Source organism: Pogonomyrmex barbatus, unplaced genomic scaffold (genome assembly GCF_055798465.1).
Source record: "Pogonomyrmex barbatus isolate J1 unplaced genomic scaffold, ASM5579846v1 scaffold8, whole genome shotgun sequence".
Classification (NCBI taxonomy): Eukaryota; Metazoa; Arthropoda; class Insecta; order Hymenoptera; family Formicidae; genus Pogonomyrmex; species Pogonomyrmex barbatus.
This window is the reverse complement of record NW_028297182.1, coordinates 3,953,720-4,191,222: the sequence shown is the minus strand read 5'-3', so window position 1 is coordinate 4,191,222 and position 237,503 is coordinate 3,953,720. Positions and strand designations below refer to the sequence as shown.

The 237,503-nt window shown below is 35.3% G+C and overlaps 8 protein-coding genes, 1 long non-coding RNA gene and 1 other non-coding gene across 39 annotated transcripts; 7 read left to right on the top strand and 3 right to left on the bottom strand.

Moving 5' to 3' along the window:
- The first annotated feature begins 3,917 nt into the window (after positions 1–3,917).
- Positions 3,918–10,981, top strand: LOC105424148 (protein charybde). The gene is made up of 4 exons (XM_011634235.3): positions 3,918–4,604; positions 6,379–6,562; positions 7,018–7,173; positions 7,547–10,981. Exons 1-4 carry the CDS (start codon positions 4,556–4,558, stop codon positions 7,635–7,637), a joined length of 480 nt encoding a protein of 159 aa, XP_011632537.1. The 5' UTR covers positions 3,918–4,555; the 3' UTR covers positions 7,638–10,981.
- A 14,004-nt stretch (positions 10,982–24,985) lies between these two features.
- Positions 24,986–58,390, bottom strand: LOC105424147 (uncharacterized). 3 transcript variants are annotated; one of them, XM_011634233.3, is made up of 26 exons: positions 58,116–58,390; positions 49,621–49,862; positions 45,353–45,478; positions 44,605–44,735; positions 43,749–43,875; positions 43,487–43,612; positions 42,831–42,974; positions 42,607–42,695; positions 41,403–41,607; positions 40,890–41,050; positions 38,597–38,702; positions 36,681–36,803; positions 35,455–35,681; positions 35,026–35,125; positions 34,563–34,897; positions 34,238–34,478; positions 33,969–34,106; positions 33,486–33,671; positions 33,078–33,361; positions 32,205–32,961; positions 31,512–31,846; positions 31,256–31,394; positions 30,182–31,094; positions 29,514–29,911; positions 28,585–29,269; positions 24,986–28,247 (listed from the first exon to the last, which is right to left on the bottom strand). In XM_011634233.3, the coding sequence occupies exons 3-26, from the start codon at positions 45,467–45,469 to the stop codon at positions 28,111–28,113; spliced, it is 6,204 nt and encodes a 2,067-aa protein (XP_011632535.2). In that variant the 5' UTR covers positions 45,470–45,478; positions 49,621–49,862; positions 58,116–58,390; the 3' UTR covers positions 24,986–28,110. The 3 variants fall into 3 exon arrangements, with proteins under 3 accessions (XP_011632535.2, XP_088939923.1, XP_088939924.1); XM_089083797.1 differs by lacking the exon at positions 49,621–49,862; XM_089083798.1 differs by lacking the exons at positions 38,597–38,702; positions 41,403–41,607; positions 42,607–42,695; ... (5 more) ...; positions 49,621–49,862; positions 58,116–58,390 and having other exon boundaries at positions 40,890–41,032.
- A 1,822-nt stretch (positions 58,391–60,212) lies between these two features.
- On the top strand, positions 60,213–93,093 carry rdgB (retinal degeneration B). Of its 22 annotated transcripts, XR_016141081.1 has the most exons (24): positions 60,214–60,384; positions 72,780–73,022; positions 73,928–74,264; positions 74,642–74,781; positions 74,894–75,011; positions 76,234–76,651; positions 77,185–77,372; positions 77,937–77,966; positions 78,617–78,721; positions 78,920–79,105; positions 79,379–79,541; positions 79,616–80,017; positions 80,218–80,486; positions 80,611–80,763; positions 80,958–81,220; positions 81,311–81,419; positions 81,590–81,746; positions 81,992–82,141; positions 82,287–82,467; positions 82,798–83,072; positions 84,066–84,182; positions 84,975–85,223; positions 86,243–86,320; positions 88,558–88,697. XR_016141081.1 is itself a non-coding variant. In XM_089083811.1 (22 exons), exons 2-21 carry the CDS (start codon positions 72,945–72,947, stop codon positions 84,139–84,141), a joined length of 3,798 nt encoding a protein of 1,265 aa, XP_088939937.1. In that variant the 5' UTR covers positions 60,214–60,384; positions 72,780–72,944; the 3' UTR covers positions 84,142–84,182; positions 88,558–88,698. The 22 variants fall into 22 exon arrangements, 17 of the variants coding, with proteins under 17 accessions (XP_088939928.1, XP_088939937.1, XP_088939938.1 ...); XR_016141078.1 differs by lacking the exon at positions 86,243–86,320; XR_016141079.1 differs by having other exon boundaries at positions 84,975–86,320.
- Positions 61,817–68,193, top strand: LOC148934713 (uncharacterized). The gene is made up of 2 exons (XM_089083852.1): positions 61,817–66,482; positions 67,133–68,193. The coding sequence occupies exons 1-2, from the start codon at positions 66,248–66,250 to the stop codon at positions 67,357–67,359; spliced, it is 462 nt and encodes a 153-aa protein (XP_088939978.1). The 5' UTR covers positions 61,817–66,247; the 3' UTR covers positions 67,360–68,193.
- A 154-nt stretch (positions 93,094–93,247) lies between the features above and the next one.
- On the top strand, positions 93,248–97,277 carry LOC105424145 (deubiquitinase OTUD6B). The gene is made up of 4 exons (XM_011634219.3): positions 93,248–94,077; positions 94,214–94,622; positions 94,765–94,984; positions 95,104–97,277. Exons 1-4 carry the CDS (start codon positions 94,008–94,010, stop codon positions 95,287–95,289), a joined length of 885 nt encoding a protein of 294 aa, XP_011632521.2. The 5' UTR covers positions 93,248–94,007; the 3' UTR covers positions 95,290–97,277.
- Positions 97,278–97,280: 3 nt separating this feature from the next.
- Positions 97,281–100,754, bottom strand: LysRS (Lysyl-tRNA synthetase). 2 transcript variants are annotated; one of them, XM_089083833.1, is made up of 9 exons: positions 100,593–100,697; positions 100,199–100,382; positions 99,988–100,126; positions 99,380–99,829; positions 98,956–99,201; positions 98,447–98,869; positions 98,037–98,230; positions 97,720–97,882; positions 97,281–97,578 (listed from the first exon to the last, which is right to left on the bottom strand). In XM_089083833.1, exons 2-9 carry the CDS (start codon positions 100,315–100,317, stop codon positions 97,480–97,482), a joined length of 1,833 nt encoding a protein of 610 aa, XP_088939959.1. In that variant the 5' UTR covers positions 100,318–100,382; positions 100,593–100,697; the 3' UTR covers positions 97,281–97,479. The 2 variants fall into 2 exon arrangements, with proteins under 2 accessions (XP_088939959.1, XP_011632519.2); XM_011634217.3 differs by lacking the exon at positions 100,199–100,382 and having other exon boundaries at positions 100,593–100,754.
- Positions 100,711–105,536, top strand: Dnaaf6 (Dynein axonemal assembly factor 6). The gene is made up of 5 exons (XM_011634218.3): positions 100,711–100,845; positions 101,671–102,005; positions 103,521–103,726; positions 104,444–104,571; positions 104,788–105,536. The coding sequence occupies exons 2-5, from the start codon at positions 101,879–101,881 to the stop codon at positions 104,915–104,917; spliced, it is 591 nt and encodes a 196-aa protein (XP_011632520.2). The 5' UTR covers positions 100,711–100,845; positions 101,671–101,878; the 3' UTR covers positions 104,918–105,536.
- A 3,304-nt stretch (positions 105,537–108,840) lies between these two features.
- Positions 108,841–108,913, top strand: TRNAT-UGU (transfer RNA threonine (anticodon UGU)). Its single transcript has one exon. It is a non-coding gene; the product is annotated as a tRNA-Thr (tRNA).
- Positions 108,914–127,262: 18,349 nt separating this feature from the next.
- Positions 127,263–180,641, top strand: LOC105424142 (cysteine-rich secretory protein 1). Of its 6 annotated transcripts, none has more exons than XM_011634213.2 (7): positions 133,178–133,318; positions 134,501–135,218; positions 164,743–164,841; positions 165,902–166,038; positions 172,034–172,179; positions 172,742–172,948; positions 178,072–180,641. In XM_011634213.2, exons 3-7 carry the CDS (start codon positions 164,751–164,753, stop codon positions 178,328–178,330), a joined length of 840 nt encoding a protein of 279 aa, XP_011632515.1. In that variant the 5' UTR covers positions 133,178–133,318; positions 134,501–135,218; positions 164,743–164,750; the 3' UTR covers positions 178,331–180,641. The 6 variants fall into 6 exon arrangements, with proteins under 6 accessions (XP_011632517.1, XP_011632515.1, XP_011632516.1 ...); XM_011634214.2 differs by having other exon boundaries at positions 133,234–133,323; XM_089083841.1 differs by having other exon boundaries at positions 133,249–133,606.
- On the bottom strand, positions 139,358–230,998 carry LOC148934712 (uncharacterized). Its single transcript, XR_016141088.1, has 3 exons — positions 228,875–230,998; positions 228,543–228,592; positions 139,358–143,757 (listed from the first exon to the last, which is right to left on the bottom strand). It is a non-coding gene; the product is annotated as an uncharacterized LOC148934712 (long non-coding RNA).
- Positions 230,999–237,503: the final 6,505 nt, after the last annotated feature.

The following is a 237,503-nucleotide window of genomic DNA, read 5'->3' as shown; positions in this document are numbered from 1 at the left end:
CATCACTTCCCTGAAATTCATCAGAGAGAAAGAGAGAGAGAGAAAGAGAGAGAGAGAAAGAGAGAGAGAGAAAGAGAGAGAGAGAGGGAGAGGAGAGAGGGACATCTTTTCCTGAATATGGGACACGTTTTGCTTAAATTATACAGAACCGTGCGTCTTAAAAATTGTCAAAGAAACAATCAAGAACAATGACAGACATAATAGCGTTTTCGAGAATATCATAATTTGTAAACGTGACACTACATATATATATATATATATATATATATATATATATATATAATATAATACGAGAGGCGTTTTCGTTTTGTGATTTTTGTCCTTCAATTTCTTATAAAGAAATGTGACTTCAAGATTCAGCAAACACTGTGTTATTTCTAATCAACGATAAGACAATATCAACAAACTCTCGTTATCTTTTCTTATGCGTGAACGATAGATTGCGCTGGTATATAAAGATTTCGCTTCTAGACGCTCGCGTCGACGCAGCGCCCTTTTTATTTCCCGTAATTTCTTGGATAATTCGCCGGATTAATGCATTCCGTATGTAGGCGCTCGCCCCGAGGCCGCTCCCGTGTAATTGTATACACCGGCGTAATACTGATCGCACGAGCGCAAAGAAAAAAAAAAAAAAAAAAAAAAGAAAAGAAAGGGAAACAAAAAGACGACGAGAAACTGAGGCTTCACGGTGCATTTTGATGATTACTACCTCTAGTCCCTCGCTTTTTGCCGCCCGAACCGGTTTTTAATAAAATTCAACTCTTCGATTATGTCGTCGGATGTACGATGCAACCGGAGAGCGCATCGCCCGGCGAGGTCCAACAGAGAAAGAGAGAGAGAGAGAGAGAAAGAGAGAAGGAAAACGAATAGGCGAATGAGAGACAAAGAGAAAAAAGGAGAGCGATCGGGCAAGAGAGAGAAAGCGAATGAGCGAGCGAGCGAGCGAATGTCAGAGAGTGAGAAAAAGAGAAACGGAGAAAGAGAGAGAGAGAGAGAGAGAGAGAGAGAGAGAGAGAGAGTCGTGGCACAAACGAGTGAGACAGCGCGAACGTCATGTTATTCGCGATCACGTACTCGCCTCCACGTAAGCGAAACAAAGAGATCGATTGCCCGAGTTGCGGGAAGCGACGACCACAGGTCCCTTTCTCTCTCTCTCTCTCTCTCTCTCTCTCTCTCTCTCTCTCTCTCTTTCTTTCCCGATTTACGGAAACGCGATCCGCTCCTCTCGCGCGACTCGCGAAATTAATGTGTTTTGATTGACGCGTGAATAAGCTAACGCAAAAGTTGATCGCGTTCGCCGGCCGTGGGGGCCGGTCGCGTCTATTATCGAGAGCTTGTTTGCACGAGAACAAGCGATCGCGCGCGGCCACAGATAAAAGCAACGACTTCCGATAGAGATGTTATTCTCCAGAATCTACACAGACGCCTCGTTGTTATTCCGCCGGTCCTGCGCGCTCCGCGGATTGACGAATTTTACGTCCATCTCTACGAATGTAGGATCAACTTTAATCTCAATTTAATTTCTCATCTTTTTCTGATATAGTAAAAAAAAAATTAACTTCCCTTATGTCCATTTCGTGACCGATGTAGATTAACTTCAATCTCGGCTTAATTTACTTTTCATCTTATTTCAGTTCCAAGAATTAGAAAAAAGATAAAGAGTGAATTAACCTGAGAGAGATTAATGTCGATCTACACCGGTGGAAATGAACATTAATAAAATTAAAAAGTAAGGTGAAAAAGTAGATTAAAGTTAATCCACGTTGTGGTGGATGACGTATTCATTTCCCGAGTCCCCTCCGCGGGGACGTGCGGATCCGAATTGCAAATCAATCGTTGCGAGCCCCAGCCTCAAATGAGTGATCGCCCGGATTGTTTTATCTGTCTGATACTCTTCAGCTGATGTCGCTTAAGCCGGCTGTATTTATAAACTTACGATAAGAGAGCGTACATACATCGTCGAGTCTTAAAGATCCGAATACGCGATACGCGCTGGCGTTTACGAGATTCTCAGCGATATGAATATTGGATATTTGTGTGGACAAAATTTCGTTCGACGGATTTTTCGATTCACGGGTCGTTGGGAGCATGGAACTCTCTGAAATTTATAGATCGTCGGGACCTGTCAGGCAGGTTCTCGGGTCTTGCTATCGTTACGGATTCTTAGCAGCGATCTGGTATTGTTGGGGTCCGTGTAGTATTTTGTCCAACCCCTCGGAGTGTCACAGGTGTTCGGTACCGCTCCCCCGCGTTTATTTTACGTTTATTCTCCGTTTATTTCTCGCCGCTTCCTCGCGTGTTCGTCGATCTAAAATTCACTCATCCCCGGAGTTAACAGGAATATCAAAAATAGAGCGGACAAACAGGAAGACTCTATCTATATTATGGAAATTTAATATTGATAGATAATGATTTAATTATTTATTTTGAATGTTAAAAGCATCGAACAACGATATATACTTTTAACATTCAAAATAAATAATTTTCAGTATTACATTGGCCATATTAAATTAGATTTCTATAAGAGAATTTAGAATGCCTTTATCTTGAGTATTCTTAATAGATTGCATCCACAATTTTTAAAATAGAACAAACTCGATAATGCAAGAAAATAATTCTCTTTTCCCTCGTCATACCTTTCTCTTGCCCTTAATCTTCTTACCTATTCCCTTCTCTCTTTCTCTCGCCATTTCCATAATCGCGACGGTTTTCTTTACCGAGAATATAGAGCTTTTACTCTAAATGCATCACGGGCGGATCTATTGTCTGAACGTGACTGTCTTTGTATTAAAACTAACGGTAAGCGTCTGTAAACGGCAAGCGCGCTAATCTTGTAACTCTCGTTACATAAATCCTCCTCTCGCGTGCGACCCAATGTGTCCTCCGGATTATAGACTGATAAATAAAAAATATACTTATCACGTACAACCTATTTGTCGGCGACGAAAAATAATTCTCCTCGAAAGAGCAAACAACATTTTCTCTGTTTCGTAACGTGACGGTGCGACTTACAGATGGAAAAATAAAATGGATAAATCGAAATAAAATAAATCCGCAGGAACGGATCGGCTATTACTCGTCTGAAAAAAAATAGCAGAAGATAATCGTGTTTTTCTGCATCTCACGATTAATCGCGTACCGAACGACGTAAACGTACGATTATAAAGGAGAGGAAAAAAAAAAACGATTTCGTTGCACGCAACAATAAAGTAAAAATATCGCCTTCTGTGAATCAACGTCTTTGAAATACTTTTCGTGCGACCGGCGAAGCTTAGATCAAGCGTCGCCGTGAACGAGCGCTTCTTAACACAATCGAGAAATCTTACGCAATATCCGCAGTTTTTATAATCAGCTTTTATGAGAGATGTACATTTAAATTCGATTTATTATTTCATCATGTCCCCTAAATGTATATAAGTTTCTTCTCTCAAAATTCTTGTCAGAAGATTTTTTTTTTTAATCGTGATTCTCGGCGTGACGACTTTTTACCATAACCTTCGCCATAACCAGGGTCAGCTGATCCCGCGGCACGGCAAAACATAACACCTCTGAATTTCTAAAACAGGTTTCTCTGTTCCCTCCCCCACCGGGTGACGAAGCCAGGAGGAAGTATACGATCCGTCTTTTTTTCACGGGCGGGAGGAGTGGCGGTGGGGAGGGGACGGGGAGGGGGAGATCTCTCGATTTCTGCCTAAATCACCTACGCTCTTGAAAACCCGCTACCGGCGAAGGGCCCGGTTAGTAATTTCACCTGCGGTTTAATACGCGTGTCTCGAGCCGCGTTAAAAGCCGCGATAAAAGATTGCGCGACGTAATGCACGTAGTCACCGAGAGATGAGAAGGCGATGCATGGCAGTGGAAGGAAGGAGAAAGAGAAAGAGAAAGAGAGAGACACACGGAGAGAGAAAGAGAAGAAACAAAACGAGCATCGTGGGTGAAAAAAAAAAAAAAAAAAAAAAAAGAAAAAGAAAACCCGATGTACCGTCGTCACCGCCGGCAACAGCGGATCCCCTCCGGAGTGAATCGCTCCTGCACGCTCTCACACGCTCTCGCCTGCTCTTGCACGTTCTCGCTCGGGATGCCGAGCGCGGCCGAAGGACGGTGCGAGTGCCGACGGAGATGGCCGAGGCACGGCGGTACTGCCGAAACGTCACGTAGGCAGTGTTGCTAGGCGGTCGACCGGTGGCGACGTGGGGCGCGGGGGGTGGGCACCCTCCGCGAGGTAGGGTTCCTCGTATATAAGTCGCGTCAGCGACCGGCGGCCGACCAGTTGGACGGGTGACGTTATCGTGAGCCTTGATTCTTTTGCTTGCTTTTCGCTTCGCGCAGCTTTGGTGAAAGCACCGATTGTTTGAACGCGTCCGATTTACTGCCGCTGTCTGATCCATTGCTCCCTCCGCGATCGCTTTTGTCGCGCTTTTGCCCAACGGTCTCACTCGTCGTTCTCGCTCGTCGACGTCTCTTTCTCGAGGAAAAATCGCGTCGCCGTCTGGCGAAGCCGACAGGAGAGAGCCGTGTCCATTGTGCGTCCACCGCCGGACGTTCTCGCGAAATCATGGAGGTCCTGCCGTGTCCCGTCAACGTGGACTTCAGCAACACCCGAGGTAAGCGAACATGACTGTTTTTGCAATGCCGGTTTCCCTTTAACTTGACCGTTCTCCTCGCACCGTCAATTGTCAGTCTTCGTTCCACCTCCGAGCGAGCCGTTGTTCTCTCAGCTGACAACGCCGGCTGGAAATCAGCTGATTTTTCGCTGTCGCGACACGGCGTTTTCGCCGAATGCATCACCCGAAAAGTTCGCACCAGGCTCGAAATATAAACGTAGGACCGATTTCGTGGCACACCGGCGGTTTACCGGCGAAATCACGAATGGTTGCGTCAGCGTGTCGCGTCTTCCAATTATTCGATGAAAAAGGGTGGGAGGGAGAGAAGGGGAAATGCCCTTCGTTGCCGTTTTTCTATGTTCTTCGATTGTTCCCATCGCGTTTACCATTTAACTGTTCTCGGCGTGTGTTTATAAATGGAAATTTTCCAAAAATTTAGTGCTTTCGAGTCTCCGGTAAATAAATACGGATTAACGAACGTGTACGGAAGAAGAAGCCTCACGTTAATCGCTCTTTCAGAGATCGCTGTACAATACAAATACGAAGTTTCGTCAGCCTAGCGATACGAGAAACATAACGTAATAAGTATTTTTTTTTCTCAACAGACAAAATGCTTTGTGACCTACTTAGCCAGTAAAGTTTTTCAATTCGAGCGGCCTTGGTGACAAAGACGAGAGTGCCAGAGATATTTTCAGAAATATTAGCATACGAAACAAACGAGTTAGCTATTTAAGTTAAACGACATTTGCAATTTTTGTTAAACGCGATAAGATAGATAAAAAAATTGAGGTCAAATGTGTTCGTACATTACCGACGAGTTCACCTTGTCTTCGCCGGCCGCTAGGAACAATGGTCGGAGCAAGCTCGAGAAAAGTTGACCGAGTGATCGACATATAAAGGAAAAGAAGAAAAGAGAAAACACTTATAGCTCGAATATTCTTTTGATGATCGTGCGTTAATCGGGAATATTAGAAAAATTGAAGTACCTGGTGGCGAGGTAGATTCAATGTTGATTGTGTCAGCGTCTCCTTTTCTGATAGCTCTTTGTCACGTTACACTTACAGACAGCGTCGGTTTTAAATAATAAAACGATGATCTCAGCGCTATGGTTAATCGCGATTACAACCGGGAGCCGAGAGTAACTCGAATGTAAAACTCATGGCAACACCGCGCCATCGAGCCTAATCGCGAAATCGGAAATCGATTATTAAAGCATGATTAAAATTATATCGGAGTTTGTCTTACATTCGGGTGGAATGGCAGATAACATGAATCATCAATCGAACAGCAAAATATGTTTTTCGCTTCCCCCGGAGGTTTCCGATTGCATCCACAATCCGCAGATATCGGTCGAATTAATGTTACTCCGAGATTACGTCAGTCTACATTTTTATAATCCCGAAAGATATCGCGCACGAGACATGCCAGCAGACTTTTTGCAGACTTACTTTCAGCTGTCTTGACATTTCTTGCAAAAATTTAATTTCTGCGAAAATTAAATTACGAGAAACTACCTAATTTAAATAGTTAATTTAACAGTTATGTAATTTTTATCAACTGTAATTGGATTTAATTAAATTGATATTGTTCCTCGAATCTTTCCTCGGTGGAGCAATCGGGGGGGGGGGGGAATTATTGTTGAGAGATATCTAGGCCTGAAAATGGAAAAAAGTGATCCGCAACTTTCTTTTCAATTGACCGCTTTAGCATTAGTTTACTCGGCGGGAGGCTGAGAGCGCGCGCGCGCTTAATTCCATCTAATTAATTGTTCCAGCTGGAAGCGAGACGGATGAATTGGACGGTGCTTGTCAGGCACTGGCTAAGAGGCTGGAGGTCGAGCTCAGGAGGGCTAAACACGCCCAGCTGGCTTGCGGCGAGGTCCTCCTGCCTGCCGATTTGCTACCCAAGATCGCCAAAGACGTACTTACCATGGCGGAGAACGAGCCTTGCGGCCTGCGGTGAGTAGAATTGCCGTGTTGCCGAAACCCTTGCGTTCCCCTTGTGACCGAACAATTCAGCGCAATTCGAGAACCCAGATAAATATTATTTCGCGCAACAAGTGTCCATCCGGAAAACAACGCGGAACTTTCTCGCGAAGTTATTTTTTCGCGAGCAGCGTTAAAGGTGATATCTGCAACAATTAATTATCGAGTTGAGATATTCGGGGCGCGAATTCTTTTCCTCCGACGAAAATTTAGCCGAGTTTTATTATTAAATTTTTTTAACTCCGGCTAATAGATTTTTTTTTTCTATTAACGAATTCATAATAAAAATATATAAAATTTTTACCGGGAGCAGATTTGTTCTCGCTGTAGAGCAATAGTTTTTTTTCCAAACTGAATTTTAATTAATTCCTTAATTTTATTCCTTAATTTTTGAATATGTTTGAAAGATCGATATGTGCTTGTTGTAGAGGCTGCACGTTGTTTATTAGTTTCGAGACCGACAGTATGTGTCGCAAACTGTCGAGAATACAGTGCGATCCCAGTGCAGTATCGACGTTCGAGCTTTATCTCACCCTGAAGCAGGACCACACGTCCTGGCACATGCTGCTGCCTCAATTTTTAAAGTGAGTATCGCGAAATAAAGTCTTGCGATTAAAGCCTTCAGTCTTAAACCATTTGCATCAATGGGACATTATCTTGTATGAAAGTCTATCTTGTTTTTTTTCTTTTTGTATCGTACGACCGAGATAATAAATTCTAGATATCCTGTTATTATATTTTCTAATTAACAGTTGTTATTCATATTTTCGCTTCGATAAAATAAAGCCCTATGACGTCACTTAGGTTGTACGATTAGATCGTAATTCGATAATTTTGATTCGTTCAACTTTTTTGTTTTTACAAACGTCGCGTCGTGAAATGTATTGTATATTTTCCATTGATTATTTGAATTGAAATTTAAAAACATATTTTTTGTTCTTTTTTTTTTTTTTTTAGAAATCTCACGCGTGGCGGTACCATCATGATCAGTAGGGACTTCACTCTGCAGAAGAAGAAACTCTACAGATCTTACCAGCAATCTCATTGAGCAGCCTCGAGATCATACCCTGGGGTTTTGCTCGTTTAACAATCACCCGTTTTGTCCATATACGCAAACGGGTATGGCCATTTTTGTCAGTCTGCCGCCCTGTAGGCGTCAGCCAAATTTATATAATATCCGAAGACCAGGAAAAGAAAAATCTAAGAAGAACAGCAATGCGGACCTGAGGTTAGATTCCGTCGTTATAAAATGACATGCTGTAAAATTCGCGTACTATGGCTGCGATCATGAGAAGTTGCACTTAACCCTTTAACTTAAAAATTACATTTAGATTTTCTATATGATATAAATGAGACGAATGATATTTCATTTATAAGAGACCATAGCATCTTTTTGAACGAGGATACTCGCACGAGTGCGGAAATGAGATTTGTTCTATGAATGTTTAAAATTTGTTCGATGGATCCATAAAGAAATGAAGTAAGTTTGTAGAAAATGCTGTTTTCCAGCATAAAATGGTTGCAATTTGAACGCAATAGTTTTGTCGAAAAGTTAGATCTTGTATCAAAGGTCTAGCAATGCGTAGATTTAAAAATCCAAAAATCTAGGCGTCCATAAATCTAGTAGTTTAACAAAATCTAAAAAATTTTAAATCCATACATCTTAAACTACAGAATCTGAAATCAGAGAATTTAACTTGCTGAATCAAAATTCAAAACGTAAATTGAACAACTAGGTTTGAAGGATGCGGAAATTAAAAAAAGAAAAAAAAAATTGCAAGACTAGTTATAAGATACAAGATAGAAATTGAAAATTGTAAAGTTTAAGGACATAAAGCGTTTGTGAAATTAAGGATCGTAGAATTTAAGACTTCCAAAATCTAGGGATCTAGATTTGGAGTTAGAAGTATTGTGCGATTGTATGATATATTTAAGACGGTCTCACTGCTGAATCGGTTAAAGGGTTAACGACAACAAGATCGCTCTTTGTTTTGTCTGCTATCATCATGCAATACTATATTCAAGGAGAGAGGCCTATTACGCGTTCGATAATTGTGATAGCGCGAGACAAGTTCTAGTAGTAGCAGATCTTATATCGCGAGGAGAGAGGCTCTCGCGTCTTCGTTCTCGAAGAGGATATGTGATTATAAGACTTGTAACAAATTTCACGTGATACGTAGCAAGTATAATTAGTTTTAGACAGCGCGTTTTACTGATTAATCATAGTCAGGTAGCTATTAGTCGCGTCGGATGTTTAGTGACGAATCTTTCGAAGCTCGTGGGTCTCCCACGGACGAGTACATCCATTGTCCATTTTTCATTGTGAAATGCGAAATGATCATGTGGGAATAATGTGGCAGCATATTTCCCAAATAGGAAAACCCTTTATAAAAATCTTGCAGGATAATCCCAAAGGAATGAGACTGTCATCTCTTGTGATTGCTCTTGATATCAATATTTGAGAATGATTTGAACATATAATCGAGTCGTCTTACATTCAACTAATGAGTTAATTTTCATGTTCTATGTACGTTTTTCTATGGAACTTTCTAAAAGAGAAAATGTTAAAAATTAAAAATTGCAACAAATGTTAATATGGTATTCTCGCAGTGCACATTTTTCTGGGACACCCTGTTGGTAGATGATACAGATGTTCAGCTCATTCCGTCATTCCATCGATCGATCTTTCTCCCTCGTCATTTTCTCCCTTCATAACAGTCGCTATGTGTGAAAAAAAATCTCATTCAATTATAATAACATCTTCTCTCGATGTCGCGATACTGATAATCGTTCTCGCGATATATTACTAATAGATATATTAATGTTTATATGATCATTACCGGATAATTTATCTTGACAGCAACAAGTCATCGAATTTGATGACGAAGGAAATATGCCTTCGTCTTTAATCCGTATTAATGCGTGGCGTTTCACTGTTTCGTTTCAGCTAAATATTTTGTGTTTTAGAGATTTCAGTTCGGCGAATAGGAAATTATTTTGATGAACGTTCTCGAAATGAATTCTGTGAAAAGCTCCCAATTTGTGAAACATCATAGATTTTTCATTTGTAGTTAGCGGAATTAAAAGATAGAGTAAAGCGATACGATTTCGCACACATCAGAACGTAGCTTACAGTTATTTAAGTTCAGAGACAAGAATCAATCTTGTTGTTTAACAAATATAAAATTATATACGGATTAATTATGTGAATGTATATCTGTTAGACTAGATAGTTAAATCTCAGTTATATCTCCATATAATCTAAGGGATAAACCGTCTTGAAACTGTATCGCTTTAACATTAAAAGTGCCAAACGGTTATCTTTGAAGGTTTCATTTTTTTTTTAATTAACATTTTTTTCTATAATATAAAAAATAGGATTTAAAAATTTCTGAATTTAATATTCCATCAGAATGAAAAGAATAATTGATGAAAAGTTAAAAAATTTTGAAGATTATTTGTTATCTTTAAAACATAAAAAAAGATATTAATTTAAAAAATAGAAATGTTTAAAAATGATTGCTCGGTACTTCTGGTGTTAACTCTATATAGTTTCAGATTTTCACGGAGAAACAATGACGAGATGAGTTCTCGTTCATCGTTTAATGCGCTAAAGAATTAGAGAGAGGATTAACGTTCTGCCATTAAATTATTGTTCACGATTTTTGCTTTAATTTGTCATGTTCATATTATTATTATTCGTTGACTACCGTACGTATTACTACTTACGTTTGTGGTTAATATCTGTTCGTGTTTCCTTTGTGTCTATACTTTTTTTATTTCTTTACTTTCTTTCCGTTGTGTTTCTTTAAAGTTCACTTCGATTGCTTTTCGTCATAACGATTAAAGATCTTAGTGGCGATATTGTGATATTAAGAATTACAAAATAATTGAAAGAAAGAAGCAAATGTGTGATTATCGTTAGAATTTAGATTAAAAGACGTTCGTGTAAAGCTTTTTTTCGCGGGGTCGAGAGAAACGTGTTACGTAAGGATATGCGAGCTCTTCTCGTTTTACTTTCATGCGAAGGAGAGAGAGAGAAAATACGTTGAGATTGAAAATCTCTTCTGATTTACTCACAAAGGGTGGCGACGTTTTAACCGGTGAATCGAATATTTATATTAGAAAGTGCGGTTTCCTTTTACGAACTGGATTACGACTAGATGCGTTTTGCGACAAGATTCAATGGAATTAGATTGAATTCGGTTTTTTCTTTTTGTGTAATGTAATGTATCAAGCATTGTCTCTTTCGAAGTCAGCGAAGCAAAAAAAAAACCGAGTTGCTGTTGCAATGAAATTCACTGTTAAGAGAGAAAATATGTATGAAAAGATATATTTGTATATATTTTATTTTATACGTTAAAATAAATTATAATTTTTATTGAAAAGAAATATCTCTTTTTCATATATTTTGATGTAGTATTATTTTAAAATCTGTTTTTTGTAATTTTGTGTAAACACTGTGATATTTGATTAATATTTTTTTTACAGGCAATAATCTGGATTATTTATGTATAAATTTAATATATGTATATATATATATATATATATATATATATATATATACCTATATATACATATATGTATACATATATAAAGTATTTATTATAGATTCTATAATATATCTATTAGGATTTATAAAAAATTCTGTTATTTCAAAACTTTTGCAAATCAATTTACAACATCTTAATTTTACATAATATGTAAATTAAAATTTATGCATTTTGTTAAAAAAAATATTAATTTGATGTCACTATATTTGATCAAAAATATTTTCCTTGTTTGATTACAACAAAAATTGAGACAAAATTTATTAATACTTAATATTTCAGAATTTGAACTTTAAGACTCTCATATGCCTAATTTGTCTGATTAAAAATTTTAAATTTGTAAAATTTGTATTAAGAAATCAAAACTTTTTGGTAATTTTGTCGCGAAAAAGAAACACAAATGAAATATTGACATCTTCAGCGACAACGAGCTCAAATTTGTTTCTTAATATTCTAAATGATGGAATTGAACCGGTTAAAGCTTTAAAGGGGGAAGAGACATAATCCCGTCCAGAGAACTTTCCCACCATCTCCTCTGAGTCGTACACATCTACATCCCCTTACTTCGTACGAGGACAAAAAAAAAAGAAAAAAAAAGTAACTAAAAGGTCACGTAAGAATAAGGGACAGCCACGTGTAGAGTCAACCGGCACGTTGTAAATTGGGCTATCGCATTTGCACGAAGATGTAAGACTGATTTGCTGATGTAACAAACGAAAAGACGTAAGAAGTTTCAAGCCAGCTGGCACTTCATTGTGCAGTATGACCATAAATCGTTGCCCGAGAAGATACTATCTGGAAAAAAGATTGCGAAATTATCCCGCAGGATATCCTTTAATAATAAAGCAATTATTAAGGGAGAAAAGTGACGCGTATAAATCTCATTATAAATTATAAGAAAAAGTTATTTTTTCCCGGGGAATGACATTTGGCTCATACTATATATTAATACATACTATTATAACTAATCAGCAATTATTTGTTAATAACAAACGCTACGAACGACGTCGCAAGTTGAAATTGTCGCATCACAGCGCGATACAAAGCAATACTCGCGGCCTCGTTTAAATGTTATTATAATTAATTACGAATGCATGGGTAAGTTGCGAGCGGATATATGTTTTACGCATGAAAGATTAATCCTATACAGTATAATATTTGTTCTTTTTTTACACGGAAATGTGAATGACCTGCCCGTATACATTTATATTATTAAATATAATTTATATTATACTGCGAATATATATGCCGTATATAATATGTATACATATATAATGATATATTTTATAACGAATTCGAAGTTACTGTGCAAATAAAGAAGTCAGATGTGACAGTTATTAAAAAAAAAAAGCTGAAACTCACCAAAAACTCTCTTTGTGATTATTATATTAATCTAGTAAATTTTATTGCAGCGTGTAATTCTCAGCGAACTTTTGAAACTTACCGAGGCGTCCGTTTAAAACGTTGTTTATACTGTCGAGGGTTAAATGTGAATCGAACCATTTATATGTCTTTCTAAAATATATTGTGATAAACACAATAACGGTCGAATGTGACAGCGGCGGTGACGGCGGTAGCGCCGTTAATCACGTTTTTACAGTATATGAGAATTTTATTAAGAGCGTTACAAAGATTTATCTGTCGTTTTTTTGTATAGAGTTATTCCTACAGACTAATTATGAAAGAGAGAGAGAGAGAGAGAAAGAGAAAAACAGTACAAGTTCTTTCCTGGAAGAAGAAGCTAAATAGTAATACTAAATATAAATATATATATATCATGATATGTGTAAGATAGATTAATGTCTAACGACAACCTCTCGAGGCGTATCCCAAGTGATGGTCCCACGTCGTAAAAGAGAATTGGAAAGAGTCCAAATGATAACGAAAATTCAATTATCGATAAGTTACTGGATGGCTAACGTCTCATCGCTCTCGCTTGCGTGACGCGAGCGATTAAAAAAAAAAAAAGAAAAAAAAAGAAAAAAAAAGAAAAAAAAGCGTGTCCCGTTGATTGTCTCCATTATTTATCGTTTGTAGCGATTGATTTTTCGACAAAGCGAACGTTGACAGGGTCGATCTGCGAAACGACGTTACGTACGCGGATGTTGCAAATTATATACCGTTGTATACCGCGGAGCATGGTCTTGTTTTACGCGTTCCCGTTTAATTGCTTTGGCAGTCGAAGAAAGATTTTCTGATCTCATAAATGGTTTCTCCATCTTGTGACAGTAAAGTACGGAAATCGACGGAAGATTGTCCAGTATTCTGGGAGTAGACGCTTGCGAATGTGCGTAATTGTATCACGATGGATCGAGTAGACTTTAACCCTTAATAGTATATTATGATTTAAATACAAAAAATTTAGAAAGAGAGTGTTTTTTTTTTACTTGATCTGGATTAGAATCTCTCAGATTGAAAGCCACAAAAATTTTTCAAAAGCTCATTCGGTGATCAATATGAATATGAAATTGACAGAAGATTTTCGTAATGTCTTACATGTACAAAAAAATATTCCCCTTTTTATATATTACTATTCAGGGTTGACTTAAGTTACTGCGAAGACAAGGATTGATGATGTGCGCGCCTCATGGCGAAAGAGTAGAAATGAGAAGGACAGTTTCTTGTAAAGTTAAAGAGACAGAGAAAGAAAAAGAGAGGACAGATAACATTCGTGATGTGTGTCGCACAGCAACGATTTGCGCGACGCTCGCTGTGCTTTGGATATTTTTGTACCTTGCGCGATATGAAAGTCCGATTACGTAATTATCGCGATAGTTTGCTCGCGATTAATTTCGCGGCTTCTCAATATATGTTAGTGATCCTTTGCGAATGCATTTTCCCGTATTAAAACTGCTATGTGATGTTATTTCTAATTTGTAATATCTACGACATTTTATGCTGCGTTTGAGAAACGCAAATAATAAAAAGAGATATATATATCAGAGAATGTTGTCTATTTTTTTTTCCTCCTGTTAATCAATCGTTTCTGTTATCATCCTGAGTCTTTTAGATTCTACGAAATTTTTACACATTTCCTTTGAAGATAAGTACGAAAGTGAAATAATGAAGATAAAGAATTATATTTTATAGTTATTTAATAAACGACATTAATATATTAAAAAAGAAAGAAAATTTAATTATATATTAAATTTTATATATTATATATTAAATATTTTAATATTTGCAATTACTGTGTAAGATGAAAAATATATATTTTTTTATTTTAAAACAGAAAATGCAAATACCTTTTTGCCGAAGAAAGTTATATTGAAAAATATATAATAGAAGATATAACACAAATTTAAAATTGTAATTGAGATAATTAGGTAAGGAGTAATTGGATACAAATTCTCGTTAAATGTATTGATTATCTTATTAGAAACTTTCTGAGACTTTTTCATGAAAAGATAAAATTTTAATGTATTTAAAATAATTACCTGTGCTTAATACATATGTATTTAATGAAGTGCTGCAACATGAGCAAAAGTACTTGAGAAATAATTTTACGCGATCCCTCCTAACGAATAATCGAATTCCAAATTCGTGTTGGGAAAGTGTTTATTATTGAAATACAATACAATGGGATATTGAAGCATATACACAAACAACAGCGCGCATACGTTGACGTAGCGACAAAGGAACTGTTATTGCTCGCGAAAAATGTTTTCGACATCGATATTTGCACAGAATTTTCAGATAAAACGCTCGTGGAAATACGCTCAATATATCCGTCGAAACGAGATAAATTGACGATAAGTGAATTATATTTACGCACGGACGAGTCGGAATTATAAATTTATACAGGCCTGTAAATAGATGATCGAGTAAATTAATAGACGAGTATAATATAATGCGGGCGAGGTTGAAGATACCCGTAAGATACGAGAAAGCGTAGGATTAAAGCTCGAAACGCCACGGGTGTGTGGGGCGGGGGGGGGGGACGTATTGTTTCAACTAGTTCCCGCAATTATCACAAGCGTACAGGACTGGATAGGAGAAACCGGTTTCTCGCGTGCGTGCGGGTGTACGTGTGCGGCCGCGTGTGCGCGTGCGTGTGTGCGTGTGCGGTCGCTCGGCGTAACCCGTTTGTCCGTGTTTCCATCTCGAAAACTCGTATTATCGGCGCTATTCCGAGGCCTTCTGAAAAATTCTACATAAGCTACATAAAGCGTAATCGCGTAAACCGGAATCGAAGGATTGCACAAGCGTTGATCAAACATTCCGCGTCTGTTGCGCGATACGATTTGTACTTTGTTTGTTTGTTTGCTTTTTTTCTCTCTCTTTCTCATTTATTTATTGTATACATATTCTTTTATCGCGTTATGCACGAGGGTCCGCCATTGCGTCGGCTCTCTTGCAAACCGCTTCGCGTTTCTTTCTAACGAAAGTTGAGATGAGAATTTCAATGAGGCTAGTTTAGCAGTGAAAGTTGTTTGTTAGTAGCAACGCAATTTTCCATCTTATTTTATAAAATTAAGTATCCGTATGTAATTAAAGCTGATACTACAACGTTATATTTAAAAATTCAAATTTATTTAAAAACAAATGACACAAAGTACACCAGAGCGCCTGCCTTCACTTCTGCCGCATATACATACATATATAAATCTCTAGATTTCCGATTTTTGCAATTTCGGAGAATCGTTTGTATTATGTGAATAAACAAAGTTCTCCCGGGTCTCGGCGAACTCGGCAGTCTCGGACATGGGAACGTTGACGCGTGAATCTTAATCGCATCCTCAATTTCTTCGTTCCTTTCAGCGGCTCGCACCGTTATGACGTATCCTACGACCTAGCGACTGACTTTTGTTAATACGCAGTCCGGATATTCAATAAGCTAAAACGGGAACGGCCGGCTTCGGGACACATCTGTGTCTAATTTCGTGGCGAATGAGTTCTGGCTCATATCCGCGTCCGGACGCGCTCGCCGTGTCTCTTCCTGAGATCTGGGATATCAATAACGCGTAGGTAATTCGAGTCGTGCGCGATAACGGGTTAGCAACTGGGTGACTTGCGCGCTCAGCTGATGGCCGGTATATTCACTGACGTGCGGATGCACTTGCGAGCACATGTACGTGCACGAACGCACGCACGCACGCACGCTCGCACGCACGCACGCACGCACGCACGCTCGCACAACCGCCTACTGTTTCCCTGCTGATGGGAATCGGAGTTGAGACAGACAGTTTGCCGCTGCACACGATATAATATTACGTTGAAAAGAGAATATAATTGTTAAGAAACTATGTATTGTCTCTTTAGTTGGATATTTAAAAATTCTTTTTCGTACGAATATTGCGGAATCGGTGGCATCGGACGCATGCAACGTTTTTTAAAAACGTTGCGCTCACGTCACGGAGAGATGAAGAACTGTCGGGGAAACGTCGCGGAAATTGCGAGAAATCTGTCACGACTCAGATATCACGACTTTTGGACAGAATTTCTCGTCGTTCGTGTAGAAATGAAAGGGTTATGAATGCATGTATTTATGTAAAGAATTGCTCAAGCAATTATTGATGTTTCAATATTTGTTTTGCATTAATATTGAGCGTTAAGCAATAATAATATAAACCTGTTTTCTTTGAAGACATAAGACAGAGTATTTGTGCAATCTGCGAACGTTCAGTTTTCACATGTTTTTCTTGGAACATCATATCGAAACTTTTTTTTAAATCAAATAACACTAGCTGAAATCAACTCTAAATCCGGTTTAACGACTATAGTTATATTTTACTTATCATTTATGTCTTTCACCTGTGAGCGGAAGGTGACAACGAAAGAAACTTTGCGCTATTAACTTCTCTCTTTATATTTTGTCAGTTTGCATTTTCAACCTGTAGAAACAAATGCTGTTTGTTTAATTTTATTTATTTAGTATATTATTTTTTATTTATTATTTATCATTTACATAAAGTGATGAATCTGAGACTAACAGAATCAATGCCAACTTGTCACTCGGCGATAGAAAATAAATACCTAGATACATGACACTGCTTTTGATGTATTTACTGTTTATTTTTTTATTTCTACAAACCGTAAAATAACACTATTTTAATCTCAAGTGATCGATTTATAAAGTTAAGATAAGAATCATTAGATTTATCCTTCGACTTTTCGTTCTAGATTAAACCAAAATCACATATCTTTGGATGCAACTGAAAAAATAATAAAAAATTTGACTTAAAATTAAAAATCAAGAATTTCATTTTAAATATAAACTTTAATTTTCCCTAAATTTTTTTTTTCATCAAAATCACCCGCTGTTTTTCTCTTTCTCTTCCCTTTGGCTCTCTCTCAGTGCGTAATATTGGTCCTAATGGAAGTTCACTTTTATCGAGCGATCGATTTGCAATCACTTTGATTAGATGCGTTCATGCGTGCACGCATACAAACATGTAGGCCTGTGTGTGAATTGTTTATCGCTCGCATATAAGTTCGTTTACCCCGTTGCAATAATCGCCATCCCTTATCTCGCGGTTTCCTGCGGTGCTCTCGCTTTCACGCCTCGATCGCGGCTTGCTATGTCGATCGAGACTTCAATTTTCTGTTTTTTCATTAAAATTATAATAAACGTGTCGTGCTTTCTTATGCGCGACAACAGCGAGAAAGGAAAATATCTCTTTAAAAAGCAAGACAAGTCTATATTTTTACAATTATAAATAATACATAATATTATGTTAAATTTTTAAACTTCAATTTTAACAGTTTATATTTACTTTAATAACTTTCACGTATTAGCCTAGCGATATTTACTCATATTTCCCTGTTCAGCTTGAAGGGGCTCTCTTGCCTCAGGATAATAATAAATCCATCTCCCTTTTCTCTCATTCCCTTTCCCTCTATTTACTCTACTACGGATTTCCCTATTATGCACAACGCCCATGATCCAACCCAACGTCCAAACTTGGAACGCATCTTCAGCCGTTGAACCCTTTTCGGAGTTTATGTTTGCGTAATAGATGGGCAAATTGCCCATAGTCTGTAACCAGTCGCTCTATTTTCACTTTGGCAAGGGCATGTTATACACAAAAATTTTGCATACCATGTTGGCGGTTGGGAGGGAACCAACCGGTTTTGACGAATTATTCTTAGCCAAGAGATAAAGATCGTTCGCGATCGATCAGCGTCAACGTATTATACGCACGGCCGTTCGACTGGGGATTTACGAAATATCTTGACAAGAGATGAGAACATGTTGCCATGACAGTAAATCCGCTCGTTGGCTTAGACTGGGGTGAGATTGCAGTAGCATTAAATCAGAGTAGATCAGTAAATATATAATAGGGAGAAATCATCGCCTTTTTCAGATTTTTTTCAGAAGCTGTTAACTCATTTGATTGCTATGTATAATTACAAAAATATGTTTTTGCTTTTACAATCAGATGGAAGATATATATTTTAGCTGAAATATAGAATATATTTATTTTTAAAGTGGTCTATGCCTAGCTTCTTATTTATCTTTATTCCTCAAGAGTTTTTGATATTACGGTCTCTTGGGAGGAGGTGGATGAGCGGATAGAAGCGGGAGATATTTGTGTTCTAAGCCACCGGTGATCCAAGGGGGCGGATTTAATACGATTTTCGGGAGCTACCTGCGTTACGTGTAAGAGAGAGGACGTGGAGAACAAAGGAGCGTTTCTTATATAGAAATATATTCGACGAGCGCGAGGAGCGGACCTCGGAGAGGGCGAGGGAGAGAAAACAGGAAAGATCGCCTGGACGAAGATAGCGTGGCACAAAGACGTCTCTTTTGCTACCCTGCTGAGCGCGCGATATCAGCATCTCTCTCCCTCATCCGTTCGGCCGGCCCGCTATTTTCGCCCACGTTAAGAGTACGATGGAGAGGGAGAAGAAGGGAGGTACAAGGGGGAGAAAGAGAGGAGACTCTTGTGGGAGATGGAGCTAAGAGCAGGACCGGATTTAGGATGAGGTGAGCGAGCTGTAAAATTGACAGATCTTCCTGCGTGATATGTTATATTCGCGAGGAAATATATTTCGCTCCAATGATATTAAAGTGATTTCTCAAGAGAGGCTTTTTAGAAAAATTTTTATTTTCAATAATGCGATTGGTAGGAAAATTTTGTGGGATTATTGTAAAACAAGATATTCTATTTCTTTTTCTTTTGGTAGTATTATCAAGTGTTCGCTAAGCTTATTATGCCGATTTAAAAAAATTCTTTATTCCTAAAAAAAATATATTTTAAAAAATTTTTTATTTCTAAAAATTTATTTATTATTTAAAATTTTAACGATGGCAGAGAATACAAATAATTATCGAAGCTATCTTGCCCAAGTTATATACCGCTTGCATGTTACATCGCAAATGCGATAAATAAACACGCGCGCATGTTCATATCTTTTATCATTGTCTATTTGAAAGAGTGATTGTGATAAAGCCGTCATTCGCATATAAATCTAATAAAAGGCACCTACATTTTGATTGCCTCGAGATTTTAGTATCCGTAAATCCGGCTCTGGCCAAGAGAGAACTAGAGAGAAAGAGAGAGGGAGGGGAGGGGGGGGGCATAGAAAAGAAAAAAGAAAATGAAAAACCGAGTAAGAGAGGCAAGAGGTGGTAACAGAAGAGAAGGAGTAAAAGAGAAAAGGGACAAGTTGGGAGGAGTCGTAGAGCGGTAAAGGAACGAAAGGGGCTAAAGCGAGGTGGGGGAGAAGGAGGGGGGGAAGAAAGAAGAGAAACAGAGCTGATGGAGGGAATGGGAAGGGAAAGGCAAAGTGGAGGCGCACAGCAAAAGAGAGAAATTGAAGCGAATGAAGAGAGAGAAAGATGAAAAAAAAGCAAGCGGGCGGAGAAGGGGGGGATGAAGTGGTAGCGAAGAGAGAAAGAAAACATCATGAAGAGTCGAAACGGTAGTCGTTCAGACGATCCTGCTAAACAGGTAGATCGATATTGACACTTCGACCCGTATTCTGGCCGTCTAGTATAGCGTTAAACGCGCCTTTTGGTTTGCATGTTCAGCAAATGCGATGTAAACTTCTATCCAGGCAGGTTGGCCAAACAAGAAATTTCGACTTCGAAACATCTCTTGACCAACTCGAACGCGGTATGAGAGAACGAGATATTGAAATTTTTAACTTTTACGAGAGCATTCGCAAAATAATGAGCGAATTTAAGATTGCATCTGACATTGTGTTGAAATTAGCACGTGCAGCCTTGTCCAGATAGTTTCGATTAATTTTCTCGATTCTTATACGCGATATCTAAATCTGTTTTACATAATGCTCAAGATTGCAGTTATTAAGCAAAATATATGTGTACAACGTAATTGGCATTCTACAGGAAAATGTTATGTAATTATACTAATTGTAACGTAATTATACTATCGAGAACTCATATCATAAACTTATGTCGTAAATTGACAATAATGTAATTGCCCATGAAATTAGTAATAAAATGTAAAACGCTATGAAGAATGAAAAACACAGATTTTAAAGGAAAACGCTTAATATCCCGAAGGCAATATGTATTAGAACGATGTTCGTTATATTTGATCATTCAACTGGAAACGAGCAAATCCTAAAATTATAACGAGTATTGTAGAACTACATACAATAGGAACATGAAAATACGATGACTACGATTTTAACAATGTAGAATCAGGAATAATACCAGAATAGAATCAGGAGTTGCATTGTCGTTGCGAATAAAGCTGATTAGAACATAGCAATTTTTCGTGATTATCAACGTCCGAAGAGCATAATTTTGAAGTTTATATATTAACTTCTTTCATGATTTTCTATAATTCTGAATTTTATTTATGCATTGTATATATAAAAAGTTTGGCAAAATATTAAAAATTGTAGAAATTTACAATTTATATAACTTTCTTTATTTTACTACTTCATTTTGCTATATAACTTGGAAAATAATTTTGGTAAAGATAATTAGAAGAATATACATATATGTATATCATATATTGTTTTTTTATAATTGAAATAAAAAAACAAAGATTAAAAGATACGATAGATTATCTTTAATATTATTTCATATAAACAAGAACAGTCGTTAGTCAATCGTGATCATAAAGATAGAAAATATAGCTTTTCGTAGCGAGAGACGTGTAAATTTTCTTTGTTGCCTGATGTTTTACTCGCACGACAGGGGAAATTTTTGTTCCAAACGGTACAGAATCCCCTCGCAATGATTAGGGTGCCAAAATGTCTAGGCCCCGCTATGATCGACAGTGGTTTGAAGAGCGCAAGGGTCGGAGGATAGGGAGACAGGGGTAGGGAGCGAGCGGTAATGGTGGTGGGGAACGATGAAACAGTCATAGGAGCAATGAGGATGCCATTACGTGGTCGCGTCGCGCGAGACAAGGACATCGCGAGCCTGTTCGTGGAATATTCCGCTGAACTCTGCAGCGGGACCGTGCTGCGGGATCGTTTGGCAGGGAGATGGCGAGGGAGCGGAAGGGCAGGGGAGAGGGGGGCAGAGGGAGAAAGAAAGACCCGAAGAGTTAATGTCCCACACGGAACTAAACCTAGAGAGACACGATCCGCGTTTTGTGAAAACGCTTTCTCCTCGCGTGAGATGCATTGCATCGAATAAAAAAAAAAAAAAAAGAAAGAAAGAAAGAAAGAGATGCTTCAATCCCGTTCGCTTTCCGAGAAAAATAAACCATTTTGAATTTGTCGGCTGAGCTGTCGATGTTGATTAGCTAACGTTAATTACAGGCAGAATTATATATAGAATTCGAGGTAGAGTGCCATTGAGTTATAGTTATTACGACGCGCGAAAATAATCTCTGATTTATCTTTTATCTTTTATCATTTATCTTCTATCAATAACAAAAGCATCACAATGACAACAGCATATCTTATCGATATCCAATTGATTGAAATTACATCAATTTTGATTTCTACTCATGATTGACTTCTATTTTTGTAAAAAGATAAAATATGCGTAATACATATCTTAAAGAGCACTTGAAACCAATTGGTCGGTTATTAATCTTTTTTTCTCTATTTAGCCAAGATACAGATCTATCTGGGTTTAGAAAGCTACCAAGTGCCAGAGGCAGTATGATTGTACTACTTCTGCTATATATTAATCGAAAGATATTATATTTAACAAAAGTTTCAAATTCCGTATAAATTTGAAAAATATAATAATTATTTTTAAATATTTGCTTTATAGAAATTAAATAATTATACTCTTATGCTTTGTTTATTCACAGATTATACACAGATTATCTTTTGATATTTATTTCTCGATCGCCTTTTTCGTCCGTTTTGATAAATTATAGATAAAATTGCATTTTTATCAAATCCAAATAAAACGAAAAAAGGTTTAGATCTTTTGATCTGACCCCTTTCTGCATATAATTGCGCGCATGCGCAGTCGCCATGTTTCTTTCGTACTTTCGTATAGTTTTCAAATTTGCATCGCATTGCGTATTTCAATAAAAAATCAATGCATAAAAATCACGAATTTAAGATTCGTGCATGCCAAATGAAATATAATGTTTGCGTACCAATTAAGAAATTTAACAAATCGTTTTACGATGAATATTCACGAGTATTTTTATGTTTGATAAATGGTCGCGCGACCTTGTGACGCGCGCATGCGCAGTCACAAGTTCGCGACGCGCCACAGCGGGGCGTACGTGTTTCATTCGGGGCAGCATGTTTTTCGCGTTTCGTTCGTTGAGAAGAATCACATGTGTTGTTTGGGATGTCGTCGATATCGAGAGTGAAGATCCTGGATGATCGTCACGATCGATAATGAACGCGCAGTGGTTAATCAGTCATTTTAAAACCGAAATCAAGATACAACGGGAGACGCCGCGTAGAGTGAAGGGCGCGCATGCGCATCCGCCATGTTTAAGCGCGTCAACCGCAACAGCGGCGTCCCTTCGAGATCGCGGTTCGGTTGCTCCGTAATTTTTACGTGTTGGAATAAATCGCGAGTGCGAATTGTGTGCCGCCTATCGAGTGTTTGTTGTGAATATTGAGTGATCGATGTGATGTGCAAATTAACGTGACGGTAAATCGAATATCTCCGATGATGTTGAGATCACACAGATCACGAGACGCTATGCTTGGAACAAAGCGCGCGCAGCGACGCACGCCATGTTATCTCTCGCGCCGCGTTTCGTTTGGGATTGAAACGGAATTGTAGCAATGTTTTTCATACGTTTCGTCCGTTGAAGTAGAATTTGCATGTGAACGAGTGTCGCGAGTGCCGAATTAATCGAGCGAGTAACGTGCGATAATTAGCCAATTGGATTTACGAGTTGGATGAACGAGTGAATACTTTGAAGTTGATGCGGAAGGAACAAGCTTGCGGTGCGCACTTCGGTGAGTAAAAGATCGTATTACCTGTATTTATATAAATAATTAATTATTCATTGGTAGCGAGCAAATGGAATCATTGCCAATCATAATTGTGATTTGACTGACACTTTTTACTATAAAATCTTAATCTAATTATTTCTTTTCTTTTGTTTATTGATCGAGATATGATTGATGAATTATTTATGCTTATATGAAAGGCACGAGTGATTTCCGCGTCACCGCGTGAATTTGCATTTAATAGTTTATTATCTCGTCGGTTAAAAATAATTATTTTACACATATGTAAACACAAATGCCAGTCGAGATTAAAAACTGTGAATTTTTTCTTAATCAAACAGCATAATTATTTTAATTACGGATTCCTTGTACGTAATCGTTCATTTTTTCCACGCAACGTGCTTTTTACGCAGGCCGTTTTGTTATAGCTTAACGATTTTTGACTTGCGACTAATTTTGCAAGTCGTCCGTACACTGTTGGGACACCTCGATGCGGTGGGGGATGTTTAGCGACTGGCGACAGTGCTTTCTCATCTGGGACATGGCCATCCGATATTCCTCGATCGTACTCCAAATGCATCCACTGTGAGCGTAATCGATTGCTCACAATAATCGTAACATAATGTTTATAATTCAATTCGTTCTGATGAAAAAATAAAGATCCGCAGTGTAAATAAAGCATAAGGGAAAAATGACAGAAAGCAGTAATGCTGGCAGCAATGAATATCCAAACACGGCCTCAATCCACGCTTCCTAAAAGATATTCATTTACGCTTCTGTCACGTTCTCTCTTGTGCTCCGAATCTTTATTTTCGCCAGAGCCATCATCGTATCTTTATCGCTTTACGCAATTACCCGAAACACGCGTATCCAAGCTTTATGCGCGCAATCGACAATGAAACGGTAGACCGATCTCCGAAGGTAATTGTCGTAAATCACATCCCCGGCTGATTGGACGATCTCCTCGCGGATATAGCCGACGACATGGCTGACATGCTCATCCTCCAGGATCTCCTGCCATTTCGCCATCGGGATTCGGGAGGGAGGAGGCGAAAATTCTTCCGTGATTTCGGAAGAGCGCGATATGGGCAACACATTTGTCGATTCGTCGTTGCGCCGCGAATTCCTTGACATTTCTTCCTTCGATTATTTATTTCAAGGTCAATTTAATAAAAATCTTACGTTAACGAAGAACAGTGCATGCTGCGTTTATATGTTTATCTTTATTTAAACGAATGACATATTGACAGATCGATTTAAATAGGGACTTTATTTTTCACAAAACTCACGCGAGAGATACATACATACATATTATGTATGCATATGTGCAAATAGTTTCTTTATTTATGCAAATTTGTTATTCATTGACGATTATAAACGGAAATTGTTTCTTAAAGAATATCAAATAATGGGATTAATTTAATATAATGGATTTTTCCATTGTCATAAATATAATACGTTGTAAAATGTTGTATTACATGATCACAAAATGGGTAAGAAAATTGCTATAAAATTATAAACAAAAGGCTCAAGGTAATGTTGCTCGTAACATTCAATATATATTTATTGTCTCAAGATATCGTGTGATATTGAAATTTACAAGGCTATCAATAAAAAGATAAATCGCGTTAGAAATAAATCGCGTCTAAACGTTACCTTTTTCGTTGATAATAAATTACCTTTTAATGGTAAATTTCTAATTTAAGGCCTAGCTAATTTAAGCTGTAGATTATCTTTTTCAAAACTGCGAATCTTATAAAAAGTAATAATTATAAGCACTAATGTTCCTTTCGTGATAAAATGCATTAAAAGTAGAACTATATAATTTATATATATATATATATATATATATATATATATATAAAGGCAATTTAATAGGGTATTATCAGCTTACGAAAGCATTAAACTTTAATTAAGTTGTCCATCGATATTAACCCTTTAACTAATGTTACTGATTTATTTTATTCTACTTTAAATTCATGAACTCGTTATTTGCAACAATAACATTTAAAAATAAAAACTAAGACGATTATTCGATTCAATTTTTAATTAAAAACTTGGATCATTCTTTACATAATTATATAATAAATTATAGTAAATTTTGAATATTGTTTATACTTTAATCATACAATTCAATTTTTATAGAGAATTAAATTTTCTTTTTTTTTAACGCTTTTATTTTTGCTTTTTACGCGTTTATTTTCTAATAAATACAGTTACAAGTATATTTTAAGAACTTCATTTTTTATTATTATACTAACAGAATTCAAAAGTAATCAATATATGATAAAATTTATACTTAATTATAATTGCAGGTGTGCTGTTAAAGGGTTAAATGATCGTTTTCCATTTGCAAAAGTTCGACAGTGATTTAACTGGCAGAATTATTATGAAATTACAGTAAACGACATATATGTATAATACAAGTGCTACATTGTTCTCTTCTTGTTTATGTTATATTATCTTTCGATAACTCTTTTCACCGATACAAGCAGATTCGCAATGATATGCTAGGCAACCTAGGCGAATGCCTAGGAACGCTGAAAATATTAATAATTATGTACTGAAAATGAATAAAAGATATAATATTAGATAAGTACCATAAAAGTATTCGTATGCCATCATTTTATTTTACAATAGTGCCAAATGAACCAATAGTCTAACAAATGTTAAAAGAAAGAAATGAATCTCAACATAAAAATAATTCCTAGTTTTGTAATAAAATTATTTTAAAACTAATTATTTTATAAATTCAAGATCTTTTTGGATTTTCTTCTAAAAATAATTCGTTGATATCAGAGAGAATAATAAAATCTATCAAAGGAACATGATCTTTAATTAGAAAAATATTTTTGTTCTGCTGCTAATAAAGCAATGAGCATTATAAACGTATGGTGGTTATATATACTTTTATAAATAATGCAGTAATACGACGCAATATTTATAGTTATATCTAAATATTTTATATATCTTTAAATAGAGTTTTGTTTATTGATTAATAGAATGAGATTCAGCCGAACAAAGATGATGCAATAGTTAGATGATGCAATTTTATTATATAACATCTTAGGATCTGTTCATGTTTACATTCACAGTTGCTAATTAACATGCAGAGAAAAAAAATGGCGCTATACGAATACTTTTTGTACTCACACATAAACTTCATTAATAATTACAATTAAATGTTTGTCCTATAAAAGAATAGATTTAAAGTAATTTAAAGTATCTAAATTGTATTTAATTGAGAATATTACTATTTTTTTTCAAAAAGCTAAAAATGTTAGAAAATTTCGCATAGGTGTATTTCATAAATAATGCTGAAACATTTTTTATTTTTATTTTTTAAAATAATAGATTTGCAGTTGTGTATTAAAAAGAATAGTTTAGTTGGTAAACTATACTGCCTAATATAAATCTATATATGGATTTTTATATAGATCCTGCTCGTTCCTGTACCTTTCTTCATATTCAAAGCTCTAATTCTCTTGAATGTGATTAATTCTAATTGGACGAACGAGATGTTTAGGTTAGATGATTCCACTACGTTATGGAGAAATTACATTTACTTCTCTTTACTGATACGGAGAGATTCGCGCCACAAAAATTATCTTACTTATCATTTCTCACTTAATTATCACATCTTCAGATCGAAGTCTGAAAATCTTTCGATCCCTAAATCATCAAATGCTTCTAATCACTTGGATTTTCAAATATTTGAAAAGAATATTTGAAATCAAGCTCTTTAATTTCTTGAATTCTCGAATTATCGTATCATCAAATACAGCAGATTTGTGGGTTTCTGAATCTGCAGTGATTTCTAATCTGAAACTACTAAAATTTTTTCTAAAATTTTTTATTTAATTGATGTTGTATTTTTGAACTTCTATATTGCAAATTTTGAAATTATTAGATTATTAAATAAGTTAAACAGATTTTAAAAATTTTTGGATCTCTCAATCCTTGGATATTAAAATTTCCATATCTTCAAATTGATTTTTAAATTTTCTTGAAAAGATTTTTAAATTTTTTCAATTTTGTGTTACTAAATTTTAGTATTTCTGATTTATAAATTTTTTTTTCTTCTAGGTTTTTTTCTTTTAGTCATTACTTAATCTTTCATCTCTTAAAATTTTTGAAATAATTTAATTCTTCAAATTTTTTAATTTTTATAGTTATGGAATTCGGAACTTGTTTGTCTAATGTTCTCGTTGTTAGACCCTTGAATCTTTTTTGAATTCTGAGATCTAATTCTTAGATGTCGAAAAATTCGGATATATGAATTTCCTGATTTTAGGCTCTCAAAATTCTTCGGATATTCAAATCTTTAAATTTTAGCATCTTTTAGTCCTAGAAGAATTCTTCAATCTCCACATCCTAGGAGCTATAGATCATTGGATTGCTGGAAGTTTGAACCCGTGGATTTCCGAATGTTTGCATTTTTCGGATTCCTGGATTTCTGAACTCTACAATTCTAGGCTTGTATCTCCTTGGATTCATGGAACTTTCGAATCCTCGGATCCCGAAGCTCGCATCCTTGGATCTCCAAGGATTCTCTCTCTGCCTCTTAATAGTCGATACGACTCTTTCCTCGTGATACGCGTACACGGTGAATCATTTTTCTTGTTTTAACTGGAAGACCAACATCTCTCGTGAAGGTCTTTAAGCGCTAACGCCAATTATGACACCACCGCTTCCGGGAAGGCCAGTTTCTCCCATCAAGGCCAAATCAACTTCTTTCGCGGCCAATCGACCCTCTGCAATCGCCCATACTACGAGCGACTGTCCACGTCTGCAATCTAATGTGCAAAAATATACATGTATATAACAAAATATGTAATATTCATGTTTCTGCAATTTATATATTATTATATATTATATATATATATATATATATATATATATATATATATATATATAATTAATTTCTTTACGTTTAATATAAAGATTTTAATACTATTAGCTGATTACTTTGACTTATAATGATTTTTATAATCAAAAATTTGTCTTAAGATCAATAGTAATAAATTTAAGATAGATGCAATTGGAAAAAAATTTTTTTATAAAATTGGATATATAAATTAGATAAAAGGAATAAAAGTCTAAAAATTTAGTATAATAATATTATGTACTAACCGCCTGCTGCATATACTTTAGATAAACTAGTACAATATTTTCCGGGCGGAGTCTTATAGTTTCCTCTTTCATCCAATTCGGCATTCACTTCCGTAGCGATATATTTCTCAGGTCCGAGGAAGCCCATAGCTAGTAATACTAGATCGCATTTGTACACTTTCTCTGAATTTGGTACTTCTTCCATTTTCCATCGGCCATTTTCGTCCTTTCGCCATTCAACGGACACCGCTCTGATGCCACTTACATGACCATTCCCATCATCTAAGAATTCCTTGCTTAGCGTACTGTATCTACGCGGATCTCGACCGAATTTCAGGGATACTTCCTCATGACCGTAATCAACCTTGAACACTCGTGGGAATTGAGGCCACGGGTTATCTTTGCCCCGCTGAATCGGCGGTTCGGGAAGGATTTCGAAAGTTGTGATCGTCTTCGCACCCTGACGCAGTGAAGTCGCTATACAATCGCATCCGGTGTCGCCACCTCCTATAATAACAACATCCTTATCCTTGGCCATCAATCGCATATCGAGGGGAGCTGCATTGCCCATTTGTTTCTTCTGCCAGTGCTCTAGGAAGCTTACGGCGAAATGAATTCCCTCTAGTTGCCGACCTGGAATCGGCAGATCTCGCGGCCATGTCGCGCCTGTACATAACAGAACCGCATCGTATTGTTCTCGAAGTTCCTGAAATAATGTACATATATGTAAGAGAATTATTATAGAAGTAAAAGAATACTTTAGGAATAAATATCGTCGTACAAATAAAAAAATAAAGGATTCTATTAGGGTATAATATTATAGAAAAAATAATTTCGAGTTCGTTGTACACATATATGAGGCGCATATATAAATATATGTAAAATTATTAATTTTTGTCTGTTGTATATAATCTTGTTGTAAAAACTTGTCATCATATATGTTTGCTTACCTGCATTGTAATATCCTTGCCTATGTCGACACCTGTTCTAAAGATAATTCCCTCCGCGGCGAGCAAAGAGACTCTTCTTTGTACAACTTGCTTAGACAGCTTCATTGTCGGTATACCGTATTGCAGCAACCCACCGATTCTATCGTTTCTCTCAAATACAGTTACTGTATGACCTGCTTTATTCAACTGATGAGCGGCAGCCAGTCCCGCGGGCCCGGATCCGACCACAGCTACCAATCGTCCGGTTCTTCTGGTTGGTGGATGAGGAACGATCCAACCTTGCTCGAATGCGTGATCGATTATAGCACACTCGATATTCTTGATTGTCACCGGTGGTTCGGAGATTCCTAGGACGCACGCACCCTCGCAAGGTGCGGGACAGACTCTTCCGGTGAACTCTATATTATTTAATTTCAATGGATTAGTTGATCGATTAAAAAAAAAATAAATGGGAAGATGAAATTGACAAATTTGAAGGAAAAATATCAAAATATCAAAATATCAAAAAACAGAAAAGAGTATTAGTATTAGTATATTACTCATATGAAATTATAATAAAATCAATAACAAGTTATTACAGAGCAATTTTTATATGCAAAACGGAATCAAGTTCATTAGTAAATAATTTAGATTTGTATTTAGCAAAAAATTTTAGTAAATTGACTTACCAGGGAAATTATTAGTTTGCAACAATTGATTCAAGGCCTCTTTCCAATTCTGGTGGAATACGAGATCATTCCATTTAGGAATGATGTTGCCCAATGGGCAACCATGACTGCTCTGACAAAATGGAACGCCGCATTCCATGCATCTCGCTGCTTGTACTCGTAGAGTCTTCCTGACACCCTGGAAGTTATATATCTCGTCCCAGTCGTTTATACGTTTCTCGACTGGTCTGTATACGATCTTTTGCCTCGAATACTTCATGAAACCTCTAATCTTGTCCAATTTTCGCTGTGCCATGTCCGCGTCTTCTATCGAATCTTCTATATCCTTAATTTTGCCGTTTGCAACACCATTCTGTGTGTCACCATTAATCACGTTAGGCGTTTGTTGCTTTGCTTCCTCCAGTTGTTTAAGGGCTCGTTGGTATTCATAAGGGAAGACCTTGACGAATCTTGTGGTCGGTTCTGGCCATGTGGCGAGTAAGTCTTGTGCTATCAACGAACCAGTCTTCTCGATAAACTCCTCGAGTAGTTGCTTCACATACGCAATTTCTTCTGGTTTGTTAAGTGATAACAATTCGACCATTTCGGGATTGCATTTGCTCTTAAAGGAGCCATCCACATCCAAGACATAAGCTATTCCACCGGACATTCCAGCAGCAAAATTCCTGCCGGTAAGTCCCAGAATCAAAGCGCAACCACCAGTCATATACTCGCAACCGTGATCACCTACACCCTCTACTACAACGATTGCTCCGCTATTACGCACGCTGAATCTCTCAGCAGCGATACCGCGGAAGTAGGCCTTTCCAGAAGTTGCACCATAAAGACAGACATTTCCAACGATCACATTTGCCTCTGAGTTAAATTCGGAGTCCTTTGGCGGATATATGACGATTTCACCTCCGCAGAGACCCTGCGAATAAAATTATTTATTTTTTTGCACGAGAGGCTATTAATAACAATTAGAAATCTTTAATATCTAGATATTTCATATAATATAGATCTGAATAGATGTGAAATTAGATATAGATTATTTATATTGCAAATTTAAAAGTTTAAGAAACTTATTTTTACCTTGCCGACATAATCATTAGCATCGCCTTCAAGGGTAACGTGAATACCCTTTGTCATGAAAGCGCAGAAACTTTGACCCGCTGAACCTTGCATTTTGATGTTGATACTATGCTCGGGCAATCCATCCTCTCCAAATCGTCTGCAAAGAAATTGTAAAATAAGTGATAATAAAAAAGTTAAACTTATTGGTAAATAATAACAATTTTATAAATTTTGCTTTGTTGATTCTGTATGAAGAAGCTCTCAGTATACTTACTTGGCTACATGATAACTCAGTGTTGATCCGAATGCTCTACATTCGTTGTTAATATTCATTTCGATGTCGACTCGTTTGTGTATTCCATTCAAAACAGGTTCCGCCAATTCGATCAGTTTATTATCGAGTCTGTTCTCTAATTGGAAATCTTGCTTTACGGTACCACCTTTAATATTCACACCAGGTCTTAAGTCCAGCGCGTTTCGTAAAACGTCGTTGAGATTTAGGGTTTTGGCTTTCTCAATAGAGATATCATCACGTACTTTAAGGAGATCTGTGCGGCCGATCAGATCCTGGAACTTGCGGATGCCCAAGTTCGCCATGTGTGAACGTACCTGTAGAAATAAAAAAATTAGAAAAAGATTAGAATTAACCCAATACATACATTAATATAAGATTTTTATATTTATAAAAATTAAATTGTATTATATATTATATATTATAATTGTATTATGTATTATGTATATATTTGTATATGATATTCAAGTTTCTCGATTTTAACATAGAGATCTAAATTAATTAATCCATCATTATTAGCACTCCTTAATTATAATTTTGGGAACAAGTATTTAAAAATATAAATAAGAACGTGAAAATAATAATAGAGACGAAAAAACTAAGTAGAGATTAAAGTAAAGGAAACCTCAAGATACATGGAAAATGATAAACTAAACACATCTAAATCATTCTTACCTCTTCAGCTAATGCGAAGAAGAAATTGATCACATGTTCTGGCTTGCCCTCGAATTTCTTTCTCAATACTGGGTCTTGCGTGGCGATGCCCACTGGACAGGTATTTAGGTGACATTTCCTCATCATTGTGCAACCCATGGCAATCAGCGGGGCGGTACTGAACCCGAATTCATCTGCACCGAGCAGCGCAGCTACTACAATATCGAAACCTGTGCGCATTTGACCATCTGCTTGAACAATCACGCGCGATCTCAGATTGTTTAGGGTCAACACTTGATGCGTCTCAGCGATGCCTAATTCCCAGGGTAATCCGGCGGACTTGATGCCGGTCCAACTGCTGGCACCGGTGCCGCCATCGTGACCGGATATCACCACGTGTTCCGCTTTGCCCTTGGCAACACCGGCGGCGACGACACCAACTCCGACCTCGGATACCAATTTGACGGAGATACGAGCATTTGGATTGGCACACTTAAGATCGTAGATAAGCTCAGCCAAATCCTCAATCGAATAGATGTCGTGATGCGGCGGTGGCGAGATCAGACCGACTCCGGGTACTGAGTGTCTGGTGGCTGCAATTTCTGCGGTGACCTTGTAACCGGGAAGCTCGCCGCCCTCGCCAGGCTTCGCGCCTTGCGCCATCTTAATTTGCAGATCATCGGCGTTTGCCAGGTAACTGGCGGTTACGCCGAAACGGCCGCTCGCTACTTGTTTGATAGACGAGCGTTTGCTAAATTCTGGATCTTGGTTTAGATACCTATTAGATGATAGTACAAACACAGCTGGTTATAGTTCAATATCGTTGCAATAATAATTTTAGTTTTTCAATTCTTATCATTATATTTTTTTATAATCTGTATTTTTTTGTTATACCTGTCTGCATTTTCACCACCTTCACCGGTATTTGACTTGCCACCAATACGATTCATGGCAATTGCCAGAGTAGAATGAGCTTCTATAGAAATGCTGCCGAAACTCATTGCGCCGGTCGCGAATCGTTTCACAATTTCCGATGCGGATTCCACATCTGTAATAGGAATCGAATCGCGTATTTTTTTTAACTCGAGCTGACCACGCAGTGTGCAAGCCTTCACCACTTCCATCGTGGTCTTGCGATAATTCTCATAAGCAGAATTGTTCTTGGAGACAACATATTCCTGATAAAAGAAAGATAATTGTAAAAGGATAACATATTTTATATATTTCTTTTTCAAAATAAGAAATTTTAACTTCTTCAATTCGAAAATATTTTCTTGATATTTTCTTATAAACATTTATTACCTGTAAGCTGGCGATGCTGACAGGATCATTGATATGTTTCTCACCACCAGATCGCCAATGATAAATTCCTGGATTGCGAATAACCAATATATCCATGGGTTTATTCCAGTATGTTATTTGATGTCGTTCGAATGCCTCTTTGCCCAGAATATCAAATGTCACGCCGCCGATACGAGAATGAGTGCCCTAAAGAATTCAAGTATAGTTTAAGTATATAGTTTAAGAAAATTAAGATTAAGAAAAATATTGTTTACAGTATAACAAAATAAATAAGATTTGATTAAGATGCATCATTATGAAAATTTGAATCATTAAATAATCATAAATTGGATCCAATATTTAATCATTTGCATCTGAAAATAAGAGTAAAATATTCTCTCAGGAAAAATTTATAATTTACTTGAATATATTACGAAAAATATAAAATATAATATATTTTTTCAATAATTAACAAAAAATTGAGCTAGAATATGGAAAATATACCTTGAAGCATTTATTGACAACTTCATCAGCCAATCCAACTGCTTCGAATATCTGTGCCCCTTTGTAAGATTGTAGAGTCGAAATTCCCATTTTAGCCATCACTTTCGCGATTCCTCGTTCCATAGCTTCCGCATAATTCTACAGAATTGAAGGGAATAGTTATTTCTATCACTTAATTCTTATTTTTATCTCTTTCATATTCAACCAAAAAATTTTTTACCATTGTCACTGTCTTAAAATAATAAATGTTCTTGTTTTATGCAACTTACCTTATAGATAACATCATCGGTAAAGGTCTCATCGAAAACGTGATCTGCCCTCAGATTTTTCGCCATCTCGAATACCAAGTAAGGACATATGGCATCAGCTCCGTAGCCAAGTAATACGCAAATATGATGCACCTCTCGAGCTTCCGCGGTTTCTAATATAAGACCAACTTTCATTCGTTGTCTCTCTTCAATCAAATGATGATGAACAGCACCCAGAGCTAACAGACTGCTTACCGGAACTCTAAAGTCAGATGTAAATTCTGATCCATTTTTTTTTTTCAATTTAAAATATATCGATATTTTGATCCATAGATTGCGAGCTCACCTTGTCGGACCACCTTGTCGATCGGATAGCACGAGCAGCTGATAACCATCTCTAGCGGCTGCATTAGCCTCATTGTTAACGCGATTCAGTGTCTTCAATAATCCGCCAGGTCCATCTTCAACAGGATAAGTAATATCGATTACTTTTGTTCTCCAATTACGGTGAGTTGTGTGCTTGAGAACTTCAAGATCACTCAAAGACAATATCGGTTGGGGCAGAAACAGACGATGTACTTGCAACTCGCTCGGCTCCAAAATGTTACTCTCAGGCCCGATCGGACAGAGCATCGACATTACGATCTTTTCGCGGAACGGATCGATTGGAGGGTTTGTTACCTAGATGAAAATCATAATTGAGAGATACTTTAATTCACATATCAAAGATTGTATTTGATTTCGTTAAATTAATTCTGGTAATCTTTTTATATTTTGCGTTTTAAGTTATTGATCAAATTTTTACATACCTGCGCGAATAATTGTTTGAAGTAATCGTACAATAACGGCTGGAATTCTGACAAACACGCCAGAGGAGCGTCGTTGCCCATAGACCCTAACGCTTCTTTCCTAAAAGAAATTTTCATAAATATTTATCGGAAAATAATTAAAATATTATTTTAAATTATAAAATTAAGATAATCGGATACAGTTATAATAAAAATCTCAATTCTACCAAAGAAAAAAATATCTTAATTGTAAACAATATCAAAAATAATAATCAAAGTATCATTTAACGATGAGAAATTACACTGCAGGATTATCTTAAATTTATAAAAAGTAATTTTTTTAATTTACGTGAACGTAAAATTTTTGCTTATTCGTCCTTCTATTCTACATTAAATATTAGACGTACGAGATATAATGTTAATAGGAAAAAAAATTGTTGATTTACATACTTAGTTTGCACCATGGGCAGAAGTAATAAGTTGATAGTTTCCAGAGTATAACCATAAAGAGAGAGTCGTTTGTCACCGCTCCAAACTTTATTTACGGCTGAAATCTCATTTACGCCATTGATAATATTCTTTTTCACAATTGCTGTCTCGGTGGATAGACCGTTCTCCATTACGTCTTCTGCATTACCGTTGTGAACATGCGCAGCACGTAATTCATCCATAGTGATCTGCATTCAAAAGATCATCGCCAACTAATTATCGAAATTAAGAGCGTTCCTCTACGTTGCGAAAAGAGGAAAAGTTGAAGAATAGAATTGCCATCATAAGTGAATGTTTCCACTTTTTTTTTAATAATCGAACATCATCAGTAGACATCAAATTATTCCGTTAGCAATTTATTAATTAATTGATTGACAACAGAAATAGAAAAGAGTGAAGTTAAGAAGTGCGATGAATTTCCATGCAAAAAAAATATTATCTGAGATCTTATCGTGGACATAATTCTGCTTAGTCATTCATAATTTTTTATTACGTAGCACCATCTACTATGCATGCTAATTTTTGTATTTTTCCATTATATTATTACCTCCACCTATATCGAAAAAAATCAACATACAATGGTATGATTAGAACGACTCACCCTCTGCACGTGTGACGATAATGGCATGTACAGCAGTGAAAAAAAAGTTAGTTTTGCATTAGAAATTTTTCTTGTTTGATTTGAATATAAATTTTCACGCGATTATGTCATTGCAATTTTCACACTAAAACAGAATTATTTTTTAAATTAAAACTTTATAAAGAAATAACAATGACTCATCACAATATCGATGCGTTAGTTAATTAGAGATTATTATTAATTGATTGAACAAGCGATATATACTAACACAAAGATAAGCGAAGAAAGATTTAACTTTTCTATTATAATAAGGCATATAACTTTTCTATTATAATAAGGCATATAATTCTAATAAGCGTTATTCATCATGCAAATACATTAATCGTTAATTTAAATGTAAAGTATATACGGAGTGTCTCGTGATTCTTATTAGAAAAGATATAATAAAAAGGAGTTTGCAAAAAATTAAACAATAAAGCTTTTGATTTTACATCTTGAGTAATCTTTTCAAATATGATTTATGTAAAACTTGTTTTCACTCCCAGAGTAAAATTTAATCATTGTAATGTGACGATTGATCGCAAATTTGAAAAGTGCATTTAGCTACCTGTTCCTTGAGCCACTTGGAATGAGGCCTGCTTCGAGCGATCTGCAATTTCAGCTCGACATCTTGTATGATCTTCTTCTCTTCGGTATCAACGAGAAGCATCCGGCCAGGCTTCAAGCGACTCTGCAAATAAAAGAGTATACCAATAATCGCCATAGAACGGGTTCGACACGTCGATGATCGACATTCATATGACAGCACTGGATGACGGTCCTACAGCTCTATACAAACCTAGTCCCTAGATGACAAATTATACATCATACATGATACATGATCAAAAAATAAATAAAATACGATATATGTGATTAGCTATTATACATGTATACTAACATACAGCAAGTAGGTATTGCGAATCGATTGATAACAGTCTGCCCTTATCAACTCTTTGAATATCAATTTATCCTTTAATCCTCAACTAAAACATTCGCTTTTATTAACAAAGCGAAAGGAAATGTGAACGCATGAAACATATGCGGTGTTTGAGGATTAATCGAATTCTGGATGAAATTAATGATGATCGTCTCGATGGCTGGCATCGATGATCATCGGTGTAAAGGCAGAGTGCCAGTACATTATATTGTTTTCGGCAATATCTGAGATCTATAGAGTTCGCACAAAATCATTCGACGAGCGTTAAAATGTAAATTGCTTAATTCTTTTTTGCACGGTAGAACTCTGTTTATTAGACTATTTATTATACATCTGTTCCCCATGTATCCGATTAATCATTTGCGACGAAATATATATTACTTATTACACAGGACACTCGATCATTCGACAGGAGATGATATGCTTGTTGTTTCCGACAGAGATGCCAAAATGTAATGAGTAATGTATTTGTTAGACATAGATGAAATACGGTGATAAAAAAAGTGATTCGTGTATTAAACAAATCGCATGATGGTGCTTGCATCCCAGAACGAAGACGCCCATAGATTTAAGAACCTGGTGAGGACGTAACATACGTAACCAAGGACGTACATGATCAACAATTTGTATAACCAAAGACCTCTGGAACTCAAAATTTGCGTAAGCATGCAATTGTCAAGCCGTAAAAATCTGTAAAATCATTATTTATCCCGTAGAATCAACAAGCTATGCTTTCTCCTAATCTTTTGTTCTTAGAATTTTACAAAATCCCCAGGGGGATGCTCTCTTAGAATTTTACAATCAGGGGGGGGTACTCTCTTATTTTTTCGATCTAATAAAGAAAGTTCTACCGTATCGCTGTCTCCTCTTCCTCCTTCTCTAACGAGAAATCAACGGAAGTCAACAAACAAGCGGGTTGTTTGACACAATAATAATAATTGTCGACGAGACAAATGCGAACCGTCAAGAAATGATGGCGAGAAGACGCGTTATCGAAGCTGGATTTGCGCTTGAGAGTTTCGCTGATACGAGGGCTCCACTATCGAAGAGCATTTTCCAAAATATCCGAATAAATCCGTTCACTCTCAGCGATCGACGCTCGCTGAGTAATCTCGACCTCGAAAGTCGGCCTCGGAGATCAGCGAAATACTCTCAAGTAACGAATTAAAAAAATCCAAGGCGGCTGATCGCGCGACTAAACGCGCAAGCATTGCTTTTGTACAACTGTAATGTGAGCAGGCTCTTTCGTTGCTTTCGTGGAGAGATCCTTGGCCAGGGAAAAAAAAAAGTCCAACTTCCCCGGGCGGTCGCTTCCTCCCTGATCGCTCTTCCACTAGCTGAAATTGCTTTATATGGGGGAGAAATGTAGAGAATAGGCGCGGAGATGAGAGAAAAGGGGGCTGGGGGGAAAAGATTGAGCATACGGGGGGTTGATTCGTCGGTAAATCATAAATCACTGCGAGCTAGCTGTCTCCGCCTCAGACAGAGTGAGAGACACTCCCGTCGGACCGGCTGGTGCGTGGGATGCGCATATTTCCTTCGTTTACCTTCAGGACTACATTGCTGGGCGGAGTATCATAGACGCCCACTTCGGACGCCATCACCATCATGTTATCCTTAGTGACGTAGAAGCGCGACGGGCGCAGGCCGTTTCTGCCAAACAAAAATTCAAAAAGGTCTTTTGTATTTCACACCACCTCTGTGTCTCGCGCTAGGTATCAGCTGAGTGAACTACAATGTTGTTCGTTCGTTCGTTCGTTTGTTCGCTTGCCTTCCTGCTGGCTTACTCGCGTTATACTCTTTTTCGCTCTCTACATCATCTTTCTTTCTCTCTCGCTCTCTCAGTCTCTCTCTCTCTCTCTCTCTCTCTCTCTTGGCCTAGGCCCTATTTACCTGCATTAGCAGCATCGGGATAACGATGGACACTTAGTAAATCGTAAACATCGATTTTCGCTTCGGCTGTACTGAGCAAGGCAAGGCGAAGGGAAGTCGCACGAAATTATTCTGATTTTTTAATATCATATGTTTCTTTTTCTTTTTTTTTCTATTTTTCTTAAATTGATGAATTTTATTCTGAGAAATTTTATCTATATTAAATCATTAATTATATATAATAGATATATCATATTTTATTTCTAATGAAATCTATTTAATTAATTATTAATTATATATAGAAGAAAAACGAAAAAGTTAAAAAAACCCATTTCTAATTTTCAGTACATAAAGATCAATTTTGCATCTGTTAGAAATTCTTGATTTATAATATTATCTTTTGCATTATAAATAATCTATTAATTGAACATTATTATATCACCAGCGATTTTCACAATTACTTGTTAAATCTTTCTGTTTTGTTTAAATCTTTCTGTTCTCGTATAAAAATTAATTGTAAATAGAAGTTTTAGTAATTTAAAGCAATTTTTGTAAAAAATATCTTTATACATATAAATTTCTATTTTTTCCAAAGAATATTTTTCATTATCATATATTTTCTTCGTGATTTCTATAAATTGGATCCAAGGAGTAAAAGGGTAAATTTCTATCTGTTCCGTTCAGTTGCACGACTTCCCTTTGCCTTAGAAATCCATGTTTACCTGTACCCGAGTATCTCTACACGTGTGCACCGTTCTCATATATTTCGTGAGCACCGTTAATCCTGCAGAATGCATCTTGCAAAGCGTAGGCAAAACGCCCACGTAGCCTAGCATTCTTTCTTCGCGGCTCCCTTAACAAACGACACCGCAGAGTCCTTTCGTTCGGCTCGTTTCTCTTTCAATAGAATTCTTTCAACACTTTGAACTTCGCTTTAATTCAACTCTTTGCGTTTCTATCCCGCTATATCTTTTTTCTGTGTTATACTTTGGAGAACATTCCAATAATGGATAATGGATGAGGAAGTATTTTTATAGCAATTTTTATGTTAGCGAAACAAAGTATGGTGAAAATTAAAAAAATAAAATATCTGTTGTATTTTACTGCTGCAAAGAGTTGATTAAATCGCGTGACTTTTCAATTCTCAATTAATTTTTTATTCTTAGCTGTCAATGCGAATATCGATTTTATTAATACGACATATTTTATTATCTTTTTTGTTATTTTTTTTGCAAATTCAAAATAATAAATATTTTTATTTTTATATTTTTAAATGTTTCAGAAATACACAATACGTGTTTGCGATATTAATTCGCTATTGCATGGAACTATTTTAATGAAAAGAATTCACTTGCTTACCTGTGCAGCTTCTAGCAAATTTAATGTGAATTCTAGTCTTTTGTTTAAAGAATTGTATGCAATCGCGAATTAACATACATTTACGTTTCGCATTTACGCATTTCGCATCGATAGTTAAAAAATTAATTTATCACATTTTAAATTTTTAATTGATATTTTTTTCTAGTCTATAAATTTTAGAACTTTGTATACATTAAGTAATGTGTAATACACATTACTAACATGTACATCATCTTATTAATGTTCGGAAATAATTTCTCATCGTTACTCTAAAAAATGATAATGAAAAAGAAATATATTAAGAAAAAAATTCGTACGGAAGAAATATTTTACAATATTTTAAAATTAAAAAAATTTTTAATTGTGAAATGCGGCATATGCGGCCGTCAACGCGATTAGATTCAAAATGTTGAAAATCACAAAGGGATGTTAAAGATCCAAGAATCCGTACAACCGCGAATCATTTTCGATCCGAGGAGTCGCAGAGCCATGGGTCTATGGACACAAAATGAGGTCCAAAGGTTATCAGGTGGCACGAACGAGAGGGAAGTGGAGCCTTCGTAAAAACGTGTGATAAACAAGACATAACGGGAGAAAGAAAATTTCTACCTGTCCAAGATAGCACCGACGTAGCGGCCGTCGGTGAAGGTCAGAAGAGCCGGACCGTCCCAAGGCTCCATGGCACACGCTGCCCAGTGGTAGAAGTCTCGTTTCTCAGTGGCCATTGTCAAGTCATTCTGCCAAGCCTCTGGTACCATCGTCATGACAGCCTGGATTCAATAACGGATATTTCAGGCATTTGTTCAGGCATTTGAGGACCGAGATCCTTGAAACTGAGAAGCTGCGGAACTATGGAATCGTAATACGCGAGATATGTAATAATCTGAGAAATTAACGGTGAAGATACATGTAGATTCTGCATATTCAAAGATCAATACTCTCAGATCAAATCAAATTAACGATTCATTATAAATAAATATCTTCTAAAATTCAAAGAGTAGTAAAATAAAATTTCTATGAAATCGTATAGAATCTAAAATATCTCAAGATATCTTTCTACTTCCATGTGTTTATCCATCGCAATACTTAATATTAAGTGTATTTCTTAAAGTAAATTTATACCTCGGGCAAAGATCGTTGACCTGCCATCACCAAAAACTCGAGCACACAATCCGCCGATCCAGAGTCAGAGAGATTCGGTTCTACGACCGGATAGAGGAGTTTCAATTGATCGCCATATATCTGGCTGCTCATCACACCCTCTCGTGCCTTCATGAAGTTCACATTGCCGCGTAAGGTATTAATTTCGCCGTTGTGAGCAAGCAAGCTGTATACACAAATGTTACGCGTTATGCTAGTTGTTTATGGTTTCGAAACATCCTGCGAAGATGATTGAACTTCGATAAAACTTATGATGCTGTAACGACGGATCGTCAAATTGCATTGACATTAAAATTAAATTTTGTAGCGCGCGGTTTACAACTCATCAAACAAACATGAATTATGAATTTTTTTATACATCGAGAAGGAAATACGAAAAAAAAAATGGAATGAGGGAAATATTGTAATAAATCAGATAGTTGACAACTAATATCTTTTGACTTTGTCTGATAAAATGAAATCTTTCAGATTCGTCGGCTTGGGCTTCGAAAACAATGTAGAAAAATATTAACTATAAATTAATATATATTACTTAATAAAAATAGACATAAATATAAAAAAAAATGTCAGAAATATCGTCAATAGTAGTAAATGTCAACTTCTCATTAAATAAATTTGATCGATTAAAATTATTGTTCGCGATTGAAATATAAAGCTATAATTTAGAGAGATACATGGTGAAATACCGACCAGAACTTTATTCTGATTAATTTCTGATTGCAAATAACAACTTGGCCTTAGAGGTGACGCAAATTACCTTTATCAATTATTTATAGGATAATTTGAAAAAAATTTTAATTTACATAATAATCGTGAAAAAAAAAATTCGAAAAAATTTAGCATCCATACTTCTAGATAGTTTGTATTTTATTGATTCCTTTGGGTTTAAAAAAATGTAATACAAAACATATTTCACATATATTTTTTAAGCAATGTAAAATTAAAATAATTAATCGCAAAAACAGAAAAGTATATGTCAAAGTTCTTCTCTCTTTTTTTATTTATATTTATAGTTACGAGAGATAACAAAATTGAATAAACACAAATTCCTCGTTCTTTTCCATCGTATCATCAAAAACGAATTTGTGTGTCTGTTGGGGATTCGGAAATGATGAAGTTATAATGTATTTCATCTGCGATGTAAATAAGTATTTTTTTATCTTACCGTAAAGGATGCGCTCTTTCCCAACTTGGAAAAGTATTTGTGGAGAACCGTGTGTGTACCAGTGCCAAATAGGTCTCGAATTTCGGAGACTGATATGAAAGAAAAAGATTTATGTGATATTACGTTACTGTTTCCACGACGGTATACGTAATGCATTTTACGTAAGGCAAGAGCGACATTTTTTCCGTGGAAAAGAAAACAGTGCGAAAATAACTTGGATTCACCTTCAAGTCCGTGAAATACAGCCATAATTGGTCAGCAGTAAGTTGGCCTTTGTAGACGACTATCTTCAACGACAACGAGCAAATATAGTATCGCAATTCTGGTCGCGGTATTGTATGCGACGATCGCTTCCTCAGCACAAAAATCTGACGAACAGAATACGATCGAAATGTAAGAACATGTAATCAGCGGTCGATTAAGGATCCGTGTATATTTTAACCTTGAAAAATCGCTGTTATCCGCGATGAATCTGAATTCTAATTTTACAAATTGGCAAAGTCGTTTAATGCCAAGTCGTTTAATCCGGAGCACGAGCTAATAATGCGCGCGACTTTAGAGATTCATTAATAATTAATCCTTGAGGAGGAGTTTCGCCAAAAATAGGCTTCGGAGACAATGTAGAAAAATATTAACTATAAACCAACATATATTATTTAATAAAAATAAGGCATAAATATAAAAAAAAAAGTGTCAGAAATATCGTCAATCAAGTAATAAATGTCAACTTCTGATTAAGCAAATTTGATCGATTAAAATTATTGTTCGCGATTGGAATATAAAGCTATAATTTAGAGAGAGATACATAGTGAAATGCCGACCAGAACTATTAATTTCTGACTGCAAATAACAACTTGGCCTTAGGGATGACGCAAATTACCTGTCGCTTAAGCGTTTCCGCGTCTTGATCGCCGGTGACAAACACTTGACGCATGTACGGTTCGCACTTCTTTGCCACTTGGCCAATCTGGGTGCTATCAGTGGGAACGTTACGCCAACACAGCACCTACGAATCACGCGATCTCAAGAATAATAATGCCAGAGAGTGCATTCAACGCACGCAAACCAACGCTTAATTAACCAACGCTTTAAGCAACGAAACTGCTCGACAAATAATAACAACAACAACAATAATATCGTACTCTCAAATTGCATTCCTTCGCTAGCCTCTCGAACTTGGCTTCTGCCTCTTTATGAGTATTCTTGTCGAGGAATAAGATACCGGTTGCGTATCGTCCAAATTCGGGCAGTTCGATGTTTTGCTCTTCGCTGTAATACGAAAAGCCAACTTAGTGAAGTAGCCAATTCATCACGTCCGAAGCGTTCACAGTTCTACAGGAGCAATCTGTAGTTTCTATGATTTCTCGAAATCAGAATCAAGGATTTATCGGATCGGAGAAACTAAAGCTTCGCAGACTTATTCCGTGACAAAACAAGGATCTGTGACGAAAGATTTATAGAACTATGCCAAGGATTTGTGAAATTAAAAGTCAAAAACATTATCAGAGACGTCGATAAATTTAAGAAATAATAAATATATCCGATATGTTAAAAATAAGTATATACGATGTTAAAAAATGTTTTAAGAATCTGTGGATTTGAGAGATCGTTAATAATTCTGTGCATAATTGAAAAACAAGATATTTGAAGAGATGAAGAATTTGTAAATTTATGATTACAATGTGATCGTTCCTTTGATCGCGATATAAATTATTCGTCAAGTCTTATTCTTAAATGTTCGAATAAAAATTGCATAGATATTAAAATTGAAATTGATACGATAGCGTAATTTTGTGATTTTTCACGACAACAATTTATGTAACGAAAATTAAACTCTCAGAGTCAGACGGGGTCATATTTAAAGACAAACGTGGCATGAACATTTTGGCTCGAGCCGCTTGCTCGGACGTATCTCATAAATATATAAGAGAATAATAAGGATTTCAGAAACTAGATTCAATCTCGATGAAGATCAGCAACTCGCTTGGAGCGTCTTACCGAATTTCATTGGCATAGTAATCGTGCGGTATTGCGCAAAGCACACCGGCGCCGTCACCAGTGTCATTATCACAGGCGCATGCTCCCCTATGATTCATTCGCGCCGACAATATCTGAGCATCTCGAACGATCTGAAATTCGCAGATAACAAACTGTAAATATTAGATTAAATCCGGTCCAACAGCCTCCTTATCTAGTGTGATGTAAAAAAAAAAAAATCACAAAATTGTATTCATTTATTATCAATGAGCCATTTATCACCTAAGCTGGAGAACTCTTGCTTTTTTTTTGTTACATAATTATTGCTGTTAGTTTACATTCCTGGTTTTATCTAATCGTTTTTTTTTCTATATATATATTCTGTATAAGTGGCATCTATATATTACTCAAACTACGCGCAATTCTAAGGGGGCAATCTTAACTCGATGTTATATAAAAACCTTCGATCCTTCTTTTTGCAGCTTGAAGACAATGATGCAGTTATTTTAAACTTTTTATCGTCTACAGTTTTGAATTGTTTCTAATATTTGTCTAATTTAAGAATTCATTAGTATGCGCGACTATTTGCTATAATTAGCTATTTATCATATCTTTGTTGTATTTTTTTCATAAGCTTTATGCAATATGACGCAATATATAGATGTACATCTGTAATAGATTACAAAGATCAAACGCGACACTCGCGAGAGATGCGGTCGTTCTTCGAACTTTACACGTAAGAGACAAGCGAAGCTTAAAAGCGACTCACCTTGTGCGACCTCTTCCCATCAATGGCGACGATAAAACCAACACCACAAGCTTCTCGTTCGAGGGTAGGGTCATATAGACCTTGCTTCGGAGGCAAAGTCCACGGCTCGGAACTCATAATCTTAATCTGAAAGGCGAGAAAAGAAAAATTTAACACGTCATTCCGAACTCTTAATTGTTTGAACTCTTCTCTATTTTTTTTCTTATATATATATACTATAAACGATATAAATAAATGTTTTCGTCATTTCAGGATAACGTACAAAAACGTAATTAACTTACAAGAAAAATTAAAATATATTTTTTTATGATCTACGTTCAATCATTAACTAATAAGTAATTTTTGCGACGTAAATAAATGTAATTTTTTTTTTGTATCGCAGTCATAAACATTTTTTTTTTTTTCAAGTGCTATTGTTATTTCACTCTATTATTATTCTAGTCGTTCGTGACAAATGCGCACTGCAATAGACGAAATTTAAATTTTTTCATATCTTAATGTCTCAGATGTCATTTAAAATGCGCATGATTTAATTTATATCTTTTAAATGGAAAATAGAATTGTTCCCTCCTCTCTCTCCCGATTCGTAAACTTATAATTATGCGAATTATTATAGTTCGTTGGTATATATTCGACCCTGGGACGGATAGACGCCACGTATAACTGCGCATTCAGGGGTTGAGATCGCGTGAACGACGGAGTGGGACGACGAGGGGGAGAATCGGGCGGAACGATTTCTTCGCGGGATATCGCATTGTCGGCATTACGTAAAGCTAGCGCATATTCATTAAGCGTAACAGCGTCGCGTCGTCGCGTCGGCAGCGTAGACGATCGGTGTGTAAACAGAACGAAGAGAATACGTCAAAAGAGATCGGCGCATTCACGTGGTCGACCGATGTACAGAGCGTGGTCAATTATTCAATAACCATTCTTCAATTCAATTTCCCGTTCTCCGTCCCGTTTCTCCCTTCCGTTCTTTTTCCTCCTCCCTCCTTCGAAATACTTCGAAATACAGATATCCGTATCGAAATCTGATATCCGAGAAATATACGCGTGAGCTTTCCAAGAATCGCGATTTTATTAATTGAAAACTTAATCGCTAATAGAAAGAATGGCACGTGTTCTACTTTTCTATTGACTTTCAGTCTTTGATTTTTTTTCTAAAATAATTTTTATTGGCTTAGTTAGATATTATGACGTCGTGCTCGATTTTATCGCGCGAATCTTATCGAACCGATTAAGAGATAAATAGCATAATTTTTATTGAGTGTTGACATATTCAAAATTAATACGCAAAAGAGGAGAACAAATCAGATAAAAATAAAAATTATAATATTTTCGAAAAAAGTCAACAAGTTATTTGCCGAGTCATTAAATCATTTTCATTATAAAAGTTTGTAATTAGACCGATAATAGAAAATGGAACATTTTTCCCTTAATATTCGATTCCCTTATATCCGATAATAATTCGCATTTATGTAACATTAGAAGTTAAAAAAGGAAAAGAGTACGACCGGCCTTTAATAATTTCTGATAAACGGTCGTAGAGAATTGCGTAAATATAGAGAGATTATAAGCTCGTGTGTTTATTTTTATTTAACGGTCCATTCAAAATCAGAAAATGCACCGACTCGCCCTCACGTTTTGCAATTCCGTAATTTCACGCATGTAAGTCCAATATGTGAAAGTCGTGTCCAATGCCGATATGGAATAAAAATCAGGTGGAATCCCCGTTTAACGTTGAACACGCAGCTTGAAAGCGCGCCAAAGAATCCGCTGAAAAAGCGACGACCGGCAAACTCGTGAAGGTTGACCACCTCTGACGAGTGTAACCACGTGCGATAGGAACAAGTGGAGGAAGCGAACGAGCGAACGAGCGAACGAGCGAGTGAGCGATCGATACGACATACAGGGTGTGTCTGAAACGAGTTCAACGAGGCGACTCCAAAGCTGCCTGGACGGATTTTCGACGATCGATGGAGTAATAAAAAATTTAAAACATACTCAGGAACTATAAAGGCAAAAAGATTTTGAGAATCGACGATTTTAAGAAGTACGATTTTTTTGAGAATGTATTTATTTCCGAAAATTTTTTTTTTTTTTTTCGAAAAAAGACAAAAATCTAGGCGACAAGCAAATAATTCTGATTTGGAATTCATTTCGCGCTCATTTTCATAATACGTCTCCTGAAAACGAAACGTCGGAATTGAAGAGAAGTGTATCACGTTCTTCTGTCATGCTCGCATCAGATACACAAACGGAAAACGTGCTTCAAATATCAAATATACAAACAGAAAATAACAGTGTAATCATATATGATTTTGGGGATTAAGAGATAAACATGAGAAGAGAATGATAGGGCGTAGATATTTTATATTGATAATCATGTAAATGCGTGGCAAATGATATATTATCACGCACGATGTTAATGAAATTTGAATTGGACGTAATCAATCAACTTTCACGAGATTGCGTATTATATATGTATATCGATATAATTACTTTTAACAATTGTTTCACGGGTTTTATTACAAATAGTTACTGCATGTGCGGAATAGGCTTTTAGGATTGAGGTATTTCCTTCCAGACCGCATGCGGGTTAGTCAGGATCAGGAATCCATGATGGTGGTGTTCCAAAATTATCCTCAAGCTATTCCGGTCATTTCGGGACCGGAGAGGAAACGTACTCTCACATTCGTAATGTTATCATTGGAATTGCGTTATAGTTCCGAATTAGAAATCAGTGTACAAGACGCGATAATAGGTTAATCGTCTTTGCACTGCATTTATGCGCCGCGATAAGCGAGAAGTTGTGTGATATGGGGGAGTTACAAAAATAGCTTGCCTCACTTCATAGCTATATTTTTCGACAAATTGCAATTGAGAAGTATTTTGATGCACTTTCGATCACCGTCACAATCGTATAAAGTATTTACTACGAAAATACGTTCACGACTACAATTACAGTATAAAATTATTACAAAATAAAGAAACTGCGAAATTTTTACCGAAGAAATTTTTAAAATATATATATATATATAGTGATAAAAAATAAAATTTTCAAATTATTATACTTCCTGCTATATGCTCTTGCTAAAGCGAGGAAAAACCCAATGTTAATGCTAAAAAATAACATCACAAAACACCAAATATAAAGATAAAATTTCATATTAAAAAAAATGATTTTCTTTTTAGTTGTAACAAATTGTTTTTTTGAAAAAATAATCTATTTCTAATCGTTTTTTTGAAAAGAAAATTTATTACTGAAAATTTATTACGTATTTCTCACATTCCGTCACGGTAGTGAAAACGTGACTGCTTAAAATGCATAAGAATGCACGTAACATATTTATCGTATTTTAACCTGTTCATTTCGAGACTCGTTTCTCGCCAAAGCGGCGCAAAAGAGAGGGGAAGAACTAAAAAGAAGAAAAGGATTACACGTGTGGAAGAACGTTATATGTCAGGACTGGGTTTACTTATGAGAGCATTGGACACTTGGCGACCAGCGTCTCTCTCTATATACAGGGTGTTTTTAAAAAATATATATTGATTTCATTATGAACAAATCCGAAATTTTATGTACTTTTTTAAAATACACTATTTCTTTCTTTAATTTTCTTCTACTTTTCGAAACTCAGATTTCAAGATATTCTATATAAGATATTTTAAACAAAAAGTTTTAAACAAATTTTTAACTATATTAATATTTTCATTTTCTAGAAATATAAATAAATGTAAACTTAGTAAATATCGATATAAGCTCAATAAGTTATAGACAGAATATGAAATATTCATATTCTTGACTCATAAATTACATATTTATCTTTGAATTACATCAGTCATGTGTTTGAATATGCATTTTGGTAATATAAATACAACTTTCAAACACGTTATCTCACATTCCATATTTCTATACGTTTCTAAAAAAACAAGTTAAAATTGCATATTTTGCAATTTTCGTCTCACCATATATATCTTCCATCCTGCTCTTTGACGAATCGCTCAAAAAGAAATAAATGTTTCGAAATTTTGAGGTCCCTGTAACTATCGAGCAATATTCTATTTATATTACGAATCCACTATGAGTCATTCCCGATAATTTTAGATCAATTAAATTTTTTAATGGTATTTGAGTTATGCTATGGATTTTAATAGATTGCTTCAAAAAAAAGTCCGACGGATTTCACCGCGAAGAGTTGCATTTACACGAACCGGCGCATTTGTAATTCTTCGATAGTCGACGTGGCATATAAGATTCTCCTTACCGGTAGAACTAAAATGCGATAGGCAGGCCTTTCCGGAGAGTTGCGTGCGTCTTCTTGCTCGCCGGTCGGCACCGCCTTAAAGACAGGTCCTTCGCACGATCCTCGACTGTCCGTTATCCGTGATGTGATCGATTTATCGACTATCAATCGGATCGTTTCCACGAAGTCCTCGGCTCGGATGAGAAAACACGTTCGAAAATTCCGCAAAATATTTACCGCGTGCACGTTTCGTGATCTCACCACTGTAACAATTCAATTCAGTTCAATTCGGAGTTGTTAACTATTTTTGCTCGATCGATCGTGGGAGCAATCGGTACGAAATATACGATCGACTGCGAACTGTCTGACAGAGGGAGAAGGGCGTTCTGTGAGTTCTGAGTAACGACTTCTCTGCCTCCTCCCAGATCGTTCGGCTCCGATTATCTATATATATATATATATATATATATATTTTTTTTTTGGCTAGAGAAGGAACAAAAATAACAATCCAACACATATACACCAACTACGAGTCGGACGGGCACTGAGACGGCGACGCTCGGATGTCGTTAAAAACCGAAAAAGCTCCCCCTCCCTGCCCTTTCTTCCCTCCCCTTCCAGTCTCTAGACAGTAGTTCCTTTTCTCTTGCTCTCGCGCGAGACTCGGCGAGCCTCGCTTCGTCGCTCTCGTCGACGTACGTCGCCTTCCCCCTCACCTACCCCTTCTCTGGCGCGTCCTCCCTCTGTGCCAATGCGGCGCTTCGCCCCTCTTAATTCTCGCCGCGTCGCACCACGAAGCGCCTTCCGCACCGCGCCGCACTCCGAAGCGCCTTCCTCTCTTGGCACGCCGACGAGTTCCGATGCAAATTGTTCCGGAGCATGCTTCTGCGACGTCTCGAGGTCGTTCATTCTGAAATCTTTTTTTTCTTCTCTCTTTTTTTTTTTCTTCTAGGACGATGCGTTTAGTTTCGCAGCGATTTGTTCTACGCAATTTCAAGCGCCTCCTTTCAGGTACGGCTAATCATTACGCGAAGTACGCGACGAAAACGGCGCATTGCCTGCGGCGATTTAATTAATTCATTCGTTTCCCACCTCTCTCTCTCTCTCTCTCTCTCTCTCTCTCTCTCTCTCTCTCTCGCTCGCTCGCTTCGCCTTTCGCTCTGGATTTCGTGATGAGTCCTTTTGAAGCAAACGTGTCGCGAAGCACGTGTCGTCTCGAAAATAACTTGTTCCGACGTGTCTCTCGTTTTCGAATATCTTGGTCTGAATGACGCGATGATTTTAACACGGTTTTCATATTAATGAAGTTTTGAATGCGTTAACTATTCTTGAGCCAATTATTTCAATGTCCTCGATCAAGATTCGTCATCTGAATTCCGAAACACATCATTTTCGAATTCCGCGATGAATTATTTTGGAACAAACGCGTTGGCTTATTTTGTTTCTTTTTGTTTATCTCGTCGACGAAGCGAGATGACACGTAGCACTTTAGTCAGACTAAAATTTAAACGTATATCATCCGTACTTATCTTTACACTTTTAGTATAATATCTTTGTTAGACGCTTTAACGACGTTTATGTTGACTGTGATAATAACACAGATAACCAATAATTAAAAAGATCTATTGCCTTTTATTATGAATAAAAATTCAGTACCGTTCTTCATCATTAAATATTAAGTATCATTTTTCATTATTAAACAAGTTTTAATTTACGGATAAATAAATAATCCAAATACGAATAATTGAGATACACGTAATTATCTCGACTATTTTGATATACTCTCAATGTTTTTCAATTGTCATAAATATCGATGTTCAAAAACTTTTATTACATACAGTTCTACGTACTAAGAAGAAATAAATAACAACGACATACAATATTTAATAATTGATAGCTGACATCTGACAGGTGTTACATTTTATAAAAACGAAGATAAACAAGGATTATTTAAAGTATGTGAAAATACAAGTCTTATCGATCTTGGTAAATGCAATACATTGATTCGCTCGGAAATTGAAAACTTCTTGCCTGTATTCTGGCTTAGCATTGAATGTATAATAAATGAGTTTAGCATTTATATTGTTAATATTCTAGAAACTCATCGTCAAACTTTACCAGACTAACAGCAAACAAAATTTCCACTAGACTAATTCAAAGTTGAGAAATAATTTGTAACGTCTATTTTGTTCCAGGATTCCTTATAGGTGAAAATATTTCAGTGCTTTCACCATTATGGTAACTATTTTTCAAGCTATTATCTATTACAATATTACACTTACACTTATTAATATTACAATATACACTTCAGAATACTTTATCTTTGTTTCGAAACTTGTGCGTACAGTAATTCTTTATCATAAAAAAAATTTATGGTATATTTTCCGAGACTTTCTGCAAAAGCTTACAAAGTAATGCTGAGAAACTTATATAATCTTATATCTTTTTAGTGACTAAGCGAGAATCTTTATTAGAATTCACAAAAAATACGAGTTTAGGTCACTCGCAGTAAGCAATATCTGTTTAACGTTTGGAATTGTTGTGTACGTATACGGTGTAAGTTTTGCCGAGCAAAGATTTATGTTAATAGAATTTAACAAGGACAAGGCGGTGTCCCATTTGATCTCGTACTCGTTAACATCATATCTCGCGTGTAAAACAGCACGTTGCAAGCACATCTGCCATTCCCTCTCTCTCTGGCTCTCCTCGTATCTCTATCTTCTTCCGTCCGGCCTGCCCGTCTGCTCCAATTCGCACATCTGCGCGAAATAACGCTACTTATTGTCGTCGTCTAATCGTAACCGCTTACATTTGCCTGTACGATTCGTAATTCTGTCAACGATCGGAGAAATATCATTTCCTGGAATTGTTTCAAGCGCCATTAATCCCGCGCGTATCAAATCCAAGCTTATCGTATATGCAACGCGCTTTACGATAACTGCGATAAAATGAACATCTAATCGGTTCGAAAGGGATTTGTATGCGGGTCAATACTCCTGGAAAAAATGTCCGACGGATGTGTTTGAAGTAGAGATTCTATATTAACATTACACGTCGGGAAATCTCATTATTTATGGAAGGTCTCAAGAGACGTTAGAAATTTTAAGATAAAAATTAAAGTCTTTGACACATTGAATGAATTGTAGAATAACAGATTAAAAGGCTTTAGGATAGAGCGTTGTACTTTGTAACTGCCTGTTGTATGAGCAGTGAAAAATAACAGTTTAAAGAAACACGACACAAAGAAAAACTTGGGCCAAAGTACGCTAGTTAATATATTTCTTGACTATGAATTGGTCCGATAGGAATGCTATTGCGTGGCGATATTCTTCGTATTGTGACAAATCATGTTAAAATAAAATAATATGGAGTGCTATAAAACATTTGTTGCATTCAGTTAATAAAAAAATGAATGGAGAATTTTGGAGTGCGCTTTGGAAGATAATGTCTTATTAACCGACTGAATATTCATTACATGGATTTTGCATTAATTTTGTGTTGAGAGACAATGATGTGTGTGCGTGTAAATTTTATTAAACGTGTAAAACTTTAAAAATTATGAGAAAATGTGAGTTAAATTTTGCTTGACAAATTATTTTAGTTACAATTAGACTACTTATACTATCTTGTTTAAAAATCTGCTTATTAATAAACTCTCAATCTATAAATATTGAAGTTCTAGAATTCAAATGTTTATTATTCAAAGGCGTAAATTGTGAAAACTGTCTATTATTAAACACACGCAGTATATGAATGTGAAAATTCTAGAATCGGATGTTACTCTCTAAACGTGAAAATTATGAATGTCAGAAATACATAAATTTTAACGTCGCAAAAAGAGTACATCAAGAATTTTACATCTATAATAAAAAATGATAGTCGTGTATCTTTGTCAATTTGATGAAAGATAACGAAAAATTAATAGGCATCGTTCAATCATTTCGTGTTGATTATGATTCAATTTCATACGTTTATATTTCTTTCAATATTCATAAGAATGTAACTAAACTTGTTTTATATGAATGTGTTATTAATAATCTCGTAACACACGCTTTTATTAATATTATAGTCCGTGCAATGTTTCTTATATATAAATATAATAATGATATTACGTACGCATCTATAATTTTCAATAAAAGCGACAGAATCTTATATTCTAGGATATTCTGTATCACATTTATTTTAAATTTTCTTATCTATGATTGATCCCTTCAGAATTTAATCACGATTAATTACTTTAAATTATAAACTTTTGCTCCTTTTTTTCGAATTTTTTATTAAGTCGATTTGCACTCTTATTGCGTTATATTACATGCCCTATTTCTGTCTCTTTCTGATATCGCGTCGCGCGGTTCTCAAGAAATGCAAATCAGCCTCGTCATGCGGTTGACGCAAAACGATACACGAACTCCGTGCGATCGATAACGCGATTGACGAGAAGAGGAAAACAGACGCAGAAGAATAGAGTGAGATGACGAGAGAGATCGTTAGATTTTACTGCGTACTCACGTACCAACGTTTACGAAGCAATAGAGGAAAAAAAGGTATCGAACGACGAAACATAAGATTGCGTAAATGCGTAAGCGCCGTTATTCGCGCGGTCGTTAGATAACAATTCCATTCTATAATTAGGTTACTGCGCGCAATGAAGAGAATATCGTGGATAGAAAGAAAGAGAAGACTTAAAAAAAGACGTCACTGTTAATCTCCTCGAGCGAGTCGCGATAAAGTATGCTGTATGTATGTGGAATTAAATGGTTAATTATTTTATGTGGAATAAGAATGGCGCGAAGGAAAATATAATCGAAATATATAAATGAATATATATATATGGGGTGTTCCGCAGCAAATGAAGATTGTTCGTTGTGGAAATCACATATTTTTAAATCTGTTTCGCGTTAACGTGATCAGATGCAGATTTGTTTTGCGCAAATTATTCAAGATTTCTCGTAATTAGAATTTGATTATTTCTGATGTTATCGATGTTTTGAAGTCTAAAGATTAAATGTCTAAACGACTAATAATTTTCAGTTAGTAATTTTCATTAATGATTTTCCTTCTTTCCTTTATTTATTCTCCTTTATTTATTCTCTATTTTTTCTTTTTTCTTATTTATTTCTTCTTTCCTCCTTTCCTTATTTATTCGTTACATAATTTTAATTACAGTAATTTTATTAAATTTTTATTAAATTTTAATCTCAAATAAAATAATTTTATTTCAAATAATCAATTTATATAGTATTTTTATATATTTTTTAATATATAAAAAATGATTTAATATTCTATAAACATTTTTAAAAAATAATTTTTACCATTCTTTGAGACTAGAAAAGTTAATCGAAAAGAGACAAAAAGAGAAATAGTTATTTGTTAAAATATCGAAAGATTGAGGATTTCAAAAACTTATAAAAAATTAAAATGATAGAAATATTATTATACCAATTTTGATGTTATATATATTATATATATAGAAAGAAAGAATGAAGCTTCTTCATGAAAAATAATCCCCTGCGAGTACTTATTTGTGTATTATATGTTTAGATAATTAAAAAGAACCGAATGTCTCGGATAACTTCTTGCTCTGAAGAACAATCGGATAAAAGCTGTTTGATGTCAATATTTCAAGTCATACAAAAGTCATAACATCATTTTGTCGTGAGATTATACAATCTAAATACATTGCGTGTTGCAGTGAGATTTACTCAAATCTCGTACTTCGCGGGTGGTCTTACACAAATTCCTTTACTGGAATCTTTTTTTCTAAAAACCGTGGAGATAAATAGAAACGAGCACACCATCTCTCTCTTTCTCCCTCTCTCGCGCGTGCGTTTTCCTTGTCTCAGTAAATATATAAATATACAATAAAGAAAAATGACATCGCGCGTAAATAAAATACCTGCGCACGTCTCGACAGGAGTCTCAGACAGAGGATAGTCAACTTCCGCGCGGTTAATCATAATTCAAACATTCTCGTTATCTTCGCGAGAGTGAGACGTCATGCAGCGTCAAGAGTCATTATCGCGCCAAGGCCGACACGGGGATAATCACAACGTCTCACAACAGGCTAATCGGCAGACTGGAAAGATTCCGCGTTATTGCGGCCACTACGCGTCTTCGCATTTCCGTTATCGACACTGGAGACATACGACGAGTGCATGATTTGCACGCGTCACGAAATTCGCTCAATCAGCGAATCGCGTTTGATAACAAATCTTTTTTACGTCCCGCGCGCTGTTCATTAAGGAGGATTCGTTTCGCCGTAGAAAATTTGCTACAGTTGATGACGAGCCTGTACAATAGCGGCATCAACATTTACAAATATGATGCCGATGATAAGTACCGGAATAAACATTTGATATCGGGAGTTAATAGATAATTGAAGCGTATAACAGATCTCTCAGTTTCTAATTTCCCATTAGTTATCGCGTTATCGAGAGCGTATCGTATTCTACATGGCAGGCATTCCTGCGAAGCGAATTATCAGCCGATCCTTTTTTCCGTTCGCTTCGTGGCTGATATTCTTCGACAATTACATTTTTTTTTCTACTTAACTGTGCTGAAACAACTAAAACATGTCTAAAGAAATCCTTTAATGTGCTGCATTCATTAGTGGCTGTATAAATTGTTAAAATTACCAAGAAGGAAACCAGATATACGGATGATTGTGAGCTGAATGTGATTTGTGACAATGTTCTTTCAAACGTAGAACGTGTTTAAACATGAAAGGATCATTCCATAAACTTAAGAGATGTAAGCGCCAAATATTACAGAACATTTATCGCTATTTGTCTGTTATTCTAAAAAAAATAATAAACGTTTGAAGCTGCAATTCATAAAGACAATTATTATCACGCGTAGTATATTAATTTCCGCGTTAATTTCATACGATATTATTAATTAAACTGCGGAAGAATCAATTTACATTACATATCACGTAAGAATCAATAAATCGGAAAATCGGCGTAACGTGTTTCCACCTTATTCGAGCCACCGAGTTCGGTTATTTCGTTTTTTTTTATTTTTAATAAAATATTCTCGAGCGCTGCGAGACGTTAGGAAATATAATACGGTCTTATTAAAATGCAGGTGTTGCTATTAATAAAATTTTTATGCGGCTAGACATGCGGCCGGTTCGTGCAACTTACGAGGTCGATAAGTCTTAAAGGAGAGCGAGCGATATCGCGGAATAAAGCGCGGATCGATACTCAGGCATGTCGGCCGATGAACTAGCGTTCCTGCCCGATCAAAGGAGAAGTTTAGCTGTCCCCGACGAGCAATTTGTGTGTAGAACGAGAAAAAAATAAGACGAGCGTAAATTAATCCCAATCTAATCGCATGAAATTCCGACAAAACAGAACGGCGACGATCCGTTGGAATTTTGATGGAGTGGCACCCTCACCCCACCCTTTCTCCTCCTCGTCGTGTGACTTATGACGTTGAGAATAATAGAATTTTGGAGACTCAATTTCAGTTTTCTTCAGAAAACACAGAGAGCATACAACAAGATTTTCTTCGTGTGAAAGTAGACGATTCGCCCGGTTCTTGCGAGCAGAGCGATGTTTCCCTACGTTCTCGTGAATTTTTTACGAGGAACGAAAATAAATTATTTTTTTCCTTTCTTTATAACAAATAGAAGTTTGGACGCGTAGGTGTAGATTTGTACGCAGATAACGAGAAGCTTTGCGAAGAAAATGCATTTTTACGCGCGAAAATATATCGTGTATAGGAAAATGATTTACGAGTCAGAGTCAAATTTTGCAAAATACACGACACATTTTACGACTTGTCCTTCATACAGCAATAATTTACGTCATACGTCAAGAGAAAATTTAATAATAATCTCAGTTGAGAATTCAATTGTGCAAAACTGCCGCTGAAATTTCTTCACGTCAATACAAACGCGGCGATACCGCGGTGATATTTCATACCGACATATAGAATTTCCCTGCTATAGATTTGCCTTATCCTCATCGGCACTATCGATTCCTTAATGACGAAGTGTATATCGAAGTGTGGGAGGTTATTCGTGCTTCGCAAAATGTCAGGCGGTATTCTATCGGGGTCACGAGATTCGCCGAAATCAGGAATATATAGAAAAGAATATTTCCCCATCGTGATGAGGAAATTTCAATCATCGACAGCGATTTGTCGAACCTTTTTTTCACAACGGTAAATTGAAATGTGAAAAGTCATTATGTATTTGTGAAACCTTCGAGAGGTTCCCGTGATTCCGACTTCTTACTTCCCTCGTCCCTCCCCCCCTCCCCCAAATCTCGCGGATTTTTCGCTTTTCCCGTTACATCCCCGGAATGGAATATCGAGAAATAAAGACACGACAGGATTCGCCTACGAATACCCTCTTTAATACTCGCAGGAAATTAATTCAAAGATTCTTCATATTTCTCAAATTCATCGTATCTCTTTTTTTTTTTCTCTTTTCCCAATTCTTTGCGCCGGTCCTTCGCAGCGTCGCCGTTCGCCCCGTCGCGAGAAATAAGGGCGCACCCGGGATTTACCTGCGCCGTCGAGGATCGATGAGGAGCGTGCTCCGTTCCGCCTCCACGCGCTGCGCCGTGCTCAGCTTTCAGCTCCGCTCCGTATCGCTCCGTGCACAGGTTTCCGCGCTGAGAAACGGCCGATCGAGGATATTTCCTCGAGACGTCTGTTTCCTTTCCTTCCGCTGGACGCTCCTTTCCTCCGAGGAAAAACTCGCTCACAACCGGCGACGTCGAGAACGTAACGTGCGCTCACCCTTGCAACCCCACCGTAACTGGCGGATTTTCACTATGACGATGTCTGTTCGGCCGGACGACCGGCCAGTGACGTAACTAGAGCAATAAGGGCGCAGGAGCAGCTAGGGATGCTCGAAGCCTTGCACCCTTTTTTCTTCTGGATCTCCATCTTGCATATACAAACGATGTGAATTTGTCCGCAACATAATTGTGATTAGGCCTGATCCTTTTTTAGCTGAATTTCTTGCATGGTTCATCTTTTTTTTTCTGAATACTGAAAGAAAAAATGAATGATAAATTGTGCAAGAATGTTCAATTAAAAAGAACAGGCCTATTATCGTAAAGCGGCAAAGATTACAGAATTCTAATTTCAGGATTTTTTTTTAATTAACTTGAGACTTTTCTTTAAGAACGTTAGTGTCGGTCCACAATAGGTGATTTAAGCTTTAAGAAGTAAGAAATTGATCAATTATAATCGAATATGAAAAGAATAATCGATTATGATTGGTCAATTTCTTACGACTTAAAGATTAAATACTTATTGTGGACCGACACTTACGAAGCTGATAGCTTTCAAGATATTAATGATTAAAATACAAATTGTCATAGAAAAAAACATTTTTTTTCTCAAATTTTTCTCTTCAATTTTCGTGGAAGTTTTCATAAATTATTGCAATGCTTGATATTTTGCGTCATAATTGAATTGCAGACGAAAGAGCCGATGGATACATAGAATACATGAGCATAAACTTGGAGAAAAAGGAGAATTCAGAAAAATGATGTATGTACAGAATCACATATGGACAACATATGTTTAAAACAAGACAATATGAAGTGGATTTGTATGAAAGGATCTGATATATTTACTCCGATAAAATATCTGAAAACATCACATATGTTTCGTTCTGTTTGTTCGTCTGTCTGTGAATTAAACGGAACGTAGTCATCATGGTGAGTTTTAAATGAAACAGCTGACACGCCGGCGCGATCTGCGTATAATCGCAGCGAATAATCATTGGTTGTTTCTGTACGTCCATCGAAGTTGTCCACCAACATCAGCATTAATTGTAATAAAAATCTAGTGTTGTATCATTAAATTTGTATGTCATATGCTGTCTTCTGTCAGAAAAAAAATAAATTGAAAAATTAATTCCAAAGATATTTTTCTAGATAAATAAAAGTTAAAAAAATTATGAAAAAGAATATTCAACTTATTTGCCTTGAAACAAAGTTTTTATAAGGCGAGAGAAATGTAGAAATCTTATCTCGGCAAAATTAAAAAAATTTAGAGTACAGATATTCGAAAATACAAGATTGAAATAATAAAGATCAAAGCTTTGAAGATTAAAAAATAAAAAATATTATCAAGTTCTATATATAAATTTATCAAGAAATATTAGAATTATTGTTAAATTATCAATGTGTATAAAAATATAATTTTAAAGAATTGAAGAATTCTAAAGTTAAGAGAATTTTAAAGTTAAATGATGCAAATGTTTGATTAATCCAGAAATTGCAAGGTTGCTTAAATTGAAAGATAAAAGAAGTTTAAATATTAAAGATGCCAGGAAGTTTAAAGTCTAAAGTCCAAATATCTTTAAGATTTTAACATCTCGCTTAGATACAAAAGTCCATACTTTGAATTCCTTTTTATCGATAAAAGTGCCTCTAAAAGTGCCTCTCACAACAGGTTATAAGCCAGTTTTAGAGGCATTTTCATCGATGAAAGAGGATTCAGAATACGGGCCGAGGTGAAAGGGCGATGAGAAAAAAAGACACTCTTTCTCTTATTTGATTCATCAGAAATGCTAGATACGGCATTGAGCTCTCCATCACGATGGCGCAGGCGTCGAAGGAGCTACCTTATCAACCGAGATGACATCCCAGCGCAGGGCCTCCTCGGCTTGGCTGCGTCCGAGGAGTCGTCGCGTGAAAATGCCGGGGAACACCTTGCGGCCGCACAATCGTCGCGTGTGATTGCCGCGTGTGAATTTCGCGAGTGGACCCACAATCGGAGCAGTTGTCAGCGATCGGGGAGCTCATTGGAGAATCGGTAAGTCGGCAATCGATTGGCGCGTTTTGATAAGCGCGTACAACCGAGCGACAAATCGACTGCGTGCTTGGCAGGAAATTATTAACGAATTGCGAAACGACGCGCGTGATCGTCGCTGTGAATCGTCGAGCAATTTGATAGCCTGCGTTCCGGTGATCGATGATGATGAGCAGTAGCGTAGGAAAGAAATGGTGAAAGAGATGGAATGAGAGAAAGAGAGAGGAAGTGAGAGAGAGAGAGAGAGAGAGAGAGAGAGAGGGGGAAGGGGAGAGAGAGAGAGAGAGAGAGAGAGAGAGAGAGAGAGAGAGAATTTGGAATTTTTGATTTAGAAAAAGAGTTCCCTTTCCTCTTTCTGGAAATAGCCTCCCATTGTAGATACGCACGTTACAATTTTTGCATTTCTTTGTATTTAATTAGCAACAGTTATTATATTGTTATATTTAATAATGACAAAACAAAAATGTCCTTTCTCTTCGTGAATGTTGATAAATCAGATAAATTTCATAAAATGGAAGAGATAAATGAGATAAAATGATTCTCTTATGTTTATGGATAACATTATTCATTCCATTGATTTGAATATTTTGTAATATCGAATAGATATAAATAACCTTAGATATAAATAACTCTATAACGGTATGAAATGGAAATATATTTCATATATTTTCCAAATAATTCATAAATTTGATATTTCTCTTTTCCTTCAAAATTTATCCTATTGAAATTATTTCTTATTGTATTTGGAATAATACTTAAAACTGATAGAATTAACTCTTTAGAAAATGCGTAATATTTATGAAATAGAATATCATTAATTCTTAATATAAATAATTAATTCATGTTATAATAATAATTTATAATATTTTCTTAAGAAAATTCAAGAAATTATAATTCATTTCACGGATGCTGCGCATATTTCGAGTGATTAGTCATCATGAATTGTTCGTTTATATATTCATAGATTCACAAATACTTGACTTCATGAATTGAATTCAAAATCTATTGATCATTACATTTGCATATCCTTGAAATATATCTTTGATCTTTAAGTCTATGTATTTGCTATGTTTTGCTTGCAACATCAACAGGCTGGATTTAGATTTAGATAATATATTACCGTTTATTTCATGTATTGTTATTGATGCATTTTTTAAATTAAATTTAAAGATATTATTCAGCTAAACATTTTTTAATATTTAAATTTAAAAACGTTATCTAAAAAATTATTTTTAAGTGATTGTGTAAAAAATATTTTTTTCACTTAATAAATATTATGTATTATTTTTAAAATATTTAACTAAATATTTTATTTTTTCTCATATTCCATTTAAATAAACTTTTTATCAAATAATCTTGTACATTTTGGATTTTAATATTCATTATAATTATAAATATTAATAAAATTATCTAATTAAGAAGATATATTTATAAATACAATTTCTAATTTTATTTTATTGGGTTCATTAGAGAAAAATTTTTTTCTTTTGTAGTTTGGTCACTATAAGTAATCTTACACAGATATGATTTATCGGTGAATAAAAATTATAAATCACTTCGGTTATTAATCATAATTTTAATTTTGTTTTCGAAAATGCAAACTTAGAGCAATTTATTCGGAGAAGATGATTTACTACTTTTATCATGCGTGTAATCTGTCCTGTTATTCTTTTGAAAACGAATGTTTTCCAATCGCGCGATCGCGCATTTCGCTTTTCACATTCGGAATGATTTTGACATTTGCGATTAATATTCCACTTTGTGGAAAATGTCGCGCCCGTGGCGTTCAATATAAATAACCGCACTCATGTCTCGTTTTACTTCCGTTATTGACGTTGACGATAACGGAGGACATCACAATGTTGACGTTGCTTTAGCTGAGCGAGAACGAGAACTTGAAATATCTCTCACTCTCTCTCTTTAAGAGACGTCATGAGTGACGTCAGATATTTGGAAAATCGATTAAGTGTAGGCTCGCCCCAATTTTCGGATGGAAGCTTAATAGCGGAGAGATAATAATGAAATTTTCAATCGCTGAATAAAGAGAATAGGATTTGTTGTTATATTTATACCTTTGCTTTCATATTAGTTACTTTTTCTACCTATATTAAATTCTCTATTTTTTAATATTCAAATAATAAAGTAATAATAAAGAAATAGCTTAATATCAGTCTGATGACTGGGATCGTTCATAAACTTGTAATAACACACTAAAATAATCCGAGACGTTTTCAGAGAAAATTAATGGGAATTAACTAAGGAAAAAGCATTATTTTAGAAATTTCAATTATTTTTAATTACACGATATGGCAAGGTTGTTGCTATATTGTAGTTAATGGAGATGTGCCACATGCGATGTGGGGAATCTTACGTGCCGAGCGATGCAATTAGGTTTGCGCAGGTGAATGATGAACTACGATAAACCGCACATGTCCGTTATTAATTACGGCTTGCAATAATTAGAAATTCAGACTTGAGATGTCGGTCTGACATGATACGGCTTATCTATCGAAAATGTCTGTCTGTCTTCGAGATGCAAACACTTTCTTACCAAATAACAAAAATATATGACGATGATAAATGCACAAAAAATATCGTGAACTTTTAGTCTTGAACATGTTACAATAGAAGAAGGACACCTTGAAAAATTATTCTCGTCACTCATTTTTTATTTCCTATAATATAGAACTTTTAGATGTTTGAGTTTATAGAGCTTCGCTTCTATGGATTTTCTTAAGTTATTTTCGAATAAATTAATAATTTGAAACCCTTGTTTTAGATTTTTATTTTATATTGTAATTCTTTGAAATATATATAGGTATTCAGAATTTTCATTCTATTTTCAGAGCTTTGTTCTCGCGGAACTTTCCAGCTCTCTGAATCCATTGTTTCGCAGATTTTTTTTAAATGGACTCTTGATTCTGCAAACTGTTGAATATACCAATATGTGATTTAATAAATGGTCGACTTTGCAAATTTATTACATATCTAGCACGATTTTTAAAATTTCTATTAGTAATACTTATATTTGATGTAGAAATGATTGACATTTTCTTGTTAAACACTTTTTTAATATATTGAAATGTTTATGAACAATATTTTTACTTGCGAGCGATTAAAAAATAAATTTCTGTAAATCAAACTTTAGAAATATAACGAAATTATATATTTTTATATATCTTTGAATTTGCTAAATATCTCAATATTTTTTAAATTAAGATAACATAATTTTAAGTATATTTAAATTTTAAAAATTCCGAAAGCTACGATATGATATAATTTTATTTTAATGAAAGGAAAATTATTTTTTTAAAAAATTCCGCTCTTCTCTTCAAACATACATATATATGTACACATGTATATACACATGTACACATGTATAGAATATTTTATATATTCGACTGCAAGGGTAAATGAAATAGAAGTAAAATAAAAATCTCTGCAGGTAGTCGCAGGTGGTCTTCATATTACAACAAAATGACACAAGTTGCTTTTTGAGAATTCTAACAGTAAAGGAGACATTTATACATTCTTCGAGTGATGTATAAAATCGTGGCATGCACTTTGAATATTTTTGAATATTTCATATACTTTATATGCATTTTTATTTTTATACAAATGTCGTTGCAGCAAAAACGCGGGAAGAAGTGCATTAAGTCTACTCTAAAATGGATCTAGGGTAGAGAGCGTAAAAAAGAGAGATAGCGAAGATTAATGAACATTAAGGTTTGCTCGTTAAGCTTTTACGAAACAGATCGAAACTCATTTGTAGTCTTACAAATTACGTACGTAGATGTACTTTTATGCGCCGTACACATTTCGGCCGGATGTTGGGTCACACCGGGAGTACGCCTATCCTCGGAGGGTGGAAAGGAAACTTCGACCCGCCCTTTTGAAATGTCAAAGGTTGCCGCGCAAGTCGCATCGACGTACTCCCGTTTTCCAGAAAGCAGCTCCGTGCACAATCCGACGGCATTGTTTCTGCTCGATCACAGGATAATTCGCTGTCATCCACGGGAAATCGAGCGAATCGAAAAATAATATTTCGAATGTATATTTAGAAAATTATTAATGAGGATTCAGGCTCGATGATATATTTTGAGAAATTATTTGCGACACATATTTATCAATAAAACAAATAAATATCGACGAGAGCCATCAGAGAGGCATAAATGTATAATTCATGATGTATTTCCATCCTGTCGAAAATCAATTTTACGAAGTTTAATCGAGTATGGTTCGTAAATCTTTCTTCGTATATGGGTCAATATTAATGAAAATGTAGCCGGAGAGGCAAAAAAATCTGACAAAAAGACGCATTATTGATGACCAAATACATTTCTGCAATAATCGTAATCGTGCAAATAAGTTTTTAAGAGTGGGCATTCTTATCGGCAAAAAAAACCCCTTGTCTGTCGGGGTTAATAATAATCTCGAACGATCCGCCATGATCGATGTTCGGAGCCTTTGGTATTTTCGCACAATTATTGTATTAATATCGTACTGGAATATCCAACAAGCTGCGCTTTCCTCGAAAGGTCAGACTGGTGACATTACAATTCCATCAAATTCTGAAATTTCCATTCGTCGGCCGACGTGAAAAGAAATATTCGACAAATATCCGAGAGTAATTAAATGCCACGCGAAAGATCCGAAGTAGAATTAAAGCCCTTTGCCGTCGACTCGCAAACAATTTTATTTTCTTTCGTTCGCTCGATATTCAATCTTTATGGGAAGGAAAGGCCAAATAGGGTTTCTTAATGGGTGGCGCCGGATATTGCAACCAGGACTAAATTTAGGCACGCGATTTGGACCCCAATTACTTCTCTCACATCTGTGGAGAAGGGCTTGAATATATATATATGTCCTTATTAATTTATATTACATTTTTGTAATCTCAGTGTAGCTTTTTTTTGTAACTTTTCTTCTAACTTTGGCTTTTATTCTACGATTTTTTAATATCTTCCATCCGTCAAATATGTTATTTTTTAAACGAAAAATATTTCGAAATATTTTCTAGTATTAAATATTACATAAATTACAAAATAAATATGAATTGTAAATATTATAAAATATTACATATTTTATACGAGTTTTATTTCTATGATTGGGTTTGCAACTTTGATCTATGACTGTAAGTTTTACTTCTTATTGAGCTTAAAGAGATGTTTTGAAGAAACAAATTTTTCACATTCAAAGAAAATACTCGACTGGAGAGAAATACATGTTGCGGAGGCAAATATGGAAATATTTTCCGCGGGGATTGCGATATGCAGGTGGTGGACTGTTTACCAGTTTCCGGCTGGTCCAGGCATAGTGGCGCGTCGATAAAGTGTGGATTAAGCGACGCGGTCGTTCGTGAGCGCGATGTCTTTGTATTTAAGTGCACTCCGCCATTAATCTCATTTTCCGGAAGAATTATATTTTCCGCGATGTCTCGTTAAATCCGCGGGCGTTACCGTAGCAAAAGCGTATCGAACCGTTGCCTTTAGAGTTTCGCTGGCTATTGTATTAACGTCGAATATTATATTAACTAACCCGACTGATGCTTGCGGCAAACTCCACGTTTATTTCCACCCTTCGTGGATTCTCCGTTGCGGGAGCTCTTGCGCGCGTTGAAATATGCAGGATCCGATGATTAAGGTCGATTAATCGAATATCGAATAAATTCGTTACTCACTTTTTTTGCTCCTAAACCATCCCACGTATCGACTATCGCGACGATAACTTCAAATCGAAAAAGAGCTTTTTCGTGATTAGGACCCTTAAGTCTCGGTTTTTACGTTTCTCGCTCCAAATTTCCCTCGAGACAGGAAATTTCAAGGCGCAACCGGATGGATTTGTGATGTAATACGAAAGACGTAACATGACGTTGTTCGCTCGTATCTGGTCGCCCAATTTGCGATGTCTGACGTTCCGACGAAGGCTTGGCATGTTCGAGAGATCGAAGGACTGTGATTCGCGAGCCGCGCCAGAGGAGACGTGCTCCTCCTCGGCGGATGATGATCCTTGTTGCGAGCCTTGCCCATCATACCCCTCGCCGACGAGACAGCATTCACCATGTCCTCCTCCAGATCCGTCAACGTATTTCTCACGCGGCGGTAACGTTGGGAATTCCTCCTCGCATATCTCGAACTTTCCTAATAAATTCGCAACTTGGCGAATTCTGCGGCGAGATTTAGATGGCTTGGGATTAGAACGATAATTTATTGTCGAAATATATACATAAACGTGAGAGAAACAGAGTTACGTATTATCTTGAAGAAAGAAATTTGAAGCTTTTTATCACGTATAAGTCTAGAATATTAAATAATAAAATAAATGTTATAACATACGTAAATTAAAGATTAATACACTATCAATATGTGATGTTGTAAAGAGATGTTAAATGTCACACGATAATTAAACATAACGCACAAATTATCTTTTAATAAAACTTGTTTTTTTGTTTTATTTCATTTGAATCAAAGTTTTGAGTACGATTAATTAACGTTATCAATAACAACTCATTACGTTTGCTTTATTTCGAGATTTCACTTTTTGTTCTGATATTTCGCGATAAAGAGAAATTATTTTATAAATGAAAATCGAGCGCTTAGCGCAAATTCAATTTATCGTATAGTATAGAGATGACGAGTACAACGAGCAATTTAATTTCGCCGTGGAATCTTTAGCGATACGCATGTATTAATTGCATGTAAATAACAATATGGTATAACATGGCATACATATTTATACATTGCGAGCACAGATCCACGCAAGCTGGTATTTTGGCGTATGCTGTCCCTCTGCGCGTTTCCTGTGCTCGTGGTCATGTCGGTGATTACTTATATGCGAGAGAAAGAAAAAGCGAAGCAGCCGAGGGAGCCGTTCCTGAATCTTCCATACATGTGTATTCGGACTAAGGTCGGCCTCATTTGTCAGAACCGTCGGGCGAAACAGAATTTAAGAAATCTTTCCGCCGTTACGACCCGGTAGCCGCGCGAACATAGGCTTCCGCCTATGGATCCCGTGGATCATTTTACAAGAACAAACGGCGAATTTTTGACCTATCGAGGGTCCGATCGTTAACGAGACGAATGGCAAAGCGATTCTGACGTCGCGGATCGCTGGAATTTATATTACGAGTCGCGAATTGATCAAGCATGAAGATGTGAGATATAATTGATTTGCTACTTCCATTAAAACGAATGACGTTTGAAATTTAAGACTGCATCGCAGATTGCTCTCGTAGAATTTATATTACGATTAGATTCGACATAAAGGGAGAGATGAATGTAAAGTACATAATCTACGATCTTCTTTACTTTTAATTATTATAATGGAGGCAGGATAAATTTTGCAGGATGATTAAATTCCAACGTGAATTATGAAATTTACACATAAATTTTTATTCGTTTTATTTACATTTATCGTAGGTTTGTATGCTTCTTACAGTTAGACCTATTTTTCTAATCTGTGATCTTGATTATTGATTAATGAAAACCCACAATTTTACTGACAGTTCTCTAATCTTTTGTCTATATTATAAGTTTTGCTATAGTTTTGCTTTTGTAAAACGAAGAAATAAGGGAAAAGAGTTCCGTAATCTCTTCTGATTTTAGATCTGTGCGTAAACAGAGCTTTTTCAGTTTTATTACATTTCTTTTCCGCGTGAACGTTTTTATTGACATTAGAAGAAAAATTGATTTGTTTGTTTACCTAGAAATCTAAAAAATTGATATTGCTTATTTATCTGACAGAAACTATGTGCAGTGGACAGCGAATCAATCTTGATAGGATTTATTTCGAAAATACTCGATATATCAATAACTCAAAAAAATTTGCAGCCATAACTTTTTCTTTCAACAGCCGTTTCCTTGGGGCGATGGCAATCACTCGTTGTTCCATAATCCCGTGAAAAATCCGGTGCCGCCGCATGGCTATGAAGTCGAAGATCCGAATGCACCCAAGAAAAAATGCACCAAGAAAGTGGGCAAATAGCAGAAGTGTGGGAATAGCTTGATCCTGCTAGTGACAGCTGAAAATAGCGGCGAGAGGAATATGGTGGCTCGCCTGTCCGACATACAGCAGTCGTTTTAATTTTTAATCGGTTCTTGTCGCTTCAAAAAAAGTGAGAGGGGGGGGGGCAGATCAGACGTGAAATATTAAATCTTAATTAGATCAGAGCTCTCGCATAAAATGGTCGTAAGTTTATTATTTTTACAGCGCACGATCTCATGATATTTATTTATTCGAAATTACGGGAAATAATTGTTTGAAATTACTGTAAAAAAGTTTCAATAAAAAGATTTTCGGAGTCGCTCTGTTTAAAATTATTTCTCTTATGTTAGTTTACAATATATCTTTCGTTATTTAAAATGTGTGTCTTTTTACATGCCTATTTTATCGATTATATTTCGTTCTTCTAATCACAACTATATCAAATTGAAATGAATGAAATGAAAATATAAAAGAAACAATTTCGATTTTTCACAATTTCAGATTTCAAAAGGTGTAGGTCACGGGGATATCGGTCGGGGATGAAAGTTCGGAACGGGTCTCGAAAGACGGATATTTTCGAGACATCTCGTTGTCGAATTAGAGCGACGGTGGTTCCGCGGAAGTTCCGGAAGGATTCAGGTGACTCCGACGGAGACGCGCACACCGGAGTCGCGGCGTCGCGACGCCGTTTTCGGTCTCGCCTTCTCGCGGGGGTTCGCCGGCGCGCGAGTGGCGCAGCTGGTCTCGCGCCTTCTTGGCCGTTCGGGGGCGATCAATAGACCGGGTGGCGGCGGAGGAGACGGCCGACGGTGGTTGTCCGGGCAGTGGCGAGTTAACCACCCCGGCGTCACATTTCTATTATCTAACAACAATCTCCGGTATCACGTCTCTATTATCTAGAAACGATCCCCGACGTGATCTCACGTATATCCGTCATGCGGATAGGGGAGGGAGGGTGGAGTTATCCTCGAACTGTCATCGCGGAGTCGTCACGGCTCTCTCTCTCTCTCTCTCTCTCTCTCTCTCTCTCTCTCTCTCTCTCCATTACGGAGATGCGCATATGAGATTCGCGAATGCATTGATTATCTTTTACGTATTTTGCAGTAAATCATACCAATCGCTAAGCGATTGCGTAATCGATTTACGATTATTGGATATTCTTCGAGAAATCGTCGCTGCGTAATTCACTTTCACGGGATATTATCAACACTTTTATATCATAAATTATAATACAATATTTGTATGATACAAAAATGTATAATCGCTAAGACTACTGTAAAATATAAAAGCGTGTTGTAAATGCGAATTTAAAAAGATTCGATACGAGTCACGTATGTCGTATCTGCGCCACGCTTTTATGTGTAATAAGAGAATCTTTTAATTAATTAAACAGAGAGCCAGATAATTAAGTCTTCTAAACAACAATCTTTTTAGTTAAATCCCTAAATAATTAAGAGTGGAGTGGATAGTCGGAATTACGAAGCATCGATACATAAATCTCTTTGACCATGCGACGTGCGTAAATCGTGCCGCCACGGCAGTTTACGGCGCGCGAGTCTGTTCTTTGTTGTAAAATAACATGTTTGTTCATTGGCGACGTTTAATTTACGGCCCTGCCCGCGGGCTCGTCGGGTCGCGGGGTACGAGCTCCGATTGGCCGGCGGCGATTTCGCGGGTTCGACGAGTCGCGCGTGCGATCGCGCCGCCAATCGAGTAGCCTCCTCCGTTCCGCCGTCAGTCGCTGGCGATGCGTTGCCCTGTTCGTGTGTTGTGTTTGTGTTTCCTGATGTCATTCGGTTCCGTCGTCGCCGTTGGGCCACCCCTTTAGACCCTTCAATCGCTGTCCCCGCCGTGATATCATTTCGCATCATTTGACGTCATTGCTTAACCCTTTTTATCCGTGCGCCTCCTCCTTCGATATTGACATTTGGACAGGTTTTTGACTTTGATATTGGTCACGACATCATTTCATTCTCACGATCGATTTCGTCGAAAAAAATTCTAAAAAACGATGCGATTAATTAAACCCCTTAATTTCTTTTTATTGCCAATTTATTGTAAATAGAAGATAGAAAAGTTTTTTTTATAAGCGTTTTTTTTTCTAAAAAGAACAAAGAACTTATTTATTTGCGAAAAATATATGTTGTCGTATGCGTTTGTGTCATCGACTTTAAAAATCGTTTAAATCTAAAGAAATTTATTTACAGAGAATTTTTTCCTCGCGGTATATTATTAACTGTAATAACTGTAATAACCCGTTTCATATTTTATTTAAAATTTATTCTTACTTAAATTACTAATTCTGTTGAATTAAACAATTTAATACTTTATTTTTGACGCGTTACATGTAGAATTATACATAAGCTTTTTTTTATTAAAATATCTTTATATATATATATATATATATATATATATATATATATATATATATATGTGTATATATATGTATAATAAAAATAATTCAATAAAGCAACGTTTTTGGAAACGTTGAAGAAATCGTTCTTCGAAAATCGTATAAGACGATTTGAATTCTTTTCACTATTTATCACGCCCGAAGCAACTCGGGAAGCGAACTTGGAACTATTGATTAAAGCATTAATTATCGTACATTCAGCGACTGTAGCCGTAAAAGTTTCTAAACCGAAGAGGCGAAGTGACACGTCGTGTCCAGACATCTTTTCCGCGGGAACGAACGTTAATCGAGACACGAGGAAAATGTGAAAACTCGAAAGTATCTCTTCCGGAAACTACGTCGTTGATGATGTGAATGGTACGTCCGACGTTATCATCGACATCTATTGCTCTCGCTCGTACAGAAATAAATATGCATTTGTGGCTCACACGCGGCTAAACTTTCGTGATTTCGTGTATGGACGAGTGTACGTATGTGTGTGTTTACAGGGGCGATCGTAGTTTCGTGAATTTCGCAGCGGATTTTGCAGCGAGGCGATCTATGTAATTGCCGGCTGCTAATTTCACACATTGTATAAAATTCGAATAAAGTACGAGCGCCGGGGCTGACCCGCGTATAAATAAACGTTTTGCGTAATCGTGTTTTGTTTATTGCTCTTGCCTGGACTCGGGAACGAGGCTGCTTAGTGTCGTGGGTTGTTTCCTAGAAGTCGAATAACGTGGAATAATATTTTTCTCCCGGTTTTCAGGGAGTGACATTTTTCGCGGAGGATTAGACGGAAAACAGAATTAAACGTGATATTTTTGAGATAGGAAAATGTCAAATTGCTCCTCCTGTTCAAGACCGTAAAAATGATCTTTTAAAAAAACTATCTCTGTATTTTAAGTATATTATCGCTTGCTTAGCTTGATATATAATTCAAAATGACGACGGAAGTACGAAAATGTTATCGGAATTATATGATAATTTGCATGATTATTGACCATGTAAATAACATTTCCTGGATTTGGCGTTCGAAATACGCATAAACATTACTTCATTATTCAGTGCCGCACATAATCCATTATTATTTCGTGTAGTTATCAATGATGCACCAAGGCCACATCAACATTATGTCCATATGTATAGAGATGCATCTGGATGAACTGTTGTTTACCGATTGATAAAAATGTAATTGCAATTGTCGGATAACATGGTCGCACACTTGTATGTTTTGTTATTTGGATTTATCGTCCGTGTTGATCATTAACGGCTACTTTTAACTGTGACTAAGCAGCGGAATTACGCGACTGTTTCCGGCACGGTAAATATTCTCATCAGGAAGGACGCGATATTTACGTATCGCGGAGCACAAGTTGCAGCTTTGCGATATAATCGGTGTGGTTTGCATTCACCGCAACGTATAGTCAAGAAGAGTTATTAAAGAACCTTAAGGAAATTCCAGCGGCGCACATAGCTTTATAACAATAAATGTTCTCCATCAATCTCTTTTCCTTTTCATAATAAATGACTAATTAATGTTTTTAAATTCTAAGTGGTTTTAATCGCGATGGCAACTCGTGTTTTAATAGCTGAAAGGACATGTTCTTGATGGTTAAATGGATATTTTTAAAAATTTCTTAGAAGGGAAAAGAAAATCGATTATCGAAAATTAATTATCAATTTATTAGAGGAATGATTAATTCTAGCTTTAGGTACGTTTCAAGTTCGTTAAAAAAATAACGCCGGCGGCGAAGGTAATTGTCCTTGAATTTATATAAATTCGAGAAAAAAATTATTGAACGCGAAGATTCTGTTCAAATTGCTAACTTATTTTTATCAGTTTTTTTTTTTTTTTTTTCGAGAGTGGCGATTACTATCGGAACCTTTACTAAAATTTTTATTGCCCGACATAAGCGTGAAAAATCGAGGGATTCTCAGATGCTATTCGTGTAGCAATCATAACTTTGAATTCAGGTCCGACGTAACGCGATATGAAAGTATCTCCTTTCTACTATTGCAGAGGATTACACTTGACGACGCAAAATGGAGACGTCACTCGTGATTCTCGCCGAGAGAGATTTCTCGAAGTGTCGCGAAGACGTCGAACGTGGCGGCGTCCGGTATCTCTGAAGGGAAGATGCACTTTACGAAGATGCACGGGTGATACAGGACAGGCTCCGACAAAATGTTGATCAAGGAATATCGCATACCGTTGCCTCTCACGGTAGAGGAGTATCGAATCGCTCAGCTGTACATGATAGCGGTAATTATTGTGATTAATTCAGTTTGCATTGATTCACATCGTTCGAGAGAGTCCGAACGCATAATGATTCAATTTTGATTTATTCATTCTGTCAATCAAGATTCATTTATATTCATATTTCACACGTTTTGCGCGAGTTTAATAGAAATGTTCTATAGCCAGAGAAATATAGGTTGAGCAGATTTTGGCCTAGAAAGAAATTAATGCGAATTGTGTAGAAACTGATGTTTATTTTTATTAATGTAATTTTAATTATCGGCTTAATTTTACTCTTTACCCTTTTTCTTTAATTTTTATAATTAAAGGAAAATAAAAAAAAAAACAAGTTAAATCGAGATTAAAGTTAACACTGATAGAATGAATGAATTGCTAAATCTGCATCGAAACATGATGGACATGAGAGATCTTTATTTAGACGAAGCCGTAAATTTCTCTTTTTTTCTGTTGATTTATTTAAATCCATCCATTACAGAGTTCATTATTTGCGCGGACAATTGCGGATTTTGCGATTTTACGATAAAGAATTAAATCGAATATTACTTGTCAATTGTAACAAATTATGTACATTTAGCCGTAATAGAGATTATACATATAGCCAATAATTATTCTAACGCGATTAATTTCTCTCATAAAACGCATTACGTATTCAAACGCTCGCTGATTCGACATCCCCGATATAATACTACGTCGTTTTTGTCTCTCGTGATTTTTATCTCCCGCGCGTATTCCTATTCTTCTTCCCCCCCCCCTCCCTCCTCTTTTTTCCCCTCTATTTGTGTCCCGTTAACGCGTATGCCTGCCTAACGAACGTTCTCCCATCGATAAAAATAAGGATAAGAATTTTATGGTCGAGGGCGAATGCGCCCCCTTAAGTGATCAATAACCGTTCGCTCTGTAACTCGCAGAAAAAATCACGGGAGGAGAGCAAGGGTGCCGGTAGCGGCGTGGAGATAATCGAGAACGAGCCGTATAGCAACGGGCCGGGCGGTAGCGGGCAGTACACACACAAAATTTATCATGTGGGCAGTCACCTGCCGGGCTGGTTCAAGAGCCTCCTGCCCAAGTCGGCGTTGATCGCCAAAGAGGAGGCATGGAACGCCTATCCGTACACCAAGACCCGCTACACGTGCCCGTTCGTGGAGAAGTTCTACGTCGAGATAGAGACCTACTACTTCCCGGACGACGGCCACCAGGAGAACGTCTTCAATCTCACCGGCAGTGATTACAGGAACAGGATCGTGGGTAAAGACGAGAGATTAGATTAGATAAATGACACACGATCTTGCCATGTCGTTCAACGGCGGTTGAACTTGAAAGGAGAGAAGTCATCACGCGATGCAAAATGTTTGTAGCGAATGAATATTGCGATATACTTTTTAGTGGTAAAATTGCTCGCTATATACAGTTCTCGTACGACTTATCGACGACTAAGTAAATGATGATCGTTCATTTCTTAGTTAGAATTTGGATTGTTAATTTCTCGAATCTGGTAAATCGAAATTTCTATTTTTTTTTTTTTTTTTTAATAGTTTCACGTTGTGAATGATTGTTGATTTTAATTGCGTTAAGAAATAACGGAACGTTAAACTCTGACTCCATTCTGATAATCTGTTCCCAAGATCTGATCGACATTGTCAAGGATCAGCCCTACGGAACCGACTACTTGAAGGAGGAGGACCCCAAGTTATACGTGTCGGAGAAGACCGGAAGGGGCCCGCTGGAGGACACGTGGCTCGAGGATTATTGGGCCGATGTGGAAGTATACATCTCCCCATTCTTCTTTTTCCTTTTCTTTTCTATCTCTTTCAAAGTGTTTACACCTCTCCGCTTAAGTAGTTTCACCGTTGATACATTAGCGATTCTCTCGCTAGGGAAAGCAACAGCCAACGCCGTCGGGAAAGTCACTAATGTGCGCGTACAAGCTATGCCGAGTAGAGTTCCGTTATTGGGGCATGCAAACGAAATTAGAAAAGTTCATACACGACGTAGGTTAGTACCGTTACATGCTCACCTTTCTGCCCTACCTTGCCCTTTGGATGTCGGGTGACTTAACTTCGCCATTTTATCTCGAGCGATGCGAGACCGTCTTCCTTCTAAGAACAAATTTACGGGGGATCATTTCCCTGAAATAGGATCTGTCAAAAATCTGAATTCTCGAATATATCGCATGCTCTTTCTTTCGGAATAAAAAAGAAATTTGTAGGATTTTAGCTTTGTCAACTTAAGTACGCGTTTTCTCTTCGTAGTGCGAATTAAAGATTCACTCGTTTGATACACGGAATGTCTCGGAAGTTGTGCGTTTCGTTGGAATTATAAAATGTCTATTGATGAAATTGATGAAAACAAGATGAAAAGAATCTTTCCTCAAAGAGAATCTTTCTATTAAACGATATTGCGAGATGTTGCAAAAGTATTGATTTCGAAAAATCAAATATAACGTTATAATATTTAATATATAGTTAAATACTAGAAACAATCAATATGAAGGGAGTTATAATCTAAAAAATAATCGAAAGAAATTGCACAACCTCTGATACGCTTCTGTGCGGTGTAATTTATGTATTTATCCATTTTTCGCTTTTTAAATGAATAACGACGCTTTGATTTGAATTTGCTAAGTTTAATTCGATAAATATAAATTCTTGTGCAAAGAGCCCGGCAGCTAAAGGGTTAACTCTTTCGATCATGAAATCTTTGTCCCGTGCAGAAATCTTTTTTAATCTAAATTTTTAATAGCTTTAATAGCTTTAATTGCTTAATAGCAGGTTATAAGCCACTCTATTTTCAATAAAAATTAAAATTTATTAAAAAAAAACTACAATCCTTCATTGTTGATTTTTAACATTACTTAGCTCTTAATATAGCTTTAAATAGCGAACATTTTCATTTATTATTAGACAGTTTATTTTACTTTTTATTAAAAATTCAAAGTATCCAAACATTGGATAAAAACAAAATCATAAATTTCTAATATAAAAAAATATCTCACCGATTTAATTGACTATCAATTAACTATAATTGAAGATTATTCTTTAAATGATATTCGCTATATTTTTTCTGTATGCGCAATACGTTGAGCGTTGCCATTTGTCCGTTGTACTGGAATAGCTTCTTCCTCCCCTCCGACACATAAGAGGTCGTGATCGAAAGGGTTAATTTTAAACGGTGCACCCGGTCGGCCGTGCGTGAGACGTATTAAGGTCGGTTTCAGCTTTGCGGAAGACGATGGTGCGGGCGCACAGGCAGGCCTGGGCCTGGCAGGATGAGTGGAACGGTCTGACGATGGAGGACATCAGGGAGATCGAGCGGCAGACGCAACTCGCGCTGCAACGGAAGATGGGCCTGGGTGATTCTGCGGAAGATGAGCTCGAGGACGAGGGTCGAAAGGCGAACGCGACAACGACGACGACAACCACAACGGCGACGGCGACGCCGGCGAATACAACGATGGCGGAGTCGGCGGTAGCCAAGACGCTGGCGGCCACCCTGGGCAGCATCGAGAAAAACGAAGAGATGCAGAGTCCGCTTTCCGTCAGGAAACCATCTGACATTCCCATCATCAACACGGCAGGCAGCTCCGAGGGTGAGATCAGTCCTGAGGACTCGCCGGTCGATCTGAATGAGATCAAGTAAGATCATTCCTCTTTTTTCGCGATATTTTACGATATTTATATTTATATTCAGAGTTACGTAAAAAATGTGTGCTCCGATAAATTATGATACAACTGACGAGCTTATGATTTTTCTTGAGACATACAGAAGAAATTTTTTTGTTTGATTATCGCGTGATAATTTATGAGGAAAATGATTTTGTATGCGGAAGTGTGCGAAAATTATTTGATTTTAGTATTTTCGTACGGCTATTGATTATATTTTTCATGTATGACAGAATTTTATTTTATATATTATGATGGTACGTACTTACCTAACTATTAATGTTGCTTTCTTTGCATTGTACTCTTAAATGATAAGATAATTGTGAGTGCCTCATATCTGTGACATTAGTAGTTCTGACTTCGAAACTACAAAGAACCGTGTCTTAGACGACAATTAAAAAAACGTGATTTATTCATGATTTATTATTAAATGTGATATTACAAATGAGATATTAGATTTTATTTGTGGTATTATTGTGAATTGGTAAATTAATTGGAATTAAAAGTGAGCTGTGTTATAGAAATGTGACCGCCGATGAAAAGGACGCCAAGAAGGACTGGATGAAAAACAACATGCCCTTGCACTCGCCAAATTCGAATAAGAATTTCGACATACAGATCGCGAATTGGAGGATGGAGAGTATCGTCAGGGAGTCCGAATCCGGCAGTGATGACGAGTTCTTCGATTGTCAGGGTAAGACTGTTGCGACGCATGCGTATAGCATATGTATAGCATGCCTGTGATAATTTAGAGAAAACGCATTAACACGATTCGTCATAAATGAATGATAGCCGGATAATTATTCTGCGACACGCTGCTTTCATGGTAATGGATTACAAAAAATTAATGAAAAATCTAAGTCATATTTTTGAAAAGATAAATGCCGTGGATATGTCAAAGAGCTATCTAGGACGTTAATGTCAAAATTAATTAAAAAACAAATAATAATTTTGAGAAAATTTACAAAGAAACAAATATTTTTGTTATTATTTAAAGATAAATAAATTTATATTTTATGTAATATATGTGCGTACAAAGTGTAAATAATTCTTTTGAGACATACATTTTCTGTTATATCTGAAGATATAAATATTAATAATTTTGTAATGATGCTTGTGAATAACTTTTGTGAATTATTCATTCACGGCAGAAGCGTGTCCTGCAACAATGCATAGATAACTCGAGTAGAGAAGACAGCATGTGCTGCGTTTTTATGTGTATCCTCTTTGTTTTTTATGTCGCACTCCCATACTGCAGCTGGGTTCATTATACCTGTTATACGCAAAGGTAGGACATGTAGGGTGATAAGTAATAAGTGAGATAAATTGCGAGGCGAGAGAAAGGACGAAAGAAAGAGAGAAAAAGAGAAAGACAGAAAGAGAGAGTGAGAGAGAATCGTCACACATATATCATCTCTATCTACAGAATTAGAAAAGAATAGCCTTAAAATACGCGTAGACGATGCGATAAATCGGGCTGTTTGGCACATACAGAATTTGCATCTTTCGACGTGACATATGACTAAGATTAGACTCGAGCATGAAAATTCAAGCGAAAGACTCACAGGCGGCATGCGGCAGCACAGCTACGTAGTAAAGAGATTTAATTAATATAACATAGTGGCTAACGAAAATTAACTCGTTAGATAGACTTTCACATAGATATTGCTTTAGAAATAACACGTGCGAAATGACCTCTATATAATCTAGAATTCGAATAATTCATAATTGCAATTAAGCTTTTATTGATACATCATAAACTATTAGACCAATATTGTTACAAAATTGGCAATTATTTTTGAAATCATGCTCTCATGGAACGTCATGTTAGTTCATATTATGAAGTCCTATTTTCATACTATGAGTCCTATTTCAAAATACAATTAATCCGGGAGAAGAAACATTGCATAAGCAGTGTTAACGTTTCTGATTACACAGAGGACTTTGAAGATAGCTCTTCATTAGCTAAATGGAGTTCTTTGGATCTTCTAGCAGAAGGGGAGGACACGACTATGCGGACACCGTCTGCGGCAAACGAACAAGGTTATTATTATATTATAGAAAAATATCTATGCATAAATGTACTAATTACTATTAAATTTACGCCGCATTATTGTATACATATTTTAAAATTATTTTTTATTTTCGAAATCTGATAAAATGTAGCATAAATTTAATCATTTTTTTTTTGTTTGTTTCTAATGTAGACGATAATGATAAGGATATTTTTTCTATTTTCAGAAGATACAATATTTTCACCATCATATCTGCAGCGTATTACTAACGAACGAAGCAGTAAAAGATTGCAGATCAATACCTCAGCGAGCATCGACGTGTCGTGTCCAACATCCCCTCAACATTCTCCTACGCATCAACCATGCAAAATTACTGTTTTAATTATCGTGGTACATGGTGGCAGTGTTTTAGGTAAATAAAAACTATTTAACGAATACACAACAAATACACACGAATACAAGTTTTTAAAGACTGATGATTTAATTTATAAGTTTTTAATTTCTTTAAACATAAAAGTAAATATTAAATTTTTTATTTTAGTTTTATAATTATATGTGATGTATTTGGCGATATAGAACTTTTATTTTATATATATTTTCTTATTGTGCTAATTGAGAGAAAACAAAGAAGATTATTATTATATATTAGCATATATCAATTTAAAATTATATTTCTATATTTCAGACGCGAATGTCGATTTAACAGCGAAAAAGTCAGACATAACGACATTTCGCGGAGCTTTTGAATCCGTTATGAGACAACATTATCCTAGCATGGTCGGTCACATATCGGTTAAATTTGTCGCTTGTCCTTCGATTTGTACTGAGGCTTTAGGAATTTTATCAAGGTAATGTCATATCTATCGTCTGCGATTCGAATATCATCTGCGAATATCATTATAATATTATCATTTTATTGCAGTTTGAGTCCATACAGCTTTGACATGTCGCCTTCATGCATGGACGTTCCACAAGTGACGCACGATACCATTCCGATCGGTGCAATTCCGTTACTAGCGAGTTCGAATTCCGAATATCAGGATGCGGTATCGCGCGTGGTGATGAGCGCCAATCAAGTGTATCACGACTTTATTAAGAGCAACGAGGGTAAAGGGTTTAACGGACAGATCTGTTTTGTGGGAGACTCGGTTGGGTCAATCTTGACCTACGACGCCTTGTGCAGAGCGACACAGCATTCGAGACACAGCAGCGAGAATAGTATTCTAGAGGGTAGCGGCCAGCAGGGTAATGACAATGGCGGAAACGCCGAAGATGGCAAGCATCTGTCCGCGCCATCTCCTAGAAGAAGGTCTTCCGGCACGAGGTGAGCGACAACTATTATGTTACTGATTAAAATTTTTTAAGTAAAGTTAAAAAGATAAAAGAGAAAACTGGTACATTATAATTCAATATCAATTATTTGCATTTTATTAATAGTGCGTGTTGCTAATAAAATTGATCTGTTGATGAATATGAATTGATGAATACGAAAGCATTAATTAGATTTTATTGTGACGTGTGCAGTGACAACAAGCTTGACTTTGAGGTGGGTGACTTTTTTACATTTGGCAGTCCGCTTGCGTTAGTCCTCGCTTATAGGAAGATCGCCAGCGACAAGAATAGTTTCATTCCCAGACCGTTAGTCAATCAAGTGTACAATCTGTTTCATCCCACGGATCCCGTGGCCGTGAGATTGGAACCTTTGATCTCGGCGAGGTTTTCGTTGATCCCGCCGGTTAATATTGCCCGATATCAAAAGTACCCGCTCGGCAACGGCCAGCCTTATCATTTGCGTAAGTGTATTACAATTGCAAACAGAATCATGGAATGAAACAAAAATTACATTTTCTATTCTAAGGTAATAAAATTGAAAAGAAAAGATTTTAAGATTAACTTAGATTGTAAACTTGATTTCAGTGGAAACTATCCAGACTAATCCGCAATTATTCGCTGACGGATTGAATGTTCCCAATCTTCAAGTGTCGCATTTAAGAAGATTATCCGATATATCACTTCAAAGTACAATGTCAGGCATTATCGACAATGTTCCTTTACAGGCAGTGTCTGCCCGTAAGTAAAAGTTATTTATTGCGTTGTCATTTATACTTCAGAAATTTGTCTTTAGAAATTTATTCTAGAAATTTGAATTTCAGGATTAAATTAGTAATAATTTTTCTAAACAAGCATTATTTTTTTCAAGAGTGGACCATCTTATAATGAAAAACATTTTGAAATTATTTAAAATGTGAATTATCTTATTCTAGTGATGCAAAAATGGTGGGGTACTAAGAGACTAGATTATGCGCTCTACTGTCCAGAGGGTCTTGCTAATTTTCCTACAAACGCCTTGCCTCATCTCTTCCATGCTAGTTATTGGGAATCTTCGGACGTGATTGCGTTCATTTTGAGACAATTGGGCAGATTTGATTTGCCACTACTCGGCAACGAGGAGAAAGATCTCACTTGCTTCCGTCCAGGTCAACCCAGAGAAAAATGGAATAAAAAGCGTACCTCCGTTAAACTTAAGGTTTCTTTGTTAATTTAAATTTAATCTTTAATTTTAATTTTCTGTTATAAAATTATTTTTTGCTGTAATTCTTACATTGATATGTTTCAGAATGTTGCTGCCAATCACAGAGCGAATGATGTCATCGTGAGGGAAGGTGCACCACAAGTATTAGTTGCTAGGTTTATGTACAGTCCTATTGATATGATAACTTTAACAGGTATGAACAATAATAAGAATTTTTCTAGAGCTAATCTTTTTGGTTTATTTGATCATCATATTCTTGATACTTAGATAATTTTATGTTGGAAGAAATTGATATTGTAATGAATAAATATATAATATTAAATGTAAGATAGAAAATATTAAACATTTTCTAATCTGTTACAGGTGAGAAAGTTGATATCCATATTATGAAAAACGCACCAGCCGGTGAATGGACGTATCTTTCTACCGAGGTAACTGATAAGAATGGTAGAATAATTTACGAAATACCAAGTGACAAAGCGCTAGGCTATGGACTTTATCCGATAAAGATGGTTGTAAGGTAAATATTTATTTCTTATAAATAGATAGCAAGTCGTGATTAATACAGATTAAAGTTATTATTATCAATGATTAGAATTAATGCACTAAATTGAAAAAGATTGAGATTACTGTTTTTTTGTTACATTATTATGAAAAAAAAAAATTAAAATAAATGACAACCACTAAAGATATAATCCATATAAATTATAAGATTTTTTTTAATGTAAGAAAGAAGAATAAATTCCTAATGCATGTATATTTCAGGGGAGATCATACATCTGTAGACTTTTTCATGGCTGTGATACCGCCGAAAACTGAATGTGTGGTTTTTAGCATAGACGGCTCTTTTGCCGCTAGTAGGTCAGTGAGTGGTAAAGATCCGAAAGTTTGGGCTGGTGCCGTTGACGTTGTAAGGTAACGTATTACAAAAATAAATCAAAACGAATTTTACAAGTTATATTTGCCTCTTGCATCATGAATATTGGAAAAGTTGAAATTTTATTTTCTTTATTTCAAATGGATATTGTAAACTAAAGTTCTTTCTTATTATTTCTTGCAGGCATTGGCAAGAGTTGGGTTATCTCATTATTTATATTACCGCGAGACCAGATATGCAACAGCAGACAGTGGTTTCTTGGTTGTCGCAGCATAATTTTCCTCATGGTCTCGTCTCATTTGCCGATGGTCTGTCGAGGGATCCGCTCGCCCACAAAGCTGCCTACTTGAATAAGCTTGTGAAGGTTTGTGTTTAATAGGATTATAGAATTAATATATATAATTAATAGAATTAAACAAATCAATTAAACGAGTATTTAATTATTACGTTTATAAACATTATTTAGATGATACACTTTTTGATTAATAAGTAAATTTACAAACAAATTAATCATTATTTTACTTAATTTCTTCTTTTTTATTGTGTAAATGTGTATTTGGCGATTTATAAAAATATTTTATTATATTTGTTAATTTTAAAATGAATTTATTTAAAGTTAACAAAGCTGCAGTTGCAATATTCACAATAGATGTGATACCGAATGATCAATAATGATCAATTGGATGTCATTTAGGAGCATGGTATGATAATTCATCAGGCGTACGGCAGCGAGAAGGACATTAATGTGTACACGGCGATAAGTCTCAAACCGAGCCAGATCTTCATCATCGGCAAAGTATCCAAGAAGCATCAAGCTATGGCGACAATACTGTATGACGGGTATGCCGCTCATTTGAGCATGCTGCAGGCGCATGGGGGTTCGCGGCCTGCTCAAGGCAACGCACGCATGGTAATCCCCAGAGGTCAATTTGGTTTACCAGGACAGAATTCTTCCCTGCGTCGACGAAGGTGAGTTTTCCTAGTAATGCATTCCGGCAATATTGTAACAAGTGATCTTCCCCATGCTTCGCTAAAGAATTAAATATCTTTTTTGCCGGAGTCTATTATCGTTCGTTACGCTGAAAATTGTAGTGATGCATTAATTGTGTTCCGGAATCAATTGCATCTGTGATCGTGGCTGTTAACTCTCAATTAAAATTACCAATCATCAATTTCTGCTTATTCTTACATTTCTATGATACTTAATTTTTTTATTTTAATTTTTTTTTCTTTGCAATAATATAAATGCCCGAAAAATTTTCTGAAATGTCTATAATCTGAATAATATTGTGCTGAATTCAGAAGACGATATCGATCTGTAATAAAATAAGTCTCTAATAATTTAATTCATTTTCTTCTACATACCACAGTTTAATGTAGTTGCCAGAAGAAGAATTCTATTAAATTATTGAAGAACGATTCGTTAACATTGGTGCAACTGACTTTCGAAGCTACAAGGGGAAGATGCAGTATCTTTGCGAGAGCGAATTTATCCTCTCAATCCTTTATTGCCTAATTGCTTGAAATCATTCAAGCGCGATTATTCTCTTTTATAAAGATTTCTTTCTCTTTATTCTCTTTACTTCTGTCAACGATTATTAAACTTCTCTCTCGTGGAATCATCACTCAGAAAAATCCGAAAAACTATCCGATGAATTCTTCAATCTTCCGAAAGATATACCCTCTTGAAAGTTTGTATTATTTATCTGGAGCCAATTAAATTTTGTCTAAAATACAAACAATAACAGAACGGAAACAACGTTGGACAACTTGGTCATTTGTCTGGCCAATTTAGTGCTAGATTAGTTTTTATGTACTTCTCTTGCGATCAGGCAAAAAAGGGTTGAGAAAGGACACCCTGTGCGACATTCGCGCGCGGGCTTGCCATAGCTGTTCGGCTAGCGGCAAAGCTAGTGTGTGTGTCCTCTGCGTGTGTGAAAACGAGCACCGGCTATGTTCCAGTAACGACACAGCGGTGAACTCCCCGGCGCGCAACAGCGTCTACTTAAAGCGGAAAAGCTACCTTACTCACATCTAACACACGCCTATAATCTACGTACAATTTACTTACTCACATTGGTAACTATCTAATAACCGTCTACTGCTTACTCATCGTGTCATAGGCGCCGGCAGTGCGCGATAATCATTCCTCAATCAGTCGAGTTGCACTCTTAACATTTCACGGAAAGAAAACAATCTTTCCGTGTAGATTAATTCGATTGATGACTCCACCGAGTTTCCACAGAACTATGATCTACTTTGTTTTCGTTATAATTACAATCTTTATGGAAAAAGATTGTAAGCCCCCTTATCCAGTCTTCTGGAGGATTATTTAATAAAGTTTATTTAATACGTGCTGATATGTGGATTTAACTCGATATTAGCTTGAACGAGTTAATTGAATATTTGTCATAAATCGAAAGTATGTCGGCGCCTATGCTCTCCGCTTTTCCCCAAATCTTTATCGCAGATATCGCAGCGCGCACACTTATTGGTAGAAAGATCATGCGTAAAATCATATTACATTTTCACACACGAGAACAATGTATATGTAACAATCGCGAAAATTGATAGTGATTTACATTGATCTACTAAAATCACCATGTCTGTAGATACATTTGACATTTTACGCGTAGATCGTGAAAAAGGATGTTGAGGAAAAGGGATAATTGAATTACAAAACGTTCGATCGTGAATGCGATTTCCAGATCGGATCGGACGTTTCTTAATCAATGTTCCACTATCTCGTTTTTTAATTACAATCGGATTTTTTTACCACTAAGGCGCACTGCATCGGGTTTCCCACGCCGTCTAGTCAGTAAAGCGGAGGCCCATTGAATCGAATATCGCTGACCAGTCTCTTGATTGCAGGTACCTGCTATGAGGATATGTCGCGTTGTCTCAGCGTAGTTAAATATCACACTCTCTGTCTCTATCTCTCACTTCGGCGAAAAGCTGTTGTCGCCATACCTACGCTCGAACTCATTGTTTGCCTATCGGCTAATACACAATGTCCAGGATCTGTGGTTAATCCGCTCTATGACCGCTAGATATGCTCGGGAAATAGAGTCGTTTTCATAATCCTCCTCGAAACGAACCGGTCTCACTTTAGCGACGAAGGTAAACCCGCCGTCTCACGCTTGAAAATTTGTTAGATGAGTGTTTTGTGTCACGGAATGCTAGATCCACCACCTAGACCGTGTCTCCTCTGATATTTTAATCCTTATTTAAATTGCGTCAATTGAGTTCAGAACTTATATGATTAGAGAATATATGTATATATTTTAACTGAATAATATCCTCTTTAATTCGTTTATAAAATGCGCTTCAATATTCGATGAAATAATTAAAAGCTACTCGAGTAAATTTTTAATTTATTTAAATTTATGATGATCTATTGTAATATAATGTATATCAGCTTTTTTACCTACTTTCATTAACATAATTTAATATATAATAATATAGCTTTAATTACGACGTATCAATGGAATTTTAAAATATTCATTAAAATTCTCGTATTTCCTTTGCGGGAAACGCATCTTTCTCAACGATCTTTCTTTAAAAAACCTGATTAAAAAAATTGATAAAAATGAAAATCTTAATTTATAACAAAAAGCTAGCAAGTTGTCTTCAAAAAATCTTCAAAAAATTGATCGCTTACATTCTAATTATATTTTGAAAAAATAAAAGCTAAAGTAAATGATAGAATTTATGTAAAAGATAGAATTTACGTAAAATGTTTATTAGAGTTCACGTAGAGTTCATAATACGGTTCATAATAAAGTCGATAGATTTTAATTAAATTAAACATACAAAAAAATTAAGTAGAGGATGAATCTCGGATGAATAATTTTGGTGGTAGATCGGCTAAATCGTTGCTTGCCGTTATGGAAAGACTACAGACAGCACGAGTGGGATAGATTTACAGAAAACGTCAATGCACGATTATCATATATATGTGAATGTGCAAGCTCCCGAGAACTCACGGGCGTACCGTGTGATCTCTGTTTGTTAGAGACAAACGTCATCTTTTTCTCATCCGATCATGCATACTCCGCTGTGCCAATCATGATACACGTGCGCTAATAATCTCGTCGCTCTGAGCGGTTCTGGTTCGTTCATAATGTTGCATTCCATAGGTGACGGAATCGCGGGACAAACGATAGTGTACGCTACCGAGAAAACGAGTATCAAGAATTAAAAAAAAGATTAAATGAGTAAGATGAGACTTTAGGCAACTTCTAATAAAATTCTCTCTTTTTTTTTTTTCTCTCTCTCTTGGCGTGCTTGTAGAAATGAATATTCACACATCACTCCGCAGCTGTACTTTGCTATCTCCCATAAAGAGAGAAAGGGAGAGAAAAATCGTTTTGCCCTTTTCGCTTTTGTCTACTTATGGTTCTCTCCATAGAACTGGCAGCAAGTGCGAAAGAAAAAAAATAATGCGAAGACTCGACGAATCTGTGATGTACTAACTATGTAGTTTATTTCCGATAAAATGTTCCTCAGGATGCCGATCACACGATCCCGTATGTGTGATCACATTTAAAACGAATATGCATTTGTGGTGGAAGCAGAAAAATCCGGAAAAGCTATTTTGTAATTACACGCAGGGGAATATAAGAGACTGCGAAATTATAGCTTTTTTTGGTATAATTGCAATTGTCTGCCAGAGCTATGCTATTTTAGGATCGAACAACAGAAGCTTGGACAGAATTGTTTCGCTTAGTTGAATGCTTTAGTGCCACGATCCCCTCCCCCCCCCTCCACGTCATTCGAGGACGACAAGATTTAAATAATCGTCTCGCTGTCATCCACAGGGCGGACAGGTGTCTTCCGTCTACACGTCATCTGGTTCATTATTCATTAACGCTTTACAGAGATGTTACGCTTTTCCAGCAGTACAATACCAGTGTAAAACACGCCGCTTTCTCACTGCGCTGTTCTCATTCATCCGCTTTCAATGGCGATCTATTTCACTGGCAAGCAAGTTAAATTTCAATGCGAAGCACACTATTCAATGCAGAATGTGAAATATGTAAAAAGAGTTAGAAAGAGAAGAGTTAGATAAGATGATATTTTTAGAGATCCTCGTATGTGATATTTTCTGAAATTTTGCTGAATCTGCCAACGTGAAGAGCTAAAGGATCTCGAGTTCTCAAGGGAAATCTAAATAATACACAAAAATCTCATTTTTCTATTTTTTTACATTTTTACTTTATTTAATTTTTGATCGTATATTCTTCGATTTAATTATCGAAATATTTTATATTGAAGATATTGTTAATTAAGATTTCTGAGAAAATTTTTGCTGAGAAAAATTTTATATCGAACTTGTTAAAGAAATTATATTTTACATATTTTTCTTATGTCTGTTGATGTTATTTGTATATAAACTCTCGATAATGTGTACATAATGTTAATGTTACAGCAATAACAACAACAGAAATGAATAATGTGCACTGTTAGATGCAAGTGAAATCATTAATCGTTTTCAGCCTAAATGTTATAAAAGAGGAATAAATTACTGTGCCTTGTGCTTTTATTCGAATGCGATAAGAGAGATGATGTATCACTGCTGCTTCTTGCACATATCGCACAGCACAGAAGCGGGTTGCACAATACCATCTGGAATCAGTAATTACAATGATGCTGGTAAAAGCCAAATGCTAGGTATATTTGTGTAAATTCTATATATGTTCACCTAGTATTGGCTCTTATTGGCATTATTGTAGGTACCATCTGGAAATTAGTCCAGTTAACAATTCCGACGTTGCCGAATTATCGTCATCTTTTGATCGATAGACTTTCAAGCTAAGTCGCTTTTCAATTAGCATTAGTCGAGATTTTTCTATTATTGTATTTATCCTATTTTTATCGCATTTAAATAACAATAGATCTTGTAACTTGTTTCTTAAAATTTATTATTAAAGAGACTTCTGTTTCCAGGATCAATTTACAATTCATTTCTGTCGCACAATCGATGGATTTTCATTAGATGTGCGAATGCAATATACGATGTATTTGCAATAATCAGTTCACGTGCTGTCAGTCGAATGACAGTGCGTCTTGAATGCGCCAACAACAAATCATTTATCGAGATAACTTTGGAATGCCTAAATTTCTTCTTTTCAAGGCACACGATGCCAAAGTTATTATAAAAAGAAAAATCATAATAAGTCTGATAAAGATAATTAAAAACATATTTTTTTATATATATATTTTTTTAATAACTGAGTATTATATAAAATAACTTTTGTAATATGAAACGTTAACAATTTGATAATAAAATAATTCTGATAAGAATATTTATTTGTATTCCATCTTTGAAAAATTATTATTTTATGATGAACTTCATGAACTCTCTGACGGAAAGAATCGAAATTGTTAAATGTTCTCAGTTATCTCGAGAAAGGCATTTACGATTATTTATTGATTGATTATCGATCGGCAGCTCTTTTAGGACGGCGAAGCGTGCAATCTCGCAACCACCCCTAGGCAAGGCACCCTTCCCGTTGGAGCGATCTACGAGCGTGGGCCCATCCGTCGCGCCTGCATCATCAGCCAATGTTCATCAATCAGCAGCAACCGAGAAACTCTGACGATTTGCTCGCTGCCGCTCGTTCTTCGAGTCGCGGCGGTAGCTCGTGAAGAAAGGACACGATTACGATTCTTGGTTCCGTATCCGGTAGTTCCTTTATTCCGTAGATCTTTTATTTCGCGATGATCTTATAGATTTTTACGCAAAATTTGCGTGCGAGTCACAATTCACAATAATAATATCACAGACATTTCGTATTATAGATTCTTTATCTCCTGTAGATCTTCGCTGACACATGTAGATGTTGTTGTCTCATTTCGTCGTATCTCATGTCGTGAATCTTTAATCTATTTTCGCAGATTTATATGGTACTATAGATACCTTAGCCTTCTCGATCTTGAGCATTTTTAGTTTTGCATGAGTGCTAGTTCGTAATGACTTTTATGATATCGTAAAATAATCGTATTTGTTCGTTTTTGCAGATTGTACTGTTAAATCTTAAAATGTTGGATTTTCCAAAAATCAAGTCTTCGGAAATCTCAAGTCTCAAACATTGAAATTAAGTGACATACGAGCCATGTGCTGATAAATGAGCATAAATTATGACTAAAGATTTGTCATCTGATTTCTGGGATATTTTGGATATTTTTTTTATTTTCCATTTTCACATTTCCTATAAATATTGATTAAAATATACATTGTAAACTAAAATGAGTAAGTAAAATTTTAATAAAAATAATGATTAATTTTGTTTATATTTCTGGACTGAAAATTTAATTAATTATAAGAATATAAATAATATTAAATATTATTAAAATTTCATTAATGTTTGTTTTTATTTATTAATGTTTGTTTTTATTCGTAATGTTTTAAACAAAATAGAGATGAACGAAATAAATGGAAACTTCAGATAAGAAATCAGACGGAAAACTTTTACAATTTACGGACAATTTATGTTTATTTGACTCGTATATGATAATTTGATTTGATTTCTCAATTCGGTTTTACAAAATCTTTCATTGTTGATTGCTGGTCAATGAATCTTTTAGATTCTTCCTTTATGATCCTCGTTGTACAGCTCCTATAATTCTGTTATACAAACTAGCACGTCTCCCGTATTATTCCAATAAATAAAATTTTGCTTATATTAAAAAGATATTCAGATGTATCTTTCATATACTTTGTGCCATTTTTATACCGCGATTTATCAGTAATCTCATTTTACACTTGCAAGTCCCTATTTTAAGTACACTTTTCTCATCGATACGTGACGCAAAGATATGAACTAAAATATCAATGGAATTTTGTTTAACGGAATAATACGCCGAGCATGAAAACTTGTTGAAACTGTTACCTGAGTCTCCCTGTTGTTATTAAGGAGAAGTAACGTAATGTTATCTGTGACGCTTAGAAGTAATTAGCGTAAGAACTGTTAGCATTCTACTCATTGCCAAATGTTATATAGAGACGTAATACGTAATGCTCTGTAAAGTCCGTGGCAAGTTCTTTCAGGGCTATTTCTTCGCGTGAGATATTCATATCGCTGACAAGAAAGGGAGGAAGTAGGGAAGACAGTAAAAGTGAAGAGACGCATTTCGTAACACTAATTGATAGGTGTTACTCGTTATACACGATTTTATCCATTTAAATTCACAAATTTATTCGTTCTTAATATCCTACGAATATTATTTATTCACGAACATAGACATACATACATACATTGAAGATATATATATATATATATATATATATATATATATATATATATATATATATATATTATATTATTTATATATATTTATTATTAAATTAGCTGACAAGGCAAAATATATGCGTATAATTTATACTGAAGAAAATGATATCATTAAGACAATATTACGAAATAATCTGAAAAGTAACAGTGCGATTATTTATAGACAAGAATGCATTATGAGCGAAATAAAAATGTTAATTTAAGGAACGAGAACAAAACCTTTTTAAATTGCGATCTCTACGCTGATAAATTTTCTCAATCTTTTTTTTACGACACAATGATTCGGGAATAATCCTGAAAATAACCGAAAGAGATGTTGCATTTAGTTGAGGAAGTCAGATCTACAAGACGAAGCATCGACGTCTATAGATGCGCGCGCGCGCGACAAGCGATACAAAGGCTACTTTTCTCTTATTACATAGCCGCGTAAAAATTGTAGCTGGCGATGTAAATACTTTAGAGAATGTTGTGTAAATAACTACATTATCCGTGGATAAATGTTAGAAGAAAATCGAGATCATATTTACATGACTAGCTGCTAGATGCTTCGTCGGCGAAAATGTGGCAAGGAAAGCTTACGAGTCGGAACTGAGATGAATTCATGCTGATTTATGCTCCGATATGGAATTCCATTTGTTCGATTCTGCTTCAACTCTTGCGTGTGACAATTCAATGAGTGGAAAAAAGGTTTATCTTAGTTCTGAATCGTATCGACATGGTGGGAATAGAAGTGATATAATCAGCGGTGTTTCATTACGCTTAAATCTATCACAATCAATGTTAGAAAGTGATAAAAATCTTTCCTATAGGCGCGATTCGATGTACATGGTGTCCTGAGTCTTGTATCGAAATTTCGGAAGCATTTCATACTCTTTTGCGATTGATCTTCTTCTCGACAAAAAATTAAGAATTCCATTTTTTAAATAATTCTTTCGTTTTCAAGACGAAAGTACGTGATATTTTAATTTTTAATTTCGCTCATATCTTAGCTTAAATTATTATTTTATCACTTTAATTATTTTATATTTTTTGAATTTATTATTATTATTCAAGAGAGATTAATGTTATTCTTTATAAATATTAGAAAAATTGTTTGTTTATGTTTTAAATTATATATTAATTTAATTTTTATATTTTTTATATTTTTATTATAATTATTATAATTTTTATGTTATATGTAAACGGCAGATTAAAATTAATAGATGACACGAGAGTGTCATGTTGTGTTGTTGCCCCAATATTGACTTTCGAGACACTCTGTAGAATGGAATCAAGCGCGACGAGGGTGACGGAGATTAATTTGTTTACCATCGTGTGTTTTCTCGATGATCCCTTCGCTGATCCGTCGCGTTTAATCTCCCGATCCTGATACAAGGAAGCATTACGTATTGCTCAAACTGCTATACTAGCTGTGGTGCTTGCATTACGCAAGTTAACATTATCATTAATATTGACTGTTTGTATTGTTGTAATATGGCATGAGAATAGTTCTATATATACAGATGTCTACATATATAAATATTAAATGAGAAAAAAATATGTATACATATATACAAGTTGCGAACTTGGGGATATATATACACGAATGCATATATACACTTATGTGCGTGTGCGTGTGTGTGTGTGTATATATACATAATATGTATATATGCATTCCTGCGAGGTGTCCGCAAAGTCCCGCGTCGGAAGAGAAGCTGCTACTTCTTGATTCAATCGTTGCGCTTTTCGGAAAGGTTTTCCGATCGTTGGCGAAGAAATCTTCCGAAGTTCTGATCTCAAATCAATGACGAAACTTGTTATCAACGCCGATGACGAGAATTACCCGAAAAACGAAGAGGAGAAAGGACAACGAAGCGAGACTTAAATTTAAGATCGTTCGCGCCGACGTTAGGGCTTTCCTTTTTAACGTTATAGCAATCGTGATTTAAGATTGCCTACTGATAATCAAGATTAATTATTTTATTAACTAGAGCTAAGTGATTCTAAATAATTAGCTTGTAATCGAGTCGAATCGCTTAACGATTAAGATTAATCGGTTACAAATAATAAATACGCTGTGTAAAGTTAACGGTAAGATTTTTAACAATCAACAATGTTAAAATTGAATAAAAAAAAAAACCTAGTCAGTCGTGATTAATGATGGTCTAGCAACGCGTAGCTGATCAGTGTCTTCGATTATTATTGCCGTAAGTCCTATCGACGAAGCGGACGTTTTTAGAATTTGGCGGACGGAAAGGCGGTGATTATTAAATCACTTGCGCAAAGCCGAACTAAAAGCAGCCTCTGCGAGACGCACGATTTGGCGGACACTCCGTAGATATGTAAGCGACTGCAAGAGAGATATTTTACTTATACACTGTATGGAGACGGACGATCATTGTAACTGAACGGTAATGAGAGTTATATTTTTATTAGTAACGTAAAGTAAAGTGACGTATTGTAATAAACTAATCGAAGAATCATTGTTTTGTATTACGCGCTCTCGCTCTAGTGTGTAACAATTGTTTTATATATACATATATGTATATAATGTTGATGATCGCGATTTGACTCGGCGTTCCCCTTCAAGGGAGCCGCAGAGAGAGAGAGACGCCCGTTTCTTTTCCTAGATAAGGGAGACATTTGGAGATGACGCTTAGCGAACAAAAACTGTATTCCACTTCCTTCATTGGATATTAATAAATGATAAATCTATATTATCGTTCCCTTCTTTTATTAGCTCTTAACATGCGCATGTACGTTAAATATACGTATGTTATGTTTGAATATGTAAATGTAACGATTAAATGTAATGATTAAATTCGGATTAACTTAATCAGTAGTTGACTCTATAGGCAGAATATTGTTTTTAGTGAAATTTCTAATTACAATGAATTAAAACGAAAGATTAAATTAATTGGAATTTAGTCAAAGTCATATTTTTTACAAACAGATTGATTTTAAATTCCGGTTAATCACGCTTAATTTATTAAATAATATCTAGGAACTGAAGAACTAAAGAAAGATAAAGAGTAAATTAAACTGGAAGTAAAATTGACAGATATTTTGATAGAATTGGATATCAGTACAAAGTGAGTTCTCGAGTTTTGCAAATTCGTCTAAAGTTCCTTAAATAAGAACTTGAACACCGTCCGCCATTTTATTAACGTATTTTATTAATATATATATTAAATATGATAAATTAAAATGATAATTTTAATTTATTATATAAGTACATATATATCATTAAATTAAATTCATTCTTTTGTTAATGAACTGCACAAGCATTAAATGCTTGAATGTTTTTGCAAAGATGCATAGTTAATCTGAAAATGGCAATGTTTAAACTTGAGGAACTCCAGGATTTGCGAAGCTCTGTGCGTCATTCAGTTATGATGTCAATGTTCAGTCATTCCTGTGATGCCAGTGACGTACGGCAAATGATTGGTTAGCGCAAAAGGTTATCTTTTATCACGTGTCTCGTTTCATCTTTCCGGCGCTGCTTCAGTCCCAGAAAATGAAGAATCGATACAGCTTCCTGTTCCGTTTGCCATAGCAATCACGAAGCGTGCTTCCGCGATTGGAATTTGCTCAGTAGATAGAGGTTATATCTGGTTATATTTAAATTAAAATGGCAGAGGTGGCATTGACGGAGGAAGAATTAACACAGAAACACAAAAAGGAACGGAAGGAACTGCAAGGTACAACTGAAACTTCCTTTATTTTCATTTTTTTTTTTTAAATAAAATTTTGCAACATTAGTTTGCAAGAATTTAAGGTTAATGTTATTTGCGTCATGTCAATGCCTGATGTTTGATCTTTCCTCCTTAATTATAGCGCAAATACAAATCTTGAAGAAATCCATTTGCAAAGGTGACAAGAAGAAGAAAAAGGAGATCACGGAAGAGATAGGATGCTTAGAGGAGAGTTTAGAGAAACGTCAAGCTGAAGAGCTAAGCACATGGAAATTGGCTCATATCACATTGAATGATGAACAGACAGAACCAGAAGCGAATGAACAAGCTAATAAAAATGATTGTTCAGAGCAGCAGTCCGCACACAGGGTTTCTAAAGCACAGAAGAGAAGAGAGAAGAAAGCAATCGCAGAAAAGGAACGTAATCAGAGGATCATCGAACAGGAAGCACTCAATGTCTTTGGCAAAAGGAACATTGAGATAGAAGCCATAAAGACGATTCTTATGGAACGTGATTTGATAATCTATGAAATTCCTAGTGATGGTCATTGGTAAAGATCTTAAAATATATTCTGTATATTCTATATTGTATTTATATTGTTAATGAAGAAAAATGATGATACATTACAATTTATATATATAAAATCTGTTTGTCTAAGTATATAATAACAGAAAGTTTGAATTTATTTCTAGCTTGTATAATGCAATAGCACATCAGCTCAAAATAAATGGAGAGACACCTCTTAGCCTGCATGATCTCAGAACAAAGACTGCTGACTATTTAAGAGAAAACATGAACGATTTTTTGCCCTTTCTTTCTAATCCAGATTCCGATGAATTATTGACACCTGAGGAGTATGAAAAATATTGCAACGATGTAGCTGAAACAAGTGCTTGGGGTGGTGCAGTTGAGGTATACATACTCATAAACTTGTAAACTGTGCATAGTCATAAATTAATTAATTCTCAAATTATTTTTTCTTGTGACCTAGTCAATTCAACATTTCAAATCTTTTATTTTTATTATTATAGCTGCAAGTGTTGTCTCGTATATTAAAATGTCCAATCGAAGTCATACAAGCTACAGGAGCTCCTTACATCGTCGGAAATGAATATAATAATGGCAAAAAGGTAACATTGACTTATCATCGACATATGTACGAATTAGGCGCTCATTACAATTCCGTTACAAAAAGCGTTCAGGATGAGGAGAGCTGATAAAGATTTCTTTTAGATTTTGTTTCTATTTTGTTACAATAGTCCAAGTTTTATTATCAATAGATGAATTAATCTTGGTTAATTAAGCATGTTTCAATTTATGAACATGTTTTTACCAGTCAATAAACTCATTTATTCTGTGTGGAAAATTTAATATACATTTTCAAATAGTATAAAGTGTTTTTATCGATAAATATACATAAAATACTGAAATGGCTGCCAGCAAAATATTTAATCTTCCGATGAGCATTGCATTTCTAAACTTTACAATTATTGTGATGATTATTAATGAAAAAAATATTATAAGAGATTCTTCAAATGTGTGCAATGACTGCTAAAGGATTCAAGAATGTAAAATATATTGATTTTTCCATAATATAAAAATATATTATAATGCATATATATATATATATATAGTATAATGCATAATGGAAATATGTTATTGTAATCTTGATAGTCACACACATTTCAGGAATTTTTTTTACAGTCATTAGTTAGTTAAAAATGCGAGATACATATCAATGAAATACTAGTGAAACGTATCCTTTTTGTTATTTTAACTACTTTACTATTTCGATCTGCACGTTTAGAGCTAAACATGACTAAAAGTTTTAAATAAATTATAAAATATAAACTATTAAAGGAATGAATTTTTTTTAAATTTGTAAAATATATTTTTATATGTCTAATAAATGTGATCACATTACATCACATTATATGAAAATTTTGTATATAGTGAATAAATATTTCATCATATCAGATTTGACAGATGTATACATTCTGGGTATATTATATGATCTTTATATTAAATGGGCTTCAAAGGGTCATATTTAGCGCTAGACGTGCAATAGATTGTAGAATATGGATTATAAGACCGTTTATGTATTCATCTAAATATATGACACCAGGACAGACTATTAAAGTTGAAATATCTCGATGAGTTAGATGTGATGAGCTGATGTAAAGCTCTTGTGTTATTAGCTATTAAATTTATATAGAATTACATTTATTTCCCAAATGGATATCAGACAATATAAATATGCTGCCAACAAATATGCAAATATTTATTAACAATTACTTATATTAACAAGTAATGATATAAGATACGATGATGTTCTTTGGCTTGTTCCAGAAGTTAAAGTGTAAAATACATATTACTCTTTTCTCTCGCATACTATTCGTGTTCCATTATGGCTGTATTATAGCTGTTGTATTTTGAAGTATGATATCAAATATATGCATATGAAGAATACTTGAGATTGCGTTTCAAAACTATACTCTGGTAGTGATGAAAAAAGAAATAAATTAATTAGCAACACGATTAGATTTGGAATAAAAAATAAAACTTATTTCTTTAACCCAACTCTTGAATAAATAATAAATTTCAGTTTCAAACTTTTTAAACATATAGGTTTTACTTTTATAGTATTTTTTTATATCTTGGAACAATTATTAATTAAATATTTCACTCAGTTTTTGAAATGCAATCTAATATACAATAATGTTCCTTACTTGCAAAAATTTTTTTTTCAGATTTTCTGATTAATTCTTTATGAATTTTTTTATATAATTTTGCAATTTATGTATAATATTTTCATATATAATTTATATAAGTTTTAAGTTTTTTCAAGTCACATTTAAAAACGTCAGTTTTATCTCTTAAAGAATTATGAACATTCAGATTTACAAGTTGTTAATCAAGGTAATGATATGCTTGAAGCATTATAGTTCAAATAAATAATTTTAATAATGGTTTGGATAAATAATCTTGTGAATTCGATCATTTATCTGTATGATAAAATAACAAAAGAGGAAAATATAAAGAATACAAACGGTTTATAAATATGATGTTAGTAGACAAGAAATACTGGTAAATATACATGACATTGTTCTTGTATGTTTTTGTGATTTTATAAATGTATATTTGATTGCATGTAATGGATGTATATTGTAGTCAGGTATGAAATAAATATAATGCATATAAGAAACACTATTTTTTATAGAATTTAATTCTTTTAATATAATTTGAAAATAAAATACTTTTTTTCTGTAAGTAAATTTTCTATTGAATCCAGATAATCCTTATCTTTGATAAAAAATATTTAAGTGCATTCCTAATTAGTTTTACATTATTATTATTATTATTTTCTTTAAATAATTTTAAATATTTGTTCTTATAATTTAAAATTTTCACTTTTCTGCACTATCGTTCGACGCTTTGTCATCTTCAGTCATTTCCTTATTTTTGTTCGGATCGTCCGGCTTCATTTGAGGGAAGAACAATACTTCCTGTAAAAATTAAAAAAATTTACATTCCTATTATCTTTATAGGTTTTTGAAATTTTCTCGTTTAAAGTAATTTAACTATGGAAAGATAAATTGATTTTCTTGATTTTTATAAAAAGTGTAATATAGATATTTAATTAATACTTTAATATTGTTTGAGTCGGTGAGGAACATTGTTAGTCGATCAATGCCCATTCCCCAACCAGCCGTTGGTGGCAAACCATATTCTAAAGCTGTGCAGAAATTTTCGTCAACTAATTGAGCCTCCTCGTCGCCCGCGGCTTTATCTTTTGCTTGCTGTTCGAATCTATATATGCATTTAAGATATATGAATTTATAAAATCATAATCATAAAATTGAATAACTCATAATGAATGATTCATTCTCTTAAAATATTAATAAATTGATATAAACATTTAACAAAAAAATTTTAATTTAATTAAAAATTTTTTATGATGTACCTTTCTCTTTGAACGATCGGATCATTCAATTCAGTGTATGCATTACAAATTTCCTTTTTCATAACGAATAACTCAAATCGTTCAGTAAGGCCTTTTTCAGATCGATGCCATTTTGCCAATGGAGACATCACTTGTGGGTGATCAATGATATAGGTAGGATTGATACACGTCTCTTCGATGAATTCTCCAACGAGCTATTTTGCAAAAATCTTATTTAGAGTAGTCAATATTATTACATATAATTGTTAGGGCTCTTATAAATTATGAATATAGGTGATACAAAGATATTATATATGTAAATATATATTTCTGCAATTATTTTTATTCTTGGTTACGCATAAAATACCATTTTAAAATTATTAGATTCGAAAGAAGAAATTATTAAGTGTTAAATTTGACATATATTTTACCTTGTCCAGTAACCTTGCCGATGTTCTGGGAGGAGGACATTCAATTCCATGCTTCTCGCAGAGATCGCTAAGAAGCTTAGTTGTTTCTGCCGTGTTTAGCTGATCAGCTTCGGGCAGTTTGACCTGTAAGACTTCTTCCAATGTTTTCATCATCGAGATGCGTTTGAAAGGCGGTGTGAAGTCAATTGTGTACGCTTCGCCTTCTGGTCCATCGGGATGATACTCTATCTTATAACTCCCATGTATGGCCTGCACCATGCCAGACACCATATTCTCCGTCATTACCATTAGATCATTATAATCAGCATATGCAACATAGAATTCACAAGTAGTGAATTCGGGATTGTGAGTCATGTCGATGCCTTCATTTCTAAACTGCCTACCAATCTCGTACACTCTGTCGATCCCACCGACGATTAACATCTATTAAACGTTTATGATACTGTTGTATTTCTTTTTATTCCAGAATTATATTTATATTAAGCTAGATGAAGAAAGATCAACTTTACCTTGTGATACAATTCAGGAGCGATTCTCATATATAAGTCCATGTTGAGTTCATTATGATGTGTAATGAAGGGTTTGGCGGTTGCACCTCCGGCAATTATGTTCATCATAGGAGTTTCAACTTCCAGGAAGCCCATTTCGTCCAGGTATCGACGTATATAAGCGATTATTCTCGCGCGTGTGTAAAAGATTTGTCGAACTTTGTCATTTAATATAAGATCCAGATACCGTTGTCGAAATCTTGTTTCCTGTTTCCATGCATAAGTGTTTCATTTATTATTTGCACAAAATATATATTTTAATAACATATAATTATATTAATTATATTAATTTTTATGACATTGAATTATGAAATTACATATTGATTCCAATATCTATGTTATATACTAGCAAAGGATTGAATTTTTCTGCAGAATTATTTCTCACCTTGTCCTTCAAACCAAAATAAAGATGAGGCAACATATGTAAACATGGAGTCAGAAGAGTAATAGAACGTGGTATGATTGAGAATTCACCCTTTTTACTTTTTGCAGGTTTGCCAATGATACCTATAATGTCGCCTCTCTTAATTTTTGCAGTATCCGCTACATACTTGTCCTCGCTCTCGTATAATCTTGCATTGGCCATCACTTGTACCTTGACACCTTCCCCTCGAAGATCATAAAAGATCAATTTGGCACCGGATCCTCGAATGGAGTGGACGCGACCGGCGATGCTGTGTACTTCATTCTCTAGTATTTCACCATCCTTCACAACATCTTTAAACTTCTCAATAAACATCTCGAGAGAGATTGAAACATGAAATTTATGTGGGTAAGGATTGTCATTCATGGCTTTAAGTTGACTAACCCAGTTCGACCGAAGCTTAAAATATTCCTGTAAAAACAAATGATAAATTTTATAAAATTAACTTTAGTTTTAATAAGAGAAAGTAATCACTTATCTATAATACAAAAGATTTGTATTCCCCATAAAATAAATTCATTCTAATATATCCTACATGAGTTCCTAGTTTACAAGATTATGATATTTACATTTGGACTAATTTCTTCCTCCTTGACATCCTTTTTCTCAGAGGATTTGGGTTGAGTTGCCGCTGCAAGTGCCCTGACCTCCTCCTTCTCGGCCTTCTCCTTGGCCTTCTGCTCGGCCTTGAGCCGCCTTTTCAGCTCACTGCAATCAGGACGTTGCCTTTGGTAACTTCTCTCAAGAACGGGCATTATGTATCAAATGAGCATTACGCACTTCTTCGTGGAGAACCGACGCGGGGAAGTCTGACGCAATTCCGTCCCGTGGCTCACCAGCCACGTTCGCGTCACCGGCCGCGCGAAGATAATGCGAGCAGTTGCCAACGTGCCGAGCATGATTTTGGACTTTAATCACGTGGCGCTTTCATCAGCGCTTAGATTCGTCTACGAGATATCGTTATCTACGAAAAAGTGCGGATCTTACGTAGCGGACGACGTATAAGACCGCGTGGTGGTGAGCAGCATGTCGAATTTTTTTTTTCTAGGTTATGTCGCCCGCATGGCGGGAAGAAATCGCGTGCTCGTGGCCGCTCGAGCGATCGAGCGATCACGACGGGCGAATATCCTACGGATATTTGACAATTCCGTCTGACGTTGTTCACTTTACTTACTTTTTTGACAGCTTCTCGCTCATCACGTCCCCCATGTTGGTAAGCTGCCGCGGAAAGGATCGTGGTCAGTGCCGTTGCGTTGGTCAAACTGCGCGAGACTGCACGTGAAGCGTTTCACGTTTCAGGTTTCTCGATTGAGCAACAGTTCATCCCGCTGCCAGCGATAGCGATGGATCGAAACGGAAATTCTACAGGAAGTCGCAAACGCTTCCGCGAATTTTGCATCATCACGTGCGCGATAAATCTGATAATTGTAAGATGTTGATTGTTTTAAACATGGTTTTGGGATTTTATCCAGCCAATGAGATGATATCGAGATCGTATCTTGAATATAAGATCGGATTATGAATGTCTAGAGAAGTTCGAATAATAAAAAATAGATTTTTTTTCTTTTCGAATAAATTCTTATCGCAAGCTCTTGGAACTGAAGCTTTAAATTTTAAAGTTACGAAACTTCTTTATTTTTTTCATTGATTTACCGTAAAGTTTATTAGGAAAGCTAATCGGGAAAAATCCAATGATTTTGAGGATGATTTAATTTAATCGGCGAATAGATCGATTTGTTAAAATTTTTAACTACATAATTTATTATTCTTATTTTTCATGGAATTAAATACTGACTTTATGCCTGTTAACAAATGTAGTAGAAATATTACTATTAATAAATGAATCGTTGATTAAATTAAACGGAGTTTGCAGCTAAAACTTTTTCTCATAAAAATATTAAAAATCATGTCGTTTTATTTATATTTCAATTTTGCTTACAAACTTATACTTTTAAATAGTATAAATATAAGAGATATCTATTTTTAAGTTTCAATAACCTTTGGCTGCTTTAAATTTCAATAACCTTTAGTTTTAGTCAAAGCATCCTCCCATAAATAAATATAAATAAATTTCGCAAAATTAAGTATGAAATTTTTCGGTCGACTCAGTTTCGAATTGTCGTCGTCTTACAGCCACGAGCTCGTCGCCATGGCGATGTTAATTTGTGTTGCGGACTGCGCGTGTAGTTGTAGTTCCGGAACGGAACGAGAGCGCAACAATCGGATAGATTTCAAACGAAATATTTATTTAGGAGAAAAGGTGACCCAGATGACATCGGTGCTCCAAGCGTTCCTTCCCAGAATTGTTCTAGACCTCGCGTCTTCTTTCAAAATGTGGGACGATATCCTTCGGAAACGGAGTTTCCGTCGCCATGGCGACCTTAATTTACGTTGCGGGGCGCTTACGTTGTAGCTGTAGCCGTAGGAGCCGAAGAGCTATCTTTCGCGTGTTACTATTATATGATATTCGCGATGGACGGCTGTTTTGGTCCGAGGGATTTGGAGGCGCTTCAAAATTTAATCTGCCCACCGAAGGACGACTCCGACGTCGAGGATGATTTACCGCAGGCGGGCGCGAGGAAGTTGGGTGAGTTACGTTTACAACTGCGATTAATTATGGAGATACACGGCAAAATTGTTGCTGTTAAAACAATCGGTCGCGCGTCGACTTATTTTCCCCTGTGCAGTTTCGAGTCCGCGAAACCCGAACTGAAATCTCGTTGTATCGTTTACGCTTAATTCGATTGTATTGTTCGGGATATTATTTGGCCGAGCGAAGAACACAATTAATTGGCAAACAAAACGGCTCGCACATACGCACGTATCCTCATTCGCGTATTTTTATATTCGCAATATATGTTTGCGAGCCGATTATTTTTCGCATTTTTGTTTTTTCTCGCGCACGGCGAACCTGAGGCTCGCCGATTCGCGATGAAATGATTAAAAGGAACGAAACCAAGATAAATTAATGTTGCACATAAGTTTAGCTGTAACTTTACCTTATATTAAATTATATAACGCGCAAAAGGATTGCGTTTCTCATGAGTTCTCAGATGCCAGGTTATAAAATGAGAAAACAAAATACGAATAAACACGAATAAAATTAGCAACGTTTATTCAAAAAAGCTGCTTTATACAGCGATATTATAAAAATAATATCCGGTAAACAGAATTTTCCAATAATTATATAATAGAACGCGTCCATATAAATATATAATTACATATGTGGTATGTGAATATAATTATATATTAATACACATATACGTATAAAATCATATAGAATAACTATATCACTACTTCATATAATTATATTTAATTACATACATATAATTATATTTAATTATATATAGATATCAATTATAGATTTAATATAGATTAATTATATATAGATTTTTTACCGAGTGTCACATTTGAAAAGAATTTTTTATATTATTATAGCAGTAATAAAAAATTTTATCACTGCAGGATATAAACTTTATGTAAATATATATTTATTTTTATAAATAAAACAATTATGTAAAGTTTTAATTAATCAATTATCGCAATCTTTGACAGTTATGCTAGTTCGTCGTGAAAGATAAATAAAGAGAAAGACAATTTTCTTTTTTTTATAACACATCTATCTCGAATAGATATTCCGCGTAGATAACGCTAGATTGTACTTTCCTCTCTCTTTCTCATTAGATCGTAGTAACGCTAATTGAGAACGTAACTGAACGTAACATACCGCGAGTTTTATATATGCATATTTCGATTTCCTCTTCATACAAACTGGTAATATTATCGACGTAGTAACGTTTTATAAATGATCCGCGCAATAGCAATGAAGCGGCCTGCTGCCAGTTATATTTGCGCTGTCAATCATTAATTCTAATAAGGCTGGTGTAATTCACAATTCGCAATTGCGAGGTGCAACGCGTTAATTATAAATCATCGTTATACATCCGTTTTTAAATTACCGTTAAACAGTTTGCGCGCTGCCTCGGGATAATATTCGATGTTATCACACGTTATTCTCGGGACAATGTAACATTATTAGCAGCCTCAGCGGGACAAGAGAGCGCGACGAGCAGATAGATTTCAAACGAAATATTTATTTAAGGTCCGGGTGACATCGGTACTCCGAGCGACCCTTCCCAGGACCGTTCTCAGGGACCTCACGCCCCCCTTCAGGGCGCGGGTGACGATATCTGGCATCCTTCGGAAGCGATCGACATCCAGAGCGCGCAGGATTACGATCCTAGAAAGGCGCCCGAATACGAGATGAAGTTTAAGCAGGCGGTGACGGCGGAAGACATTTATCTGGGAGTAAGTTTTTTTTCTTCTCGCAACGGAGTAGGTATTCGGAATAATATTGGATTGTTTCATAACTCTATTCGGTCTTCTTTACAATGATCTTTTACAATGATTTTTTTATTTTGTCTTGAGGAATTATTAACCTCCATTTGCATCAACATGGATTAACTTTGATTAACACGGTTGGATTAACTCGGTTCCATTTTTACCTTTCGTCTTCTAATTCGTAGAATTATAGAAAGTGAATTATAGAAAGTGAATCGAGATAATCAAAGTTAATCTACATTGATGGAAATGACGATAAGAGCTACAAATTGTCAGCATATAACTCTTTTATAATTATTGACAAAAAAATCGATAAATTTCGACAATAATTAAAAATAATAAAAAAAAAAAACGAAAAAGAATAAAAACGAGATGTCAATTTTAGAGAAAAATTTAGGACAAATTTAGAGAAAAATGATATGTATATTTGTCTTCGGATTGCGTGTTGAAAATACGGTGTTTGCAATTTTCTTAAAAAAATAAAATTGCCGTCACAAAAAAGGTGCGACGCAGGAAAAAAGCAAACAAGAGGTTGAAATAACGTGCGAATGCGCGTTTAGAACTTGTCAACCGTTCTCCCTTAAAATCCCGAGGTCTCCGGGAGCGTCGAAAAAGAATTCGTTCCGATCGACACGTTACACGTGTGAATCGCGGCCCTGAAAAGGCGGACGAATTGTTATTTAGATGGGCTTTAAAACGCCGAGCACGGCGTCCTGCGAGTGGCTGTCGGTGCTGGTGAAATTGCCCCAGGAAACGCGGGAAAAAGTGGAGCTCTCCGTGGAATCCGAGGCGATCGACGTGCGCAGCCCAAGGTGAGACGGCCACGACGGCCGGCAATTTATCGGTGTGACCCGCGTGACAGAAGGAGAGCGAAGTCCGCCCGCTCGCCCTCGAAGTCGCCTCGCGCGTTTGACTTCGAGGGTGCGCGCGCGCGCGCGCACGGGGAAGCGAGCGCGCTCTTCTTTGACAATTTTACGAGGCCGTAAATCTGCCCGACGCGTAAAAACCAGTCGCGATTCCGCTTCTAGATATCGGCTGCACCTACCGACCCCGCATCCGGTGGATCCCAACGCGTCCTCCGCCAAGTGGCACAACGACACCTCCACCCTGGAGGTCACCCTAAAGCTCACGCGCGAGCTGGATAACGTAAACTTTTAACTCCGGATCGATACTCGTGCCGCCTCCCTGGATCACCCAACACTGGATCTACCGAGATCAACTCGAGGTAATCCGTTTCAGTGCGATTTTATTGTTTTCGATATACCGCCCGATTGGGTGTCTTTATTTCTCAGAACAGATCGTGACGATAGATTTTTATCTTAAGCTTAAAATGGATCATCATTTCTTGAATAAATTATATTAGTGGATGATTTTTTTCCTGCATTCTTATGATCTTTATTTATCTACATATTCGTAATTAATTCTGAAATTAAGACCACGTCAAGTTTTACAATTACTCAATTCATCTTAATGGAGAACTTTCGAAATGGAAAATAAGATTATTTTATTGTTTATCTCTAAAGGTTGAATCCGCGGGGATCTTTATTTCCAATTGTCTTTAATTTAAAATGTTATTAATACCTTGATGTATCTATTTATACAAAGAATTTGTTGTTAAAAATGCGTCATAACATAAATTAACGTCCATACATTATTTTTACGTATTGCAATGGCATCTTTAGAAAGTATTTATATGGAAATGTATTTACAGTCGCGTGCTTTCCCGACACAATGTTCGTCCCGATTTGCGATAAATACACGCAACAATACATTTAATGTGCAAAGTATACGAGCAGTAAATTCACTTGTGAACTAAATGATTTGCGAGATATGTAATCCCTCGCGTTTCATAACGCGCACGTGGACGAGGCCTCCGTCCATTTATTATCAAAGACGTTTATCATATCCCGTTACATCCTGATGGATTTTTCTTTTCCTTTGTTGACCTCGTGTCGCGCGGTGGCGGGTAATCGACAACGAAATCGTATTTGCATTTTGTGTAATGCCACGTCCTTGGTTACGCCACTCGGCGCTCGCCTGTTACGCGATGTTAATTTCTCTGCAAGTAGAAAATTGCGCCTTGTAATCTTTGTTGATCGTTCGTCTGCGTGTCGATTATGGTGAGGTTTATAATCGGACGTTTATCGATCAAGAGGCGACAGTAATAATATCGATGATGGGCAATAGATGCGCGGCTAACAAAGTGAGATGGATCGGAACGAGACGGATGGAACGCGCTGTAAGATAATCATTCGTGCGATCGTACTTGATGAAAATTTCCAGGATTTTGATAGTAGATACTTCTAAGATCTATTATCCCTCCTTGTTTCTTGATTTATTTTTGCAGATAAATAAACGTTAATAAAGTGTGATATTAATTAGATAATTATTATAGTTAATAAACGCAAATGAAAAATATCGCAAATATTTACTTCAATATTTTTCAGATTCATTGAATAAATATTAATATAAAGTGTAACATAACTAATATTGATTAGTTAATTAGTTAATAAACATAAATGAAAAATATCGCGAATGTTTAGGTCAATATTTAGATTCATAGAATAAATATTAAATTTGTATTTGTGTTTAATATTAACAACAGAAATGATGAAACATTAAATAAAAAAATGTTTAATAGGAATATTACAAAACCAATATTAAGAAATAAATTTTAATAACAGTGCATTTGTCTATATTCAAGGTTAAATGTTTATTTCTATTAAAAGATGTAGCAATGTTGAAGATGAATGACGTACACATAATGCACATATTATTATACATAATGCATTATGTGAAAGTAAATATCTCGATATTAAATTGAGTTGTCGACTTTCAGGGATAATACTTTGATCACACATTTCTTCTTATTTATCTTGCAATATACTCTCGCTATGAATACACATTACCGGTTCTAAATGTCAATCGCAGCGATAAAATACATTAACGATAATCAGATTATGCCAGCTGTCTTGACGACAAAAGACGTCTGCAGGTTTGAGTGTGGAAAAGCAATTGCTCCGCAGTAAAAACGGAGGATTACTCAAACGGAAACGTACGACGTGCTTTATAACGCGAAACAAACAAATGCTTCCCGCTTCCACCATCGGCTAAGAGCATTCGTTCCGCCTTTATTTATTTTCCTCGTCGAATGCAGATAAACTCAAAATGATCGCGCTTCTTTTTTACTCGCTCTCCCCGCGACATTGTGCATACTTTTAATCAAATCAGCACGATTCGCGCGAGTCATCGGATGACACGAGCATCTACTTCTAATTAGCTCTGTCGGAAACTTGACTTGATCCCGGTTCGTTAGTTTCTCGACTCCGCCTTAATTTCCGCCGGCTAAAGTTTTTAATTTCAAAACGGCGAGCTTAATCCGTTATTACCGAATAATTTTCTATTTCGCATTTTTACAGAGAGGATCCCCCGGACGACCGTTGCTGCGTGTAAAAAGTTACAGTATCGTAAAAAATTACATTTGCGAAACTGCGCGCAGTTCGTTTTCTTGTCCTCTTAAGCATAAAACGCTCTTTCTCTGTAATCTCGAAGAAACTGAAAAGTGTTTCGTACGGCGATAAGATGTACCGTCGATTTTTATAGGGTTCCGCGTTAAGTTAAAGTTAAGTTTTGCGGAAATCACGTTCCTGATAATGCGTTCAATAATAACAGTAACAATAAACCTCTCGTGCCTCTTTGCAAACTGAATTTCATGCAGGCGACGCCGGCAAAATTTTACCTTATTCTCATTTTATCCTTGAAGTTTACAATGGGAACGTCGCGAAGTCGGTAGCTTAAAACAGGCAACGTAGCGATTTTACGACAGGCGCAAGCGGACATAAACGCACTCAAGGATGCACTCCCTAAGATACGCAAAAGGTACAGTAGCTGCACAGAACCGGCTGCATTATGACAGGCTGTCCTTCATCGACTTCCTCTATCGCATTTCGTAGTTTATTTAGCGGAAAACGAGTGAGATGGTTTTTATGACGTTTTTACATTGCGCATTGTTTATTATCATCAATGTTAAGGTATTATCGTCAATGTTAAGGTAAAATGCTCTTTTTTTCACTAGCATGAGCAATGTTTTTATATTTAATATGGTCATCTCTTTTTGCGATTATATATATATATATATATATATATATATATATATATATATATATATATACTGCAAGTATTGTTATGCTTAAATAATTCTTGGAGTTTTTATTTTATTATTGAGATATGTAATAACCAAGCTCAAGATATGAAGCTAAGTATATTTTCCAAGTTGACAAATTTGGAGATATGAGGTTGCAGTAAATGCATGGTTTCTGCAACCGTGTAGCGAAATGTCTCGGTGGATTCGAGATTTCGCCGAAATTTCGAGCTTCTGGGAAATGCAAAATACTATAAAATGCGACGTGTCAACATGCAAGCCCATGGTGGCATATGTGAGTATTTTCTTATAAATATGCAATATTAAAATAAATATTTAATATTTAGTCGTAGTACTGAAAGAAGACGTTCAAAGATATTGAGAAATATATTAACAAATTCTTTTGATTTGAACATACTCAATAGTGCTACTATATTGTAAAAACAGTATTGAAATGATTTTTTAAAATGAATATTTTAACTGTAACGATGTATAAATTGGTGTTTTATTTGAAATTGATGTTTTATTTGAATTGATGTCTTCTTTTTTTTTAATTTTTGTAATTTTTTTGAAATAAGCTTTGAAATAATTTTTGTCAACAAACAATTTGAAAAAAGCTATCTGTTTTATTTTAATGAATCTTATGTCTTTCTTTGTTCATAGAATATTAAAAAAAAAAAAATAAACGAAAAAATTCAAACTTAATGATTATAAAGATATGTATATTTAATTAATATATTTACCGGTTTTTCTTTTGTTTAATATTTCTTTCTTCTTCTTTTTGCACAAGAATCTTCTACATTTTATTAAATTAAAAATATTATTTTATGAAATAAAATGAAGAGATTTATTGTAATTAAAATAATATATTTACTTGATGCATTAAACATGATGTACTTTATTTTTCTCTTTAATGTGTTGAAAGAAATGTCAATCGAAAGCCTCCATAGCTCAGGGGTTAGAGCACTGGTCTTGTAAACCAGGGGTCGAGAGTTCAAATCTCTCTGGGGGCATACTTTTTTTTAATTTTAATTGTAATATACTATCAAGTTATTTATAATAATATTAATTTTTATATTGTATACATATAATGCACATAATCAAAATATATATTAATTTGATATTTATGATATGATTTTACTATATTATTATATATGTGTGCGCATGCTCGCGCGTGCGCATGTGTATGTAAAAGGAATATATTTCTATTATTATATAGAATATTTTATTGAAAAAAAAATTATGCAAGCATGTATTCGTTTACAAATGTTCAAACATCAAACTGATATCATGAGATGATGACTCATTCGATTTATCTTTATCTGCGTATAAAAAAAGAAAGAAGTTTTATTAGTAATATATATATGTATAAATTTCATAAATTTCATAAATTTCATAAATTTAATTATTACTGAAGTATCTTAAATTAATAAAAAATATATATTTTTTTATACTTGATTTGTTATTGCATTGAGGCTGTTAATATTTTAATGAAACTTCCTATTTTTTTTTAAGAAAAAATGCACGATATTCTTTCTATTATTAGAATTGACAATAATATAAGATTTGAAGTCCTTTCCTTACACAACTAGAATTTAATTTTATTAATATGATTAGCATATTTTTACAAAGCTTAATTAAAATGCTTTGTTTCTAATCCGTTAGTCAGTTCATAAAAGCGGGTTTCTATATCGACTTAAGGAATTGCCACGCAGTGTCGACGTCAACGTTTATTAAGAAACTTCGCCCTCGTACCTTTCTCGAGATGCATCGTTTGCGTCGCGTCGTAGTGTTTTAGTATACATGATATACAGAGTGTCCAGAGGTTATGCATATCTTCTTCAGTAAGTTCTTTGTAGGTCCTTTAATTAAGACGGTGGAATTTATTATTTCTTAATGAAAATATTATAAGATTTTGTAGTTATTTAATATTACAAAGTAATAAAATAAATAAAATGCAAATAAATAACAAAATATTTTTAAAAAAATTAATTTTTGTTAGGTTTAATGAAACTGTCATTAGCTTAAATATCCACATATTTTAACACATTAAGTATTAAATTAATTCGCTTATTTCTTCGTAAATTTATATGATTAAAAATAACAATATTTATATTTTTATATGCGCATTTCTTATTTAAATGATAATATTTAAAATGATAATATTGAAGTTGATCAATTATATTTAAAAATATTATTATTCAAGAGTTTCGTTCATTTTTACATCACACTAAATCTACATCGATTATCGGTGACTGGCGTGACAATCAATGTGTCAATATCAGATAGTTGCTATTAATGATAATCGATTAATCAAATCTTTTTGTTAAGATTAAATTGTCAATATGTTTATAATTTACAGGAAATACACGAATTTTGGTACCTCCTGTAGATATAACGAGAATTATTGTTGACTGGCCCTGCGGAGTAAGGGATATTAAACTTTCCGGAACTTTCTCAATTTAGCATTGAGGCATTGTGGCTACCGAGAACCTTGAGTGCCTTCCGGTCAAGTCGCAATAAACGGTAATACAACATGATATTGTTTCGGACTTTGAAATTTGAAATTTACGCGATACCGGCGTTACCGGCAAGTTTGAACGGGAGCCTTTCTCGCGCAAACGTTTTCGTTTTTCGTAGACGAAAAATCTTTTTCATCCTTTCGAAAAAGTGCCAACAGATTCAATCTTTTGTATGATCAGTTTTTATGTCAGAAAATGTCAGAAGTGTCGTAACGCAGGCCGAAAGCCATATTTCTCATAATTACCCATAGAGTTGATAATCGATCTCGATAACGCCAGTTCGAAATTTTATTCTTCGGGTCACCCGGGAATTTTTACATGCGGTGGAGGACAAATAAACTAAGGCAGAGAATAAACTGTACGCCGTATTGCGGATGCACGGTGGTCCTTGGTTTCCGTGATGTATAGCCGAGATGCGCCCGGACTGGCGTTATGCATCCGGCCAATTATTTTTCCATTTCTCGCGGGCAGCGTTAGCCATCCTCTCGCGCCAACCACTGCGCATTCGCTGGGGATATCATTCAAGAAATGGGAAAGCCATAATGGCCCCCGAAACGCCGTCTCGGAAAAATTTCAACGGGCGTTGCACGTAGAGCTCTATCGTAATAGCTATCGCGCGCCACCGCTATGGAACGCACTCGGCGAGGAACGAAAAGCCCATAAGCCTGCCAAGTGTGTACCGGGTGAGCCGATACGATACCGGATATCCGCCGCGCCAACCGTGGAATTTATTCGCCGTAAGACGCAACGGAGACGTCCCGCGACGAACTACGTGTTCGCGTTCTTCTTTTCGCGAGAGAATAAATTTTTCGGTAATTCTCTTTCTTCAAAAGTACATTTTAATCTCGGGGTTGCTCATAAATCTCGAGTCTATTTTTCCTCATTTGACATTCGATATTCAATAATGTTATTTATAATTATATTTATAATTATATTTGTAATTTTATTTACAATTATGTTTATAATTTTTTAATCCGTGAACAATGAATGGGAAAGCTCGAAACATGAAAATATATTTTTAAATATACAAATATTTAAATATAATAAATATATAAATATGGAAAACATATTGAAATATTTTATTGGCTCCATTCTGCCACATAGCTATGTTGAACGTCAGAATCGAGAAATTATGTTAAATCTATTTTTCACGTGTATCATATGATGAAATAAATTATCCTTTTTCACATGCCGCAGCTATTCGTGCTCGATCAAACCAAAGATTGGTAAAACGTACTGAGGATTCCGTCTACGGTTTTCTTGCCGTAATAAATGGTCATATAATTTAATCTACATATATTCTATGTTTCTATACGAAAATGGACCACGTGATAGATGATTAAGATTTATAGCTATCTATTAATGTTCACACGGAGACCGAAAAGAAGAGAGTGCACAAGCCGAATATGAGCGCGGCATGCGAAAAGAGTTATTTATTTCGTATACTGCAAGAAAATAAATCACATATATTTTTGACATCAAAAGTGATGAATCAAAGTAATAAATATTGCAATATAATTTTGCAGAAAATCATTTTTATTGATTTAAGAGAGGAGAGAACGCTTGAACTAAAACAATAAAAATGTGCCGAAAGAACAAATGTAATGTGAACCATATTGCAGTGCAAATATAATATTAGCTTAAGCTAAGGAATATTTCGTCTGATTTATGAAAAAATTTCGAATATTTAAGATATGTTCGCGTTTTGTTAACATTTAATTAGCGCAAAGCAAGCAGTCCGTCGGTGTTCCACTTTAATTTCAAATACGTAAAATTGCAGAATATCTTAACGCAGAATGTAAATAAGCAGTCGCAGAATGCAAATCAAGGATAAAGAGAAGAAGTGCTAGACAAAGGTAACTGCAGTTACAGTTCCCGATCCTTTTCTCTGCCTCAGAGTAGATTGAATAATCTGAATAAACCGCACGATATTTCTGAGTACCGTCGGATTTGTCGCGCACAAAAATATTAATATTTCAACTTTTCAAACGAAACATCTGAAATTATATTGCATTTTTGCTTTACAATTGCATTTACAATTATAATTATACAATTATGGTTTCGAAATGAAAAGTGCCGGATAATATGACTTAATTTTAAAACAAAACTTTCTTAATTCTAATAAATTAATCTCTAATAAATTAGAGATTAATCTCTAATAAATTAGAGATTAATTAAGAAACATAAACATAAAAAAAGAGAAAGGAGGAGAAAAAAATTAATAAAATTTTTTTCAATAAAAATTACATAACATATTTCCTCTCTTTACTGAAATCAGATTTATAAATATATGTTTCTTCCTTAAATCTGACAAAAATAAAAAAATCTTTTTTTAAAATAAATTCAAAGTTCAAATTAATATTATTTTAAAATATGTTTTTACAACTTTGCACGCATATTGCGTTTTATACGTACGATACTTCGTAATCTTAGACTTTGCCAGCTACTACCAGTTAATTCGCTACATTCGTTACCTTCTCAGAATCTTAATGTTGACCTTGTTCTTCAATTTCTTTATCACATCTTAGATAGAAGATAACATGAAGATTGTCTTTACAATGCATTCTACTTAATATGTGGAAAATTTCAACTTCGCTGTCCGGTTTCACTTCTATTTTACTTCTATTTTTCCTCTAATTTTGCATATGCCAAAGAAGATCTGATTGCAAAGATTAACACATAGATTTAATTTGAAGAGAAAATGTACTTTATAATTTTTTTCTGTTAAAACAATTTTATTGATTCTTCTCTCTTTCTCTCTCTTCTCCTCCTTTATTTAAAGAATCAATCCGAAATTCGCGCAAAAATCCATAATAGAAAAGATGTTCTCGGAAGCTTTGTATTTCGCAAGACAGACACCCGTTGCGAAATCCCGGTTGGGAAAAACCCAGCTTGAATCTCGAAGCATAAAACTTCGCGAAATTCCGCAAATCAATGAAAACGGCCGAGTTTTTCCATACCGTATACAGTTTTCCCGAGTTGCCGTTCGCGGAGCGGAGGGACGGTGGGAGGGGGGGGGGGGCAGGAGAGGGGGAGGAGATCCGAAATCCTTCGGATCGGGATCGAGAGCTCGCGCGTGCGGAACGATTTTCATCCCGGGTGGTGCATTAGGACTGAACGAGGGGCGTTTGTTGATTTTCCTCGTCGAAAACGACGACGATTTGTCCGCAAACATTTGGTTTCCCGAGGCACGGCCCTACATATCCGACTGCCCGCATTTTTCCTCTTCCGTCGTCGTCGTCGTCGTTCTGCTCTCGCCGTTATGTTCCTCAGAAACGCTCGTCAAATAATTCCGCTGGATGTATATGTACTTATTCATGTAGGCACGTGCGTGTAATAATTAAATATGAGAAAAAGTTGGGCGGAAAAGTTGGATTTTTATGCTAAGCGATTTTTTTCACGTTCCTCCGAATAAAATGAAGAAATATACCAGATACACGAAATAGTATTTTATTGTGCGTTTAATTCTATTTTATTCTATTTTCTTTCAACTAAGATCTTGAATGAGAGGGCTAATAATGAAAATTCAAAATGTTTCAGTTGATACATGCGCGCGTAATGATTAAACGTAAAAAACAATAAATGGAAATTTTTATAAAATGGAACATGTTTTCAGCCATTTTATGATGAAAATTTCATTTTAAATATGTTGCAATCTTTCTCTTGTATTTTTAATGTATTTTTATACGTGGATTTGTTTATAACGTTGTTAAAATTACATAGGATTTATTACATGTAACATATAATACATATAATTTTATGAATTTTATTAAAAAATTTCTTATAAAATTTAATATAAAATTCTGCAAATAATAATAATTTAATTTCTTGCTGAGAGAAGCAAATGAAAGAAATAATAATTATTAAAAAATTCTGTAGTAATGCTTTTTTTATAGTTTCAGATAATTATTAATGTTGAAATAAAAAAGAAGAATAAGAAATTTAAGTATTCCATTGATAAGAAATTTGATTTTCAGATTTTCTACACTCGTGAATCTCGATTACATTCAGTTCGCGCCTCTTGGGACATTCTGTATTGTCAAAGGATGTGAATTGGGGGGACGAAGTTCTGTTATATGGGTTACTTTGACACGAAGTAACGTAATGTGGTTGTGCGAGGATGCGTTTGCCTTCTTGGCCCAGTTTGCCGAGGAATATAAAGGCTCCTGCGCAGCGTTGTTACTGATACGCGGCAGGAAATTGCAGCGAGTTTTGATATACGCGATGTCGTTTATAACCGAGGAATAAGCGTCGAACGGTGCCTCGTTCCTGCGACAGTTAACTCGTCGCGACACGGTTTTAATGACCGAGGCCGGGCGTACTTCATTTCCGCTACTTCAATTTGTCGGATTCAGGAATATAACGCGCGAGAACGAGAGATGTTACGATAAATTATATTCCAATTACATTGTTAAACTCGAAACAGAGCGAGTCCTCATTCAGTTCAGAAAATGGGATCTTTTACATAACGATCGATGAGGGTGATGCAGATACTCGATATTTTTTTAATTTTAATTTTATCGGATCATTCAAATAATTGGCTATGACGTTTAAGCATGATGATGCAAAAACCTCGGATATTCTGTCAACTTGAGCATCCTTCCATAATTATTTTAATAATCTAACAGAATTATTTTTAGATTTATGTCTAACTAAATTTTTACGTGTTTTAGTCAAGAAGCACTCTTTCCATATATATCTTTTGAGAGACTCGCACGAAATATTCACAATCAGTCGTTTATAAATTTCCAAATAAACGAAAGGGAGGAATGTATTGCTTTTTATTTATTTTTATTTCGATAGTGCGCACAGCTTTCGTTATACATGCGCATATTATCAGATTTCCAATTTTCCAATATTTATGCGATAAAGATTACAGAATAATGGCTTTGTCATCTCTGATTAAATATGTTTCGATGGTACTTTCACATTTTAAGGATTATATATTAGTTTAAAATGATGATTTATCGTATTTATTATCTACTGCAAGATGAAAATATAAATTTTCCTCTCGCAGTGATCTCCAAATATCCGGTGATTTAAACAATTATTTCTCTTATATATGATCAAGCGACTCTCTCTCTCTCTCTCTCTCTCTCTCTCTCTCTCTCTCTCTCTCCAACAATTACAATTTGTTTTTACAATTTGTGGTCATTTATGCATTTTTTACATAATTTAACGCTACATATTTTTGTAAAATTTAACGAATTACAATTTTTCTCTACAAAGTAATATCCATTATTCTTTTCGTATGATATTTCGGATATTAATCACAAAAAGTAAGCTGATTCTGCTTCATTTCGTACATTCAGTGATTTAAGAAAAAAAAAAAAAATTGTCGTCATTTAGAATCCGACGAAATGGACACGACGGAAAGTTTGTGAAACTTGCGAAATAGTACTTAATTCACGACTTTCCCGTGAAATTTTGTCAATAAGGCAAACGTTCCTCCAAGGATTAAGTAACTCGCGAAATTAACGTCGACGACATTGCAACGGCGTGAAAAAAGCTCCGGCAGGGAAGGGGGTTGAAAAAGTTTCTCCCCTAGAGAGATTTGATGTCTCGACTCCCGGTTTACAAGACCAGTGCTTTAACCTCTGAGCTATGGTCTCATTTGACATTTTTTTTTCTTTTATTGGATTGCGCTTTCATACGGTATCCTTCCACAAAGATCAATGTTCGTCGAGGCATTTGTAGAATAAAAATTTTGTATCGAGATTTTTGAAATATCTGAATATATTATATAATAATAATATGTACATTACATGTAACTTATTTTTCAGTAAATATCAGTAAGTATAACAAAATTTTTTATTAGTTTGCACTTAATTTCTCCTACAAATATTTGATTTTAAGTGCACTTTAAGTTAGAGTTATCGATCATAATTTGAATTAAATGCAAATACAAATTAAGACGGAGTTATTACTGTTTGCTCGAGACGCTGGAAGTATTGACAACGATAGAGAAGAGGTTGTTTATAAAAATTGATTGCTGCGCGAGATTTTCTCAACGTTGCAAACGCGCCCTTACACTATACCCAATTTATTTCTAACCCTCTCGAATTAAATGGCGCGTAAAACTCACGAAGAAATCCTTGAAGAACTACTGGTCTCAATGGGCCATTGTGAAGTACCCCTCGCTTTTAGAAACAAGCACGCTGGGACGCCGAGTTATTCTTTTTTTTTTCCAGGGGTAGAATAACAACTACGCGGTGGATACCGGTTAACTTTTATCTTCCAGAGTTACACAGCGAGTTTTCTCCTTAGCCTTTTTCTCGCGGTTCTTTCTCTTTCAGCCTTTTTGCATCCGCTCTTTGTAATCCAATACTCGCACGTTGACGCTACCATCTTTTCAAAACTTTGTTCGAAAGCACGGAAGCTTCGTAATGGCTGCGGCATTGATTGCTTTGCAGTATCGATCCGCATTATTCTAACAATGCACAATTATTTTTTTACCTTTTTAGAATCTCGTTTCTCTCTCACCCCCTTTCTCGATATATTGTAAATAATGGTCTTTTCTGCTGTTTTGGTGTACACGAACCATTCTTAGAATAAGCTTTTCGATTAAGCTTTTCGAAATTCTTCGTATATTTTGTATCTTTTTGCTCTCTCAGAATTACTATCGCGAGGGTGGAGAATGCGAAGGGTGGCTGCACACGAAACGCCTAGCGGTTCTACCACCCATGTTGGGCAGGCGGTGCCAGCCTTAAAAGTTAATTGCAGCGGCGGTCAGGCAAAGCAGCGGCAGATGTCCCGGATGTGAAATTTTCCTTGCCGGGGTCGCTCGGAGAGGGCACGGAACTTGTGCAGTTTCAGCAGGAATGATGTGAGTTGGGTGAAGTCCTAAATGCCCGCCGAACTCTGTCTCGTGGTGGCGAGGCTGAGGCAGGAAAAGGACAGCGACGGTATCCCGAAAGGTCGGGCCGATAATCGTTTCAAAAGTGGATTCGTAAATAACGACACGAACGAGACTTTTCTCGAGACTTGGAAATGAAAAAAAAATGCAAGCTTGTTGCATAGTTAAGATAAATCTTGTCATTAGTTGATGAAAATATAAATCAATTATTTAAGAATTAACGCGTAATAATTAGAGAAGATAAAATTTTTTTATAAAATAAAAAAATACGCCAATTTTGTATTTATGTTAGCTCAGTTATCGCGAGATTGTATATTAAATAGAAACATTTTTGTTACTTCAGTAAAAGTTAAGTAAAAGATTACTCATTTTTAATCCGATAACATTTTTGGTATTTGCGGAGAATTTAGATATTAAAAATCTCTCCATACACAAATAGAAATTTATACACAGAGATTTTTCCTACTTTTTTGCAACGAATTTTTTCGCAGCGTAAAAAGAAATGCGCAAAATTTCGATATATATTCGTATATTCGCAGGATAAAATATGATTTCGTGGAGGATGTGCGCGTCAACAGGCGCGCGCAAAAAGTCTTTAAAAAAAAAAAAGAAAAAAAAAAGAGAGAAAAAAAAAGAAAGAATAACTTTCGATTATCCACGTATCTTCTTAAATTGTTACTCGAGGCAGGTGTTTAGGTGCGAACGCGTGAGGGAGTAAATCCTTCCAGATACACACAATGCCTTCCTTTCCGCGATCCGTAAATTTCGTTGCTTACGTAAATACCGAGCGCCACGTATCCTTTACTTTGTGCTTAACTTCGTGAACCAGTTCGCCCTGTAATCCCTCGGGAGCGCACAGAGGCGGCGCACAGGACAGGTCGAGTTTACTACGGCGAATTCGCCGCGGCAGCTCGCGCGTAGAATACCGAGCGATAATTAGGTATCGATTTCCCACGTGCCACGAGGGTGCCGGCGATAATCGACTTTGCCTATCTCTCAGCTGTTGACCCTCTGGCCGCCTCCGGCTGGCGGCGCACGCCCGTCGTATTCTTCCGGGTACTCCGTGAATTCCTAACTCAGTTCCATTGATCGCGGGGCGAAGTACTTCGGGAGTACGGGAGAGACGGGAACGCGCCGCCCGGCGCGTCTTGTATGACAAATTGAAGGTTCCCTCCACTAGGGATAAAAACAACCATTCAAAGCGGAGTTTCTCAGAAACGGTAAGAATGCGATCCTCCGCGTAATGGAAAGTTCGCAATTTTTGCAAGGAAAATAGCTTCTCCAGCGCGGGAAACATATTCGACGACCTAGTTAGCCGGCGATTCGAATTTTTTTTTAGTTTGACGGTAAGTCCACTTTGAAAATACTTTTGTTCCGAGGGATTCGATTATATTGAAGGCTCGATGGACGATTGATATAGAAGTCTCGATGCTCGATTGATCGCTAAATAGAAAGTTCGTGCTTTTAAAAAATGTATGGAAATTAAAGTTATACGGCTTAGCTAATGAATAATAGAGAGAGGTGAATCGTTTGAGAGCAACTGTGAAAAATTTAACCAGTAGTCGGTGTGTAAAAGGTTTTCATCATCAAAAATAGCATTTTATTGCGAAAATAAAACATTCTCAATACAATTTTCAACCTTTTCTTTCCCGCGTATACTGTGTACTGTGTATTATTTTAAATTTCTTCTGTTTTTTTTCTTTTTGAGCAGTTTTTATCTCTCACAATTTTTTTTTATAATGGGAAGGGTCGGTATCCAAGATGTTAATCACAAAGTGAATATATACTAATTTTTGAAATACCAATACATTTTGAAAACTGCTATTTAAATGTAATATATGCTTGATGTAGTCTTTATTAACTTTGTGTTTTAGAATTATATAAAATATTTTATGTATGTAAAGAGCTCTGTATATAAAGAGAGAAAATACAGTTGAAATAACATATTATATTGAAACAACTCTGAAATTTGAATTATTATGATGATACCTTTATACTCATTATAAAAAAAATTGCTATTTTGATGTTAGTATATATATATATATATATATATATATATTTGACAGGTGAACATTACTTTTTGTTTACGTATTTATAAAGAAACAATAGAAAAATTAATGCAAAATATTTATTTTACATAGATATTTTTTTCTAAATTTCATTTGAATCAAACAAATATTGCACAATAAAAGAGAGGGAAAGAAAAAAAAATCTGAATTAAGAAAAACCAAATAAATTTTTGACCGTCTCATAATTTTATATTAATATTTTTTCATCATAAGAAAGTAAATCAAAATGACGTATTATTAATTTCTGTTGCTACACACGTTGCAATAACAATATTTTTTAATAATAAAATGACGAAGATCAAGCGATGCAGAGATGGAATGTGTTGGCTCATATTTGATGCACGTGTGAACACAGTGATTTATTATACAACGAATATTAGCGGTAAATGCAATTTACTTGTAGAAACAGGAATTTGTAAGTAGCCCCGCACTTTGTACATATTTCTTTAAAATATACGTAACAAACATTTAATTAATTGCAGTAATAAATGCACTTGTTGCCGGTTACGTCAAAAATGGAATACGCAAATGTAATTGATAATTCTTTTTTGCTATCACATTTTCATTGATTTAACATAGGATTTGCCATATAGCTACCATGATGTATGCCAATTATTTCGCTATCGGGAAAAGCTGGTTATGACACAGCATGTTCATATTTCACTTATCACAATCGTTCTCGGCACGAAAATGTAGAGGAAGGTTCTCTCGATCATTTTAGTACTGTCAATTGGAACAATTAGTTGAAAAGTTCTGATGTTAAAATTGTAAAAATCGTGGAGTTCTTTAGATATTTAAGAATTCAGATATTTAATATCAAAACGGGAATATTAATTGCATCTTTTTCTAACGACTTGTCATTCGCTTTCTTTTTTTTCCGCTGAGAAAATCGCGTTTTAATTTCTGTCCAAATTACATCTCGGAATTTTTAAACGTTGCTTGTTATCGTTTGCTTAAACATTGTTTGTTTTGGAGTAGACGTTACGCCGATGGATTATACATGGTAACTTCGCGATGTGAAATGCCTTGGTATCTGGTTTGGAGGATGCTGTATGAACAGGACAAGATCAGCGTTCTAGATCAGATCTCGAGGAAGCAGGAGGAAGAAGCCATCCGTTAAAGTTTATATTCCATACTCGACGCTTCCTACGGCACCGGAACTGCGGTGTTCTTGACGATATACGTACGGTCGCCATAAGTCACGTACCGTACGAGCACCGAAGTATTTTCTACCCCCAGCGTATTTCAGAACTCGCTCACCCCATTTTTTTTTCCGGTCGAGGTGGATAGAGATAAAGCGATCGAACGGGAAACGTTAACATGTAACGAAATTCCCGCATTTTGTAATAATACTTGAATATGTTTTCTTTTACATATGAGATTGAGAATGTAAACTGTGTTTATAGCTTTAAATTTTCAAATTTGACTGTGTGTGTGTGTGTGTGTGTGTGTGTGTGTGTGTGTGTGTGTGTGTGTGTGTGTGTGTGTGTGTGTGTGAACAAAATTCTGCAGAATATAAAAGAAGTGCATACATAATAATAATAAAAACAAAAATATTTTAATTAAATAATTATATCATTAATAATTTAAGAAATTATAATGAACGAGAGATTTTTTTTAACGAGATACATTTGTTTCTCGCGTAAAAATATTTTTCCTATAATGGATTCGCCGGGTGTATTTAATTATTCAAAATCTAGATCATTAATTGTTCAAACTATACGATAATGCAAAAACAAAATAAATTAGTAACGATTATATATCCTGTAATAATAATAATAATAATTACATACTTATTAATAATAATTAATAAGTATGTAATTATTATATATCAAATTATTATATATCAAGTTAATTCAAATGTTAAATAATTAAAATTATGTAATGAAGTAAAGTTTTATAAAGTTTTTAAAATTTTACAGAACTCTTTGTTTTATGCGATGCATATATAATTTTTCAGACAAAAAATAAAACATATTTATTCGCATTTATTGAATTTTGTTAGAAATGAAATCTAACTTTTCCTTTCCCGAGCATTCGGATGAATCCATAGAGGACAATGAAACGTAAACCTCCACTTTCTCGTCCAATCAAGCAAACGAGCTCCGATTATACAATATTTGGTTACGCATTCCCCGAAAGCCGCAAATGGAATCGAGAGAGCATGGAAGCGATTTAATTAAAATCGTTCTTTTACCGCGGAAAGCGGAAGAGTCGCGCGAGCGTGGTTTCTTTTGCCATAACGGAAAAGTGCTGAACAAGGGAAAAGATAGCTTGAGCATAGAAGGCAATTAGTGCCTGTTCGATCTCTTTGTGCGCCTGACAGTATCGCTCTTCTGCAATGCGCAGGTAAATTCACGTATCGACAAAGAAATCTTCTTGATTGAACCGAGTTGAGCGTTTTACATAAAGAGAAGCGGAATCGCTTCTTGATTATCGGATCGGTTTTAAAAATTAATGCAGAAATGAAATAAGTTTCTTGTAAGTGCTTTCACACGGAATGAAACGATATTGCGTATAAAAATTTAGTTAGATATAGATCTGAAAATAATTTTGTTGAACCTTTAAAATAATTATGTTCAAGTTAGTTGCTGAAATGTTAAAAGTTTTAGTTTTGGTATCATCATGCTTAAGTAAAAAAATTAAGTAAAATTAGTTAATACCATATTTACTATTTTGATAATTCAACAAAATTATTTTTAGATATGTATCTGATCAAATTTTTATCATTAAAATTATTTGTACAGGATACATAAAAAAAATCATTATCGTAAAACTTGTATTTTTTTTTATTGAAAAGTTTGGATGGAATCTATTGTACATAACGTCATAATTGTATATAAAAATTATTATACTCGTAGTATACTCGAGTAAGCTTTCAGAATTTGTAAGACTATTTTGTAACATGTTTTCTACAGATCGATAGGATCTTCCATTGTACATTTCTCGAAGGATTTAGCGTATTCGTTCCTGTAAGCACAATGTAAGCAACGAGTGCGCACTAATGAAGAGAAGAATGATATAATTGTGCATTCGGTCGTGTGACGAGTGCATAAATCTCGGCACGGTGCAAGCAGTCCGAAGAGAAAAAGGGACCGACAGAGAGAGAGAGAGAGAGAGAGAGAGAGAGAGAGAGAGAGAGAGAGAGAGAGAGAGAGAGAGAGAGAGAGAGAGAGAGAGAGGGAGGGAGGGAGGGAGGATCGTGAGAGGGAAGGTTGGGAAGAGCGAGAGGACAGGATAGAAGCCGTAAACCTCTTATCTGGAACAAGAATACCGAGGAAAGAGCCAGACTCCAAATTATCTCGCATACCAAGCGCTTTATATATAAATATATATAAAGGTTTACACACACGCGCGCGCGCGCGCGCGCGCGCGCACACACACACACACACACACACACACACACACACACACACATTCCCACATGCGCAAGGGTATCTCTTGTTCTCTCCTCATCTTTCTCGGGAATATTTCCAGTCATCTGACATTTTCATCACGAACGTTGTCTCGTTGTCGCGTGTCACTTTCATCTAATTTTAATGTAATGGCAAAATGCAAGGAGGATACTGGCCTCGCCATTCAGATATTCATCTTGATCTCATTCGACGTTCAAACATAGAGATTGTTTGCGCGTCTTCTTACAGATACTTGGCCTTAAGTAAAAGAGACAGATAAAATAACGGCAACCCATTATGAATATGTAATATCAAAAAAAAAAAAAATGAATAAAATATTTTCATATACAAATTCATGACATAAGACATAACAGTCTTAATATAAAACAATTTCTTAATAAATATTGATTATAACAGAATGTATGCAATTTTTATTTTTTCAATAAAACAAAATCTATATTTTCGTACGTTGGATAATTTACTGTTGACTTTGCTGACTTGCAAAAGTAATAAGATATCAATTGATTTCACAGATCCTTGATTCCGCAGATCCCTTGATTTCACAGATCCCTGCGTCTACGTTTATCGTCATTCATAAATCTCTAATTTATTATTCATGAATGTATAGTCCCTGTGGGTTCGTTTTATTAATGTTAAGGCAAAATCTCTCTCATAAATAATATGCTTCGCATATTATCGACAAAATTTTGCAGCGGAAATATAGATTTTTATACCTTTTAGGTATCTTCCCTCTTTCCCCATATGCGTGTAGCATATTTTAGTTAAGAGGAATATTTCTTATAACTTTGCAGAGTTAAAAGGAATATTTCTATTCTCGGGATACTATTCGTTTCGCGTATGAGTTATCGCGTATGAGTTATATATCATTCCATATTTGTGCATTTCTCCCCAGACCGTTTCGCTCCATCCGCCATTTTTGTCTCTCGTGCAGGATGTCTCGGCAGAGTAATCGCGCTTTCTCTCCATTATAGATGCTAAATGAGTCTTTAAGAACAATCACGTGTTTTAAAACCTCATACATGTTTATTATCTTTTTAACGGGAGATCATTGAGATTAACGTATCCCGGCCAATCCCAATTGGAATAGGATTGCATTTCTAGAGTGCGTGGGAACGGCATATCGTGATCGATCAGATTTAATTCTTTTGCTCTCTCTCTCTCTCTCAAGAACCATCTGCCGTATCTTCTCGAATGCGATCCCCTTTAATTGTTTCCGCTGTGGATCTCACCGAGACGAAGTTGCGGTTGCGAATGGGAGCTTTATATGTATCGATGCGTATGTATGTAATACGTCGTAAGTATGTAATACATTTACACACGTATCACGTCCCAGCCTCCTTATCTTGGCGCTGGAAGTAACGCTCCCGTTGCCAATTTACATGTCCCGTCCTGGTTGCCCAAAAGCGCACACTTCGCCTACTTACGTACGTGATTCCACACCCGTACACGGTAAAGACTTACCTTCGTCACTTATATGAGCAAAGTGTCAAAGAAGCTTCGGGTTGCCTCGTCATGAGTCAGCTAGGGATCAAGATGTCTGAGCTATCACGAAAATTACCAAAGCCAGAACCGAGAACCAAATTTTCTCACGCGAAAATTGCCATCACCGAGTTAAACCATAACCGAGGGAAGCGGTTTCTTCCTCGTATATACTTTTCATCAGGCTCGATAATTACGGTGTTAAATATCTCCGTGGAATTTTTATTAAGATCACATAAAAGATTATCAGTCGGAATACTCAAAAAATATTTTACGTGAATTCGTAAATCCATAATCCATAAATTAATTAAAAATCTTAAAATGTTCTATTGAAGTTTACGAGAGATATTCTGTAAAGGACCATATAAGAAAATTCAGTTTTAATGGGTTTAATGTACATTTATCAATAAAATTTCTTAATATTATAATAATACTTATAATAATCATAGGTCGTAATCAAATAATTCAATTAAATCTAAATTGGATTATTTTCTTCTTTCCTTCTTGTATTTAGAAATATAAACTTTTTATAATATATACATGTATCTTCCTTTTTCACCACCAGATGAATATTTTTATGAATTATTTCATAGAACATTGATTTTATATATTGATACTTTAATGATACAAAGTCATGCACATTTCTGAACATTGTATAAATTTTTAATCTCACGTTCGATTTTTCCGAATTTTTCATAGATTCTTGATTTCAAGAATCGTTTCTTTCACAAATTCTTGATTTTTTTCAATAATTTATGTCGACGATTAAATCTGAAATTTTGCAAATGATTTTCGTGTCGATGGGATGCTTCGTTTCGTAAAGGTTATTGTCCCCGCGAATTATCAGCGTGTAAAGAAAAACGAGAAAAAATATTACATAGGTCGTTGGACGAAGGCGAAGTTTAGGTCTGGCTCTTTCGATCGTCGCGAGTTATCCTTAACTAATCTTAACTTTAGAAGGAATTTCGTGACCAATCCCATAGGAACTGTCGAACCTTGGTCCGCCGTGCGCCGACACGGGAATCGTTTCAAACACAGAACTCACTGGTTCAATCGGGTAATCTAACTATTCGGCAACATAATAGTCTGCAAAGTGATAAAATGAGGAAAGTGAATCAATCGAGAGCTCATCTTGATCGAAGTTTGCTCGGCCAACTACGAAAAACTTGCGAAGATTCGAGTCTCGAGAATCCCTTCTCTTTGACAATACTCAGTAGTCTTATTCCGAATGAGACTCACAGAATCAAAAAGGTGACGTTGTGTAGATTGATCAATGGAAAAAATAATGAAACATCGGTTAATGAGAAAAAGGTAAATGATGAGCTTTTCTGTGTATCATCAGATTACACGGAGAGTTATGGATCTTTCTTTTTATTACATCCATAAACAACGTGATCAAATAAGTGGGTTTTTATATATCGCTTTACTTCCATAAATTTTCCTTACATTTCTCCAAAGCTGCTTATACCATTGTTTCCAGCCAATGAGTCATATTTGCCTACATTTTGTGCTTGCCGGATGACGTATCGACGCCATCCATCTACTTTCTGTTTTAGCAACGCGAGCCTTATAGCGAAATAATTTTCACGCTGCAGTATTATCGATCAGGGCAACGTCGATGGTACGTAAAGTGCGAGAATCGCGAATCCACCATCGCGAATCTATCGTCGGTGATCGATCGCGAGAACGCAAATGACACCGATGGCCGGTGTAATAAATTACATATCGCCGGGACGAGCCGTATCTCGATTACGTATTTTTGCAAATTACGGGACGGGAGCGTAACGAAATTTTTAACGAATTAACCGTCATAACGCCGTCGGACGACCCGTTTTTATTAATCGGGGGAAAATAGCGTTTAAACGTCCATTTGATTCGAAATCTCGGGGAAAAGGGACGGGACAGGTTTCCGGATCAAAGGATATTCATAAGCCGGATGGATGAAACGCAAGTCGAACAGACGGCAATGTTACATTCGTTTTACATCGGTAATTAACGTTTCACTACCTACACTCGCGCGCGATACTTTAATGTGTGAGCGCATTTAACACGCGAGATGCTCGAGTAATACTCGAATAACACACGCTTGTTGCACTCGCCACGGCCCGTAATAAAATTTATATCGCTCCGACGTTTCTCTAACGTTGGTTTTTTTTTTTTTTTTTTTTTTTAAATGGAAATTATTTCTCTGTGTAAAATGTTCACAGAATCGCTGGCGCTTATATGTGATGCATATAAATAATATACAAATCGGAAAAACGACCGGAAATCAATATTAACTGTTCCACATACGAAAATAATATCGATATTTTAAACTTAAGGAGTTTCTGTTTCCTTGAAATATTTATGCACATAATATAGATAAAAGAGGATTTATATTTCTTTTATAACAAATTTATTTAGACACTTTACGATTAAAATATACGATTAAAGTATATAGAGTATATTTCATGTTTTCACGCTTAAATATAAGTTTTAATTATTGACAAACTAAACTTTGCCATTAAGCTTATTTACAATTTTTAATAAGAAAAAAAAAATTAAAATTTTGTTTATAATAAAGAATTAGCGAAAAATGCAAAACACGCGGTAATGCAGAACAAGCTATATAATTATTTGTTATTATACTTCAAACAGCTTCATACTTCACAAGAAGGAAGATGTAAATATCCAAGACTACTATTATTTCCTATTTACAAGTTCGAGTTGCACAGCTTTGCGCGTTGCATAATAATATTTAATCATATTTAATCACGCTCGCGACAGGCTCGCGCGCGACAATCTGCAATATAGCGACGCGTGTATAATCGTTGCGTGTATCGTCATGCGGAATTGTTTGCGTTTAATCAAGCGGCGGCCTGTGCGTTTCTCTCCGCATTTTCATTTTCCTACCAAGTCGGGATGACTCAAGCCGGGCTTTTAACGAAGACATTAGTACCGCGAGCCTTCGAGACTGATTACTCTTCATCAATAGGAGGGCTGCACGGCGCTCCGAAAGACTATAAAAGACAAGCCGGTTACGATCGATCGTCAGTACGACCGCGGCTTTTTATTGTCGCCGTGACGAGCAAACGGTGCGGTTTTCGCGTTAGCGCAAAAAAACGTCGCGCCAGCTTTGTCCGCACTCTGGCTCGCAGTATTGTAGCAGCGGCGGTGTAGGTGCGACGCTTTCAAGGGTGAGTTTCTTAGTTTGCGAATCACCACGCGGTGTGCATTGGTGCATCGCGCCCTTAATGTCGGCATTATTGAAAAAAAAAACGGGACGATATGGAATTGATGAGTCCGTCGTCGACGGACACACGGAGACGCGCCACACGCACACGTACGCGCGATAAGAATATTATTCCGCGATATTATATTTGTGATTTTTTTCTCAATTTTTCTCTCGCAACTGTTTATTATATACCCGATTTGTATTTTAATGGAGCAGCGCATTGAAACGCGGTGAGTTCTCAATCCGGCAATATCATTCCACGAGTGATCCGCAATTTCTCTCGTCCGGTTATATATGTAGTTTATATTATAATGGAGCGATATTGAAACGGCGAGATATTTAATTCGGGAATATTATTCTGCGATCTCTGACGCTCTTTAATCCTCGGGCGAGAGGAAATTTAGATTATAATTCTGATGATGGATCTTTATTCAAATGTAAAACGTTACGTCTGTCCGTATTTTATGTTAAAGGCAAAGAATTATCGTGAGGTGCACATCCAAAGCACGAATAAATAATAAATGTAACAAATTAAAGTAAACAAGAAATACAGGTATGAATTATGCATTTGAACAAACAGATTCGTAGGGACTACATCAACAATCTATAAATACGTCACAAATATATGATAAAACAGTGTTAATGAAAAAGAATTTTTATAAATATATACAACTATATTGTACTACGTAATATATGTTCCTGACAAACAAATAAAGAATGCCAATTGATTGTAATGCGATGAATATATAATATTTCGTTTTATATTTAACAATTACATTTCTTCATATGATATTTCTTTTAACTGTGGCGAGATTAATAACATCCCGCGCAAGAAATCTTTCCATCTCGAAATTGAGAGAGAGAGAGAGAGAGAGAGAGAGAGAGAGAGAGAGAGAGAGAGAGAGAGAAGAAATGAATAAAAATTGGGAAACGTATCGTCGATGTTTCCAGTTATAACAGGGGCAGATGGGGGAGGGGGCGGGGAAAGAGCGAATGAGGCAGTGAATGGGTGAACGAGCGCAATACGAAAGCCCGGAAGCGGCTTTAACGAGGTCCGGGAGGGGAGGAGGGGGGGGCGGCGCGACGAGGACACGTAAGGATGCGCCCTTAGGTATTCCCTGCGCAAAAACTTCCTATGTGTACGCGTATAACAATACGAAACTGTTCGTGTACAGCTATCGAGCGTTGCCGGGCAAAATCATGGGTCGGCGAAGATCGGGAAGACTATGCGGGATTGGCAAAACCTCCCGTTTGATGTAGTCTCCAACAAAATTCCGATGAGGCGAACTGTTCCAGGCGAGAAAGTGCAAGTGCCCGTAGCTATCCTAATTAGCGCGATCACCGCTGGCATTTAATTAACCATCCACGATGGTGGTATTCACAAATTTCGCAGGAGCGACACCGCTCGATATTCCTTTTGCTAGGTTTTACTGCAATACGAATGATTATGATCTCCTTGACAGGAGATTATCTCGATTTACACATCCATTTGCAACTTGTAGCAAAAGTAAAAATAAGTGTTTTATAATTGTTTACGTAGACCGTAGTAAATGTCTGAGATTATCCGTTATTTATCATTTAGCGATTATGTTTACATGACGGAAGAATCCGATCGAGTCTCATTAATTATGCGCATTAATGTATGATTTATCAGCTGATTATCATGAAAAAACGGTTATTGATAACCGACAAAATCTTAATATTACATCCATCTGATGGTGAATGTGTCGTCTACTTGTAAGATGAAATGTCTATTCATTAGAATTTAATTGGGATTAATTTCGATTTAATCGCTGTAGCTTCCACTGCATCTATACGAATAATAATTATTACGTTGTATAATACATAGTACGGGTAATGCATATTTTTACGATTCTTCTTGCCGTTAGAAGATAGAAATAATTAAAAAATATTCTTATGCACAACGATATAAACGGCACGTGACATTTTTTAATCAATACGACAATTATTTCGTTACGTAACAAGCTGCCAATTGCGAAACTTCATATTTTTCACTATTTCGGTGATGCGCATTTCGAAATGTTCGCCTTTATATTATTGAACAATCGGAATGTGTAATTCGCGTACAACTCATCGAGAGATGAATTTAAATTTAATATCAAATATGAAATATAAAATAAATAAAATATAAATTTATTAATATATAAATATATATATTAATATTACATATAAAATAGACTTTAGATTTAAACGTAAAGATCTTATTTATTTTGATTCCATATATTGTTATTGCGAAAACTACGTGTATTGACAAATAGCACGATAATTACACTGAATGCTCTAAGATAATTGCCTTTCCTTTTAACACAGTACATTTTCTGATGAACTCAGATTTCTTCTTAGCGAAAATTCTACCTTCTCTTTCATTTATAGTTTTCTCACTTCGAACTTTAATTACAGTTATTTGTTGTAGCTGCAATCTATTATTATTAGTACATTAATAATAGCTTATTTATAAATTTTAATCATTTGATATTAATGAACTATTGAAATATTAATATTAGAAATGTAAAATATATGTTGATATTCGTCAATGAAGAATTCATTCTCAGTTCACTAATAAATCGCTCAAAAGTAGCGCATTGTAGTCAAGTCAAAATAAATTATATAAAATAAAATGGGGTAATTAAATTATGATTGTTCATATTCTTGAATTCAAATTAACACAAGGTATATGAAATATAATTTATTTTCTAAAGAATGAATTATATTTCTAAATTAAACGTAGTCTTTTTTGTTGAAAATATTTTTTCATATTGTTGTATGATTATTAATGTTCTTTAAATGGAATTACGTATTTCTCAATTTTTCCTTGACATGAATAATGATAATTTAATGTCATGTTTTGAATAACTTCAAATTTTTGAAATCAGTAATTTAGAATCAAACGTGGAAATTTTTAAGGTATAAAATTCGTAACATTAAATTTACATTAATCGGCTGGAAAAAACGTTTAGTGACCATTTAAGCAACGTGTACCTTTCCATCTCTTCGTATCCAGATGTATTTAAATATTCTGTTCACTTTCCTCTTAGTGACCGCGTGACTGCCTTGTTTCCGCTCCGACAATGTTATACCTGTAAATTCTGTGCGCGACTTTTCAAGCACTATGTATGTTCCGACGCGTCGTTCTATGTGCACGAGAAAACGTATTTAGCCGGTAATGAGCGGCTAGAAGTTTTTGTTATAATTAGGTTGCTACGTCGCTTCCGGTACTCTGCTGTACGAGCACTCGCGGAACTGAGATTTCTTTATCAACCCTCCCTTTCTCTCTCTCTCTCTCTCTCTCTCTCTCTCTCTCTCTCTCTCTCCCTCCCTCCCTCTCGCTCGCTCGCTTGCGGTGCCCTAAAAAAATGTATCACGCGCGTACACCGTGCATACCTCGTGCACGGGAATAAAGATGCACAAGGCGCACGTCGGCTGATGCATATGCACGAGCGCGTTTTACAGAAAGAGAGAGAAAGAGAGAGAATAGTTGATTAGCCCTTTTTCTGACACGCGTCCCGGAAATGTTGCCTTTATTAATCAAGATGAAGAGGAAACTCCGGCACTCCGGCCCTTTCTTTGTCGCAGCAAACAAATTTAGCTTTTCATTATGTTGGATCTTCCGGATTTTTTATCTACTGTATTTATTCATTCTTTTCTTTCATTTTCACCTATCTTCGGAATAGATCAAGAATTAACGTAACTGTTCCCCCCCCCCCCCCCCGCCGGAAAAACGGTATTCGTGCATTATTCGAAGAAATAGAGGACAACCTCGTTTCGGTTCTCGCTTCGGACTTTCGGCAACGTCAAATTTACTGCGAGATACTACCGTATCACAGAGTGCTACTGTCCTAAGGTCCCACGGGTCACCCTGCAAGTAGATAAGGTCTTGGTATAGATTGCACCGCGTGTGTGTTTAAGAAAACTTCTTGTTCCACCGTTTCCCCCCGCTGCCACCCTCCCGGATAAACAAACTTATCTGTCTGATCTGCTCAAGAGTGAAAGAGCGTTTCTTCCATCGGAGCCGAGAGACACCGACGTCGGCGTATCGATCGCGTTCGATCCTGGACGGATGAAGAACAAATACGGTTCTATGCGGACGCATCTCACGGGGTCGGCGTACGTTTAGTGCATTTGCGCGTTAGAAACATTCTCCTTTTCGGCGCGCGATCCTCCCGTCGTATAAATAAAATCTAACAAGGGCATTAGTCGCAGTTGCAGGAGACATCGGGACATCGATATTCCCTCTCGCCACATTCATGCGTTATAAAGCTACACCTGGGCTGGATCATAAAAGTTGCAGCGGGATCTAAATTTACGAACAAGATCGCACGATCGGCAGACCCCTTTCGTATTATTGAGGCACCGCTGACATTTTCACGTTGTACAGAATGCTGCACATTCTAAAATTATAAACATGAATTATGCGGTTTTTTTTTTAACAGATTTCATATTTTTTAAATTTAGCAGATTTCATATTTTTTTCTTTATTTCGCTTTACAAATTAATCTGCAATCCTGAATTAATTAGAATTAATTTTAATTATTTTTGAAGAGAAAACTTATACTATCTACGATTATACTGCTTTTATAAAACGTCTGTAATTTTCATATTCTTCATTGACCTTTTTACAGATAAAAAGAAATCACCAACGTTACCTTTATATTTTCATCCACCATAAAACTAGGATGCTTTTTCGATTTGATTTCATGACTTAAGCCTCCGATAGAGATAAAATGTAAAAACTTTGCATTATTTTATCAGAGATCGTTTATATTATTCATTTTCTATGTTTTCATAAATTAACAGTGAGTTATTTTAAGTTTTAATTCATCAAGAAGAATCCGCAATAAATTTTCAATATTCTATTATTGGCCTTAATCGCAAAATATCAATAATGTATCTTAAATTTTTAACAATTAAATATGAGAGTTGTAAAGATATTTTCATAATTATTTTTCTTAGTTATCTCTTTTATCTTAGTTATCAAGTTTGATAATATATAATATCCTTATCGAGATATAATATCCTTATCAATTCGCTCATGTTTGTATAATTTGCAAAATTCCTCCCACCTTCCCCTCTCTCCCGTATCTATGAGAAGAGAAACGGACGGTCATTTTGTTCCTCGTTCTACCTATTACTGTTCCATAAATTTTCAAGTTTTTCCATTTTTCCGAAGGTAATCAGCGGCGATGCATTCTCCGCCGGGGAATTTTATAAAAAATTTGCGAGCATGGGCTTTATCAGAAATTAGCGGATTATAATTGAATGAGATATCGCACGCTCAGCGTAATAACAACCCGCACCCCCCCTTAAAGCACAACGATCTATATTTTCGCGGTATCAAGAAATTATCGTCGAAATAATCGTCGGAGGCGCAAACTGCAGGGATCGTTTGAAGCTACCGCCTGCCTGTTATTAATAATTTAGCAAACGCATCGCTATGCGGTACTCGTGGGAGTACCGCTGGCTAATATCCGGCACGCCGAACAGTGAGTCGGCTCGGCTGCGGCAATATCGCGGAATCAGCGCACGAATTTTCGGTCATCGCTTTATCCCCCTCGCCGTATCTCCGCGCGCGAGTTGCCGCCGCCGTGTACCCCTTTTCCGAATAATCGGCGGGCCTCCTCGCCGAGCGCGGGAGGGTTTTCCGCCGCGTTTGCGGGTCCCACCGCTCCGATACACACACACACACACATACACACACACACACACACACACAGTCCCGTCCCGTCCCCGGCTTCGGAGGAGCTTGCGCCAGTTAGCACGCAGAGAGCCGCGCGCCGCGGCACGGAACACTCCGGGACAGGTTCCCAACGCGATAGCGCGCCGCCGGCCGTCCGCAGTACCGTCGTACGGTTTGCACAAGAACCATCCGTTCTCATCGTTCCTCATCGGATCATGACACACGGCTCACCTGTCGTCGCACCGTCGTGAAGTCCGCGCGTCCGCGAGTCCTTCCTTCGACTCGCGATCGATCTCGCGTCCAAACGTCTCCGACGACGCGCCCGACGACGTCTCCGTCGGTCGATCTCGACGTCTTCCTCGCTTCCTCTCTTCGATCGATCACGATCCCGCGCCGAGCCGTCTCCCGGAACTCGCGCGAACAGTGAAACGATCGATCGGGCCGATCGATCGCAGGTGATGAACGGAACGGATGTAATCGAACTCGAAACGATGATGCCCGGCTCGGTGATGATCGCGGAAGTCGATCGAAACGTGACGGCTCTCGATGACGATCCTTCTAAGGATGGACGCGAACGCGACGAGGCGCGATAGGGACGAGGGTGCGAACGGTTGCGACGTTGGTTCCACTTCCGGCGATAACGTAGACGCCTCTTAGGACGCGGCTCGGCGATTGAGAATCGATACACGCGCTGCGGTAGAATTATGTGACGATCGTGCTTTTTCCCTCACGCTACTCACGGAATTTCGAGCATCCCTCGAAAGAGGGAACGAGCCTCTTCTCGCGCGAAAGGTTTCGAAAAGGTTCGCGTCCAACCTGGTTGAACATCCAGGTTGTTCCCGTGTTAATTATCCGAATTTCCGCGTTAATTATCTTATATCGTCGATGCCGGGTTTGCTTTAATGCAGATTGGTTACCTTAGTCTCGTTACTTTTCCCTAAGTTTTTTCCCTCTCTCCGCGTCGGTTGTTTCATCGTTCGTTAACGGATTAATAAACGCAAAATTAAACGGACGCGGATGAGATCGCGGATTTTAGCGTCCTTAGATACTTTAATCGTGCGTGTGTTCGCGATTACAATTTATTTCCACGTCGATTATTCACCGATTGTTCATTATTCTCGCTATAACCAATATACTACATTTATTTTCGCGTTAATTGTTCGGCGTTTCGCATTGTTAAGCGACGTTTATTTATTGGGTTTATCTTTCTCATTAATTATTTAAATATCATAATTGTTAATTTATATATACATACGCAATTGAATTTTATTATTTATTATCTAATTATTTCTATTATATTATTGTATATCGGTTACAAGTTTTATTTGCGGACTGGTGAATGTTTTTAGAGATTTAGAGACAATTGTCAGGAGACAACGAGAGCTTCAAAACTTCGGAAAGACCGAGGGAGAGATACGACTGACCTATACTGACAATACTGAGAATACAGGAAAGTTCAGCGATCATATAACTTCACTTCGTCGAATGTGCTCTCGCAAAGACAATTCCGTGAGTGAGAGGCAAACGGTGGAACTCAAACGTGATTTATTTTTCGTTGCGAGAGTAAAAATCGATATATCGATGGAAGAGACTATGTTGCGACGTGTCGCCTGGTGCTTCATTTGATACAAAATATCAGCGGCGATGGTAACGATATAGTTTAAACAATCCTAGAGACAACAGCAAATAACGGCGGCGTTAATAAACGCGTTCGAGTGACGTCTGTATATAAATAATAAACAATAAACACCGACGTAAAACTGAGTAATATCTGGTGATCCTGTGGATTAATCGTTGCCGAATATCAGCTGTTAAATTAACCGTGGACAAGGGATTTCATCGCCTTCGAGCGATGTGTTTGTGCGCCTGTGAGCATGTGCGGTTCACTTTATACACGACGGAACGTTTGCAATAAGATTGGACGAGTCAACGCCGGGGTTAAGCATCGCTAATTATCTTAGAGCTGCCGTATAATTGTCGCTAATTAATCAGCGCGACTCTTCACGCTTCTCGCCTCCGCCCTCGTTGGATTCGAGCTGCGAGTTTCACGCTCTCCGCCGTCGCGAGGTGAGTCAAGCTGCGTAAATATCCTTCAACGACCTGGCGACCTGGTGACTTCTTGTTTTCCGCATTTTCCACCTCCACACTCGTGTGTAGACGTGTTTTAATCGCGTAAGCGAGATCCGACAAACGCATCCAAAATTGTTTTCGCCAAGCTTTCAAATAATAATAAACCGCTCTCGTAAGGGTGAAGGGCCTCGAGTTGATTGTAATCGAGGATGTGACAGTATCCGTGTAATCCGATTTTCATAATTCGAAACCGATTTCCTACCGACCGGAAATTCGAAATAATAATAAAGTGAAAATGTGACGAAAACGCGACACATATGCGAATTTTTATATTAACTTTGTAGACATATGTTTTATTGAATTATCTAAAAATTTAAAAATAAATTTAAACTAAGATAAATACAAATGTGATTTTGTTGAGCTGCCAAGTAATCACGTAGAAATTACTTAAATTGGTTACACCAGAATATTCAAAAATTTTATAATGTTACGTTTAGATGTCCTACACAATTACTTTTATAGCCCAGCAAAATTACTTTCAGATTTGTACTCGGTTAAATTTTTAAATACTTTAGCAAAACTTTTTTAAAAATGGAATTTCAAAAACTTTCTTTTCAGACATGAAAACTCTTTTCAGATATGAAAAAGAGGAAAATAAAAATAATAGCTCTCCACTTTGTGCATACATGCGATTGTATTTTTTTACATTTTTCAGTACTAATTGTTTACAGAAAGTAGCTTCGTGTTTTCTAAAAAAAAAAAAAGCGCGATTAGTCAACGTGAAAATTATAAGACAAATGGTTGGAGTCCTAAATATTTCACGGTTGAATGCTAAATCCGTATACAATACCGATACCACTGTGTTATCCGTGTTTTTGAGAACTTTCTTTTCCTCGGCTTCTTGACTTTGCCCGAGTGTGCTTGAACGTAAAGAATCGCGGCGTTTCCTTCGGGTTAACTGCGACGTCTAATCGCGCATCTGCCGCCGCATATCGCACTGCAACGGCACCGTCGATTCTTTACGTCCACATTTACGTTTACGAGTATGGGGGAGGCACGAAGATAAGCACGGAGTGGACGGCGGCGAGTTTTCGCGACGGGCGCATCCGTGTCTAAAATTTACCGTCGCATTGTGCGTCTCTCTTATCGGCCGTAATAGTTTCGGACTCTGCCTGTCCTCGGTCAATGAAGGGCGAGACACGAGAAACTTTGCCTCCCGAGCAATTTCTCACTCGTGACTAATTCACCGCGCGCATTTCGCAAAGCACGAATCCGCGCTTGCTTTTTCTCACTCTTAATATAAAAAGCGGAATATTTTACTATAAATAATATCGCTATAAATAGTAATATAATAGCGTATTAATAACGGCTGACTCAAACAATGTTAATGGTAATGAATTAAATAGAATTTTATTTTATTCTCTCATTGTGTAATTTATATATATATATATATCATTGGGATAAACCGTCGTGCAGCTTTTTTAAAATTCTCACGCGATTATATCCGTAATCAGATAAAAGCTGTGAAAATATGTATATAATTATAAATTGTTTAAAAAGATATATATATATATATCAACGGAAGAGGATTAAATCACGCGTATGATCGTACCGCTTTCATACCGCCTTTACGGCTTTATTCGCCTTCTCTCTGTTGTATCGAATGGTAATATTACTCGCAACTTTTGCTTCGCTCACTTCAATATTACAAATATATTTTAAAATATTTTTTCAAATATTTATGTTTTCCTTCAGCTTTTACGCGAGGCGAAGCTTCGCGAGGGGAATAATATTTTCAAGAATCTCCAGAAAGCCTTTGAAATCCTCAAAATATCGCGCGACTCGGAAAAGCAGGAACATTTTCATTCCGCGATACGGCATAAAAACTGCCGATTCAGCAGCTGGTGTTTTATTCGTCCGTTGTTCTCAGGAAAATGCGATATTGTCGTGATGGAAAAGTTTAAACGGGGCAGAATGCAATTTGTTTGTCTAACGCGTTAGAATAGAGAAAAATATTTCTGGTTTAGTAGCTGCGTTTATCTGCGTATCAGCCTCTCCCTTCCCCCCCTTCCCCCGTGCATACCCCGTTTGCATAAAGATCAAGTGTTGGAATTAATAAATTACGCGACTACAAATCACAGAAAAAATGTCTCTTTAGTCTAAAGCGTGTAAATTTCCTTCTTCGATTGTAAATAGAAAATTTAATTGTAAAATCATTACTCGCGATGATTATTATTAAGGGTGTTGTGACAATAATTTTGTAACTTTCTGCGGCACGTTCCATACATATTTAATTCATTAATTTATATTAATTTTGAATTAATTAAGTTTGATATTTTGTTTGCGTTGGAATTATTTTATTATAATTTATTATTATTTATTATTATTATTATTATTATTATTATTATATAAATCATTTAGAGAATAAAATAATATACCATATAATTTACCAATATAAATTTTTTAAAATTCTTATATATACATAATTTTGAGATTTTATGTCACAACATAATATGCAATAAAAGACTTGAATTTATTACAAATATTTATTACAAATATATTCATATAAATTATTGAAGTATCTCGTAAAGAATTTGAAATTTTAATAAACCAGTTATCTCAGTAAAGCGATTAATATATGAAATGAATGCGGTCGTTTGTGTCGTCGAAATATGATAAATTATTGTTTGCTAAGCATTCGTTGCTAGGAAATGACGTCAATTTATAACAAGGAATTTTGTTGAGCTCACGTAAAATTTTCAATTACATTCGCATAAGCACCGTTATCCCGATTGTTATTTCATTGTCATAAACGTATTCGCGCGTTGGCGGTTTTTACATACGTAGAAAATTTCACATGGATTATTACGTTTATTTATTCGACGGAGCTAGCGGGATAACCTGCCATAAAATAACGTAATATTTGTTTTGTATTGTGCGCAATGCGTTTTCCAGCAATTTTTTTGCAGCAACGTTATTTTATGTGTAAGTCTTCCGTATAGGAAAATCCTGAATAAAGAAAAAGCGCATGTTATAATTATTTGATTATGACAAAACAAATTGAATTTTGCATCACAATTCTGACGCATAAGGAATCGAAATAATGTTCCAGGAATTATATTGACTACTTCATTAATTACAGGAAAATTGAAAATTATAACGATATAAGCGTGCATTTCATTACATACATGATATGAACTATAGATAAATGTGCGCATATGCGCTTTACGGAATTCAGCTATAATCTGATTGTTAAGGCTAATGTTGTAATATTAAAACATTCTTCTCGGAGCGGCAATTTTCAGTCATTTTATACATATTATATATATATATATATATATATATATATATATATATATATATATATACATATACATATATATATATATATATATATATATATATGCAGTTTTTTTAGTTAAGTCTTAATTAACTTAATTTACTTAATTTTTATTAAGAACTTAATTTTATATTGTATACATATATATAAAAGTCTCTCTTGCGGAGACTTGTCAACTATTTCCTCGTAAATTGAGAATTATTTCATGAGCAGTTCACCCTTGAAAATGTTACGCATTTTGAACGTACAAACTACAGTCCCGCTTTCCTCGCTGCGATATTGTATATCGCTCGTCAGTTTGCGAAGCCTCATTTTGCCGTGTGATATCCGGATGTTTATTTTCGTGCCCTCTCATTCTGCCAAAATGAGGCACACCGCGGAAATTAAACTCGAGAATAATGAGTTAATTTGAACTCGCGATTAGTTAACTCCACTTCTGCCCGACTTGTGAACGCCTGACTAGTTTCGCGCGTGGAATTGCATCGAATTTTTCAACTGCAGTAAACGCTTGTAATAGAAACGGCACGATATAATGATAAAGATTATAATTATTTTTCTTCCTGAATTTCTTCCTTAATTTTCTTTCCTTTCAATTATACTAATCACGTTTCACTGCGAATGATTTGCACACTTTCACACATTTAAATATCTTTTTAAAAAATATAAAAAATATAAATATTTTACGATTGCAACTATTTTTAAAAATATATAACAAATTATTGATTTCGTAACAAATTAGAAATTCGTGAATACGAAGTTATTATTTCAGTTAGAAAAGGGAAGAAAGTCATAAGAATAAAGTAACCTTTTTATTTGAATCTAGTTGTAATAATAAGGAGGAGTACATTATATTTGTAAGTTACACAGTTGTATCGTTATGCGAGTTAACGATACAATCTTTAGTTGAACGAACTATTGAATTTCTAATTACATCGATATCTCGCAAGAATTTCAGGAAGTTAATATCAAAGCAACGAAGTATCTTATACGTTGCCAAGCTGAACCTGAGCTCACATGCGTAGAATATTTTGGCACTACCTTCATTATTCTACGCCTGTTTACGTCAGTTACAAGAATGCGAAATCTTCGTTGAAGAAGCCGCGTGATTCGCGAAACTTGTCGACAAAGTACATTCCGAAAATTCCACCTCGCGGAAATTTCGTTTCGCGCAGAAACCCTCTTTCCCCCCTTTCGTGCTCGTGTGATCAGAAGGAGTTAGAGAGAGAGAGAGAGAGAGAGAGAGAGAGAGAGAGAGAGAGAGAGAGAGAGAGAGAGAGAGAGAGAGAGAGAGAGAGAGAGAGAGAGAGAGGGGGGGGGGGGATCGCGGAGGAAGGGTAACCGCCGTTACGGCACACGCAAGGAGTTAATTAGGTCCTGAAGTAATCCTTTGTTCTATTTTAGTTAATGGGACTACGGCTGTAACAGACCCCGATAAACAAAGGCGTGCATTATATTAACGCGAAACTAATCGCAAAATATCGTGCCTTCGCCGAGATGAAATCGGTATTGTCGACCGTGTTATTGTTATCGTAATTGTTATTATATGTAGCGGTCTAGAATGCAATTTCCCGTGATAATTCATTAATGAATGAATTATCGACAGCAGTTAAAATTATATTTACACGTACAATTTTACACGTTCACGCGAGATATATTATAGTAACCGAAAAGTATTTTAGGATACAGATCTTTTGACGAATTTGATGATTTTTTTCATGACAAATATGTGTGTGACCATTATCTTTCCTGTGATCTTATAATTTTCAATATTAAATTTCTTAGATTGTTATATTAAAATAAACTTGAAATTAATCAAGAAATAGAATTTTGTTTATAATCATACTTGCAGGCTTTAATAATTTGCAAGAATTTTTATCATTATTATGAAATATTTTTATTATTTACAATCAGAACGAATTATTATTTTTGTGAAGAAGATATTAATTTCATTTTTTCTCAAATTTTCAACAATTTATTTATAAAATATTTGATAGATCAAATAGAGATATTCTAGTGAGATACGTAAATTTATAAATTCCTCGAGGGTACATACTGTTAAACGTTTGTATACGTAATCTAAACATCTCAATTTCAATTTAACAAAGTTGAAAAATTAATTTCGAACTATTGGAGGGAGTTAAGAAACACGAGAGATTAATTAAGAGAATCACGAGGAAATTATTAAAGTAACATGAAGCGAGAGATAAAGCTTTATCATCAAACAAAAGTCTCAACGATCTTCACTTTTTTGAATAAAATTTTATATAAAAAAAATTCTTATATTCACCTTATAATAGAAGTTATAATAGAAGATATATTTAAGAAATAATTATAAAAATACTTATGATAATATATGGAATGCACATATCTTTGCACATTTCATATTGAATTATGAACGGGCAAAGTATGTAAATGAAAGAGGCTGCATAAATATCGGCGAAGTTTCATTACTTGTTATGAAAAATTGCAATTTCCTTGTCGAAAAATGTGTTAACCCGATATTAACTTACTAAAATGTCATAATCTATAATTCCCGTGAAATTATTCTACAATTTTACATGTAACAGGATACATGTAACAGGTGTTACGCTGTAAAATTACGCAAAATTACGCAAAACGCGCGTTGAAAATCCCATCTCACAAAGAAGCCAAAGAAGAAGGGATTTAATATCGCATTTACAACTCTATTGTTAAATTGGCCTTCGAGAAAATGATTTTCTCGTTACGTACGAAGTGCAAGATTATCACGGATCTTATATCATAGTATATATAGTGCAAGATTACCACGGATCTTATATCACACTTCTAATGTTCAACGCGGGTACTTCCGGCTACTATATAAGCATAAAAAACCGGGAAGCGATTTTTCGTCTAGCTCGCGGTGCAGCCGTCTATACTCGTTAATCACCTCATCTCCCCCCCTCCCCCCTCCTCTTTCCCTCCTCATAGTGAGTCAAACAATTCGCGTAAGAACGCCGATAATTAAAGCTGCGATAGATAAATGTTAAGGGACCGTAAGAGCACTCGCGATCCTTGAAATGTGGCCCTTCAGCGGGCTCGTGTACACGCGCCTTTAATTAAAGCTATCCTCTTCGTTTCGTATCGCCGATAAATAATTGTTTGCGAAAGTAACCGACGGCTGTGCGCTACACAACACTCGTTCGAATTCCTTTTAATTTGCGCTTGTTCTATTACTCCTAATTCGTCTGTGTGCAACATCGAATTCGTCGACGACGACGGCGAATATATCGCGAGTGGGCGGAACAGATGGGCAGCAGGGAGGCGGGGGGGAGGGGGAGGGGAGGAGGGAGAAAATGAGAGAACTAATTCTACTTTTAATTTCTTGAGATTTCACCCCTCCCCCCTCCTCGCCCTTGCCCCCGCCCACGGAGAGAGAGCTGGCTGCAGAATCGATAACGCCCTGCCATTTTTGCTTCGTATCGGATTGGCTGTAATTAAAAGAGATTCTTGGCTTCGTCTGGCGATGTTTTTCTATCGGAATAAAATCGCAGCTGGTCCCGAACGCGCATTTGTCCGTCTAACTTGTTCTTACGTATTAGCGCGATCGCCCAAGAAGTGTGCCCTTTCCCATCTATAACAGATTTAAACTTAACAAATACTTTCTGATTTATTCCCAATTTAATCTTTACGTGGCGAGCTTGCGGGTTTAATCGAAATTTAATCTAAACTTTCGGACGGATTTATATGCGAGCTTAATTTCCACGAGAAATTTATAAAATTTATTTACTCGATGTGAGAGAGCGAGAGAGAGAGAGAGAGAGAGAGAGAGAGAGAGAGAGAGAGAGAGAGAGAGAGAGAGAGAGAGAGATTTATATAGAATTTAGTAACAAACGGAATAACGGCAAGTGGATTTTGACAATAAATAAAAATAAAACGCGATTTATCTATAAACAAATCACATCGTATCAAATAATCCGTATTTTTCATGAAAGAATTAATTTTCTGTCGAAAGGGCGAGTTCAAACGGATATTCGTCTCATGCGACGAGTTCGCGAATGATACACGAGCACAATGAATTGCGACTAATCAAAGGATGAGTTGCGACTAATCAAAGGATTCGGCACACTGCAAAGAGTCCGCTGCTATGCTTTGGAGTATCCGGCGAGCATGTCCAATGAATAAATACGATAAATAAAGCGATATTCCGGCCTTTCGCCTTCTCGGAGACCAAAGTCTATATCCTTATGCGCGATACGTCTCCGGAGCCGTTCTCATTCTCGTCCTCGCATCTCCTTGAAGTTAAAGTACGAGAAATACCCCGTGTACTAGTTGCGCAAGTAATCTCGAGATTTGCATGGATCCTACACTTTCGCGGCGTCGACACGTGTTACGGATATGCGTCAGAGCGCAAAGGATATTATATCCGGCGACGGGAATAGTTTCGCAGCAGTTTGCGCGAGCAAATTATTCTTCTGCCCGTCTGAAAAATAATATCGCGTCACGTGACGTTACACTTACACATTAATTTGTATGTAAACTGCATAACGGACAACAACACATTTCGCACGCTAAATGATTTCTTCGTAATAAATAAATTTAATTCTCTCATCTCCCGATCCGGGGAGTGACGTGTGTACATATTTCTCGAGTGACGTATCCTCCTTTTCTTCCGTCACGGCTTATTCCTCTAAATTAGCCGATTTCTCAAATCTGTCGGAACATCGGCGCCATCCGTCCGCCAGGTTCCGTAGCTCTCGGTGCTTAATATCTCGCCGCTTGCTTGAGTTAGGTCTCTCGGAGCCGACCGTTCGTATGTACGTTCAAATGAATAAACAGACACAAATTCGAATCGATGTATCGTCCTTACCTTTCGTTCGCGCTGCAACGCGCGCGTCAACCGCACGCTTCACTACACGTGTCTTCCCGCTCGTAGCTACATAGATGCCGCTTGTACTTGCACGAAGTGTTGTCTGAGGCTTAATTAGAAGCATTAATATGGATAAACTGAAATTCCTCTCCGCGATCGAAAGCCTCCCTCCCGGGCAAATCCTGAAGGATTTGCATGTTGGCCGTCTGCCGACGAAGACGCCTTCTCTCCTCCTTCTTCCCTCCCTGTTGTTGGATTTCCATCCGCTTTCCCTTTCTTTTCGACAAGGCTCGGATTTAGTTTAAGACTCCGTGGATTATGTCGAGACCCTGGCTCCTTGGATGTCCATATTGCATCTGACGAAAGAGCTAAGAGGAACGCTGTTATGCGTCGCGTTACGGCAATGAGAAAATGATCTGCTGTTTCTTAAATGTAATTTCGTAAGAACATCGTTGGCTCACGGATAAGAGGCACGTATAGAGGCACCAAAGCCAGAGATTTTAGAAATTTCAAAAATTTAACGCGCTTCATGAAATTTTTAAAGGAATAATCTCTCCGCCGATTTGTATGAAGATAAGACGCAACGTTTCGCGTTGTATCTCTAGCTCTAGCTAACTTTTTTGTCATTATGGATGGACTCGAAATCTTTCCTACTTTGCTACAGAAGCAAAAAAAGCTGTAATCTTATTTATGCTTTCTTCTCTTGCATCGAAAGCGAGAAAACTTCTTTTAACAAAGTTATCGTCATTCTTGATTAAAAAAAAATTTTTTTTAACAATGCGTGCTTCATTAGGCACTGTCACTAGTGAAAAAAAATTAAAAAATTATTTTTTTAATTAATTAAAATTAATTTAAAGAATTAAGAATATATGATAAATTTTATTGGAAAAGGTTTATTAAACAAAAAGAGATATTTTCTCGCTGCGTGCTGCGTGCTGGTCACGCCTGCTGTAACTTGCCTGTCGATAAAAACGTGATGTATCACAATTAAACGGAAACGCGGAACGCGCGTCAATTCGCGTAAAACGCGTCTTGAAACGGACGTCTAATTGATCCCGGGTCGTCGCCGCGAAACGCATCTGCGCCGCCATACATGCAATTAACCGAGTCAAAGCGCGATGCGGTCGTAAATATCCATAAGTGGACCGTCACTGCTGTATGCGCACATCTCAAACGTAAAATGTTGTCGCAAATCACGATCCAACTAGCGCGCTGTTCATGTTAGGGGCAATCTGCTAATGCCGATACGGAATCGGTGTCCTGTGCGAAAGAGAGAGAGAGAGAGAGAGAGAGAGAGAGAGAGAGAGAGAGAGAGAGAGAGAGAGAGAGAGAGAGAGAGAGAGAGAGAGAAAGCGACGAAACGCGCTTATCGGCGGGCCTCGCTATCGTAATAATCGCCAGCGATATATCGTTCCCGCGGATGTAACTATAGCAATATCTTCCGAGATTTATGATGTGCGGGGCATTTATGATGCCTTGGGACTGATGGCAGCTCGGAGATAATTCGTAGCCAACGAGAACAATAGAGGCACAATATACGTATGTGTTATCGAACCATCTTTCATCCGTGAATTCCTTGATCAATTTGATATTTCCTCGACAGAAACATCGACCGTACAACGGCTCCTTAATTGCTGACAATTGCGTATATAAAGAGCTCTTCGGAGATTATCTTGCAGAAATGTAGAAGACTAAAGTCTTTATTCCTCTTTAACTTTTCAATCGGTCTGTTTCAGAATATTTTCAGCTTCAGTCACTGAAATAATAAATACTCGTACCCATCTTGAAATAATTAATAATGAAAATTAATAAGAATCCTATTTTCGTTCAAGAGGAATGTTAAATATTACCGACTGTAATTACCTTGATTTATTTTGGAAGATTCCTTCACTTCAACTATGTACGAGGGGATATAAAAATATTTATGGAAAAATCACAGATAATCTCGTGGATCTGAAACATAATATATTTTCTTCCTAACTTTCCAATCTCTCCCGCGCGTAGCTTCCGAAGACACTGTAGTATTCTTGACCAACGAGAGACACAGGTTTTTATGAGAGGAGGAAGGAAAAAAGGAGGAAGCGATGAGACCTCACTTAAAATCACTCGGTGTATCTGCCCGGCGCAACGATAACGATGAATCGACGAGAATAGAGATAACAACAATCCGACGGGACTTCACGGGATCCGCTTAATGATTGGCTGCACTTATCTGACCTGATTTCTCAAGCCGAGAGCACTCAAGCCAATTGTATTCTTCGATAGCGAGACCGGGAGACGGCGCTCGAGCACTACTGCAATCGCGGCAATCAATCAGATTACTTCTTTCCCGTCGTGCCGGTGTAATCGCAACGGATTCCGCAATTCTACGAGGTTGCTTATATATAAATTGCTTACGTGAATAAACTACCAATTGCGTCCATTTTCACACACGTGCCTCCAATACCTACCAATACCTTTTCCAGTGCTCGATCTCTTTATGATCTCAATTAATTAGCAAATCAAGTTTGAGAAGCACATCGCTCCGTGTGAAGCCGTTTGATACTCGAGAAATGATTTAATTCTCGCGAGAATTACACGTTTAACGTACACGTGATCCGAACTATCGATACTCAGTCGCTCGAAGCTAGCTTAAAAAATATCTTTAATCTTAATCCTTTAATTAATATTAAGATTTTCGAACGATAAGATCCTAGGCACTAATCGGCGGACAAGGGTCTTAGGGTCGAATAATTTTTCTTCGTTTCTTGAATTAATACATATATAAATTTAAGGAAAATGCTTGTATCGCGAAACCACCTGTCGTTATTATTTGCCGAACTTGCAACGCAGTTCAAAGCTGCACCTAAATTTTCACCCTTTTTTAAATAAATCAATTTTGAAGTCGATTAACTCTCCAGTCACGAGTTCAGTCATTCTTATTGCAAAAAAAAATTCTTCGCTTGTTTAAACGAGCCGGAAGGAGATGCGTAGACACGCGCAAATATTTCGAGTACCGGCATAACCGGCGGCCGGTCCGTGCCGGCGACGAGAGAAGATGGTTAACGAGCTCTCGAGAACTATCGCGATCGCTGAGAGATACCTCGCCGAGATACCCTCCGCGACAACATGACAAACACGGCGAAATAAGTCGTATCGTATAGCAAAGGACGGGGGCGCATTGTGTTTCTAGAGCAAATCGAGGAGATGGATTCCGAGAGCCGGCACAATCGTGGCAATCAATCGCGCTCCCTTTTCGCCGCCTCTTTGTGCAATCAGGGCGCACTTCATGCCCGATCGGCTTCCCCGGATATCGTTTCTTCCATCCGACGTGTCTCGCGGTTCTCGCGGCGCTGTCGAAGTACCCGGGATCGGGGATTCCGAGATCGGTCCGGACTAGCTGGCTGGCTGGACCGGCCTCGTGGCCGATCGACGTGCTGAAACTGCGAATCGACGGTCCTTCAATCTGGCCAGAGGACCGTCGCGCGCGCGTGCGAGAGAGAGAGAGAGAGAGAGAGAGAGAGAGAGAGAGAGAGAGAGAGCAGGGAGAAAGTTTTCGTTCTTCCTATTCTCGGACAGAGACGGTCATCCGATGAAAACTAATCTGCTCCTGCTTTCACGCGGTAGCAAGTTATGGCGGGATTCCACTTGTCAGAGAGAAGAATCGAGATGCTTCATCTAGAGGCATTTGCACGGGTTGGTTCATCTCCAAAAGAGGAGTCCCCGAACTTTTTGATTTTATCCTTTCCTACGACGTCTCGGGAAACCCTTATGACCTTCGTCGATCTCTTTGATAAAAATTCGACTTCGTGGATTCTGCATTATGAGCCGCAATATTTTTTGATTAATTTGGGAACAGACTTTATCTCAACAGACTTTTTATTTGACGCTTTAATTGACGGGATCACATCTGTGAAAATCCTGTCCGAGAAAAATGTTGCAAAAAAGGAATCATAATATTTTTGAGAAAAATCAACTCTAAATTGAAGAATTTCGAAATAACAAATGATCGCTGCAGTCATCTACTTAATGCAACCCGCATTCACTTCTCCATTGTGTTCTAGTGCTTCTTCTCGGTTTGTGTTTACGTAGTCGGATAACCGCAAACGCCGGCGTTAATTTACCAAATTCAAGCTAGACAATGGGCAGCTCGTTTAGGATCATGCGGGAAGAACAATAGCACTTAGTCGACGATGAGGCTGGAAGCAGCTTGTCTGTTTAACCCTTTAATTTATACTACATGTACTATATAGGTATATATGAGCTCTATAATATGAACATCCATGCCCTCGTAAAATAATTATGGGTATTATCGGATTTTACCAAATATTTTTTATTATCATCACGTTTTATAGATGAAAAAAATATTTAATATCATAAAAAATAATTTTTGTTATTATAATTTATATCATCGGTTTATCATTTGTAATTAGCACTCTTTTTTTTGATAGATCTAATTTTTATATTAAATTATTTCCCTTTATTTTTAATTTCACTATTGACTATTGACTAGCTCGTTTTTAATTATATACAAAGAATATTTAAATAAACACAATAAAACAGAAAAAATATACACACATTTAATTTTATATCTTACTAAACGCACATTAATCAGCAACATTTTGCAGAATATATCTATTATTTTTTAATATACAAAAACATTTTTCTGATAAAAAAAGAAGATTTACTTATCACATCGAGTACAGATATATATATATATACTTTATTTGCATGTATATGTAGCGAGTGTGTTCAAATACGATAAAAAAAAAGAGAGATATTTGTTATCCTGTCTTCCGTTGTATTTTTTAAACGTTTAGCTGTCCCAATCTCCGACAATGACAGTTGCGTTATCTCTCGCATCATGAAAATTTCCACGCCGCAAACCTCTTTCTAACCATCTTTTATTATCCGTCTGAAGACTTTACGGGAATTGTGTGCTGATAAGTTTGTATAAATGCGACACTTTTTGAATATGTCGCGAGCCGGCGAGGTCCATTGTAATCTCGTTGTTGGTCGCCGCGTTGCATTCAAAACTCCCGTTCGTCGCTCGCGCTGAAATGCACTTTTGATAAGAGTTCAAAGCTCGCCCCATCTCACCGTTCCATTCTCCGTGAAAGGTAGACGTCGCCGATCCAAAGAAGTCCCGGCTCGCTCGTGCGAGTTGAATGGAACGCCGACCGGGTGCTATCATTCACGATTGTGGCGCACTTAGAAATGCGTTTTACGGCGCGTCTTGATTCCCTCACGCGTCACATTCGCGTCACGTCGCCGCGAGTCCATATTTCTATAATTAAGCGTTTAACCACGTGGGATCGTGGTTGGTTAGCGTATAGAAAATAAAGAGGAGAGAACGGAAGGACGGGGAATTTCATTTTAAAATTTGCTGAAAAATCGAAAAGAGAATCTCTGTTATATGTTGAATAAATTTCCCCTAGATTTCTCATTTCCGGGATATCTCACATCTTCTACGCGTGATAAAAAATTCGCGGGAATATTGATTTGTGGAACTGAGAATTTGTGAAATCAGAGTACCGTGGAATTAAGGATTCCTAAAACACAGTATCCACGATGTTCCCGGAATTTATGAAAGCGAGGACTACGGGAACCAAGGATCCGTGGAATGAAGGAACTGCGGTATTGCCAAAGATTTATGGTGCCGCCTGTATATTTTACGCGGGGTACATTTTTCTCATTTTGCGCGAATGTGATTTACTCGAGACGGTTTTGCGAGAAGTCATTAACCGTATAACAAATGGCGAATCGCTTATGCAGAACGAAAATAAGGGAAGTAGGAGCGTTCCGCGCTAGAAAAATGTGCGTTCCGCCCCAGAAACTTTATAAACAGCGCGCGAGATTTAATTATTGCCGATCAAATTCCTGAGGGGGAATAATTAATTCTACGATCAGCGGCACGGCGCTTCTATTTACGGAAGCTATGTGATTTCCCTCTTATGGGGGAATAATTAGAATTGTCCGTGTTCGCACCGACGGTTTATTCTTGCCATAGTCTCGCGAAGCTAGAAAGATTATCTTATAAAGATAATAATTATATTTTTTTGTGTCTCTTTACAGAAATAACGGAAAAAATTAAAGAATATGAAAATTTGGTCAAATCTAGAAATAATTTAGTTGGATCATTAAAATAATTATAGAGGATACTAGTTGCTAGAATATTAAAAGCTTTTGCAGTATTATTATCATTCTACATAATTATTTTAATAATTTAAAAAAAAACTCTTTTTAAATCCGTATTTAGTTAAAACTTTTTTTTTTAAAGATTTAGTTAAAGATTTAGTTAAAGATTTTTTTTTTTAATAAAATTCCTTCCGCATAAGGTTTTATTTATTCTTAATAATTTCAATGGTCGTCAAGCTAAAATAAAAAAATGTGACAAATACATGTTGTGTCAGCGAGAAAAAAATTTATGTAAATGTGTACATGCCAAATCATATTTTTTCTAATCTACATGCCTCCTGATCTAATCTTCAGCTCGTTCTCTAAGCTGCCGCTTTTCCGTCGCCCTGCAGAAACGACAGCAGTGTTATTAAAATTTTCTCACTCATCGATGGAATTTCAATAACGACTGTCAAAGCAGCCGTCGCCGAGTGCATTAATTCCGTGACGACGGGAAAGTTGCGCGTGTCGGATTGCAGTAATCCGTGAGCGTTCGCGTCGCGAAAAATCACGTCGTCCCACTGAAACGAAGCTGGAACGTGCCATAATTCCTTCCAAGGAAGCAGCCTTTTCTAAGCGCGATCGCAAATAAAGGAAAATACAGACCGGCTAGCGGAGCCAATGAATACCGGACGTAAAACTTGACAAGGCACGGTCGAGCGTTATTGTAGGAAACTTGTTATCATTATGCAGACAGCATTAAGCGAACGTTGCGATACTTTATCAGCTGACTATTTTACGTAATAGACACATTTGTGTGTGTTTTTAGATATATTTTTCCTTTAATAACGTAACATTTGCGAAAGAACGAGAGATACGCGAGACGTCAGACGATATTAATTGTTATACATGGAGGAAAATCACATTGTGCTAGTGCAACGGCAGCGTGCTCGTGTTATTCGCGGATTAAAGAATAACGAAGAGAGAAAGGGATCGAGGGTGGACAAAGGGCGCAGCTTGTCGAGCGGCGGCGGTGTGAATGCAAATTATCATTTCAATGCAAATGCCTAGACCGATATTAAAATGAGCCTTCGAACGACGCCTTGTTCGCGCTCTCGAAAACTCTCCGAGCAAATAATAATGGAAATAAAGCACGCTCCGGGCAGTAATAATTTTCAGTCGTCGGGAGATAGCCCGGGAACGGAGTACGCGTTAGGTTGCCGGCGTCGTCGGGAAAAATGGAAAATCTTGTTGGATTTAAAGTGAAATAATGACTGGCGCACTCGTGGCGCGCGCGTGGGACGGACGTTTCGACGCGGCCCCGTTTCCGACTTTTCGAGCCCCTTCGAGGGCACGAAAAGGCAGAGAGGCATCGGGAATATAGAAATATCTTCTTAATGCGACAGCCACGACATACGCACGCACACGCGGGTAACTTTAATTAAAAAAGGCATACGGAAGAAGTTGAGTTTACAGTCCGTAGTTGAGAAAGCAATTTCCGGTTAAGCCACCGCTCGCCGACTTACGCTACGACGCGGCTTACGCGACGCAGCGCCTAATTGCGCGTTAATTAGGACAAATTAAAAACAGAGTGCCAGAGCGGGAAGCTGGCGCTCGCGAGAAATGAAGTCGGTGCATTCCGCGCCGTTTCCGCGTCGCCGCGCATCTTCATCCCTTTTTCGTCAGGGTCGCAACGTCAGGTATCGGTCGTCCGCGGAATTCTTGCGCATCTCGAAACTGTCTCATTTAATTACGAAAGAATGCGACCGCGCGACGGATGCAAATGCAGCAGTTGCTGCAGTTTCATCCTTCATTTGCAGAATTATGAAACACTCTGGAGCTCTCCATTTGTCCTGTCAAATTTCCATGGAGGATTACTCGACAACTTTCCGTACATGGACTCCTAAATTCATCTTTGTGCCCCTTTAGTCGTGAATTTTTAGCGAAAATGACGGCAAAACAAACCCAGCTGCGTGCCATCATTTTCGACATACTTGCAATTTCTTTCATGTCACACACATCCGACGATGAAGTTTTAAATTAAATTAAAAACAAAATTAAAAACAAGTACATTAAATTCTATTAAGATTAATTGTTACCGTTAATTACATTAGAATTGAGAACTTGATATGATAAATTGCTATGTACGATAAAAATTGATGTTGTATAAATCTTAAGCAAATAAAAAAAAATCTCTCTCAAGCTACATAAAATAGGGCAGAAATAAAACTCGCACCACCAGTGCAGTGTGTTGCAAAAATGGCTAACTCATGTACGCTGCGATAGTGCAGCGTATAATATTGTCTCTTTGTGTCCATCCAAGCAACCCTTGGGCGTTACTGCAGTTTTACAAATAAATCAGAATCTACAGTTCAGCTACGTTTACGACAAACAGGAACAAGCGATTTTCCCTAATGCATTTATAGCACATTGCGTGTATTTTCACTTTTAAAAGTATATATAACGATTGATGTGTTTACTAATATAAAACTTATATTTATCTGTACATTTTATTAACTTTTTATTATTTAAACAGAAGATAAAAATATTTATTATAGTAACAATATTAGAGACAGAATATAAATTGGAAATTATTGGACTTTTTTTCTCTTTTAATATAAAAAAAGAATCTGAAAGAACCTGTCAATTATAGAATTTATTTAAATATTAATCTAATTATTAAAAATATTACAATGGGCTTTTTTAAATACATATTTATGCTAGAGCATTTTGAAATAAACTTTTAAATGAATTTATACACATGAAGTGTACGTTGCGAAGTACGTTATAATAGAAATTTAATAACGTAAAATTATAAACATGTTATATTATTAAAACTAACAAAAAAGCCTTTCAAGGCGTTGTATAAAAGCAGATGAAAAATATGACTGGAATAAAAGCAGATTGTAATTCAGCCGCATGAAACTTTTGTGAATGACAAAGGTTTTCCGACTGTAAAGATCCGGACCTAAAGGAAGATTTTCTCGGTACAAGACCACCTATTCCAACATTCAATGCAAATGTGGTTTGGCTAAAATACATATCAAACTGCAGAACTTTCGTTCGTGGCATAAAATTTTCTAGATAACTTTCATTCGTGATGAAAAACTCAAATCTGAAAAGGGAGTTTTTGTCAAAAATAGACTATTAAAATATTTAATGCAAATGTAGCTCATAATTAAAATGCTGCTTGAACTCAAACTTTTCATGTGTGAAGGGAAACTTATTAGGTAAGTTCTATACGTTATAAAAGATTCAGTTTAGAAATATGGATAGTTCCAAGTACATGATCTCAACATCTAATGTAAAATTTCTATCTCTAAAATTTCAATCTTTTAAAACTAATTTCTTTCACGTGATGGGAAAATCACCAGGTAATCATTTTTTATTGATATTAAATCAACTGTCAATCAATTTGGAGAAAAATTAACATCATGAAAAAGTTGAAAAAAAAAATATTACTCGAAAATATAACTCGATTTACATTAAATATTCTGTTGTTTCAATATAATAAATTGATTGAACAAAAATTTAAATTTAATGTTATTCGTGCCGAGGGAACGAGATGTTTTTCCATGCGATGATGAGATTTCACGCAGCTACTCCTTGTCAGAAGAAAAATCACAAATCTGAAGAAAGATATAAAATTGACGTCACAGCAACGAGTGTTGATGTACGTTGAGGCGAAATTTGCCTCACAGCAAATTTTACCGTAAAAATTCCAAAATATATTTATGTTCAGAGACAAACCGTTCCGACGTAGAGTCTTGGTCCTGAGGTAAATTTGCAATTCGCATTACACGAGCCATAAATCACAATGGCGGTGCTTGGATGGAAGGGAGCGCTAACATTCGAAACGGGGGATGCATTTCGCGGGTGTTCCGGGCGCAGTCTCTATGCCAACTAACCAGTTTCGATCGGGGTAATACATCGCAATTTTAATCTCTTGGGTGCAATACGGGCGCACGGCTCGCGCGATATTGACGAATAAATACCGGAATAAACGGTACTCGCGCCCGACACTCGATTAAGGGACGAAATTGGAAAATTTGACCTGCGGCTACCTCGTGAAGAAAATCGCGGGATACTGTTTCGCCGCACGCGATTGGTTTACCAGGATTTTTTTTAAATTTATTTCGCACGTCGTATGTGCGTATATCGCGTGTTTTTAACGTACAAGTCGCCCCAGATATATCGCGTGCTCTCTTTAAATTATCAGACTATTGGTGATCATTCGTTGATAAGTATGCCGATTATTTTTGGGATATTGTCGAGACGTTAACAATATTTCATAATTAATTTGCAACATTATTTCATAATTAACATTATTTAACAATTTTTTCCTGTTAAGCTTTTAGTTTATTCAACGTCAAGTGCAAGTTTGAATATTTGCTTAAATATTTGTTTGTAAGAATCAAAATAGTGTAGATTTTTTTTAGATCATTTAGATCGAGACAGCTTGTATTCGATGCTAGAATTACCTCTTCTTCTTGCGACTGTGATCCTATTAGAACGAATAGAGATTTTCGATGTTGCCAGAAGTCGTCGGGCTAATTCGATAGTCCTATCAGTGCTGTTGTTTCGAGCGATCCCCGATAAATCGCGGACGGACTCGAGTTTACGAAAACGATTCGAGGTGAATTTATCCGGTCGTTGCTGGCGACAGTATCGATTGCAAAACTTCAGAAACTACTTAAAAAAACTTTCTTTACTATTTTTCCTTCTCCTACAAACTCTTCTTTGTCCCCCTCGCTCTTTTCCCTCTGTCACTCGCTCGATTCGACTCATTTACAGTTGTGAGGGCTGCTCCTCTTCGAGATACCTACCATTACACGCTTGAAACGAAAACTTCATCTCCGGTGTTTTTATACAATGTCATTTTTGGAATATTTCGTTTACGTACACACAACAGTTTACATATCAACGTGTTTGCGTGTTTTTCTTTTTTGAGACAACTCCAAGTTGCGCCTCAAAATTCAGGATTAAGGTCGACTTGTATAGAGTTCTGTTCGGGTAAAATTATCGAAAAAAACCTACAATGTATGAAGACTCGAGGGACTCGAAGCAGTTCGTCTGGAAGTTGGAAATGAGAGATCGATCGATTCGATACAGTATCAATCACCCGGTCTTATCTATCGTTGGAGAAACGCAATTATATTGAAGGGATATCCGATGACTAATAAAATTGACATCTCTGACGTTTAGTAGAAAAATAACTTCATGATTTTTAAGAATTTATTTAAATATGAATATCGTAGAAAATGGATTTTGCATATTATAAACTGACCTAGTTTCTACATCGAATACTTTACTGTTTAGCACTTTATAGTTGTAGCATCTGGGATAAATGACAATAAGATGTAAAAAATATCACAGGTTCTCAGAATTTAAAGTTTTAAAATTGTAAATCGACGAAAATATCAGTAAATTAAGATGTCTTCGATATTGAATAAATATGCTTCAATGAATTTAAGATTACATTGACGTTTATGAATTTAAAAATTGTGAATTATTGAATGTCTCTCTACTATGAATTAATAAAAATTAGGAGATTTTTTTAATTGAATTATTCAAATTTAATATAATTTGATATAATTTTCTTTCTTCTTATGTAACTTTTGTATAATCAGCGTATCTTAGTCTTTATGCAAAATTACAAATTTTGTAAATTTATAACTATATAATCAAAAATTTAAACATCTTTCATCTTGGCTTCATTTATACAAAGTTTAAAGTTAAATATCATTTGATTACTGTTCCATTATAAGTCGTTCTGCAATGGTACTTTATCTTGATAATAAATGTGTTTAAAAAGTTCAACGTTTACTAATTTCGCTATTTTCTCAAGCACGCCAAATATCCCGGTTCACCTCCCTGTCATTCTAATTTCACGCAAGAAGAAGAAAACGTGGTCACCTTATCTAAGATCTCAGATTGCAAACCTGGGAATTCCGGGGGATTCCAGAAGCTTGTACCTCTCCGAAGTCCAAGAAACTTTGGTTCTACATGCAAAATGCAAAAATTCCAGAGTCCTTGATAGCCATCTCAGACGTTATCGAGTATATCCATGAGGGCAACGATCAGCATATCGGGCGGAAACTCTATTCCACGCGAGCGCTCTCGAGTTACCCAATTACGCGGACGGATTGTTGACTTCTTTCCACTCGTTCTACGATCCGTTCCCCATTAAGCTCGCGGGACGAGCGAGCGAGTTTGTTCGGGAGAACGGCAAAGGGAGTAGGGGGGGGGGGGTGAGGACGGAAGGGGATGGATGGGGCGGGGAGTTGGATGAGGGCGATAAAGCGCCGATGCCGCGCGTCTTCCGGATGTTGCCGATCGCTGATGGAATTGCACACGTCGCCAATTCGGGGGCTGCAGGTGCAGCCGCACACGTACGGTCGGGGCGAACTATTTGGCAAACACGGATTCTAGGTTGAATGGCAAATTGCGCCGGTACACGCTACAATGCGCGCGCGCGGTCGCGTCTCGCGAGGGACGAGGGTTCCTCCTCGTCGGGGAAAACGTGACCTCTCCTCCTTCGGCCAGAAAAGGGACTTATCGATGTGTCAACAGAATGTTTGATCCTCGCGTGACGAACGGAGGGAAATCTTAAGATGAGTAAATTTTGATTTGATGCCCCGATGGGATCGACGATAGGTAGGCTTACGTTTCACGATTAACGATACGTACGATATAAATAAATAATTCCAGTCTTGGCCACCTGGAAATTTCGCTTGAACATTCTTGCCATTGCACACGTTTCATTCTAGTTTCTTCCTCTTGGCTCTCCTGACCTTTCCTCATATCGCAGTTCAGGGACGAGCGATATCCCAAACCATTTACCGCGATACTACGACGAGCCAGGGGGAATTTAAAATTATATATGAGGCTTATGGGGGCATCCGCACAATAAACTGATTCCGCGTGGACAACGAAATACCATTCAAACACCGGCGTTGTCAGTTGGCGCGGATATCTCTCTCATACCTTTAACACCTCCGTTCGTTTGCGGCGTCCAAATTAATGTGCCGAATATATTACAAATGAACCTACAGTTGATTTTTAACGAAAACTAGGTCAAAAATCACTTTTCCACTTTTTCTCTTTGTATTTTCAACATCACATTCAACATCAAATATCTCAGTAATTAAAACAGATTTCTGTGACAATGAAATATGACGAGCGAATATTAAATTAAAGCACATGATTTTACTATTTTTTGATTTTCCTAAAGATTATTTCATAAAAGCTATTTTTTTTTTCATCATTCGTTTATAGTATAAGAATACGTTATATTTCAATATTTGACGTCGATTTGCTTAAAAAAATCACGTGCAGTAAACGATTGTTTATGATGTTTTTTAACGTCGCGCTTCCAATAATATTTTCCTAAATATCATGAAGATACTCCCAGCTGTGTATTCTTGTAGCCCATAGAGGATAAGTGCGGCAGCGTGGTTGCAATCATGAAGTAAATTGTCCTCCTTTCGCACGACGACCGATCGTTCCGATTTCACCCTCCAGTGAGGTGGCGAGAATTTTTCGCTGCAGAAAGGGTTGGAATTCTACGAGCTGTCGAGCGACAGACAACGAAGAGTGGCGACGCTGGAGGGAGCAACCGACGTTGATGGTCGCTCTTTTTTGTCGTCGTTAAAAAACGCCGCCGTTAAACTTTTTCCAATGCGCTCGGGCACGAGTAAAATATCGAGTAAATGCGCCCACCGTAGCGAGCGCCCATTAATTCGACAGGGCGCAAGAGGGCGGTAAAAGCTTAGTCCCGCGACTCCCTTTTAGTCTAGGAAGTTCGCGTACATATTTATTGGCATCGGCGCATTTCTTATCCCCCATGCCAACTTGGGAGCCGAGCTTTCATTTGCCTCGTGATTGCAAAAGCGGGAAATAAACGCGAACTAACTGACTGGTGCAGCACACAATTACACGATCCCCCTGCTTTTTCATGCGGATTTTATTTATTTATTTTTTTTTCTTAATTTTTCAGAGAAATATTAATTTTTGGAAAACTCAAATTAAAAATACCATCGTGACTTCTGATTTTGAGATGCGCTCCGTTTTCTCTTTTTAATTTAAATCCACCGAAACCCAAGCGAATCGCGAATGCAAAATTGTCAACCTTGAGCAACATGTGTGTGCCGTCATAACTCGTCCGTTTGCTTGCTCTTGGATGTTGGAGGACCGGCCGTTACAATTTGGACAGCCGGTTGACATTGATATTGACAGTCAAACGAGCATCCAACCGCAATGCATATACATGAGTCGGTCACTGGGAGATGTCCACATCGCACTTCCGTCTGTATCCATTTTATGCAATGGGAAAATGTTGCACCTGAATGCAAGAGTGCATTGTGTCGTTTCGAGCTCGTGCAAAAAGCGTCGGCCGAGTTCGGTGCTCGGCACGTGTCGCATTAAGGAAAATGAAACACGTGTATGCTCGTATGTATAAAAAAAAAAAAAAGAGAGAAATTATTACGCGTCATCCGTCACAATCCATTCTGATTTCATACATTAAATTCATACCCGTCTTAGTTATTTTTGAAATAACGTATGCTTATAATTTCATGGAAATTGCGACAAAACGAAAAGCATCAATTTTCAAAAACGTCAAATTGCTCGAGTCATTTCGTTCGTAATATAAATTCGAATTATTCACTTGATCTGCTTTAGTTCTCATTTTACACTGTTCTAGAGACTTCTAATTTATTCAGCTTTCTTTATTGTATTATAATGTCAGCATTATAGAAATATTTAAGAGATTAGATTTATAGCTTATATTTATTTTTAGTATGTGACATGGATTATAAATCTGGTCTACTTCAATCTAATATATTTGACAAATATAGCTGTCCCTTTTGATTATTATTCAATTACCACTATCCTGTAGTTTATTCGTCTTTATACGGATCACTCTGCGTGATCAACGTTTTCGCGTCCGGAATTAGCCTCCATATTGGCTGGTGGTGTCTATTGGCAATCGATCGAGTGTTCAGCCAACCACCATGAATATGCACGAGAGAGTACTTCTAGAAAACGTTTCCAGCGAGCACTCCCATCGAATGTGCACCATCGGCTGTTTGATCATCGTGTTCCGCGACACAATGGAAATTTGCAATTTACTTCATCGACTTCCAAGTCAGAAATTATTGGAAAATATACGAATGTATAATACGATATGAGATACATTTGATATCCGGCAAAGATACGATCAATAGCAGAATTATACTGTCGAGAGAATTTTAAATCAAGTTTTCTTCAAGATTTAAATCAATCGGATGAAATCCATGATGCATAATCGCACATTTAAAGATTTTTAATTTTTCAATTAAATTGAGATTTTATTATGAGATTGCAAATAATAATTGAATAACTCACTATATAAAATAATACAAAATATAAAATCATTATTTATCTAAAAATAAATGTTACATATGTAGATATATCACAAAAAAAGCCCAGTGACTTGTATTTTCTACGTGTTATATGTTTTTAATTTTCCATTATAATTCTCGTATAATATTTTCATGTTGCTCTCCAAAGAGACAACGCATTTAGAATAAACCGCTTTCATTTTGAGCTTTCGGCAAAAAAAAATAATCCGTCAGATAAAAAATGGTTTTGCAATTTCGATATACACTGCCGGAATGATATTTCAATGTGTGGCACACGATACCTCGTAATCGGAAGGCTCTTTGTAGATTTGCCACCTCAAATTGCAGGCCGTATCGCGCCCGTATTATTTTCATGTTTGTTTGTTTTTTTTTTTTTTTTTATTGAAAAATATAATGCTCATACGTGCACAGGCATACGTGAAATAGCGGTTGATTTATGCCTTCGTTCGTTAGTAGCGATGTCGTGGCGGCAATGCGGTGACGATTCGTTCGGAGTTTAACGCACAAAAGCCCCGGGTGTACCCATTAGCGAGATACTTCGGGATTCAGTTGAATGCGAAAGCCGCGTTTAATGGCGGGGAATGCGAAACTATCGATAAAGTTTCCTGTTTCCAACCACGACGGAGAGGTCAAAGAGGTCGTCCGTAGCCTTGTAATTCGACTTTTGTGCTGCAGCTACGAGGAAGGCAAACGACATAATCGTATTATATCAACATTTAGATAATCCTCCGTAGATTATGACGTCATATGATAACGTCATATGATTTTATAGTTATAATAAGTTGCTGCTTTATCTTGAAAATGTTGGTAAAAAAGGAAGAGGGAAGGATATTATGCAACATTACTTATACATATAGCTCGGCGAATTGCAGGCACACATTTTTTTAATAAATTCAGGAAACTTTCTTTTGATTATAATCTCTCTTACGTAGAAAAAAATCTTATAATCTCTCTCACGTGGTCTTTTCCATTTTCAAAGTCAATTTCTCCATTTTTTAATTAATTATAAAATTATCTCTCTTCGGAAGATGCTAAAATATCGCCGCAAAATATATCTGTCTTCAAGTTTCCAGTTATATTGATTAATTCAATCACCTGCGTTTGAAAGCGCGCGAGTTGAGTTCTGTATTTGCGTTAATTAATAAATATAACAAATACGAATAATTGGTTCGTCGTCATCGATAACGATCAAATTGCTCCGTATATATTGATGCGTGATATATTTCTTATTTATGATACAAACATTGCAAAATATATGATCGCGTTGATTAATAATGAATTGTCGCGCGGTCTTAAGTCCAGAATCGCGTTATTATCCGAAGCGAGAAGTTAGATCGTCCCGCGGGCGACCGACTACTTCGCAATTACGATTTTAATTATGAACCGGCGTTGGGGGGGGGGCTCGACGGAGTCGCTGTTATCCGCGCGACGCACTCTTGATTTGCGAAATTAAGTGAAAATATTTATGAGCAATTTACACGCGGCCGATATTACGCGCTGCATGTTTCACGCGACGACGCGAGCGCGTCGTCATCTCACAGCGCTTCGTCGACCACGGACTTTGTCGCAAATTAAATGCGGTTGCCGTCGGGCTTATCCCCCCGGTCGGAAATTTCCTCTGAATTATTGACGAAGTGCCGCTTTTGACTCTTGATGAAAGGAGCGTCAGTCCCTTTATTCCCCGTGTAACGCGAGAGTGTAATGAATCTCGCAATAATCGACTCGTCCAACGAAAGAATCGTCCTCGTCCTTCGTCCATTCAATCGGTTTCGTTAATTTTTCATCGTTCATTAGTATGAGAATCGTCTTGGGAAAAATGTAGAAAACCTCCGAGGGACAGCATACTGTTAATATTTCACAACACATATCGATCTCTTATACCGAAACATTCGAACTTTGATGACGTACAGGAAATTCAAGAATAACAGATAAAGATAGATAAGGTCGCAGCAAGATCGAAAATTCACGGAAAATTACACAATGAAAATAATTTTTCACAAACTTTTATGTTGCAATCTTTGTACTCTCAAATTCCGAGACACCCTGTATTTATGATATATGCTATAATCTAAACTTAATAAATTTACGCAGGTCAGAAGAATAGTAATAAGGACATAAGAAGAAACACCGAGTACGAGTAGCATAGATTAAGCTGTAGCACGCTTTAAGTGAATGGCTTCAGTGAAAACGACAATTGTGAGGTCAGACACGGCTGACCTCACTTCGCTTCTACTACTAGCATCCGCGCTATAAAGGCGTACCCGCGCGCACTCGCATAAAAATAAACTATATCTACACTACGATGCACATTAAACGTGCAATAAATGTGGGAGTATATGTAGTGGTGGTATAGCGCCGTCGCATCCTTTTAACCTTCGGGCGAGCCACAAGCACCACCTACGCTTCGACAAAAGAGGGTGAGTTTGTGTTGTCGCGATTTTGAATCGATTCAAGACACAGACGAGTCTTACATGTCATATCATATTGTTAATATTTCAACAGATCTCGGTCTCTTATACTGAAACATTCGAGCTTTGATGATGTACAGGAAATTCAAGAATAACAGATAAGATAGATAAGATCGCAGCAGGATCGAAGATTCATTCATGGAAAATTACACGATGAAAATAATTTTTCACAAACTTTTATGTTGCAATCTTTTTGTAATTTGTAATTTGTAATCATTTGTAATTTAGTCCAAAGTGTAAAATTTAATTTATTTGTTACAATATATTGTTATCTTTTGGTATAGCGGAAGTTATGAAATACACAATTTCAATAATTGTTACAAAAATTATTAAAAAACGACGATTTTAATTATACTAGATACTAGCATATGCGCGCACTATTTCTTTTTTTGCACTATATTTTACAATTAAATATATAATTTAATTAAAGTAAACATATAATTTTAAATCTATAATTTAAATTAAATACACACACACACACACACACACACACACACACACACACACACACACACATAATTTAATTGTGAAATATAGCACAAAAAAATTATTGATTCTTTGATACACACAATATACACAAAACTATAAAAATAATCCTCGCGATGACATTTGCTCACGAAGAGAGAACCAATCGCGGAAAAGGAGCAGCAATAAGCTTCAATATATGCGAATAATCGACTTTACTTATCTTTTTTAAAAATGGGAGCTATGCGTTTGTACGTTTTACTTTTGATATCTTCAGCTCATTTAACTTTTATTTCGCACTTTTACGTGCGAGATACACTTGCATTTGATGATAAAAAACGATAGATCGTAAAATAAAGTTGCCTGATAAAAATTCTTTTCTTTTATACCACCTATTCAGGAAATAGCCGTGAATTATAAGCAGGCAGAAACGTGTAAAACTCCTAATAAAACTTGTTAAATCGAAAATAAAAAAAAAAACGTTATAAGTGAAATAATTAAAAAAACAGAAGATAGAACTTTGGAATAGTTTCGTAAGGCAATTCTGATAAAAATAATCACGAGGGCTTATGATATGATGTGAGATCTTCACTTTTGAGAGAAATTCTCAAATTAGGGAAACTCTGTTATCTCTCGCGTTGTTTTATGGTTCCTCAAACCTGCGCAACTGACCAACGCGACCAACGAAATTGCGAATAGTTATTACGACTCGACATCCCATGTGCTTAGTATGTCGAAGCAAATAGCAACAGCCTGTACGAAATTCCGAATGTTTGGTGAACTCACATTAGCATTTCCCGCAGTCCGGAGGAAGCCACGAGTACTTTCCACGAGGATTTCAGATATTAATGCACCGGATGTTCGTGGAGTCCGTCTTTATTTAGCCAAATCCGATATCCGGGTCGTACAAAAGATACCATCGGTCGCATTTTTGTACGCTCCGCGTGTAATAAATCTTTTGATGTAATATCGACGAGATGATACATAAATTGCAAATTGATATATAATATAATTTCACGCTTTTATAACCAAACAAAACTGGGAAGTTTTTTTTTTCGAATATTAGAGACACGAGGGTTGAAATGTATATGGTATTATGCAATAAAAGATAAAAATATTTAATCAAGGAAAGTTTGAAAACATTCGTTATCAATTTTAATATATTTTTATCTCAAATCGTCAAATGGAGCGGAGCGAGCGCTTTACGTTTTCCTATGTCAATTTCAAGATTGAGTGATCAAAATCTAATCAACGCGAGAAGCGTGCGAGAAGAGGCATCCATATGTATCATCTGTCTTAAACTATTTTGCATCCGTCGATGCGAGAGAGAAAAAGATGATAGAGGAGGGAGAATCGGAATATCTTTCGCTCGTCAGAGACGAAGGATATTCTAAGAGGGAAAATGAAAAGTGGCGGACATAAGAATGCGCGCAGGACTGAAGAAACAAAATGTGCCTTTGATGTCGTTCAGCTTGGTCGAACCTTTTTGCATTCCTTTGATACTTCGAAGTCCTCAAAGTCTTTGTAGCAGATGGAACAGACGGAGAAGACGAGCTTTGGTCTCGTCGTCTAAAGAGACTGATATTAAAGAGAACTGATATTAAAGAGACTGATATTAGAGAGAACATAATATTGCTCGATTATGCAAATACATGTTATTTCTATGAATTTGATAAGTATATTAAAGAGAGTTTTAATCGAGAATTAGGTTGAGAATATAGATGTAATTTTAAAAAAATTAAATTTTACTTTAAAAGAAGTTCGAAATTTCGAGATCTTTATTTTTGATATTTTGAAAATTAGAAACCGAAATAAATTGTATTCTTCGTATTTTTAATCATCAAGAGATTAAAATTGTACGTGATATCGACCAATCTTTCATTTTGATTACGGAATGAAAAGTCATAGATAACCGTTATCTAATATTTTCTCAATCAATGTTTTAATAACATACGCCGATGGTCGACCCAAAATATTTGACAATGTATTTTTGAAAATTCGAACTGTTTTAAGTTTTAGATGTAAAAATGATCGAATTTCGAGCCTTAAAATTTTTCAATTAAATCAGGACGGGAAATGGAAACACTATCGACCCACTATTGAGAGCATTTTATTGTTGGCTAGTGAGCCGATTAAAAAAAAAAAAAAAAAAAATCAAGGGATTTTGTTTGCTTGGCGAGCCATTGCGTGAACGCGAATAACGTTCAACGTAATCTGTCTTCGTACGTGCCATTTGCCTTTGACGTTTACCACCGCGAAGGGCGCCGTGCTATTGATGATAGCGGCGGCGTTGTCAGGGTTGATAGCGGGGGTTGATAACGCTACGCCCGTGGACACACAGTTTCGCGGGTGAGAAATAATGAAATTTGCCGCTGACGAGGCGAATGGTGATTAATGAGCCGCACACAGGTGCGAATGTCGTGTCCTTCGACCGGGGCTGCGCACATATGCATGCACACTGCGTCGGAAAAGTTCGACGACCGAATGAGTAACAAGAGTTACGGGGGTAAAAAGATTGATCGAGATACAATTGTACGTAGTACGGAGAGAAAAAACGCACGAGCTCCGCTTGCAGTTCCTTTGATCCATTCCAAGTTGATTTAGTAACGTATTAGAGACTCATCTCCTCGTATTTTTTTTTAATTTTCAACATCGATTATCTTGGCTTGAATTAGGTGTTAAAAGCTTGTTTTAAGTCAAGTTTACTTAAAAACTGAATGGATAATAAGGACAAACGACTTAATTTACAAAAGGTCATTTTATATCTAGTCTCGGTTGTTCGTAATGCATGCAAAGAGGTATCTTTTGTAGTTTTACAGAAACTTTCATCTCATTTGTAAATATCGAATTTTTAAATTTGTGTACGTATGCGTTTTGTTACATTAAGAATTTGAAATATAGACTTTATTTTATGTTTTAGTTTCATACATGGAAACAATGAAGTGGCTTTGGATAATCGTCTTAGTAGCTCTGGCCTTGCCAGCTGCAGTACCACGAAAAATCCACAGAAGCAAGCCCAGTGAGTAAACATCTTTTCATAGGTATCTCTCGCGGGCAGAAAAAATATTCTTAAAATAAACCGCTTTAAAAATTAATTTATATGAAAGGAATAATCTTTTCTTTTTCGAATGAATTGTTCTTTCATTAAGGTAATTATCTCGACTTGTCGACCATGTTTTTTGCGCGTTCTCGTTGCGTTCTATCTGCGAAACGAAAGTTCGTGAAGTTTCACGATAAAACCTTGCCGTGCGCGGCAACATCAACAAATGTATCATGTAACTATCCGGAAAAATATTCGATCGAGACGTTTCCCGTTTTTATTGTTATCCCATCGCACAGACATTTCTCGTATGGTGGTCTCTGCGAAAAGATCGGAAAGCTACTCGATATTTCGCGAACAAGCGGAAAGTCGATTTTGATCGAGACGAGGCTGCGGAGGATCACTTCACGTTATGATTGAAGAAAAACCGCTTGCTTCCCCACGTAACGATGATAAGCCGATCCCGCAAGGGATCTCTGATTGCTCAAAAATACACACAATATTGCTATCCGAAATTGTTTTACGATAGATTTTCAATTTCTCTGACAATCGGAACGATAAAAGCGCAGAAAAATATTCTTCCTTTCATCAAACGATGATACATGTGAAAAGAATAAAACATTTAGATTATCATCGAGAAATCAAATGAAATGATATTACGTCACATGATAGTCGGAGCGACATCCGTTTGACATGTTTCCGCTTTTCAATTGGGTATTCGAATAATTTCTGATACTTTCCGACAAACGTCGCGAACCATCGACGGAAGTTGAAAGATCACATCGTGAAACAACACGAGCTTTCGCGTTCTAGTTACGCGAAATTCTATATTCTTTCTTCCTTATATTTCTTCATGCCCTAATTGACATATCTTGCCGAGGAGCAAAACGTACTTTTTCTGACTCTCGCGTCTGATCAAGATTTTCCCTTTAATCTCTGGAAGGGGGAAATGAGTAATCGCTAGAAATTGTCGGTCGAGCCTTCGAGGGCGACAGATGCCGGTTATTGGAAGGAAATATGTTTTCCTTTCTGTTTTCAGCGCCACGATTGTACGGCGACAGAGTCCCTGTCAATTTAATAAGGACCACCAACAGCAAGGTGCGGCAAAAAATCATAGACACCCACAACTACTTTCGCACGCAGGTCAAGCCATCTGCTGCCAACATGCTCGTTATGGTAAGAACTATTTCTATTTCCTTCTAATATGGAGCAAATCCAATTGATATAATACTTGAATAAACATTTATTAAAATATTGAGTTATGATTGCCTCTCAAATTTTCATTAAAAATTTTCATTTGAAAAAATTTGATTTTATATTTATTTTGAAAATTATCACTAAAATTTTGCGTTGTTAGCATTGGGTCATTCTATCACGATTATATAATAAAAAATATGGGTTTTGTATTAAAAAATATATCGCTTAAAATTTCTGTGTTAAATATTCAACATATTTATGTTATATTTAATGTATGTTAAATAACGTATGTTTGTTGTAGGCTAATTTTAACATCTAACTAATAAAATTATATATTAAAATTATGAAAAATTTTTTAAAAATATTAAATCAATACAACTTAAATTTGAAATTTAAATAAATTACGTGGCTCGTGTAAAGAAGAACATTAATAAAAGTATAAAGATCAATAAAACGAGATATTTGTTTTTAATATTTCTATGAACAAAATAAATAATTTCTCAACTTATATTTTACACGTTTGTTTTATTAGCCTTTACACGTTTATTAATTTCTAATACAATTTAATTTTATACTATATATATATATATATATATATATATATATAATTTTATAATGAAAATTACATTAATTTAATATCTATATTCATATTTAAATTAATTAACAAAAATTTGAGTGGATTGTTTAGGATATGTTAAATTTAATAAAATTTTTATTTTTATCGCACGTATGAAAATTTTCCCTCAAAATATCTCATTGCAATAGGAATTATACTGATCCCTGTTTAATCATACATAGTGATGATTAAAATCTTTTATATCTAAACTTTAAGATTATTTTACATGTATAAATATATTTTTGTAAAGCGAGAAAACTTCACTTATTAGAAATAGATCCACGAAGATGCCGTCTGATTGTGACATGCTGTAGGCATTGAATGATAAGCGGTCTACGAAAAGGGAACTTATATCACGGATGTCTTCCGCGGTGTTAAAAGTAAAAACACAAGTATTTCAACGAGAGACACGAAGTCGATATATCCCATTTCCGTTGATCGACGCCTGTCTGCGTGCCTTAAACTTCAAAGTAAAATTGGTTTTGCCGGGCGGAAGTCGACGTTACACGCGCTTCATTGGGACGGGAAACGGGAAAACCCTTCGCTAGTCGCGATAACTACCTTTCTATAAATTTCATCGGGCAGTTCATCGCGATATTTCACAAAATCGCTCGCTTTTTGTCTGTCATCGTTCTCACGCTGCATTACGTTGCTCGCGGTGCAATCAATAGTCGATGCTGAGAGCTTTGATATACTTGTCATCGTTGCATCTATCCGCCACGATGTGTTTTCGTTATTTTGCAAACGATGAAACACGGAGATTTAGGAATTTGGATCGGTGAACATAAACAAATAGCGTTAATTACGATTGCGTTTGTTTCGTGACAGCGAAATTACGATTGCATTTTATACGAACCGAATTATACTTATAACGTGATATATATATATATATATATATATATATATATATATATATATTTATATTTATTTATTTATATTGTTTTGTCATTAGTTATTTTAAGTGAGTCATTCAAAGTGAAAGAAAGATAGAATGCAAATATCATTTTTGCAGATATGATAGTCTGTTTGATTGATATTATTTGTTCTTTTTTTAATAATAGAATTTATTCTTTTTATTTTGATAATAGCATTAGGGGAACGTATAATAATAAGAGAAAGAAGAAACATGATTTCTTCGATGTAAAAATGATTTAATATCAATACTTCTAAAAAAATTATTTGTATAATTATTTATTATTTTCCTTGAAATTTAAAAGAATATATCTAATGATTATTTGTGACACCAAACAAACATGTTGCGATACAAATTGTGTCAACAATAACAACAGAATTTGTCCATTATGAATTACATATTATTTATGATATATATGTAATACATATTTATTTATTTATTTATATAGAAAGTAAATGGTAATGTATTGCACACATTGTTCTATCAATTAAAATAAAAAAAGATAATATTTCAGCAAACTCGAAGCAATATGTGCTGCTGCTTTGTGCTCCGTTATATTCTGTGTTTTATTTAGAAAGAAATGTTTCGCTTCCCTTTTCGAAAAAGTCCGGTTTTCTGTGTTTGGAACAAAGAAAGAGAGCAACAATTTACGTAGTAAAAAGATAAAGCCATTTCTTCTCTTATTTTTGTTTTGAATAATTACAAAGAATAAATAAACATTAAAAATTAATAATTATTAAATATAATAATATTAAATAATGTTGTAACTTCGTTTTTACAATAATTCTCTCATTGAGTATTAAACATTATTTTGTTATGATTGTTAGATTTGAAGTTTCAAGGAGTTATTTTTGAATATCAGTTCACTCGCGGATCTAGGATTCCTTCGTGCATGATTCGTGAATAATGTGAGCGAGCGGTTTCGCAGCCTGTTGGAATAACCGGGAATGTCCGCTTTGAAATTCTATCGATTTTCTCAGATTTTCATTCTTCGATGTACCTTCGACAATACGTTGTCACTTTTCAAAATGGAATCTTTTCAAATTCTCTGAAGGAGAAGGAAATTTTCTCTCTCTTTCTCTCTCTCTCTCTCTCTCTCTCTCTCTCTCTCTCTCTTTGTAAAATAAGAATTATTATATATTTAAATTAAATAGATAAAACTGTTGTTAAACAATTGTTGAAATTAAATTAAAAGTACATTGTTATTTTATATTTTTACCACACACACACACACACACACACACACACACACACACACACACACACACACACACACACACACACACACACACACACACACACACACACACACACACACACACACACACACACACACACACACACACACACACACACACACACACACACACACACACACACACAACATACAGTAAAAATTCTAATATCTAAATATCTAATACTTTGCTGTAATTTTAATTTGGAAAAAATTATTTTTATAAAATCTGTTCATGCATAAATTTAAATGACATAATTCAAAGATATCCTTTTTCCATTTCCATGATGACTTACAGTATTATGCTATGGAACTAGAAGGCAAGATTTAGCCGACTTTTCGTAAAATTTCCATGGATAGTAGTCGAAGAAATAATTACTTGTCACGAATAAGAGGGCACTCTTCTGGAAACGCAACAAAAGCATTTTATACAATAAATACAGCGATAACGTAATTCAACTTTCGCGTGCACAATGCGCATTTAATTTAAATTTTTGGCAACTTCGCAGTAGATAACGCCGTTAATTGGACTGATTAAAATTAAGCGGTGAAAGCGCTCGTTATCCGCTCATTTCGCGATTTTCCGTATTTCTCTGGAAAATTATCAGAATTGCTGAATGTAAATCCTGTAGCAATTATTGTTTGCAACGCGTGTCTTTCTTCTATTTGGATAATAAAACAATAATAAGATACACGCTGATGTAAAAAAATAATAAATAATTAAATGATAAGAGATTATTTAAATGTAAACAACATTAATTGCGAATAGAGCATAAATTTAAAGCATAAATAATTATAAAAATACAAACAAATTAATTATGTTACAAACAATCATCTCATATTTAATTATACGATAATTATGTTAGATACAGATGTAAAATAATGTTTTACTTAAAAGTGACTAACTTTATTCTTACAAATATTTTTCAATGAGAGCTCGATATTAAAATGTTAAAGTGCTGTGCATACAAAATACAAACGGGCTATAGCAGAAATTTACTTTACGAAGCGGTTTAGTTGATCAGAAAACTGAATTTTCGAGGTTCGCCGTCGAGTACGGTGCAAGATTTCAATTTCCGCCTGCATCGACGTTATTATCGGATCTATATATAAACATGTATGTGTACTATATATCACTCACTTCCCGTTGTTTCTCACGGCGATATCGCGTAGAGGATGTTCCATAAGGGAAGACGATATCTATCACGGTTGGTAGTTATACCCAACAAATACAATTAATTTAATCGTCTTCTTATAAAAAAAGAAACAAGGTGAATAATGAGGTACAAATTAAAAGCGTGAGAATTACGTAAAAAAGAAAAAAAGCGAAATGAGATGATTTCATCGTTGTGATTTTTTTGGTTATGATATTTTTTAAATAAATTATAATAAGCGAGGATAATGTAACTATAGCGCAGTTAGTATATGAGATTATTTTGGGATTATTCTCCTTGTCACAGCTGCAGAAATTTTCGAATGTTTAAGTGTCGGCTCTCACATATTCAAAATTTCCTTCCGGAAAGTTCGATATACGGTCGCGGATGCGACCAGGTGTCTACGTAGTTGACCATCTCTGGATCTTCTTCCCGCGTTTATTCGTCGTTTCCTTCGCGACGCCAATCTCTAGCTTGGTTATAAGTTACACGGCTTCCCACTTAAATTCTTTTCCCACGGAAACTACCGGCGACGTCACCGTAAAAGCTACTTTCGGCGGGAGTTACGCCGTAGATGCGACTGTTATCTGGGGTTTCTCGGCGAAACTCGAGGCGCGAGTTGCAGTTTCCTCGAGGAGAGAATGACCGGTATCGGGAATTCTGATATCGAGATTCAGTCAACGTATCGAAGCGAGGTAACATGGCGCACGGAGTCAACGAGATATTGTATCTTTCCGGTAGATTTATTATTATAAATTCACAACGATATTACGATTTATTAAAAGAAATTACAATTAATGTTTCATATGTTTACGATTTTAACGTAAATTCATAACAGAGGGTAGTAAATTATTATTTATTTTCCCTTTTAATGTTTAGAAATAAATAATTTCCCATGTACTGAGTGTTCTCATTAAAAACGTTATTGTTTCATTATATGTATGAAATTACGAGTGGAAAAAGCGAGAGAGAGAGAGAGAGAGAGAGAGAGAGAGAGAGAGAGAGAGAGAGAGAGAAAGTTGATATAACAATGCATAAATATTGAATCGTGAAATATAATGTTAATATATTGAGTATATATTTTCTACAAGGCAAATAATAATTAAAAACGCAATTTCAAAGCGTATTGTGCGCCATAGAATATTGCACCTGGTACTTAGAATTCAGAGTCAACTTTATATAAGCAAGAAAGCAGTCGCCTCGAGATGCATAAATCCAGGAGCGCCTCTGATTAAGGAATCTCGGCTCTAGGACTTGGGACTCTCCGACTTTCTTAAGCTTAGCATAGGCGCGTGGGATGCAATATCGAGGCATCGTAACTTTTGACCGTCTTTTTACGTCAAGTTATGTATAATCGTAGTTATTGCGACTACAAGCGCGCTTCATTCACGGAGGGTTAACTTACAGTTATAATTTGGTATCGAGCTCGCGGGAAATACGGGGGAAATAAAGGGAAATGTGAGAAATAACTGAAAAAAATCGAGGGAAGCGCAGCATCTTCCCTCGAGAAACTTCTGAGAACGCAGGGTTTGCCTCGAACGGAAGGGCGAACATTATGGCTTTGAAAGCGCGATATTTGCATATAACGAGCAATTAAGGAGCCGCGGGAAAGTCAAGAAACTTTTGCCGCTGGTTTACGTATGCAGGCAAACGCGAGAGAACTTTTTGCACTCGTAAACGTGGCTGTATTATACGCGTTTAATTAAACTTTAAGCTTTTTCTAAACATAACGTACAGAGCCTTTCAATTACGAATCTTCTGACCGACATTTTCTTTACAGATATTCTCCTTTGAATAAAAAGTTAATCAGATCGCATTGTTAGTCTTTTAGTCTGGAATTTTGTTACTCGTTTGATTTCTTTGTTTAACTTTCAACAGAAATTGTATTTTTAAATAGTTTATAATTGATAAATTAATAATGCTTCAAGAAATTTCTTCCTTATTCTTATTTTTAGTTTTTTTAACATTTGCGATTTACAATGGAGCAATAATATTTCTACATCCTCTGGTATATTCAATAATTTCAATTAGATTTCTTTGTATGTTTTTTTTTTCAGAAATGGCATTCGGGCTTAGCGAAGGCAGCACAAAGGTGGGCCGATCGTTGTCTCGGTTTGGTGCACGACAATGCAACCGGTCTGTACCTAGACGGTTTCGGCCAGAGTGGACAAAACATATTCATCAGTACGGGTCGTACACTCTGGTGAGATATTATTAAATCTTGTTTACTTCTAGTTAGAGAGTTCACAGTCTCGGCATATTTGTACAGATGTACTCCGCGCACCAGATTTTATTCCATGAAAATATGTGGCGATTCATCTGTTGCGGATGTAGCCGTTAATTAACCTTTCCCACCGGCTTCATTATTTACATATTACAAAGTTAATTTCTCAAAAAGATACCATCCGGGGGAAAGGATGATTATTAATCTTGCCGTTAGATACAACAATATCTCGGCTTTTGCGATTTAATTGCGAAACTCCGATATGATAATTTCAAAAGGAGTCGCGATCGCGCTCCGAGTCATCGGAAAATTTCAGCTGATGGAGGAGGATATTGCTAATTGCAATTAATTCTTCAGTCAACAAAGCTGGAATTAAACTACGCGGACATATATATAGTCGGCGGTGGTGTCCCGCGGTAGATTTCGCTATGTGGACAATGAGCTTTACAAACATCGCCGGACATGAGCGCTTTACGCGGACAATTTGCCACGACCACTAATCGAAATCGCTCCCTCGGAATCATTCGTCGGAATGTTGCAGGAACTTCCCCATCAGGATGTGGTACATGGAGTACAAGGACTTCAAGTACGGGCCCAATACAACGAATGAGATCCTCGAGATCGGCCATTACACGCAGGTGGTGTGGGCGACGACGCATCTGGTCGGGTGTGGGGTGAGCCATTGCACCGGCGGCAAGGGTCCGCTCGGCAAGGATTTCTACATGTACGTTTGCAACTACGCTCCGAGGTAGGTATAACAATCGTTCAACAATCGAAGAACTGTCTCAATAGCGCGTTCGGTTAAGCGGATTGAATTTCACCATCTTCCATCTCATATGGGAGAGACGGGAGCTCGCCGGCACAAGGGGCGAGCATCCGGCATTGCCTTCCGTTTACGTATTTATTGCGAAAGAAACTTATCGCGAAATAAAATCCTCTTCTAACATAGGTACTTTCCCCTGAGTTTTATTTAAATCGAACAAATGTTGCGAAAAGAAAAAAAGAAAAAAGTCAGATTTGAGAAAAGTCAATTTTCGAGAGTCTCGAAATTTTGTATTAATATTTTTCATCGAGATAAGTTATGATGCAGCATATTCCTATTTTACTTATTGCAAGAAAATATAGTATCGTATCGTTCTTAGAATATTTAAATCGAACAAGTATTGCAGTCAGAAAAGAAAAAAAAAAATCAGATTCAAGAGAAGCCAATTTTCGAGGGTTTTGAAATTTTGTATTAATATTTCTTTTAGATAAGTTATGATGCAATATGTTCGTATTATTTTACTTATTGCAAAAAAATATACAGTATTGTTCTTGAAATATTTAAACTGAACAAGAATTGCAATCAGAAAAGAAAAAAAAAATCAGATTCGAGAGAAGCCAAGTTTCGAATGTCTCGAAATTTTGTCTTAATATTTTTCATCGAGATAAATTATGATGCAGCAGATGTTCGTAACTTTACTTTACAAAAAAATATACAGTATCGTTCTTGGAATAAAAATGTAACGAAAGATTCTATTATTTTAATCAATTTGAATAATTATTTGAAAAGTTCTAAATTGTAAAAATTGTGTTCTAAATTGTAAAAATTTCAATAAACCTTGATTTTCTCTAAAAAATTGTTGACTATTTATAACACATTTTTAAATTGTCACTGAAACACGAATAACACATTTCCCAATATTTTTCTTCTTTTATCAAAAATAAGATCTCAAATTTACATTTTAATCAATATTATATTACACAAGCGTGTCACGACAGTATATTTTATAAATATTTTATTAAAAAATTTATTAAAAAGCAATAGTGAAGATTATTCTCGCGCGTTTATATTTCATTCATTAAGTGTCTGAACTTTCATTTTTTTTTGTCAGATTCGCGTAATGGGACACACGTATGTATTAACGTTAACGTTACACAAATACAGATTATATCGATAGAATAGTAACGCGGTGTAATTATTTTCGTCGAAGTTGCACGCTGTTTGCCGTGACTGTTATGATACACGGCTGTTTCTGCAACAGCAATTGCAATTGGGCTACGGGTAGAACTTAGTTCATTAGGATGGAATTGACGCAATAATTTGCTGGAGGGAAACGCGGATTGAAACGGTTAACCGTAAACTTGGCGAAAGTAGCGTGCGCGGCACCGTCAAAGCGGATCTTAATTAAATCGACATTCGCACGCTGAATAGGAGAAGGTCAAAGCTGATTGTTAAATCATTAACGAAAGAAGGGTAATTGAGAGAAAAGGAAAAGAGAGGAAAGAGGATAATTTTATTAAATTTTTTATTAAATCGACTCTTTGCGCGACAATCGCCTTTAAACACAAGAGTTTTAACACTAATTTGTATCACGGAGAAATGACAGGTACATTAGAAATTTTTCTTTCAAGGAATTACTGAAAATTTAATGGAATGTCGATAAAATGTTAAGAGAAGATGGAAGAGAAATATATTATTAAGAACCAACGTATAATAATGGAAATTGACAAAGTATATTTGCGGAATGGGTAGATATTTGTTACCTCTCGATATTGGAAAATTCTTTTCTTGAGTTTTTCTTCCAGAGTTTCAACCACAGATACTATATAAGTAGTGTTAAGAAGACTGTTGCTCGAGAAAACATGCTTCCTGAATGGAAGTCGATGTTAGCCACTCAGGATGCAGTGATCCTAGCACCTCGAGTTATTATATCTTTGCGCGACGTGGTGAAGTCCAGTGAATTTGATAAAAGCGCGAAGCTATATTTTTTCTCATGAGCGCCCTGTGCGGACTTGATTATTACAACCATGATCTTTTTCACGAACCGAAAATAACCGATGTGTATTCAAGTTCGTGTAAGACTGACACGTAAGCTCTCCCGAGACGCGCTGAAATATGTAAATCCTATATTTATACACTGTACGTAAGCGACATAACCCGCTCGAGGGAGAACAGGAGGAACGAGGTAAGCAGGGAAAACAAGGAAAATGGTGACACCGGTGCGGAATATATGCAACGTCAGCGCGAGTTATAGCTCGTTCGTCTTTGTCATGCCCATTGTGGCACTTAGACGGCTCTCTTTGTCACCGGTATGGCACACTTTCTCAGTATACTTATGGTTTTCGTTGTATGCGACTACCGGATGAAGTATATAAGTATACGAAGGATCCTCAATGCAAAACATACAATGCGCGATATATGAAGAAGGAATTTTCTTGAAACTTTCTGAAAAGAATGATCGCTTGGTTTTTCGGATTTTGAATAATTAACGAGAAACGTGGGAAAAAGGTACAAGTTAGTCAAAAGGAGAGAGAGAGAGAGAGAGAGAGAGAGAGAGAGAGAGAGAGAGAGAGAGAGAGAGAGACTACAAATATTATCCATATTCTTATTAAGAAAAAGTTATTTAATTCCAAATGATATTGAATGAAAGAGTATGAATTAGGAAAAGTAAGAATTGGCAAAAGCAATAATTTTAAATGTAAAATTAATTTAAAGTAAAAAGAAATATTATATATTGTTTTAACGAAAATGTAATAATTGCAGCGAAATAAAATGAAAAATTTGGCGCTCATTTACTTTCCTTGTTAACATGAGGCTGAAATTATTTTCATATTGTAATCGTCCTTTCTATTTTATTTTTATCTTCACTCTCTGGATATTATTTAAAATATTTGTATATACCGATCTAGAAATTATTTAAAGAGTAATTCTTATAACTATTTTATGCTTCGTCGATTCACTTAAACATCGTCAGTCACGCTGCCGCTGCTTTGCATTCCCGAGTCTGTCCGAGCGAGTGACAATAAATAAATGATTTTCCCGGCGACGTTTTACGCCCGAGCGATTCACGCAATTAGAATTCGCTTCGGTCTTCGGCCTCGCAATTTATCGCTTTTGCGATCCGTACAAAAATACCAGCGGTCCAATACCGAGCTAAGGATTCCCACAAATCCCGACGCTATATATCGCTCTCATATCGATCCCCCGCAATACGCAGACCCGATAAATTTTCCGCGAGATCCGCTCTAATGCGATCGGCGACGAGTTCACCGCAACTTCATATATTCATGTTACAAGACGAGATACTAACAGGCAAACGCATACACCGCCGTCGTACTGCTTTTTCTTCTACCGCAGGGAAACTCCGCAGATCCGCATTTTCGAAACGAATAAAAAATATTTCGAACTATATATATATATATATATATATATTTAGAACTATATTTAAAATATATTTATATATAAATATATAAATATATATATATATATATATATATATATATATATATATATATATATATTTAGAACTATATAGAATATGGATCGCGCGTACTTTGCAATAAATTCGAAATTATTGAGAATTGGCACGTCGTGAAGTTCGATATCAGTTTTCATTACAAAGATTCTTTCGGATAAAACGGAATTCCATGACGCGGCTTTTATTAGGATCATCTCATATGCCGTTCTACATGTCGATCTGTATACTTGTTGTTAAACGCCGCGTATTCTCCAGCAGTGTATTTGACGCCTGACCTATTTCGCACGAGAAGCGAAGTCGGCGCGCGGATTGCATGACCACCATCACTGGCCCCGGGTCCTGAATAAATAAACCGTGTCACGTGGTGGTGGGCCACCTTATCCTTCCTTTTATCTTGCCGTTCTTCCACACCGGTTCTATCTCGTAATTAATTTCGTGGATATACAGCGGCCCAGACTGCTAGCGGCTTTTAGAGACGGAAATTCTCGCGCGATCGTTTAAGACGCGCGACTCGTACCGAAAAATACTTTGCATGTAAATTCGCTCGCCCATTTGCAAATTGCCCGACGGTCCTTCCACGGCTTTTCGTTAATGCGCATGGCTAATGGATTTGGATTAGGATACTGCCTAAAGTATTTACACTATTATGCGGAGTACTCGAGAAATTGGGCATTTATTTTAAGTCCCAGGGAGCTCGGGAGCTTTTCCAAAAAGACCAACGTCATCTGCGTTTCCAAATTTGAATCGTTAATGATTGAAAATATTTTTAAATCTCGGTCATTTTCAAGTCTCGGTAAAATTAATTAATTACCTATTCTTTAGATAATTGGAAATAAATTATAAAATAAAGGATTATCGTAGTAGTAAAGAATTATCGTCGATATTGAGTTTTTTCTTGATTTTATTTTGACACATAATGATCAACAAGATATTTATTGCTAAATAAGAAATTTAATTCGAGAAATTTAGCGCTAAAGCAAACTTGTTTCAAGCTATCTGTGTATAATTACTGTTCTGATCTTCAGCAAAGCAAACACGCGCGTGTTAAAATCTTCTCTAAAGACAACTCACTCTTCTTCAATTTGACGAGTTCTGACTTAATAGGAGCGACGTCTTTAAGTACAATCTGAACTACATCTTTTGATGTAATGCTTTACTTTCCTTTACCTATAACTCAAATAACATATGTTTATGATAATATATATAGTTGAATTCACATCCAATTGGTGTATATTTGAATACACACAAATTGAATAAAATATTATAAATATTGTATGTTATGAAATTGGAGAAGCTGAGAACTGAAAGCAACTTGTTAAAATCCAACTCCATGTGAACTACTTTAAAGTAAAAGGAAGAAAAGAAATAAGATTCTCTCTTGCGTTCCAAAGTATCGAAATGAATGCTAAATTAATACCGTCAATATTAAATTTATATTCTAGTCATGGGAACGAAATTAAAATTTTTTTTCTTTTTATAGCCAGCTTGCCAATGCTGAACCAACGTGCTTTGACTTACCGATAAATCGCGATTCAACGTCAATCCGATTCATTTCTTGACGCTGTTGCGATCATTTTTACAATTGTCTAATAGTCGTCTATATAATAGTTGATACGTTTTTATTTCACAGCGGTAACTACAAGGGCCGCCTGGGCCTACCCTACGTGGCTGGGAAACCGTGTAGCATGTGCAAGGATCACTGCACGCGGGGCTCGCTTTGCACGAACGCCTGCTATCATACCGATCTGTGGTCGAATTGCGCCGAGTTGGTCAGGACATTCGACTCGTGGGTCTGCGAGACCGACACCAAGGAGGGCCGTGAACGCCGGAAGTTCTGCGGCGCCACGTGCAACTGCAAGGACAAGATCTACTACCGTCACGAAGGGTAGGAGGGCTACCTTGGCTTTCGCGTTTGGGTCCACCGTGTTGCATGAATAATTTAATCGCCCTGCAAAACTAAACTCAGACCTGGTGGGTGTGACGACGGCTAAATGGCGGCAGATCGTTTAAACGGGGGATCGTGTTGTTTTATTGATGAGCTCGTTTGTTTAGTGATGAGCTCGAGCTGGAACGCTCGCCACGTTTCGAGCCAGGGGCCCTTGTTGAGAGAGGACGGATAGCGGGTAAACGGGATAATATGGAAATATGGTAGATGAAGTGATTGTGGAATTTGTGTGCTCTCCGCACAATCGCCGGGGCCTAGATTTTCCCGATACCTGAGGATTCACAGGTCTACAGTCTCAGAAGATCAATAGATTCTATGCCGTGGCGATCTAATGATTCCAAACTGCATATGATCTCTTGATTTCAGGTCATAAAGACCCCGAAGTACCTTTTCTTGTTGTAGCGTGATCCTCGAATTCTAGGAACTCTGAAATTTATAGTCCTCGAATGGACCCAGGACCCTTTGAAACTTTTATGAATTACCGGTGTAAAAGTCGCGTGTATCTTTTATGATTTGAACAAACCCACGTTTCCCGCAGAGTTTTACGCGAAATTATGAAACCACTGGCTAAAGATATTAACCGTTTATAATTTTTAAATGTGACAAAACATCGCTTAAATTAACATTTAATTTGTTTGCGTACTCGCTTCTTCCAGTAATATTAAAGCAGATTAAAAAGAGAAGCTTAAATATGAATAAATTAATTTTTCGTTGGTGAGCTTTGCGTGTTGCGTCTTAATATCGAGATTAAAATGTACATCTCACGTGTTTAGAGGTGTAAATAATTCTGTAATTAAGATGCACGCACATGTTAGTACGCATGCGCAACGCAGGACTGGTTTTTCCTTATATACTTTTATCTCAGCAGCAACTCTTTAATATTCGCTTGTTTTATGAAAAGTTAGAATTTTTAGTTATGTTAAATATTACAGAATAAGTTAGAGCTGACATTCTTTCATATCTCTTGAATATTTTACAAATAAATAATCTATAAAAATCACTGTTAAAAAATAAAGTCTAATTTTATACAGCTTGTGTTCTTTCATAATTATTTTCTTTCATAATTATTTTCATATTTTCCTATTTTTATAAACTCATATGAAGCAAAGCTTATGTAATCGATTTTGTCAGCTTGTGTAATCGCCTACGAATTATATTTTTGGCTTGTATTAAATATTTATCATATTACGCAATATTTTATATTGTGACAAATATTTTCAATCAGATTTATTAAATAAATAATCGAGAAATTTACTTGAATAAATAATATATTGAAGTTAATTTTTACTTTCTAAACGTTTCTCGTAACGTCCTTTCCCCAGAACGATAACTTTTAAATGTCATAAAAATTGTAAATAAATTCCGATGGATAACATATCGAAATTGACAATTTTACTAGACGATAGACGTACTTTTAATTTCAGCTAACCGTTAAGAGAAACAATGCAAAAATTAAGCTAAGCTTCGAGGAGATGGTGCGTCGATGTTTCTTGTCGTGATGTAACGATGGAAGTTTCCTTTGTTAGCAATTAACAATAACAATAACAGATATTTTTATCTTAGATTTAATAACGCGGAGCTCGATATCGGATGAAATCAAGTTTAAATTGCAAAGTTAACTCTTTACCGCATAATTTCTCTTACAATTGAGAATATATTTTAAATAAGCAACAAGATGCGTTTAAATATCTAGAAATACTGGTTTCTTGCGATAAGATTTGTAGAAATACATATCGCGACATTATCAGCATTGTCTTTCATAGCAATGATATTTTTATTACATAAAAGAATTTTTGGCCAAGTTACAAATAAGTAAAGAATGGTAGCAATAAAAATACAAATAATTTTATCGAGCCAAAAAGATGTTATTTGAAAAATAAAAAATTGTAGATATTTTATATAGACGATATTTAATTGATTTTGATCATACGTTTAATACAAAACGCATCATACAATGGAAAATTGTTGTTATTTTTATAGAAACTGAAAAATTGATATCACGAGTTACATACCGCAACGGTGTGGTAAAGAGTTAAATCGTAAATCATAAGACATAATCAATGATATACGTCGAGAAACAACATGTGTGACGAATGGCGAGTGTGATTGATGATAATGTTAAGTACTTGATTGTCGGTAATTAAGGAGTTCGTTAAAGAGATATAACAATAAATGTAACGATGCAGCTCCAAATAAAATGTTTAAACTGTAATAACTTTTTGTCCACTTACAAAATAAATATCCTGTAAATATTACATCTTCCTGCATTACATTATTTATTTAACCATATCCGAATAGCTGTAATCTCCTCCGATATTTGTTTCATATATGTTTAAATAATTTACGACTGTAATATTTGAGTAATAAAATTTATCAATATATAATAAACACGCAAACGATCCTTGATGGCGTGCGCGCCAATATGAAGAGAGCTTTAAAGCACGTAAGTGCACCTTTAATGCCAAATAAATTATCGTTAAATTTTAACAAAAATTTAATCGTATTCGCAATTACGAGGGTACGGAGAATGAACGCATGTTGTTTGGTTACGGTGCGTTTAATCGTACCGTAATATTTATTTGTTACCGGAGGAATCGAAGGATTAAGCGGCATTATGTGGCGAATAAATCGATGAGAGCTTTAAGGGTGGAGAGGGAACGGAATCATCCCCTCAGGAGGAATGTGCAGTCGATGAATTCGAGTTAGCGGCGAGCCGAGTGCGTAGTCTTTTTGCTTCAAAGGGCTTAGGAATGCTTTTCAAACTGCGTTCGAAGAACGACAAAATAGCGCTATTGCAAACTTTGCCAGGCTTTCAAATGAAGTGTCTCGAAATTTTCTTAAGTCAGTTATTACGTCAAATTAGGCGCAGTTATTGATTTTTGTCGTTTCATTCGTCTGCACTCAAACGTAAATTGAGAGACGAGTAATCTGTTTATATGTGTCTTCTTATCGTTAAATATTTTATCTCTTGCATTTTAAATTCAAAAAATGTTTCGACACTACATCCAAATTTACCGACGTGTGTGAAGAACTCCGAGTAACAAGATTAATAAAAAGACACACAATTGTACACCGGCTGCGGATTTTAATTAAGATAGTTTATTATATTAAAAGGATTAAAAATCGCTTTTGACCAAATAAATGAGTTTTTAACGGAGTATGTATCAATTATTTTTCGAATCCCTTTGTCAGTTGGCGAGATCGGCCGTTCAGAGCGATACAGTCATCCATTTTCGACGTGATATCAAAGAGCGTGAACGAAAATCGATTTCGCCGTGGCGGGCCCCGTCAAGTGGAATAACACCCGTTCAGCGGAATTGGGCCGATTCGTCCATCGTGGACTGACGACTCCGGCAAAGCCGAAAGGCCCGTCGACACGAGTTTCCTTTGAACGAATCCGTCGGAAAGTCGGCAGAGCGCCATTCCGTCGCCGTAATGCTACGCGCTTACGTCAAAGATCGGCGATCGCATTGTCGTGAACGAGCAATTTCCGTCCGTCCGTCTTTCTATGGGAGAAGGACGATTGAAATCGGCCAGTCGGAGCGGAAGATTCGTTCGCTAAATTTAATCCTTTTTGTAGTTCTCGGAATTCTAGGGTGTAAGGGTGCCTGAATAAACGAAGAATGCCGTGCAAGGGAGGTCTGACAAAATGAGAGAGACAGAGAGAGAGAGAGAGAGAGAGAGAGAGAGAGAGAGAGAGAGAGAGAGAGAGAGGGGCTATCAGTTTTATTTTACAAATTGCTTTAAATTCTCGAAATAATTTTATCTACCAAATATCTTGCATGCATAATTATCATTCCGCTATGTTATATGTATAAAAATATTAGATACCAAATATTTCTTTAACAAACACTGTAAGGAAAATTAATGTGAAATAAAATAAAGTTACTCTGATGTCGAAGAATAGATAGTTACTAAAATATTTGACATTAAAAATTACAAGATTAAAGTAAATTAAACATTTTATAATGTAAGCAAATAAATCTTGTTTTTTAGTTAATTTTAACTGAATTTTGTTTTAATAGCAATTTTTTAAGTGACATTTAAATGACATTATCAGGATATTTTTAAAGCTCTGTTACATAAAAATTAAAAAAAAAAAAAACAATTTTCGCAATCTATTGTAGATAATAATCAAAAAGATTTTAAATATGTGTACATAAATATTATCGAAGAATATTGCAATTATTTCGAATTCTTATATTAAATTATGCAATAGGCTTGTAGCGTATGTGATTCAATATAATTCACAATGACTTCGCTAAAGCAAATCTAGTAGAGAGTTGATTTATGAACACATTAACTATACTCAGGGCGCTATCATTAGTTGATTGATCGCTAGTAATTAGACTGTAAAGTAGCCATGAGTTCTAATTACTTGGAAATCTAACGGAATTCCCACGCTAACAGCTGAATATTCTTGACAGTTGAATATTCTTGAAATTTAGCGTCGAAAAATTGATTCATGGGCAAAGTTAAATTACGATCCCATTATTTATTAAAATAGTTAAAGAATTTATTACAGAATTTTATTAAAGAATTAGTTTTTTATTAAAGAATTAGTTAAAGAATTTTCGAAAATTTATTTACTCATAATAGATCAATTTTGATGTAATGTATTTGCGTTAAATCCTATTATCATTCTAGCATTACATTGTTTTGTCGAAAAATAATTTGGAGTTTTATCATAATATAAATAACATAACAGAAATATTTAATTCAGGTATTGTGCTAAATTTAAAATAATTTTTTTGTCATTAATAAAATTATCATTAATATTTAATATAAAATACAACAAAATATAATAAATTATATTATTATATATTATTATATAATAATAAATTATTATAATAAATATATTTTGTTGTATTTTATATTACTAGCAAGAGTACATTTCATGCTTCATTAACTAATAAAGATTATGCTTTTCACAGTACAATGTTTCTGGTATTGCGTAGTTGAATTACACTCGGTGTCCAAATATTATACAAACCATGTTTTCTTTACAATGCTCGTTCTCAATGTTTGCATATGCAAATGTTTACATCACCATAAATAATGGATCAGAGTAGAGCACGCAATTATTTGAAATTTCACGCAATTACGCTTGACGTACCCCCGATTTGTTATGTTAATTGAATTCCTTGAGAGAAACTGGGACGTTAAATTTTATCGAATACCCGGGCATCTCGCGCATCAGATCGATAGCCCGCACAAGCAATTTTGTTCTTATTTCTGACTGCTGTGAAAGTGCATTTATCAGGAGCCCGTTTATCGGGAGAATAAAGTAAAATTTTGAAAGAGATTCTCAGTTTGGTACATTTATGATGTCAGAATTCATTCATGCTGTAAGTTATAACATGCGCGGAGCGTGAAAAAAGTATTTGCACACCTCTTCTATCTTGTTTGATACAATTTTATATAATGAAGAAAAATATTATTCCGTGTATTTTTTCTATTTTTATAAATATTATTTTTATTATGTAATAGAGACTGAATGAAATATATATATATATATATATATATATATATACATACATTGATACGTTTTCTCTTTATACAATATCATCCCCAAATAAATTAGATGCAAACATTTTTTTTACGATCGTACGTACAGTTTCACTCTTGCTCTTAGGGATTTATTACTGGCTTTCATCTCGGTGGATCTCTAAATCCACACATCGACTTAAATCAATAAATCACTGACAAAGGTTCGCTGACAAAATCCTGTTTTTACATAAAGAAAATATATCTTCCTGTAAGAAATTAGATTTTTCTTTTTTGTATAACACGTGAACAGAATTTCGCATAATTCATCGAGTGCTGCATGCACAATAATTACACGCTAAAAAAAAGTTAACGGTCAAATCGAACGGTTAAATTTAAACTACATGCTTAAAAAATTAAGAATCAGATATCAGGAAAGAAGCAGAAGTTAGGCAGCAGCAACATAAGTACCAGGGGATTAAAATTGAACCGCTACGATCAAGGCGGTGCCGATGGCGGTTCGATGAGAGATCGATGAGAGGTCGCGCAGGGGGATGACAGTATTCGATATTTTCGACATTTTGCCGACGTAACATCTCGCGCGCCGGCAAGCGGAACCGGAAACTAACTGGGAGGACGAAGCTGACGCAAGCTTCCGACTCGGTGCGCTTGGACCATACCGAGCCGCTTTGGCGTGGATGCGCGGCACAAGGTAAGTTTCTCGCAACGGCGGAAACGCGCAGTCAGCGTGAATCTGCCCCCGGGCGTAAATCAGCGTTTCATCGACGAGCCCGAAAGCGAAAGCCGCATATCGACATCCGCGCGTAGATTATCCGAGCCATTTCGCCCGACCGAGCGGAAAGTTGCAGCTTTCGGCGAGTCGCGAACGGTAGTACGTGTACACCGCGTGATAAAAAAAAAACAAAAACACCCCAACCCTTGTAACTTTGCGATCACGGTTCGAGAGTTTCGAGTAGGAGAAGGAAAACGTGCGAGTTTTTTAAACAACTCGATTTTTTTAAAAATCCAAGCAAAAAAAAATTCTGTATTACAAACGTGTGCTCTGAAAAGAAGATCCGCAAGTAAAAGCACGGAGAGAAATTCAGTCGGATGAGGAAGTTCTTATTTTCGGATTAATCTTTGCTATTTGCCTCCTCCGCGAGCTTTGCTGCCATTAAAAGGTTAATAAGATAATTTTTTTATCATCGGGGAACGTGGAATCTTTTCATTTTGACGCGCCCCGGCGCCGCGTTATTAGATCCTCGGACTCTAGGAAGCGAGACCTTCGTGAGAATCTACATTTTGTAGTCACAAACACTACAATACTTGAAAAATTGTTTATGACGCGCAAAGGCTACAACAGAGCCGAGCGCAAATTCCCACGAACATATTGATGCCCAGGGAATGAGGAGAATCTGAATCTTCTGAATACAGCAGAAGAGGATAGGTTGTTGCGCGATAGCCAACTTGGGAGCGGCGAACTCGTTTCCGGATACGGCAAATTCCTTCACGGCGAAAAGGAGCGATAAAAATGCTAAGCGCAGCGGAAAGATGAGATGTAGTCTTCCCACCGTTTTCTCTTTTTTCTCCACCCTCCCCCACCTTCTTATACGGGATGTACGGGGGTAAAAGTGTGTTATAAATTTGCGGATATAGGTAGTCGAGTCTGCAAAATGTGTGGAAAAGTTTCTTTGATCCTTGCGGTCCAAAAAAATCGAAATCCTTTCAGACCGTTGGATGCCAGATGGAGTAGTTAGATTCTTAACTTTAAATCCTTGCGTGTTAGATTCTTAAAACTTGTATTCTAGAATCCGCTCGGCACTTAGCCCCTCCATCTTGTTCTCTCTTCTCTGCATCTTCAAATCTAGATATTTTATAGATCTGGAATATAGCGTTTTGTTAACTTAAATAATCCCGATAAATCTGTCCGGATCTGTCACGATTCAGTTTTCCATTCGGCCTCCTGAATCTCAGTTCTCTATAACCCTTGTATTTATGAACAGCGCTTGTCACGGTGAGTTAAGGGCGCGCGTGACCGCCAATATGTCTGCGCATCGCGGCAATATTTCACGATGAAAACTGCACACACACGACGACAGTCGACGACAGTGACGAGCGGCATTGACTGATGTTGCTGGAAAGTCGACGCGATGTCTTCGAGTAAAAAGCTCAAGGGGGCGCTTCGTTTACGCGAGGTCAACTTTGTATCGTGAAACTTATTCGGGACTCGCATGACGCTGCAAATTGCAAATTGTCGGAATTTCGCCAAAATTAGGTCGACACTGGTGCTAAGTCGTGAGAAATTTTCCTGACACTCGCGGCTATTTTTCGGATTACTTGGAAACGCCCACAATGAAGAACATTTTGCAGCTGTTTAACGAACGAATCCTTTTATCACATTGTTCTGCATCTAACTGGATTGTACACAAATTATAAATAAAGAGTATTTATTAAACTTAGACAATTTTAAATTAATATATTTAATCGCAACATGCACACGACTTTTGTAATTTCTTTTATAAATGTAATATCTCATGTATGATGTACACATAAAAATATGTAATTTTAAAGACAAAGAATATCAATAGAATTATTTAATTATTTCACATAAAGTCTACCTTCAATTCTGTAAACAATTATACGATTTTTCTTTTATCCCAATAATTCGAGAGGTAATATGTTTTTCTTGATAATTCCTTTTTATGCTAATTTAGCAGCGTGTCACTCGTTATTATGAAGCTTTCACACATTTTCTCAAGCCACGTAAAAGACCAGCCACTGTGCGTTTCTTTTTCTTGAACGTTTCTCTCTTTTATTAAGCTCCCCTTCACGTAAATTATCGGAGTTTCCGCGAAGCTTTAACGCTTCCGCTCGATTTAGCCGCTCGCGGCACTTCTTCGAGAAGGCAAATCAGACCGTGTTCAGCAATGGCTATTCTACAATTTGTGTCGTGCAAAAACCTTAGTTCAATTAAGAGAAGATACCGTGATACCTTTTCCGTAAAAAAACTATACGCGGCAAAAGTTATTGCATGGGTTAGAATTATATTATAAAATCGATTACGAGTGCTTCTTCCTATTGTTGAATAAATTTACCGATTAATTTTACGTATGTAAGATATTTTTAAAAAAATATAAGAATTAACGACATAAATATATCTCTTAAAAAATTAACTCTTCTAAATAAAAGTTTGGAAACTGAAATTAAAAATCTCTTCATTATGAAAAGCTGAAAAAAATCTCAATAAATTAAGGTTCAAAATTAAAATCTTATTTAAAAAATTTTTTTCATGGCTAAATGCCGAGCACGAAATGCATTTATTCATGTATCTATTTTCTTCCTCTTTCTTTCCAACAAACTTTTGCTATTTTATTTATCGTTTGTAGAATATATCTCTCATTAACTTGTGACGAACAGTTCGTTAGATAATTAGCAAATTCGCTAATTAATCCTTTAATTCTTCTGCTACTCTTTGCATTTATTTTTAATTAACAGTCACTGGCGTAGGCCATACAAAAATGTACTTTGTAATATTAAACGTAATCAAATATTAATAAATTACAATAAGCTTTAACTATTATGAGCTTTATTGTAATTATAAGCAATATTAAATTGTGCCAGAAACTAGACGCCACCGATATTGTAAGCTCTGATTTCATGATCAGTTAGCGAATTATACGATAATCGAACATTAATAAATTACTATAGCACAAAATCTCATCTAATATTATCTTCTCTAATTAGTTTCACAGATTATTAATTAACATACTATGGATTTAACTTTAGCTAAACCAAGCTCATATCAAAGTGGACATTAAGAATAATGCTTCCTGTAATTTTTTCTGAATCCTTTTACAGTCTGATACAAAAAGTTATAAGGAAGTTATCAATTTTTATGTTACACATAGCAATACTGAAATTTTTTTGTAATTTTATTCGTAATCCTATGTCTCGTAAAGTGATTATTTATCCATTGTTATAATTGTTTTGTTCGGCAATTCTTTCAGTGTGCCATTTGTAAAATTAAAAAAATAATGGAATTAAAAATGGCCGACTACGAGATTCTATATAATACGAAATATGATATTTTTTTATATAGCGACGATATATAGCGACTAATACTGACTTTTTGCTTCATTTGGATTTAATGTCGCTTGTAATATCATTAGGGATTTTTTATGTCGTACAATCACGAAATTTTACACTCCGCGTTTAATCGCCGTGATTATCAGGAAAATGTGTTATCGTACGATTATCCAAGTTACATATCCCTAAAATAACGAGCCGCCGATGTTTTATCGCAATTCATTTTATCGAATTTTGAAACTGAATTAATAATTTGTGCTAATTAACCTGGGAGAACCATTCCGGTAGAATCATTCTCATCAATTCCGGATATGTTTACTAATACGATACTTTACAGACACTCTCATTTTCGGCGATCGCTATTGAATAATTGATTAATTTAACATTGTTGTAGTCTGTCAAACACTATTTATAATTAGCATCAGATAATGATAAATTAGCAAATTTGCTTGTAATCTGTGTACTCTTTTTACATTATATAATTTTATTAACAACGTACATCTGAAATAATTTATTTTGCGAATAAAATATGTAATGAAAACTCCGATTGAGGGAAAGAGCTTTTTTTTTATCACAGTACACAATGGTCGGAATTGCGACGTACCGATTGCCAGCGATATTATTTTTAACGCAGAAATAACTAAAGGCTAATTTTATATATTTCGTTCCCCTTCGAGGAAGAAATAAAATGTCGGTTATGAAAAAAGGAAAAGAAAAAAGGAAATGTGCGGAAGCGTGTACGACCGGCTTTCCGGGCGCACCTCTAACCTTTTTTTCGCTCGCGTGCGAATAAGTAAATTTCTTTTTTTTTTTTTATCTCGCCGTTAATTTCTCCTTGATAAAACCGTTGAATTCTAAATGGAAACTGAGAGCGATTAATAATGTTCCCTTTACGTTTTCACTATAATACATCCCGAGTTTTAATATGGCACTTGGAATTAATCGTACCGTTTTTAATAAAGAATCGTTTTTTTTTTGTTACAACATTAGCATAATTCATTCCGATATGTATTATGTATTTCGATACAATTGCAACAGTTCAAACTTTCCATTGGAGATATAAATACACACAGAATATAAAAACGAATCTCACTTTCTTATAGAAAACGTAATTTTATATTAGATAATAAAAAAAAATATATATATAACTGCACGACACGACGTACGTAAAAAAATAGTCTAGGTCTCTTATTTGTTTATTTAATTAACGGCTGGAGTCCTGAATCGGGAGGCGACAGGCTGTTAATTTAATCGTTTTATTTACTTTTCTACTTCTCTCGACCGAGCAATTCTTTATTCCGAAATAAACGACGATCAATAGTATTTAGTGCGACTGGTGGATGTAAGTTGCGTCGGAGAACAAGTTGGAGCGGGATGTAGGACATCGGTTGGAGCAGTTTTCAAGATTCTTGTACGTTTTACAGAAAACATACCGGGAACATAAGGAAGTGGAAGAACGAGAGCTGGCGTACCGGCTTGTTTGTTTCGCGTGCGGCACTTTCTTTCCTTTTATCAACTGCAATTCTCCTTAGCAGTCTGAGGCAGCAGCTGAAACTGACAGCCGGATAACGTCAGCATTTATATGCGCCTTACACATGTACCGTGCCATATACGTAATATGAGATAAATAATGCGAGTCCCCGATCTCTTTGTGCGAGGGCTTTATCATTCTACGAGTATGGATCTTATCTATAATGCGCTGTGGTTTTTAAATCGACGTCTTGTCCCGCCAAAAAGTGCTCGAAAGCGCAAAGAAATTACTTTCCTTCTCAATTTCAGTAATTTTTAGAAGAATATAAAGCGTAAAGCGTAAAGAAGTATAAAGCGTCGTCCATTAAGATATTTATATGTAAAAAAAAAAAAAAAAATAGATGATATACAGAAACCTGAAGAGTTTCAAAATTTTTTGAAATAAAGGGATAACTAAAAAAAAGTTTTCGTTATTGAAAATATCATATAAATAAAAATGGGAACAATAAAAACAATTTAGTAATTTCTTTTGAATTTTGAATTTGAAGAATTTTAAACATAGCTTTAAGGAAAGGCGAAATATTGAAGGAAAAATAACTAAAGTCAAAACTAAAATCATGCAACTAATCGATTTTTCATCTTGTCTTCGCTTGTACAAATCGGTCCTGAGCATCCTTTAGAGAGAGAGTTAAGAACGTTGGCTTGATATTTTTAATCTCGAACAACCGCGAGTGGGTAACAACGCCGGTGTGGGCCATCGTGCTTGCAAGAATTTGTACATACAACATCCTGCTTGGCAAGGATGTTACGCGAGATTCGTGGATTGTTATATTATGCCGCAAGGGGTAGCTTTACGACGGGGCGCAAGAGAGAGAGACGCGGTTCAGGCAATTTGCGGCGGTGGCTAATTACAAAGGTCGTTACGAAAGTGCGGAATAATTCCGCGGGCGCGGATTTTCATCGAATATTAAATTATTCTTTCGCCGTGCGGTTGATTCTCAAGCATAAAATGAACAGAGCACGTCTGTAATACTTCGTTTAAGGTGCACATTAAAGTTAAACCCCCTCGTGAGCGCCGAAATTCATCGCGGGATTTTGAAATTAATAGCATGTAAAATGGTTTTTATTAACATAATTATGTATACGTAACTTTAAACCGCCTTCTCATGTTCTCGTTCTTTATATCTGATACTTATCAGTTTGTATCAATAAACATTCAAAGTTTTATCAAACTGATGTATTTTTATCGCTATAAATTTTATAAATGGCATATGTTATTATTATCAAAATATATAATGATATAAAAATAAATCAATAAGCTCAAAAATATTATTGATATCTTTAATGCCCGATATTGTAGGATGTTTACGACATTGCGGAGTATTTCCAGTGTTTATAGAAATAACACTCAAAACCGTTCGGTTTTCTTTTCGGAATATCACGGTAAGTATATATCCTTCTACGAAAAACCGACAGTCCGCCGTGCAAGAAACGTTGAAGTTGTTTCGTCGTTTATCAGCTGGTTGCTAGCTGGAAAATGCGTTCAAGGCGATGCAGTTCGAGGCGAGATCAACGAGCGGAATCGACGAGCGTTCGCGTCGTAAATTTGCGAACTAACGCGGCTCGACAGCTCGTTAACGGCTGACGCGCGTTGGTAAAGCTCGGTTTACAAGCGGCCAATAAAGAGGTAGCCAAATCGACTGCGCGAATTATTTGCTTACTTTCTTTTTATAAAGGGGGAAACCGGGATAACAATTATCTAACGTCGCCCAAATATTAACGAACAAGGATAAGCAGTAATTACGGAAAGACAAACTTGCATTAGCCGGGTTTGCGTGAAAGTGGGGGAAAGTTTTAGGTTTGTTTGTTTAGTATGTAAGGAAATAGGCGAATAAATAACGGAGAGAAACGCCTCGGGTATTCAAACTGCAACATATACAGCGGCTACGCGAAACGAACAAGACGGCCAAATAAAACGAATTAGTTGGTATTCTTTCATGAGCTTCCGTTGTAAAAAAAAAAAAAAAAAAAAAAAAAAGTAAAATTAACTCACTACTTCTGTCGTTCTATTTTAGTTTCGTGTGTAAACTCAATAAACTGCAACTTATTTTCAATTTTCTTTAAGTAATTTTTCTTCTAAAACTTTTCTTTACTAAGCGAAAGCATTTCCTCTTTGCAATCTGAATGTAATCATCAATCTAATCGTCTAATTTTCATACAATGTATAATGTTCTCATACATTTGTTAGCATTCGATTATTATTATATAATTAACCATAAGTCAAATATATTACATGTGTATCATATCTCTCTCTCTCTCTCTCTCTCTCTCTCTCCCTCTCTTTCTCTCTCTCGGAGTAGATCCAGAGGAATGCGATACGGATTAAGATGGAGATAAGCTCTGCACTCTGGTTTGTACAAAATCGCGATCGAGAATCGGGGCTGTGTGTGTTCGAAGTACAGGCGTTTCAATGAAACTCGAACGGATCGGCCGATGATCGTAGTTGATCCCGATCGTTCCGACGGTAGGCGGGCGCGTCGCCGCCGTTTCGACGCGCGAACGAAGACAAACGGCGCTTTCTCGCGCCGTATAATAATTTCCAATTACCGCGAATTAACGGCGATCCATACATTTTACGCTGTCGCACCCGCACCGGCGGTGCCGGGTGCGCCTGTTTGCGTGAACTATGTTTCTAGGACACGCCGAAATATATCATCCTTGAGTTACAAATGATGGTAATTATATACGAGACCGTTTGGGAGGTTCTGTTTATATCACAGTGAAATTAATACAGTCGGTGAGATATGCAATATCGAATGTGGAATAAATGCGCGGACGTTACAGCCGCGCGAGCGAGAAAGCGCGAAGACAACGCTGCCGGTAGTTTTAATGTTTTTTCGAGATGGAAGAAAAGCGATTAGATCCGAAAAAGGCATTGGACCGAATATTTTTCAATTTACCGAAATAACGAGATCTCCTTTAATCCTCTTGGGCAGGTAAATTCAAAACAAAACATATTTTTTATCTTTAAATGATCTCTGCAGATTTTCCGATTAAAGATAACTTCGTGCGTTGGCGTGCAATCCTTGAATTGTTGGTATGAAAAGTGCAAATTGCATGAAACAATCCGTTAAAAACGCGAACAACCTCGTCGCCCGATTTGATAAAACCCGAACGTCCGCTTCCAATCGCTCGCGCTCGCGCGCTTTTTTTCTTTTTTTTTTTTTTTTAGACAAATAAATTACAATCACCGCTCTCAATCTGTTTCAATCGTGCGAAATTGACGAGCAGTGTAAATTTCGATCTCTCATATGCGAGACGTACGATCGATTATTCCGGTAAAACGACTACGTCAAGCCAGCACCTGCGTCGAATAATTTATTGATGAATTACGATGAAGCGTTAAAAATGCGGCGTGTCATGTAATATAAATATCCAACGACGGTGTACTATATTAGTAAGCGTTTATCGATTTTTTTATGCGGCGATAGCGTTACAAAGTGCGTGTATTATAGCCAGCGATAGCTGGGAATCATCAAAGAATATGTACTTGCAATGAACCGGCTTATTTGCAAGTTTGTAACGTTAGCGCTAATCGAAATCGATGAATTATGCTTTAGACTTCGGTCACAACGTAATCAACGACGATTTATTCGTTCGAATTCGTTACTCCACGCGCGTCCGTGTATTTCGCTATATATAACAGGCGAGTAGCATAAAACCTATAGTGTTCGCGCGGCGCAATTCCTGTCACGTCGTGGCTCGCAAATAGTTAATTAACTTAAGGTTAACGATTTATCTGCTCCATCCGTGTAACAACCGTGACAAAGACGCGTGCTGAAAACACACGGCGAATGAAGAAAAAAAATATACAATTAAGCTTTTTTTTTTTTCAAAATAAAATTTTATACATCAATGAATTTGTAAAATGTTATCCGAAAAAATTCATAAATTCGAGAATTTTAGAATCACGAGACCTCAAAATGTAAATATTGATATTCAAAAATCGAAAAGAGGTTTCAAAGGATAGGTGGTAGGTGTCACAGAAATTATGCTCTTCTCTGATGACAACGCATCTTGCGTATGCAGAAATCTATATCAAAAGAAATACCAAGACAAGCTGTTTGTCGTACCTTGAACTTCGTTTAACTTCATTTTATATAATAAATGTGCACTAAAATATTCGATACTTGATAATTCAAATCAATTTCGATTGATACACAACATGTTAAATTGAACATTATTTAAAATTAAATATTATTAAATTAAATTGTTAGCATTATTTACTAATAAGAAATTTCTGCGTCTCAGAAAGGATAATATTATGTTTTAATTATAGAAATAAAGTTCAATCGTTAATTAGTATACGTGTGATTAATCATAATATTAGACTAATAATTAAAATATAACGATCGCATTACTTGTACGCTTGACCATTTATTTTTAAACTTCTATTTAAATTTAATTTTTTGTAAAAGAGTTAAATAAGAAAAAAGTAAAAGTCTACAAAAATCTACGAATAAAATGTCTAAACATTTAATCTTGTCGCGTTTGTAAGCGATTTTGTGTAAATTCGTCCGAGCATTTTATGGTATTTCATCTTGTACCTGTAAAAATATTTTTCCCCGCTGACAACGACGGGCAACGACGCCTGTGAACTTAATGAACAATACAGCGAGCTGTGTATTGTCGTACGATAAACCGGGATTAATCGTGAGCTCCGTCAGTAATATCCGGCCTGATGAGCTTACTTCGGGCCGCGAAATAGCGTCTCGCCGCGGATTTCAGCGCTCTTCCTCTTAATTCATTAAAACATGACCGGCACCGAATAACCAGCTGACGAAGTACTCGGGGATCGTAAACCAAGAAATAACCGTTTTCTCGTCCCCTCCCCCCCTTCGCCCCATGCCCAACGATAGACTGAATTTAAAACGGGAATCTCGTGTCATCGCTGGTGTCATGCTTTACGTTCCGCAATTTTGATAACCACCTCGCCTCTCTATCCTCTTTCTTTTTCCCTTCTTTTCTCTCTCGTGTCTCTTGTACAAAATACAACTTAGAATCTTCTTTTACTATAACGCGTAAAAAAAGTGTCCCTACTTCATCAGAACTCCATCAATCATTCGCGCAAGCTTTAACCGACTCGATATCGTTCCAGAAGTGAACCTATGAAAGAAATAGGGTGAAGGATATGGAATTCAAATTTGTCTTGTTTAAAGGGAAGTATATAGCTGGAAATAACAAAACATTGATTATTTTTTAAATAAACTTTCTTGCACTTTACAAACTGTAGTTAAAGTAATTCTCAGATATCTTTAAATTTACTTAGTTAGCTAGTTTTTCAAGTCGAATATATAAGTTTAATCACAAAATTATTGTAAAATTTTTAAATCGTTCTCTTGTAAAATGACATTTTAAAATTTTTATGTATCTTTTCTCGAGAAGTACTGAACCGATTTTTATCTTTTTTTAATTTCTTTATATAATATATTTAGAAAAAAACTATTGATTAAAATGTAGTCAAATATACGTCAAAAAAATAAAAGAAATGAATCGAATATATTTAATAATAATGAGAAAAAAAACGTAAAAATACCTTTACTTTTATCTTATAATTTTACAAATTCATAATTCGTTTTAAATTTCTCCCTGCTTTTCTCTCTAATCCAAAAATATATAAAATAGATACATTGATTATGCATAATATTTAACGTAACGTATAATAATAATGAATATAAAGAATTAGTAACTTTTTCTTATTTAGAGAGAAACAACGTATTCGTATTTGCTTATACGTATCGTTTATTACTTATATTAATCACAATATGATTATTTATTTATCGCATTATCGATCGTGTAAACTTTCCTTCGTTTTACATCGATAATGCCATTTCAGTAATTGTTATTTGTTCGTGAATTTCACAAGGAAATTGTCTCAAGGAGACTGTCTCAGATCATCTATTATCAGACATCTATTATCTATCTATTCATCTTTCTTTTCCGTCTCTTCCGTTCTTTCAAGTACATTCACCTCTTCTTTTTCACTTTCGCCTCAGCTATCTCTCACGATTTTATTAAGACCCGCGCTATTCATCCATGAAAGTGCCGCCGTTATCAAATTAATTGTTCAGTCTTGGCATGTCGGTGCGATTTATTCGGCTCATTTCCACCTCACGTGTCAATAATCGAAAGGAATTACCGTCGCAGGAATCCATTTGTAGAAATAATAACGGAAGTACGACTACGGAAAAGAGGAGGTACTCATACAATCGAAGACAAAAGAGAGAGAGAGACAAAATGTTTATTTTTGGCTGCTGAGTATGGCAATTTTCGTCGAAGAGTTTTAATTATTTCTAACATTATTTCTAAATTATACATCACGTAAAAAATGTGACGTTGTGAAATTTACCGGAAATAGATAAATATCTATGTAGATAAAAAGAAAGAGCTAGCAACGATTTTTTCGATCGAGATCGATTCGAGACTTCGCACGATGCGGAAGTTACTTTCGCGGTAATCCAAAGCAGAATGGACGTTCGCTATTCAGAAGCGAAAAGTACGAGTACGAGTACGAGAGTACGAGTACGATTCGAGACACAATGAGAAGCAGAACTCGTCTCTCTCTCTCTCTCTTTCTCTCTCTCTCTCTCTCTCTCTCTCTCTCTCTCTCTCTCTCTCTCTCTCTCTCTCTCTCTCCGGCAGACAACTGAGGCGCAGTCATGAAGAACGTATTCTTACTAGAATGGAAAAAGCTTCTTGGAGGTGGAACATTTGGTTGTCTTCAGAAGAGGACGTTAGAAATGCTTCTCTCCTCGGAATTTCTAGCCGCTATTCGCGCGAGAGAAAGTCGAATGTAATCGTGCGAGGAGAAACCAACTATGTAAAGTGGAGCGAAGAGTCCATTCTTACTCTTATATCGCTTAAGTAAATATAAAATATTCTAGAACAATTGCCGCTCCCTCCGTTCTCTCGCAGTGTCTTTCAACAACCCTTTTAATTAAAAAATTTGTAAAGTATTTAATTAAAATTTGTAAATTCCGATATTAAATCGTTCGTCGATATCGACGCTAGTTTTTCGATATTATCAAATAGTTCATATTTAATACTTTCGTACTAAGTAACTGGATATCTTTTTTTTTTTTTTTTTTTTTTTTAATAAAAGCAAAAATGAAATGTCCATTTTACGCAAATTAATAGATATGCCAAGTTTGTTCTTCTTATTTATCTTCAAATGTATATAGGGGTTGCGAGCTCGGTAACGAGCGGATTAATCAGATTGTGGGGGTCTAAAAAATGATATTACAATAATCTAGGAGATTGAAAACGCGATATGGCACGTTTATGATTGTTACATTTAATTTACTCGCGTATACCGTCGTAATTGCGAAAACACGAGCGGAAAGCAGAGGTGTACATAACGCGTGCTCTTAAAACGGGAGAATTTAATTTTGCCTCGCGTTGGACAATGTAGCGAGAGAAATTAGTTTCGGAGTGGGGAGGAGGGGGGGGGGCTTTTTTTCCTTTTCTTCGCGGGAAAAACACGCACACACATTAATAATACACGCGCGTGTGGCAGGCTCAACATAATTATTTCTTCCTCGTATTACAGCTATCTGCGAAACGATTTTACGCGCGGAATAATCTCTTTCGCCGTTGCATAATGTTGCCGTGCCACTGATATTATTGCACACACATGACAACTACTACAGTAATAGAAGCTGGTATACAAACATTTGCGATATCCTGCTGATGAAATCTTTTCTTGGAGCGTAACGGCGAAATTAAAAATTATTATTATTATTATTATTATTATTATTATTATTATTATTATTATTATTATTATTATTGGAAAATATTGCTTTAAAGGACTAAATTATGTATCGTTTGAATAATACTATTGTTGTTTACAATGCTTATTATCATATGACCGATGTTGTTGTGTGAGAGAATATGAAATATGAAATAACAAGTGGCATATTCGCAATATTTAATTTCTATGCAATTTAGAAATTTTACATTATTTTATGACTGTAAAATATAAATCTCTTTTAAAATACCGCAACTACAAATGGTCTTTAATGGACGGTTTTTTTATGTTTTTTTTCACTCGCGTGCATGCGCGCGTTGCAATATTTTTTACTAGCGAAATATAAATTTTATTTCACTCCATTTTTATATAATAAACATCGGCATCTTTAATGTTTATATTTTAATGCGACTTGTAATCAGACGTAGTAACAGTTGATTGCGCTTTGTAAATTTGTGTTTGAGAAATCCTGCGTGAGAAATCTTGAATTATAAACATCAACATAACTTTTATCATTTCTCGTTTTAATGTGCATTCGCTTCTTAAGACAAATTGTTGATGTGTTTTATTAGAATTACAAAGTTATAAAAATTAAAGTTATCTAAATATTTAACGAATAGGCATTTAAATACAAAGAAATTTAAAACAAATCTTAAAATATAAAGCCTAACAGGTTAAGTAATTAATCAGTTCAAGTAATTAAAGAAGCGAAGTATCTGAACAATTAAAAATTAAGAAGAGGCTGAATTAAAAAGCATCTTATCCAAAATAATCCAATTATTTCATTAAAATTTCAGTTTTGCCTCGGTATATAAAACTTAATAAGAGTAATTCACATAGTAATACGCGATAATGTTCGTAAGAGTTAAATAAAAGCCGAAAAAGAGATGAAAAGATTTAAAATGGAGACACGTGGTAAGAGATAAAAAGTATAGCGGAGATGTTTGTAAAAGTCGATTTCTCAAATAAAAGTCGACAGCTAATCTAATGGAAAGAAAACACAGGTAAATGATAAGCGGGTATAAAAAAAAAAAAAAAAAAAAACTGAAATCGTGAAACGTATGATGGAGGTAAAGCTAGGATAAGATTTGCCATATACTAGAGAACAGACGGTCGTTCTTTTTAGAAGATACTCGAAGGATGTAGCACGAGTACGGAAATACAAGGAGAAAAGTGCAGGAAGTAAGACAGCGCATTTTCGAAGCCGAGCTTTGCCTCGTAAATTCAAGTAAGAGCTTCAAACAAGTTCAGCAATAACGGCCGCAAGATTGAAAGGCTTTGTTCTCTTTCTGTTCTGTTTCTCTATTTCCGTCTTTTTCTGCATCTCCTGCTTCGAGCCGATGCAAATTATTTAAATTGTAACATAATATGTGACATTGTACATTACGCTGCTGTACACTATATTACACGCATATCGCGTCCTATTTCCGCTAATATTCGCGCTCTCGCGAGCGCTCGATCTCGAATTTATTGCAACACATTATTGAGACTCGCTCGTAAATTTCACCTCTGTTTTAAACCGATCGATTCTTTGAGTAACGTGAAATTTACAATTCCAAATGTCCGCGTATCTTCGAATACTCGGATCGCCGGACGCGCGCGTATGAATTCTCGAAACCTTCCGCGAAACCTCCCATCGCTTCTGCATTTCTTTCATATCGGTCCGTTTTATCCAGCCCGTTTATTCAGCCCTCTCTTCCTCCCCTCCACCCGATTTTCGATTTATCATACTTTTTTAGGCAGTCAATGCCCGTCAACCTTTCGCTTTTCGATCAGCACACGTGACCCGGATTTCATCGCGTTATTTTTCGCGTCGGTTCGCGTTTACAACGTTCGCGATATGTGTAACGCGACCGACGCATCGCGACCTTAACTGCGTTCCCATCCGCAAAATCGCGCTTCGTCGTTTAGTCTAAGTGCTCGTAAAATGATCGCGTCGCTCTTTTACGATTGGTACGACGCCCGTAACCTTCTGATTCTCCCTCGTGTGACGCATCTTTTCGCCCTACAACTTCCTTCTCAGCTCGCTTTTGCGTCACCCTCGACTTCTCCTCGACTTCGCCAGCAGCGCACATTCAAGCACTGTAAATGCCACCGCTGACAGCCTGTAATGTAGCGGCGGTGCTACATGCGAATAAAGAAAGATACCGATGTACGTCACAGATATGTTCAACAAAGGATCAACGTCTACGGTTGCGCTCGAAAAATCGACAAAGTTGCGGGTTCACGTATGATAAATATATATAAAATATATATATATATATATATAAAATGTATACGATCAGCAAATTATTTGCGGTACGATGTAATTTTGACGATTTGATTTCTTAATTTATACATGACGTAATATTAACCGTATTAAATAATTTTGATGACGAAGTTGCGTCGCAGACTCGTTAATTGGATATATGATATATTTTATATGATTCGATGTATAAATCATCCGCTTTAAATACCATTGGTCTAAGAAAAGAAATTAAAGAAGAAATTAATATATATATACACAGAAACTTCAAACTTCGACTTGTACTACTTGTAATTTATCACTTCCCTTTGGAAACTTTACTTCGATATAAATTTGATTCGAGACGTTCGTTTTTTTTTTTTGACATTTTCAAACATGATTCCCGTGTAATCTCTTTTTAAAAAAATTCTACTTTTCCACATTTCCATCTATTCTCATATTTTTTTTATTTTCCTTTACATTATTTCTACTTTATGTTCTACCTTTCTACCTTTGAATATGTCGATATGTCGTTACAGAATTGTTTTTCTGCGCAAAAGTAAGTCCAGGAATAATATGATACGATGTAAACTTTGAGATAAGTATCCCCGTAGCGATGACAACAATCGTTTTTATTGTTTGCGTTTGATTTTTTTTCATTATTGAATTCACATTTGCTAATCGCAATCCCGCGTCCTGGAATCTTTCGTCAATAGTAACTCGCGCGTATTTGCCAATGTATTACAGTAATATATAAGTTGCCTCGACCCGCTTACTACGCGAGTGGCGAGTGGGTATAGTGTTCGGGTTGAAGTCGAAGTTCTCTCGCATTAATACGTCTTGGTCAGGCTTTAGGAACTCTCGCGGGATCTACGAAGCTTCATTACCAGCACTAAGTTTCCGCCGAGCGTCTTCGAAATCCGAAATGGCGTTAGCCAACTTGCCGTTACTGCATCAAATCTTCTCGAAATATTGCACAAACTCGAAAGCAGATTGCATTCGATATAGATTGCATCTGAATAAAGTGCAACCTATATGCCTGGCTATTTCATAATAACTTTGTGTCGTAAAAATTAATATTTTTAATTCTTATAGAAAAATTCTTTAGAAAAAATTCTTTTTTTTTTTATTTTACGTCCTCGCAATATAATTGAAATATTCGAAAGATCGAAAGGCGAGGTGTTATTCAAGTTGTTATTATAAAAATTGATAATTTAGAAAACTGACTGTGACAAAGGCTATTTCATTTAAATTTAAACAATAAATAAAATTACAATTACAAAAATAGAAAGGATTAAATTAAATACACAAGATTCTCGTATATATAATTCTATATAAAATATTATAAGTAAAACAAATTTCAGAAAGTAGACAATACCGCAATCTGTGACATATACATAACTCTTAAAAAATATGGAACATTATTTTTAAACATCTTAGAATTCCAATAATCGAAATCCGAAGTGTGCTGCGGGAAATATCGCGTTTAGAAATGTCACATATAATAGTGAAAAATTGAATTCCTTGATAAGTATAGAACAGAAATTAGTACAGGTACAGAAATTAGATATTCACTCACGAGGTTCTGGCTGACGAGATTAACTGGAGTATCTGGAAAGAACAGTCCGACGGGCGAATCCGAGTATTTTCCTCGCGGTCTCTTTTTTCCGTGATTTTATAGCATGGCGATTTTATACGATGGCGAATACTCAACGACAATTTCCCTCGTGTTCACGTATGTACGAACTTCTCGTACACCGCAGATGCGCTTGAATTTTATCGATGCATATATCTATTTTGGACAGTAAATAAGATCGTACTTTTAAATATGTCGACGGACCTCACTACGAGACGAGACGAGACGAACAGTTATTTATATCGAACAGTTTGCGTCATTTACGTTTTAACAATAAACCGAGATTTCTCTAGCATCGGCAGCAGGTGCGTTAAAAATATTCTGATGCTCCACGTTCGAGCATATGCGACCGGATCGCGTCAACGAACTTTCCGTGAGAACTTTTCACGATGAAGTTTACAATGAGTGTGTTTTTTTTTTATTTTTATTTTGTCTCTAAACATCCGGCACCAGTTGCGATAAATTTACATGGCCGCAAAAATGAGTGTGTTGACGAATATGCTCCATTTTTCATTGTGAAAGAAAATCGTGAGAAAATTAAAAAAGAAAGATTGTGAAAATCTTTGTGAAAGAAGAATTACAATAATATCGAATTTAGCGTCACTGTAAAAAAGAATCATAATCCTAGATATACAACGAGATTATTATATAAAATTATATTCGTTTCAATTATTTCACGAACGTTCTCACGAACATCGTATATTAGGACTCAAAAAAAAAATAATGAAACTTTTTTTAATATTCATGGTTACGTAATCAAGTTAATTAAATTTTATTTTAAAATATTTTCAAAACTTATTTTATTAAAAAAAAAAAAAAATCACAATGTACAAGTTCTTCATAGTATATATTAATAGCGGTACTAAAAGCGGTTATTAAAAGTTTAATATTCAATTATCAAAGATATCATGCAAAAAATGATATATTCTTTATAAAAATATAATTGATCTTTTCAAAAAGTGTTATGAATCTTCATCTATTAAAAAAGAGATTTTTATACAAAAATTATTCAAAGAGATATGCTTAACATTTTTAATTAGTCAAACACTGACTTGTTGCTCAAATGCTTTGTATAAAAAACTCGCTTTCGATAAAAAGATTTAGTATCTTTTACCCTATCACTAGTGGCATTACTTGCTGCAAAATTCTTCTCGATTTCTATATACGCATCGTATCCTCGAAATCATTCACAACAAAATCCGTGTCTACTGAATCGAACGGTTGATAGAACTTGCAAGATAATCGAATGTATGTCGTCGAGTGCAATCCGAAAAGGGAACGCGTGCCGAATACGAAAGAGAAGTGAGGAAAGTGCGGGAATAAAGCTAGAAGACGAGCCACAAGGTGAAGATAAATGCTGTAATCTAAGTTTTTCCATCTTGCGGCGCTTCAAGAGAGAATAGAAGCTCCTTTAGTTCTTTTTACCGCGTACGCACCAAGAAGAAGATCATTTTCGAATCGTTTAACCCTTTCAGTTTTGTCTCCATCACTATTGTAATAAATTTGATTTCTTTAATAAAAGTATTTTAATATTATTAATATATATATATATATATATATCTATATATATATCTATATATATCTAATATATATATATATATATATATATATATATATATATCTGTTATTATTTGAATTTTTATTAAATTATCAGATCTTGATTTTTCTATGTTAAATTTTTGAAATATGTATAAATTTATAAAAAAAATTTTTATAAGTTTTATAATACATAATATAATTTATATAAAATAAAATTTTTTAATTTTTCTATTTATTTTATTTTTATTTTATTTTATTTTATTTTTATTTATTTTATTTTTCTATTTATTTAAAATTATTATATTTCTAAATCATATTATTTTTTCTTTCTCTTTCTTTTCCGTCTCTTTCTCTTATAATTTCAAAATTTTTAATTTTCAGATTGTTAAAATTCAGAATTGTCAAATTTTTTAATGTTTTAGAAGTTTCATTAATTCTTTCAAAAAATTTTTCAAAAAATTGTCAGATTCTTGTTTACTTTTTTTGATATTTTAAATCTTTGCATTGTCAAAAATAAAAGTCAGAAATAAAAGTACATTAATTTGCAAACATGCTATGTACATAATAATTTCATTTCCCTCTAAGAAGTTTAAGTATGTTAACCACTGCAAATATGTAACCCATATTTAAACTTCTCCATCGCGCGATACTCATCTTCATAGAGTTTCATCCCGTTGCAATTTTCCTCGCATTGCACCCTCCAAAGGGCTACCAAGTGCAGCAAACTTTTGAGGGACGTCCTGGACTCCATTTCGATATTTTTCTCTTTTCTCTGCGACGAGATTTTTCGCCTCTCCCCCCTTCATACTTACCCCTCAGATTTACGAGCAACGCGAGCACGTACTTCACGAGCTGTAATTCCAAAAAAGAGAGTTCGCTCTTTCGGTCGGCGGGTTGAACCGTTTACAATGGCGACAAAAAAATGGATTATACCGCACTTAAGTTTCGCAACCTCGCTCTCGAATTTTTACTCATTCTGTTCTCCGCGAAGTTCTGGTTGAACGTAACGCAAGTATCGATAGTTTCCCAATCTTATCGCCGACCATTTTGCATGGCGCAATCGTTTTCCAGTTTGTAAATCGTTTAACGTGTTAAATCTCAACGTTTTCCAATTGACTAGACTCGAATATTGTTAGAAGACAATTTTCGAACCTAATTCAATTACGCTTTCTTTCAATATCTAGTACGAAGAAAAATAACAAAATTATCCTAAAGCAATTCTATTCAAAGTTTAATCTGAGGTAAATAAATTCTTTATACTAATAAATTGAAAACGTTATAAACTAAAAAATAATTGAAATACTATTTTGTATTAAAATTTTAATCATTCTAAATATGGAATTAAGTAATTTATCAATAGAAAAAATATAAGAATCACTGATATTGATCACTTATTAAATTGAGTATTTAAGGATACAACAGTTAAGTACATGGATAAATTGAAGAATAACAAAACGACGTTGTTTCATTAAGCAGCCGCTCGATATCCTTGTTCTCTACTGAGAAGCTATATCCTTCAAGATTGGTTCTATTGAAGAGTCGATGGATTGGAATGAAGGAAGGGAATTGGCTGATATTTCAATCACAGGATAAGTGTCTACTATTTTATTAGCTCCTCTATACGAGTTATATCCGTTCTAATAAGAATTAGTTTACGCCTGAATAAAATTTAAAAACTTATCTGTTTGATCCACCAAATATTTTTCAACAGATTTATATAGCCATGTATCATTTACATAACCATGTATCATTTTTATTTTACTATATTTTTACTTTACTTTACTATATTTTTACTTTACTACTTTTAAAAATGCATGTAATACTACCTTTTTGTTAACAAAATATTGAAATTATCGATACACGTTAAAAGAAATTTGATAACAACAAATATCGAATAACACTAGTGAATACCTCATAAATGTTATAAAATAATGTCATAATGTTATAAATAAATAATGTATCTTAATATTTGCAAATATCTAATTATTAAAAACAGAGTTAGAATTAATATTAAAAATCAAATTCAAAATTCAAAGTATCAAGTATCAAGTAAGTAATACTGATATTGCAGTTAAAAATAATTTTTATTTTTTTTAAATTAATATTATTGTATGCCAAATAGGAATATAATTATTCAGATCAGAAGATATATAAAATATGTATTTGAGAAATCCTTGTTTCATTGATAAATCCTTTATTCTAGAAAAAGATTTTAAAAAATTCTTGTTATCATTTTAAATCCTTATTAACAAGTCCGCGTCTAAAATTCCGTCTGCGTCTCTACCAAGAAGAACGCCGTTTTCTCATCTCCGCTATACAAACATCGCTGACCCTTCTCAATCTTCCGAAAACAACGTTGACCCTCAGTCGAGCACAATGAAACATCTTCACGTACAGTACGCCCTTATATTTTCTTGCGTTTCGGCGCCCGAGGCCAGCCAAGCTAAAGTATCCAAGAATACGAGGCAGTAATTTTTCTTCAACCTCACAAAATATTTTTAAATATTCGGCAAACGGTTTGTGAAAAAAATCCTCCTAAAATATACGACTTAAATATTACTCGAATATTAATTGTACTAGATGTATAATATTACAAACGGAAGCTTCGAGAACGTGAGATATAGATTTCCAAAGATCAATAAACCAAGAATGTAATATTCCAACGATGCGAGGAACAATGTTATAATATTCAGATGATCCAAAATTATTAAATTATAAGGAAAATTTAAAAATTCAATAAGCTAATAATATCAATTTAGAAAGATCTGAAATTTTAAAAAAGTAATGAATGTAATTTCAAGAATTATTCAAAATTTAATATATATCTAACATTTAATAATTCAACTTAAAATCTTCGATGTTAAAGCAACTCCAGATCAATTTCAAATCTGAGTGATTTAATAAAACTCAATCAAATATGGATATTTTTGAATTATATAACCTTAAATTATATGATCTTAAATAAGAAATATAAATTATATGATCTTAAATAAGAAATATAAATTATATGATCTTAAATAAAAAAATATATGGCAATATAAAAATATTTAAAGAACTTAAAAATTTTATTAACCTTAAATTAACCTTAAATTTTATTAACCTTAAATTAACCTTAAAATTTTAAACTATAGCTGATATTAATTTAGGATTCGAAAGTTGCAAAATTGATGAAAAAATACAGAGGACGTCTGATTCCAACAAGATTCAATTAAATGAGAACACATTCGTGCTAGTATTATTTTCGTTCTTGCGAATCACATGCTCGACAACAAGGAGCTATACGACACCTCGTTCGAATTTGTTACCCTCTTCGAATTACCCTCTTCGTGTCATTGAATGGCCAGTTAAGAAGATCATCACGGTATACTGGTTTCTCCATAGCCGAAGGGGGACTCTCGAGAGAGAGAATATACGCGAGTAGTTAGAAGTGTGCTAATACATAGAATGTTCCGTACATCGAAAACGGGAAGATATTGCAATAAATACTACTTCCTCACTCTAAAGGATAAATTAGATTTAGACTTATGAAATTAAAAAATTAATAACAACTGAATTTATTATAATATTAAAATAAAATACATTTTTCAATAAATGTATTTTATATATATATATATATATATATATATGTGTATATACTACTAACTGATGAATTTGATGATGAATAATTTATAATAACAAATTCTAAATAAAATAGATATGTCTTTAATGTTTTAGCAGAACTCATCATATTTAACTACTCTTTGAGATAAATACAATAAAAATTCTGAGAATATAATTATTATAATTTCTGTACGTATTATATTTGAAATTTAAGAGAACTATCGAGCGTCATGTCTTGAAATGGTCCGATAGGGTAAGATGGCCATCGCGCGACGTTAGCTTAAAAGGGGGCAAACTGATCCTTTCAGCTCCTCCTCAATAACGCGCGCGCGCATGGAATGTGCAGTCATCAACAGCTTTTTTGCTGATATATCTCAAGTGACATCCTAAAAATGTCGGCAACCTGACATATCTGTTTCGCAACGCGAAAAAGGCGGGAGAAGTGAAATAGCACGTGATATCATTTCTTTAGGCAATAATATTGTTCTTCTTCTCATTAAACATTTTATATTTGACGTAGAAGATATTAAATTTTTCCATATCTCTTTCTGAGTGTCAAAAAAATATTATATGTAGATTAATAGCTTTTGGGGAAATTCAGACTCAGCAGACGTTCTTATTGTGCATGTATTTTCTTCGTTTCTTTCGCTTTTTACCATTTTTATCTACCAACTTCTGCCACCACCGTGAAATTATCTTACCTGACCATTCCGCACAATTCCATTTTAGTCCTCTTAATTAGGTGCCCAAAAAAATATTAGATCATTCTAAAAATATTGTCACTCATTTTTTCCTTTGCGTTCTCGGAATAATAACAACTTGAGAATTCTACTAAGTTTTGCAATTTCACGAACCGCGCGCTCGTCAACTGCAGCTCCCGTCGCAAAACGAAGAATAACTCTGAGATGTTGCATATCCATAGGCATTTTACGACTGTCTGATCCATGCCATATTTCCGCTCCAGACTTCCCTCTTGATTTTTCATACAGTTTACTCTTTTTACAACTACGACATGGATGCTTTCCATGCCACGCTGCGCCATAAAATTGGCAGTTAAAGAAAGATTGGTTCTCGGATCCAACTTTTTCCTCGGAGAAACGGACAGGCAAATAATCTTCGAATATTCCATTCGTCTTAACGTGAATCAGTCTTTTTCAGATTTAACGACATCTGTCTTGATTGCGATTTAAAAAAAAAATCTAGCCTTGAAACGTCATATTTAAACAATCTCTGTGTGTATGTATTAAATTACTCACTACATATTAATGATTATCAAAATAAAATATAATAATTGTTAAATAATTTAGTTCGTTACGCCACATGCGTAAAAATGTGATATATAAATTTTTATGAGTATATATATATATATATATATATGATTCAGAATTGCAAAATGTACTTTTATAATCTGAAATTGAAATCATTACGTCAAATGTACACAAACGAAATCTCTTTGCAAAAATTTTACTCAGTATAATCAAATATTACGAATAGGGAGGGAGTAACTGAAACTTTTTAAGAAATCTATTTCCTCATCTCCTATTCAGGTACTGCGTTGCTTATGCCAGTCCCGAAATAAAATGGGTTACGCGGAATTGAAGAGGGTTTTGCGGCTTTTGCTGCTTCTAGGCGGATTACATCCCAAGATTTTTACGTCCTCTGCACACCGTGGAATGGACCCTTAAGCGAGGATCATAGCTATGGATATGTCCGCGCGTCGGAATGTAGATAAGCGAAAAGCTCCGCTCGATCCGCTTTGCAATATGTTGGAAAGTTCGGAAACTCGCCCCGAGAACTTTTTTACAAACAATATCTAGAGCGGCACTCTAACGACCGATTGTTTTCCTAGCAATTAGCGACATACGTATACATAAGCTGTATATATAAGCTTGAAATTTGTCTGCTAAACTACACTTGTTACCGAACTGCAGAAGTTCAAAGTTCTAACTTTTGTGTATTTTCCTAGCACTTATAGCACTTGATTTATACAGTCGCACTAAACTGTAAAAACTATACACAAGAAAGCGTAAAGTGAAGCGACGCAAAACGAATAAATTTACTACAGCATGATGAATGAAACTTATTATACTAGTCATTTTCTTCCATCGTTTTATATAACTAGAACGGATTTTCGGCCGTAATCTTTCTTTACTTTCTTAATTAATTCTCCTAATAATTGAAATACTTCATAAAAAGTTCGCATGGATCCGAGAGGAAAATACGTCCGTCCATTACACGCGCGAGACCTTTCAGCTTTTTGTCCGATTTCTTTCTTTCCATTCGCTCTCCTTCTTTCCAAGACATTTGAGAGTGAATAGGGAGGTCAATGACGTAATTATGAGATTGAAAAGGCTACGAGATCCCTCGTCAGCGGCGTTTCACGGCGTTCTTACGTCTGATTTGTAGTATCCATAACTGTACTGTCGGATCTGAAGGGATAAACAATGCAAATCCGAGAAACGTACGCAATCGCGATCCGAAAGTAAATACAAGCAGTCAAGATATTATGGATCTTGTCCAAATCTATATGCGAAATCAGAAGTCCTTTAACATAATCGGTTCGGTCAAACAGCCGCTCGATAGGACTTTTCGCACGGCAACTTATTGAAAAGTGGCCACGGAGTGGAGCCGTTCGACCGGAAGGTCCAGGGAACTCGATTCCATGGCGATGATCTTCTTAACTGGCCGTTCCGCAACGTGGAAAAGTCGCAGAATTGGCTACTGGCCAGGGAGATAGCTGCGGAAATACGATCATGCCGAGTCCTCGGACGAGTCGCTCGAAAATGCACGTTTTCCTCTTTTCTTTCGAAGCTATTGGACGCTACAGGAGTGGCTACCGTCACGAAATTGAGAAGGGTCGACGCGTAAAGGAGGCCCTCGGAGGAACGACAGAGAGATAGACGGGAAGAGAAAATCTTGTTTAACAAAAGGAGTGACGGTCCTTTCACAAGGATATCCCTCACACGGTAATTGTGTTACTTTAAATATACGCGGAAGAAAGTAAAAAAATCGCCATGCGTAAAATGCAAAATTTTGAAACACATACTGTCATCTATGCGATCAAAATTTCACTCATCATATCTTTTTTTTTTTTTTGCATAAATAATTAGACGCATTGGCAAAGAGTCGTAACCATATTTTATAAAAAGATCGATATACGTATAATATATAATGCGTACATAAAAACGTGGAAGGAGGTATTAAAACGTCTCATTAATTGGATCGAGCGGAAAATTCTTTTCCTCCTGTTATCGGGAAAATTGGATTTTCGTATTACGGGGCGTTAATATCACGCGGACGATGGGCACTCGACATGTGAAGCGGGAGTCGACGTAGGCTAATCGATCGAGCCGCGCTTCGTCGTGTAACTGCAGTTACTTACGGAGGTACTAATTTTCCAGATTAATTCGGAGGACCATCCGCGGGAGATTAATCGTGACGGAAACTCCACAAGCCATTCTCCGCGTAGCGGAAACAAGCGGATCATATGGCTCGTAAGGCTGCACGGTCCGATCGCGTTAAATCATGGGGGCAGCAAGCAAACTGGCCGCGATTGTTGTTGATAAAATACCTTAGTAAGATCGTTACACCGGTCAAGTTTATTATACCGTCATGATGCGCCATGTCGCGATAACGGATCGCATGCAAAATTCCGCTCACGGTTATGTAATTTCCGCGAAATTACGAGCTGCGAGGAGCTCTCGGCACTTTTTGCGCGAGCGACACGCTCGTGTATCTGTGTGAAGGTATATTTAAACGCAACTCCAACTGCAACATGCTCCTTTAAGCCTCTATATGAATAAAACAAGATCAAAACCAATTTCCATGTATGAACGACAAATAATGGAGAGCCAATACTTATGATGAATTGTGGCAAGTATAAACGTTTTGCGAATACGTTCGGGTGATTATTATTGACTTAATTGATCAGATTATACAACAATAGCAGCAACTGCGCGTAACCACACAATTATTTAATAATGACTATACAATTTTAATTACAGTAATTTGAAAGACAAATTACTGTAATTAAGATAGCTTTCATAGATTGAGAACGAAAAAGAGAGCTGAGGATCTGCAGTTTTCTCTAAGCTAAATTACTTGCACATATGGTTTCCTAAAAAATAATTATGGACGTCGTTACATTTCAGTATCTCCTGCGCCCATGTGGCTTCGCTTGTGACGCAAGTAGATGCGTGATTTCCGCTTTGGATGTTGACGTGAACGAGAAAAGTTTCATCGATAGTCATGTTCATACGCCATGATACGTTTCATAAAGCGCTTATTGTAAAAAAGTTTGTGTGTACATCACACATATGGCTGCATGTACGGGTTCGTAGTATGACATAACTATAACAATGTTACGGTAACTCTATTTCAAACTTTAATATTTTCGTTCCGATACAAGTAACTTTAGGTTTTTAATAGGTTTTAATTTTAGTAAAATTATTCAATTGACATTTTATATTTATTTTGTATACTTGGTAGTTCTATTTCAATTAATTTTTTCAAGCAATTAATTTTTTTCGTATTACGAGATCTCGATTTACATCTTGTGATTACATATATAAGATAATTTTCTTACTAAAAACATAAATTATCTAAATTAAATTTCGAGAGGTCAGAGAGCCGATTTATGCTTTTTAAAAATTTTCAATCCCTCAAGGTGCAATTAACATATTATTACTTGACACATTTGAAAAAAAAAAAGAATATCACTTGACTACTACTTTGAAAAACAACATTATTTCAAAGGACGAAGGCTTCTTTTATGTACTATTCTACTTTTCTTCAAGATGACATGTTTTTTTATTTTTATTTTCTACTAAGCGGACTGTAATCGAAATATGGAAGTCAGCCACTGATGAAGACAGAAACATATTTTAAATTAGAAAATACAGCGATATACATATATTTGTATGTGATATTTCTTCCTCTGATCTCTTCCGATGTGCAACTAATAAAACAGATCCTACCGAAATGCTCTTGATCGCAATTAAAATTTTAATTCTCATAGATTCGAAATAAGTAGTTTAAAAGGACATCATTTGTTATATAAAAAAAATAAGAGCTTTTTTTTTATTTATTACGCTGCTAAATCCAAAGAGGGTTATCAGCAAAGAAAATATATCCATACATATAAATCCATACATAAGTGAGTACAAAGAAGTAGATACATAAAAACTAAACTATGAACATTGTTGGAGTAAACAAATATACATATACATAAATAAGTATAAGGAAGTAAATATATAAAAACTTATTTTAAACATTATTTGAGAAGCAGAAGAGAAAAAGAAAAAGAAAAAAAAGGGGGAAAAATCTTAGATGCAAATATCAATGTCAGGTTTTAATCATGTCTCAATTACAACGAATATGTCCAGAGTGGTCATCAGTTTTTGAAGCTCAAAACGATGTTTGTAAAGATTACGCACGTTCCAGAAGAAAATATTACACTTAAATGTTCTTGTTATGATCGCCATTTTGAATAATATGTGTAGTCGCAAGAAGCGAACCGAAAAAAAACAATTATCCGGGTCCTCTTCTAATGCTTCATTGCAGAGATCAGAGTCTAAGGTTTCCGGAATTTTATCTGATGAGTTTGACCAGTTTAAATAAAACTCAAGTTTTTTTTTCAGTCTCGTGATTCTCTATTCTTCTTCTGTTCTTGATTGATTTGTCTTTGCTGGATAGATTTTCTTGAACAAGTTGATATTACAGAGAAATCTGAGATGTACTGTGAAGCCAATGAGATAGTGTCTTTATTGTTCATTAATTTGGAGAAGAAAATCTTTTAGCATGTCGTAAGATATAGTAGAGACTTCCGGCTATAGAGTTAAAATGTCTTTTGCTGATGAAAGCATAGAATCCATTTTCTCGGCAGTACAAGAAACATTCCTGAGTTTTCCTCTTTTTTCTTAATTTTTTTCTTGACTGGTCTGGAGGAAATTTTTGTGACTTTTGAGGTTTCATTCGGCACAACAAAGTTGTCACGAGTAGTACTATCAGACACAGAAGTTAGCATATTATCGACAGAATCAAGAGAGATGATGCACGAAGCTCCGGAGCTATTGTCTGGCAGTGGCCTTTTCAAAAATTTGTTTTAGTTGATTCCGTGGAAAGCGTAGAAGGAAAGTTGTCGATTTGTTTGTCCGATAGAGGATAGTTTGCGGATTTCGGAGATATGACATTTACAGCTGAAGTTTCAAGCTGATTAAGATTAATACATTTCTTAGCAATATGTCCCTCCTTTTTACATAAAAAATAGACAGAATTGTCGGTCGTTACATATATCCAATAAGTCGTAATCAAAAATGATTTAAATAGCATCAGATAATTTGTCAGTGTCTTCGGGGGATATATATATATACTTGTCGTCTGAAGCTAAGAATGTGAGAAAATCCAGACTCGGAAATACCCGCCTTGATGAAACAGCCAATGTTTTATTTTATACCCAGTAAGCTTGTTAATGACATCATGAGGTATAATAGGACAAACATTAGACAGCAGAACACGCTTGGATTCTAAGATCAATGGTCTTATTGTTATAACATAATCTTTAATATTTACATTGGTTTTGACCTTCGTAAGAGATTGAACAAGAGAGATATCAGCAAGGTAGAAGCAGATACGGTTATTCGAAATACGAGAAGCAAATCTAAATTGTTGGGTTTGACAATGTTGCCTACCGCAAGGATGTATTCTTTAATGGAAATTTCCTCGATGACATCCAAAATTATAGCTTGCTCCTTTTTCGGGAAGATGACCTTTTTTGTGTAACATGAGAGTAGAAAAGAACTTGAGATTCTTGACGATTGATATTATATTCTGGATTTAAGATGTCCTTGGATATCCTAGGCGGGAACTCCGCTACGTGACCCATTCCAGATATCATAATGAAGAAGCCCCCTGCACAACGTGCAGGGAGGGAGAATCTTATACCACACTTGTCACACAAATTTCCACTAAGGAGAAGATTTAGAAAAGAAAACATTTAGAAAAAAACAGTGAGTGGAATTATACAGTTATACGCGGACTCAGGATATAAACAAGAGCGCGAGACAACACGTCTAACACGTACTGAACCAGATAAGAACTTAAAACTTTTAAATTCAATCAATTATATTGAGAAAAGACTATTATAAATATTTATAATATAATTATTAAATAATTATAATATTATAATATTATAAATATCTATAAATATAATATTATAATCTACCTATAAATATAATATTATAAATATCTATCTTTACTATTTAAAATTTATTTGAATTTAGATACTTATCTTCAATAAATTTCTTTTAAATTAAATAAAATTTATTTAATAATATTTTTTCTTGATAATAAAAGTTTTGTCATAATTATGAAAATAATAATAATAATAATAGTGAGATAAAAAATGATTAATATTTTATATCAATCAAATATCCAGTCCATTAAAAATTTTGTAGAATTTCTTGAAAAGATTAGCATACAGAGAAAATTTACGACGTAAAGTATAATCGTATCATAATATAATGCAATCCATTTCTCCAGCATACTATCAAATCACACATAATGTCATTGATAATGAAAGAGTTGATTGATTATACCGTAATTGAATAATTTATTTTTGGCTTCTCGTGCTACGTATTTTTGCATCATTTTATAATTATTTTTATAATTATGGAATAATTAAGCTAAGAGAGAAAAATTTATTTTTGCTCTTTATTATAATTTTAAAAATATAATAGGTTGCTTAAAATTGTTTAAAAAATAGAATAATAATTAAATATTATTTATAACTATAAGTTATTATTTTACTTTTATTATTATAAATTTTATTCAAATCAATGTTATTATCTTCTCTTTTTTCTTCTTTTTTCTACTTATATGTGTATTATTTATTCTTTATTAAAACATATACGGAATTGTTATTAAGAGAATTAATATAAAATTATCACATAAATAAATTTAGGTTATTAATTATTAATATTAGTTATATTACAATTTGCTATATAGAAAATAATTCTATTACTTCTTTCAGGAAAAAGGGGGGAAGAGAGAGAGAGAGAAAGAGAGAGAGAGAGAGAGAGAGAGAGAGAGAGAGAGAGAGAGAGAGAGAGAAATATCCATATAAAATATTTTCTTTCTCAACAGAAATATAATATAAAATTAACTCTTTTAAAATATGATATAAAATTAACTCTTTGTTTAACTGAGATTAATAACCGTTAGCCAACCTTCTATTTATACATTAAATTGTGACGGAGAATTATAAGCGAGCGTAGCTCATTGCATTAAAGTTATACGTAAGAACAAAATTTTCTTGTAACATTATTTCTTGCTGTTGCTACAACGTAATGGGAAACGGAAAAGTCAGAAAACCTTGTTTCCTATACAACTGACAGCGGAAATGCGGAAGTGCAACAAATCCCAAATGATTATGATATTCATTACTCTTATCCAATTTCGTATTTATACTTACAAGAGTAAATTTATTTGTACTCTACTGCAATCTGTAATCTCAAGTCGCAATTGTGGTTATAATAATCCATAGAATATACCATTAAAGTACTATAGCATATATACAGTTATTATAGTGGAAATATCTCATATAATTTAGCATAATGAGTTATTATTCAAAGCTGATATTTAAAACCTAATTTAAAGCTTTGGTATTACTTCGGGGATTGCCTAATTGAATAATTTCAAAATATTTTAATAACTTTTACAAAGAAGCCGAGAAAAAGCTATCCCAAGTTTGCCACGCGGAATCAGTTCCGCTCTCTACTGCCGTAAACTCGTTCTCGAGAAATCCTGTATACTATAATTCCGTTAGGTGGTCCGAAATATCGAGAGAAACATTGCGCGGCACAGTACTTAAAGCTTTTTCGTGGTGAAGAGTTATGGCGGTGTATGTGGCGAAAGAGCGGAAGCTGTTCTTTCGGAGGAAGTACGTGAGGCCAATGCGAATATTGGTCTCCTCGCAGTCGGCGTTGATTTCTTCTTTAAGAAATCCCTTTCTTATCTCGAGACCGCAGGTAATACGATACAGAATACGCGGGGTTCTAGGAGTGTTACAGGATTACAGTAGATTGCACACTCGAGTCTGTAGCACGCGCGAGCGTTATCGTTACATCTTGTAACTTGGCCGAGGTCAAGATTAAAACTCTCAACCGAACTTTTATTCGAAGGAACTGCAAAAAAGATCTAAATATATTATAACAATTTGTCTATATAGATATTTTCTTTAAAAGTAACAATTTTACAACTATATTAACGTAAATATGTGAATATAGATAAATTAAAAAATTACAATTTACTTACAATTTACTTACAATTTTATTTTACTTTCGGTAGTCTGGCATTTTCTTGGAATTTTGGAATTTAATTTTTCAAAAAGTTCAGCGATCAGACTATAAAATGATAAATATAAAAGTTTTAATGATCTTTTATTTTGTTAGACAATAGTTTGATAAATATGTAGCACGTTTGACGGATTAAGGAAATGTTTTGAAACTTTTCCCTATAATTTACGGTATTTTCTTTTATTTTAATAAAGCTCGCTCTTAAAATCTCAGTTGTTTCCTAATTCTTATTAGAAAATTTTACACACAATGTAATATAATTATAAATTGCTTTGTAACATTAATCAAAATACCTCTTCGCGAAAACAAAAATTTTCATAGTAGCTTTAGTTCACTCAATTTTACTTTATTACGGTCTAATTTGTTTATACTCATACTTCCTTGATATTTACTATCAAGTTATTAAACGTAGTAATAAGGCTTCAAGGGGTTTGTTACATTCTCGGTGGGAGCTCTTTGTAAAGACCATTCCGATGTACTGCGCGAGACGATGGGCATGTTACGTACGTTAAATGTGTTGCAACATATTCTGGTGGTTTTGTCAGTATATACCGTTAAAGTTACCTCTTGTCGAAACTCTATAAGCCAGTCCTTTGAGTTGCTTCCTAGCTGAAGGTAAGGTTCAATTACCATTAGAATATTCATGGAACGCATCAATCAACGAATACAATCGGTGTAAAATTAGATTTGCTTTGATATAATTGTCAGATTTTAATAATAATAATATCATTACTATAAACCTCGTTTTTTCTTGTATAAATGACAACATTATCAATTAGTAATACAATATTTTATCTTTATTAAATATATATTTTGTTAAATATGTTTCTTGTAAAAATGAATGGATAATAATATAATTTATATAATATATGATATATTGATTATAATTATATATGTGAAGATTCTAGATGTTCTAAACAGACAGTCTGCAAACAAAATATATGAATCAATTTAATCAAGAGTCACAATCGTTAAATGAAAGTAAGTGAAAATGAAATGAGACAGAAATGAAATGGCTTCTACTTTTCCATTAACGTTAATTAACTTCGAGATATTATTACATATATTTTGTAATAAATAATGTTATACTATTTTTCTGTACTATGTATTCAATTGCTACGTAATTAAAGCAATCTGTTCCTTTTATATTATTATTAATTAATAAATACTAAATTTTCGTAATTGATAATATTTTTCAATTAATGGTCGAATAGCTTTGATCATCATTTATCTTCTTATTTAATTTTTATTTTAATTGTACAGGCAACATAAAGTAAGTATCTGAATTATTATATTGTATCTGAATTATTATATTGTATCAATATCCTTCATATATACAGAAATATTTTAATAATAATATATATTAATCTTACAACATTTTGATAAGTATTCTAGGAATATAAAATGAGACAAAATAAAAAATAAAATAATAATTTTGCGACAATAAAATTTCTTTAACTGAAATATATTAGCAATCAATAACATCATTATTTATACTTTGTTTTATTAATATTTTATTGATATTATTAACAAAAAACAGATATATTTACAAGAAAATATAAAATTATATCATATAACATAAGCTTCTATTAATTATAATTGTATATTCTTAAACAGATAATTAGTTATATGTAATAGATTTATTTTATTTTCATCATCGTTCCTATTTCATCACTTAATAGCATCATATCACGCAACTGACGAATAATTAATAACTTGCGATGTTCATTAATCATTGTCATTCCTAATACATAAAAGCGCGAACGGAACGTTTGAAGCATTATCTCATTATTTTCCAAGAATGTGTTTCTCTTAACATAATTGCGAAATAATTTTCCAAAGAAAAAATAAAGAATGTTAAAATTTCCATTTTACAATTGTCGTAAATATTTAAGAATTTTACAATCAAGTATTGTGATAAATATAAATATGATTAAATTCATTATAGTTCAAATTGATTCTGATTAAAATAAGAAGTTATTATCATTATTATGACGTGTTTTTATAAATGTAAATTTTATTTATTTTTTGGATTTTTGTTTTTTGCATTTAATCGGCAAAATTCTTTTTCTAAATATTTTTCTTTTATCTATAATATATTATATAAATTTTTGTGATTTTTCCTGAAATTTCTGATAAAGGAAATTCAGAACTGGATATTTTTCTTTTATCGGAAATTTCAGGAAGAATCACGAAAACTTATCAATTATTTCAAAATTCTGAAACTGAGGTGCTATAGAGCTAGATAAAATACGTAAGCGCTCAAAAATTGAGCAGTTAAATATTCAAGTTAAATATTATTCTTTAAAGAAAATATTAATGTATGAGGTAAAATATGCATATAATATCGATCTCAATTATTGGATAACGTCAGGATAAGATGAGATAAATTTTGCAACAGTGAAGAAAGCGATGAGAACGGAAATAAGAAAGGAAAAGCAAACTCAGAATCATGAAAACATTTTTTGAATATCTTTTAATGAAGGTGGGAGAACGGAAAAGGTTCGCAATGTGACATTTCCTCGGTTTTGCCGGTCGAGAAAATCTACATGGATTTTCTCGAGTTGCAGCGAGCGTCGAAGAAGAAAAAAAAAAAAACTGAAAAAGGCTCGTTAGCGGCAACGAAAGTATCGGCGGTTTGCCACAGTCGCGCTAATCTCGTGGTAATCATATTTCGCGTAATTAGCAGCTGATTCTCATTCGTTTTTGTCCAGCTCGGTGTTGCTGCTGGTTAATGAGTCAGAGACCATCGTATATGCACAGCTGTATGCCATGCGACAGTATCTTTACAAGTTAAACGCTGTTCTCCCTTTGAACTTGGAATTTTTTGTACATTTAGAACATTTTTTATTTAATCTGAGCATTTTAGCGCTAATGAAAAAATCTCCGATTGTCGAAGAGCTGTGATGATAAAAAGTGGTGATAAAAAGATTCTTATTTAAATGCGGATGCTTACTTTTTAATTTAATGAAAAATGAGATAAGATAAAGAATCGATGTCAAAATAAAAAAATTATTTTAAACAAGTTTTTCCAAATGTTTTTGTACGTAACATATGTAAAAATGCAAATGTATAGCAGAGTTTAACGGATCGATAGGGGCAGACAGTTCCGCATAAATTTACACGCACGAAAGTACAATTTTATTCTAAAACTGTCGTCGTGAAATCGTTAAAGTTGAAGAATGTCATGGACTGCCAAAGAGGTGATCTTAAAACGGGGTTAGTGCACATAGATGGAATGCTTTACCGAGGTGGTTTTAAAAGACTTTCGTAGTTTCTGCCAATCTCCATCAACCACGTAATAATGTCGACAGAAAAGTGCAAAGAGATTAATATGTATTATCGTTAATCAGTGATAAAATATCGACTAAAGGAGAATCATCGTTGTTAATGTAGCAATTTTCATTTAATGTCGATCCTCGACAAAATTTATCCATTTTGTTATTACACCCGTAAATTAAACATACTCTACAAAATATTACTATAATGATATGCCGTTAAAATAGCATTATCATTACCGTAAATTTGTTTAGCAAAATTATTTCGTGGCGCATATATTAATAATTCCAAATGCAATATAATGTAACTGCTTACATAAAATAACTTTTATGACATTTTCGCAAAATATGGCGAAACTTTCTTATTTTATTTTTTTTTTTATTACCCGAAACTTTAAAGATGCAATAGAGAAAAGACGAGAAAACCGAGACGACGACGTCTCAGACTCGTTTACCGTGAAACGCGAAACTCGCAGAATTATTCTCTCGGTGATTGTATATAAAAAAAAAAAAAAAGGAAATCACTCTCGCGAATTTTCGTCGCGCAATCGATGATGTCAACTCATTCCACACATTTTATTTATTTTTTTTTTTTTTCATCGTCGATGCTCGACCATCGAACGCGGATAACAGACGCAGCCCGATATGACGCGCGCGCGCGTGATTTTTCGATGGAAAAAGGCGACGGGCGCGAAAAGCGTGTTACACGCGAGCAGCATTCGTCAAAGTTACACAAAAGAGCTCCCAACTTATACAAGTTCGACAGTTCTAGGAACTTCGAGAACTCGTTCCGCTATTTTTGCAGCGCATCGCGTGTTGCATCGAATAAATTCCCTTCTCTTTCGCGCTTCTTTATACTTTGGATAGATCGTTTTAATGCTTTGAACGCTGATCTTCATTTATCAAGAAAATTCTTGTAAAGAAGTTAAGAGTTTCGAGTATGCGATTACAAGTTTCTTATCGATCTATGAATGTAATTATAATGTCGAGTTAAATTCAACACACACACAATATATATATGTGTGTGTGTGTGTACACACACACACTCACACACTCACAAGATAAGAATTTCGTTATCTCGATATTCAACATTTGCAAAAAGGAATATTCGCGAAATCGGCAGATTCACAGAATTGTAAGTAAAACTTTTCCAAAAGCGTTAAGTTTACAAACTTACGACTTCCCGCCGATTTTGGCGAACCAAAAATTCGCTTCTTGCTGGTCAACAAAGCGGATTACCTATCCAAAGAAGATTTTCATCGAGAAGGGAGTTGATAGTTAGAGCGCGAACGAGACGGGAAATAAAATGAATCCCGGCGGTAACTGTAATCCAGGAAACGCGACCCGGAAAAGCATCAACCCTTTGATCCTTGAATTGATCTTCTCGCGAAAACTCATTTCTTACTCGCGGAAACAATGAAACAACTCAGGAACGCAAAACCTTTAATTTTCCCAAACAGTTTAAGATGTGACAACTTGTATGCTTTTCTGACAATAAAGTTCAGTTCAAAGTGTAAGTCTCAGTGTAAAGATTAAACATTAGTAATAAAAAAATCTTTTATGTAAAAAAAGGTAAAAATTGAAAGTAATATTGTAAACAATTTTTTTATGTAAATAAGCCTAAATCTATCATCTTAAAAGAAGATTTAAATAAGAGAAATACGGCAAAAGAAATATATGTTATATAAAATTATATAAAATATAAAAAAACATGTAAATAATATCAGAATTGTATCTAATAATAAATCAAATTTATTTTAAATTAAAAATTATGTTACATTAAATTTCCAAATTATTTATTTTTTATTTTTGCAACGAATTTAAGACGCTATCTTGTATCAAATAACAGCACACTTTAAAAAAAAAAAAAGACATAAATAATAAATGGCTAAGGAATGTTCTTCGATTCTTACCCGCATAAACTTTATTTCAAACATCACTTTTCTATCTCTCTCGTATTTACAAAGAAAGCGACTTTTATTGGCAAAAGTGGGACGCGCCCCGCTTCGGAGAGCCGCGTACAAATTTCGCGCGAGCTTTCTGATAATATCGCGCCCAACATCGTGCATAATGTTCAAGATAAATTCTGCACGAGTTAGCGGACAAACATTTTCACGATAATTGACGCTAAATTTTTCCTTTCGTGTGCCGTGACGCCTTCGCGTGGCGATTTCGATATTCGATTTCGTACGCGCACGCGAATCGTAAACCGAGATGGCTTTCGTGCCCAATCGCGAACACGATGCGATACACAGAGTCTATCCAGACAAAACTTGTATAATTACATAACCATATGCATAAAGAACATTATCCAATTGTATTTCTATCGCAAGGATACGCGTAAAACTTTCTTTACGCATACGATTTGTGTAAAACTATACAAATTTGTCCGGATAGATCCCGTGTCTCGCATCGTGCATTTCTATCATGATGACACATGTAAAATACGATTGGATAATTTTCCCCATACATATGATATATTATGCAGCCATGTAAGTTTGAGACCAGACCCCTAACTGTATCGCATGGCGCATCTCGTTATCGCGCGCACGCTTCCGCGCTTTGCACTTACGGCGCCCGAATGTGCCGGGCGATTGCGAACGAATGCCTTCCCGTACGCGACGCCCGTACGCCGTGCCTGTATTCCTGATGCAAATGCCGCTTTTCGCCCCGGCGATGCCTAATGCATTTACCACGACGGTCGCGGATGCGCGCGGGAAAACGATCCTGCACCTGCAGTTCCGCGCCGCTTTCGCCGGCGCGAAATGCATTAGCGCCGCTACATACACGGTGGCGCGAAACACGCGGATTTATGATACGGGTGGCGCGATCGCGTATTCATTTTATTCGAGAGTTAGCCCGGAATTAAATATTTCCGGCGGATTGAAGAGAGACGTTTTTTCACAAATATGGCCACGTGTGGCGAGGCCGAGGAAGAAAAAGGTGTTCGTCAGACATTTTTATGACAGCGTAAATATATCGCGCGCACATATCGTATATTTTCCCACGGGTTAGATAGAATTGCGCTAATTAATCGAGCCAAATTGGATGTATGTGTAATCATATTTTCCGTGTCACGATACCACTTTTCAACAAGTTTCATTATGTGTATTATTAAAATGGCGTTCGGAGCCCTGCAGAAATTACAATAGCAATGGAAACATGGAATGTCGATAAAATTTAATATAGGCCAATTACGAACTTGTCGCGCAACATATTACTCTCCGTTAATTGAATTATAAAAGTGCTGCCCATCACCTCGTACTTCGTCGGACCACGACGCTGACTTTCACGTAATTCGCAAGTTCGTAATACGACCGACGCGTGTAATTACGTAAGTTATAGTCATCGAGCAAAAAGTTGGAGAAACTCGACAGTCCGAAGAGTCTTTTAAAAAATTCTTGTTTATTACATCCCGGATAAAATACCGTGGTTCTGTTTCCATTAGTGGTAATAAAAGACTAACGTTTATGTTTAGCTTCACGAAAGAAGTCATGGGAATAGTTGATAACGTAGAAATAACTGTCTGCTATTCTACTTTAAACCATCAAAAGGTACAGTATTTTGCACCGAGATTCAAAATAAATTGGATAAATCATCCATTTTTTTATTTCAGTAATAAATAAATTTATTATTTCAGTTTGTCTTGAGTTTATATTAAGATGTGACCACTTATAATTTACATTTCTTTTAGATTTAAGCGAAGTTCCAACTTTATTGCGAAAGTGTTTTAAAACAAGCCATATCGTTTTAGTATACATTTACTTTCGAGTCACACCGTGTATTGCAGTTAATGGTCGGGAACACGACATTGCTGCGCTGTTCGACGACAGTCTGGCATAACGATTTTTCTTCTGACTTATGTGCACCAGTAACCTTGATACGACCTTCATTCAAAGAGCAAAACGATGGTTTCTTATATCAATGTTTTATAGCCATGACTATTGTTCGGAGTAAGAGGGACGCAAGCTATCATTAGCATAAAATTGAAGTGTGCACGTCTTGAATCTCTCATTTCTTTTATAGTAAATTGGCTCATAAGATAAATGTAATTTTGTAATTGAATTTCAATAAAATGTATTAATTTCTAAACTTTATGTGTTGTATTAATAATATTGCATTAAATATTGCTGTATTCATTGCGTCAAATATTAATATATTAATTTTTAAATTAATAATGATAACTGCGCAAAGTTAATATTTAAAGTTGTGCAAGTTGAATTTTAAATTAATAATTAAAATTACAAAGCTATGATTTTATATCTACAAATATATTTTCTCGATTTTCTCCTTTCTTATGAATATCTCAACATGAATATTGGAACGATTCGATTTATCGTTGCCTTTCGAATTTCAACTCCATTTCATTGTCACGCCTGGCCTAAACGTTTTATTCCTTTACTTTGTCTACTTGGTTAAACGTGAAATTTCCTCAAGGATCTTTCGCGTGTTCGTGCTATCGGTCATGATCACTCCTCACCATCCATCTACTTCTCGCCATTATTTTATTTCTTTCTTGCAGAATATGTTAGGACCGATGAAGCAGTATCTCTCGAAATACTAGTCGTGTCAAAAGTCAAATACTTACAGGTTTTATTATGCTCTACTTTTTGACTTCTTTTATAAGAAACAAGAATATACTAGATATATATATATATATATATATATATATATACATGCAATTTATATATATAAATTGTTAACAAAGTATTCCATGCTTAATATGAGACATTTTTTTTATAAATGGATATTTAAAGTAAATTGAATTTTTATTCATACCGTAGAAGTAAAAAATATTATTAAATCAGAAAATAATTATCTGAAAAATTATTAAAAATAATTGATGACTTGGAATTATCTATTCTATTAATTTATAAAAATGTAAAATGCTGAATTCATCTCGTCAGAATTTTTAAAATAGTACATACATGTGCAATAAACTAAGCAATATAAATGTAATTTTTCAAACTAAATTATGTATAAGATACGTAATTTGATTAAGCTAAATTATTCCAAATGATATACTCAGTAAAAAAAGTAGAGACAAATTTAATTTATCTAAATATAAATATTTTGAAATATATATATATATATATATATATATATATATATATATATATAATAATATTCAAGACTAACTATTAAAATATCTATCTAATAAGAGCTAAATGGAAATTTTTATTAAACGAGTACCATGAGTATCATGTTAGCATGTTCTAAATATGCAACGTACTGATAAATCGAAAGATAAAAAGACAACAGTAGCGTTCATGATGCAAATAAAATTTAAAAAAACTATTTTTGTCACAGTGTCAGTTCTGCGATGAAGACGTTATTATTCTCCCATCACACACCGCCGACACAGTGTGACCCGTGGTGACCCGACAGACTTCGTTTTATTATAAACGCCACCGAGTTATTATAGTCGAAAGAGATTATATTGGCTATGTTGACCTGCGGTACGTCGAGTTTAATCTATCAGCAAGAAGATCGAGCACCTGAATATATTAACCCCTTAATGTTTATCTCTAGTTCTCGACCATACCACATTAAATATGTATCTTACTATATGGATTAAAAAACTATGTATGACGATTCCAATTTAATATATCGCTTCCATATAAAAATATAGAGCATAAAACTATATATACTGAAGCATCAACCGTTTATACGAATAGCTTTTTGAGTGAATTAGTCGGAAAAAAATTGCTCTCTATTAATCGCACAATTCATTTCAAAATGTTTTGCAAAATTTAACAGACAACATTTAATTACGATTCGATACAGCCAAATCGATTTTGGTTTTCAAGATCGTTTGATTACGCACATTTCTCTCGCGAACTCACGGTGTATTAAATATTGTCACACGGTTACTACTATAATATCGACAGTTCTCGATTTTATTGGAACCCCGCAATTGCTCGCGCTGGAAACGTTCAGTATTTTATACCGCGCAGTAGTTACCAGAGGAACCGAGAGAGAGAGAGAGAGAGAGAGAGAGAGAGAGAGAGACGGGAAAAGAGAAGGAGAAAAGGACAGAGAATGGGGATGAATGCAGATGGTCCTGTGGCATTCTGGTGACACAGCGAAACGTGATATCGCATATCGATTCCGGAATCCCTCGTGTTTCCTCCGGCGTAGTCTCGATTAATCCATCCGCATCCAGTCCAGTGGTTTCCGAGAAAGTTTTTTCAATGTCCGTAACGTAAGTTATAGGAACAACGATATGTTACATATCAGGAACATGAATGAAAGTTTTCATGAATTTATTGCTAAAATAATAAATACGAACAATAAGATTTGATCAATGTACAACAGTTTCTTTTCTTTTCCTTTTTTTTTTTTTTTTTTTTTTATTGCTATAAGGAGAAACTTTGAGAACCACTAACACTGGGCAATGCGTATTCAAAGAAAGAAAAAAAAAAAAATTTGCAAAGTTTATAACAGGATAACGTTTGTCTGTCACTTTTATAAATATTATTAATATTTCTCGATATTAAAAGAGATGTATCAAAGTGCTATATATTTTGCAAATAAAAATTTGTTTCATAAAACATGCAAAAGAAAAATCTGCAAGAAATATAAAGTAAAATAAATTGTTGTTCGTGTATGTGCGCATACATTCTTTTTCTTCCTCAAATTTATCTAAAACAAATTTAAATAAAAAGTTTGCTAGCGGACTGAAATACAACAAACATCGCTGTCGCATTAGAAATGTTAATTTAGAAAAAAATAAATAACGCAAATTAAATTTTAAATAAAATATAGCGATCAATTAAAATTGCTAGAATAATCCATTTATATTAAAAGTTTTGTTACTTTCAGAGAATAATGTATATAAAATAATGTAAAAATTGGTTTTACGTGGATTTCACGTAATTCTTCGATGCGTTTCAGATATGTACAGTCTACTGGCAGGATATATCGTTCACGCAAGCGTATCCTGCGGCACATCTCAAGAATAGAACATCGAGAAAGAGACACGGTACACGTGGGAGCTATTCTGTTTTTCAAAGATATTCGAATTTCGGAAAGTTCATATGCGTCCCGTATGCATAACATCTGCGCATTGCTAGGTAAGTCTTTAAATAGAGCATTCTTAAGAATTTTTATTTTCTTCTCACACTTTCTCTTTTTTATCAATCCGAAGAGGTGTAATTAAATATAAAAATACGCGCTTCAATTATAATATAGATATAGATATATTAACAATTAATAGATGTTTATAATTTTGCAAAGTCATAGTCACATAGCATTTGTCAAGATGACACGCCAACAAAAAAAATATAGAAACTCAATTGATACATCCTCCCTTCGAATAAATTTTTTTAAAAATTCAAATTCATTTTCAAATTTTTCCAGCGAAGTGAAATACTAAATTAATCCCGAGCAATTTAATAATTTTGCAAATCTCACAAAGATTTCTATTTAAGCGGCTTACCCCTTCACGTAAAGTGACCTGTGCATGTAACATAAATGACTTTTATACAATACCGTATGAGACAAATGATGCGATATATAATATATGCATGGCACGACATACGAGATTCAGCCTCTAGAAATCGCGGCAGTGACAATAGATATAGGATTGCGTCTCTTAATCTCCGGGAATGAAAGAGGTCATCGCACGCATTTAATAATTAATCGTCTTTGCCATGAAGAACTATGTAGCGTGGGCGAAACAAGCTTTATTCGTCTGTTTCAAGTGAATTGCGCGCGTACACAAAGCCGAGAGGGAGGCTCTCGGTTAGGTTGAATTCACGATGAGCAGCCAGCTTTGACCAGGTCCAACATCGAAGTAACGAGAATAGTGTAGCGAGACTGTCATTAGAGGAAACATCAGGACTTCATTTAGTCAACAAGAGCCAGATATAATACCGCCTGTAATATTCGGTTAACATGGGCTGATAGAATGGAACGTATTGTGACTGTAAATCTCTCTTATTAGTAGCAAACATCGGTGAAAAAAGTCAAAAAATAGCTATTTAGTTGTTTGTTTAGTTGTTTATTATTTTTCAAAACGTTTTAGTAAAAATAACAACTCCAATATCTCCAATTAATATAGGATATTCACGTATTTTACCAGAATAAACGAAAAAATACACGTATAAGCTTAAAATAAAAAATATTCTCCGTCATGATTTAGATAAAAAAAAATATCATACCTTTTGTGGTTTAAAAAATTGGAAATCTTATAAAACGAAAGTTGTCAGAGCCATTCATGATGATGAGGATAACACGCGTCTCGTATTTATATATACCGAACGTGTCGTAAAATACTTAAATCTCGAATACAAGAGCAACCACTTACCGGAACATCGTAATTCACGTATTTACATGCATTGAATTGCAAATATTCCAACCACGAGCTAGAGTCTGTCGTTCGCATTTTCTGTGTAAGACTCTATCCGCGTTAATAATTACAAAGTTATAGCTTGTTCTTGAAACTTACATTACGGATCCTATCAAAACATAATTCGTTTAAAAACATAAACTCGTAATAAACATGTCCAAAATATTTCATTCTAAAGTGACATATTTTTTGCAAATTTTTTTTATTTTATTAATCTAGCTATCTGAACTTCGTCAATAATTCTGCCGCTCTATTTGGATTTTATTCGCAAATTTCCTAAAAGCTCGTTTTCCTTCATCGATTCGCCGAAATGACTGCGATCATCATCAAAATCGAAATGTGCCCCGTTAAAGTCGCTCGTAAGCAGCTATTCGTATAACGAGAATGCGGTTAAGAAGTGATAATTAAAAGGGATATCAGCGGCACATTCGCTCAAAAGTTCGTACCGAAGATTCCAACCTACGGTTAGTTTAATCGCTTTTGTAATAGAAAGGAATTTCTTAACATTCTGCGAAGGAAGGCGTAACAGTTTCACTGGCTATTTTAATAATAAAATTACTGTTTCGCCATTCTCCCTGCTGCAAAGAAAAGATTTGCAATTCGTTCGTCCGCAACGAGTAACCACTAAAGAATTCCAAAATTAATGATATAAATCAGAGAGGTACGCGATGTCTTTAATATTCATTTTATAACTTCTAATAAAATTTCGAGTTCACCGATTTTGCCGACAAGCCGAGCTCCATGATAATTATTACATTGCGCCAAGTTGAATCTGTATGAATATTAATTTTTCGTCGCATTTCAATATTGATATTTAACTATTTGTGAATTTATCAAATTAATTTTAATCCGTAAAAAAGTTTCATATATCATATATGTTTCAAGTATCATAACTTTTTAATTATAAATATGTTACATTTATAATATAATCATTAAACAGTTTCTGAATATATGTACATATACATAGTATATGTATATACTTTCATGTACCAATTTAGATATTTAATCCTGATAAAAAGAAAGAGAAAAGATAGGTAAATAAAAAACATATAAGAAACGTATATTCTTATTACATAAATATATAAGATATGAGCACTTTTTTATAATCTTTATTTCTATTTTTTGTGAAAAAAAGATGTCTAATAAATATCTTAAGATTAAACCAGGGTTAAATATATATTCCAAACTGTTTAAGCCTATTCCTTTTAGGGCAACAAATCTGTGAAGATCCAACTGCAATATTTTTATTAAATATAAATATATAAAAATAATCTAAGACAAATTTCACAGATTTGTAACCTCATTAAAAAATATGTCACTCACCGATCCGATGCGCAACAGCGGAGTGAATCTGCCACGTAGTTACGATGATTCTGTAACACAGAAACAGAACATTCAAATTATAGCAGCGCTTTAAATGATAGATATTTTAAAAAGTAACTTTTACGCATATCGAATCTACGTACTTGTTTCTCAATTAGATATTCATTAAAATAATAAAATAATTTTCGAAAAAAAGATTTTTATATAAAGGCGTATAAAACTTTAAACTGTTTTTCTCTCCCAAACTGTAAGTTTTAAATTATCGAAATTTAATAATTCAAATAAATGTGAAAAACTGATTAATTTTATGTTGAGAAAAAATGTATATTTACTCTAAGGTTGCTCCGTCGGTGCCCGATGCCTTTCCTAGGCCTCCTCCTCCTCTCAAGATGTCGGGTCATCCTCGCAGCATAGGACACTCGCAAAAAACATTCGCGAATTATTATAATCACGCATGGACTAATTTTAAATAAAAGTCTTTTAGTCCGATCATTTGTACGGCATTCCTGAAGCAAACGCGCGGCGCGACGAACTGGCTGCAGTTTATTCATTCACTTGAAAATCGGCGGCGGAAAAATGACGGTCGATTAAAAAAAACCGATTGATTTGCCACATAAGAGCCATTGAACAACTCGTGGCTATGCTGCATTGGTACATTATTAATAACAGTAATGTTACTTAATGTTAATATTAATGTTACTAATAACGGTGCAACGGGTAGCTTTTTCGTCTTTGGGAAACCCAAAGGAATCCCTCGGAATACTGAGCCCCTCTGCCACGTCAAGGCCATTGAAGGGATTATATCATTTATAAAAATTCATGAATTTTAAAGAAATAAATTACGTTAAATATGCATATACTTTGTTAGAGATTCGTCATTTCGATATGCTTACAAGTCGATAATCACGCGCGTTAAGAAGCATTTACCATTACATTCATAAGATACAACATAAGTTGGTATCATTTAGCATTGAAGAAATGCAAAAAAATACGGAATGACGCGTACTGCGATCCAGCCCTACGAACAATCCCCGATGATACAATGGAGCGCTTATAAACACGTGACGTACCAGCCGCGGCACGTAAACTTAACTAAACAACAATAGTCTGACTACGACGAAATTCAACACATATTATAAAATGCAAACTACATACATTTAGACCGATGAGAATTTCAAAGCAGAAGAGCTCCAGGATTCTAGGAGAATTTTTATTGAAGATACTTGAATTAGATCATCAGAGAAAGCCCCTCGAAGCCCTACGCAGCCCTTCCATCATATTAAGGTAATACCCGTATCGTTTGCAAAAATTAATTATCACTATGCTTCAAAGGATAAGCATTGATCGATAAATACGAATCAGTTCCGCCGCCGCCCGGAATATTCAAATGAAACAAGTCGTCTTTTAATACGTATAAATCCGACAAAACTCATAACTGCGCGAGCAACATTTATTCGTATTGTAAGATGCATCCATGTTCTGAACGTTATCTAGAATTCGTCACGACTTCGTTTCGAAAAGAAAATGTGAAGATACGCGGAGCAGTACGTAACACTATCCGCCCACACGAGCGTCGGTGATTGAATAATAAATATCGCGCTGCGTGCGCGATACAATATCCGTCGATTGTAAACAAAGTATCAAGACCGCGCGCTATTGTATCGTTATCTCAAACATAAAGATTTCAACGTTTATAACAAAATTACATACATATAAGGTATATATTTTTTTATTGGGCTTTGCACACGGAGGAACAGACTAAATATTAAATTTTGGAAATGAAAATTTGGAGTAACGTTAGTTAATATTAGTAATTAGTAATTATGAGATTTTAGTGGCAAGATTATATAATATATGATGTAAATATTTTATATAAAAATATATAATATATAATATTAAAAAATAAATGGCGCGCGCAAAGCGCGCGTTTTGTACTGTTTCTAGTGATATAAATCAGAGAAATACGCGATGTCTTTAAAATTCGTTTTATAACTTCTAATAAAATTTCGAGTCACCGAGACTTTGTCGACAAGCCGAGCTCCATGATAATTATTACATTGGACAAAGTTGAATCTGTGTAAATATTAATTTTTCGTCACATTTCAATTGATATTTAAAACTATTTGTGAATTTATCAAATTAATTGTAATCCATAAAAAAAGTTTTATAAAATATTATTATTGAGTATGTTTAAGTTGTTAAATTAAAAAACACTGTTATTTTTTTAGAAAATATTTCCTTTAATACAGCACTTTATATTTTACTTTTTGCAACTTTTCTACGAAATATTAAATTGATTATAAAATACTTGGATATGTAATATAATTAACTTATGGTAATATATACAAATTTCAATTTTATTGCATTCCAACATGTTCATTAGAAATAATTAATAAATTCCCTAGAAGGAAAACATCTATAGCTTCAGTTCTATCCAAAGTCAATGTACTTCTGAAATGACTGAAATGTGGCGTCTAAACACAGGTAGGTCTTGAAATTATAACAAAAACGAAACATTTAAAATTTTATAATATAAAATTTTACAAATTTATGTATGTTAACAAATTATATTTCAAAATAATCCATTTTTCACGTGAGTACACTCTCAATTTATTTCTAATAAAAGTGTGTTTATTAAATTTAAGTTAATTGTTATTGATGAATTATCTGTTTTATATCAAAATATAAAACTTAATTTCGAGTATTCGTCTATTATATTTTTTTATACGAAATGATAATTATGGATGACACCGATTATGGATTTTACAAAATTAAATAATAATTATTATAATAATAATTTTTTAAAAAAGCTTACATGTATTTAATATAAAATTATATAAAATTTTTTATATTGGAAAACAGAAAGAAGACAAACGAATTTAAGAATAAAGAGAAAATATTCAGACAATACAAAAAAGATTTGTTTATATTTGTATTGTTGATCTTTTATGGATACTTACTAATTTCATTTCTCTTGGCAATGTCGTGCCAGCTGACAAGTTTCTCCTTGCTGCACGTATAAAGTTCAAGCGTAAGAAGTTCGGCGATAAATTCTGCACAAAGAGATACCACGGGACTCCCGTGATTCTTAAACTCTAACGATATTGTCGGCGTCGCGTTAAAATTTATGAGTTAAAATCCGTGCCGAAAAGTACAACGATTAATTTGGGCAACGAACGTCTGTACCGCGTTGCATTTTAACAAGGAGATCTTTGCGCTCGTAAAAGATAATAATTATCACCTAGAAATACGAAAAAGAAAAATATGCGAATAAATAATAATGTAAAGAGCAGTTCAAAAGAGTTTTTTCATATTTACAGTAAATATTTAAAGTATATTTCAATTTATTTATGTTAGTATATTTAAAAAAAATTGTATTACGGTATGCGAAAAACGTCACTTTTAGGAAAACGTCGTATTAAATTCAAGCTTTTAAAATTTGACATTTCGCGTGTGGCAATATGGCGTATTGAAATATAATAAGATAAGCGAAATTTCCCCGCATCATGTACGTCGTTATACCGCTAAAACGGAAATACGTAAAATATATGCGGAGCGCAGAATGCCCGCTAGGATAGTAATATATCCCTTTTGTACATTTATTCCATTTACATCCATCGCGCGTTTCATGAACGGGAAATGCAACGATGACGCAACTTGCAACCAAGCGTTTATATGCGACCGGAAGGCACATTCGTGTATAAAAAAAGGTCATAGTAAAGCACGCGTGGTACAGAATACGCGCGGCTTTATGTGCCAGAGTGATTATACTAGCACCATAAATATGGCGTTAAAGTTACGTGTACGTTTACGGCTTAGATATATTTTATAACAAAAGGACGTACGCATTAAATAAATATATATTCATAAATATATAATATATCAAGTTTACTTACTTCAAATTTGTTTTACTTGTTTTTTTGTCTTTGTGTACCGTTGTTTGAAATCGTATATACAAATTATTAGTTTTTAATTAAAATATGTACAAAAGAATTCTTTATGTTTTACCATATTATCTATCTAGAACATAAAAAAATGCTTCGTTGAAAAAGTTTTGGAAATACCGTTACGAACGATCGAGTTCAAAACCTCGTTCATGAGATTTGGAATTAAATCTGGTAACAGAGACGTTTATATATGCGAAAATAATTTTTTACGTCCCATCGTCACGTGAGTGCCGCATATTTTCTTGTTTTTACATCATTTTATATTGCGTAATGCACATAATAGTGCTTTCAACAAACCAGTCACCAAGCAGTGATACAAATATTTAATGATTAGGCAAACGCGTGTTCTGCTTGCAAATTGCACCATGTCCGCGTCTGTGTTTTACGTATTTTATCAAGAAGGGATGCGCGGCATTGCACAAATGCCGTAACTTTGCGCATTGCATCGTTACAGAATGAACGAGCTTCGGAGTTCGGGAATCGATATTCGAGCTCAGCTTCCGCTTACAAACGCACGATTCTTGTTTCCACAAAGTCGGCCATTGGAAAAGAAATATTCTCGATATACGAAATATTCTCGATTTCTCCCCTTACCTTTGAGTTTATAAACTAAGCTGCGTCCCTCGCATAAATAAAAATGCAAAATAATGTATATAATATACTAATCTTTTTCTATACTCTTATTGTTTGCTTAAAAAAGAAACATTATTTTCAACGTGATAAAAATCGCTATTCAGTACATGTGTAATTTATTTTTATCTCTGCTGTTTCAAACGGAATATATGGAAAATCCGAATATTTGAATGCAAGATGCAATTCGAGTTAGTATATGAATGTATAGTAATATAATTCAATAGCGCTCACGATTGCACTCGAATTGAAAGGGTGAAATTGCTCGAAGCCACAAATTTTAGTGAGGTATGTCAATCAGTAATTAACTCGTATTCCCCATTAGTTGAACGTAATGCTAAATACGTACTGGCTATTCTATCATTAATAGCTGACAGCAATTACAAGATGGAATTAATGGAGTTAATGTAATTTAATTAAAATTATAAATAAATTAAAATTATAGATATACTTAATTTCTGTTTTTAGAATTGGCGTTACTCTTCTTACGTTTTAATATGTTCTGATATACTCGTGTTTTACTTTCTTGGATAAAATAATGTACTTACAAAGAGAGAGTGTGCCAAGAACTTTACACTTTTAATAATACACATATTTTAAAAGTCAAACGAAGAAAAATGGCAGTTGCTTTAAACCACGAAAGTCCATAACTTTCATAATAAACATTCAAAATTTACACGAGTTTACAGGGAGTTGTATTTTAGGGATGTTAATAGGTGATAAAGACTAATTTGCCGATAGTTTTCGAATAAACTTTATTTTGATCGAATAAAATATGACCAATTATCAAGTTGAAATTGCCAATCAAGATGTCTCATCGATATACAAATTATTAGCTTCTATGTTATCATTAATGCAAAATCTTCGTTCAAATATTTTCATTCAGTATTATTTCGTATGCATTAGTTTTATCTTTGATTTAATCAACTAATGAAATCTTTACAAAAGAATAACATCAATTATTCTTCCAAAAAATATTATTTTTAAATAGCATTGGAGCAAAAATATAATATTACTTATATTATTTAATGTAGAAATCGATGAATTTATATTATTGATTAATCATAACAACATTGTAATAACATCGTCAATGAATTATCTCATTGATTTCAAGATTTAAAATAATTACATTTGAAATTGCAATTTAAAATAATTACATTTGAAATTGCAAATTTGAAATTTCATAAATAAATTCCATAATTCAAATTCAATCAAATTTTGTCAAAAAGAAAATTCAATCTTGAATCTTTATAGCTTACACTTTATTTTCAAAAGGAGAGAAACTGAATTGAGAGTTAATTACTTCTACTTATATTCACATTTCACTCTTATTTATCTCAAACATAAATAATAATAATAATAATAATAATAATAATAATAATAATAATAATAATATAATAACGTTAGCGAGTTAGTTGCAGATGTTGAGACTTGCTTATATCACGATTATTAAAATTATAGAATGCAACAAAATTCCCATTAGCCTATTAATATTTGACATAGATGCTCGCGTGCTTATTAAATCTTTATTATTCACGAGAGGAAAAGTTATAATGTGTACTTATTCATAGCGCACTTATACAATATGGACGCGTGTCCTTTGGTAATATTACGTCACGATGATAACACATTACGGTAACGTTGCACGCGAATACGGTCGCAAGTGAATTTACTTACGATATAGCGGAATGTTTGCTGTATCTTGAACTTGTTCCTTCCGCGTGTTCCAGATCGTTGTTCGTCTCATTTTTATGAGGATGCTCACTTATATACACACACACACACACACACACACACACATGCGCGCGCGCGCACATACACACACACACACACACACACACACACACACACACACACCGATCGATCGCGGAGAACGAAAGAACGCGGTTAATTACTGTTACACCCATTACACAAATCGGCACGATAACAGAATCGCGCACGACACCGCAATACACACTGCGACATTGTCGTGTGTATTAATACGACGAAACACGAGACACGCGATATACTGGTTCGCGCGCAACTTCACTTTGTTACCGCTCGATTCGATCTCGCTCGTGACACGATGCGAAAAAAAACACACATGCAATAGCTATACGATAAACTACTCTCAATTTTAAAGTCAAACAATCCTTTAAAATGTTATGAAATCTATAAATGTAGTAATAATAATAATAATAATAATAATAATAATAATAATAATAATAATAATAATAATAATAATAATAATAATAATAATAATAATAATAATAATAATAATAATAATAATAATAATAATAATAGTAATAATAATAATATTTTCTTTTTCATATATTGAGAAAATTGATTTCTTCTTATAAGTATTTTTTAATATGTTTTAAGATTCCTTATATCACAAGAGGTTTGAAATATGTAACCGTGATGTCCGATCGTCGAGAAATATTTCAAAATGAAATTTAATTAAGATTATTGAATGTTAAGAAATAATTGAGAGAGAAAGTTAAGAAAAATATATATATATATATATATATATATATATATATATATATATATACTATCCGATTGTATCTTCGCTAAGGAAGATGAACTTCGGTATGTACGAACTATGTAATATCTTTACACATTCTTCTTATCTTATGTACCAATTCTATACATCGTAATTCGTTTAAAATTGTGTATGTTATACATCAAAATATAAGCAAAAATATAGAAATTTCATATACTGAAAAAAAACAGAATAGTTTTGACAATTATAATTTATATAATATTTTTGAAATTTAAATTTCTGGAATTAGTTTTACAAAACTAATAAAAATCAAAATACTAAATACTATAAAAGTATAATAACGGTAACAACGTATGTAAACTATTAATTATGAAATAGCGACTTAACACTATAATTATACTGTTATACAGACTTCATATGAATAGGATATAACAATAACATTTTTTCAATTTAAACAATTATTTTTTTAAATAAGCATTATATTATAATATTATCAAGATAACTTTAGAAAATATATTCTGACAACAAAGTTATACAACATATTAGTTTATTCAATAATTTATTATAAATGATTAATATTAGTATATTTTTTTACTACTTTTATTTATTATTTTCATATTAGTTATTTATAATTTATTTTATAACTTTCCAACTCTATAATACACAATCGAGATGTTATTTATTCGAAAATGTCCAGTTGCTACGATTTTTTTTTCTAGTATAGATTCTACTATTTTTCTGGAATATTTGCATGAAAACATCCGACGCATCGACTCGAAAATATATTCCAAATTCCTACGCTGGACCTCATGGCCATGATATAGGAATATATAGTAATAGATAGTAATTCACCCGAGTCGGAAGTAACTGTCTTCAAGCGAGAACGTATTAATGATACCTTTTGTACGTAGTTAACGTACGAACGATGCAAAACGTGATTTATGTATATCAAAGAAACACAATTCGCTACGATCGAGCGCGCTGATTGACGTGACGTTCGCTGATTGACATGTGCGTTTGACATTCCGGCGTTCCGGCGCATTCTCATCCCGCGCGCGCTCGCTTTATCCGTCGACGCGACTCTTCATACGAAGCAACTTCACTTCAATCTCGCGGGCGCGACATGCGCCATACAGATTTTTATACAGATTTGCTTATGCATCGAACCGCTAACAGCGAATACCTGGGGCAAAATTTACGTGCCTTTGCGAGTGTATACATATATATATATATATATATATATATATATATATATATATATATATATATACAACCCTCGTGTATACATATATACAACTCTTTACAATTTAGAGACAATTTCGTGAAACATCGAGACACTGAGCTATCCCAGTCACCCTCGATACACAAATATTCACGTGCGGGTAAGACGCGTCACGTATCTTCCATCGTATTTCGTGATATGAACCTTAAATTTGCAATAAAATATTTCTTGGCGATGAAAGTCCAATCAACAGTTGAACCTTACGTGCCTCTAATCATCGCTTTATGTCATACCGCGTCGATCTAACCAAATGCAATATCGACTAAACATCACACGCGCACGCGCGCGTGTATGTGTGTGCGTGCGTGTGTGTGTGTGCGCGTGTGTCACGCATTGCACGTTCTGAATTCACAAGAAATTCTAATTACAATCACGTACCTTGTGTATTAATATTACATTTCGCAATATACGATACCCACGTTAGACGTGCGAAGCATTTAGGATACGCACGGAATCGCATTTAGTAGATGTGCGCGACGTTTCGCGTTTGACTCGCAATCGTATCGATTCGGCGTGAAATGCGTTTATCGCATTTATCCGCGCCGGTGTTTCACTTCGTCGAAAAGCGCGTCACGCGCGTAATCGAGCGTCGGTGACAAATCGGCGTACCTTCGCGA

Bases quoted from the DNA above. Each gene is read 5' to 3' on its own strand.
- LOC105424148 (XM_011634235.3), top strand. From the start codon at position 4,556: ATGGAGGTCCTGCCGTGTCCCGTCAACGTGGACTTCAGCAACACCCGA. The intron at 4,605-6,378 runs GTAAGCGAACAT...TAATTGTTCCAG, and splicing joins GGACTTCAGCAACACCCGAG to CTGGAAGCGAGACGGATGAA. The intron at 6,563-7,017 runs GTGAGTAGAATT...TGCTTGTTGTAG, and splicing joins AACGAGCCTTGCGGCCTGCG to AGGCTGCACGTTGTTTATTA.
- LOC105424147 (XM_011634233.3), bottom strand. From the start codon at position 45,469: ATGAGTTCCGAGCCGTGGACTTTGCCTCCGAAGCAAGGTCTATATGAC. The intron at 33,362-33,485 runs GTAATAAATGTT...TTCTTTTATCAG, and splicing joins TCAGCATCGCCAGCTTACAG to GAATATGTTGTCTCCAAGAA. The intron at 31,095-31,255 runs GTAAAAATAAGT...TTTTATTCGCAG, and splicing joins CTAATGATTATGTCGGCAAG to GGTCTCTGCGGAGGTGAAAT.
- LOC148934713 (XM_089083852.1), top strand. From the start codon at position 66,248: ATGACGTTGTTCGCTCGTATCTGGTCGCCCAATTTGCGATGTCTGACG. The intron at 66,483-67,132 runs GTAACGTTGGGA...TTGCGAGCACAG, and splicing joins AACGTATTTCTCACGCGGCG to ATCCACGCAAGCTGGTATTT.
- rdgB (XM_089083802.1), top strand. From the start codon at position 72,945: ATGTTGATCAAGGAATATCGCATACCGTTGCCTCTCACGGTAGAGGAG. The intron at 74,782-74,893 runs GTATACATCTCC...TTCTCTCGCTAG, and splicing joins ATTATTGGGCCGATGTGGAA to GGAAAGCAACAGCCAACGCC. The intron at 80,018-80,217 runs GTGAGCGACAAC...TGACGTGTGCAG, and splicing joins AGAAGGTCTTCCGGCACGAG to TGACAACAAGCTTGACTTTG.
- LOC105424145 (XM_011634219.3), top strand. From the start codon at position 94,008: ATGGCAGAGGTGGCATTGACGGAGGAAGAATTAACACAGAAACACAAA. The intron at 94,078-94,213 runs GTACAACTGAAA...CCTTAATTATAG, and splicing joins GGAACGGAAGGAACTGCAAG to CGCAAATACAAATCTTGAAG. The intron at 94,985-95,103 runs GTATACATACTC...TTATTATTATAG, and splicing joins CTTGGGGTGGTGCAGTTGAG to CTGCAAGTGTTGTCTCGTAT.
- LysRS (XM_089083833.1), bottom strand. From the start codon at position 100,317: ATGCTCGGCACGTTGGCAACTGCTCGCATTATCTTCGCGCGGCCGGTG. The intron at 100,127-100,198 runs GTGCGTAATGCT...TCCTGATTGCAG, and splicing joins CGTCGGTTCTCCACGAAGAA to TGAGCTGAAAAGGCGGCTCA. The intron at 99,202-99,379 runs GTGAGAAATAAT...GCATGGAAACAG, and splicing joins ATTTTGGTTTGAAGGACAAG to GAAACAAGATTTCGACAACG.
- Dnaaf6 (XM_011634218.3), top strand. From the start codon at position 101,879: ATGATATTCGCGATGGACGGCTGTTTTGGTCCGAGGGATTTGGAGGCG. The intron at 103,727-104,443 runs GTAAGTTTTTTT...ATTGTTATTTAG, and splicing joins CGGAAGACATTTATCTGGGA to ATGGGCTTTAAAACGCCGAG. The intron at 104,572-104,787 runs GTGAGACGGCCA...TTCCGCTTCTAG, and splicing joins ATCGACGTGCGCAGCCCAAG to ATATCGGCTGCACCTACCGA.
- LOC105424142 (XM_011634215.3), top strand. From the start codon at position 164,751: ATGGAAACAATGAAGTGGCTTTGGATAATCGTCTTAGTAGCTCTGGCC. The intron at 164,842-165,901 runs GTGAGTAAACAT...TTCTGTTTTCAG, and splicing joins AATCCACAGAAGCAAGCCCA to CGCCACGATTGTACGGCGAC. The intron at 172,949-178,071 runs GTAGGTATAACA...TTTATTTCACAG, and splicing joins GTTTGCAACTACGCTCCGAG to CGGTAACTACAAGGGCCGCC.